This window comes from Brachyhypopomus gauderio, chromosome 5 (genome assembly GCF_052324685.1).
Source record: "Brachyhypopomus gauderio isolate BG-103 chromosome 5, BGAUD_0.2, whole genome shotgun sequence".
NCBI classification, from domain to species: domain Eukaryota; kingdom Metazoa; phylum Chordata; class Actinopteri; order Gymnotiformes; family Hypopomidae; genus Brachyhypopomus; species Brachyhypopomus gauderio.
The window spans coordinates 14,479,175-14,714,501 of NC_135215.1; the positions used below are offsets into that span (position 1 = coordinate 14,479,175).

A 235,327-nucleotide genomic window follows, 5' to 3' on the forward strand; every position below is an offset into this window, starting at 1 on the left:
CTCTCCCTCTCCTCTCTCCCTCTCTCTCTCCTCTCTCCCTCTCCTTTCTCCCTCTCTCTCCCTCTCCTTTCTCCCTCTCTCTCCCCTCTCCTCTCTCCCTCTCTCTCTCTCTCTCTCTCTCTCTCTCTCTCCTCTCTCCTCTCTCTCTCTCTCCCTCTCTCTCCCTCTTCTCCACCTCCTGTCTGGGTGTGATGGTCACCCTGCTTATCCCTGTAAAGCCCTCAGCGTGAGACCGGGTGTCATGTCACCGTTGCCCTTGGTAATGTGGCGGGCCTGGTTAGGGCTCCCTCCCCAGCCCACTGACCCGTCCCTCAGCCCCTCTCCCTCTCATAGCTGTGCATGTTCCCACACCCCCCCTCCTCACACACACACACACACACACACACACACACACTCCTCACACACTTGACCACGCATCTTTTTCAACCCTCGTGCTTGTTATCAGCAGCAGCCATGGGCCCCAGCCAAGTGCACTAATGACACCCCAGCAGTGGAGCGTTCACATCTCCTGTTAGGGCTTCACCCTGAGCCTGGGCCACAGCTCTGCTCCACTCATGTGATTACTGCTGTTGAACGAGAGCACAACTCTTATTAGCAGCCTGGAACAGCTTGGTGTTCCAAGAATGACTCAAGCCCTGGCGATGATCTCTGTAGACCACCTGAAGCCATGTGATTAGTACCTCAGGACAGCCTGGTTCAGGTTTTAGGCCACAACGCGCAACCATGCCAGAACACCAGATGTGAGAAGTTGTGCTTTGTTGTGTCGTCACTCTCCTCCACCCAGATCAGCACGACGGAGGTGGAGATGCTGCTGGCACGACTGCCCTGCACCTTCAGGCAGGAGCTGACGGGCGTGGGCGCCAGCCTGGAGAAGCGTTGGAAGTTCTGTGGCTTTGAGGGCATCAAGACGGCGTAGGGCCGTGGCGCACGGCTGGTCCCGCAGAGAGAACAGCGGACCGGGAGGAGGCGGGCCAGACCCCGGCCAAGCGCCTGCTCCCGCCTGCCAAGCGCCGAGACCAGGGCGCTGGACGGCTCCGAGAGGAACGTCAGTCCTCCGGGCAGTGGGGCACCGCCTCTGGTGTACCAACACTTTAAACTCTGTGAATGCACAGGCACGTGTTCCTGCGTGTGTGTGTGTGTGTGTGTGTGTGTGTGTGCGTGCGTGCGTGTGTGTGTGTCTGGAAGTGTGTATGTCGGTGTGTGTCTGTGTCTGTGCCATGTTGATAGACTGGCTCAAGTCTTCTCATTCACAACAGCTGTGAGCCTACCATGCCATTGGAATACACTCATCAGGACAGAACCAGGCTCAACTGGAGACGAACTGTCAACATTGTTCTATTTTTTCTCTCATTTTTTCCCTGATTTTTAAAGAAAAAGATGAACTAAATGAATATATTTCTTCTTTTCGTTCTGTATAGGTTGCTAACAGCTGCGTAGATTTATGTTTTTGTTCATATCAACTCTGTAAATGTTTGAATAACTTGCTATTTTTAAATAAAAAAGTGAGGAAACTCTACAATTCAAGGCGGTTTTGGTTGCTCATCTGCCTCATTGCTCATTGCTCACTGAGCGCTTAATGTAAATCAGTATGGCATTGCGGTGAATTTTTTTTCCATCTTTTTTCTTCTTTTTTGTATTCTTACTTTCTTCCTTTGATCTGTCTTTCCCTCTCATGTGTATAAAGTATTGTAAAAGCTTCACAACCTGCCTTGTTATCTCTGCTATAAGTCACTGACAGCCATGTTTGTGGCGTTGGTTGGTTGGATTTTTTGCCAACTATTGTCCTGCTTCTCTTTTGTGTGTTTAATTTTTATTTATGACCATGCTGAGTAGTTTGGAACCTGTAATACTGCCACTTCACCTCATCAGTAGTTTGGAACCTGTAATACTGCCACTTCACCTCATCAGTAGTTTGGAACCTGTAATACTGCCACTTCACCTCATCAGTAGTTTGGAACCTGTAGTACTGCCACTTCACCTCATCAGTAGTTTGGAACCTGTAATACTGCCACTTCACCTCATCAGTAGTTTGGAACCTGTAATACTGCCACTTCACCTCATCAGTAGTTTGGAACCTGTAATACTGCCACTTCACCTCATCAGTAGTTTGGAACCTGTAGTACTGCCACTTCACCTCATCAGTAGTTTGGAACCTGTAATACTGCCACTTCACCTCATCAGTAGTTTGGAACCTGTAATACTGCCACTTCACCTCATCAGTAGTTTGGAACCTGTAATACTGCCACTTCACCTCATCAGTAGTTTGGAACCTGTAATACTGCCACTTCACCTCATCAGTAGTTTGGAACCTGTAATACTGCCACTTCACCTCATCAGTAGTTTGGAACCTGTAATACTGCCACTTCACCTCATCAGTAGTTTGGAACCTGTAATACTGCCACTTCACCTCATCAGTAGTTTGGAACCTGTAATACTGCCACTTCACCTCATCAGCTGGCGGGGGAACAGAGGCCCCCGTAGGTCAGCGAAAGCTCCGCTAACAGCCTACGTTTATGTCCCTTGTCAGCACTCTAAGGACCTCAAGGTCCTATCCAGCGCACCTCACCTGGAGCCAGGACACGTGTGTTGCACTAGAGCCAGGACACGTGTGTTATGTTGGAGCCAGGACACGTGTGTTATGTTGGAACCAGGACACGTGTGTTGCACTAGAGCCAGGACACGTGTGTTATGTTGGAGCCAGGACACGTGTGTTATGTTGGAACCAGGACACGTGTGTTGCACTAGAGCCAGGACACGTGTGTTGCACTGGAGCCAGGACACGTGTGTTGCACTGGAGCCAGGACACGTGTGTTGCACTGGAGCCAGGACACGTGTGTTATGTTGGAACCAGGACACGTGTGTTGCACTGGAGCCAGGACACATGTGTTATGTTGGAGCGAGGACACGTGTGTTATGTTGGAGCGAGGACACGTGTGTTATGTTGGAACCAGGACACGCGTGTTGCACTAGAGCCAGGACACGCGTGTTGCACTGGAGCCAGGACACGTGTGTTGCACTAGAGCCAGGACACGTGTGTTGCACTGGAGCCAGGACACGTGTGTTGCACTGAAGCCAGGACACGTGTGTTGCACTGGAGCCAGGACACGTGTGTTGCACTGAAGCCAGGACACGTGTGTTGCACTGGAGCCAGGACACGTGTGTTGCACTGGAGCCAGGACACGTGTGTTGCACTGGAGCCAGGACACGTGTGTTATGTTGGAACCAGGACACGTGTGTTACACTGGAGCCAGGACACGTGTGTTATGTTGGAGCGAGGACACGTGTGTTATGTTGGAACCAGGACACGCGTGTTGCACTGGAGCCAGGACACGTGTGTTATGTTGGAACCAGGACACGTGTGTTGCACTAGAGCCAAGACACGTGTGTTGCACTGGAGCCAGGACACGTGTGTTGCACTGGAGCCAGGACACGTGTGTTGCACTGGAGCCAGGACACGTGTGTTGCACTGAAGCCAGGACACGTGTGTTGCACTGGAGCCAGGACACGTGTGTTGCACTGGAGCCAGGACACGTGTGTTGCGTTGCCCTTACGCATTTTTCCGTCACGGTGCTTTGACTAAAGAGGCACCACATGGCCCGACACCCTCACTGATTGGACGAGATCATGGACTCTGTCCCTTCTGTCTCGCTACATGTGACAGATGACAGTCCTGCTCTCACCGAGGGACACTGAGGCTGTGCAGAGCACCATTACTGAAGTCCAGCTGCAGCTGCCTTGTTTCAGCTGTCATCTCTCTCTCACTCTCTGTCTCTTGCTCTAATTATCTGCCTCTCCCTCTCTTCATCCCTGTCTTTCTCTCCCTCTCTCCCCATCTTCCCTGTGTCCCCGTGTGTGTTTGTAGGGATGCAGGAAACGGCCATAACTCCAAATGTTGTAATAGCCAGGTTTCTCTAAGAAGCCCTTTCTTTTCCTGAGCATCACACAGAGCTGTAAACATGGACTAATTAGATCTCACCGCGTTCCCCTTGAGATGTGTTTTCCATTTGGTGTTGTACACCCAGTTCAGCACCGCCAAGACTCCCTCATTAATTCTGCGCAGCGCAGACGCTGGCGAAAAAGAGGACGGGTACATCGGTTTCGCCTTGTACACGTGGGCTGTGGCTGCACCGGGTGAAGCTGCTCCCAGAATCGTCCGAGGACATCTTTGAGCCCGTGGCCTGCTTTTTGCCCGAGGTGACTTAAAGAGTTCCTCTCCTCAAGCGCTGCGAGGCACCAGGACCTCGTGGGTCGGGCCCCAATCCTCGTGCTTTCAGCTCAGCCTCCCCTGCATGCCAAGGCTTTCCTGTGCGCTGAGGTAACGGAGAGAGAGCGAACTAGATGCACCTCCACAGCAAACCTGATGTATCTTATCATCTTAAAGTCTGAGGCATTTCAGATTATCTGGTGTTTACCTGACTTTCTGAAGGCGGAGAAGCCCTGGACACTTGTGAAGAGCACCTCTCCTGGGTGATTGGAAGAGACAGCAGTGATTGGCTAATAGTTGTGTGTGTGTGTGTGCGTGTGTGTGTGTGTGTGTGTGTGTGTGTGTGTGTGTGTGTGTGTGTGTGTGTGTGTGTGTGTGTGTGTGTGTGTGTGCGTGTGCAAACATTGTATTCCTTTTGCCCCTCAGAGCTGAAATCTCCTCATTCCTCTTCACGGAGTCAGACCCTATGATGAAAAACGCCCGTCTGTTTAAGGCTGTACCCGGAGGGGTTGTGGACACTCGCCACTTCCATAGTAATGCATCACTGACAACAGATTGGTGCCAAAGCGTTTGAGAGCCATTGAGTCTGTGGCGTTTCAAGAGCTCCCCCTGTTGGCCGGAGAGAGCAGTGCAAAGACCAGCCATGCATGAATCGTCTTTCACGAGCACCAGCGGCAGTGATTCGTCCTGGCAGTTGTTCTCGGGCTCTGACATTAGGAGCTCCATTGCTCCATTTGCTGGGAGGTTTCACTCACCCTGTTCATTTATGCATGTGCAAAGATCTGTGAAATGCCGATTTACACTGGCACCTGTGCAACTCATGCTGGGCAGGATTCCTGAGAAGAAACCTGACCTGTGGAACCACCTGAGGCGAGGACTCTTACACTGGTCCGACACAGCCTGTCCCACCCTCCTTCCTCGGTTCAGTCGGACCTGGGCAAGCCTCTTGGACTGGCAGATAAACCCATGGCTTGCTTAGTTCTCTGGCTGAAATATCAGTCCAGTCCTCTCAAGGATGGCTTCTCCATAGGTTTATTTTTTTCTCGCCTATGCTAAGTCAGTGGTTGTTTGATTGTAATAGTGTGATTTCTTCCTGCCTACTGTGTAATCAAGGATCCTGTTACCCTCCCCCGGCGTGTTGGAGCCGAGTTGCCCAAGCCCCTGGCATCGGTAGCTGCACCTCGCGAGTGACGCTCCAGCCATAACACCACCTTCACCACCCCCACCTTTCCTATCAACATGAAGCACCACTCTGATTAGATGTGAATTGGCAAGAATGTTTTAGAAACAGCAGTCAGATTCTCGGAAGACGTGCACGGCCGTCATCTACCGTCCTCGTTGTGAAGTGTGTGCTCAAACGCCACCTGCTGGCTGCACTTAAAGGCCCCGTGTGGACAACTCTGCCTCACCATCAGTGTCTTATCACAACTCGCACTGGTATTTTAACAAAATATTTTGACCAAAGTGTTTGAATGTCAGAGACCAGATCTTATTTGCTGGCGCCCCCTGCAGGAACACTTTGAGCGCGGCTCCTGATTTCATCCTGACATCTCTGCAGAGTTTAGCATTAGATAGTGGATGGTGTTGGCAAACAAAATTTTGTTGATCACAGACACGTTCTCCCTGATTGCTCCTGCAGTGCTTTACAATCCTTCATATTTCAGCCTAAAAAGAAATCATGTGTTTGTGTTGCATTATTAAGAATGTGGGGAATATTTTCAAGCTCCCTAACATTAGTGGTAAGCTTTAATGTTTACGAGGAGGTGACTTTTCTTTTGCGTTCAGTTCACTGAACATGCACGCAGAATGACAGGCCCACACACTTTACATGCACACCTCCTGCATCACCTCCTACGCTCTTACTCTAGCTTTCATGTCTGTTAGCTCTGCACACGGAAGCTTTTGAAGAAAGCTGATTGTAGCAGCGTTGGGGGTGCCATTGTCACCTCCGCCACATGTCCTGAAGACACGTTCTTCATTACCACCATCTGTCTTTAATGAGTTTTGATCAGTGACTGTTTCCCAACAAACTATCTGGAGGGTACTGTATGTGGATACTAAATTGAGTGTGACACCACGCGGGCTGCCACAGAGCGCTCAGTTGGCCCCTCGTTAGGGCGAGACCTCGTCACACTGACCCCTCGTCAGGGTGACACCTCGTCAGGGTGACACCTCCCCGTCTTTTTTTCCAGCATGGAAAAACCTGTTGTTAAATGATAAACCTTATCTATATATGAAACGTAATTGCATTAACGCAATACGCTGAACTAACCCTTTATTCAAAATGTCTTGGTGTACTGTAGCCGCTTGGTGCCATCTGTACGTTTTGTGTTAACCCCCTCTATCTCCTTAATCAGGACCTGGCCACAGCATCACTGAGAAGTTCAAAGCAGGCATGTCTAATGAAGTGGCCGGGTGTACTGTGGGAGGGAATCTCCTGTGTTGTCTCCTGACTGACGTGACTGAATGAACGGAGCAGAAAGCAATTTGGTGGAAGAGAGATCCAGCCTGCAGCTGCCTGGGTGTGACTTCCTCCCAATATTGCCAATCTCTTCGGCTGCGTGGAGGCCGGCTGCGGGAGGAATCCGTTCGGGGCCTTGAGCCACGGCTCATGCCAGCTCCCCCCTCCCACGCCACCACCCTCGGCCTGCTGGCAAATGGCGGCTGAGACCCATAAGCCCCAGGCCGGCCCCCGGAGGGATGAAGAGATGAGCTGAGCTCATGGAGTGTCTCTGGAACCCCTGCACATCACCCCCCCACCCCCCCACCCCCCACAGGAGCCGTGGCTCCTGCTCTCAGAGCCCTCTCCTAACGACTGAGATCAGCAGCGTGACTCCTTCCTCTCCAACCTCCACTCCTCCATCACTCTTTTTACTTATTTCTTCACTCTCTCACTCTGGTCACTTCTCTTTCTCTCTGTCAGGGCCTCTCTCCTCTCATCTTCTCCTCTCCCCTTCTACCTACATCCTTCTCCCCTGTCTCTTCAGCTCACCATGGAAACCCAGCAGGATAGATGGGGTGTATGGTTACAGTCCAACCGCCAGTCATCGCACATCACATATCTGCCTGGAAATTGATAGGAAGGTTCGGATTCAGGTCATTGATCAACTGCATTCAGCAAATTTCCCAGCTCAGTAAAGTGAGACCACTTAAATGATTTTCCAGCCAGTGTATGTACAGCCCCTGGCGGGCACATGGGCGTGCCATCAAGGCAGAAGATAAACTCGCAGAGCTACAGCAGGATGGGGGCGGAGCCACAGCAAGATGGGGCGGAGCTCTCTTATCTCTCCCAGGTAAGAGAGCCTGTGGGTCCCACTTTCCCTACAAGGCAGGGTACACCAGCTGATCTGCAGTGGGTGGAGAAATGTAGACAACTGCAACACAATGTGCCATAACACAGTGTATTAGCATGTTAATACATATGTTAACTATATGTATATAACTTATACACTGAGTCTGCATGTGGCCACTTTAGAGCAGTCACCTGTCCGGTGTGCACAGGTGTGACACGCTTGTCTCCGTAAATCTCCATTATGTCCTTGACACACCAACATGAATGGGAATGTTTGGATGAAGGCAGGAGCTGTGGCCTCTCAACCTGGGCCCTTCACCACAGCTTCTCCATGTGGTTCTTCACTGGTCCACTCATGGTCTTCAGCATCAGGTCACACTACAGCATAGACTGTTTACTGTGTGCCAACAGAGGTCACTAAAGCCCAGTGTTGCAAAGAAATTATTAACATTAATAAATAATGTGCCTCATAACACACATGGCCAGCACCACTCCAAATCACAGTACAATGTGGGATTTAGATACACAAAGGCATGGATTATCTGTGCTGTGAGCCTGCCATGTCTTTGATCATTCTGTTATATTTTTGCACTATCAAGACATCAAGGCCAGATTTGCAGCTTTGCATTTCTTCGAGCACTGAAACTGAGGCCTTTTCAATTTTCAGTTGTTCTTTGGTGTCTGCTTCCAGATGGTTTGCTTCCAGATATATATATATATATATATATATATATATATATATATATATATATATATATATATATATATATATATATGTACACACACACACACACACACAAAGTCTCTACTTTGTGAATCTTATGTTCATTACTTGAAACTTGACACTGCCATTAAAGCCTCATGCGTTTGCACCCCAACATGACTCCATGTCTAATGATGTAATCTGAGCACTCAGTTTGCTGTGTAAATGTAAAGGGAGAGTTTATAGAAGAGTCACCGTGCAGTGGTGTAGGCAAACATCACAGTGAAGTGTTATTTCACAGATTTTCAGAACCTCGTGGGTGGTTGTAGACCTGAGTATTACATTCATTACCCACTTTATTATTAGCAGTTGGTCATTAGAAGCACCTTAAAGGTGTGCAGTTATGGCACCTGACGTTGGCTGCACTACACCAGAACTGCTGGCTGGATAGTTCTGGATGTGCACCCTTGTCTTTGGAGTAGATGTTTCTAGTATCATGTAACACAATTAAAAAATATATTTGAATAGATGTGTCAATACTGTGGTTACTTCTATCGTTTTTTTAGAATAATGCAATTTACATTTTGGGTGGATCAGTATTAAATTTTTTTTGTCATTCATTTTTTGTCAATTACTTAAACCATTCAAACACTGTGGCTCTTTCATGTTGTGTATTCAAACACTGCACCACCTCCTTCCAGTGGTGTGTTCAAACACTGTACCACCTCCTTCCAGTGGTGTGTTCAAACACTGTACCTTACTGTGGTGTGTTCAAACACTGTACCTTACTGTGGTGTGTTCAAACACTGTACCTTACTGTGGTGTGTTCAAACACTGTACCTTACTGTGGTGTTTGTTTTGTATATAAACTATATTCCCTGACTACTCTATTAGGTACAGCTGTCCAGTCACCCAATCATGTGGAATCAAAGAAAAGCATAAAATCATGCAGACATGGGTCAAGACCTTTAGCTAATGTTCACATCAAACTAGATTGCCAAAAATATATTTGATTAACACATCATGGTTGTTGGTGCCAGGTAGACTGGTTTGAGTATTTCAGAAACTACTGGTCTCCTGGCATTTTCACACACAAGAGTCTCCAAGTCTCTATATAGAATAATACAAAAATAAGCATCAATTATGGGGCAAATATGTGGGTGAAAATGTCATTACTGATGACGCAGGTCAGAGGAGAATGGCCGGACTGGTTGAGCTGACAGCATCTAAATCACCAATCAAAACTGGGGTGAATAGAAAAGTGTCAGAACATCACATCGACTGTTGAGACAGCTGGACCACAGCAGCTGAAGATCAAACTGGGTTCTGCCAACCAGTTGAAAACAGAGAAACCTGATAACTCAATTTCTGCTGTGACATGCAGACACTATGGTTAGAATTAGTGAAGTACACAAAGTTTCCAGAGAAACAGGATTTTCCTGTTTTGGGCAGGGTGTCTTTTGCAAGCAAAGAGTTTCTGAGTTAATATGAGGAGGAACCAGTTTGTATATGAAAAATATGTTTAAATCATAACATCAATTTCATGGTCTTCTGAAAGAAGATAGGTAAAATAGAAGATTAGTTATTTATCTTTGAATTTCCTAATTTCATTGCTGCCATAGCATTAAGCAAACAGATATGGTATTAATACAGTGCCCTTCATCAGCTGTGCATATGGATACTTCCAGCATGACAAAGTTTGATGTCACAGAACACAAGTAACAGTGGCCATGAGATCAAAAGTTCACAGAGTGAATGTTCATCTCACAGTTCTGTAAAAACTGATGCAACGTGCCTGTCAACACTGCCAGAAAATCTCCAAGGAATTGTTTATAAACCCTTATGCAATTCCTGGCACAACGATTTGAAGCTCTTCTGAGAATACATGTCAGCAATTGAAATCTTTTTCTTGTTCAAAATGAAATGTGACACGTAATTTGATCGTGGGATTTTGTCATTTTGACAGAAAGGATTTCAGTAGCTATTTCAGGTGTGAATAATCAAACCTACCAAATCCTTAATTCTTACGTTATCATTAAGCTACGTAGGCCTATTACACCAGTCGACACTGTGGTACTAGCTCCTTTTCTCTGAGCGATTTGTGTTTTACAACACGTCTGCATTTAGAAACAGAAAAATCGTGACTTTTTACACCTGACTATATGACGACTCGTCATTGATTTTCTATTATTTGGTCATAAGACCATGTGCTTTTCACCGTCACCTGTCTGGTTGCTTGGGCGACGCCAAATGCAAAGCTACAATTGGTCCTTGGTGAATGACATCACAGGGATATTTGGAATTCCGTCAGGAGTGGACAGGCAGGTTACGAAGTGCTGCCTCGAGCGCTGCACTGAAGTTGCTACGCCGCTGGGAACGCTAGGACGTTATTGTTGGCTATCGCAATATGGGCTTCATTTAAGTTACACTTTCGTAATGGAAGTGTTTACATGCTGTCTGTATTTATCCATAAAACTCTGGGCAGCGCACAAGGTGTGACATGTTCAGCAAAGGAGCTGAAAAGTATGCCATTTTAAATAATAAAGGTAACAGTGAGAAGATACCAAATACATGTATTTGAATTTGTAACTTTGAAAAGTCAAGAGGGTGAAAACCCCGACGTTGCAACACTTTGAAATGTAAGTTAACATTTTCAACAATTTTTAAGTTGTTTGTCAAGCGCTCTGTTGATTATTGTTTTGTTCATTATTAATGCACTATTATGAGACTACAATACATGCTTTAGGTCTGTTTACGTCATGAATGTACATTTTAGTTGGGTTTATTATTATTTATTATTATTTATATATTATATTATTAATATAAAAATAAAACATACAACATTACGACAACAAAAGGTAGAGTTTTCCATTATTTGTTTTACATCCATGTTTGAAACGTGAGAAAAGCCACAGCCACAACATATGGGGCGTTATTCCAGTGTGTTTCAGAGCTTTAATGTGTTCCGTGTAGCTACATTTGTACACGTCAGTTGACAGCTGTAGATAATATATTCACTAGCTAAACAGACTGTGGAAAATATCGGATTACCACAAAAATCGTTTGCAACCCTTTTGACTTTGCTGTTCAGAGGTGGTTCTCAATATCACTTTTACAGCAAATAGCGCGGTCACCCACCAACAAGTCAGATAGCCTACTTTTGCCACGTTGTGAATATCTGTCCCCTGACAACCCTTCCTTGGCGACAATCTGGTTGTGCTTAGACTGACCTCACTATTGTGTCTGTCCACCCTGCGCACTATCAATAATAAAACACTGTGCAGTGTGTTATCTGAATCGAACTTCTCATTACAGTCCTTGGCTACGTTTCCCAGGCAGGTCTGAGTGGCCACAAGCCCTCGGCTGCCTTGACCTTCTGGTCACTTACGCCATCGAGGGATCAGTGACAAACTAAGGGCAGGACAGCCTCGTGCGCTCCCGCCGTCCCCCGTAGCCCTCGAGGCTGCCAGCTGCGCTCTTAAAATAGATACTTGTCGTATTTATATGGGCAAGCATGCGCGATAGGTGCTCTCCCGTGCACGCCGGACGTAGGCTGCAGCTAGCGAATTCATAGGACACGTCTTTTCATTGACAGCATCGTTCTTTACAGGCCACAGTGCGCAGAAGCTATAGCGTATAGCTATAGTGTGTGTGTGTGTGTGTGTGTTACTAGAAAGCAGTCATGTACCCAGATGTCCTGGAGACAGCTGGAAGGGCAGAGGGCTTGTCTCTGTCCGGTCCCCAGACCCTGCCCGACCCAGAGGACGAGGCTGAGCTGGGCCATGAGTCTAAAAGGAAGAGTCGGTATCACCACAGCCTGCAGCTGCTTAAGCCCTTAAGGATCACACACAAGTAAGACCCCCACTGCTCAGTTATCAGAGCACCTCACACACATTAGGACATGCCAAGCACACATGGCCTTCTATGGCTAGATGACAGTGAGACTGCAGGGAGTTGACTGGAGGCCTTGATAAGGACCTCCTTATCCCCTCTCCCAGACCCCCACATGGGTGGGCACACTGACTGATAAACCACCTCTCTGAACTTTTTCACTGTGCCTCACCACTTCTGTGAGGAACGTGCAAACTGCAGTTCAAACACTGGCACCCGACTCGGGCCCTGGAGGAAGCCACGGCGTCTCCCACGGCTCTGTGTAGCGTCCGCTCCGCTCACACACCTGTCTCCTCCCCACAGGCACCGGCACCCGGTGGACAATGCCGGCCTGTTCTCCTTCATGACCCTGCACTGGCTGTCCCCTCTCGCCTGGAAGGCTCATAGGGCCTCGCGCCTCAACGTTGACGATGTGTGGGGCCTGTCAGCCCACGAAGCCTCCGACAGCAACTTCAGCAGGTGCGTGGCTATCTGCTCCGCCCCACGGGGGAAGTGGGAGGAGCTTAGCTGTGGTCCAGAGTTCAAGCGAGTGTGTGTGTGACGAGTGTGTGTGTGTGTGTGTGTGTGTGTGTGTGTGTGTGTGTGTGTGTGTGTGTGTGTGTGTGTGTGTGTGTGTGTGTGTGTGTGTGTGCAAAGCCGGAGTGGGCCACTTTTTCAGTCCAGGAGTTTCATGTCCAAATCCAGCCCAAAATTATTTTTCCCTCCCAATCGGCCAAAACTAGAGATTGACATGAGTCGGCCCATCGGGAATCCTGAATCTCCCGATTAGCCACTCTGGCTCTGTGTGTGTGTGTGTGTGTGTGTGTGTGTGTGTGTGTGTGTGAACACTGAAAGTGTGTGGAGGCATTGATGTGGGAATCCCTGGAGACAGAGCAGAATCACACAGCTTTGGCCTCCTCCACCTCCCTCTCAGAGTGTGCCAGTTTTGGCACATGGGTGTTATTAATAGCGAGGATTAGAGATTAGACAGAGACAGAGACACTGTTATCCTCTATGGCTTTAATGGGGCAGTTATGTCATTAGTGCCAGCACTGTCTCTTAACTGAGCTGCTCAGTTGAATCTGGCCTGACCAAGAATTTGTGTGTGTGTGTGTGTGTGTGTGTGGGGGGGGGGGGGGGGGGGGGGGGGGGGGGGGGCTACTGGAGTAGCTCACTGGTACTGACTGGCCCCTGATCACTGCTTGCTTGTCCATTTGAGCGCTGCTGAGCTTTTCTGAATGATGAAGACAAGACCCTGTCCTCACAGAACTGGACCTTCATGTCCCCAGTCCCACCCACGTTGTCTCCTGTCATGCGGCAGGTGCAGGTGTTGCATGGGCTCCTCAGGAGGGTGAAGGGTGTTATTTTACCCTGTGCCTGGCTTAGGGTCTCACTGTCTACTTACTGGCTCTGAACCAAACTTAGCTGGGGTATGTTTAAGGTGGAATGTGTGTGTGTGTGTGTGTGTGTGTGTGTGTGTGTGTGTGTGTGTGTGTGTGTGTGTGTGCTCACGCACGCACATGTATATATGTGAAGACATAAAAGACTCTCAGTATTACTAGAATTCCATAACTGTTAATTTAACTCAAAACAGAGGTGCTCAATGATATGAGAATAGCTAGTATCAATTCCAGGCTCCTTGTCAACGGGGAATCAAGGATTGTAATATCTGACACATGCTGATATAAAAAAAAATAACTTCTTTTTAAAGTTATCCATAGCTAGGAATCTGGCGCTGTTCTCTGTGTGAGAGGGGATGACCTTACATTGTCTCCTGCCAATCACAGCAGCATTATCCAATCATGGGTGTTTCTTTGTGCATATTGATGAGGGCAGCCATGTGTTACAGCATGGGTGGCAGCTCACATATTGGTGGTCTTTGGGCTTCACACGTTTCAGAGGACCCACATGCCTGGGTGACCCTTCCACAGCAGGTGGTCAATGGGTGGGAACTGGACTAACCACAGTGTAGAGAAAAATGAGTTGTAAAATGTTTTAAATGAGTGTAAAGAAATAATAATTGCAGGACTGGAATGTCTATGTGCCATCTTTGATCTGTCTGTATTAGATCTTTAGCTTGGTTGTCACTTGTCATATATATATATATATATATATATATATACACTGCTCAAAAAAAATAAAGGGAACACTCAAATAACACATCCTAGATCTGAATGAATGAAATATTCTCATTGAATACTTTGTTCTGTACAAAGTTGAAAAAATCATCAATGGAAATCAAATTTATTAACCAATGGAGGCCTGTATTTGGAGCCACACACGAAATTAAATTGTGTGTGGCCTCCACGTGCCTGTATGACCTCCCTACAACGCCTGGGCATGCTCCTGATGAGGTGGCGGATGGTCTCCTGAGGGATCTCCTCCCAGACCTGGACTAAAGCATCCGCCAACTCCTGGACAGTCTGTGGTGCAACGTGACGTTGGTGGATGGAGTGAGACCTGATGTCCCAGATGTGCTCAATCGGATTCAGGTCTGGGGAACGGGCGGGCCAGTCCATAGCTTCAATGCCTTCATCTTGAAGGAACTGCTGACACACTCCAGCCACATGAGGTCTAGCATTGTCCTGCATTAGGAGAAACCCAGGGCCAACTGCACCAGCATATGGTCTCACAAGGGGTCTGAGGATCTCATCTCGGTACCTAATGGCAGTCAGGCTACCTCTGGTGAGCACATAGAGGGCTGTGCAGCCCTCCAAAGAAATGCCACCCCACACCATTACTGACCCACTGCCAAACCGGTCATGCTGAAGGATGTTGCAGGCAGCAGATCACTCTCCACGACGTCTCCAGACTCTGTCACGTCTGTCACATGTGCTCAGTGTGAACCTGCGTGTGAACCTCAGTGTGAAAGAGCACAAGGCGCCAGTGGCGAATTCGCCAATCCTGGTGTTCTCTGGCAAATGCCAAGCGTCCTGCACGGTGTTGGGCTGTGAGCACAACCCCCATCAATGGACGTCGGGCCCTCATACTATCCTCATGGAGTCGGTTTCTAACCGTTTGTGCAAACACATGCACATTTGTGGCCTGCTGGAGGTCATTTTGCAGGGCTCTGGCAGTGCTCCTCCTGTTCCTTCTTGCACAAAGGTGGAGGTAGCGGTCCTGCTGCTGGGTTGTTGCCCTCCTACGGCCTCCTCCACGTCTCCTGGTGTACTGGCCTGTCTCCTGGTAGCACCTCCAGCCTCTGGACACTACGCTGACAGACACAGCAAACCTTCTTGCCACAGCTCGCATTGATGTGCCATCCTGGATGAGCTGCACTACCTGAGCCACTTGTGTGGGTTGTAGAGTCCGTCTCATGCTACCACGAGTGTGAAAGGACCACCAACATTCAAAAGTGACCAAAACATCAGCCAGAAAGCATAGGTACTGAGAAGTGGTCTGTGGTCCCCACCTGCAGAACCACTCCTTTATAGGGGGGTCTTGCTAATTGCCTCTCATTTCTACTTGTTGTCTGTTCCATTTGCACAACAGCAGGTGAAATTGATTCACAATCAGTGTTGCTTCCTAACTGAACAGGTTGGTTTCACAGAAGTGTGGTTGACTTGGAGTTCTATTGTGTTGTTTAAGTGTTCCCTTTATTTTTTGAGCAGTGTATATACACATTGCTCATGAAAATAACATGCTGGGCATAGGTTTCACTTGGACACTGTACAATGTAATATTTTGGGGTTATCACTGAGATTTGATATCAATTTCTGTCTTGATATCAATGTCTTTGTTTATTTTGAGATCAATTTCAGGTCACTAGACCTGCAGAATGAATAACGACTTCTTGAAACATTATCATGCTGTCCTTATTAATAATTTATATGAATAAATTTATGATAAAAAATAAGTGTATCATCACTTTTTTGTGTATGTGTATTCATACCCAATGTGTATTAATTCATATTGTGTGTATGAATTATGACACAATTGAATCATAGGATGATTTAATTGAATCATAAGGTGACATAATTCATAAGATGATGTAATTGCATGTCAAGATGTGTATGAATTGTGTGCATAAATTATGAATCATAATGTGTCTTGAGGTGTATGAATTATGTTGTGTGTGTGAATTATGAATCATAATGTCACAATGTGTATGAATCATGTTGCGTGTGTGAATTATGAATCCTAATGTGTCGTGATGTGTATGACGGCTCCTCAGGCTGGAGACTCTGTGGCACGAGGAGCTCAAGAGGAAGGGCAAAGATGGCGTATCTCTCTCCCGTGTCTTCTGGAGGTTCTGTCAGACCCGCGTAGTTGTGGCCATGCTTTGTCTGCTGCTCACGACGGCCACTGGCTTTGCTGGACCTGTGAGTGGTGGCCATTCTTATTTTAACAGCAGAGGGAAAACTCTCCATTCTTCTCATTCCACAAGCGCACCCAGACATACACTACTCACCAAAGTTAGGGATATTTGGCTTTTGGGTGGAATTTCAAGATGCATCTAAAATACACTCAAACTTTTACAGGTGAACTTAATGTGACCTTCTCTAAACTTTTGAATGCACAAGTCCAACTGTTCAAGTGCTTCAGTTCTTTTTATACAACTTGCTGTTCTCTAACAAGGAGCTTTAATTTAGCTTTACATTGGAGTTTACATTTTAACATCTTAACATTTTACATTGGAGTTTACAAAGTTTACATTGGAGACCGGCAGCTTTGCATACTTCCAGCTGTGGGCTGACTGCTTCCTACTCTGTTAACTCATCAGATCAGAGCTGCCTTTGACAAACAGTGAATCGCTTTATCATTTGCATAATGGAACCTTCATGTCTCTCTGTCACCTTCATCAAAACCAGTTCACCAAGGCCAGATTATGTTTAACCAGTCTTGAGTTCTATTACGGAATAGCAAATATATGTAATTAGGCTTTGCCAGTATGACAATGCATTATTGTTATCAGGATAAATTACAATGCATTGTGTGGTTTTGGGTTTTTAGGGGGTAAATCATGGGTGTTCATTATTTCGAAAGCTCTGTCTAACTGCATGTTTCGTAAAGAAATAGAGATTTAGACCAATTATCCAGAGTCTGTAAACAACACCCACCAGTGGCTTCAAATGAAAATTGTGTAAAATGAAAATAACAGGAGCTTTTTGGAAATTAGCCCATTATGCCAAAATCCAATTGTTTTTTCATCATATTCCTTTTTTCATTAGTTCAAAGCAAAATTCATTGTTTTGTGGTGCATATTGCATAGTTGTCTTCAAGAAATGTGATGCTACATTTCGCCTTACTGCTTATTTGTAATGGCCTCTTCTTGTTGTCTAAAACATTACAACGATAATCATCGGCTCCTCCAAACCACTGATCACTGAGCTGTGGCACTTCCTTTGAACTTCTAGTCCGTGCCCCTGAGATTCTTCTTGACCTATGTCTCGTAACAAAATGAGTTATCATGGGCCATCGTATCCAGACCAGTTCTAAACAGGAACTGTTCACCAGCAAATGCTTATGTGAGGACATTTGAATTCAAGAGCCCATTTAGATCAAAAGACATTTTATTGGGGAAAAGGCAGGACAATAAATGTGTAAAATAAGTGTTATATATCATTTGTACAATATTGTCTGATTTTGCCAGTGTCTGCAGCATACTGACAAGGCCTCTAATAAATCACTAGATGGTTTATTGTGTCAATAAATAATTTAGGTTAATCTATAACCAAGTCACATCAACGTTTTACCAAACAGGCTTTGAACAGATATAAATAAATAGACGAGACATATCACAATCTTAACATGAAGCAGTGTAATTGCAGTATAATACTTTTCCCCAGCCCTGGCCTTCCTAAAGCATTAAAGTGAAAGTGTGAAAACAATGAAGTCTGACATATGCGGTTCTACCTTTGACTCCCCCTCCGCGGTGTCTCGGCAGGCTGTTCTGATCCGGGCGCTGTTGGAGTACTGCCAGGGCTCAGAGCGGAGACTGCTCTACGGCCTGGGACTGGTGGGCGGCATTTTCCTCATGGAGCTGGCGCGCTCGTGGACCATGGCCCTCACGTGGGCCGTGAACTACCGCACTGCTGCCCGCCTGCGTGGGGCAGCACTCATGTTTGCCTTCCAGAAACTCTTACGCCTGCGCAGCACCAAAGACATGGGCGCGGGCGAGGTGAGGGACCCGCCGGGCCTCCGTCTGCACCCTGCGGCCCGTGTCAAACACTCACGCATAGTGTGCATGATCTTTCATACATTTGCCTGCAGTTTCTCTCCCCTACTGTGAACAGGGTGCTGAGCATGCATGTCTTTCTTAAATTGAAATTGCTTAAATGCGAATAAATGCTGGCATTTGTAATAATGAATGAAACCTGAAAGGAGACAGTTAGAATTACTTGAATCAGAAGCATGGCATGAAGGCATGGACTAGCTTTCATATACTGATAGCCATTTGGGCATGGCTGGGTTATTTCTGGATTAAGCATTCCTTTAAGAACAATGTGCAGAAGTTATTCAGCATGGTAGAAATGTAGGACAGGCCTTTTATCCAACAGGAGAGCTGCTTGTGTATATTGGAGGAGTGTTCATAACTTCAGCATATTATCAGCCGTGCCTGACACATTATCAGACCTCTTTATTTCCATGTACTACTGACCTCGGCTGGTTTTGTTCTGACCTTATTAGAGTCTGGCCGAGTGCCAGGTGCGTGTTGTTCTGCTCTGAGCACTCCATGTCCACTCAGTGTGTCACTTTAAAGTTTCCCTGCAGCTGACACCGACACTGCTGTGTTCTCAGCTGGTAAACATGTGCTCCAGTGACGGCCAGAGGCTCTTTGAGGCTGTGGTCACTGGTCCCCTGATGGCTGGTGGACCTTTGGTTGGTCTCCTCGGCCTCTCCTACACCACCTACTTCCTGGGACCAGCGGCGATTGTGGGCTCAGTCATATTTATCATCTTCTATCCCTCGATGGTATGTTCAAGCATGGCCTTCAACATGCCCCCCTCCAATATGCCCTCGTTCAGCCCTTCAACCTGCCTCTCTATATATCCCAGCCACCTTACCCTCCCCCCCTTCCACAATCCTTTCCTACATACCCCAGTCAATTTCCCCTTCCTCTTCAGTGTACTCTTCAATTTGACTGCTCCAACTTTGCCTACCTCATTCAAATTTCCCCCTTCAAATGATCCCTTCAAATGATCCCTTCAAATGATCCCTTCTGCTTACACATCTCAACTACACCCTCTCCATTTTCCTTTCTGTGCTCTCCTGCAGATGCTGGCGTCCCGTCTAACGGCCTACTTCCGCAGGAAGTGTGTGGCAGTCACAGACCGGCGTGTCCGACTGATGAATGAGATCCTCAGTTGTGTCAAGTTCATTAAGATGTACTGCTGGGAATCGGCCTTCACCAGCAGCATCAGTGGTAAGTCCTACCTCCACTCCAACGTAAGTAGGAGTACTGAGTCACACCTTCTCCAACTTTCTGCTCACTCTCGGAGAAATAGAAAGATGGTTCTCTCTCTATCTCTATCTTACTCACTCTCTCTCTCAATATTCCATCTTTCAGACTTGTGAGACTCCTTGAGCATTAAATCATAAAGTATTTAAAGCTATTTGATACCTAATGCTTCAAGAGGGATCCCATTTTGCTGAGTGTTTAGAAAAGAAAATGTTTGTAAATGTGTTTTTTTATGGTAGACTTGCATCATTCTGCTGTTTAATCTAAAATGTAATTAGCCTTTTCGGTAATACATTATCTCATCATCTGGTATTTCATGGATCACTCAAGCACCAATAACAAGGAATGGCATCGCCTGAAAATCTAATTAATTTTCCCCCTTGAATTGACTCTCGTTTTATAGGCGATTGACTAGAGTGTCATTCCAGGCACATACTTATTCCACACCAACTTGCATTTGAATTACAGAAACTCATCAGAAATGCACTGGGGGGCATTGTAGGCATTATGGCCGTGGTTCTGGGTTATTATTTGGAGGGCTGGCTAGCTGCTGGTCGGGATCCAGAGAGATGCTGAGTGACTCAGCTTGCTGGGAGCCAACGGGAAGGTAGTTGGACAGGCGGATGGCCGTGAGACATTTGGCTGTGGGAAGCGACTCTCGTCATGACCCTCATCCAGCACTCACCCTGCCTCACAGCCTGGGGCGAGGCGCTGTGAAGATCAGTCTTGCTGCTCTGGCTTTTCCCACTGTTGCTGACAGTGTTGCATTTAGAGGAAACAGACGAGCTGCATACATTCTGGGCGTTGAGCTGCACAGGATAAACAAACCCCCTGTCATTCCTCTCTCTATCCCTCTCTCTCCCTATCTCTCTCTATTCCTCTCCCTGTCTCCCTTTCTCTTTCTAACTCTCCCTCTCTCTCTCTCTCCCTGTCTCCACCCCCCTCCCCCTCATACTCTTCCACTATTGCCTCATGTATGTAGAGGTTCGAAAAGAAGAGAGAGGGATACTGGAGCAGGCTGGTTATGTTCAGAGTCTCACTACGGGCACAGCTCCAATCGTGGTGGTGATTGCCAGCGTGTGCACCTTCACTCTGCATATGGCCCTGGGCAACGATCTTACTGCAGCACAGGTACTCCCACTCTCTCTAGGTACTCCCACTCTCTCTAGGTACTCCCACTGTCTCCATGTACTCCCACTCTCTCAATGTACTCCCACTGTCTCCATGTACTCCCACTCTCTCAATGTACTCCCACTCTCTCTAGGTACTCCCACTCTCTCTAGGTACTCCCACTCTCTCAATGTACTCCCACTCTCTCTAGGTACTCCCACTCTCTCTAGGTACTCCCACTCTCTCTAGGTACTCCCACTGTCTCCATGTACTCCCACTCTCTCTAGGTACTCCCACTCTCTCAATGTACTCCCACTCTCTCTAGGTACTCCCACTCTCTCAATGTACTCCCACTCTCTCTAGGTACTCCCACTCTCTCTAGGTACTCCCACTGTCTCCATGTACAGTTGTGATCAAATTTATTCAACCCCCACTGAAATAAAGTGTTTTGGCCAGTTTGACATTGATTTTGATCATTTCAGTCATCTTATTTACAATTATATCAAAGAGGCACTTATAAATTAGACAAACATAACATAATATTTATGATGGAATAACCACAAATGTCTTTACTGTGCTCACATCATTATCAGTTTTATTCAACCCCCTAGTGACATTATTTTTTAGTACTTAGTACAACATCCTTTTCCAGTTATGACAGCTTTCAAGCGTGAAGCATAGCTTGACACAAGTGTCTTGCAGCGACCTATGGGTATCTTAGCCCATTCTTCATGGGCAAAAGCTTCCAGTTCAGTCACATTCTTAGGCTTGCGCACTGCAACTGCCTTCTTTAGGTCCCACCAGAGGTTCTCAATTGGATTTAAGTCTGGTGATTGCGATGGCCACTCTAGAATGTTCCAGCCTTTCATGTTCAACCATGCTCTAGTGGACTTGGATGTGTGCTTCGGATCATTGTCCTGTTGGAAGGTCCAACGTCTCCCAAGCCGCAGGTTTGTGACTGACTCCATCACATTTTCCTCCAAGATCTCCTGGTACTGAAGGGAATTCATGGTACCCTGCACACGTTGAAGCTTTCCTGTACCATTAGAAGCAAAACAGCCCCAAAGCATAATTGACCCCCCGCCATGCTTCACAGTAGGCAAGGTGTTCTTTTGTTCATAAGCCTGGTTCTTCCTTCTCCAAACATAGCGCTGGTCCATTGTGCCAAACAGTTCTAATTTAGTTTCATCTGACCACAGTACACTGTCCCAAAACCTTTGTGGCTTGTCCACATGACTTTTGGCATACTGCAGTCGACTTTTCTTGTTCTTTGGAGTCAGCAAGGGGGTGCGTCTGGGCGTTCTGGCATGGAGGTCTTCGTTATGCAGTGCGCGCCTTATTGTCGGAGCTGAAACTTCAGTGCCCACATCTGACAGGTCTTTTTTCAGTTCCTTAGCAGTCACGCGGGGATTTTTCTCCACATTACGCTTCAGGTAGCGCACAGCAGTCGCGGTCAGGATCTTCTTTCTGCCACGACCAGGTAACGTTTCCACTGTGCCCTTTAACTTGAACTTGCGAATGATACTTCCGATAGTGTCTCTTGGAATATTTAACAACTTCGCAATCTTTTTATATCCACTGCCATTCTTGTGAAGAGCAATAACCTCTTCTCTTGTCTTCTGGGACCATTCTCTTGCCTTCACCATGCTTGGAATCACACCAGTAGATGTCTAGAAGGAGCTGAGTATCACAGTCCTTTTAAATCTGCCTAATTGGTGCTTATCATGCTTGATTGCTGCTCGTTGACATCCACAGATGTTTTCAATACCTGATGGAAAACACTGGAATGAACCTCTGTTCTTAGGAGTGGTAGTCGTAAAGGGGTTGAATAATTGTGTCAATGAAGAAATCACAAAAAGGCCATTTAATACTTTATGACAAAAAAAAATGATGCTATCTTAGTTGCATTTAGTTCTTTAACAAGTCCTTGTAAGATTTCATTATGAACACAATTACAAATGTGCACTGAATTCCATAAAACCCTTCGCAGCATTGGGGGTTGAATAAATTTGATCACAACTGTACTCCCACTCTCTCTAGGTACTCCCACTCTCTCAATGTACTCCCACTCTCTCTAGGTACTCCCACTCTCTCCATGTACTCCCCCTCTCTCCAGGTACTCCCCCCCTCTCTAGGTACTCCCCCTCTCTCTAGGTACTCCCACTCTCTCCATGTACTCCCCCCTCTCTAGGTACTCCCCCTCTCTCTAGGTACTCCCACTCTCTCCATGTACTCCCACTCTCTCTAGGTACTCCACCTCTCTCCAGGTACTCCCCCCCTCTCTAGGTACTCCCCCTCTCTCTAGGTACTCCCATTCTCTCCAGGTTCTCCCATTCTCTCCAGGTTCTCCCATTCTCTCCAGGTACTCCCATTCTCTTCAGGTACTCCCATTCTCTTCAGGTACTCCCACTCTCTCCATGTATTCCCACTCTCTCTAGGTATTCCCACTCTCTCCATGTATTCCCACTCTCTCCATGTATTCCCACTCTCTATAGGTACTCCCATTCTCTCCAGGTTCTCCCACACTCTCCAGGTACTCCCACTCTCTCCAGGTACTCCCACTCTCTCCAGGTACTCCCACTCTCTCCATGTACTCCCCCTCTCTCCAGGTACTCCCCCCCTCTCTAGGTACTCCCCCTCTCTCTAGGTACTCCCCCTCTCTCTAGGTACTCCCACTCTCTCCATGTACTCCGCCCCTCTCTAGGTACTCCCACTCTCTCCATGTACTCCCCCCCTCTCTAGGTACTCCCACTCTCTCTAGGTACTCCCCCCCTCTCTAGGTACTCCCCCTCCAGGTACTCCCCCCCTCTCTAGGTACTCCCCCTCTCTCCAGGTACTCCCCCCCTCTCTAGGTACTCCCACTCTCTCCATGTACTCCCCCCTCTCTAGGTACTCCCCCTCTCTCCAGGTACTCCCCCCCTCTCTAGGTACTCCCACTCTCTCCAGGTACTCCCACTCTCTCTAGGTACTCCCACTCTCTCTAGGTACTCCCACTCAAGTTCAAGTTTTTTTCAAGTTCAAGTTGCTTTATTGACATGACAAATTCACATTTGTATTGTCAAAGCATTCATATATAAAAATGATAAATAAATAAGTAAATTAAAAAAAAAAATAAAATTAAAATTGTACATCAATGTAAACATAAAGTATCAATATGCATGTATATCCATAACATAGAACAATGAAAAGATACATACAGAACTGTTAATTAATAAATGTAATAATTGAACTGCTAATAAATAAATTTGATAATAATTAAAATACATATGCAGTATCATACAAAGGGGAACAACAACTATATATAACCTCTGGACAGACTACATATAGATAAACTCTTCTGGTGTTTCACTCACTGTCCCGGAGTTTGTTACATTCCTGTACGTATCTGGCTGCCGTGGAGGTTGATGGACCCTCTCCTAATATGATGGCCAGTTTCTCATAATCGGTCATCAGTCTGAAGCTGCTCACCTGATTTTCAAACTGACTGAAATATTTATGTCTGATTTCTTCATATTTGGGGCATTTTAGAAGGAAGTGCACCTCTGTCTCTAACTCACCTGTCCTGCAGTGACCACACACTCTTTGGTCTCTGGGGATCCAGGACTGTTTAAAGCGGCCGCTCTCGATGGCCAGGCTGTGGTCACTCAGTCTGTATCTGGTGAGGATCTGTCTCTGCTTCGTATCTCGGACAGTGAGGAGATATATGGCCAGGGTGTATTCACGTTTTAGGGTCAGAAAGCAGTTTAGTCTAGTTTGGGTTTGAGTTTGGGTTCTCCAATGTTCCAGATAAGTGTTTTTACGCTGTTTAATAATTTGGGAGACTCTGATTGGTGTTTGGGAAGCAGTGCTGGTCAGAGAGTTGGGGTTATTAGAGGTCAGTCTCTGGACCAGCTGACACATGGGACTCTTTTCAGGGTTCAGCTCTTGGGACTGGAGAGCCTGAAAGTGCAGGCTTGTTGTGTCACTTGATTTTAGGTGCATATAAAATTTAAGTACTCTTTTTTCAATATTAATGATTAAGGGAAATCTGCCTAATTCGGCCCTGCATGCATTAGTTGGGGTTTTTCTTTGGACGTGTAAGATCATTCTACAGAATTCTGCATGCAGGGTTTCAGTGGGATTCTTGTCCCATCTAGTGTAGTCATGATGACTGAGTGGACCCCATACTTCACTACCGTACAGCGCAATGGGCAGAATTATACTGTCAAAGATCTTTAGCCAGATTGGAATTGGGATGTGGATGTTGGCGAATTTGTTTTTAATGGAGTAGAGGGCTCTACAGGCCTTCTCTTTCAGTGCATCCACTGCCAGACCAAAGCCTCCTGAGGCGCTGATTCTGAGCCCCAGGTAATTATAGGAGAGGGTGTGATCTAGGGCGGTGTCTCCTAGATAGAAAATGTGTCTGCCTTCCTGAGATCTGGCTTTCTTTTGGAAGATCATGACTTTAGATTTATCAGGGTTGACTGTCAGGGCCCAGGTCTGACAGTACTCCTCCAGCAGGTCCAGGTGCCGCTGAAGCCCCTGTTCTGTAGGCGACAGCAGTAGCAGGTCATCTGCGTAGAGGAGGAATTTAACTTCCGCTCCGTTTAGTGTCAGGCCGGGGTTTGCAGATTGCTCCAGTAACACTGCTAGATCATTTATATAGATATTAAAGAGAGTTGGAGACAAGCTGCAACCCTGCCTGACACCACGCCCCTGAGTGAAGACCTCCGTCATTTTATTGCCAATTTTTACTCCACATTTATTACTGACATACATCGATTTAATGATGTCATAGACTTTACCCCCTACACCATTTTGTAGAACTTTATAGTATAGTCCTTCTTGCCAGATTGAATCAAATGCTTTTTTGAAATCTATAAAACATGCAAAAACTTTAGTGTGATCTTTTGTATGTAGATGTTGGTGGATTAGGGTGTGTAGGGTGTAAATGTGGTCAGTAGTGCGGTGATTTGGTAAAAAACCAATCTGTCCTTTACTCAAGACACTGTGTTCAGTAAGGAAGGCCTGTATCCGGGCGTTAATGATACAGCAGAACACCTTCCCCAGGTTACTGCTCACACAGACGCCTCGGTAGTTGTTGGGGTCAAATTTGTCTCCACTCTTGTAGATCGGGGAAATAAGCCCCCTGCTCCAGATCTCAGGAAAGATCCCACTCTCTCCATGTACTCCCCCTCTCTCCAGGTACTCCCCCCCCCTCTCTAGGTACTCCCCCCCTCTCTAGGTACTCCCCCTCTCTCCATGTACTCCCCCCCTCTCTAGGTACTCCCACTCTCTCTGGGTACTCCCCCCCTCTCTAGGTACTCCCCCTCTCTCCAGGTACTCCCCCCCTCTCTAGGTACTCCCACTCTCTCTATGTACTCCCCCCCCCCCTCTCTAAGTACTCCCCCTCTCTCCAGGTACTCCCCCTCTCTCTATGTACTCCCATTCTCTCCAGGTTCTCCCATTCTCTCCAGGTACTCCCATTCTCTTCAGGTACTCCCACTCTCTCTAGGTATTCCCACTCTCTATAGGTACTCCCATTCTCTCCAGGTTCTCCCACACTCTCCAGGTACTCCCCCTCTCTCCAGGTACTCCCACTCTCTCCATGTAATCCCACTCTCTCCATGTATTCCCACTCTCTCTATGTATTCCCACTCTCTCTAGGTACTCCCACTCTCTCTAGGTACTCCCCCTCTCTCTAGGTACTCCCATTCTCTCCAGGTACTCCCATTCTCTTCAGGTACTCCCACTCTCTCTAGGTATTCCCACTCTCTATAGGTACTCCCATTCTCTCCAGGTTCTCCCACACTCTCCAGGTACTCCCCCTCTCTCCAGGTACTCCCACTCTCTCCATGTATTCCCACTCTCTCTATGTATTCCCACTCTCTCTAGGTACTCCCACTCTCTCTAGGTACTCCACCTCTCTCTAGGTACTCCCATTCTCTCCAGGTTCTCCCATTCTCTCCAGGTTCTCCCATTCTCTCCAGGTACTCCCATTCTCTTCAGGTTCTCCCACACTCTCCAGGTACTCCCCCTCTCTCCAGGTACTCCCACTCTCTCCATGTATTCCCACTCTCTCCATGTATTCCCACTCTCTCTATGTATTCCCACTCTCTCCAGGTTCTCCCACTCTCTCTAGGTACTCCCACTCTCTCTAGGTACTCCCACTCTCTCCAGGTTCTCCCACTCTCTCCAGGTATTCCCACTGTCCCACAGCAGACACTGAGGGCCAGCAGTAGATATACAGTCACCAGCTAATCCTTCTCTTCTCTGTGGGATCTGCTTCCATCTCTTTTTCTTTTATTTTCCCTCTCCATTTCTGCTTCTCTCCATTTCAGCCTCTCTCTCTGCATATGTCCTTTCTTTATTCTTTATAGTTTTCTGTTTTTTTATTGTGCTGACTGCCTGTCTGTGGCACTATCCATGTCTGTGTCTGCAGGCCTTCACTGTTGTCGCTGTGTTCAACTCCATGACCTTCGCGCTAAAGGTCACGCCCTTGGCTGTGCGCTCTTTATCAGAGGGCGCTGTTGCTGTAAAAAGATTTCAGGTAGAAGACAAATATATTCCAACCCACATACATGTGCAAACACATGCAAATGCAATTTTCCTCCACTTACTTGTGGCAGTTGTTATTCCACCTGTCAGAACCATTGCCGTGATTGGTTGGGCTGTTAAACGTGAGCCTTTCAAACCCGCCCACAGCTGTGTGCATACTCAGTGCCCCTCCTTCCTGTTCATCCCGTAGAGACTTTTCTTAATGGAAGACCGAGAAATGATCCCAGCCAAGATGGAGGACCCCGAAAATGCTGTTGAGTTCCGGGACGCGACGCTAGCGTGGGACAGATATCGCCCCCCAAAGGTCAAAGCCAGCCGTGCACAGGAGGGGTGGAGAGGTAGAGGCATGCGTAGGGTGCTCCGCAGGGAGCAGCTGAGCCTCCACATCACCTCCTCGGAGGAGCAGAAGAACAAAGGCGAGTGCCCTAATGCCGAGAGTCTCCTCACACACATGGAGCAGGACAGCCCACAGAGCACAGTCTCCTCCACCCAGAGCATCCGCCCGCCATTCCACCAAACCCTGCACCACATCAGCCTGAACATCCGCAAGGTAGCGCCGCCACTCTCACACCAGCACCACCTGACGTGTTGTCATGGATACCCACCTGTGCAAGAGATTACAGCTACGGCACGGCCCATATTCCCACGGGGCCTCCTCAGACACCTGCTGTTGGTTTGTCAATGAGAGCTGTTTGAGGAACACTGCTAGAAGACCTGCTGCACTGGTGTTTTTGATTGGTTTGCATTAAACTCACCTTTAAATCTGTCAAAGTCAGGTGAAAATAGCCCCTTGCAAGAGTTGTGGCACACACCATTGGTCTGTTTGTTTTGATATGATGCATTAAAAAGGTCTTCATGAGCTTCATATGTTTTGATGAGATGCATCTTAACGAGCAGGCTGAGAATGAATGCAGTTTTAGAATGTTTACTAGACAGCTTACAGAGAATGGTCTCCACAGTCACATCACCTCACACTTGTAGAAGAAGCTACAGAAGAAATAATCAAATTTAACTCAAAATTAAGTATCAGTTAGTTGAAATTGTGTTCTATATAGACATTACTATACATCAATCTCTTGAAAAAAATAAATGTGTATTTTGTCAGTGTTAGTGTCATTTGTGGCATGTAGATTTCCTGTTCTTCTTGACCGCATGGCTGTCTGTGTCTTCCTGTGTGCACAGGGTGTTCTGGTGGGGGTGTGTGGTGGTGTGGGCAGCGGGAAGAGTTCCATGCTCTCTGCACTCCTGGGCCAGGTGAGAGATCACCCTTCACACCTGAACGCTGTGGGCCATGTGTGTGAACAGGCCCCTTATCTCGGGCGAGTTATGGTAAAACAGAGCCCCCCATTGATCTGCTGCAGTTCCCGACAGACGTGTGGACTCGAGTCACATGACTTGGACTCAAGTCCGACTCGAGTCACTAAACTGATGACTTGTGACTTGACTCGACAACATCACTGAAGACTTGCGACTTGACTTAGACTTTACCTTTACTGAATTGGACTTGGAATCGGACTTGAGCTTTAAGACTTGAAAAGACTTGAAATCCTTATTTTTACTAGGGTGACCAGATTTGGGTTTCTGAAAAGGAGGACACCTTTTACAAATTTATTTTTTAGCGGCGTGTGTGTCAAACCCTAGACGTCGAATTGGCTACCATGTATGTCAATCAATATACAACCGTCAGTGCAGATGGACGTCCATCATTCATCCACTACTTTTTAATGTCATGCGATCTACCCACACTTCCTTCGCAAAATACCGGACAATTTTGAAATTCCCCCCGGACATTTTTTTAGGTCTCAAAAGTAGGACATGTCCACGGACGGACGGACGAATGAACGAACGAAAGTCACTGAGGCGAGGGGGGGGGGTGCTGTAGGTGATGACAACAATTGCGACATCTCACTCAAGCGAACCGAAACACTCAAACGCCTAACGTTAGTTAGTCTGACTAACTTAATATACTACTAATCTACTGCATCAACTGTGTTAAATATTGAAATTACATCTGGTGACTTGACTAGGATTTGAAGTTTAAGACTTGGGACTTGACTCGAGACTTGATTGTATTGACTTGGGACTTGACTCGAGAATTGATTGTATTGACTTGCGACTTGACTCGAGACTTGATTGTATTTACTTGGGACTTGACTCGAGACTTGATTGTGAAGATTTGAGACTTACTTGTTACTTGCAACTTAGTGACTTGTTCACATGTCTGGTTCCCGATATGCACTTAAGGTAGAGGGGTCCCCGTACACTGCCTGAAACTTCAGCTAAATGCGTGTTGTCTGGTGGGAGCATGCGCTAGGAAACAGGCAGGGTGGGAAATATGAGACTGAGATCATCTGGAGCACCGTCTGCCTCCTCCACAGATGACCCTGCTGGGTGGGGCGGTGGCTGTGAACGGGAACTTGGCCTATGTGGCCCAGCAGGCCTGGATCCTCAACAGCTCCCTGAGGGAGAACATCCTGTTTGGGAGAGAGTACACTGAGGAAAAGTAAGACCTCTCTTCTGGACTTACCTAGGAAGTCAGTGTGTCAAAGCTTGTTTACAGAAGCCAGTTGGCTGTGGCTTAGATTTTCCTGCGTCCCTCCGGTCAGGTACAATGGCGTTCTGGAGGCCTGTTGTTTAATTCCTGATATTACAGAGCTGCCATACGGTGACATGACAGAGGTAATGACACACTGCGTAGCTCAGAGCTTGCTCCCTGGGCTTCTCCATAATTAGCGTAATTTTTAAAATGGTTTCTAATTCTCACGGGCTCCTGATCTCCTGTGAACTGCTGCAGATCGGGGAGAGGGGCGCCAACCTCAGCGGAGGCCAGAGGCAGCGTCTGAGCCTGGCACGGGCGCTCTACAGCGACAGGCCCGTCCTGCTGCTGGACGACCCGCTCAGCGCCGTGGACGCCCACGTGGCCGCACACCTCTTCTACAGCGCCATCTGCAGGGCGGCCGGGGAAAAGACAGTTATCTTCGTCACACATCAGCTACAGGTGAATCCGTATGGAGGGGGAGGAAGCGCATGTGTGTGGTGGTGTGTGTGTTTCTGCGTGCATGTTTTGTATGGAGGCAAAAATTCCAGATGTGCATATTCTGTCATGGGGAGGTTTTTTTGAGAAGTTTGTTTTTGCCTCTAGTCTTGGATGTACGTACTCTTATATGCTGTCCTGCACTGTTCCTCAAGGACTAGTGTCCCCCTTGGTGATGGTGAAATATTGTTCTTCTTTACATAAAGCAGGACCAGACAGTAAGTCATGAGAACATTGAATCTGTAACACTGTTTCAGAACATACCAGGAATAGATCTTTGGCATATAAAGTGTTTAGTGTATATAGTGTTTGGGAGGCTCACACGAAAATTTCTGACTCTGCATTACACTCTTCCTGCACTATGGCTTTATAATGGAATTTTATGAGTTACTTACTTAACTTGTTAAGTATAATATCTTAAATTACTTAAATTGGTGCCAGTATAACATAAGTCCTACTGCAAAAACACTTATGGCAATACGGCATATTGACACTTACATTCTGATTAAGGCTGCCAAGATCGGCCACTGAATGGCTCAACATACGGTCACACATACAGCTAAAAAACAATATGTCTGCATGTGATTTTGTTCTATGACTTCTCTCTCTCCCTCCCTCTCTCTTACACACATTACACCATCAGGTCAGATGTGTGAATCAGTATTTTGTGCCATAAAGTAACAATAACAGCAAGATTTACAAGAAACACATGCACAGACATGCCTACCTATATGATTAATAAAAACACTCCCCTAGCCACACCCTCACATTCCTCAGTTACTAATCATCTCTGTCTGTGTTGGGCAGCACGTGTGGCTTGGTGGTTAGCACGTTTGCCTCTCAGCACTGGGGTCTTGGGTTCAAGTCCCTATCTGAGTGGAGTTTCCATATTCTCCCTGTGTTTGCGTGGGTTTCCTCCTGGGTCTCCGGTTTCATCCCACAGTCCAAAAACATGGAAGTTAGGTAAATTGGCAGTCCCAGACAAATTCTCCCTGAGTGTGTGTCTGTGTCTCTCTCTGTTCAATAAAAACAAGTTGTTGTCTGAGTGTGTGTGCTTGTATGCCCAGTGGTGGATGGTGCTCTGCCACTAGGATCTGTCCTCTCTCTCCCCTTCCTGCACCCCATTCAGTCCCCCAGGGGGCTGTGGATCCCGGTAGCGAGTACGCTGTGCGCAGTTGGTTGCCACTTTTCGCTGGTGTGTGATTGGTTGTCTGAGACAATTGTAAAGCGCCTTGGGTATCCTGAAAAGGCGCTATATAAATTGAAACATTCATTCATTCATTCTGTCTACATACACTCACCGGCCACTCTATTAGGTATACCTGTCCAACTGCTCATTAACGCAAATGTTGAATCAGCCAATAACATGGCAGCAACTCAATGCATTTAGGCATGTACACATGGCCAAGAGGATCTGCTGCAGTTCACGCTGAGCATCAGAATGGAAAAGAAAGATGATTTAATAGACTTTGAACATGGCATGGTTGTTTGTGCCAGACAGGCTAGTCTGAGTATTTCAGAAACTGCTGATCTACTGGGATTTTCACGCACAATCATCTCAAGGGTTTACAGAGAATGGTCCGAAAAAGAGAAAATATCCAGGGAGCGGCAGTTCTGTGGGTGCAAATGCCTTGTTGATGCCAGAGGTCACAGGAGAATGGCCAGACTGATTCGAGCTGATAGAACGGCAACAGTAACTCAAATAACCGGTTGTAACTGTCGTTACAACTGAGGCATGCAGAAGAGCATCTCTGAACGCACAACACGTCGATCCTTGAGATGGATGGGCTATAGCAGCAGAAAACCACACCGGGTGCCACTCCTGTCAGCTAAGAACAGGGAACTGAGGCTACAATTTGCACAGGATCACCGAAATTGGACAATAGAAGATTGGAAAAAATGTTGCCTGATCTGATGTGTCTCGATTTCTTCTGTGACATTCAGATGGTAGGGTCAGAATTTGGCGTCAACAACACGAAAGCATGGATCCATCTTGCCTTGTATCAATGGTTCAGGCTGGTGGTGGTGCAATAGTGTGGGGGATATTTTCCTGGCACACTTTGGGTTCATTAGTACCAATTGAGCATCATGTCAATGCCACAGCCTACCTGAGTATTGTTGCTGACCATGTCCATCCCTTTATGACCACAGTGTACCCATCTTCTGATGGCCACTTCCAGCAGGATAAAGAGCCATGTCATAAAGCGCGAATCATCTCAGACTGGTTTCTTGAACATGACAATGAGGTCACTGCACTCAAATGGCCTCCACAGTCACCAGATCTAAATCCAATAGAGCACCTTTGGGATGTGGTGGAACGGGAGATTCACATCATGAATGTGCAGCTGACAAATCTGCAGCAACTGTGTGATACTGTCATGTCAATATGGACCAGACTCTCTGAGGAATGTGTCCTGTACCTTGTTAAGACAGTTCTGAAGGCAGAAGGGGGTCCAACCCGGTACTAACAAGGTGACCTAATAAAGTGGCTGGTGAGTGTACATAAACAAACCCACACACCTAACTATAAGATTCATTTAAACACTCCCCTAGCCATACCCTCACATGCCTCACTGGCTAACACACAGAGGCAGACGAAGTACTCAATTTCATTACTTGAGTCAAAGTACAGATACCACTGGTCAAATGCTACTCCGATACAAGTGAAAGTTGCATGTTCAAAATCTTACTTAAGTGAAAGTACTGAAGTACTTGCTTTTAAAAATACTTAAGTATTAAAGTACACCTTCCGTCACATTTGTAAAAAAGTTATAGTTTAAAAGTATTATACATCCTACCAAATCCTCTTTGGGCATAATATTCATACAGTCTTTGATAATAATCCATAAGGCATATTCCAATGATGTACATCATTCAGGTAGTGGTAGCAGAAAAGTTTAACCTACACTTTAGTTTAAGGAACAAAAACATTTTCTAAAACCACAATTCACTGATTAGCCTAGCCTAACCTGTTTAAGCAAATTATGTTACCATATTAAAAGTCAATAATAAAATGACGGTTTTCTCTCTTTGCTAGTTAGGTATTCAGTCATCCAATACAACATTATGCTACAGTCAATATAAACAAAGACAAAGTAAAATTAGCAGTGTGGCATCTTCTAACCTTGCTACAACCTTTTACAGTATGGCTAAAGCCCACCAACTCCATGCCACCCAACATGCTAACAAACTCTTTTCAAACTAGAAATCACAGCCACATTAGAATTATTGACATTAATTCTACACTGACATTAGAATGGAAACATTATTTGACAAGATTCGATTAACCCACACGGTTTCCCTTATTGATGTTTCCGTAGTTTGAATTACTTGCCAATATAATGTTAACATTATTTATAGTGATCCTAGCAGACCTAGCAGTGGAGTGAGCAGGCAAAGTCATTTCACTAGCCTTACTGCAAAGCTCCTCTGACTACATAGTCACTTAACAAAACATTTAGGCTGCATACCGTAATATACTTCCTCAGGTGGGACGGTGAATTTTGGTATGCAGTGATATAGTTTGTTTTTGGAAAACAAAGCATGGATTTAAAACGATAGGAATGATTCATCCGTTCAGAAAACTGGAACATTTTGTCGAGATACGGCCATGGGTGCAAAAGAGCATGCCAGGGTTGCCAGCTCACACGCATTTGACCGTTTTCACACGCTCTCACGCCACAGTTCCGATATCTCACGCCGAAAAAAAATCTAGTTTATTTACCTCTGATCTATATCTATCAACCACCGGCGATCGCGATATAATACTTAATTTGTGTCCATTTTTCACCGCCCCGGTAACGTTCGCCACCCCCCGATCAACAATTTACACTCGCCACCAAGTCCAGGTTCAAATCTCCCTCCAAGCGATCTTGAAAAGTTGGCAACCCTGGCATGCTCCATCACCGCCGTCTCCGCTCATGTTGCTGTTATTTAGGAAAAGAACGACTAGCGACACCGAACTTGATTTTACACCTCACAGACACATCATTGATTGCTGATAGGCTGTCACCTGTGAAAATACTATCGGGGGAGGGGAGGAGAGTTGTGTGTGGAAGTAACGAGTAACGAGAGCTGGACAGAAATGTAGTGGAGTGATAAGTACTGTATTTGTTATTCAACTGTAGTGAAGTGAAAGTCATAAGTATTTTTAAAAAATCAACTTAAGTAAAGTACAAATACTCAAGAACTGTACTTAAGTACAGTACTTAAGTAAATGTACTTCGTTACTGCCCACCTCTGCTAACACACACACGCGCGCGCACACACACACACACACACACACAAAGTAAAAAAAAAAAAACTATTACGGCATGTGACTTAGTTCTTTGATCTGAATAATTTTTCCATTACAATTTCTTTTGGACTTCCAGGCTTTTAGTGCTTCATAAGCCTGTTAACTGGACACTGACATTTAAGAGTACACTTCATGCATTCTAATCAAAGGTAAATCATTTTGCTCAAAACGCTGCTCACCTCCTATATGGCTCCTTGGGCCCATGATACAGTAACAATAACTGCAAGGTTTGCAAGAAACTCATCTCAGTGACTAATGATCATCTCTGTCTACATACACGTATACATAAACAAACACCCACACCTAACTATAGGATTCATTTAAATACTCCCATAGCCATAACCTCACATACCTCTGTGACTAACACACTAACACTAACTATATCACGGCATGCGACTTAGTTGTATGATCTGAATCATTTTGCCTTTACAATTTCTTTTGTACACTTTTCCTATAACGAGTTGCCAGTTTATTAAGTAGAAACCCCCTTCACACAAATTGTGTAGTGCCATATCCTGAGTTCTTCACACCTGTCATTTCATGGGTTTACAGTTAATGGGGAAACAAAGAAACAGTGACTGGCAACCATATGGGCAAATACAGCTTGTGAGTTCAAGAGGTCAAAGGAGAAAGGCACAAGTCACACAACCCATTCTGTGTAAGCCTTTTTGACCCAGAAGATATTCACCATAACAATGACAGATCACGTATGTTTGCAGCAAATCCATTATAAAACAACATCAGGAAAAATACCTCTCCAGTGGATACATGAGCTTTCAAACTGAACAGAGGTGGAATAAAATGTTGTTTGATTAGACATCTCCAAGTCCCTTTTAGATCATTTTGATTGCAGGACTAGAATACTGCATACACCCACAAAGTCGTCCTACTTGGTGACGTCTGTATGATGGTTTGAGGAGTGTTTTACAGGAACACAACAGGGCTGCCGTTCCCCGCTGAAGACGAACTGATTAGAGCAGCATGTCTCAACACGAGCTCTGACAAAGTTACTTCTCATAGCTGCACATTAGTAACACTCAGATGGACACGTTGTTTTATAAAGTGTGGCGTCATAAAACGTGTCGTTTCTCAGTGATGAGGAATTTTCATTATCTCAAGTCAAGTCAAATTTATTTATATATTTACAACAGCCATTGTTACAAAGCAGCGCCACAAGTCCAAGTTCCTAGTGAGTAAGCCAAAAGCAACAATGGCAAGGAAAAAATCTCTAGAGCATGAGGAGAAACCTTGAGAGGAACTCAAGACTCAAAGGGACTCATCCTCCTCTGGTTGGCAACATGAGTTCTTACAAAGTTACTTCTCATAGCTACATATGAATCCCTGAGAGGAACCAACACTCTTTCTCTGGTTGGCAATGGACAGCATAATAACAACAATGTAAACATTAAGTAGGAGCTGGAGTAAAGGGAGGTGGGGGGAGTGGAGCACAAGAGGGTGGGGAGGGGGGGGATTAGGGGTGGGTGGAAGGAGCCATATCAGAGATAGTTTGAGGCTTAGTAACAGCATGACATCAGGAGTAGGTGTTCCACAGCATAAAGAGAGAAAAGATTATTATATTAGACATGTCCAAGTTAAAAAAGAGAGAGTAAATTAATGTAAGTTAGTGGACTCTGGCAGATCTAGCTATGGCAACACAGTTAAAAGACATGAGCACCCCAACACTCTACACATTTAAGAAGTATTTAACACAATTCCTGACTATACAAATGGGTTTTCAGCCTAGGCTTAAATATTGAGACTGTGTCTGATTCTCAAATATTGACATGGAGGTCATTCCATAGCGTTGGAGCTTTATATGGCAAGGCTCGGTCCCTTCTAGTAGTTTTCCTTATTTGAGATACTAATAAAGAGCCTGCATCTTTAGACAAGGAGACGTGGCTGGTCATAATGCACTACGAGTTCACTAAGGTACTGTGGGGCAAGACCATTTAGTGCTTTGAAGGTCATTAGAAGTATTTTTAAATCAATATGAAATTTAACTGGGAGCCAATGCCATGTAGTAAAGATAGGAGTAGTGTGATCAAACCTTCTCGTACTAATAAGAGCACTAGTGTAACGCCATGAGTGTGGAGCAATAACAACGCAGACGCATGCGCTGAGTTGAGTGAGATTTATTAGGAGCAAAGACATCAACAAGTGACCAACATGAAGAGACATGATGAACTAAAGCAGAACACAAGACACACCAGGAACCAAACAGAACTAGAGTAAACAACATAGACAGGAATACAAACAAAATGATAGACTAACGATACAAACTGGGAATACAGAAGCACTGGAAACCAGGACCAAGCACTGGAAAAGCAAGACATTGCTCCATGCAATGACCAGCAAATAACAAGTGAAACGTACAGGGTTTAAATACAGAGATAATCAAGAAATTAAATTAGACACACATGAGACCAATGATGAGGGATGGAGTTACAAACAACAGAATGACAACTGAAATGACAACACAAGTACATGGAACACAAAAAAAATACATAACTGACATTAGGGGACAGAGCCAGACATGACATCTGGCTGATGCATTTTAACTAGTCGAAGCTTGTTTAAGCACTTAAGTATAACCATATAGTAAAGCATTACAGAAGTCCAGTGTGGAAGTGATAAATGCATAGAGTGGCTTTTCTGCATCCTGAGAAGACAGCATGTTCCTAATCTTTGCCGCATTCCTGAGGTGGATGAAGGATACCCTAGAAATAATATTTACATGAGATTGGGATCCATAATTTAGACCAAGATTTTTAATTGTTAAAGAAATGGTGATTGGGAGTCCATTAAGGTTTATTATATAGATGGAGCACATACCTCTGGCTGCCTGTGAACCTAATAGGAACCTATAACTCGGTATAATGAGTATGACAGTGAAAACTAGCACAGTATTTCCACAGTACCTAGAGGTAGCATATATAAAAAAAAGAGGGGCCCTAGAACAGAACCTTGTGGGACACCAAAAGGTGTACGCCGAAAAATGTCCATTTATTTTGACATATTGGTAACGATTGGCTATATAAGATTTAATGTAGGAGCGGGCTACACCCCTAATCCAAACAAAGTCCTATCTAGTAAAATGTTGTGGTCTGTGGTGTCAAATGCTGCACTGAGCTCAAGAAATATAAAGACACAGATCAGCAGCCAACAACAGGTCATTAAGGTCTTACTACTTAGATCAGTTCTGTCTCTGTATTATGATGAAGCCTAAACTCTGACTGAAATACTTCATGCATCTGGTTATGATTCAAGTATGAGCTTAGTTGCTGAGCTACAGCTTTGTCTAAGATCTTGGAAATAAAGCGAAGGTATGAGATCGGTCTGTAGTTTGACAACTGATATGGATCAAGGTTCTCTGATTTAGGTACATAGCCAATATTCACAGAGAAATTTATTAAATTTAGTAATGGATCAATTACTTCAAGGAGAACTTCTTTGAGAAAGTGTGAGCAGCGAATCTAGAAAGCAGAATGAAGATTTTGAGTGTGAGATCAGAGATTTTAGTTTAGATTCTTGCACAGGAGTGAATAATTCTAGTGCCTTTATTGGGATGGCTATTTTGTATTCAGTATAACTGCCCAATGCTGCAGAAATTCTCTGAATGTTATCTCTAATGTCCTTAATACTGTCTGTCACTGCAGTCAAACTAAATAAAGTTCTAGGATAATTTTTGTTATTAGGGTATTAGGGTAAAGAGATAAGCTGTGGTACTAGATGTCTTTATGTAGTTAAAAAGGCTCTTTTCCCATGCAAGTTGGAAGAATACAAGTTTCACAACCATCGGGTTCACAAGCATCAAGTCTGCTGCAACTGCATCACAGTAGAATTTCCACATGATAGATTGCAGCATGCAAATCCCAGTCCGGATGAACCCGCAATGTGCTGTAGGGCAGTGGATGCTCAACACCTTACAAGACTGGTCCACCTAATAACCTGGCATCTCAGTTTATGTTCCCTGAGCTGTCAGAACATACTCCCGTCATGTAATTCTAATAGTATGACGTGGTGCAGCCCACAGATAATTGGACAGAGACTCAGTTTCTGTAAATTTGACCTTGCACTTCAGCACATTGGAGTGAAGTCATGACTGTAATGTTAAGTGCAGTACATTCACTTTAATTTAAAGGTGAACCTTATAAGAGCTACAGTTAATTTCATGCATAGTTTCTTCCAGTTCACAGGAAAAACAGCATTTGGGCAAATGCAACATAATCATAAATAAAATGATCATCTTTGCTGTCTTCCATGAATTCTGAGTTTATAAGCAACACTGGCCTGTCTGCATCCTCCCCTCCCCCGACCGATGCGCGCACAATCTCTCTGACCTCTCCGACCTCTCCGCTTTGTCCTGCAGTACCTGGTGGAATGTGATGAGGTGGTGATGATGAAGGATGGCCAGGTTGTGGAGCACGGCACGCATGCCCAGCTGCTGAGCCGGGGCCGCGACTACGCCACGCTCTTCACCAGCACCCAGCAGGAGGTGTGGCTCTCCCCCAATTCCCCCACCGCAGTCACCCGCTCGCAAAACACTTGACATCGAAATCACCTTCTGCAAAATTCATGATCCACAGCAAGCAAAACAACTGGTTTTCAAAAAGTTTGTTCAAACCCTGCTTATATAATTTATGAGCACATCGATCTATTCACGTAGTGGAAAACCTTGTCAACAACTGTGTTTAATGACCTTCGGGCTGCCGCTATTCATGCCTTGGTGTTTAGCCATCTCTGTCCCTTCTAATCTCTCTCTGGCAGAATCTGGTGCGAAGAAGCTTGAGGAACCTGCAGGGGGGAGATGAAGAGAGGTCTCCACTCCGTGACCTGGACTCAGCACCACCAGGCAGGTGGCCAGCTCAGAACAGCAGGGGAGGTGAAGTCCGGGTCGTCTGAGGGTAGTGCATTCAGAAGAACTTCTATTAGGGCATGACTCACGTCTCTGGTTTGTTTGTTTGTTTTCCTCGTCTCCACAGCTCATGACCAGCTCATCCAGACTGAGGAGAAATGCTCGGGCGCCATTGCCTGGGATGTGTACAGCACCTACATCAAGGCGGCAGGGGGACCCCTGTCTTTGATCATCAACATCCTCCTCTTCCTCCTCACTACAGGCAGCATAGCATTCAACAACTGGTGGCTCAGTCACTGGATCAGGCAGGGCAGTGGGGTGAGTTTGGTGTGAGTGGACTGAGCACTCAAAAGGGGCTGATCCTGAGATCATCGGTTTCCTGCGTTAGTAGTGTTTTGGCATAGGGTGTCATATCAGTTCCTCTTTTGCTGACGAGGTGCTCACTTTCATCTGTGCTTTGCCACTGGGTGAGCAGAAGGCAGCGTGCTAATAGAAGTGTCACGGTGAGCACGATTTGCCCTGAGAGAGAATCGTGGTACCAGATGTCAGAACTGAGAGAGCCTTCTGTAAAACGGTCTCGAGGCTTGGATCTGACTGCAGCATCTGTGTTTGAGGGGAGGGGAACCTGTGCACAAGATCCTGGTTTCTGAAGTGATGTGTGTGTGTTTGTGTGTAGAATGGGACCGTACTCCAGGGCAACAGGAGTGTGGGGGTGGACAGCATGAGGCTGAATCCCCACGTTCACTACTACTGCAGGGTCTACGCTCTGTCCATGGTGGGGATGTTCCTCCTCAAGGCCGTGCGAAGTGTCGTGTTTGTTAAGGTGACTCTGTTTCCTCTGTTACCTTCATAAAGAGTTTTTATGTTTTTATGAATTAACTTGGGGTCAATTGTCAGTACGACTACACATAGAGGACTCTTGCACTTTAAAGAATTTTTAACATGCGTACTTCCAGTTGAACGTGATCTTCAGGTTCCACTGGAGCAAATGTAAAGCACTTTGGAATGTAGCTCTGAACTGGGGCTCGTTGTCCTTCATTTTCACTGGGTGCCAGACTGAGTGTCAGTCACTCTGTTAATCCTGGGATGATCCGTCAGTATCCGAGGTTCCGAGGTGTGTCAAATTTAATCCCTTTCTCCCATGAAATGCAGTATGGGACACCAATACAATATTTACTCTTCAGCTATGTCACAGCAGGGTCAATAGAGCTCTAAACCAAAGTTTAAATTCCCTAGTTTAGGAGAAATCCATCCTCAGAAGTCATGTGTCCTGACCTCCCCTGCTGTTTACTACAGCATCATCATGCACTGCCATCGCCTCTACTAATTGGCTAGCCTTCTCCCTTTCATCTGTCCTGTCTTTCCTAGTTTTTTTGCACTATAATTGATATTGCCTGCCGGCTAAATCCATTAATCTGTCCAGTGCCATGGCTCTCAGCTGGAGTGGGTTTGTTAATGTTGTGTACCTCTGGTTCCTGCAACCATCGTCCACATTAAACACACCTGACAGCACATTTGAAAAGTTCAGAACATGTAATGTTTGTACACCTGGCACTAGTATTTTTTCATTGATTTCATTTAATTGATTTTCATTGATTTTTTTTCCCATTTCATTTTTCATTGATGTTTATCATATTTATTTTTTTCCATCTCAAAAAATTGAGGTCTTTAAATATTCCATTAGTGTCAAGAATTTCTCTTCCTGTGACAAAAGCTTATCCAAATGGGAGCACCCAGATCTCCTCTCCTGTACCAGGAGCACCATGCCACCCAGATCTCCTCTCCTGTACCAAAAGCACCATGCCACCCAGATCTCCTCTCCTGTCCCAGGAGCACCATGCCACCCAGACCTCCTCTCCTGTACCAGGAGCACCATGCCACCCAGACCTCCTCTCCTGTTCCAGGAGCACTATGCCACCCAGACCTCCTCTCCTGTTCCAGGAGCACCATGCCACCCAGACCTCCTCTCCTGTTCCAGGAGCACTATGCCATCCAGATCTCCTCTCCTGTACCAGGAGCACTATGCCACCCAGACCTCCTCTCCTGTTCCAGGAGCACCATGCCACCCAGACCTCCTCTCCTGTTCCAGGAGCACTATGTCACCCAGACCTCCTCTCCTGTTCCAGGAGCACCATGCCACCCAGACCTCCTCTCCTGTTCCAGGAGCACTATGCCATCCAGATCTCCTCTCCTGTACCAGGAGCACTATGCCACCCAGACCTCCTCTCCTGTACCAGGAGCACCATGCCACCCAGACCTCCTCTCCTGTTCCAGGAGCACTATGCCACCCAGACCTCCTCTCCTGTACCAGGAGCACCATGCCACCCAGACCTCCTCTCCTGTTCCAGGAGCACTATGCCATCCAGATCTCCTCTCCTGTACCAGGAGCACCATGCCACCCAGATCTCCTCTCCTGTTCCAGGAGCTCCATGCCACCCAGATCTCCTCACCTGTACCAGGAGCACCGGGGCTGCTGAATTTTGGCAAAATGCTGAACAAGAGTTTATCCTGGAATATTAGCATATTTATGCTAGAATTTATAATATTGCACTTCTGGTATAAATGTTCCATCTGTTCTCTACACTGTGGGATCTACATGAGACACATGCATTTCTCAACCTTGGACAGTGGGTCATAGGTATAGATTGTGTATGTAGATGTATAGAGTTGGCAGGCTATGATCGTTGAGGCCTACACTGAGCCTTTCTGTTTACACTGGACCCAGTGCTCCAAGCCTGGGCTCCTTCCCCACTGTCTAACATCACTTTCTTGTCCTTCAGCAAATTCTTTATTATAGATGCTTTGGCTTTTTTGCACCAGTGACTTGTTTGTTTGCATTATGGATTTGTTCTAGTGATTTATGTTCGTATGAATGATGAACTCATTTATTAATTTATGATGTGAATGACTGCATGTATTATTAACATGTGCATTTGTATGTTTGTGTGCGTGCATATGGGGGTGTGGGTGTGCCCATGTATGTATGGATGTGTGTGCATGCATGTGTGTGTCTCTGCCTATGAATGTCTGCATGCGTATGTTTGGGTATATGTATGGGTGTGCATGTGTTTGGATGTGTGTGATCACATGTGTGGTTGTATTGTTGCAGTGCACCATGCGAGCAGCATCGATCCTGCACAACAAGCTGTTTAAGACTCTCCTCCTCTGCCCCATGCGTGTGTTTGACACCACGCCCCTGGGACGCATCCTCACCCGCTTCTCCAAAGACATGGATGAAGGTTAGGACTTGTCCCTGCTCCTCAGCACCTTGCTGCTGCTGGACCAGGATGTTTGAAGACCTTCTCCCTTCTCTGTCTCTCCCCCTCAACTTGGTCGTAGTGGACGTGCAGCTGGTCATGCAGGTGGAGATGCTGCTCCAGAACCTCACGTTGGTGCTCTTCTGTCTGGCCGTAGTGAGCGCCGTTTTCCCCTGGTTCCTGATTTCCGTCCTGCCGCTCGCCGCAGTTCTCTACGTTGTCAATCGCATCTCCAGGTCAGGCTTTTACCATGGGTCACTTACAACAGGCAGCTTAAACTGGTAGTCCTGCTAAAATCTGTTGTGGGTAAACTTTTAACTTTGTTAATTCCCATGATCAGATTTTGCTAAAACCACTTGCTTAAAAGAATGCTTAACCCAAGAATCTGCTCTAAAAATTCTGAAATAAAACTCTAATAAATGTGAAATGCAGTGTTACTGGCAGTAAGTTATGTAAATAAGACCACAAACATGAATAACTCCATTAACTGACTTTGATGTTTGTGTATATTTGGGTCTTATGAAAACTGCAAATCTTTTGAATGTTGGAGTCTATGTAGAAATTAGCAGATTTTTACTGTTCAACTGTACCTAAACTGGTTGTTTTCATTAATGGCTTTCTTAATTTTCCTGATCACCAGCCAAGTAAACTCAGAGAACATTCTCTTGCCTACTTTCTATATTTTCTTGAGCTCATCCCTTTAATAAGAAAATGGTGAGTCATAACTGCACTGTTAGTCATTAGTCATTAGTGTTTCTATTTGATTTCTGTGACTAATACTAAAAATCACTCCATAATTAGCCAGTGGAAGTCTGTCTGATGCTGGTGCAGGGCCAGACTGCCGGGGATTAGCAGTGGCGGCTGACGCTCCTTAGAAGAGGCCCTGTGGATCAGGGTGGAGGTGTCAGAATGACTTTGGCTCAATCCCCACTCTGCAGCGTGCTTCATGGAACCTGTGGACCTGGATCTGCTAAGCCACTCCTCTGTCACAGGGAGGGTGGTTTAGTAAGACCTAGAGGCAGAAGGCTTTGATCAGACTTCATGCACTGCTTAACCAGGAATATTGTGACTTCTTTGACTCTATGATGGTGAATTATTTTGTTGTGGCTTCATTTTCCTGAATCACTTCTGCGCCAACCAAGGGTTCTTATTCGTGAGCTGAAAAGGCAGGAGAACATCAGCCAATCTCCTTTCACCTCTCACCTCACAAGCAGCCTGCAAGGCCTGTCCACCATCCATGCTTACGGCAGGGGGGCGGACTTCCTTCAAAGGTGAGCCTGCACGACCTCTGACATCTAGGAGAAGGATTCTTGGAGTGCCCAATAACAGCTGTAATTCAGTTAAGCTGTGTTTAGACAACAAATCACATCTGTTTGTGTTTTTCCCTGAAAAATCTACAGATTAGATTTTTGTCTTGTCATAATGACATAATTGCACCTGGGTTCCTATTTTGACTATCATGTGACAGCAAATAGTGAAGTGCCAATAGTGAATACAGCTAAAGTATAGCACAAGTCCCCAATTCTTGTCCTTGCATAACCCTGCAATGCACATTTAAGCACATTCCCTGCTAAAACACCCACTTTAAACTCATGAAAGCCTTATTAAGGAGCTGATGAGTTGTGTCGGGTCTCTTGGGAGAAGGGAAAGCACTAAAATGTGAAATGCAATGTACTCTGCAGCAATCTCTTGGAAACATTAATGTTAAAAAGCAGTGTATATGAGAATGCAGTTGTGAGTGCATTGGCAATTAATAACGTTTCCTATCTACGTACTGGGTGTGTGTGTGTCTGTACATCCTCAGATATCAGGCCCTGCTGGACACTAACCAGGCATCACAGTACCTGTTCAGCTGTGCCATCCGCTGGTTGGCCGTTCGTTTAGACCTCATCAGCATCGCGCTCATCACCACAGTTGCACTGCTGATCATCTTCATGCATGGCCATATCCCTCCAGCCTATGCCGGCCTGGCCATCTCCTACGTCGTGCAGGTAGGCACGTCCTGCACCTACGCATACACGAAAACAATAAAAGCTTATTGTGCTGGATCATTGGGATTGGCTGTTTAGCTGATTGCTTGCCATTGTGTTTACTAATGCTTGTTGTTTACATGTTTGTTTGTTTTACATTTGAATTAGTGGGTTTAATTGCATACAACATTGCACTGGCCCACAACGCTTTTTTGATTAGTGTGGACATTTGAAGAACAATGTTAGGGTTTGTTAGTGATTACAGCCTGTCCTTTTGTCCAGCTCACCGGCCTCTTTCAGTTTACCGTGAGACTTCTGTCTGAAACAGAGGCCCGGTTCACATCAGTGGAGAGGATCAATCATTACATGAAGGTGCGTGTGTCTGTCTCGTTGCAGACCGCTGCTCACCCATTTTAAGTTTGAAATCTCCCCCATGTGCACTCTTCTGCCACCCCATGTGTGCCACGCCCGACCACGTCTGAGCAGAAGCACAATGTCCCAGCCTGTCTCCTCTCGAGTGCTCCAACACACCACATTCAGGAGTGCCAGCACTGATGAGAGCTTATCTCAGCTACTACTGAGGTGAAGAACAAGAGTTTCACAGCATGACTGTCACCTCCACTTGTGTAGAACCTGGAGACGGAGGCGGCTCGGCTGGTGAGCGGCACCCCTGCTCCTGCACCAGGATGGCCGCAGAAAGGCTGCATCACCTTCCAGAACGTGGAGATGCGTTATCGGGCCGAGCTCCCGTTGGTGCTGAAGAACCTCACTTTCAGCATCCTCCCAGAGGAGACGGTGGGCATCGTCGGCCGAACTGGCTCAGGTATCGCCCGTTACTTTCTTCTTGTTCTCCTGTTACTTACATCATTCTGTCACAGAAGCAGTGGCGTCTTTGGCACAGAAAGCCTGGTGAGGTACTATAAACTCTGGGCAGTATCCAGAGCCGGAGTGGCTAATCGGGAGATTCGGGAGGATTCCCGATGGGCCGGCTCATGTCAATCTCTAGTTTGGGCCGATTGGGAGGGAAAAATAATTTTGGGCCGGATTTGGGCATGAAACTCCCGGACTGAAAAAGTGGCCCACTCCGGCCCTGGCAGTATCTGACTCGTTTGTGAAACTACACACATTCCTGCTTGCTTAATGAATTCAAGCACAAATGCACCTTATTCTACCAAGAAAATTCCTCTTCCCCTCTGTTTGCTGATTGAGGAGCTCAATAGCACGTCTGTGAGCAGTATCAATTTGAGATGCGATGTTAGCCCTTCTGAGCAAACCTAGTCTAACAGCATTTTCAACACACGAACCACTGCTTTCGTGTTTGGCTAATCGTTCCAAAAGATGTTTCAAATCCTTGAATCATTTTGTAGTCCACATACTGTTCCAAACAAAAGAACAAGCAAGGAACACAGAAGATAAAGTAGACTTTGTAGCTACACTTGCAGTTAGGCATGTTGAATCACTCTGCACTGAAGAAGCATTTTTTGTCCTTTCCAGCTTGATGGAGAAATCCTCTGGCTCGTGTGGTCCCAAATGTTTAATCACCAATATTTGCTGTAATACTAAATTTAGCATTTATTAAATTGACGACTTGTTTCATAATATTTCCTTGAGAAAACTTGGGAATCCTTGCTAGTAGTGGCTAACAGGCTATGGTTAGCTGCTTAGCAATGCTGAAACCACAAACCATGGCTGTGTTCGAAATAGCCTACTACCTATTACTGGCGTACGGATCGAGCCCCAAATCAGTATGCCATATGCAGTATGTGACCAAAATGAAAATTTCCAGTACTCGAAACATACCCGGATGACCTACTACTTCCGCAAAATATTCCAGTAAGCAAACAGAGCTATCTTCGTGGTGTACTGCATCCCATCATGCAACGCTACGATCACGTGACCCCGTAGTATGCTTTGCTTTTGTCGCATACTGGAAACTGTACTGCATACTACTACGAGGACCAGTATGCAGTATCCAGTATATACTGAGTCCAGTATGCAGTATCCAGTATGTAGTAATCTATTTCGAACACAGCCCATGTTTATTAAATGTGTTGACATAGTATGTAAATCCATCATTCTTTAATAGATGTACAGAAGATGTTTGTAATGTATCAGTCAGCGATTCTATTGTTGCAATATATATGCAACAATATTATTTTTGAAGAAAATGAATGTATATTACTTGTTGAATTGGTGATTGCACACTGCTCCACAGCGACATCTGGTGGAGCCAGGCCCCACATGCCGCTGCTCATGAATGTGATGAGTGTGTGTTTAGCAGCAGTAAATAAGTACAGACTTTGCTGGCTGGTTTGTGCAGGAAAGTCTTCACTTGGTGTAGCACTGTTCAGGCTGGTGGAGCTCAGTGGGGGATCCATCATTATCGACGATGTCGATATCGCTCACATAGGCCTGGAAGAATTGAGAAGCAAGCTGTCAGTCATCCCCCAAGAGCCTGTCCTCTTCATTGGCACTGTCAGGTGCGGTCCACATCAGAGCCATGGCACCCATGAGCACATCATGCTGGAATTGGTCACTAGTGCAGAGCTCACAAAATGTTTCTCTCACAACCATCAGGTCAAACCTGGACCCCTGGGGACAGTACACAGATGCACAGGTCTGGGAGGCCCTTGAGAAAACACACATCAAAGACATGGTGAGTGAGGACAACACAGAACACAAGTTGCAAAAATTCAGTTCCATGAAATTTGCTAATGATCCTTATGGTATGTTCCTGTTGAACAATGCTAGTCACAGGAATTGGTTAAGTCTAGTATGCAGCACTGGTCAGTTAGCACTATATTGCAAACGTATTCTATTCAGATGTCCTGTGATATTGTGAGACAGTTTAAAAAGGTCTGTGATAAGGGAGGTACAGGTTGGGCCCTAGTGGACTGGAACTGGCAAAACTGACAATGAGAGAAAAATTAATTTCAGTACATATTTGAAGTTGAATTAAATGCTCCTAAAAACCACCCTCTCGTGAGTGGACCAATGAAAGCCAACCATTTGCCTGTGTTTCATGCGCTATGTTGATTTTGAGCCAGTCATGCCGTTTGTTTGAACCAGTCCTCCTTTGTTTGCAGGTAAGCCGGTTGCCTCACTCTCTGAACTCAGAGGTGCTGGAGAATGGTGAGAACTTCTCAGTGGGAGAAAGGCAGCTGTTGTGTGTGGCGAGAGCCCTGCTCAGACACAGCAAGGTACAGACTCCACCCCACCTGCTCGTGCATGCTCAAACTTGACCACCTGTGTGCTAATACTCACCCAACTCATATACTCTAAGGATCTGACCTAAAACCTAATGAGTGGTTTATATAGTCAATGTTTTTTGTCATAACATACGCACTTCCGTCACGTAGGGTAACCCAATCAATCAAATATCCTGCCAACTGAGATACTTTAAACTGGCAATGTTTAAAGTCACCATCAATTAGTTCCTCAGCCACTAAGATTTCCCATGATTCAACGCAAGCACAGCTTTTGTGTGTATATATAACATCTTAATTTTAAACCACACAGTTTTTTCCACAGTATTTTTTGTTACTATGTAATCCAAAGGTATTCAATTGTAATGTTTCCCCCCCAGAAGCCTATGCTATGTGGGTGACATTAGACACAGATTAATGTGCTATATGTACTTGCTGAGTTGTGAGCTGTACTCCTATACAACAGCCACACATAGTGAGTGTTGTTCTGCCACTGACTGCCTTCAGAGTGGTGAAACATTGCCACCACATGGCTGGAATCTGGCTGGAGGTCTGCAGGAACACACACACACAAAAATATAATCTATAACCTACAACCCTGTGATCACATGTAAACTTGATTGCAAAAGAAGCTGTCAAAATGTTGCTTGAATCTGTATTTAGCCCCCTTTCTTTGAAGAGTGTTATGTTTTGTAACTGAAGTGTGCACCTCTCAGATCTTATTACTGGATGAGGCAACCGCTGCCATTGATGCAGAGACCGACCAACTTCTGCAGGAGACCATCCGCTCTTCTTTCCAAGGCTGCACCACCCTAGTCATCGCCCATCGCCTCAATACTGTCCTCAGCTGCAACAGAGTCCTGGTTCTGGATCAGGGCCAGGTCTGTTGTCTCATGCGTGTTCTGTCCCATTGAATAATGATGACATGGACTCCTCTGTTTGGACAGAGTTTCACAGCTCATTACTTTTTATAAAGTCTCCATTAGTCTAATGAAAAGTCACCTAATGCCTATTTCACTTGCTATGAATCAATAGCATCTACACCCTAGAATTCATTTGACTAACTGAAGTTTTTGGGCTTTTCTTCCATTTGTGAGTCAGATCCTGGAGTTTGACAGCCCATCAAACCTGCTTGCAGATGAGCACTCGCATTTTCGCACCATGATGGAAACAGCAAACAGGACACTCGGGCCTTTCGAGCAGAAGTGAGAGTTGGGAGGCCTGTGCACTGCAGGCTGAGATGCACCAGCAGCTGAACGCTCTAAACCTGCTAAGACCACTCAGCCCAGACACACTATAAAAGCCCTTCAACAAGATGTGTGTTTTGTGCTCAGATCAATGACTGCGCTATTGTTCACTGTTGTCCAGTCCTGGTCCTAGTGAATCTGCACGGCACTGAAACTGCAGTTGAACATTTTCAAGTAAGCTCATGAACAGCTTAGTCATTACCTGATTAATTTAATCCGTCCTGTTCTAGCAGGGAAATTATTGGAAGTTATGAACGGTTGTCCATTAGACCATGACCAACTATTCCACAGGACCTGAACCATATCAAGTCATAAAAGTTTGGAGCTGTTTAGTAGTTGACCGGTATACTTTGCACACTAAAATTTTAAATACAGTAATCCATTTGTTTAATCTTAAATATTTATGAATAGTGGTTTTTGAAGGGTCTTACTATGAGAAATTATACAGTTTATGGGAGACTTGCAATTAAATACAAGGTACTTCACTTCACAAACAAGCCAAAGATAATAAGAAATGTACTTGACTTCACAAACAAGCCAAAGATTAAAAAAAAAAAAGGAACAGGTCAGCAACTCTGTTTAACAACAAAAGTGAATACGTTTTTGCGCGTTTTGCTCATAAGGTACATGTTCTTTTAAATATCATGTCTTTGTTGCCTGGCTCAAGGACTGTGCAATCAGAATCTATGGGTAGACGTGCTGCAGTTTTAGTTCTTTGACGTGTCTGTATCTAACTCCACAGTTTTTGGGAATGTATGGAGCTGTCCACTTTTGCTAAGCTTACAACTGCTACTGTCCTTATATGTGGCAGCTACGTACAGGAAGAGTAGAGTGTATAGGGGCTTTAGCAAGAATGCTAAATCCTGCTAATGAATCCTGCTAAATGTTTTCTAATGCCTGATTCAGTATTTACTGAGTCTTAATAAGCATTCAAATGTGGCATAATTGTATGAAAAAAAATTCTACTGAGATGTTATTATGCCAAATCTTGAAATTAAGTGCAAATATAAGGTTGGTTGCATACTGTAGGTGTAGGTGCTAGTCATAAAACAATTGGGAATTCTCTCAAAATAATTTGCCATATTCTCTTTAAAAATTGCACTGTGTAATGTGTTCATGGAAGCTCTGGATTTCTAATTATGCTGAAAAAAGAAGCTTTTATATGTATTTATTTAGATATATTTTTAGGTAAAATTGAAAATTGCCTTGTTAATGGCCTGAGATTGTATTATTTTCCTCTTGTATCAATTTTTTTTGTATGATTGTCATAAAATGCTTTTTATTAAATAATATTTTAAATATTAAATCATCTGATTTCATTATTGCTTCAAAAAGCCCTTGCTTGCAGTTATTGGCAAAAGTGTAAAACTGCATGTCAGCATGAATAGCTTACTTATTAAACTTTCCTGTGTCTAAATTGCATGTTTAATAAAGAAACCCTAATTTAAAATCAGTGGGTCCTGCACAATATCTTAGCTGCTCTCAGGACTGCACTCTTCTGGACAGAGATCTCAGATGTTGCTCCTGGGATCTACTGGAGCTGCTCCCCCAGTTTGGGGGTTATAGTCCCTAGTGCTCCTATAACCACGGTAACCACTGTTGCCTTCACTTTCCACATCGTTTCAAGCCCTTATTTCAGGACTTGATATTTTTTGAGTTTCTCATGTTCTTTGTGCTTGATATCACATGGAATTGCCACATCTATCACTAAAGCCCTTTTCTGCTGTTTGTCTATTAGCACCATGTCAGGTTTGTTATTCATTATCAATTTATCAGTTTGTATCTGGAAGTCCCACTGGATCTTAGCTTGGTTGTTCTTCACCACTTCAGGGAGTGTGTCCTACTTTGACCTTGGGTCTTCCAGCCCAAACCTGGCACAGATGTTTCTGTATATTATGCTAGCTACTTCCAATATCATTGCTTTATATCCTAGTGAAATAGATCAATGAATCGATGTCTCATTCACTTTTGGCATACAGCTTTATGTCATGCATGTAGAGGAGGTGGCTGATGGTTGCTCCCATTGATCTATAGCAGGGGTACTCAACTGGCGGACCGCGGTCCGGATCCGTACCCGAACGCAGTCCTGTCCGGAACCAATCTCATTCCTGATTAACTGGATACGGACCAAAAAAAAACCGGAGCATTTAGTTCAGGGCTATTGAAAAAACACTCCGTCACGAGTGTTACGTTCGACACCCCGCTAGTGTTGCCACCTGTCCCGGTTTTCCCGGGACTGTCACCCCCGTTCGCCCCCCCCCCCCCCCCCCCCCCCCCCGTCAACAGATTACACTCGCCGCCCTGTGTCAGTATGACAGTGTCCTTGTTTTTTGTCAGACCTAGGGGCCACCCCCCCACCCCGCTCAACAACTTACGTTCGCCACCCCCGCCGCACCGGACCTCAGGTCACAGGTATTTGACAAAATTGGACCGCGGACAAATTTAGTTGAGTACCCCTGATCTATAGTAATATAGATCAATGGTTGCCCCGTTCCATAGCTGGTATCCATCAAGGTTATAATCGTTAACGAAAACGAATGAAAAAACGAAAACTGATATTGAAAAAACATTTTCATTAACTGAAATAAATAATAACAGTAATAAAAAAAACGATAACTAACTATATTACATGTTTAGAAAACTAACTAAAACGTTCTGAAATTATAGATAGGATACCCTTCGTTTTTGTGTTTGTCAGTTTATTTAGTCTTGTGGACTGATGTAAATCGATTTTTTTCACTAGAAGTTTTATATTAGCTGACAGAAGCGTACGACACCTCATGGTCCGTCACGTCTCTTATTTAGAGCTGCTAGCCATGCTAGCTGCAAAATTACGACAAAAGTTGGGAGAAAACGGCGAGTCCTGTATGGGATTGTTTTAATATGACTACGAGAAAGACTACATGTCACTACATGTCTTGTAGTGGAAACAGGTGATAAAATATATGGAGTAGTTCTCAAGAGGAAAACACCCACGAATCTCAAAGCTCACACAATGGGGCTAGCTACCAGTACCTTGACAAGCTAGCCTCTGAGTAGCTTCGCCGAAAGAGAAGCACCATCCCGGCTAGGTAGCACCGGGAAGGAGACAACCATAATGGGCCATCTCTACCAGTGATCAAATAGCTGCTGGTTAGTTAATAATATGCAGAAAAACCGCAAGCGGAAGGATGCACTAGTTGATGTGTTGAGACTGGATCTCAACACAACTGTGTGACTCGATTGCCTTCAAAAAGTTTAGCTTTTCACACGAACCAAAATAGGGTTGAACATCTGCTAGGGTGATTGTTACTGCTAAGGAACCTGCTGTGGTCAGGTTCAGTAACCACTGGCCATTGGTGTTGTGTGATGTGATGTCTCCCTCTCCCGTATTCTTTTCCAGAATTGTTCAGTCTCCGGCTTTGGTGGGTCTGTTCCCATAATGTTCCCCAGCCACTGAAATCAATCTGGGAAAAATCAATCTGTTTATTCTTCTGGCTTCATGCAGGCAGCCAGAGCCATTAGGTTAGTATTTAGCGGCCTCCAAGGCTTCTGGAAAATTCAGCCAGTTGTACATCTTAGGTACCTTATGTGTCACACACACGCACACACACACACACACACACACCAGAATGTAGCATCAGAATATAGCATCAGAATGGAGAAGAACGGCGATTTAAGTGACTTTGTCTGGTTGTACCAGACAGGTTGGTTTCTGAGTATTTCAGAAACTGCTGATCTACTGGGATTTTCACACACAACCATCTCTAGGGTTTACAGAGAATGGTCCGAAAAAGAGAAAATATCCAGTCAGCGGCAGTTCTATTGGCGTAAAAGCCTTGTTGATGCCAGAGGTCACAGGAGAATGGCCAGACTGGTTCAAGCTAAAAGAACAGCAACAGTAACTCAAATAACCAGTTGTTACAACCGAGGCATGCAGAAGAGCATCTCTGAACGCACAACACGTCGAACCTTGAAGCAGATGGGGCACATTAGTACCACCTGAGCATCGTGTCAACGCCACAGCCTACCTGAGTATTGCTGCTGACAATGTCCATCCCTTTAAGAACACAGTGTACTCATCTTCTTATGGCTACTTCCACCAGGATAACCATGTCATAAAGCACGAATCATCTCAAACTGGTTTCTTGAATACGACAATGAGTTCACTGTGCTCGAATGGCCTCCACAGTCACCAGATCTCAATACAATAGCACATTTGGTGTGTGGTGGAATGGAAGATTTGCATTGTGGATGTGCAGTGTGTGAATATCTGGCGGAAGTAGTATGTCCTCTGTGTATTTTTCACTAGAAATTTTTATTTTGATTGCGTACAGCATCTGGAGCTGTACAGCTTTCATGGAAATATTAAGTTTTTTTCACTTTGTCCAATCTTGGTGACACTGTAGGAAAAAAGTCAGCAAATTTCATGTTGAAATAAGATCATTAAGGGGTTAAAGAATTGACAGAAATCACCTTCCCAAAACAATTGTTAGATATATAATTTTTAATGAAAATTTGACATCTGAGCCATTCAGTTAAATGGGAATGAGCGGAGTTAAATGTTGTACTGCAACCAGCCGCTAGAAGGTATCAGACAGAGGCTTTGTTTTTCACCCTCTGTTGTCCAGTCCACTTGTATAGTGACTACTTGAACATTTTAAGGTAGCTTATTAAATCATGAATAAGCCATCATGCGTCTGCTGACTATGCTCTCAATCTCTCTCTCCCTTTCCCTACCTATCTGTCTGCCTGTCTCTCTTTCTTGCTTGATCTCTTTTTCTGTTTGTCTCTAGCTGAGCCTGGCAATGAGAGTGAACGTGTAGAGTTCTCTAACCTGGTGCTGCTCTTCTGTGAACTCATCTGCTCATGAAAACTCATGTTCTCCCACAACATGTGCACACTCATCTCCCGCGGTGACTTGGCCTCTGACTCCCACTGACAAAGAGCAGGATGCAGGGAAACACTGTCAAAATGGAGGCATGTGGCACCTCTCTACCCTTTACTGGGAGTTTGCTCACTGCTTCTACATGTACTATTTGAATAAATCATTTAATTCTTCATACACTTTTCACCAGGATGCTGGTCTGTCTGAGCCTATGGAAGTTGATCATAACACCCGTACCAACGTGTGCAATAGTGTGCAATTGCATTACTAAAAATATAAAAAAGTTATTAAAAGTCTGTTGATTTGAAACTACATGTGACCAACAAGTTTTTATTGATATCATGATCATGATTAGAGTCAGTTTGCTGAATATGTGGCATGTTAACTTGTGTAAATGTCGTTGTGCTATATTGCTCTGGGCTCAGTGTCAGAATGCTGAATGGCCTTATTGTTTTCTGTATGGATTCTTTCTTTTCTCAGTTGCATGATATGGACAAAGTGTCACACTAGTTATTTTTCTACATTTTAGAAATGTATTGAAATATAATTTAAATCAATTGGTCATCAGTGAATGCATTATGATTAACATTCACCTCTGCTGTTTTGACCAAATCATTTATATTTGTTTGAGCATGTTCTGATTTGCTAAAGCACCTACTTGATTATGTATCCGAGCATCTGATCAGCGTTCTTCATCAGTCTCCTCTCCACCATCCTACTTTCCTCCTGTCTTTTTCAAACACCTTGAACACATTGATTTCATACAGGTAATGTGTATATTATACATAGAAATTGAGAAGCCATGGGTGAAATAATAAAAATGTATTAATTATGGATTTAATTTTTTGTACTTGTAGAGTCAGGTTTAGTAATCATAGCTGCAAGAACTTTTTTTCCTCATTCATTCTCTTTCTCTCCATTTCCCTCCTCTCTTCCTGTCTGCTGTTTTCTCTCTCTCTCATAAACAGTCATGCACAGTACTGACCCATGAATGTATATCAGTTCACATGCATACCTGTGGGCCTATTGCTATGCTAACAGCCATTATTTGCTCATTATCTCCCTGCTAAGTGCTTGACCCCTGCAGGGGAGGGCAACCCTGGGCTGGCTGTGTAAGTTTTAATGGCTGTGTAACTGAACAGCCTATTATTTTACTCATGCAGGATTTAGCTGCACTGCTGCCCCAGTGCTGTAACCAGCATGTCAGCATTACAGTTTTCAGTATGCTTGCTGTGCACTACACTCTGCTATATCTGCTGTTACGAACAGCACATGATCTCTCCTTTAGAAAGATTCATTTCACCTGCTGCTCATTACCCTACCATTTTCATGGCTACTTAAACATTTACTTCACACTTCTGGGTTGCGAAGTATTGTAGAATATGCCGCATACTGAGCGTTCTACCCTAGCGATTGCCTCTCTGTGTACTTACTGTAAAATGATGGACTTCAAAGAAGTCCTCCGCGGGTTTCGCGATGAACAAAAACCCAGGTGCCGATTCACGCAGGCAGATAAAACAAACTCGCCAACAAGCGAGAAAGGAGAAAGAAATGAACTCAACCGTGAAAACACATGGGAGACAAATTTGCAGAAGGCAAACAGAAAATAACACAGAAAACTCAACACGTAAAAAGAAAGGGAAAAATGCAAAACTAAACAAACCAACAAAGGATGCCAGGGGAAGTCACCGGCTACATGCCGCAAAACAACAAAAAACCCTTCCCAAAATAAAACCAGAAATGGATAGGGATAATAATAGTTGGAGGAAAACTTGAGATGGGCCAGGAAGTGGCACAGGAGGCAAGTACTCAAAAATCAAAGAGAAAATAAGCAGAGTGGTGGCGAAACTCCAAACACGACTGGAGACACAGAAGCCCTATCCGGACGGGATTAGTTTCTCAGGGGGTCCTGGGGTAATTTTCACTTTTACGGGGGGTCCTCTGTGATTTTAATCCCGTCCGGAACGAGCATGTCCGTGTTTTTCTCAGACGTCCTCAGAGAAAATTACAGGCGGAATTACCTACTGTTTTTCGCTGTACTCCGTGGTCGTCTGGTAATTTTAGTCCCGTCCGGATCCACATGTCTGAGTTTATACATGCAGACATCACCTCGCGTTTAATAAAACAGCTATATGTCCACTGCCACGCACCGTAGTTACACGTTGGGCGCGCGTTTTCACGGAGATCCACGTAAAGACAGCGGCGAGCGAAAATGGATTTACTGGATTTTTTAATGGATTTATTTTATTTTATTTAACGGATTTATTTAGCTATTTACATTCATTAGCGATTTTTTATAATGTGTTTTCTGTATTGGTTTAACAAAATAGCTTAACTTAAACGGAGATCTTAAATGCTGAACTGAACAGTAGTAAAGTTAAAAGTTAAAAAGGAATCATCAGAGTTGGCAGTGTGACATTATTAAACATGCTATCACGTGACAAGGCGATGTCATGTGACCGAGAAAGCCAAAAACTCACGGGTCCTCCTGTTTTTTCAATTGCTGTCCGGATGCAAGAGTTTTATCACTGAGTACAAGGGTGAAATATTTTTCACAGACGTCCCCCTGAAAAATGAATCCCGTCCGGATAGGGCTAGAGAAACTGACTGGCAACGAGCGGCATGGAAACAGGATTGACCTGCTACAACTCTCTCCCAAAGTAGGGAGGGAAACAGCTGTAGCAGATCACTGCTGATTGCGAGGACTCCTGGAACCGACCCGTGGGCTCCTCCTAGAAGTGACCGGAGGAACCGCACTGGAGTCAGCCCTAACTAAAACATGTATGCAAGTGCCCCCGCCTCATCATTTTTGCCTTGCCTCGCCATTACATGAAGACGAGCAATCAAGATGCCAAGATTCGGAGTGCTGGTGGTAAAAAAAAGGGGGAGCATTGAGGAAAAAAGAAGGATAAGCGCACTCGCTTCCTCTCCCCCGTGTCCCAATGCATTGCACTGGACAATGCCTCAGAGCATGAGAGAGACGTAATATGTGACTACCTCCAGAGGTGCGCTCACAAAGCCAAGGAGGAGGGACTAGTGGGGTTTTATAGGGAGCTCACAGATTGAGCCTGGGAAAATAGACCCCATCTCAGGTGGGCGGGACCCATTAGGGAACCTGACATCTGAGGGTCGTTTTGTTTGTCTATATATGTCTTGTCTTTGTACCAGTTGACTGTTGGTTGTATCCTTAATTTGGATTATGTCATGAATTTTACATTGGTGCACTTTGATCATTAAATCCTTCATTTCCCTGAGACTAGTATGATTGCTTCCTTTTTTTTGTACTCCTTCACCCTTCACAAAATCAATCCATTCATCCATTTTCATCCACTTATCCGGGCAGGGTCACAGGGGCAGTAGCCTAAGCAAAGAGGCCCAGGTTTTCCTCTCCCCAGCCACGTCTTCTAGCTCTTCTGGGGGAATACCGAGGCGTTCCCAGCCAAGATATAATCTCTCCAGCGTGTCCTAGGTCTTCCCCCAGTTGGTAATGCCTGGAGGTGGCATCTGGACCAGATGCCCAAATCACCTCAACTGGCTCAGCTCTACGTGGAGGAGCAGCAACTCTACTCCGAGCCTCTCCCGGATGACCATGCACTGCACCTTATCTCTAAGGAAGAACCCGGACACCCTGTGGAGAAAACTCATTTTAGCCACGCATATTCACGATCTCATTCTTTCGGTCACTACTCAGAGCTTGTGACCATAGGTAAGAGTCGGAACATAGAGTGACCAGTAAAAAGAGAGTAAAAAAAAAAAAACAATAAAATTGCCTTTTGGCTCAGCTCTCTCTTCACCACAATGGTTCAGTACAGCATCTGCAATATTGCAGCCACGGCACCAATCCGCCTGTCAATCACTCGTTCCATCCTTCCCTCACTCACGAACAAGAACTTGAGACACTTGAACTCCTCCACTTGAGGGAAGCACTCACTCCCGACCCAGAGAAGGCACCCCACCCTTGTCCGACTGAGTACCATGGTCTCAGTTTTAGAGGTGCTGATTCTTACCCCGGCCATCTCACACACACTTGCTAACTGATCCAGCAAGAGCTGTAGGTCTTGGCGTGATGATGCCAACAGGACCACATCAACTGAAAAAGGAGACGCGGAATCCTGAGGCCACCAAACCGAACCTCCTCCGCCTCAGAATCAGCCTTGGCGGAGACCAACTCCCACCGGGAACCAGTCTGACTTACTGCCGGCCATGCGAACCAAGCTCTTGCTCCATTTGTACAAGGACTGGATAGCCCGTAGCAGCGGGCTCCGTACCCTATACTCCTGGAGCGCCCCCCAGAGGAATCCCAGAGGGACACGGTCGAATGGCTTCTCCAAATCCACAAAGCATATGTAGACTGGTTGAGCGAACTCCCATGCACCCTCTAAGACCATCGCAAGGGTGAAAAGCTGGTCCAGTGTTGTTCTTCTTGTAACTGAGATTCAACTATCGACCGGACTCTCTTCTCCAGAACCCCTTCATAGACCTTACCAGGGAAGCTGAGAAGTGTGATCTCCCGATAGTTGGAGCACTTTCTTAAAAAGGGGAATCACCACACCGGTTTGCCAGTCCAGAGGAGTTTCACAACTACCCTGGTCATTTCAGCCCGAGTCGGAACCCCTGACGGAGTCCCCAAGCTCTGCTATCTGAATAGCTATGGTACGACAGCTTGGAGTCTTGAATTATCTATCCAAGAGGAAGTATGTATAAATTAAATAGGAGTGGCCTAAGAACAGCACAAGTCACTGGCACTCTTTCAGAAATCTTATTTTCCATTTCAAGTCAAGTCAAGTCAAGGTTTATTTGTCACATACATGGTCATACACAGTACAACAGGCAGTGAAATGCTTTGGTGACTACTCCCCCTTAAATTAAATTACAATAAATAAACAAAATATAGAATATAGAAATATTAAAAAAATAATAACAATACAGTTAAAAAGAGCCATTTAAGTGAAATGACAGATTTAAAGTGACGAGTTTAAGGTGACGAGTTTAAATTGAATGAGTGTGTAAAGCAGGGATGGGCAACTTCCATGATAAAGAGGGCCAACATTTTTTCACGCCCCCTCTCCTAGCTGTCACTTCGGGTTCCCTCATGCCTGTGTTTCTTGCCTGTTCATCCTGCCCTGCTCGTTTGTCTCTATGGTTTCCCATTGTATTCCACGCCCATGTCGTCATTGTTAGCACCTGGTCCTTGTCTAGTTCTGTGTATAATAGTCCCTGTGTCTCCCATGTCCGTATCGGTCTTTTTTGTTCATGCCTGTGATTTGTTCAAACCTGTGCCTTGTCATACCTGCTGTTCGTAAGTTTGCGCCTTTGTGTTATCCGTCTCCCGTGTGTTTTGCCTGTTCTCCCTTAGTTAGTCTGCCTTGTTGTTTTCCGTGCCCATTGTCATGCCTGTGTATTTCATGTATGGACTGCCCTCCCGATACGACCTGCGCCTGTTATTTCGACTCTGCCTTTGGAATTTCCTTGAATAAATCTCGCTCTCCTCAGCATTTATGTCCGCCTCCCTGCTCTGCCCCGTGCAGAACGTTACAAGCACTATTATTGGAGGGCCACATGACCATGCACTTCAAATAATTGGATATGAAAGACACTACAAATTATTCTCAATAAGAATACATAATTGCACATAATAAATGAATTCAGATCTGTATGTTTATTGCACCAACATACATCTATTTTCTGCATATAAATGCATTAACATGTCCTTAATAAGCAACAAAGACAAAACATTTGCCTAATTTAAAAAGTGCAAAAAGGAATTTTAACTCTTCATATCAAAGAACATTAATGCGTAGCGCGCTGCGGAGCGAGGAGGCGGACACAAACGCTGAGAAGAGCGAGATTTAATGAGGGGAATTCCATAGGCGAAGTCGTTTGTACAGGCAAGGGTCAAAACGGGAGAGCCGTCCAAGTGGTCAACAGGACAGGCAGGAGTCGTAACAGGAGAGCCATTCACAACGGAGAAACACAACGAAGACAGAAAATACCAGAACAGTGATGACAGATAATCCACAAAACCGAACAAACCACAAATAACCGACAATGGGCGAAACACAAGTACACAGGACTAAACTAGACACAACTGAACACAATGACGACACGGGCGTGGCAGACAGAGGGAAACCAGGGCAACAGACACGCAGGGCGGGATAACTGGGCAAGGAACAACACCGACACGGGAGAGGGGGGCGTAGCCCTACGTGACAAGAACAAAAAAGTCCTGCTCTATCGTTTTTTTTTCTTTTAATTATTACATTATTATTGATCTATTTGCGGGCCGTACTGAGTGAGGACACGGGCCGTGTGCGGCCCTTGGGCCGCCAGTTGCCCATCCCTGGTGTAAAGTGTCTGAAGGTGCAGAAGTTGTGCAGCATACTTATCAATGCTTTATAGATGTTGTACAGTTCTAATCTATACACATACATAAATATCTACATAAGGACAGTATACAAGCATATACCTCTATACACATACATATGCCTGCATATATACATCTACGTATATATATAAATAGACTGTGCATTTTATGCAATTGCATTAAAAACCATGCTCGTTGAAGATTCGAATAGCTTGTGGGAAAAAGCTTCTTCTCATCTTCTCTGTCCTGACTTTTAGGGCGCGATAGCGCTTCCCAGAATGTAACAAGGAAAACAGTCCGTTACTGGGGTGACTAGGGTCCTTTACTATCCTCCTGGCTCTTGTCCAGCACCGTTTCTTGTATATGGACTGCAGGTCAGAAAACTCAGTCCGGATTGTGCGCTCAGCTGAACGTACCACCCTCTGTAGAGCCTGCCTTTCCTGCAGTTTCCAAACCAGGTTGTGATGTTTCCTGTTATGATTGATTCAATGGTGCAGGTGTAAAAGTTTCAGAGCACCTTGGTTGGTCATTTGAAGTCCTATTATTGTCTGAGATGGTAGAGACGCTGACGGGCCTTCTTTACCAGCACATTGGTGTGACAAGACCATGACAGGTCCTCAGTGATATGAACTCCGAGGTACTTGAAATTGTCTACTCTTTCCACTGCGGTGCCTCAAAACGCGGTCATATGTTTTCGTTATACCTAAATGGCCAGACCACGGACTGTCATGTGCTAAACGCAGCACGTGTTGTCTATAAGAGACAGGCAGCACTATCTGATCCACACTACGCAAACCCGCATTCTTGATGTCACTCCAGCGACGCAATAATAATCCACGATCAAGGTGATAAGACACAGAACCACACCCATTATCACCAGCTACTGTTTTTCCTACTTTATCCAAGCACTGGGAAAGAGAAGGATCCGACTGTTGTTCGTTAACAAGTTGTTTTCTACCAGCACTACACTCTATCGTCGGCAATAGATCCTGCCCTTAAGTGTCGTGACTTGTACGGACACTAGGGTTGGAAAAGCAAGTCTCCACCTGATCATCAGCTAGAAAAGTATCTGACAAATCAATATCTGCGTTTTTACGTGCCTGAGCGCGAGTAACAGCACATGCAGGAAACACAACAGGATCTACAATACTACTCGGAACAGGTGCGTCCACGACTTCAAGGCTGGGAAACACCTGACCTCCTGCAAGGTCATTGCCTAAAATCAAGTCCACACCATCGATAGGCAGTGTGTCACATATCGCCAGCGTACACTCACCTACCACTAATTCCGAGCTCAAGTGTACAGTATGGAGGGGCACTTTAATGTAACGTGTCCCCAAACTTCTACACACAACATGTACACCACTAAAAGACTGCGCAGAAAAAGGTAAAACGCTAGCTAAAAGCAGTGATTGGGCCGCACCAGTATCCCTTAAAATTCGAACAGGAGTAGTCTTCTCATCTTTATGTAAACTCACGCCACCCTTAGACATAAAAGGTTGAAAGGGGGACTCCTTAACGGACATGTTACAAGGGGCCTTGTTCACAAACGCAACGCCAGTAGAGCCGCCACCCGGCGGTTTCCCTTGTCTCTCTAATTTTCGCTTCAAAATTAAACACTCTCGAGCGATATGACCAGTTTTGTGACAGTAATAACATTCGCGGGACGGAGACGAACGTACCGGCGAGCGACGCATATGTCCCGACGTAGGCAACGTATTCTCTTCCTTAGGGCAAGCACCAACAACTTTGGACACAGGTTTGTGCATGAGCACGAACTCATCAGCGAGCACGTCTGACTTGATAACGCAGATGCCCGTAACAATATCACACAAGCTACTGTTAACCATCATGCACACACCACCTCCTCTTGTTTTTCCCGACTCCATTGTTCTGTCCATGCAGTGTACTGAGAAGCACTTGGCCGGCTGGATGGCATGATCTGGTACCGCTGGGTTCAGCCATGTCTCGGTAAAGCAGAGAAGGTTGCAGTCCCGAATGTCTCTCTGGAATTTGATTCTGGCCCGGAGGTCGTCAAGTTATTGTCCAGAGACTGGATGTTGGCTAGCAGGATGCTAGGCAGGGGAGCTCGATGTGCCCACACCCTCAGCTTGTTCCTGACGCTGGCTCGTTTTCCTCTCGGCCACCGCTTTGGGTTCAGTCCTTTGTTGTCCTTCAGGATTTCCTTTGGCCACCAATGAGTACGGAGTTAAAACCGAAGAAAGGTGGGTAAATTGTAGACTAATAGAAATAAGAGTACTTCTATCATATCTGATACAAGCCATGGCGAGAAGAAGAAGAGATTAAAAACAATAAACAACTTGTAAATAAATAGAAATAAGTATAAAATTGGCGGAGCAGACGTGACGGCAGCTGACCTCACCGGTGTCATATTGCAGTCCCTCAACAAAATTGCTGTTTTGCAGATAGGAACTGAACTGTTCCAACCCACTTCGCTAGTCTATAAGAATGCTATGGTCTACAGTATCAAAGGCTGCACTAAGGTCAGGAAAGAGTAGAACAATCAATTTACCCGGAATCTATGTTCAAATGAATGTCATTAATTACTTTAATTAGAGCCATCTCAGTACTTTAATATTACCATTAAAATATTCTGGTAATCCTGAATATGGTAATATTAGCCTGGGGTCTGTGTGGCAGGCCTTGGATAGTGGAGAAGACATGAATGAAGCCTGCAGACTGCTCCTCAACTGAGCGCTGTATCCTGGCCTACCTGTACGACCTCTGTACCTCCTGCAGTCATCTGAAGAGTAAGTTTGGAGAGATCTTTAGGCGAGGCCTAAGGTAGTCGAGTCAGAATACTTACCTCAGTCAGTCTCCCTCTGCCAATGTCTGATGTTTGTTTATCGAGGGCATTTTTGCATCTGGCTTTATTATTTTTTGTTTTCTGCTCCAAGGTGAAGAACTCCATCTAGTGGAACATTGATCCATCTGACTCCAACATGTGCTGGGACCAGGTGTTCATTATTGATGCTATAGCCAACCCTTCAGCATACAACTTCAACCACTCCATGGCGGGCAAGATTCTCAACGATGGCCAACCACTACAGCTTTGTGTGCAAAGTCTTGCTGGACTTGTGCATGGACCACCGTGACCCGGAACGGTAGGCTGTAGAAAACCTTCTATCTGTGTGTTAGGAGCCAGAATAGAAGAAACGCAGCGACCAGCCGGAGGCCATGAGCCTTGTGTCTGTGACACCATCTGGATTTTAGCAGAGTGTGCATTATTCTGGTGTGCTGAGATTTAACTAACAAGGTTTCATGCCTTTCTCAAAGCAGTATGCAGCACTATCAGAATCTGTTAATGCCGATTTCTTTTTAAAGCCAGTGGCACTGATTTTGTATTCCTCCCTATTTGGGTGTGCTGTGGCAGGGTTAATGACATTGGGATCCTGTGTGCGGAGCTGACAGTGTACTACCGCTCCCTGAGTGCTGAGTGGCTGGGAGTGCTCAAGGCCATCTGCCGCTCCTCCAACAACGGCAACTGCAGCTTCAACGACCTTCTCTGCAACGTGGAAGTGAGTGACCTTCCGTGCATGCAGTGTGCCTCCAGGCCAAAGCTTGTGGACATGCTATGACATTTGCAGACCCATATTCACTGTATTCCTTTGCAGATTAACAGCCTGCTAGTCATACTGAATCTGAGAAAAGTAAACAAGTTCAAATAAATATATGAAAGTGAAAAATTCAGCTGGTCTCTAGGGCTTCAAACAGAGCTCTCACTGAGGGGATTTCCCTCCCTTTCTCTTCATTTAACACTTACTTGTTAATGTGTGTACATGCCTGCGTGAGAAATAAACATTATACAGAATAACTTGTGTGTTTATGTTGCAGCTGACATGTTCCTGCTTATTTAAAAGCCTTTGACATCTCTTGCTATGCTCTGAGTAGGTGTGTCTCTGCCAGAAAGGTTTAGAACAGTTTTAATAAATAGTGAATGTGTTGGTGGAACTTTCTGCTGGTGTGTGAAGCAGTAGGACATCTCACACCCTTCTTATGCTGCAGTAACGAGAGCTGATTACTAAAGGAGGGGAAGCTTCAAATCCCCTCCTAGTCCACTAATGTAGACTTGTATTCATTTGGAGTTCTGTCACACTGAAAAGCACAGACACCCTATTCTATTACATGTCACTCTAATTATAGGTTTTGCTTGTCCTGTCAGAGTAATTATGGGTGAGTTTTGATCACCCTGAGTCAGGCCTTAGGTAAAGTTGGTTCACATTGTCAATAAGATCATTCTCATTGTCTATAAGGTCATAAGGTCTTTCCCTCTCCTACAGGTGAGCAATCTATCATTCCACGACTCCTTGGCTATATTTGTTGCAATGCTCATAGCTCAGCAGTGTCTCCTGCTGGAGGATCTGCTACACTGCGTAGCAATCCCCTCCCTCCTCAATGCTGGTACAGTACTGACCCATGATGGCACTGAACATTGTTTGGTAGAGTGATTGTTGTTGTGATGATAATTTTTTGTGTGGTTTTACATTCTAGTAGTCTTGTTAGACATCACTAGGTCATAAGGTGTTGATTCCGCTTCCAAATACTGTGGATCTTCTAGGTAAGCTACCATCCTGGATTATAGTATTTACAGGAGGTGGCATACAAACTAAGCACACAATAATGGCGTAGGAAATAACAGCTGTGACACATGATAGCAACAGGTTAGAGGGCTTTTAGAGGGGCCATCACAGTTCTCACTCTCAGGCTTTTTGAAGTCACCACTAGCTGAGCTCCGCTGTATATTTCTGAGATCTCAAGAGTCACCATGAATTGCCCGTTTGATGTCTTTGCACACAACAACCTTTTGTGCAGCAGCCAGAGAACCAACACACTGTTTTTCTCTCAAGTAAATATCACTACAGAGTCTCAGGCAGCCCCATGAGTGTCAGCTGCATGTCACATTCTTTTTTGATAGCACCATCTCGCACGCCATCTATGAAAGTACCACATCATTGTGGTACACTTCAGAGAGACACTTGAAATACACACGACCTGTGCATCACTCTCTGTATCTGATTTACACTGCTTATGTGGGAGTGAGCATGTGCATTCTGGAGGAGACCCCCCACTACACACACAGCAGTGAGCAATGAAAAACATTAGACTACTGTATGTATATATTTACATGCTGTATAGACATGTAAACCATAACAGCACATGGTGAAGGTGTTATGGTGCTTTGTTAGATGTGTGTAACTATACTATAATTTTTTTCACACATAAGCACATTATCATGCAGTTTGTTTTGGGGTTTGATAATGTGTGTGTGTGTGTGTGTGTGTCTGCAGTGAGCAGGACTCTGAGCCTGGAGCCAGACTGACCTGTAGAATTCTACTTCATCTCTTCAGAACCCCTCAGAGAAACCCCTGTCCACAGGATGGCAAAGCAGGTAACAAACATGACTCAGCCTAGAGGAAGTGACTTTATCTTACTGTACCTGTAAATCTATGAACTGAGTTCTGGGTTCTGATGACTCCTTTAGATAAATCTACAGTGGGCATCAGGTCATCATGTGATCGGCATTTGCTTGCTGCGTCTCAGAACAGCATCGTAGGTGGTGCAGTTTCTGCTGTACTAAAGGCTGTTTTCATGCTGGGTGAGACATTTTAAAAGATTGCAACTGTAAAAGTGTAGAATTATCAAGCTACAGAATTGAGACATTGCTGTAGCGTTTTATAATAGGAGATATCTTTGTATAAGTAATTCAAAATAATATAACTAGTAATTGTGCAATTCTTTCTGATGTCATTATTGAGAATTGTAAGGTGTTATTGGAAAAGCTTGTCAAAAGCACAAATGTTCATTAAGTGAATATGTGTGTGTGCGACGGCTCAAGCTTCTCCCATCCTGCATGAAAATCCAGAGGGTGTAGCGTCTCCATAGAAACAGCCAGCCTAGATGTTTACGCCAAGTATGTGCTGAAAAGTATCTGCCAGCAGGTGAGGGCCTTCTGCAGGGATCTCCATCATCCTGTTTCAGTCTGGGGACGGTGATCTCCTGTGGTTTGTGCTCTGTGTGTAGAGGAGGGCTCTTTTATCATCATGGTTCACTTAATAAGGTTCGGTGAGTTTGTGTAAGTCTCTTGTGTAAGCCAAGTATAATGATTTCTTGGTGAGTAATAATGGTCTAAAGTGAAAAGCATGCTGTGTCAGTAATATGTAGTGTGGCCTGGCATTCAACCCTGACATTGCCTTCCTAGGTTAAAACAGAATGGCAAGACTGTGGGTAGGTTTTGGGTTTCTGTCGGAAAAACACAGACCTTGTGCTTAGAAGAAGGTCTTAAAATATATACGGTACAGGACTACAGGACTTGTCACCTCTGTCCAAACAAATCAGTTAGCGGCTGCCAAATGGAACAGAAAATCTTGCTTTTTCATTCCAGAACTATCACTCCTTCATTTTTGTTCTCCCAGTAGTGGGTTGGCGAGCACTGTCTGAAGTCTCTGTCTGAGGACAGCAGTGCCCTGCAGGACCCAGTGCTGGTGAACATCCAGGCCCAGAGGCTGCTGCAGCTAATCTGCTACCCACACAGACAGCTGGACAGTGAGGAGGGAGACAACCCTCAGAGGCAGCGCATCAAATGCATCCTCCAGGTTCCTATACACACACACACACACACACACACACACACACACACACACACACACACACACACACACACACACAAATACATACTTTACGTTAAAAGGTATAGTTCCTTGTGTGTACATGACTGTGCAAAAGCAGCACCCATGTGTGTTAGAAATGACAGAGCTGGACCAGATATATCCCCACAACCCCCTAAGGTGTGTGTAGCTGACACATGGACCAACCTACCACATTATGTCTGTCAGGGCAGTAATTGTGCAGTGAACCCCAGGCTGTCCGGACCGGCTCTTCCCCAAGAGTCCTGGAGGTCACTGCAGTCAGGCTGCTACCTGGGGTGGGGAGTAATGTTGCATCAAGGGGTCTCTTTCTTCTCTGACAAGGTTACTCCAGTGCTAGTCTTCTGGCACACGTACACTAGGGAGGAAACTATCAGCTGTCAAGGAGTTCAAAATCCAGTCTGTTTGTGTGGTTCAAATTTAATCTTCATTTTTGAGAATGAAGAAGGATCAGGACAAAATAAACATCCATCAGTACTTGATCACTCGTACACACGTGCAGGCATTTTATGCAGTGTGTGGTTTCTTTCATACAGAACATGGATCAGTGGACCATGAGGCAGTCTTCTCTTGAGCTTCAGCTTATGATCAAGCAAAGCTCAAATAATGTAAGTCACTTCTAATGTAAGTTCACACTTATTCAGTTCACTAGAAAGAAGTGCACACTCACTTTTCTGGCAGGACACTGTATGATTTTGGTCAATTGTTAATAGGTGAGATGTTGATTGCTGTACACTGATCTCTACAGGAGTTGTATTCCCTGCTGGAGAACATTGCCAAGGCAACCATCAAGGTTTTCCAGAAGTCTGCTGAGATGAACTCCAGTAACCCTTCTTGGAATGGAGCCACTGTCTCCGGCAGCTCCGTTTCCAATAGCAACAATGCCAGCAAGCTCAAACCAGTGCTCAGGTGAGTGACCCCAATCAGGACTTAGCAGAAACCCCAACCACCTCTGCCTCACTGAGTTTCCATTTGACAGTGTTGATGAATCTTTATCGGTGCTGCTGCGCCTTTCTGGTGACCTTTCTTTATATTAAGAGAGTACAGCGAACGCACCTCATCGCTCAGTGTCGTGGAGGTTCTAACATGAATCAGCTATTCCCTGCTGGTGTTGGGAGTGTTGTGTCCAGCTGGTGTGCAGTGTCATGTGCTTGCACGCAGCTCGTTGGAGCGCTCAGGCGTGTGACTTGTGGCCCCTCTGATCGCCAAGCTGCCCACCTCCGTGCAGGGGCACGTCCTGAAGGTTGGTTCCATCTTTGCTCTGTTGGGGTGTGTGCTGCAGTATGTCCCAGCAGCATTTGTGCCAGTCCCAGGCTGAGCCAGCAGGCGTTCCTGTCTGTGGTCCAGACGGGCCTAAAGAGTCATGATGAGCAGAGAGAGGGTCTCCTCACTTCCCTCTACAGCCAAAGCACAAAGGTACAGGAATCTTGCAAGATGGATAATTTCAGTCATTCCTCAAATACTGATTCTCCACCCATTCCCAGCACACATGCCCCATCTCAGTTTCTTGACCAGAAAGGGTTAGTCACAGACTGATGACTTATGTGGAAAATCTATTTATTCCTCAATATTTTCAATTGCTTTCCGACATCTGCCACACAAATCTGAACTTGTCCCCTCTCCGTTCTATTTAAAAACCGTGGGGGCTCATCACTTTCCAAGGCTTGCGGATCTTTGGTGCCATTTCTGATGAGTCTGCGTAACAGTGCCAGCAGATAGACATGTGGGAGTGGTGTGAGATGAGACATGTTGCATTTGATCATTGGGTGCAGATTGTCACTAACTGGCGTGAGGACCATGGACAACTGCAAGGCCAAGCAGATGATGTATGAGGCTCTGAAGCTTCAGCTCAATTTGGTATGGACCCTGACTAACCTTTCTCTTCATTCACATGGTTTGCTCTATTTTGGTCACTCACCTCCTGTCACATGATCTAGGTAGGTGGGATGTTTGACATGGTGCAGCGAAGCACACAGCAGACCACTGAGTGGGCTGTTCTTCTTCTTGAGATCATCAGCAGTGGTACCGTCAACATGCAGTCCATCAAGTGAGAACCCACTGTTTATGAAACACTAGGATGGTCCATAACCACCTCTACGGTCTCCAAATAGTTACAGTGGTAGAGAAAATATACAGTGCAGTATTCATATCAGAAGCGAACCATGACCATTAAACCTGGGCCCGCTCCCACCCCCCCCCCCCACCCCCTCCTAAATTGTTTCCTCTCCTAATTAACTGCAATAAAGAAAAATAAATCGAGACAACAGTACATCTTTAGAAACGCAATAAACAATAATATCTGTACTAGATAACTTCTTAAGCAAAATAAGGTTCCAACAAAATAAGGTTCACAGCTCCATGTTCCTCGGAAGTGGAATATGTAAACAACGTGCACGAGTGTATCAAAGGAATGAATTCGAAACTAGCTAGCGGTGGTACGCTAACAACAGCTAGCATCTCCACAGCGGGCGGGAATTATCATACAGTTAAGCCCGCCCGAAGGAAGATATGATTGGTCAATTTGGCTGTCATTTGAAACTGGTATTGCGCTGAATTACAACTGTCAGGCCCTCTGTAAACGAACAGCGAGCATCACAGTCCTGATAGGCCCTTTTCACACTTCCGCATTTTTTCTTCCTGAAGCTCTCGTCGCAGGGTAAAGTTACTTCCGTTACACATTAAACAATGGCAGAGTCCAATAACAAGAGCTTGCAGTGCACCAGGGTGCTCGATCTCGAAGTAAAAACAGCCGTATCTCAGTTTCCATGGTTTTCAGGCTGACGACGAGCAAAAAAAAAATGGATTTGTGCAATTAGGAGAGATGAAGGGGAAAACTTTGTGATACGGAGCATCTTTGTGTGTAGCCAGCATTTCACTGCTGCAGACTACATAGTAGGAAGCTCGCGACTAAAAGTTGGTGCTGTTCCCTGTTACTGTTCCCGGTACTGTTACTGTTCCCAGCCGGTTTCAGTGGAACAGTTGCTGTCCGCGTTCGAAACATCAAGCTCTCGGCTGGGAGTACACGTCCGTCCACCAGAGTCGGAGGTTGTGGAAGATTTGAGCATTTGCCCTAGCATCTAGCCCTGATCCGCTAGCATCTAGCCCTGATCCCTGATTCCCATGTAAGTGAACGGGCCGGACGAGAAACTTAGAATTTTTATTACACGTAAAATAAGTTTTTTGAGCAATTATATTTTGTCAATTCTATAACACCCCATTGTGTTAGTATCTCTCCCAGTGTTTTTCTCTACGATAAACAAATTTTATAGAAGTTATTAAGTGTTATTTAAAGGGATGTGGCGATAAGGTGATTGACAGTTAATAGCTGCGTTGGTTGACATCTAATACAAGACGCTCAAACGTGAACGCACTCAACAGCAAAACTCTCGACAGCAGTATTAAACCCTTTTACCTTTGTTTATTTTGTAAAACGTCAAAAGTGTCTATACTGGTGGGCGTATCCTAACGAATGTTGGGGCGGAGATACGGTCTCTGGCAGAGATACTGTCCTGCCTACCAGTTCTAATGCACATGCTCTGGCTCCAATTTTCATCTACTGCACAAGCGCATCCAAGATGGCAGTGTCCGTGCGGCCATCTTGGTGGCTTCAAAAGTTCACAATGGGAGTCAACGGTGATGTACCGTCCATTATATATACAGTCACTGGGGGAGACACAGACTCACAGGCTTCCACTTAACTTATTTTTGTAATTGTTTAGATGTTGATTGTCAAACTGTAAGTAGATAAAATAAAATTGTATAAATTATATTATAAATATTTATGTTTTAAGAATATTTAAGGCCCTCTGAGAGAGGCCCTGACGGTTCCCCACTGATTCATATACATTGGTGCATATTTCCCCCTAAAACATAAAATGGCTCTGTTATCATCTATCTGTTACTAATTTGAGTGGCTAACTGATGAATGTCAGTAACATGGTATAGGATCCTGTACTTTGGGTCTAGGCTAGTCTCCCACTCTCTTACTTGTGTCTATGTCTGATGTGGTCAGTGAGCTGTTCACCACCATACTGGACATGCTGAGCGTGCTAATTAATGGGACACTGGCTGCCGACATGTCCAGCATCTCTCAGGGCAGCATGGAGGAGAGGGGACTCTCTCTCTCTCTGTACTCTCTTAATATAAACCATGGAGGGCTTATATGAACCTGGTCAAGTAATTCAGGGTAGGATAGCACTGGCCTGCCCTCAGTAGGTTCATATGCACTAACATGCATGGCTCCTTCACAGAACCAAGATCTCCTTAACATGTGTGCTGTTACTGTGGCATGAGTTGATGAACAAAAATCCTCAGAGAGTCAGAGATTCCGGCAATTGCTGCCACTACCCACGTAGACCCGTGATGTCATTACCTGTGAACCACAGGGTTCACTCATAGACACTAAGGGCAACAAAATAGCTTAACTGGTGGGGCGTGAACACATTGGTTAGATACTGGTGTTTTTCAGAACCAGAGCACAACACGACAAATGAGGCATCATCAACAATATACATCAATGCAGCCAGCACAGGCAAGTGTTTCCTCATGTGTTTTCTTTCCCTTCAGCTCCCCTGATAAAGGTTCCACATGTACAGCAGTAACAGTGCCTTCATTTTGCTAAATTTAAATTCAAATGAACCGTTGAGTCACCATGATCATGCTTTCTTGCTTGATCAATAATTAAGGGCAGTTGAGTTTGCTCTCATAAAAATTTTTTGGAACCAATTGGAGATATTAAAACAGAATCACTCCCACTAAGTGCCACATACTCCAGGAAGTCATAATCTGTGTTTAAGGAAACATTTTGGTGCAGTTCTGCATACAGCGAAAACTGGAGAGTCAGATGATGTTACACAGGCACTCAAGATTTTTTCACTGCAAAGCCATTTTATTTCTAAATAGAGGAATGAGGTTTATACATCAGGTTCACCTACTGGCTGTTAACTCTTGAATAACAAGCAAACGAAACAAATGTTTTTCAAAAAGTTAATTCAAACCCTGCTTCTATAATTTACGAGTACATCGATCTACTTGCGTAGTGGAAAACCTTGTCAACAACTGTGTTTAATGACCTTCGGGCTGCGGCTATTCATGCCTTGGTGTTTAGCCATCTCTGTCCCTTCTCATCTCTCTCTGGCAGATTCTGGTGCGAAGAAGCTTGAGGAACCTGCAGGGGGGAGATGAAGAGAGGTCTCCACTCCGTGACCTGGACTCAGCACCACCAGGCAGGTGGCCAGCTCAGAACAGCAGAGGAGGTGAAGTCCGGGTCGTCTGAGGGTAGTGCATTCAGAAGAACTTCTATTAGGGCATGACTCACGTCTCTGGTTTGTTTGTTTTGTTTTCCTCGTCTCCACAGCTCATGACCAGCTCATGCAGACTGAGGAGAAGTGCTCGGGCACCATTGCCTGAAAATGTCTACAGCAGTTGCATCAAGGCGGCAGGAGGACCTGTGGCCTTGATCATCAAAATCCTCCTCTTCCTCCTCGCCACAGGCAGCATAGCATGTTCATTTTTAACATGTGTACTTCCAGTTGAATGGTGATTTTCACTGCGTGCCAGACTGAGTGTCAGTCAATCTGTAAATCCCGGGATGATCTGTCAGTATCTGCAGTTCCGAGGTGCGTCAAATTTAATCCCTTTCTCCCATGAAATGCAGTCTGGGACACCAATACAATATTTACTCTTCAGCTATGTCACAGTAGGGTCAATAGAGCTTTAAACCAAAGTTTATATTCCCTAGTTTAGGAGAAATCCATCCTCAGAAGTCATGTGTCCTGACCTCCCCTGCTGTTTACTACAGCATCATCATGCACTGCCATCGCCTCTACTAATTGGCTAGCCTTCTCCCTTTCATCTGTCCTGTCTTTCCTAGTTTTTTTGCACTATAATTGATATTGCCTGCCGGCTAAATCCATTAATCTGTCCAGTGCCATGGCTCTCAGCTAGAGTGGGTTTGTATGTATTGTGTACCTCTGGTTCCTCCATGATCTAGCCCAACGAGGGATTTCCCTTTTCATGTTACCAGCTGGTGTCAATAGAAACCCTGCTGTTTATACATTAAAATTAGATAATTTAACTCGTTACTTTCATATTCAACGTAGCATTCCAAAATGTGATAATTAGTTCTTCCTCTACTTCACAAAGGCCACTCTTCATCTCATGCCTTCATGTTATAGCCTACCTTTATTAATATTCCCTACCATGAATACATTTGGTTAATAAGTTTCCTTTGTTGATTGCAGTTTAGTTTGATAAATCAAAGCCTGATGAACCATCCTCACAGATAACTGAAACATTTTTTCTTTTTCTTTCAGTTTACTATTCTTGCTTTCATTTTATTTCTTTTTTTAATCTTTCTTGTTAGAAGTCACTTCGAAGCAATTACGAATATCTTAATATCTTATGTTAATTAGTATTAGTTGCTTTTACTGTGGGTATTTTAGAAAACCGAATACTTCTGGTCATGAGTAGAATCTTAGTCAATGATATTTAAGTTTTCTATCACTTTTTATTCCAATAAACATTTGGGTGTCAAGAGTAGGGTGACCATATTTTTGTTTGGGAAAACCAGGACACTGTGTGTAGGTTGTTGAGCGGGGGGTGGGGGGGGGGGGGGGGGGGGGGGGGATGGGCGACCGTAAGTAGTCGAGCGGACTTGTCCCGGGAAATACGGACGTTTGGTCACCCTAGTCAAGAGTGATATTCCAATATTTGCTATATGAGTAACTACATTATCAAACTGGTGACTTTCATGAGATCAGATTGAATTATTAATTACTAACAAATTAAAGTTAATCAATTCCCTGTTAATCAAGGTGGTGCCCCAATAAATCATATTGATCGTAATTGATCATTTATTCAAATGCTAAAAATTGCTACATTAATGTTTCCAAGAGATTGCTGCAGAGTACCTTGCATTTCACATTAGTGTTTTCCCTTCTCCCAAGAGACCTGACACAACTCATCAGCTCCTTAATAAGGCTTTCATGAGTTTAAAGTGGGTGTTTTAGCAGGGAATGTGCTTAAATGTGCATTGCAGGGTTATGCAAGGACAAGAATTGGGGACTTGTGCTATACTTTAGCTGTATTCACTATCAGCTTGTCACTATTTGCTAGTCACATGGTAGTCAAAATAGGTGCAATTATGTCATTATGACAAGAAAAAATCAGGGAAAAACACAAACAGATGTGATTTGTTGTCTAAATACAGCTTAACTGAATTACAGCTGTTATTGGGTGCTCCAAGAATCCTTCTAGATGTCAGAGGTTGTGCAGGCTCACCTTTGAAGGAAGTCTGCCCCCCTGCCGTAAGCATGGATGGTGGACAGGCCTTGCAGGCTGCTTGTGAGGTGAGAGGTGAAAGGAGATTGGCTGAAGTTCTCCTGCCTTTTCAGCTCACGAATAAGAACCCTTTGTTGGCACAGAAGTGTTTCATCAAGAAAATAAAGCAACGACAAAACAATACATCATCATAAAGTCAAAGAAGTCACAATATTCCTGGTTAAGCAATGCATGAAGTCTGATCAAAGCCTTCTGCCTCTAGGTCTTACTAAACCACCCTCCCTGTGACAGAGGAGTGGCTTAGCAGATCCAGGTCCACAGGGTCCATGAAGCACGCTGCAGAGTGGGGATTGAGCCAAAGTCATTCTGACACCTCCACCCTGATCCACAGGGCCTCTTCTAAGGAGCGTCAGCCGCCGCTGCTAATCCCCAGCAGTCTGGCCCTGCACCAGCATCAGACAGACTTCCACTGGCTAATTATGGAGTGAATTTTAGTATTAGTCACAGAAATCAAATAGAAACAGACTATGACTAACAGTGCAGTTATGAATCACCAGTTTCTTATTAAAAGAATGAGCTTAAGAAAAGATAGAAAATGAGAAAGAGATCCTGCAGGCAAGAGATCCTTCTAAAATACACTACCGTTCAAAAGTTTGAGGTCACTAAAGAAAGGCAGTTTTTTTTTCAATTTAGCTAACATTAAATGCATCAAAAATACACTCTATACATTATTAATGTGGTAAATGACTATTCTAGCTGTAAACATCTGGTTTTTAATGCAATATCTACATAGATGTATGGAGACCCATTTCCAACAACCATCACTCCAGTGTTCTAATGGTACATTGTGTTTGCTAACTGTGTAAGGAGGCTATTGGATATTTAGAAAACCCTTGTGCAAGTAGGTTAGCACAGCTGAAAACAGTTTTGCTGATTAGAGAAGCTATAAAACTGACCTTCCTTTAAGCTAGTTGAGAATCTGGAGCATTACAATTGTTGGTTTGATTAAACTCACAAAATGGCCAGAAAAAGACAACTTTCAATTGAAACTCGACAGTCTATTCTTGTTCTGAGAAATGAAGGCTATTCCATGCAAGACACTGCCAAGAAACTGAAGATTTCCTACAATGGTGTGTACTACTCCCTTCAGAGGAGAGCACAGACAGGCTCTAACCAGAGTAGAAGGAGAAGTGGAAGGCCCCGCTGCACAACTGAGCAAGAAGACAAGTACATTACAGTCTCAGGTTTGAGAAATCGACGCCTCACAGGTCCTCAACTGGCAGCTTCATTAAATAGTACCCGCAAAACGCCAGTGTCAACATCTACAGTGAAGAGGCGACTCCGGGATGCTGGCCTTCAGGGCAGAGTGGCAAAGAAAAAGCCATATCTGAGACTGGCTAATAAAAGAAAAAGATTAATATGGGCAAAAGAACACAGACATTGGACAGAGGAAGATTGGAAAAAAGTGTTATGGACAGACAAATCAAAGTTTGAGGTGTTTGGATCACACAGACAGACATTTGTGAGATGCAGAACAACTGAAAAGATGCTGGATGAGTGCCTGACACCATCTGTCAAACATGGTGGAGGTAATGTGATGGTCTGGGGTTGCTTTGGTGCTGGTAAAGTGGGAGATTTGTACAAGGTAAAAGGGATTTTGAATAAGGAAGGCTATCACTCCATTTTGCAACACCATGCCATACCCTGTGGACAGCGCTTGATTGGAACCAATTTCATCCTGCAACAGGACAATGACCCAAAGCACACCTCCAAATTATGCACAAACTATTTAGAGAAGAAGCAGGCAGCTGGTGTTTTATCGGTAATGGAGTGGCCAGCGCAGTCACCAGATCTCAACCCCATTGAGCTGTTGTGGGAGCATCTTGACGGTAGGGTACGAAAAAAGTGCCCATCAACCCAATCAAACTTGTGGGAGCGGCTTCTGGAAGCATGGGGTGAAATTTCTCCAGATTACCTCAGCAAATTAACAGCTAGAATGCCAAAGGTCTGCAATGCTGTAATTGCTGCTAAGGGAGCATTCTTTGACGAAAGCAAAGTTTAAAGTAGAAAATTATTTCAAATAAAAAAAGAAAAACATAATTTCTACCTTGTCAATGTCTGGACTATATTTCTATTCATTTTGCAACTCATTTAATAAATAAAAGTATGAGATTTCAGGGCAAAACACAAAATTGTCTAGGTGACCCCAAACTTTTGAACGGTAGTGTATATCTACAAAGAATGTTCTCTGAGTTTAGTACCACGTGGCTGGTGATCAGGAAAATTAGGAAAACCATCCCTTCTCTTCACTGCTTAATCCCGCCAGCCAGGGTCACGGGGTGCTGGAACCAATCCCAGCATCGTAGGGTGAAAACAGGGTACACCATGGGCAGGTCGCCAGTCCACCACATTGCCAGCATACACACACACACACATACACACACTCGTACGGGCAATTTAGACTGCACAATCAACCTAACACGCATGTCTTTGGACTGTGGGGGGAAACTGGAGTACCCAGAGAAAACCCACACAGTCACAGGGAGAACATGCAAACTCCAGAGTGGACCGGACTGAGAATCGAACCCAAACCACCTTGCTGTGAGACAACAGCGCTAAGCATCAATCAGGTTAATTAGGTGGTAGGTCAAATTGTAAAGAAAGTGCTCATGTTCATTTAGCACAGGTAAGCAGCAAGCACAACAGATACATTTTTTCAAACCAACATGTGTTCTGCCAGGTGACTCCCTGGCAGAATCCGACTCCCCTCATTTGCACACGCATAAAGACACTACAGAGGATATTCGAGAGTTGCAGTGATTATAACTTAGTTCATTGAGCACTCTAGTTTTGTCCTAACTAGATAGTTAGACATAATACTGCTGTAATACTGTGAAGTCATGTGGTCAGAGGTGAACTTCAGTATAGCCAGTGTGTATTTTATTTAAAATAATTAACACTCTTGAGCCAGTGTACAGTAGCTTTGGACATAGATAATGGCGTGCCGTTTGCTGTAATGGATAATTAAACTAAATGAAAGTCTAGCTCTTATTTATGCATAGAAACGTAAATCGACAATATAATCTGTAGCGTATTTATGCGCGGATCAACAAGGGGAGTTCTTATTTACTTAACGTATTGCATGTAACATTGCATTTCACAATTATTTGATTTTTATTCTGAAATTATTTTGAGTTATTTTTTGGTTTAAGTGTTCCTTAGGGCAAGTGGTTTTAGCTAAACCTGTTCTGATCAGGGGAAGTTTTTGCATTGTAGATGTATAGCAGGCAGTTTAAGCTGCCTGTTGTAAGTGTCCCATGGTAAAAGCCTGACCTGGAGATGCGATTGACAATGGAGAGAACTGCGGCGAGCAGCAGGATGGAAATCAGGAACCAGGGGAAAACGGCGCTCACTACGGCCAGACAGAAGAGCACCAACGTGAGGTTCTGGAGCAGCATCTCCACCTGTATGACCAGCTGCACGTCCACTACGACCAAGTTGAGGGGGAGAGACAGAGAAGTGAGGATGCGTCCCAGGGGCGTGGTGTCAAACACATGCATGAGGCAGAGGAGGAGAGTCTTAAAACAGCTTGTTGTGCAGGATCGATATTGCCTGTTCGTGACACCAAATTGTCGTGGAAATTTTCTGAAAATGGATGAGGACTCAGACGTGGTTAAATGATTAATTTATTACAAAATATAAATAGGACAGACAGACACAGACATGAGAGTCTCATTCAAGCATGACAACTATCATGTTTGTAACATGTCTCATGTCTGTGACATTTTAGAATTATGTTGATTATTGCTGATTTTATTCTGTGTATTCTTCCTGCTGTCTCTTCTAAGTTGTGTCTTGCAGGCTGCAGGCACTGCGCTTAAACCTAAGGACCTCACGATGATGACAGATGTCAAGGTTGCCAATCTGCCATCTGATGTTGATTAATTTAAATTCTCTGATGTTGATTCAGTTAACTAATCCTCCAAAACATTATGTGATGATGTGATTGACCATGCATAGACTTCCTGTAAGTGACGTTACAATTGAAAGCCCGAAAGGGAGTGATCGGTAGTTGATATAATTTGTCCATAAAGGACAAAAAGCAGGGAAATGTGGTGGAAATTTCAATATTTCCTTTCTTTCTATGCTGTATTGTATATGTTAATCATATTAGTCACGTGATAGATGTACAAGCTAGAGCTTTTTACCTATGTGTTAATCATGTAAGTAGGACACTGAAGCCATTCAGTGTCTGGTGTGGCTCAGTAGGCCTCAGAGGAATACTGTCTTTCCTCTGCCACGTCATCGGCCCACTCTGAGTGCCTAATGTTCCTAGGGTGACCTCACTCTTATCCATACTGGAAACACCAGCTGGTCTCCTAGTCTCAACATAGAAGTGGCCACGTCGGCTCTCAGACCATCACAAGACTGCCAAGCGTGGATGGGGCATGCGAGGGGAGAAGCCAATATACATTTGTCAAATCATGTGTGATTTATGTTATGTTCATCCAATCATATGCTTTAATCACCTCATGTTCACCTCGTGAACACCTTAGGTGCTTATGAACTAAAGTATAAAAGATGAGAATTCCCAGGGGGGAATTGGTTCTCTGTGGCAGATGCCTTGTGTGTTTGTAACAGGGGTCTCTGGAACTAATCCATACTTGCTTCATTAATCCATACTTGCTTAATACATTTATTTTACTCTATTATCTTACCCAACTGCTTCTGACTTTTATCGTGCTTACCATTTAAGGGTTACAGAATTTCAACCACAACACACACATCGAAACATGCAAAAACCCATATGCAGACATCCATATACATGCACACACACATACACCCATATGCATATGGAATATTAATACTAAGGTAATCTATTAAGGCATATTAATAAAGCTAGGCTACAACATGAAGGCTTATGAGATGAAGAGAAGCCAGAGGAAAAACTAATTATAGGATTGTGGAGGTTGCATCGCATATGAGAGCAAGGAGTTAACTCATCAAATTTTTATGTATAAACAGCAAAGTTCCTATACCAACCGATAATGTGAAAAAGGAAATACCTGTTCTTATTATTTCAGTGGGATAGACCAGGTCACCATTTGTATGGCATGGGAGCGTGTCTGTTCGTCAAACCATCTCAAGGGTAGGCAAGAGAACCATCTCCTTACTGAACCATCTGCAGGTCTCTGAGGGAGTATATTTCCTTTGCATTGCTTGAATAACAGTATGTGTGGGCCAGTGATGACAAATGGACCAAACTTCTTGGTCCATGGAGTTGTATTTTTTTAAGTTGGCTTCGTTAGAGTCTTAGACCTTCTAGGTCTTTCAGAGGCAGGACTCCATCCTGGATTTGGTGATACTTCAGAAAAAAATTCACCACTAGCTGCACAATGAAAATTCCGTCTCAACACAGCAAGACATTTTGTCCTGATTTCAGTTGTGATTAAAATTATTTCCAACGAACATGGACTAACAAGAAATTAAGCAGACTAACAAAAATTATTCCCATTTGTTTAACCACTTATTAAGAGGCTTTTGGATTAGTTCAAAGAAAAGTTCCAATTTTAATTCCTTTTTGCTGAAGTCACAGTATCAAAGTCAAGTATCAAACCATAACATGAAGCAATTGGATAATCAGTTTAATTGTTTTCTTATTTTCTTGACGTTACAACTACTTACCTTAATGTATTTTATATAGCTGATTTCTGCAAGATGCCTAGTAAACACAGTTAAAGGGGATTAACAATTTATTTAGCCTAAACATGGAATAATCTTTTTTTATACATATATATAAAGTTTGTCTGTATTTAGGGCATGGTTCTGTAAAGTATAACCAGGCTGGTTAAAGGTTCTTGCATTCCAACCTTTGGAATTTGTGACACCAAGAAGCCTTGCAAAAGAAGGGGGAAAGGGTCAGGGAGTCATGCTAGCCTGATGGCCATAAAATGGCCTGGCTGATGGCCCATGTTGCTAGACATTATAGAGTCAGATGGGTCTTGGTTCCTGCCTATGGGGGCAAGGGGTTAGACAAAGCCCACTCTGGCCAGGTACAAATTTCATCTGACAAATACTGTATATAGCAGTCTCGGTGCATCTTCACTACAGTTAAAAACAAACAAAAACAATAACCATATGTACTAGAGTGCAATAAAGATCCTACTACCTATGTGGAGTGTGTCTGTCTGACTCTCTGTCTGTCTGTCCATCCTCAGATATCAGACCTTGCTGGCATCCGCTGGTTGGCAGTTCATTTAAACCTCATGAGCATCGTGCAGGTAGGCACATCATGCACCTACGCATACACAATAAAAGCTTATTGTGCTGGCTCATTGGGATTGGCCGTTTAGCTGATTGCTTGCTATTGTGTTTACTAATGCTTGTTGTTTGTTTTACATATGAATGAGTGGGTTTAATTGCGTGCAAGCAACATTGCACTGGCCCACAACGCTTTTTTGATTAGTGTGGACATTTGAAGAACAATGTTAGGGTTTGTTAGTGATTACAGCCTGTCCTTTTGTCCAGCTCACAGGCCTCTTTCAGGATTTTTTTTTTTACTGTAAGGCTTCTGTCTGAAACAGAGGCCCGGTTCACATCAGTGGAGAGGATAAATCATTACATGAAGGTGAGTGTGTCTGTGTGGCAGTCACGTTGTGGACCGCTGCTCACCCATTTTAAGTTTGAAAGCTCCCCCATGTGTGTCATGTGGATGGCCAGGATGGCCAGAGAGGCAGCATCACCTTCCAAAACGTGGAGATGTGTTATTGGTCTGAACTCCCATTGGTGATGAAGAACCTCACATTCAGTATCCTCCCAGAGATGGTGGGCATTGTCAGCCAAACCAGCTCATGTAACGCCTGTTAATTTCTTCTTGTGCAACATCAGCTGTGATGAAAATAAGTACGAACTTTGCTGGCTGGTTTATGCAGAAAAGTCTTCACTTGGGGTAGCACTGTTCAGGCTGGTGGAGCTCAGTGGGCGATCCATCATTATCGACAATGTCGATATTGCTCACATAGGCCTGGAAGAATTGAGAAGCAAGCTGTCAGTCATCCCCCAAGAGCCTGTCCTCTTCATTAGCACTGTCAGGTGCGGTCCACATCAGAGCTATGGCACCCACACGCACATCATGCTGGAATAAGTCACTAGTGCACAGCTAAATGTTCACAGCTAAAATAGTGCACACAAAATGTTTCTCACAACCACCAACACAAAACCTGGACCCCTGGGGACAGTACACAGATGCACAGGTCTGGGAGGCCCTTGAGAAAACACACATCAAAGACATGGTGAGTGAGGACAGCACAGAAAGCAAATAAAATCAGTTGCACAAATTCAGTTCCATGAGATTTGCTAATGATCCTTGTTGGCTGAGAAGTATGGTATGTTCCTGTTGATTCAGAACAATGCTAGTCACAGGCATTGATTAAGTCTAGTATGCAGCACTGGTCAGTTAGTGCTATATTGCAAACATATTCAGATGTCCTATGATATTATGAGACAGTTTAAAAAGGGGGAGGTACAGGTTGGTCCATAGTGGGATGGAACTGGCAAAACTGACAGAAAAAGAAATGAATAAAATGTAATAAATGAGAAACCCATATATTAGTCATAAATTGTTTTTGTCTATGGAATGCTAAAGAACCCAGTTGTGTATATGAGGTGGACCTGCTCCTAAAACAACATGTGAATGGACCAATGAAAGCCAGCCATTAGCCTGTGTTTCATGTGCATTACCCTCAGATATGCTGGAGAATGGTGAGAACTTCTCAGTGGGAGGAAGGCTGTGTGTGTGTGTGTGATGTAAACCCTGCTCAGATACAGCAAAGTACAGACTCCAGCCCATCTGTTCTTGTGTACCAATATTCATCCACTGGTTTGTGCATACTCACCCTCCCAGAAAGAGTCTGAGCTATTCCGAACACCTGTAGTGGACTGTGAAAACTCATATACTCTACATAAACATAATTTTACATCATAGCATACACACGGAGATGCCTTAAACTGGCCGAATTTTAAGTCAGCATCGAATTGGTTCCTCAGGCACTAAGGGCGTACTCACACTAGGCTCTGCGATCCGGGCCCGGGCACGGTTGCCTGCCGAAGCACGGTTCGTTTGGCTAGTGTGAGCGCTCCAACCGTGCCCGGGCCCGGATCAGTTAACCGTGCTCGGGCCCGCTTTGAAGAGGTGGGCCAGGGCACGATTCATGTGGACTCGGGCACGGTTCGCTTCTAGTGTGAGCGCTATCCGTGCCCGGGCCCGCTTGGTGCCTCGTCTGATTGGTTCATTTCGCTGGAACTCAAACATGACATCAGTGATGCGACGCTCACGTTAAACAGTCATAGCGGCAAAGCGATTAGCAGACAATCGTTGTGTTAAATGATCGATAAATCTGTGCTTGCACCGTGTTTCTGCACTCCCAAAACGACTCCAAAAATACAATAAAAAGAGAATCATGAGCTCTATAGTGTTGTGCGAGCGCGCTTTTTTTTCCAAATAAAGCGGCGTTGTGATGACGTAAGCGTGCTCGGGCCGGGTTGCTGAAGCGAGTGTGAGTGCAGGCCAGAGGGGGAGTGGGGAGGGGGGATAACCGGGCCCCAGCACGGATCCAGCAAACCGTGCCTACAGAGTTGCCAGGTTCGCGGTTTTCACGCCAAATTGGGCTTGTTTGAAAATCCAGCCGCGGGTAAAATTCTGGGGTCGCGGGGTGCGGTTTTTTGGGCTACTTTTGAGTTGGGCCACCGCGGGAGTTACAAGTCAACACAAAGAATCGATCGCGATATAATACTTAATTTGTCTCCGTTTTACACACTCGCCACCCCCCCCCCGTCAACAACTTTGGGCTTTGGGCTGGTTTAGGCTGTTGAAGGGCGGGTTTTACACTGACTTTGTGCGGGATATTTTTGTAGGACCTGGCAACCCTGCGTGCCTAGTGTGAGTACGCCCTAAGGCAATTTCAGGAGTCAACGCAAGCACAAAACTTTTGCTCCTGGAGAAGTCATTTTCAAGTGTATATTATTCTAATTCAATATGCAAAATACATTATTAAAGAAACATTAAACATACATGTTTCTTAATATAAAATCGCATAGAATCTTTATGGCCTTAAATGTTAGTTTGTGACAAACAAAAAATTTTGTTCTATACACCGAGGTATTAGCCTTTATGCTAGCGGAGTTTAAAGCCTCAAACTACTGTTATGGATAGCCAGCTAGCTAACAGACTTCTTAGCATAAGCAGCTTATCTAAAGCGAGAATTAAAAAGGCGATAAAAACGGAAGAAATACTCCATCGTTCAGAAACGCCGAGGTAACGCTAGAAACTGGGGTAAATAAACACCGCTCGCATACACTGGGCGAGAATAAGATGTTTATGAAACTGCCCTCTGTGAGAAACTCTGGGGGAGAGAGAGGCGATTGCGCGCGCGCTGAGTAAATAGCGGAGATGTTGTTTTCAGTCGAGTGATCAATAAAAGTTTCCCTTCTCGGGATTTTCTAATACGCTTTCCGCCTCATTTCAAAATCCGCTTCAACCTGCCTTGTGAGGATAGGTGTCGGTTAGAAGGCTGCCTATTTAAACAGCATGATGAATTTTCTCAGTGCGCGAAGAAACATCCCCGGATGACGTACTACATCCGCAAAATATTCCAGTACGGGAGATGCACTGCACACCGCCAAGCAGCGCAATCACTTTCAATATCCAATCCATATCCAAAAAACATTGCAGACGCAAATGCAGAGAGATAGTGAGAATATATATATATTCAAAGTATATATATACTTTGATATAAATGCACTATATTGCCAAAAGCATTCGCTCACCCATCCAAATTATCGGAATCAGGTGTTCCAATCACTTCCATGGCCACAGGTGTAAAAATTAAGCACCTAGGCATGTTTTTACAAACATTTGTGAGAGAATGCATTGCTCTCAGGAGCACAGTGAATTCCAGCATGGTATTCTGTGATAGGATGCCACTTGTGCAACAAATCCAGTCGTGAAATTTCCTTGCTCCTAAATATTCCACAGTCAACTATCAGCTGTATTATAAGAAAATAGAAGTGTTTGGGAATGACAAAAACTCGGCCACAAGGTAGTAAGCCACATAAACTGACGGAGTAGGGTCAGTGGATGCTGAAGCATAGTGCGAAGAGGATGCCAACTTTCTGCAAAGTCAATCACTACAGACATCCAAACTTCATGTAGCCTTCAGATTAGCTCAAGAACAGTGAGCAGAGAGCTTCGTCGAATGGGTTTCCATAGTCGAGCAGCTGAATCCAACCCGTACATCACCAACTGCAATGCAAAGCATCTGATGCAGTGGTGAAAAGCATGGACTCTAGAGCAGTGGAGGCGCGTTCTGTGGAGTGATGAATCGCGCTTCTCCATCTGGCAATCTGCTGGACGAATCTGGGTTTGGTGGTTGCCAGGAGAACGGTACTTGGCTGACTGCATTGTGCCAAGTGTAAAGTTTGGTGGAGGGGGGATTATGGTGTGGGGTTGTTTTTCAGGAACTAGGCTTGGCCCCTTAGTTCCAGTGAAAGGAACTCTGAATGCTTAAGCATACCAAGACATTTTGGACAATTCCATGCTCCAAACGTTGTGGAAACAGGTTGGAGCTAGCCCCATCCTCTTCCAACATGACTGTGCACCAGTGCACCAAGCAAGGTCTATAAAAACATGGATGGCAGATTCTGGTGTGGATGAACTTGACTGGCCTGCACAGAGTTCTGACCTCAACACCTGTTGGATGAATTATAGAGAAGACTGAGAGCCAGACCAACATCTCATCCAACATCGATATGTGACCTCACAAATGCATGTCTGGAAGAATGGTAAAAAATCCCAAACACACTCCTAAACCTTGTGGACAACTTTCCCAGAAGAGTTGAAGCTGTTCTAGCTGCAAAGGGTGGACCAACGTCATACTGAACCCTATGGATTAGGAATGGGATGTTGCTTAAGCTCATATGTCAGTCAAGGAAATCAAAGCTTTCAGCATTTGTTTTCCACCTTTTCTCCTCGTTTCCAACATTTCAGGACTTCAAAAGAAGAGCTAATCTTTGGTGTAAGAAAATAAATAGGCAGAGCATTATACATTCACATAACCCCATAGTATGGTTTGCTTTTGTTATGTACAGTACAGCATACTACTATGAGGACCAGTATACAGTATTCAGTATAATGAGTACAGTACACAGTATGTAGTATACCATTTTGAATATAGCCCAAAGATATCCAATTGTAATGTTTTTTCACCAGAAGCCTTGTATTGAACATCTGAATCATGGATGTTGTGTGGGTGGGTGACATTAGGCATAGATTAATGTGCTGTGTGTACTTGCTGATCAAAGTTGCGAGCTGTACTCCTGTACAAAAGCCACACATGGTGAATGTTGTTTTGCCACTGACTGCCTTCAGAGTGGTGAACCTTTGCCACCACATAGCTGGAAGCTGGCTAGAGATCTGTGGGAACACCAAAAAAGTTTTTAAAATGATGGCAAAGCAAAAATGTAATCTGTAACCTACATCTCTTTGATCAGATATAAACTTGATTGCAAGAGAGGCAGAATGTAGCTGAAGTGTGCACTCGATGAGGCAAACGCTGCCATTGATGCAGAGACCGATTATCTTCTGCAGGAGACCATCCGCTCTTCTTTCCAAGCCTGCACCACCCTAGTCATCCTGTGCCAGTCACCCTGTGCCACCGCCTCAATACTGTCCTCAGCTGCAACAGAGTCCTGGTTCTGGATCAGGGCCAGGTAAGCCGTCTCATGGGTGTTCTCTCCCACTGAATAATGATGACATGGACTCCTCTTTTGGACAGAGTTTCACAGCTCATTACTTTTGATAAAGTCCCCATTAGTCTAATGAAAAGTCACCTAATGCCATGCATGCCTATTTCACTTGCTATAAATAAATAAAATCTACATCCTAAAATTAAATTGTCTTTGGGCTTTTCTTCCATTTGTGAGTTCCATTTGATAGCCCATCAAACCTGCTTGCAGATGAGCACTCACATTTCCGCACCATGATAGAAGCAGCAAACAGGACACACTTATATACAGTATAAATAAATACAGTATAAATAAATAAATAAATGTACCAGGCTGAATGTGTATGTGTGTGTTTGTGTGTGCGTATTATATATATATATATATATATATATATATATATATATATATATATATATATATATATATATATATATATACACATACAAAATATTAACAGATTTATGTTACATATATATATATAAAACATAAATCTGTTAATATTTTGATCAAAGTTGTCCCTGATAACTGTTCATTTTACCATTTTACCTTAAAGGGCAATAAACCTTAATTGTAGGCTGCAAGGGAATCATTTGGGGGTGTGGTGGGGGTGTGTGTAAAAAATGTCACAAGTTGGAGGGGGGTTGGAGGGAGTGTGAATATTGTGTGAATGTTGTATATTGCATTATTTAGTCGAGTAGTGCCCGTCTACAATTTCGATAAAATTGTCTACATTAGTGAAAAATAAATCCGGTTTCAGTAAAACGCTATTCCAATCGATAATTCTTATTCTGCACACAGTGCTGGGTCTTTTGACTTGGCGAGTGTCTTCCCACAATTCACCCACACCGGAAGCAGAATTGTATCTAGAGAAAGGCTGCTGGTTAGAAACTGCTGGCTCGATCAATCCGAAAGGGGACAAACTGGGCTGCTATGCCGCTGGGATGATGGCTGCGTTTGGGATGTTGAGTTACGAGCACCGGCCCCTCAAGCGGCCCAGACTCGGTCCTCCTGACGTTTATCCTCAAGACCCAAAGCAAAAGGAGGTTAGCGCTATTTTACATTTATTATTGAGCTACGAGTTAACTTAAACTCGAGTAATGAAACGAGCACAAAGAAATGTAACGTTAGCCAGCCAGAGCTAGCTAACACCATCAGTAGCTAGGTCGGTATAAAAGGGATTGGACCCTTAACCAAACCCCCAGGCCTAGGTGTTCGCTAACCACAAATAACAATGAACCACCAAACGGCTCGACATGCAGTCGGTGTGCTTGTCAAGACGTTGTGTGTTCACCGCTTCTTATGAAGCTAACGTTAGATAACGGCTGCACAAGTAAATAGCTAACGCCAACTGTGTGTGTTTAGTTGTTTCATTAGCTTTCTGAGTGTGTAGCTAGCTAAATAGCTAGCTAGTTGTCAATAGTAATTTCAGTGCAATTTAACTGTACCCTAACCCTTGCTAGCTGGCTAGTTTAAAATGATCAACAACGCATTCACATTTAAGCTTACCAACAGTTCGTGGAAGTCTGTGGGCTTTAAAATGAACAGCTAGCTAGTAATCAGTGTGAACTAGTAATGTTAGCTTGCTACAGTTTAGCTCAGATGTTTAAGCTGCTCAGTTCGTGAGAACGTGACGTGTGCAGTTGTGTTTGTTTACAGGGCAGTTAACCCAGCTAGGTCGCTAACATGTCTAGGTTTCTGACTAGTTGGCCTACTTGGCAAGCTATTTGACTTTCATTTTATTAGGCTCTAAAACAGCACTTTAATGTACCAGCTAATTAACAGTGTTAAACTCGGAGAACTGCTGTACTCTATAGTCTGGCAGGTGTTTGGCACTTATTTGTGTAACGCCTACCGCAGAGACCGTGTGTACTTCTGTTATGACAGGTTATGTAAATGTGTGCGGGGTAGTAAGACATCTGTACGAAATGAGCATTATTAAATGGCAGGATAACTGTTTAACCATTTGCATGATCGTGATTATCTTAAGTGTTTTTATAGGGAGATACATTGTAGACCTTATTTGCAGGTGTTTCATATGCCACGTTCATTTATATATGCAGTATTACAAATGTTTTGCTTATTGCACAGGATGAACTGACTGCTTTGAACGTCAAACAAGGATTCAATAACCAACCAGCTGTATCCGGGGATGAGCATGGTACTGCTAAAAATGTCAACTTTAACCCCTCCAAGGTAAACCTCTGAAAACTACCGCCACTGTGCATGCATGCCGCATCGTTCACCCAGAACTTTATTTCAGATTGAAGGCTCTTCATTTATTTATTTATTTATTCCTTTTTAGATCAGCTCAAACTTCAGCAGCATCATTGCAGAGAAGCTTCGGTGCAACACATTCCCAGACACGGGCAAGAGGAAACCACAGGTCAACCAGAAGGACAACTTCTGGCTGGTCACGGCACGATCGCAGAGCTCCATCAACAACTGGTTTACAGACCTGGCTGGGACCAAACCTCTCACTCAGCTGGCAAAAAAGGTTAGTCTTCATCTGACATGCAATCTCACAACAGACCTCAAAACTCACTGCCACTCATTCTGTAAATCTTGCAGACTTGCTTTCAGAACATAGCCCCAGTTAATGAACACATCTCTGCTTCACATGAGGTCTTTCAGTTTTAGGTGGCTTGTTCTTTGGTGAATGATGTGTGTCTATCTGAATATACCAGGTCCCCATCTTCAGTAAGAAAGAGGAGGTTTTTGGCTACCTGGCCAAGTACTCTGTCCCAGTGATGCGTTCTGCCTGGATGATCAAAATGACTTGTGCATATCACGCAGCCATCACTGAAACTAAAGTCAAGAAGAGGCATGTCATTGACCCCTGCATAGGCAAGTGCACTGTTAATACCTATTAACATTTAGACTAATGTTTAGTTGTTTAAATCCATGCAGAACTCCAGTTTGAGGGAAATTTATTATTTGTGGTTTGTTTTTTGTCATGTATTTTTATTTATTTATTTATTTATCTTCTCCACAGTAATTGGGCTCTGTCATTAAAATGTCTCTGTCTCTCTCTCAAACACAGAATGGACTCAGATAATTACGAAGTACCTCTGGGAGCAGCTGCAGAAAGTGGCTGAGTTTTACCGACAGTCTCCCAGCCAGGGCTGTGGCTCCCCTTTGCCTCCCCCCCCGGCCGAGGTGGACACTGCCATGAAGCAGTGGGAATACAACGAGAAACTGGCCATGTTCATGTTTCAGGTTGGTTCCTCTACTCTCATGGGGGGAGGAGTTTGACAACAAAGATCAACAAGCTTGTCTGTCCTGATGTAAAAGAGAGAGACCAGTTCAGTGAGAGCTTTAAGTTTTTAGGTGAATGCATTTTTCTGTCTTTCTCTGCTAGGACGGCATGCTGGACAGACATGAGTTCTTGACCTGGGTGCTGGAATGCTTTGAGAAGATTCGGCCTGGAGAGGATGAGCTTCTCAAGTTGCTGCTGCCACTCCTTTTACAGGTTGGGCAAAGCAATAACTTAAGGGTGTTCCACGTTTTACTTCCTAAAACATGTTCACATTTACATAAAAATGCCTTTTGTGTATTGTCTAGCTTTGCAAATATTCATTTTTTTACTTTCACATCTTGTATAATGTTATTATAGTCACAGTATTAGAAGTTCATTTATATTACCTTTTCTACCCCCTTCACTTTCTCTCTCTCTTTCTCTCTCTCTTTCTCTCTCTCTCTCATACTCTCAGTACTCGGGGGAGTTTGTGCAGTCAGCCTATTTATCAAGGAGACTGGCGTACTTTTGCACACGCCGCCTCACTATGCTGCTAAGTGAAGGGAGTCTGGGGCCCAGCGCAGGGGGACACCCTCCCCACGGTATTTCAGGCCAGCCAAGCAATGCCCTACCCCCCACCCCCACCTCCCAGCCCGCAGGGGGCGCCCAGCCCCAGACGCCCTTTACTGATTTCTACATCTGCCCCCAGCACCGGCCAGTGGTGTTCGGACTGAGCTGCATGCTCCAGGTAGAGACTAAATAACTACATTTCTAACTGAGCTGCAATAATGCTGCACATAGAGCAACTTCACTTATTTCTGAGGAAAAGTGTCCTATTATCTAATAATAATAATGATAGTAATAATACATATATAAATCAGTCATTTATATGGTTGTGGAAATGTAGAAAAAAGAGATTAGTCTTAAGTTCTGCTTTGAATGAGGAAAGTGAGGCATAGGCATGAAGTGATTGAGATAAATTATTCCAGAGTTTATGTTCCCTGACACTACACCCGAAGGATCTACGTCTGAATTTAGGAGTGTGAAGGGGATCAGCGTTGGACGCCCAGAGTGCACGAAGAGGAGAGTAGAGATGGAAAAGGTCATCAAGATAAGAGGGACTGAGACCATGAAGGGATCTATATGTTAACAGTAATGGCATAAATTAATGCACTGTGAGACCGGTCACCAGTGTAGCTGAATAGAATTGGAGAACATGGGCTGGTTTGTTGCCATGAGAAACGACCCCTAGCAGCTGAATTGTGAACATGTATCTTGGAGGATGGAGGGTTCTGTTTGGAATACATATGAGGAGGGAATTGCAACATTTCAAGAGGTGAAGAGACAAACACATGTAGCGTCTTTGTGTCTTGTTTGGCGAGAGCGGGACTGGAATTATGGGTGTTGTAGAGGTGAAAATAGCCTGTCTTGAACTAGTCGTACGGGACTCAAGGTTGCAGACTCTTACAAAGAAGATATAACAGTGGTGCAGTCTGGGTTGAGTTCAAAATCAGGGAGGTTAGAGATGATTGATTTAGGTCTAGCAAGTTGTGTTTTCCCTGGGTTTAATTTCAGAGGCTTTCTTGGATTTAGTGGGGGGTGTGGAGCAGGTAGATTAAGTTCTAATGTAGATCACCATAGTAACAGCAAGTAGTGAATTTATCATCCAGAAAGCCAACACCTAACGGTGTTCCAGACTGGTGTGTTTCCCCCTGAAGACCAGCGGGATTGTGGCGAAGTGTTGAATGTGTTGCTCCTCTCCCTGTGCTGTGCAGAGCATCGTCCTGTGTTGCCCCAGCGCTCTGGTGTGGCACTACTCGCTGACAGACAGCCGGAACAAGACCGGCTCCCCGCTGGACCTGCTGCCCATCGCACCTTCCAACCTGCCCATGCCAGGGGGCACCAGCACCTTCAACCAGCAGGTATGCCTTTCCCTTCACTCCACATCTCTAGCTTGGCAATCACCAAGCCTTAAATGACATGAGACAGGCATGATTATTTATTGCAAGGATGCAAACTTTACTGTTGAGCAGGCAGGTGTCTGGGTGTCAGTGTGTTTGAGCAGCTGGGTGTCCGTGTGTTGAGCAGGCAGGTGTCTGGGTGTCCGTGTGTTGAGCATGCAGGTGTCTGGGTGTCCGTGTGTTTGAGCAGCCGGGTGTCTGGGTGTCCGTGTGTTTGAGCAGCCGGGTGTCTGGGTGTCCGTGTGTTTGAGCAACCGGGTGTCTGGGTGTCCGTGTGTTTGAGCAACCGGGTGTCTGGGTGTCCGTGTGTTTGAGCAGCCGGGTGTCTGGGTGTCCGTGTGTTTGAGCAGCCGGGTGTCTGGGTGTCCGTGTGTTTGAGCAACCGGGTGTCTGGGTGTCCGTGTGTTTGAGCAGCCGGGTGTCTGGGTGTCCGTGTGTTGAGCAGGCGGGTGTCTGGGTGTCCGTGTGTTGAGCATGCAGGTGTCTGGGTGTCCGTGTGTTGAGCATGCAGGTGTCTGGGTGTCCGTGTGTTGAGCATGCAGGTGTCTGGGTGTCCGTGTGTTGAGCATGCAGGTGTCTGGGTGTCCGTGTGTTGAGCAGGCAGGTGTCTGGGTGTCCATGTGTTGAGCAGCTGGGTGTCTGAGTCTGGGAGTCCATGTGTTGTCGGTGAGTGTGCTGTGCTCCACTCCACCGCAGGTCCGTGCCAAGGTGAGGGAGATCGAGGAGCAGATCAAGGAGAGGGGCCAGGCTGTGGAGTTTCGCTGGTCATTTGACAAGTGTCAGGAAACCACAGCTGGTAGGTTCCCCAGGAGGACGAAGTGTTTCATGGCGCAGACGGTTTGGCAGCAGCGCGGAGTCAGAGTGCGGTGGCTTTGATTCTCTGCTCTTTTGAAACCTCTTTATTAATGTGCTTATTATTTATCTATGTATAGCTGTGTAAGTAATAAAATATTAATCAAACGTGTGAATGAATTGATCTTTTATCCTGTTTTAGCGGACGCCTTGTGGCTGTCTTGTGGAGTGTGATGGGGGAAAGTCGGCGTGTCTTTGTCTCTGTCTTGTGCAGGTTTCACCATCGGGCGAGTCCTGCACACGCTGGAGGTTCTGGACAACCACAGCTTTGAGAAGTCTGACTTCAGCAACTCGCTAGACTCATTGTACAACCGAATCTTTGGGTCGGGCCAGAGTAAAGATGGGCATGAGGTAACAAGACATCCCCTCTTTGGGAGAAAGGGGGTTAGTGATGGGGCAAAGATTGCTGCAGCAGAAGCCAGGAATCTTTGCAGTGATTAATGGGTGTGTTTACACATGTTAAAATTTGTGTGTGTGTGTGTGTGTGTGTGTGTGTGTGTGTGTGTGTGTGTGTGTGTGTGTGTGTGTGTGTGTGTGTGTGTGTGTGTGTGTGTGTGTGTGTGTGTGTGTGTGTGTGTGTGTGTGTGGCAGATGAGTCCGGACGACGACGCTGTGGTCACCTTGCTGTGTGAGTGGGCTGTGTGCTGTAAGCGCTCAGGCAGACACAGGGCCATGGTGGTGGCCAAACTGCTGGAGAAGAGACAGACGGAGATTGAGGCAGAGGTGGGTGAACACATAAAATGAATTTATTTCAGTAATTCAATACAAAAAGTGAAACATATTATATAGGTTCATGACAGAGTGATCAATTTTTCAAGTTTGTATTTCTGTTAATGTTAATGATTATGGCTTACAGCCAATGAAAAAGCCAATGAACAAAAACAGAACAACATAAAACATCTGTAAAGGTTTACTAATCATTTAAAATGGTCCCTTAGTCTGGTTCAGTAGGCTACACAATCATGGGGAAGACTGCTGACTGCTGTCATTGACACACTCCACAAGGAGGGTAAGCCACAAAAGGTCATTGCTAAACAAGCTGGCTGTTCACAGAGTGCTGTATCCAAGCATATTAATGGAAAGTTGAGTGGAAGGAAGAAGTGTGGTAGAAAAAGGACCACAAGCCACTGGGATAACCGCAGCCTTGAAAGGATTGTCAAGAAAAGGCCATTCAAAAAATTGGGGGAGATTCTCAAGGAGTGGACTGCTGCTGAAGACAGCACTTCAAGAGCCACCACACAGAGACGTATCCAGGACATGCGCTACAACTGTTGCGTTCCTTGTGTCAAGCCACTCATGACCAAGAGACAACACTAGAAGCGTCTTACCTGGACCAAGGGGAAAAAGAACTGGACTGTTATATTCCAAGGTGTTGTTTTCAGATTAAAGCAAAAAAAAAAAAATCAAGGTCCCAGAGTCTGGAGGAAGAGTGAAGAGTCACACAGTCCAAGCTGCTTGAGGTCTAGTGTGAAGTTTCCACAATCAGTGATTGTTTGAGGAGCCATGTCACCTGCTGGTGTAGATCCACCGTGTTAGATCAAGGCCAATGTCAGTGTAGCCTTCTGCCAGGAAATTTTAGAGCACTTCATGCTTCCTTCTGCCGACAAGCTTTTTGGAAATGGAAATTTCATTTTCCAGCAGGACTTGCCACGTGTCAGCACTGCCAAAAATACCAATACCTGGTTTAATAAGTATCATTGTGCTTGATTGGCCAGCAAACTCGCCTGACCTAAACCCCCATAGTGAATCTATGAGGTATTGTCAAGTGGAAGATGAGAGACACCAGATCCAACAATGCAGAAGAGCTGAAGGTTGCTATCAAAGCAACTTGGGCTTCCATAACACCTCAGCAGTGCCACAGGCTGATCGCCTCCATGTCACACCGCATTGATGCAGTAATTTTCAGTAGGCCGACATTTCTGAATTAATTATTTTCTCAAGAGGGTAATCCATAATATTCAAATTTTCTGAAATAATGACTTTTGGGTTTTCATTGGCTATAAGCCATAACCATCAGCATTAACAGAAATAAACACTTGAAATAGATTATTCTATTTGTCATGAATCTGTATAATACATGCATTTCACTTTTTGTATTGAATTACTGAAATAAATGAACTTTTTGATGATATTCTAATTTATTGAGCTGCACCTGTATATGTAAACTGTTTGCAATAAACATCATTCTTGTGAAATAAACATCATTCTCATCTGCCTGTCCCCACATAGCGGTGCGGGGAGTCGGAGGTGGTGGATGAGAAAGGCTCCGTGTCCTCCGGCTCTCTCTCGGCTGCCACGCTGCCCGTCTTCCAAGACGTCCTGCTGCAGTTCCTGGACACGCAGGCCCCTGTGCTCAGTAAGTTCCTGGCCACCTGCCTGTCAAAGTGTGCTTGATGATGAGCTCACTTTACTAAATGTGGTAAAGGCTGCTTGAATGTTTTCATGCCGCTTATTACAGTCATGAATAAACTATCACGTGTTTGCTGACTGTATTGACATTCATTTTCTTCCTGTCTTTCTCTCCCTCCCTATCTGTCTATCTCTAGCTGAGCCTGGTAATGAGAGTGAACGTGTAGAGTTCTCTAACCTGGTGCTGCTCTTCTGTGAACTCATCCGCCATGATGTGTTCTCCCACAACATCTACATGTGCACACTCATCTCCCGCGGTGACTTGGCCTCTGACTCCCACTTGCCTCGCCCCCGGTCTCCAAGCGACGAGCCCTCCGACGAATCAGAGCGCAAAGAGCAGGATGCGGGAAACAGCGTCAAAATGGAGGCATGTGACCCCTCCCCACCCTTTACTGGGAATTTGCTCACTGCTTCTACATGCACTATTTGGATAAATTGTTTCATCTTCACAAACTTTTCTCCAGGACGCTGGTCTATCTGAACCCATGGAAATAGATCACAACTCCAGCGCAAATTTTGATGAGGTAGGAACAGACATGGTGTGATCAGTATCAAGTATGCTGTATACATACATAAAGTATATCCTTTATGAATCATTCCTCGACAATGCGCAATCCAGACGGTCATTACTCTGTGCATGCGTCCCTGTGTCCTGGCTGCATGGCGTCGCGGTCACTCCTCTGAGCGTGCGTCCCTGTGTCCTGGCTGCATGGCGTCGCAGTCACTCCTCTGAGCGTGCGTCCCTGTGTCCTGGCTGCATGGCGTCGCGGTCACTCCTCTGAGCGTGCGTCCCTGTGTCCTGGCTGCATGGCGTCGCGGTCACTCCTCTGAGCGTGCGTCCCTGTGTCCTGGCTGCATGGCGTCGCGGTCACTCCTCTGAGCGTGCGTCCCTGTGTCCTGGCTGCATGGCGTCGCGGTCACTCCTCTGAGCGTGCGTCCCTGTGTCCCTCCCCAGCAGATGTTCTCCCCTCCGATGCACTGTGAAGCCAAGGGAAGCCCCTCGCCGGAGAAGGCCGTCCCAGAGCAGGACGGAAAGAGTGGCGTTAAAGAGAAGGGCATGGACCCGGCCTTCCCGCAGGTGTACGAGCAGCCGAGACACATCCAGTACGCCACGCACTTCCCCATCCCACAGGTGAGCAGCTCCTCCCTCTCCAACCCCACCCTTTCCACATACATGGCCTGCTGTGGGATTAACATGGCGGTTGTGGTTCAGGCCTTGCTAGGGGAGGACCGGAGGGTGCAGGGTGGGGTTTAGGTCCTCCTCATAGAGGGCAGCGGGGTGGCTGTGTTCTCTGAGCTCCCGTGTGCTCTGCTGATGAGCTGGTGTGGCTTTCAGGAGGAAAGTGCCAGTCATGAGTGTAACCAGCGCCTGGTGGTCCTCTATGGAGTGGGCAAGCAACGGGACGAGGCTCGGCATGCCATCAAGAAGATCACCAAAGACATCCTGAAAGTGCTGAACCGCAAGAGCACAGCCGAGACCGGTAAGGATCCCTCCAACACACACAGGAACACGCACCCTTTCTTCTAACGATTAGATGAGGATAGTACGTTATCATGCAATTGTATTACTAGAAATAAACATGTACTAAACAGTAATTAGAAGTTTATTGATGTGACATTACATGTGACATGTGATGGTATATATCCAGTAATTAATTAACAAAACTGATTTATTAATTGCCAACAGCTGCATGATATGGACAAAATTTCATACTAGATATGCATTCTACATTTTACAACTTTGTTGAAATACAATTTAAACACATTGGTCTTCGGTGAATGTATTATGATTAACTATCACCTCTGCTGTTTTCACCAAATCGTTTATATTTGTTTGAACATGTTCTGATTTGCTAAAACACCTACTTGATTATGTATCCGAACATCTGAGCTTGCTCAGGAAGCTTTCCGTGCTCGTTAGAATGCTCATTTGCATATTGTGGCCTCCCGCAGTTTCAGTTTTGAGGTGCGTTCCTGTCTGCCACTAATGAGGGCTGCTCACTGTTTTGTTCATCACATTTATTTTTGCACTTAGTCTCATCATTCACTCTTCAAGTTTTGAAACACCTTGAACACATTGACCTTTGTGAATTTTGAGTTTTCATATAAGTAATGTGTATATTATACATATATATTGAGAAGGCATGGGTGGAAATAATAAATGTATTAATTATGGAGTACTTTTTTTGTAGTCAGGTTTAGTAATTTTATTTTTTGTTCAATAGAAGCTGCAAGATCCTTTTCTCTCATTCATTCTCTATTTCACTTCTCACTCTCACCTTCCCCTCTCTCTCTCTCTCTCTCTCTCTCTCTCTCTCTCTCTCTCTCATTTATTATATATTTTATATAATTTTCCTTTCACATATATATACATACATACCTATGTATGTATATCAGTTTAGATGCATACCTTTGGGCCTATTGCTATGCTAACCATGCCATTATTAGCTATGCCATTATTTGCTCATTATCTCCCTGCTAAGTGCTTGACCCCTGCAGGGGAGAGCAACCCTGGGCTGGCTGTGTAAGTTTTAATGGCTGTGTAACTGAACAGCCTATTATTTTACTCAGGCAGGATTTAGCTGCACTGCTGCCCCAGTGCTGTAACCAGCATGTCAGCATTACAGTTTTCAGTATGCTTGCTGTGCACTACACTCTGCCATGTCTGCGTTCTTTAAAAATTCACCAGGCATTTTTAGTGCTGGTAAAGACTACTAAGAAACCTATGTCCCTGAGAGACTAGGAGTCTAATGGCCAGACAGTTCAACCGGTGTTTTCTGTGTACCACCAGGAGGTGAAGAAGGCCAGAAGAGGAAGAGGAGTAAGCCAGAGGCCTTCCCCACTGCTGAGGACATTTTCTCAAAATTTCAGCATCTCTCCCACTTTGACCAGCACCAGGTCACCTCTCAGGTGAGACGCAAACACGGTACACCTTGATTCCTCTTATTAAGCTTGAGAGACTGGACAGTGATGGCACAATCCAGAGGAGGAATGACAAATAGCTTTAAACACATCCATAAAACCTTTCAAAACACTGGGATTGTTTTGTTTATTTTTACCTCATTGTCAATTTAACAGGTGTCCAGGAATGTTCTGGAACAGATCACCAGCTTTGCCTTAGGGATGTCCTATCACCTGCCCTTAGTCCAGCACATACAGCTCATCTTCGACCTCATGGAATACTCACTCAATATAAGTGGCCTCATTGACTTCGCCATTCAGGTACCAGGCAGCAAGCAGGATTATTAAACCTTATGATTATTTCATTACTAAATTTCTAAAGCGGTTTTCAGTCCATTTGTTTCATAATACACATGTTGTGCATGTCTATGATGTTTTTGGTGCATTATATGGTGCTTTAATATCAGGCCTTTCTGATGTGATTCATTGATCAACCATAGCATGTAATGTGTGTGTGTGTGTGTGTGTGTGTGTGTGTGTGTGTGTGTGTGTGTGTGTGTGTGTGTGTGTGTGTGTGTGTGTGTGTGTGTGTGTGTGTGTGTGTGGTAGCTCCTGAATGAGCTGAGTCTGGTGGAGGCCGAGCTCCTGCTGAAGTCGTCCAGTCTGGCGGGCAGCTACACCACCAGTCTGTGCCTGTGCATCGTAGCTGTGCTGCGGCGCTACCACTCCTGCCTCATCCTCAACCCTGACCAAACTGCGCAGGTCTTCGACGGGTATGAGCTCTGCACTGACTCCTGCAGGCAGATTCCTTAGAAAAATAGACAGGTCTAACCCAGAGATGTTAACATGGAGTGAATTTAAGTTAATTTTCTAGGGATGCACTGGATTTGATTCTTTTGAATTTGGATGGAGTTTGATTTGACCAAATTTGTTAGGTTTAAATCCATCTGGAGCTGAATTTGGAGCCGGATTTGAACATGCACATGCACTAGAAGACCATGTTCTGAATTGCATGCACAATATGAACTCTGAATGGTAGCAAATGAGATTTAAAAAGAAGTCAAATGGTTTTAATTCTCGACAAAATGTCTCGACAAAACTTCAAACCACTAAAACGAATTACTGGAAAAAGAAGAAAATAGTCAGTGGATACCATGGCAATGGTAAGCTGCACATAGCAGTAGTGGTGGTGTACAAAAATAATAATTTAGAGGCCCATAGTCCCATTGGTCTTAGTAAAAATGTATTCCCTTATTGGAGATGACAGTCCGTTAGTATTTCTGTCCTCATTTTCATTTTATATATAAACACCTTCCTGTTATGGGGAGAGATGGCTAGTTAACGTACGGTTAGTTTCCCCTCCTCCTCATAGCAAACATTCCAAAGCGAATGCTATTTCACCGGCAGTGACATTTTCTTTTTGTTTTATCAGATTGACACTCATAATGAACTGTGAATGGTGGAAAACCATTCACAAAAATGCTCTGTCCTATTTGGTGGTCACTACCGTTTATACATGTTCGCTGCATTTAAAATATTGGGTGTATAATGTTAGTCTGGGGTCTGTGTGGCAGGCTTCGGATTGTGGTGAAGTCAGGAGTGAACCCTGCAGACTGCTCCTCAGCTGAGCGCTGTATCCTGGCCTACCTGTATGACCTCTATACCTCCTGCAGTCACCTGAAGAGCAAGTTTGGAGAGATCTTTAGGTGAGGCCTAAGACAGTCGAGTCAGAATACGTACTTCATTGTCTTCCTCTGCAAATTTCTGATGTTTGTTTATCGAGGGCATTTCTGCATCTGGCTTTATAATTTTTTGTTTTAGCGAGTTCTGCTCCAAGGTGAAGAACTCCATTTACTGGAACATTGATCCATCTGACTCCAACATGCTGTGGGACCAGGTGTTCATGATTGATGCTATAGCTAACCCTTCAGCACACAACCTCAACCACTCAATGGTGGGCAAGATTCTCAATGACAGCTCGGCCAACCGCTACAGCTTTGTGTGCAACGTACTGATGGACGTGTGTGTGGACCACCGTGACCCTGAGAGGTAGGCAGTAGAAAACTCTCTATCTGTGTGTTAGAAGCTAGAATAGAAGAAAAGTAGCAACCAGCCAGAGGCCACGAGCCTTGTGTCTGTGACACCATCTGGATTTTACCAGAGTGTGCAGTATTCTGGTGTGCTGAGATATAACTAACAGGGTTTCATGTCTTTCTCATAGCATTATGCAGCACTATCAGAATCTGTTAATGCCTATTTCCTTTTGAAGCCAGTGGCACTGATTTTGTATTTCTCCCTGTTTGGGTGTGCTGTGGCAGGGTTAATGACATTGGGATCCTGTGTGCGGAGCTGACGGCGTACTGCCGCTCCCTGAGTGCTGAGTGGCTGGGAGTGCTCAAGGCCCTCTGCTGCTCCTCTAACAACGGCAACTGTGGCTTCAACGACCTTCTCTGCAACGTGGACGTGAGTGACCTCCCGTGCATGTGGTGTTCCTCCAGGCCAAAGCTCGTGGACATGCTAAGACATTTGCAGACCCATTTTCACTGTATTCCTTTGCAGATTAAGAGACTGCCAGTCGGTCTGAATCTGAGAAAAGCAAACAAGATCAGACAAATATGTGAAAGTGAAAAATGCAGCTGGTCTCTAGGGCTTCAAACAGAGCTCTTACTGAGGGGATTTCCCTCCTTTTCTTTTCATTTAACACGTACTTGTTAATGTGTGTACATGCCTGCGTGAGAAATAAACATTATACAGAACACCTTGTGTGTTTACCTTGCGGCTGTCATGTTGCTGCAAATTTAAAAGCCTCTGACATCTCCTGCTATGCTCTGAGCAGGTGTGTCTCTGCCAGAAAGTTTTAGAACAGTTTTAATAAATAGTGAATGTGTTGGTGGAACCTTCTGCTGGTGTGTGAAGCAGTAGGACATCTCACACCCTTCTTATGCTGCAGTAACGAGAGCTGATTACTAAAGGAGGGGAAGCTTCAAATCCCCTCCTATTCCACTAATGTAGACTTGTATTCATTTGGAGTTCTGTCACACTGAAAAGCACAGACACCCTATTCTATTACATGTCACTCTAATTATAGGTTTGGCTTGTCCTGTCAGAGTTATTATTGGTGTCGAGCCTCGAGCTGAGTCAGGCCTTAGTTAAAGTTGGTTCACATTGTCCATAAGGTCATTCACATTGTCCATAAGGTCATAAGGTCTTTCCCTGTCCTACAGGTGAGCGATCTATCATTCCACGACTCCTTGGCTACATTTGTGGCAATCCTCATAGCTCGGCAGTGCCTCCTGCTGGAGGATCTGGTGCGCTGCGTGGCAATCCCCTCCCTCCTCAATGCTGGTACAGTACTGACCCATCATGGCACACTGAACATTGTTTGGTAGAGTGATTGTTGTTGTGATGATGATTTTTTGTGTGGTTTTACATTCTAGTAGTCTTGTTAGACATCACTAGGTCATAAGGTATTGATTCCGCTTCCAAATACTGTGGATCTTCTAGGTAAGCTACCATCCTGGATTATAGTATTTACAGGAGGTGGCATACAAACTAAGCACACAATAATGGCGTAGGAAATAACAGCTGTGACACATGATAGCAACAGGTTAGAGGGCTTTTAGAGGGGCCATCACAGTTCTCACTCTCAGGCTTTTTGAAGTCACCACTAGCTGAGCTCCGCTGTATATTTCTGAGATCTCAAGAGTCACCATGAATTGCCCGTTTGATGTCTTTGCACACAACAACCTTTTGTGCAGCAGCCAGAGAACCAACACACAGTTTTTCTCTCAAGTAAATATCACTACAGAGTCTCAGGCAGCCCCATGAGTGTCAGCTGCATGTCACATTCTTTTTTGATAGCACCATCTCGCACGCCATCTATGAAAGTACCACATCATTGTGGTACATTTCAGAGAGACACTCAGAAACACACAAAACCTGTGCATTGTCTGATTGTCTCTCTGTCTGATTTACACTACTTATGTGGGAGTGAGCATGAGCATGCTGGAGCAGATCCCCCCCATTACATACACAACAGTGAGCTATGATGGACATTAGATTAGATTCAACATGTAGAGGTACAAGACAACGTAATGCAGTTTAGCATCTAACCAGGAGTGCAATAAGCAGCAAGTGCATAATGTGCAGAATCGACGTTATGAAGTATGTGCAGAAAACAGGAAGATATGTACATAATGTACAGCAGATATATTATTGAATGTACTATAAACATAATATACAGAAATTAATTAATATACGGGTCATGGGGGCAGTAGCCTAAGCAAAGAGGCCCAGCTCTTCTTCTTCTAGCTCTTCTGGTGGGATACCGAGGTGTTCCCAAGTCAGCCGAGAGATATAATCTCTCCAGCATTTCCTGAGTTTTCCCCGGGGTCTCATCCCAGTTGGACATGCCCGGAGCATCGGTGGCATCCGGACCAGATACCCAAACCACCTCAACTGGCTCCTCTCTACATGGAGGAGCAGCGACTCTACTCCGAGCCTCTACTGGATGACCGTGCTCCGTAACTTATCTCTAAGGCAGAGCCCAGACACCCTGCGGAGAAAACTAATTTCAGCCGCTTGTATTTGCGATCTTATTCTTTCTGTGTCTACCCAGAGCTCGTAAGAGTCGGAATGTAGATTGATCAGTAAATCGAGAGCTTTGCCTTTTGGCTCATCTCCCTCTTCACCACAACAGTCCAGTACAGAGTCCGCAATACTGCAGCCGCAGCACCGATCCACCTGTCAATCACTCGTTCTGTCCTTCCCTCACTCGTGAACAAGAACTCGAGATACTTAAACTCCTCCATTTGAGGCAAGGACTCACTCCAGACCCAGAGAGGGCACTCCACCTTTGTCTGACTGAGTACCATGGTCTCAGTTTTAGAGGTGTTGATTCTCATCCCGGCTGTCTCGCACTCGGCTGCAAACTGATCCAGTGAGAGTTGCAGGTCTCGGCCCGATGATGTCAACAGGACCTCATCATCCGAAAAAGGAGAAGCAGAATCCTGAGGCCACCAAACCGAACCCCTTCCTCCACTTGGCTACGCCGAGAAATCCTGTCCATAAAAGAATCGGTGACAAAGGGCAGCCCTGGCAGAGTCCAACTTTCACCGGGAACCAGTCTCACTTATTGCCGGCCATGCGAACCAAGCTCCTGCTCCGTTCATACAGGGACTGGATAGCCCGTAGCAGCAGGCTCCGTACCCTATACTCCCAGAGCACCCCAAGAGGAATCCCCGAGGAACATGGTCGAATGCCTTCTCCAAAGTTGAGCGAACTCCCATGCACCCTCGAATACCCTCGCAAGGGTAAAAAGCTGGTCCAGGGTTCCACAACCAGGACGGAACCTACATTGTCCCACTTGTAACTGAGACTCAACTATGGACCGGACTCTCTTCGTCAGAACCCCTGCATAGACCTTATCAGGGAGGCTGAGTAATGTGTTCCCCCAGTAGTTGGAGCACACACTCCTGTCCCCTTTCTTAAAAAGGGGAACCACCACCCTGGTTTGTAAGTCCAGAAACACTGCCCCCGATCTACACGCGATGTTGCAAAGACGTGTCGGACCGGACAGTCCCACAACATCCAGAGCCTTAGGGAACTCAGGGCGGATCTCGTTCACACCCGGAGCCTTGCCGCCAAGGACTTTCACAACTACCCTGTTCATCTCAGCCCGAGTGATGGGCAAACGCCCATCCGAGTCCTCCAGCTCTGCTTCCTCTGTGGAAGGCGTGATGATGAGATTGAGAAGATCCTTGAAGTATTCTTTCCACCACCTAATGACATCCCCAGTCGAGGTCAGCAGATCCCCAGCCCCATTGTATACCCCAAAAATACCCAAGTTTTTACCTCTGACAGCCAAAGCCGCAATCCACTTGGCCCTCCTGTACCCGTCTGCTGCCTCCGGAGTCCCACAAGCCAACCAGGCCCTACAGGACTCTTTCAGTATGACGGCCTCCCTTACCCGAGGTGTCCATCACCAGGTTCGGGGGTTGCTGCCACGACAGGCACCGGCAACTTTGTGGCTCCGGTCTGCCGCATTGACAATGGAGGCACGGAACAAAGTCCACTTGAACTCAATGTCACCGGCCTCTCTCGGGATGCGGTCAAAGCTCTGCCGGATGTGGGAGTTAAAGACCTTTCTTACAGGTTCCTCTGCCAGACTTTCCCAGCAAACCCTCACGATACGTTTGGGTCTGCCAGGTCTGTCCGGCTTTCACGCCCGCCATCTGATTCATTTCCAACGACACGCAAGTCGGATGCAAGTCTGACGACACGTTTACAAAATCAATCATCGAACTGCGACCTAAGGTGTCCTGGTGCCATGTGCACTTATGGACACCAATGTGCTCGAATATGGTGTTCGTTATGGACAGACTGTGATGAACACTGAAGTCCAATAACGGAACACCACTCGGGTTCAGATTGGAGAAGCCATTCCTCCCAATCACGCTCTTCCAGGTCCAGGCATTTCATCCCTGCACACCTTCAAGAAGAGTCTAAAAACCTTCATGTTTAGATCTGCTTTTAGTTAAGAAACTCTAACTCTGTTCCATCTTATTTACTTTATTACATTATGTTGTCTGTCATTTTATAATTTGTCACTTTATTACATTATTTTATTTTGTTTGTTTCCTTTTTATCTTTAATTTATTTTAATATATTCTTTCTTATCTTTGCTTCCTTTTAATGTTTCTTTTTAAATTTATTCTATAAAGCATTTTGAGTTGCATGTATGTATGAAAGGTCCTATACAAATAAAGATTTATTATTATTATTATTATTATTATTATTATTATTATTACAGTAATTGCCCACATGTGCATTGAAGGCCCCCAGCAGAACAATGGTATCCCCAGAAGGGACACCTTCCAGTATCATCTCCAAGGACTCCAAGAAGGCCGGATACTCTGAACTGCCATTTGGTGCATAAGCACAAACAACAGTCAAAGCCTGTTACCCAACCCGAAGGCACAGGGAAGCAACCTTCTAAACGTGTGCATCTAAAACGCATAAGGATTACTGGGGGACGGATTTAGTAAAGACGCAGCTTGGAGGAAGTCGCAGTTCCACAATCTGCTTTTCTTGGTTCTGAGGCTCCTGAATCGCCTGTCTGAGAGCAAGAAGACAAACGGTCTATGAGCAGGGTGGGAGTCTTTTATGGGGGGAGGATTCCTTCAGGGTGAGAGGAGTCCTTCAGAATGCTGAGTTCTTCGCGTACAGCGTTTCCTCTGAACATCCTCAGTGGGCTGTTTTCACCACTCACTGCATTGCCTTTCTATCTGCAGCAGTGCAGTTTCCATACTAGCGTGTGATACAGCTGGCTAGGAATTTTCAGATGTTGCATCAATAAAAGTTCACTAGGATGGCTGAAGATGGGTGGTGTTTCTTTAAGTGTCCTCAGGAAAAAGAGGTGTTGGTGGGCATGCAAGACATGTTAGACATGTAACACAAACATAGATATATGTTCATATTTTATGATGGAATTCTCTTGCCCATACCTGATTCCTCATGTGTGTAACTAAAATAATAATGGTACAAAAATAATGGTTTAACTTGTGTGTGTCACTCAGCTTGCAGTGAGCAGGACTCTGAGCCTGGAGCCAGACTGACCTGTAGAATTCTACTTCATCTCTTCAGAACCCCTCAGAGAAACCCCTGTCCACAGGATGGCAAAGCAGGTAACAAACATGACTCAGCCTAGAGGAAGTGACTTTATCTTATTGTACCTGTAAATCTATGAACTGAGTTCTGGGTTCTGATGACTCCTTTAGATAAATCTACAGTGGGCATCAGGTCATCATGTGATCGCCATCTGCTTGCTGCGTCTCAGAACAGCATCGTAGTGGGTGCAGTCTTTGCGGTACTAAAGGCTGTTTTCATGCTGGGTGAGACATTTTAAAAGATTGTGACCTTATAATTTTTGTAGTATATAGTCTGGTGGTAAATAGAAAATTGCTGTAATCATGCATATACCCTACTGAACTACTATGCCTATGGACCAAATTATTTTGGTCTTTGACGGTGTTGAATTTTCAAGCTACAGAATAAGTTAGTTATTATTTTGAACTAATACAAGTACATTGAATAATGATTGAAATGATAACTGAGCTATTCTTTTTGCTGATGTCATTTTTGATCATTGTAAGGAAAAGATGATGGTCAAGCTTATAAGCACTTTGTTAGAGTTAAGGTCTCAGAAAAGCACAAATGTTCATTAACTGTGTGCGTGTTTTAGGAGATGCTGAGCTGAAAGGCTCAGGTTTCTCCCATCCTGCTGGGCTGGACGATATCGGAGAAGATGACATGGGGTCCAAGAAATCTGGAGGGTGTAGCGTCTCCATAGAAACAGCCAGCCTAGATGTTTACGCCAAGTATGTGCTGAAAAGTATCTGCCAGCAGGTGAGGGCCTTCTGCAGGGATCTCCATCATCCTGTTTCAGTCTGGGGACGGTGATCTCCTGTGGTTAAAACAGAATGGCAAGACTGTGGGTAGGTTTTGGGTTACTGTCGGAAAAACACAGACCTTGTGCTTAGAAGAAGGTCTTAAAATATATACGGTACAGGACTACAGGACTTGTCACCTCTGTCCAAACAAATCAGTTAGCGGCTGCCAAATAGAACAGAAACTCTTGCTTTTTCATTCCAGAACTATCACTCCTTCATTTTTGTTCTCCCAGGAGTGGGTTGGCGAGCGCTGTCTGAAGTCTCTGTCTGAGGACAGCAGTGCCCTGCAGGACCCAGTGCTGGTGAACATCCAGGCCCAGAGGCTGCTGCAGCTAATCTGCTACCCACACAGACAGCTGGACAGTGAGGAGGGAGACAACCCTCAGAGGCAGCGCATCAAACGCATCCTCCAGGTTCCCACACACACACACACACACACACACACACTGTACGTTAAAAGGTATAGTTCCTTGTGTGTGCATGACTGTGCACAAACTGAGCACCCGTGTGTGATAGAAATGGCAGAGTTGGAGGAGATATGTCCCCACAACAAAGGTGTGTGTAGCTGACATGTGGACTGACCTACCACACTATGTCTGTCAGGGCAGTAATTGTGCAGTGAACCCCAGGCTGTCCGGACCGGCTCTTCCCCAAGAGTCCTGAAGGTCACTGCAGTCAGGCTGCTACCTGGGGTGGGGAGTAATGTGGCATCAAGGGGTCTGTTTCTTCTCTGACAAGGTTACTCCAGTGCTAGTCTTCTGGCACACGTACACTAGGGAGGAGACTGTGAGCTGTCAATCAAACTGAATCTGTCATTTTTAGAAAGAGATTGAGGAAGATCACGTCACAATAAACATCCATCAGTACTTGGCTCACTTGTACACACACATGCACACACAAACAGGCATTTCATGCAGTGTGTGGTTTCTTTCATACAGAACATGGATCAGTGGACCATGAGGCAGTCTTCTCTTGAGCTTCAGCTTATGATCAAGCAAAGCTCAAATAATGTAAGTCACTTCTAATGTAAGTTCACACTTATTCAGTTCACTAGAAAGAAGTGCACACTCACTTTTCTGGCAGGACACTGTATGATATTGGTCAATTGTTAATAGGTGAGATGTTGATTGCTGTACACTGATCTCTACAGGAGTTGTATTCCCTGCTGGAGAACATTGCCAAGGCAACCATCGAGGTTTTCCAGAAGTCTGCTGAGATGAACTCCAGTAACCCTTCTTGGAATGGAGCCACTGTCTCAGGCAGCTCCGTTTCCAATAGCAACAATGCCAGCAAGCTCAAACCAGTGCTCAGGTGAGTGACCCCAATCAGGACTTAGCAGAAACCCCAACCACCTCTGCCTCACTGAGTTTCCATTTGACAGTGTTGATGAATCTTTATCGGTGCTGCTGCGCCCTTCTGGTGACCTTTCTTTATATTAAGAGAGTACAGCGAACGCACCTCATCGCTCAGTGTCGTGGAGGTTCTAACATGAATCAGCTATTCCCTGCTGGTGTTGGGAGTGTTGTGTCCAGCTGGTGTTCAGTGTCATGTGCTTGCACGCAGTTCGTCGGAGCGCTCAGGCGTGTGGCTCGTGGCCCCTCTGATCGCCAAGCTGCCCACCTCCGTGCAGGGGCACGTCCTGAAGGCAGCGGGTGAGGAACTGGAGAAGGGCCAGCACCTGGGCTCGTCGTCCCGCAAGGAGAGGGACCGTCAGAAACAGAAGAGGTATACAAGATGCCACAAATGAAAACATCATCATACAGTCATCTCCATTTGTTACGAACCACCTAATAACTGTTCATTTGTGCTCAAGGTCACTACTGTATTGTGTTCCATCTGTACTTTATCCACATTCTCACTGTTTGTAATCTGCACTGCTGGTCCAGGCTGATTGGTTCTATCTCTGCTCTGTTGGGGTGTGTGTTGCAGTATGTCCCTGTTGAGCCAGCAGCCCTTCCTGTCTCTGGTGCTGACGTGCCTCAAGGGCCAGGATGAGCAGAGAGAGGGTCTCCTCACCTCTCTCTACAGCCAAGTCCAGCAGGTACTACTGCAGTGTTATAGACAGGATGTCATTCATGTGCTGTTGTTTTTTTCTTTTCTTTTCTAATGCAAAGGTATAGAAATCTTGCAAGATGAATAGATAGTTTCAGTCATTCCTCAAATACTGATGCTACACCCACTGCCAGCACACACACACACACACCCCATCTCAGTTTCCTGACCAGAAAGGGTTAGTCACAGACTGATGACATAATTCGTGTGGAAAATCTATTTATTCCTCAGTATTTTCCATTGCTGTCTGACATTTGCCACACAAATCTGAACTTGTCCCCTCTCCGTTCTATTTAAAAACCGTGGGGGCTCATCACTTTCCAAGGCTTGCGGATCTTTGGTGCCGTTTTTGAAGAGTTTGCCCAACAGTGCCAGCAGATAGACATGTGGGAGTGGTGTGTGATGAGACTGACGTGTTGCATTTGATTGTTGGGTGCAGATTGTCACTAACTGGCGTGAGGACCAGTACCAGGACGACTGCAAGGCCAAGCAGATGATGCACGAGGCTCTGAAGCTGCGGCTCAATTTGGTATGGACCCTGACTAATCTTTCTCTTCATTCACATGGTTTGCTCTATTCTGGTCACTCACCTCCTGTCACATGATCTAGGTGGGTGGGATGTTTGACACGGTGCAGCGAAGCACACAGCAGACCACTGAGTGGGCTGTTCTTCTTCTTGAGATCATCAGCAGTGGTACCGTCGACATGCAGTCCAACAAGTGAGAACCCACTGTTTATGAAACACTAGGATGGTCCATAACCTCCTCTACGGTCTCCAAATAGTTACAGTGGTGATATTCAGTACACATTGGTGTATCTTTCCCCCTAAAATCTGCAATGGCTCTATCATCTATCCGTTACTAATTTGTGCATTGTGCATATTGAGTGGCTAACTGATGAATGTCAGTAACATGGTATAGGATCCTGTATTTTGGGTCTAGGCTAGTCTCCCACTCTCTTACTTGTGTCTATGTCTGTTGTGGTCAGTGAGCTGTTCACCACCGTACTGGACATGCTGAGCGTGCTAATTAATGGCACACTGGCTGCCGACATGTCCAGCATCTCTCAAGGCAGCATGGAGGAGAACAAGAGGGCTTATATGAACCTGGTCAAGAAACTCAGGGTAAGATAGCACTGGCCTGCCCTCAGTACGCTGATATGCACTAACACGCATGGCTCCTTCACAGAACCAAGATCTGAATCTCCTTAACAGGAGTGCTTTTACTGTGGCATGAGCTGATTGACAAAATCCTGTCTAATGTTTATTTTTATCATCAGTAATGGCAATGAATAATCATTGGTCTTCAAATACTATGACCCCATATCCTAGCTCTAAAAGGTGCTTCAAGAAGCTGTGATGACTGTCCTATTGTGCTTAACAGAAAGAGCTGGGCGATCGTCAGTCAGAGAGTCTGGAGAAGGTCCGGCAGTTGCTGCCACTACCCAAGCAGACCCGTGATGTCATTACCTGTGAACCCCAGGGTTCACTCATAGACACTAAGGGCAACAAAATAGCTGGTTTTGAGAAAGAGGTGCGCACTACTCTATTGTCCTAATATGTAGTACTTATTTTAATATAAACTTACATTGTTATATTTTGCTTATTATTTTATTATACTTATTTACTTTTACTTAATTATTCCATAGTTGTGTAAAAATTGTGATTTTGTTAAGTGACTTATATACAGCAAATCCAACAAATTATTACCTCATTGTCAATAATTTGCATGGTCCATAATGTACACATGATTCAGGAGAGGTTGAACTTCATCTCTGTGAGTTTCTTGTTGCAGGGTCTGCAGGTGTCCACGAAGCAGAAGATATCTCCATGGGATGTGTTTGAGGGCCTGAAGCACTCTGCTCCGCTCTCCTGGGGCTGGTTCGGCACGGTGCGGGTCGACCGCAAGGTCACTCGCTTCGAGGAGCAGCAGAGGCTCCTCCTCTACCACACCCACCTGAAGCCCAAGCCACGCAGTTATTACCTGGAGCCCCTCCCCCTGCCCCCGGAGGAGGAGGAGCCACCCACCCCTGTGCCACAAGAACCGGAGAAGAAGATGGTGGAGATGGTGAAAAATGAAAAAACCGTGCCCAGCGTGACCACTGAGAAGAAGAAGTCCAAGAAGAAGAAGACTCCATCCACGAGTAAACCAGAGGTGGGTTAATATGCTAATGGACAGCTGCCCATTGACTTTTAAATTGAGTTTTGGTTGTGGTCTACAAGCTCAGTAATAATGTGAAACCTCTCAACGTACTTGCCTGTCTTGTCCAGGACTACACGGCTCGTAGCTCAAGTGTGCTGTCCTACGGATCAAGCATGAACCCTGACATCATGAACATAGGCCAGCCCAACCATTACAGGGCAATGAACTACAATCAGCCACCTATGCTTTATACCCAGAATCAGCCTCTTCCTCCAGGTCAGGATGGCCAGAGATCCCCACCTCCACAATCTCCAGCTTCACTGTGAACTAGTGACTCCAAACACACTGTTTGCTGTTTCATGGGTTTTTTTTTTCCCCCCATGCACAGGTGGGCCAGGTCTGGAGCCACCATACAGACCGCGGACCATGCCCATTAATAAGATCATGCCCACACGGCCCACCTACTCGAGCATGATGCCCAACATGCAGGGTGGCATAAACATGATGCCCATTGACAACAAGCAGTACCAAATAGGATTCAAACCACAGCCCGCCATGCCCCAGAGCCAGAACCTCCGCCAGCAGCTCCAGGTCAGACTGGTGAGTGTAAGTACAACTGTCCAGAATCCACTCCATAGAAACACCAGCCAAGCACTGGAGACGTTCACGTCACTTGCTTGAACCTTTTCAAGTCTCACTTCATGCTGAGCATGTTGTCCATACAAGTGCATGTGAACCAAAATGTCCCTGGTTTCAATTTGGATAAGAGTTGTTGTCTTTAAGACTTTTGAATGTTGCGGCGGTTGTTGGGGCGGGAACATGTCTGCTCATTACTGGTGTTTTTCAGAACCAGAGCTTAATGGGACAAATGAGGCAGATGGCGCCCAGTCAACCGTACACATCAATGCAGCCAGCCCAGGCGAGTGCTTCCTCATACATTTTCTTTCCCTTCAGCTCCCCTGATAAAGGTTCCACATGTACAGCAGTAACAGTGCCTTCATTCTGCTAAATTTAAATGAACTGTTGAGTCACCATGATCATGCTTTCTTGCTTGATCAATAATTAAGGGCAGCTGTGTGTTCTGATGTTTCAGGAGTTTGCTCTCATTTAATTTTTTTGGTATCAATTAAAGATATTAAAACAGAATCACTCCCACTAAGTGCCACATGCTCCAGGAAGTCATAATCTGTGTTTAAGGAAACATTTGGTGCAGTTCTGCATACAGTGACAACTGGAGAGTCAGATTATATTACACAGGCACTCTAAGATTTTCCTCTGCAAAGCATTTTTAATGGTGGAATTAGGTTCATATGTCAGGAAAGTGGGTCACCTACTGGCCGTTAATACTCTTGAATAACATCAACAATGTTGTTGTGAAGAAATGGAACATTCTGTAAAGCAGTCTTTGAAGAAACTCACCTTTGCTTTCCTCTCTGCAGAACATAGGCTATACCACCTATGGCTCTCACATGGGGATGCAGCCGCACCCCTCTCAAACTGGTGCAATAGTTCCTTCCTCATACGCTAATCAAGGCTTCCAGGGAGCCCATCCTGGTACAAACCCTGCGGTGGTAGACCCTCTAAGGCAGATTCAGCAGAGGCCCAGTGGATATGTCCACCAGCAAGCTCCTGCTGCCTATGCACACAACATGCAAAACACACAGAGGTTGGTGAACCCACACACTGTGCCATGAACTCATGCTCTCACAGTCTGCAGAATCATTTCAATCCCAAGTATATTCTGCTGCAAAAACCACACATACATACACACACACGGTTGTAGTAAGTAATATGCTTGCACAACAGTTAATTCACTCAGCCGTAGGGTTGCAACGGTATGAGATTTTCACGGTATGATAACCGTCTCAGAAAATACCGCGGTATCACGGTTATCACAGTTAGTTTGTATATTATTAAAAGATACACTGACCCTTAAAGAAATTACACGTTTTTTTTTGTTCAATTAACTATTTATTGTAGAAACCTGGAACTATTGTATACAAAATGCCTCCTTTAAAAAAAATAAGCTGTAAACACGTTTATATAAATACTGCAAAATTAGAGAAACCTAAATCAGGGATTTCAGTACAATTATTTAAGTTTAAATTATTTAATATCTGATAAACTCAGCCTGGGTCAGTGTCTGATCAACAACTGTTGTAAACGTCCGTTGTACTGCCAAGTTAGAATATAACCAGATACTGCAGAAAGAGATGATTTATTTCTGACATGATCCTTACAATAGAGATTTCTATTTTAAGGCTTTCACACCAAGTCTGGTTTTAACATATGAAAAACAGGCACGTTAGAATTTGAAAATGAACGCATGTAAATTAATGGCGTCTTTCACATCCAGTGAAAGCAAGGACCATAAAAAGCTAGGTTTATTCTTTTCACTAGTGACCGTAGCGCGCGACTCCGCACAGTTATCTCGTATCTCGTTAACAAATACGAGCCTCTTGTAATTCCAGGATGAAACATGAGAAAACGTGAAGACGTTAAGATTGGGCGTTTTGAAAATAAACAACCATTAAATAATGTGATGAAAAAGCGAATTATTTCGAGTATATGTATAAATATTTAACTTTATTAAGTTTAAGGTGCTGGGAAATATTGAAACGGACCTTTAAAGTTACGTACAAGTACTTTAATTCCACCTTGTAAAGGTGTATGAATCCTGCAAACATGACTTTGTTCATTGCGCTGAGTCGCGGCGCGCGCAAAGTTACAAAATTCGAGAGGTGCACGACCTCGCGAATCGACAGCGCGTGAGACCCTCGCGCACGGGCGGAGTCACCGCGATTACGTCATTTTCGCCGCCGACTTTAGATTAGCTTTTTTTTGTTAAAAAAATGGTTAAGTCTGATACACTTTCTGCCATTCTCACCGCTGTGCTGAGTAGCTGAACCAGAGCGGAGTTGCGCATGCGCGGGTCAGTTTCTCCGCTGGCTTGCTTTTTACCGGTAATAAGCAAACGCACACGGTATGATAACCGTGTATTTTAATACCGTGGTATACCGTGAAACCGGTTACCGCTGCAACCCTACTCAGCCGTTACCCATCTCGACTGCACAATCTGAAACGACTGGACGCCAGTCATAATCCGAACTGCTTCCCAATGTCGGCCATAGGTTTTCCCATCAGACCATGCAGCAGGTTCCCATGATGCACAGCCTGGGGCAGGGTCACATGGGGGCACAGGGTGTACACCCCAGCATGAGGACCAACCAGCAGATGCTGGACCAGCAGCAGCCCCAGCAGGCACAACAGCAGTTCCTGAGGCAGCAGACCCTCCGGGTACGACCACTCTTCCCTGTAAAAACCAATCTGCATTGACCAGTCACACTCTCTCTCTCTCTCACACACACACACACACACACACACAGTGCCCACTTGTGTTTTCACACACGTGTGGTGTTCACTCCTCCAGCAACAGCAGGTTCCACAGCAACAGGTCTCCCAGCAGCAGGTCCAGCAGCAGGTCCAGCAGCAGGTCCAGCAACAACAGGTCCAGCAACAACAGGTGGCACCTCAGCAGGTCCAGCAACAGCAGGTGGGGGCGGCACAGCCCCCAGCTCAGGCCCAGAGCCAAGCCCTTGGCATGCAGCCACTGCCTCCACAGCAGCCCATGGTAAGCACTCTGGTGGAGCGGGTGGGGGGGGGGGGGGATGTAGGGACCAGAGAAAGGATTTACCCACCACGTTTATTAAGGTCTAACAAATATTTAATGCATGAGGTGGCACTTTGCAAATCAGAGAAGCTCTGTTTTTGGCCAGTTTGGTTCCTGATGGCAGCGATGCACGACTGTGTTTTCAGTTCCCTCGACAGGGGCAGGGCATGCAACAGACACAACAGCAGCAGCAGACCGCAGCGCTGGTCCGACAGCTCCAACAGCAGCTATCGAGTAAGCGTGCAGCTCTACACCCTCTGTTTAGTCAATAGCGGTCATTCTGTCGTTTTTATTATTTGTTGCAAACACCTTTTGATTGGCATGTATTTTTTTACCCCCTACTCCAGACACGCAACCTGGACAGAACACCAACTCGTATTACTAAGAGTGTGACAGGATGCTTTGTGGAGGAGTGTGTCTATCCTTTCCAAAATGGACTAGTGAATTCCTGAGTCTTCATGCTGTATGGATGTATGAGCTGAGCACTTGGGTGGGTGGAATGGGGAGGGGGGAGAGAGAGAGAGAGAGAGAAGGGGAGAGATTCTCGATTCAAAAGATTCCCAGACGATCAGTCATCTGACCACAGTGCTGTATCTTGTCCCAGAACTAAACCCCACACTTTCCGATGTGTAACTCCAGAATCCTGACGGATTGTGCTGTTAACTAGTGATCATGGAGAGCAAATGAAGACTATGTAAAGTTAAAAAAAAAGTACAGGAAATTAAGAATGCAATGTTTTTTTTCCCACTTTGTACAATTTTTCAGTTTCATGTATTCTCATTAAAAAAAATCATGTGTTTTTACATGTTGTCCCCGACTGTGAAGTTGCACCCAGTAATAAAGTAGAAACACTATATAATCCAGTACCTAAGAGGAAGGGGGAAAATATTTACTGGTTGTTTCTTGGTGATGTACATGATTTTTATTCATATTACTTTCTTTTCATAGGTTATATTACTTGTATTCAAAAAACTTGAACATAATCCTAAATTTAATGTCTCTGTTCTCAACTCATTGCTGCTTCTGTTAAATATGTGCAACAGAAACATCAATGATGTCCCCAGACTTTATTACAGTATTGAAAACCTTAAAGATTTAAGCCATCAGTTGTAGTAATCCGCCACATCTGAATAAGGATAATTTGTCTTGGTTTATAAGAGGTGATTGTTTCAAAGCATACACTTTTTACTTGCCACTTGTTTATAACTATTTCCATCTAGTGGTCAATGCCCTTATTGCAATTTTCTCAGTCTTTTACCTAAATAGTCAATACATAATAGTTAATGTCCGTAATTAAGAAAGTTTACTGTCTTGCATTTTGATGTCTTATTTTCCTGGTTTCTGGGTAATTCCTTGTACTTTCTTCCTCTCCAGACGATTGAAAAGCACCCCAGTGTTTGGACCTAGTGCTCTTCTTTCATAAGGGCAGCCCCTGCCTTCATATCTTGACAGGAAGTCAAGTGCATGATCCCAACTCCTTTCTCCTGGCCCCACCCCTAGCCTGGACAGGATCTTGTCTGCAAGCCCTGGTACAGCAGGCTGCAAGAGAATTCCAAAGATCCTAAGGCACTCCATGGACACATGAAGTATGGTGTCATGCCAGAGTTTGTCCTCTATGTTCCTACAGTTAAGCTTCCATGGAGCATGTCTTTGGATGAAACCATTGGTCATTCGCACACACCCACTGATTGCTTCCAGGGCCTTGTATACATGTAGGTTCTCAAAGTTCTCCTTCACCAAAGTAGGGAGCCTCGAAACTGCCTTCACCATTTTGTAATCTTCCAACATGGCTCTTCCAGTAAGTTCTTCTGATCCTTTTGGAAAGGATGTGTTGCAGAACGGAGGGTATATTTGCTCTGGATTAAGAGATGGTGCTGTGCAGCGATTGAGGAGGCCCCCAAGAACATCAGCCAGCTCACTATTGCACAACTTCACCACCTTGTCATCGTCATAGTCGCAATCTGTGTCTGGAACCCCTTGTCTCAGAAGAAAGTACCTCAGGCCGTCCACTGTGAACTTTAGCGACGTCTCCAGCGGATCTACCACATTGCCGAGACTCTTAGACATTTTTTTCCCTTGCACTGTCCAGTGAGAATGAACGTGTATTGCCTGAGGGAGGGGTAGCTGGGCAGCTAACAGAAATGCTGGCCAATATATAGCATGGAATTTTAAAATGTCTTTACCTACAACATGATGGACGACACTCCACCAGTGAGAGTACTGCTCTGGATAACCCACAACTGTCAGATAGTTCACCAAAGCGTCCAACCACACGTACACCGTTTGCTCACAATCGCCAGGAACCGGAATACCCCACTGTAGACGGCTCTTCTGTCGGGATACTGACAAATCTGGCAGATCACTCTCGAGCCACTGAAGTACAATGTGGTAGAACTTTTCTGGTTGAATGACTTGCGGGTTTGACTTCAGCCAGTGCTGCAGCTTGGTTCGAAAATCACTGAGTCGGAACAAGTAGTTCTCCTCCTTCATCCACTCCACCTGTTAAGATTACACAACACATTAAATGTGTTCACAGTAAATTCGAATGCAAACTAATCACCCATACATAATCCAGAAGATGAGTTTAGTCAGTCAAGAAGTGTTTGACTTGTTTTTTTTTTTTGGTTTTATCCAGCAGCATTAATGGTGCGTTCAAAGCAGCATATACAAAACACAAAGCAAAGAGACGAAAGAGAAAGAAAATGTTTTTTTTAATACCTTATGACCGCTCTCTGTGGAAATTTTGATCGGTCTTCCCAAAGGGTCAGTACTGTCCACAACTTGGGTTTCAGTAAGAAAGCTCTCGTCTGGCATGGAGTACCAGCCTTCATAACTTCCTCTGTAGATGAAACCATTGTCGACGAGAACAGTCCAGAACTTTTCAACAGCTTGGCGATGTCTATCCTCTGTTGTCCGCACGAAGTCAGTGTATGAAATATCACATCTTCTAAAAACATGACTAAATCTATTCGACACCTCAGTGCAAAAAGTCAGGGGGTCTTTGACAGCAACGGCAGCCGCTTGCTGGATTTTAAGCCCGTGCTCGTCCGTACCTACGGAATAATAATAAAAATTAGTATAAAATATGACAATCCGTTGTTTACGACTTATTGGCAGTTACTTTTAAGACACACCTGTAGCAAACTTGGAGTTAAACCCCTGCAATATCTTGTATCTGTGTAAGCAATCGGCGATGACAGCGGAATACACGTGTCCGATATGAGGGGACGCGTTAACATAGAATATGGGCGTCGTGATGTAATGTGCAGGCGATGACGTGCGACACCGCTCCGTGCACGTGCGTCGAAAAATGAGGCTCGCGCAAAGTCTCCTCGCAGGCGACGACGGAAAGGCTCCTTCCTCTTCGCGCAACGCATGGTTTAATACCTCCCGTAGTACACTCCTGCTACTTTTGATGAGCAGATTCTGAGAGCTCAGGGTGAGCATGTTAAACGCGCTAGACGTACTTTACTTCCGGGTCACATGTATTGACCTTGAAAATACAACAGTGACGACAATGAGTTATGATCCTGTTATGAGCCATATAGAACCAGCCATAATGACTAATAAATAAGATTTACCGAATGTGAAAATTATTCAGTCAGTACAGATAGATAGTGTAACTAACCCCAGACGTTTTCATAGATACATAATGATCAGTGGATTTAGAACCCTGCATATCTGGGTGAACATCTACAAGTTGCCCCGTACCGATACCCCCTCAATAATAATATCTGTCGGAATTTCATTCCATGCGCCGTGGTGTTTCACCCGGTAAACTTGGCACCATTATTTCATGGAAGTTCAGAAATTATTTTTCTGTTCATAAAAAAAAACTTAATGTTTCACGTTGGACCTTTTTTGTCATTGGACACTGAACCGGAAACGATGTCCAACAGTCAGAGAGCGACCGGCGCCGCAGTGTTGAGCATCCTGGCACGGCGTGTGGGACGATGAATTAACACCGTATTTCACACTTCACATCCGCGACTCCTCCGTTTAGTGTACCGGACAGCCTTAAACCTCAACATTTGTGCTACTCGCCATTTTCGAGATGTCGGTGGTCGGATTCGATGTGGGTTTTATGAACTGCTACATCGCAGTAGCCCGAGCTGGAGGGATCGAGACTATAGCGAATGAATACAGCGACCGCTGCACGCCGTAAGTCCGCGGCCGCTCGCCCGCTGCCCGGTCCCGTCCACACACCCGGAGCCGCCGTCCCGCTCGTTTGTGTTTCGTGTTTCTTTCCCGCCTCGTTTATAGAGGCTGTTGTCCTGTCGTTTGTGGTGTAGGAGAAACGTAAAGAGTACAAACTAACCATGGTAACGTGGCTAGCCTGTTAGCAGCTAGCTAGCTAAGCTAGGCGTCGTGGCTGTAGTCGGTGAGTCTTTATGTCTTTAGCGGCGCCGCGCGGCTCTAACTCGCTGGATGAAAGTGTCACCATCGACCATTTTAACGTTCAGTTTATCAGTTGACGTTTTTAGTTGAAATATATATGCATGTTTGTGAAAACCGTAGCTGGTTAGCGAGCTGTGGGTTTTGTCTGCAGGACATCTTCCAGAAGGTTCCAGCTGCTCCCTGTGAGCTCGCAGGTTGAGTGAGCGGCTGTTACCTGCCAAACGTGCTGCTCCGTGAAAACAAACGTGCTGTGTCCACTACTATACCATGTGCTTGCTGGTTAGGTCAGCTCACCTTCCCCCTAGATTTACACGGACATTTTACATTCCATGTTTTGACAGGTTACAAAAAGCACCAGGCTTACAACCTATGAAGGGTGTTAATGAACGCAAAGGACGCCTGTGATTTTCACATCTTTAGCTCTTAGCTCCGTTCTGGTTTAGGCACTGGATTCCTCCATCCTCTCATTGATGCACGGATATTGATATACCTTTATGCTAAGAACAAAGATTCATATAATGTGACTAAAAGTTTGACTACATGTAACTTCTAAGACTGCTGTTTTTTTTTATCCCAGTCATTGCACCTTGAATTTTCAAACGACACCTAACAAATCTTATAAATGCAGAATTGTAGAGCTGAAGCAAATTACTGTTTTAATGATGCTCTCATGTCTAAACCAATTATTTCATTTTACAGTCATCCTTTTGATTTATACTCTTATGGTTACCAAATCTTGAAAAAAAAATTCTAGTTCATTTTCCTTTTTTCTGGCCAAACACATTTTGTGATACAATAACATTGTCATGCTGACCAAATGGTAAAATATTAGCAAAGATTAATGATTGCGCCATGCAGTCGTCGTCATCTGCTGCTAAGATTGCAACACACGACCAACACCAGACTGTCGCGTCGTATTGAGAAAGACGTACTTGTATTCAGACTTTTGATTGGACAAACAGTTTCTGCGTTGCAACAATTTTCCTTCTATTTTTCCCATAGGAAATGAAAGGCAGAATGTTGGAAACCATTATATATACACACACACACACTGAGTAGTTACACATTACTGGTTATCAGTCAGTTGGGCCTTAATTGCAACCCCTCATTCACCTAGCAACAACATTGCAACCATATAACAATTGCATAGCAGTAACCAGGGATACCAAATCAACCACCTACCAATATCACAGTGACACCCTAGGAACCACATGGCACTCCATAGCAACCGCTTGGTAACACTTTAGCAACCAGCTAGGGCTTCATAGCAAGTACCCCCCCCACCCCACCCCCAATAACCATTTGATAACACCCTAGCAACCACTTGGGATTCCATAATAATCACCTGGGAATCACTTGACCTGTGTAATCAATCTACATTCTCTTCTTTGTTAGTGGTGGTAACTGACACTACTTAATCCATCAACTGTTTTTGTAGGGTATATGAATTATTATGGGTGTGAATGTATCAAAAGTCTTGATTGTCTGTCTTAATTTCAGAGCATGTGTGTCTTTTGGGCCTCGAAATCGATCAATTGGTGCTGCTGCAAAAAGTCAGGTATGAGATAAATGTTTATAAAAGTCAATGCTTTTCAGTTCTTATTTGTCTTAATTTGCTACTTGTTCTTTTTTCTCAGATTTCATTTTGTCTAAGAGTACAAATTGTTGCTGAGCCATTTTGAAAACCCTCTTCTGTATTGTAAAAATGCCAAATTTCTCCTCTTCTCATTGGAAAAACAGGTGGTGACTAACTGCAAGAACACTGTCCAGGGATTCAAGCGTTTCCATGGACGGTCCTACTCAGACCCGTTTGTTCAGAGTGCGAAGTCTAAGATTGTTTATGAGCTCTCACAGATGCCTACTGGAACAGCAGGGATTAAGGTAAGTGACCCAAAAAAAAGTTTAAGTGCTCAATAAGGGCCTGTCAGCAACATACGATGCTGAACTATGGAGTGTTTACAGGGATTTGCTGAGACACACATCATTTAATTACACCCTCCCCAAAGTTGTCTAGGTTTATCTAACAGGATCTGTTCGTTTTCTGTTCCAGAGGACTGCAACCCTATATAGTTAGTATGAAAATGTGTGCAGTGCTCTGGTCTTCAGAACTGTGAAGGGAACTATTATTATTTAACACCAGGCCAAAGGGTTCCACACTTATACACACTGCAGGTCATCCTGCAGTCTGTGCTTTGCAGACAAGAGATGGAAGATGGAAGCCTATGGAAAATCGGGCTGCGGCTCACCTGAGTCTCAACTTGATACCTTTTTCTCTCTATGCATACTGTGCATTCTGAAATCTTGTGTTCAGCATCGTTTGTGGTCATTGTGGTGGTAGTTGTGTGGAGAGTCTATCTAGTAATGAGAAGATATTTGTAAGATATAGTGCATAAGAGAGGTGGATTGGGTGAATTTTTTTTCATCCAAACATAAGCATTTACAAATCATTAGCCTTATTTTATGTATTCCAGGCACCACAAATTAAGGAGTCACTCCCGTGGAATTGTAGTGGTCAGTTCACAAATGCTTGTGCATGAAAGACTGTAGAGTCCTTGCATGGGCGAGTCAGCCTGGCTCAGCTCACACTGCCCCTGGAAATGGAGCAGAATCTCTAGGCTGCAACTAATCAAGTCTTAAAGTCTTAGGCACCCCAAGAATATGTTTACAGCTATTTATCCAGGTAGTAAGTGGTCATTTGCTCTAAATGAAAGCGACTCTGTGGTAAATTTCTACACTGCTTCTTCCTTGGACTTTGCTTTTTTGTTCTCTCTGTCCACGTGGTCCCACAGAGCTTCCGATATGTTTAGATGTTTTCGGTTGTGTGTTTTGTCTGTTTATTTTGTAAGTCAAACTCTGAGGGAAGCCAAACGTTTGTGGTGCAGTTTTCTTTCTCTACAATTTTAATGTCTGTCTGTATAGTGCTGTATCATATTAATGTGTGTTTATATGTTGTGCTCTGTTCCTCAAGCAAATGAAGTCTATGTTTGAGATAAATAGTTTGTAAAGTCTTGGGGCTGCCTAGAACTTGGGTGTTGTGCTGTATTTGTGTGTAAACATGGCGACGTACTCTGCATGCGTGTCACGGGGCTCTTGCAGCATCCAGATGGCCCTTTATAGACTGATCACTCTCTGGTTTCACGGCAGTCTATAGGAGGATACCACTGCAGTTTGCAGTGTTGACTTTTCACATATCTGTCTACTCCTCCTTGAGCAGTCTCCCATTTCCTGCTCCTTCCCATGGTATTCACTGCTGTTTCCCCAGGTCACATACATGGGCGAGGAGAAGGTGTTCAGCATTGAACAAGTCACTGCCATGCTTCTTACCAAACTGAAGGAGACTGCCGAAGGTGCTTTGAAGAAGCCTGTGGCAGACTGTGTTATTTCAGTGAGTTCTGGTTTTCCCACGTTCGTTTTGTCTATATTAAGATTGGAAGGATTGCTTCACCTGAAATGATCTATGCTTGTGATCAATAACACGTCACTAGCCTTGTTTCGTTGGCTTCCCTTGTTGTCTTGGTATCTTTGGGTGAAGTATTTATAAGAAAAGTCGCCAGCATGCATTTTGCTCCATAGGAGGGTAAGGTGTTCTACAAGGTTTGTCTTGGTTGTCAGGTTCCTTGCTACTACACGGATGCGGAGAGGAGATCGGTGGTGGACGCAGCTCAGATCGCAGGACTCAACTGCTTGCGGCTGATAAACGAAACTACTGCAGGTGAACCATGGCCCGTAGTTGAACACAGGAACCTGAATCCGTGCATGCTCATGTTCGTAGCCCTTCGTGGCTCGTCTTCGGTGAATGAGGTGAGCGTTTGTTCCCACAGTGGCCCTGGCATACGGCATCTACAAACAGGACCTACCAGCCCCTGAGGAGAGCCCCCGCAACGTGGTGTTTGTGGATCTTGGCCACTCGGGTTACCAGGTGTCTGTCTGTGCTTTCAACAAAGGCAAGCTCAAGGTATGTATTAAAAAAGCATTTTCACTTTCATTTTCAACTTTATGTAAGTGATGTTTGCTTGGATTTTTTAATCTCTTTTTTCAGGAGGATAAACTGACACATTTTGTTTATTCTTAAAGATTCTTGCTACAGCTTTTGACCAACACTTGGGAGGGATAGACTTTGATGAGGTCCTCGTAAACCACTTCTGTGAGGAATTTGGGAAGAAGTATAAACTGGAGGTGAAGTCCAAGCCCAGGGCTTTGGTTCGCCTCTACCAGGAGTGCGAGAAGCTCAAAAAGCTCATGAGTGCAAACTCTTCTGATCTGCCCCTCAACATCGAGTGCTTCATGGATGACATTGATGTGTCTGGACGCCTCAATAGGTGAAGTTTATGTGTGCACATGTATGCTATCATCGATTTCCATGAAAATTGAGTGGAAGAATTTAATTCACACTTTTGACTATTTTCAAAAAGCATATTTCATGTATATTATCTGGGAAATCTCTATACATCAGCATATTTCATATATATTATATGGGAAATCTTTATATATCAGCCTGTCCTTCATTATGGTTTTACAGAGGTCAGTTTGAAGAGATGTGTGCTGACATTCTGGCAAGAGTAGAGGCCCCCCTGCACAGCATATTGGAACAAGCCAGTGAGTGATATGACATGCTCAGCAGTGTGGGTAATTAGTCAGGTTCTGCTCTCCAACACTGCACTCTGTCCATCCCACTACAGACCTGAAAGGCGAAGACATTTACGCTGTGGAAATTGTGGGCGGTGCTTCCAGGATACCGGCAGTTAAAGAGCGAATCAGCAAATTCTTTGGGAAGGAGTTGAGCACGACCCTGAATGCAGATGAGGCCGTGGCCCGGGGATGTGCCCTACAGGTCTGCTTATGTGACGTTTCCTCACAGGCACTCTTCCAGTGCCTATACGCTTTATCCAAAATCTATTGCATGAGGAAATAATTGCAGAGTGCCATTGTGAGAAGCAACAAGGAGAATTAAATAATAGTGGTGGGTAAAGTCATAGCCAAATATTGCATTGCCTCTTGTAAAGAAAAGTTTTGCTGTGTTTTCATGCTTCCCCAGTGTGCCATCCTGTCTCCTGCCTTCAAAGTCAGAGAGTTTTCCATAACGGATGTAGTGCCCTACCCAATCTCTCTAAAATGGAACTCTGCAGCAGAGGATGGTGTAAGGTACAACTTGCATGTGCCATTTTCACACTTTCTTGGATTGGATTTCACTTTAAATGGCATCTATCACTTTTTTTTATGAAGTGTCCAGTATTGTTTGGGGTTTTTTTATCTCTTTTTTTTTGTTTCTTTCAAGTGAATGTGAAGTGTTCCCAAAGAACCATGCAGCTCCTTTTTCCAAAGTGTTAACCTTCTATCGAAAAGAACCTTTCTCCCTGGAGGCCTACTACAACAGCCCTAAAGATCTGCCTTACCCAGACCCCACAATAGGTAAGTATTATTCACACCTCCCAACCTTGCTTACTGTAATGATTAGTTGCACAATTGTCATTTAACATGGTGTACTTTACATGCGTTTCCAGGACGGTACATGATCCAGAAAGTCATCCCCCAGGCCACAGGTGAGAGTTCAAAGGTCAAGGTCAAAGTGCGGATTAACATCCACGGGATCTTCAGTGTGTCCAGTGCATCATTGGTAGAGGTGCAGAAGTGTGAGGAAGGAGAGGAGCCCATGGACACAGAGCAGAACCCCACACAGACTCCAGAGAAGGAGGAAGAGGTACTCCATGTGCCGTGGTAGAGTTGTACTCTTGCCCTGAGCAGAACGTGGAGGGTTTCTGTTCACTTTTTTCTTTAAATATTACTGCACTCCATAATGATTACATGAATGCAAGCGGTTTTAAATGAAAGGTAGTATTAGAAGCAACATTTCAAGGTTGGTGTTGCTTTGCAAAGGTTTCTTTGGGGTTTCATGCTCTCTTCTGTACATGAAGCCATCTTGCTTCCTTGCAGAACAAAATGCAGGTGGATGAAGAGCAACTGAAGAGTCAGGGTGAAGAGGAGAAAGAGAACGGAGAGAAAAAGGCAGAGGAAATGGAGGTAATACGACACCGGGTGATGTCCATGTTCCCACCGCATACGATCAGGAGCCGCTGGTCTCGCCACCAGTCTCTGCCCTTTTATGCTGCTCTCATGTCCTGACTCTGTGATTTGCTCTTTAAGATGTCAGCCGAAGAAGGCAAGCAAGAGAAAAAGTCTGATCAGCCTCCACAAGCCAAAAAGCCCAAAGTGAAGACAAAGGTCCTGGATCTGCCCATCGAAAACAATCCGCAGTGGCAGCTGGCCATTGAAATGCTCAATCTCTTTGTGGAGAACGAGGTATGGCTTCTGCCTCGTATAAAATTGCCCCACCAGAACTAACGTGGCGTGTTTGATCTCTTTTGAGAATGGATCTCTACATGGTGCTTCATGTTCCTCTGCAGGGCAAGATGATCATGCAAGACAAGCTTGAAAAAGAAAGAAATGATGCCAAGAACAACCTTGAAGAGTACGTGTATGACATGAGGGACAAACTGTATGGGATGTATGAGAAGTTCATCAGTGAAAGTGTGAGTACAGTACCATGGTTGACTGCCTCACTCACACTTCTTTTGACACACTCAACAAGACCTCAATCAGCAGCCAGTCCAGACCTCACGAGACAGAAGATCCAAGATCAGATTATCAGGGCTGTCTCAGGATTTATGGTGTGAATACTTGGGAGTCGTTCATATAACAGTTCATTATCCCTAAAGCAGGGGTCGGCAACCTATGGCACGCGTGCCACCGTTAGCACGCCGAGGCATAATCACTGGCATGTGGCACTCTGGACCAGCATCAGCAAAAAAATTAATAGACATGTCTCCCCGCCCCCCCACCCCACTTTTTCAAAAGCCGGTTTTGGTCCCCTGCAGTTTTTACGGTTAAAAACAAATATTTAAATAACGACGAATCAAGCGCTAGGACCACGCAGAAAACGACCGCTCCGAGTTCGCTGAAATAAATCAGGTCTATTCGCTCTGCCCCCCTTCCCACCCCCCGCTCCAATTTTATTTGTTGATAGTGGCACACTCATTGACTAGAAATGTTAAAGTTGGCACTCCATGTCTCAAAGGTTGCCGACCCCTGCACTGAAGCTTACCTTAAAAATTGCAGGATAAAATTTTCATATTAGATGCCTGATGTTGATTCAAGCTTTGACATTAATGGCCTCAGATCAGTTGTGGTATCAACAGATATGGTTTTGGTGTGGGGTATTTTACTATAACTATGAAACTACCTCAGAGAAAAAAACTCAAAAGAAATACATAAAGGAAGTGAGTTCTTCCTAAGAACCTACATGCAAATCTCAAATCTGTTGCACACCTGCTTGAGTACATCACTTTCTTCTTCTTTGGTACAGGACAGAGACACACTTTCATTAAAACTGGAGGACACAGAAAATTGGCTGTATGAAGATGGAGAGGACCAACCTAAACAAGTGTACATTGACAGGCTTGCTGAGTTAAAGGTAATGTGCTTGCTTGTTAAAGTTAATGATGAACGTACAAGTCAGTGCACTGTAGTTTTAGAGCATTGTTGCTTTACTGTATAAGTTTTTAAGATTAAGATATGTAATTTATACATGTCATGCAATTATTTGCAACAATTTTCACAAACTGATAATTTCACTTATAATTCGCCATATCAGAATTCTAGTGGCTCAGAAGAAATGCCTTCTGGCAGCTTATTTAAAGTGCTTTTAAATAACTTGGAAAGTTCCACAATGACAGGCTGTTAGAAGTTTTGATTTTGCATCATTTGCATCATTTACCTATGGCAGTATTTTAGGCCTACCTTCAAGCCTCAAGGTTGTGACAAAATGTTGTTGCCTCAAGGATTACAAAGGTGTGGTAATGGAGTGGCCATTACAAAGCCCTGACCTCAATCTGATAGAAAATTTAAGCCTAAAATAAACCAGTCACTACGGTTATTCTGACATTTCTCATTCTTAATGTGATCGTGATCTCAGAGAGGGAATGTATTGGAATGAAATGTCAAGATCTGTGAGTTTTAAGGAATGTGGCTAAAGTGCATGTTAACTTATGACATCAACTGTACATTGTTTAGAAATTGGGTCAGCCCATTCAAGACAGATTCACAGAGTCTGAGGAGCGGCCAAAAGCGTTTGACGAGTTGGGAAAGCAGCTTCAGCAGTACATGAAGATTGTGGAGGCGTTCAAAATGAAGGTAGGATGAGTTGATGACACAGGATTTGTGTTAATGTCTGTATCTGGTCGCCAATCGTGTTGCCCTTGTCCACCCACTGAATCAAAGGAGGAGCAGTATGAGCACTTGGATGAAATGGAGATTGAGAAAGTGGACAAGATGGTGGGTGACGTCATGATATGGATGAACAGCAAAATGAACCAGCAGAGCAAACAGGCTCTCAATCTGGACCCAGTGGTGAAGGCAGCAGATGTTACTGCAAAAGCACAGGTGAGCTATTGCCTCATAGGCTAATTCCTAACACCAAATCAGTGGCATCCCCACATCCCCCGTCTAGTAGTGGATGTTTTTATCCAAAGAAAGTTGCCATGGTTAACAATGAATGAACGGTATTGTCATGCCAGCCAACATTATCTTCATCTATTGTTATTTCATTGTATTCATTCATTAATCTGTTCGGCAGAATGTTCAGTTAACCTTTTCCCTTTCACCCACGAACTTGGGTGATTCAAGAATCATGAATCGTGTTTGGCTCGATTCGGATATGTAAATGCGAGAAGTCTAAGCTCTTGTTCTCTCTCAGGAGCTGTTCTCCGCCTGCAATCCCATTGTGACCAAACCCAAACCCAAGCCTAAAGTAGATCTGCCAAAAGACGACGCACCAGCAGAACAGAACGGACCGGTCAACGGGCAGGAGAGCGCAGAGGCCGAGACCGGCGCCACGGAGGCCCCCGAACCCAAGCCCGATATGGAACTGGACTGAGTGGGGTGTGTTCACCCTGTCAATGATCCAGCGCTGCTTGAGTCATTCCACCTTCTCTGCCTCTGGGGTTGTTTTGGCAGGCAGAATGATTAGTGACTTCATTGTGCATGTTCTTTCTTTTTGTTAAAAAAAATAATAATAAACTGAAAATACAATGCAATAAGCCTGCTCATTGACATCAATGGTGTGTGTGAACGTGATTGAGTATCTGTGGTGTAGTCAAATATTTGGGTCTGTGCAACTATTGGGTTTTAATAAATATAACCTTTAAAGAATGACTTGACTATTTTTCTACCCTAGATTGTAATGTGTTTTGAATATCTGCTTATAGCATCTGACCATTAATTTGAAATTTTTATCTTCCCCTTATGTTATCACGTGCCTGTGCCTTGAAAGTCCTTCCTCTTAACCAAATACGCTAACTATACAGTTTTCACTAGGAATCACATGACACACCGTCCCTGTAGCCTCCAGCTGGAAGCGGCAACAACAGGCTCAGATGATTGAGGTTTTCATTCAGTTGCTTGTAATCACATGATTAGACCTCGCGAGTCACCATTACGCCTTCCAGAGTGCAAGCGTTAGACGTTATTACAAAATCTGGTAATGTCGAATATTCCCACGATACTTTTTGGCTTGTGATTTTTTTAGACTGTTAACACAATGTTGTTCTCAGGAATTGTCATTTTCTTCTAAGAGCTTTCCTCCTTCTATCGCTGATAAACTGATAAGACCTCTTCCGCCTGCCGAAGGCGGCTTTATGAGGTTAAAGTCTGGAGACGGCAGCGCTATATTTCATGCTGTTTACTGATATTTTTCTGTAGTGTTCGTCTCGTTATATACTGAAAACACTTAAGGAGTGAAAACAATGAAACTGATCATACTCAGCGAATACGACGAAGCCAGCGAGTGGGCAGCAAAGTACATCAGAAACAAGATCATTCGTTTCAATCCCAGTCCGGGCAAGTTCTTCACTTTGGGCCTTCCAACAGGTAGTTTCACTGCAACTCGTTTCTTAAATACTATGTGTCCGCCTTTGCGGTAAAGGGCATCACTGCAAGGTCTGGTTTTCTGCTTGTTCATATTTTTTTTAGGGAGTACTCCCCTTGGATGCTATAAAAAACTGATTGAGTATTACAAGAAGGGAAAAATCTCATTTCAGTATGTAAAGACTTTCAATATGGATGAATATGTAGGTATGTATTTAATTTTTTTAAGTTTTGATTTATAAAACCGTAGAATTTTCTTAAATTCTAGATTTCAGAGAGCATTGTCTCCGTTCAGGTATCCCAAGAGATCATCCGGAAAGTTATCACTCTTTCATGTGGAATAACTTTTTCAAGCACATTGACATCCGGGCAGAGAATGCACACATACTGGATGGAAATGCCCCAGACCTGCAGAAAGAATGTCAAGACTTTGAAGACAAGATTAAAGCTGCGGGGGGAATTGATCTTTTCGTTGGCGGTAAGAGTTCAGCTTGACCTCTGACCTTGGTGTTTAGCCAGAGGTGACACATTAAGGAGATTAGCTCCTGTTGTTCCGCATAACATGGAATCAGTTGCTCTACTTTTGCTGCAGGTATTGGACCTGATGGTCACATTGCTTTCAATGAGCCTGGCTCCAGTCTTGTGTCCCGCACCCGGGTGAAAACACTGGCTATGGACACCATCCTGGCCAACGCGCGCTTCTTTGATGGAGATCTATCCAAAGTTCCTACCATGGCTCTCACCGTAGGTGTTGGTACAGTGATGGATGCACGGGAGGTATGAAGACATGAGATTTTTCAAATGCATGTTTAAAAATGTAAAGAAAACAAGAAGCCACTATCTCAGTGACCACAAGGTCAGTGACCTTTCCTATTGAATGTATTTTGGTTCTAATCCAAGTCACAACCACATTTTCTATTGTTATTTTCCATTGTTCTTTATTTTGTTCAATTCTGTATTTATTCTGGCTTTGTCTTTTTGTATTTAGTAGAACTGTTGACTTATTTCTCACATTAAATTACTTTTCTCTGTTTCCATCTGTGCTAGGTGATGATTCTCATCACTGGTGCACACAAAGCATTTGCCCTGTATAAAGCCATTGAGGAGGGTGTGAACCACATGTGGACTGTCTCAGCATTTCAGCAGCACCCTCAGACTATCTTTGTGTGTGATGAGGATGCCACCCAAGAGTTGCGGGTGAAGACGGTGAAATACTTCAAAGGTAATTATGGGCCTCATGGATTCAATGCTTTTGGCTGAAGCTCTGTGTTTATAAAGAGTTCAAGTCAAGTTATTCGGGGTAACGTTAACTCCTGAACACCTTCAATAAAGAAGACTCTGTGAGGTAGATTTCCATGAAGTGTGTTAGACGCCTTGGCCTGCACCTTCAATTGTTGAATAATTTTTACACTTTTTTGTGAGTTTATGATGAAAAGAGACTCGAGAGAAGGTACAGAGTAAAGCTGTTGTTTCCCACTGTGCTTTATTTTGTAGGTATGATGCATGTTCACAATAAACTGGTGGAGGAACCATAGTTTGCCGCAATCGGAAGAAGAAAGGACATTTTTGAAGTCTTGAAGACATATCCATACAATCTAATTGATATATGGTGTGCTTTTATTTAGTTTATTACATTTTAAAGTCCTATTTTGTATTTGCAAAATTACATTTCAACAGAATGTTATATATAAGAATATGTAACTACAATCTTGGTTTCAAATGCTAGAAGTAGATTAATTGAGGGGAAAAATCTAATAATTGATGGAGTACTATGAATTTATAAGCTTGTTTTAAGAGTATTTTGGTCAGAGAACAAATGTTTGATGGCCTTTCCTTAGTTGTGTGTTTGTTTTTGAATGCACAGAATTTCCAACAGAACGGGACTGTTTGTGAGATGTTAATGTGGTTACTAAAACTAATACTTTCAGCTGATGAAGTGGCAATGTTTTTTTCTGAGCATTTCTCAAATTTATTAATTTCCAACTCACAAATACATGATGACCCATATTTTACTGGTTTGGGGGAGGGGGATCAAATTATTCCACTTTATGCACTCTAGAGGAACAGTTTATGCATACATAACTGCTGTGTTTGACAATTACACTTATTTATGATACATCTATAAAAATAACTACAAACTACAATGAACAAATAATGGGAAATTAATTTTAAACACAAATAATTCTAGTTCATTTATTGTAATATGTTATATATGGAATTAAAATTTGCCGTAGCCTAGTATTAAAAAGAGAGCCGTCAAAAGTACAATAACACCCTAAATGTCCATACTGCTTCTGGTGACAGCGGCAAACGACAGCGCCTTTTAGCTGCTTGACAAATGGCGATACAACGAATATGTCGTTTTAAACGACCAAATCCGTTTTATTCGTTAGATAACAACACTCGACTTTAGTCTCTGTACCGAGTTGTAGACGGCGCTCCTGGAGAATAACTGAACAGAGCATGCGCAGTGGCCATGTTCGCTGTGGTTGCGCTTAACCAGAGCACTGACTTCATCTCCGTGTAAAATAAACAAGGAGGACGTTAACACAACACGAAATCGCCTCGTTATTTGTCTGGCTACGCGACTGATCGTAGGTAGCTGGATTCTCATGTGAATTAGCGACCCGTCAAATCAAACCTACCGAAGAATGGCTGAGCAAAGAAACGGATATCGGCAGGTAGGGATCTTCTAGTTAGCACGTCGGTCGTGTTGTATTTGTGTGATTACTGCTGACCATAACTGGGTCACTGTGAACGTATTTAGGAAACCACGACGGTATTATTAACGCCAAATGACATCGAGGGCAGTGGTCGGTCAGTCGGCTATTGACCCGAAGACTATATTAGCTAGCTGTAAATAACGTCTGACGTTAACGTAGCAGCGAACTAGGTGGCGTTAGCTAGCCGACTGGCTACATGTCTGATTGGCACCATTTTATACTTTCACTTTCCCTCATGTTACCTGGCGGAGTTATAATAGTGAGTTATCTACATTATAGATCATGTAGCCACGCCAGTCGCTCACGTTAAGGGCCCATGTGATCGGGTCCGTTTCCTAATCTTGCTGTCCGGCCCAGTTTTCCGGTTACGTTGCGGTACCAGTTGACTGCTGGTTTAGCAAGCTAGCTGGAGCTACAACTGTCAGCCATGCAAAGCCAGTAACAAGATAAACTAAAGTATGGGACATTTTTGATGCATTGTCATGATAATATGACTATTGTTGTATTGTGAGCTACTGCGACATTCATATATTAGCTGACCCTAACGAGCAGCCTTACAGTATGAGGATATATGGTGATGTTGTCTCATCCACAGTTAACTAATGAAGAGACCCCTGAGGTTCCCCCGGTCACGGCTGATGCACCACCTGATGCACCACCTTCATACAACAGCATAGCGGCTGCTACAGGTAAAGTCATCTTGACACAACGGTACCAATCCATAAAAATGTTCAGTACCACCCTTATGTGTATTTATGGTGGTATGGTATAATGCAGTAGCAATTTATTGCTTATTTCATTTATCTCAGGAATAGTGTCTTGTACATACAGCAGGAGCAACATATTTACTGGGATTTGAAAGGCCTAACTGATAATTTTTCAGTATTTGCACACAGAGTAGTTAAATACATTTTTAGAAAAGGCCAGTTTCTATCAGTTTTTAGACTGTAACCGTTACCAACAATGATGAGTCTGATCAGTTTGAGGGTTGCTTGCTCCAGGTTTCTTTGAGTACAAAGAAGACGGGAATTACCCCAACCCGCCCTCGTACAACGTTGCTACGTCTTTGCCGTCATATGACGAAGCTGAGAGGACCAAGGCCGAGTCTACCGTTCCTCTCGTCACAGCCAGGGTGAGGGTGTGTCGGCCTGGGGGTGGGGAAGTGGGTCACAGCCAGGGTGAGGGTGTGTCGGCCTGGGGGTGGGGAAGTGGGTTGTCTCTGCTCTTACAACCGACGCCCCTTTTTTTGTGCACATGTGTGATCCTTTCGAACCTCAATCTGTGACAGGAAGAGGACTTCATTTCCAGAGACGACTTTGATGACGTAGATCAGCTGCGAGTTGGAAACGATGGCATATTCATGCTGACCTTTTTCAGTGAGTTCCTGAAGAACGTATATACACATCCTTAATCAGTGATCACTAGAAGGTTGTCTGTGATAGAATCAGGGACTGCTGAAAATGAATACATTAGGCTTGTAATCTTGTGATCTCTCATTTCTAGTGGCTTTCCTTTTCAACTGGATCGGGTTCTTCCTGTCCTTCTGCCTCACCACGTCAGCAGCAGGCCGCTATGGAGCTGTGTCTGGGTTCGGCCTCTCCCTGGTCAAGTGGGTGCTGATTGTCAGGGTAAGACACAGAAAACGGGTTGTTCTTGAGTTGATTTTTTCCCACAGATCACAGTTGTTTAACATATAAACGCCTCAGTTCATGAACAAGGACACATTGGCAATGACGGTAACAGTAGCATTTCCCTTCCTGTTACCGTTACATACAAAGATACTTGAAGGTAATAGCGCCCTCTTGTGGAGTCATTTTATTCCGATAAACACAAGTGAGTATGAAGGTTACAATGCAAGTCCATGATGTGCTTAGCTTCTAAAATTTCACAAATGTAGCAGTTATTGCTCTGTGGCAGAGGGACTATAATTTTTTGGATGTTTAATTTACTACCATGTAGCAAAACATGTCCATACCTTTTAAGCAGTTCAGTTCAGAAATTTTGGGGCAGTTAACAACATGACATTTTTTTTGTGATACTTCTTATAACAGTTCTCCACATACTTTCCTGGATACTTTGATGGGCAGTATTGGCTGTGGTGGGTTTTTCTGGTTGTGGGTAAGTGTGTTTGAGTGCAGATTGAATTTCTACTGAAGGAATATTTTCTTAAAAATGTATATTAATGGATAAGAAATATTTATCCATTGTCTTAAGTGATGCTACATTAGGTATTGATCTTTCTCAACAGGGTTCCTGCTGTTCTTCAGAGGGTTTGTTAATTATTCAAGAGTCCGCAATATGGCTGACCATTCCTTCTCAACTCTTCCTCGAACCAGAGTCCTTTTTATCTATTAAACGTAAGTTTATCTTCTTTGTATTTACACGTGTGTGTGTGTGTGTGTGTGTGTGTGTGCGTAAAAGAACATTTCTGTTGATGAACAGTTTCACGTTCCTAATTCTCTTCTTATATTTGGCTTACATACATTAAACTTGCGCTCTATATCTGTATAGATTGTTCATCTCAGGACTTCTACAAAATCAAAATGTCAAGCTCAGCTTCAAATCTGCAGGAAATAGAAAGCAGTGAAGAGAAGAATATGATCGCTTTAAACATCAGTGTACTGCTATTAAACAACCGAATGTTTAGGTACTTTTATGTACATGTTAAAGGGTGTTAATAGTCCTCCAATCTTGTGTTTATAATCAGTAACTAATATCCAGTGCAATTTATTATGGCAACATTGGTGCATTGTCTGTTGCTGATGTTTGTAATTAGCATGCACTGAAGGTTATGCTAAGCAGCCATAGCTTCAGACACATACATCCTTGTAAAAATCACACTGTACTCAGAGAATATCTTGGGTAATGCAATGGCCTGTTAGTTTTCTCATAAATAGTGCTGGGGAAATTTTAGTTTTACTTTGTGAGTAAGTATTGTAACCAAACCTTTTTGTGTGTCAAATTTGAAGAATAGATGTATTAAGAATAGTGTAATATCGATTGTTACTTACACATGCACTTTGAAGAAACACTGAAGCAAGAGCAACAACCAGTTTTAAAGTCAGGAACATACTAGGCCTTATGCCAAAATTATGATTGATTAGTGTTTTACTTATGGGTTTGATTATATATAAAATGTTATTTCATAGGTAGGACCAAAATGTACAAGAAGATGCAATGCTTTACAATTTGATGTTTGATTTAACAATGAATAGACACACCTGAAAAGTTTATTACTTCAGTGATCTGTGTTGAGCAACTGTAATTTATGATAAAGTAGCGGTAGGTAAACCACTGACTTGTTGAGTTTCATATTAAAGATTGTAGTGAAAGGCATGTTCATGAAATACTTCTGCACAAAGTCGTATATTGTGATCTGTTTAAACTTGTGCAAGTAACTTTTAATAAACATTGCTACCTTAGCAAGAGTATGTATCTGATGCATCTCTGGATAGTAACACAATTATGTTTTGATATACATGTTCATTCTTAAATTTCTTGTTAAAGTTTGCCAAATACATTAAAACAAGCTATTGCTTAATAAGTCTTTTTCATTATAATTTTGCAGCTGTTCTAACTTTAGCACTTCCTGACCTTACCACGTTTTCATGTGCTGCTCCTAAATATTCACTCATCATTAAACTATTAATTCCAGGTTGGATAGAAGATGTGAGGTTAAATGTTAATAAGCTTGGATAAGTGGTAGACTGTACAAATTATTCATAGTAGTTATTAAAACATCAAACATATTCCATTATTTAAAAATTGGCTTTAAATAGCAGTTCATGTTTAAGCATTAAACAGCACAGTGAAACTGAGTGACGTTAGCTCTGTTTACATTCAAGATCTCTAAGCATACCACAATTCCCTCTTACCATTCAGTTTGAGGTTTGATAAATATATTTCATAATTTCATTGTTAGAACAAAGTAAAATGGTTTCTACTTTGAAGTCATTGTTTATGCATGCCTTTTATGCTTGGTGTAAATGAACCAGCGATGTCACATTTAGTAAGTGAAGTAGTGTGAATGAAGGTAGGGATGATTCTGCAGGAAACTCGTGGAACATGTTGCTACATCCATTAGCCTGGACTCTAGTCTTTTGCTTGGTCCAGCTGCCGAGGAAGGAAAAAAACAGCCTTCTGTCCAGCATGGGTCCTTGAGCCATTTTTTTGTTTCCCATTCTTCTTTATTCCAACATACCAGTTTGGGCCATTTCTCTGGGACTGGTACGTGTTGTAGTGGTTTTCTGCCATGCTCTCTATGAAGTAACTTTCATCTGTAACTGCCATCTGGAAATGCAAATGCACACAAATGACACGTACAATGGAAGTGGTAAAGTACAATACAGTGGTAAAATACTTATTAAACATACTACACTCACCGACCCGTAGAGTGTGCCATCCTTACTCATAGAGAGATAACGTCCTGTTTCTGTTCCCTCTATGACCACCACTCCAGGGCTCACAGCTTTTATTCGAAATACACCTTTAAACACACACACACACACACACACACACACACACACACACACACACACACACACACACACACACACACACACACACACACACACAGTTATCTTCACAACAGAAGCCTCACAAATAGGCTGTTTTGTAACATTAGTTGAACACAAATGTACATATCAACATAACATGCAATTATAGAATTACATATAGCCAATATATATTTTTGCTGTGTTAGCAAACAAAATAATTGGTTATCTGACATCCAGCCATACTATCTAATCTTCACACAGTAGGTCTCACCCAGGACACCAGTCACCTACAGTATCAACAACGTCATTCATTAACCGAGCTGGCTATAAAGAAAGGTGTAATCTTACTGTAGCGGTCATATTCCTTTCTTGTTCCACCCACTGTCCCATCTGGGAGGATTTGGAGATGATATCCGCCGTTCATGCAGTATAAACGGGTAAGCTTTTGGTAATCTGGCGAGTTGAATCCGAATTTCCCAGATCCTTGCGAAAACACTGTTATATCTCCCTCCGTCATTTCTGCGAGGTGATTCCCTCAAAGTCAAAGCACCGCGCTAATCTATTCCTGTTGTGTTGTAGTTTATTCAAAAACTACACGCTCTGCGATAGAAGCGGCAGCAGGTAGGTCGGATGTTGTTGAGGTCAAACGGAAATGTTCAGTGTTTGTATTAAACCCCTTAAACCCCACGCACGGAACTCTGGTCGAGTTCACTGTGATCTGTGCTTGCATACATCAAATTGTAGCGTTAATCTTAAACAAAGGCATGTGGTTTCATTTTTGTTCAGATTTTTGGTGGTGGACAATTCAAGGATTTTGTTAAAAAATGACAGAGACTTCAAACATTTGTAAGGGAAAAATGCTTTTGATCCGCATGTGATAAAAATTTTAACGAAATTCATACTTTAATAAGTATGCGGCAAAGATGAAACCATTTAATATTTTAGTTACATTTCACAGGAGGTAATTACAAAAGAAGTTTTTACTTTTTCCCCAGTTAAGCTTATTTAAAGAAGCAACACAGAACAGCTTGGATGTTGACCCATAGCACATCCACTCCGGTGCTCTTATAGGGTCAGAGTTCCCCCTGCTCTGAGGTACTCTTAGGATCAGAGATCTTCCAGCTCTGAGTTAATCTTAGGATCAGTTCTCCCAGCTCTGAGGTACTTTAATGGTATTTTTACTTTTCTCTTGCACCCAGGACCGATTATGGGTTCACACACGGTGCGTAGCTTTCAAAAAACTCGAAAGTCATTAGAATCAAACCCCAGATTTCATAAGCACCTTATTACGGAATCATCAGCATTTAAGATGTTAGCAGAGATTCATTGCTATAATAATGACCTGATGATTTTCACTCCTAATCTCTAATTTGTTCTTGACCACACCTGTTTCAATTAAGTTATTTGTCTACTAATCCAGGTGTGGTATACTAAATCCAGGTGTGGTAACAGTACAAGATCCTAAAATTGAAGCTTTCACATTAAATTATAATCATTGCTTCGAGTACAAAAACTTTGGCAAACTATGTGGTTAAGATATAACATCTTTATAACAGAAGAAAATGCAAATTAAATTCGCATTTCCATCCACTGTGATTATGCAAAGAACCTGGATGACGTAGCTGTGATTAGGAAACAAAGAAATGGAAAGATTTAGTTCGGACTGATGTCATTGTTTATTCAAAACCCCCACATTTTCCGCACAAAATGTAGAATTAATGAGCAAGTGTATGTGTTATTTCAGACTGGAGGTACCTGGTCCTGATGAATTAATCCATAATTTGTGGGTTTTCTGTGTATGATGTAAAATGGGAATGCCACGAGTATACTTGTGTAAAGTTGCCATGAAAAATAAGTTAATATTTGGTTAGTCAATACCAAAATGAGAGAGACTAGATATAATCTGCTCTTTTTATTCATGTATTAAACATGTAATAAGCTTGTACAGTGGGAAATGAAAATATTTCATATCTTTTTCTCCATTACCTGTTCATCATAACCTCGGACAGCTTGTTAAGACAAACACAGTTTTGAGATTCTAATAATGAATACACATTTGGCACAGAAAGAATAGGTTACAACAATACAGGCTTGTAGAAATTCCCCGAGAAGTGAGTAGTGAGGCTAGCATGATGCTTTCACTGCTGCAGTTTATTTGAGAAGTGAACAAGAAGATTATTAGCACTTGGAAAACCAAAAGGGTTAGTTGTACTGGTTAAACAGAAAAGCATCAGCTAAAATAGACATGTATGCATACTCTACTGCATAAGGAGCAACCACCTTCAGCTAAAAGAGTTACTGCCAATATATCTAGGCTGTGGGCCTGAGTTGTCATGGCAAATTTTAAATAATTAATTTATTTATTCATGTACGTAGATCTATGATTGTACTTTATTCAGTTCTTTCCATTCAAAGACAAATTATGATTCTATGGAATCTAGACGACTGGCATTGACATTCTAGAACTAGCCTGGTAATGGTGGTAAAATCCATCCACATTTTTGGTTGTAAACCAGTATTTCCCAGTGTTGGTCCTTGAGCATGCCTGCACTGTACATTTTAGTGGTTCCCTGCTCTAACACACTCGTTTTTTACTCTTTAAGAGCTGCAGCAATAGCTGTGATTTACCATGCAGATGCACTGCAAGCAGGCAAAACACCAAGACGTGCACTGCAGAGGCACACTGGGATCAAAACTGGGGATTGCTGGTACTGGTGACGAGGTTTCAGTAAACCAGCGTCACCAAAAGGAAACACAAAGACAAAAGATCAAATTGATCTTAGATCAGAACTATGACTCACATTGCATAATTCAGATTAACATGGTTAATCTGAACTTTATACATTTTGTTAAAACTTTTCTTTAAACATTAAATAGGAGTGCAAGTGCTCAAATTGCATTTTAATCAAAAGTCCAATATATCATTGAGGTTTGCAGATGATAGATCACTCCTGCTTTCGTTACCATGGCAACAAGGAACACTTTAGTTCCCATAATATAATCATGGAGCTGCCAAAAAAAAAAAAGAGAAAACAAAAACATGGCCATGTTATAATAGAAGAAAAACCTGCCAGTGCAAGTGTGTATAAAAATACAGTCAAACACAACATCTAACAGAATGGATGCAAAACCCTCAGCACTGATACAGAGATCTGCTAACATGGGCCAGACTAAAAAAGGCACAGGTTTTCCCTTTTGCTATAATTGTGTAATTCTTTTAGCAGTTAGCAAAAAATATGTGAGCTTTAAAATAGTAAGGATATGTTATGTGTAAGTATTCAATTTTCCAGCCAACTTCAAACAATGCTAAAGCCATTTCACTGTACATATTATTGAAATTAGCATTTCAAACAAGATGTGCATTGGATATCAGAAGACAAACTCTTTGTTTAGGACTGCCGAAAATTAAAGTTCTGAAAATCTAAAATGTTCAAATGTTCTCTACATTGAGCATAGCTGACAGTAAGTGCTGTGTTGTGTTATCTTTCTTTAAAAAACAAAACCAAACTATGGAAACTATACAAACGACGATCTCAGAGAAATAGCTTTATTTATCTTCCTTATTGTATTTTTGAAAATCAAACACCTGAGACAACATTTATAGTCTTTTTTTTTTTTTTTAACCACGATAGTATTATAGTTATATCATTACAACTGTGTAGCTATTTATCATATAACTGTGTAGCTGTTTATCATCAGGCTCTCGTTTTTTGCACACTTTTACCCGTCTCTAAACTCACCAGTTGCCCACCGTGGTTTTATACTGGGTTGGTTGCATACTGTCCTCCATCCACTGCCCCCTCCCTCCTCCTCCTCAATCTCCTGCTTTCACATTCTCCTGCTGTACTTCACACTCACTCACTCTTTCTCTCTCTCTCTCGTTCTCCCCCTCCCTCCCCTGTGTCTCACCGGCCCTCTGTGTGGTTGGCGAGGGATTCTGGGTGACGTTTTAAGGCATGGTGTCCCGCTGCCAGCCCCCGTGGGGTGCTGCTTCCTCCTCCTCTTCCTCTTCATTTCTGGTGAAACAGCAGCGGTTTGACACTCCCGGCTTTAATTTTTGGTAATTGGTTGCTGATGATCTCGGCGAGCATCTCGGGGAACTCCACACTCAGGGACTTGTTCACAAACGTGTAGAAGCAGAAGTTCAACAGTCCACCCACCATCTGCAGAGGGCCAAGGAGGGATGAGGAATCAGAGAGATGCCAAGAGGCAGACGTGCCCGTGCTAGACAAGCACCTCGCCATTGAACGTTTGAGGCACTATAACACTACATGTATAACGCTACATCTTATTGGTGTTTCAAGATCCCGACAAGGAACAGTTTACCATACATGGAGCAAGAGACTGATAACTGAAATATGTGTGTGTTGAGAACAATAAGTGTGTTTGGCATTTTCAGGAGTGGAAAATTCTCTGATAACTCATTTATTTCTCAGTTCACTGCTAAAGTGATTAATCTGTATGCTGAGCAGCGAACAGGCTGCTGACTCCACTAAGCACAGGGGATCAGTCCATGCTCGAAGGTTTGCCATACTAAATAATTCTCCAACAATGAAGTCCCATCATGTACTTAAATAGAAATGCAAACTACATTCTTTATCTTTAAAAAGATCCAACATCATCACTTTAGATTTGTAACTTTGATTTGTCCAATCAGAGCTTCAATATATAACATAATCTCACATCATGCATGGAGTCCAATAGCTTAGTGAGCTGGTAGAATCTTTGCCAGTTCTGGCTGGAGTTCTCCTCTCTCCGGACAATGGCTTTTCCCAGTTCTTTGATGTAGGACATCCTGATTTCATCGAACACAGCCTGGCTCTTCAAACCGTCCTTTGGCACTGAGGAAGAAGAGTAGGAAAAAAAAACAACACACAGTAAATTAGGAATGCACACCAAGGACAAAATACTATATTCAAATACTACAGCTATATAGTCCAATTGTTATATGCGCTGGTGTTAAAACATACTGGTGCAACATCGATAAAGGATGGGCCGCATTGTTATGACCAAAATTATTTACATTTATTTGGTCATATAAATGTTATGATTTGTCAAAACACCAGGAATACTCATGTGGGTCTGCTCACAGCACAAAAAAGTATGATAAAAAAAAAGGAAGTTAATTTGCATATCATATCCTTCATTAATATATAAACAGCGGTAGGCAATACTGCCATAATGATGAACAAACAATATATCATGTTGCCTTATACTCCATCTTTTATATATAATTTTATATACAAGATATAAAAAACTAAATCGTACCAACATGCACATCTGCGATCCTGTGTGATGTATGCAACGGACAGCAGGGGGCGCATGTGACCTCTCACCTGTGCTGAGCAGTAGGAGCACCTTCATGCACAAGTACTCCTCGTTGGACACCTGCAGCCTGACAAACTCATTGGAGATCTTGAGCATCTGTGCACACTGGTCGCCCATGTATGGAAGTTTCATTCTCTCCCTGCACACACATGGCCAGACGTTAAGTCAGCAGTGGCGGACCCAGAGCACCGTCACTTCATGTCTCCAGATGCTTCACCACAACAACACACCACTGCAACGTACTAACGTGATTAACAGTAGTATAACTCTAGGCTTTTCTTGATAGAAAATTACACATGCACACACATGACATTAATAATTAAATACTTTAATGATCTACATTTAGGTCCTCATAGGCACGTACTCATTGATCACCAGGTCTGGGGCGAAACACAGCATGTTTCCGTTGCACTGCTGGTAGGACCTCCAGCCCAGGCCAAAAGACATGAGGAAGAGCCAGGAACACTGCAGCAAGGTCATCTGATCATCCAGGTGAAGGTTCCGGAAACCTGGACGTGAGGCCAGGGGTAGATTAGCTTCCAGGCCAATGCTGGGTATTAATGATTATCACTAATAATAACGTATATAACACATATATATAGTCACATATATAGTTGGGGCAGTCATGGTCTGGTGGTAAGGAACTGGTCTTGTGACCGGAGGGTCGTGGGTTCGATTCCCAGACCTAAGGACGTGACTGAGGTGCCCTTGAGCAAGGCACCTAACCCCAACTGCTCCCCGGGCGCCGGGCTAGGGCTGCCCACCGCTCTGGGCACGTGTGATCCACAGCCCCCTAGTAATCACTAGTGTGTACGTGTGTGTTCTAACTGCACAGATGGGTTAAAAGCGAAAGACAAATTTCGATTGCAGTGTAAAAATCACAATTGACAAAATATGGCACATTTACATTTTACACATATATAAGGACTATCACAAAATCACCAAAAAAAATGAGTCTGCAAAAAAAGACTAATTCAATGATTCAATGACCAGTTAATAAAGAATTGTTGAATTGGTGTAAAGTTTTACTTGAGCGTGTGCTCTGCTAAGGACTAGCCAGCCAGTTCTCATCTTCAGAAACAATTATTTTATCAATAATAAAGCCATATAATAAAAAGCCATTTAGTACATTTAACCTGAAAAGTGATATTCCATACATCATGATTTGTTCTCAAAGGACCTTCAAGAGTAAAGGTCATCCCAGGTCATGTTACATTATACAAGCTGTTCGGCCTACGTCCAAAACCTGCTACGGTTTCTCAAAACATTATAATATATAAAGGAATGCATGTATAGAACACTTTGTCTGCTTTGCTGATATTTGTGTCTGCCAGTCACTTATGTAAGGCAAACATCTCTTCATGACAACACTGTTAAAGGGAACAACTCAAGGGAATTACATTGTTGTGACACTTACAAATAGAGAAAATGAGGGTAGACTACTGTTTGTGAGAATAACATTATAGGTATTTTAGCCAACACGGACCTCTCACCCCCCAGACCCCTAACATCTCCCTCCTGTCTTATCAAACTGCCTCACTCACATGCACACACTTACATGCAAATTGACTTTTCTATGCCATGGTTCAGAAATGTGCTTAAAAGAGTCACTCAGGTTATCTTTTCCTAGATCCATTTCTGATATATTTTCAACTGATCCGAGGCATACCGAGTGATAGTGAAAGATCAAATCCAACATACTTTCATCAACTCCTTATCTCCGGCATCTTAATACCTCTTTGCCTCCGGTTCAGTAACCCCCCCCCCCAAACCAGTACCAGTACTGTCGTTTAAGGCATCAGCAGTGTGAGCAAAGTAAGGTGTTCAGTACCTGGCAAAGCTTTGGCCCACTTCACGGCGGAGATGAACTGGCGGCCGCCTAGCCTGTTCAGGGTGGTCATGAGGCGGGTCGAGGTGTCAGTCAGCGTGCTGTCGTAGCCGGCGTAGATGGTCTCGGGTTCTATGGCTTTGAGGAGGGACAGCATAGTGGGCACGAGCTGTGGCATGGCCTTGGGCACCAGTGCCCGTGTCTCTGGTATGGGGGGCGGGCCCAGGTCAGGCGTGCTCGGCTGCTGCACGCCCTTTAAGCGGTTCAGCTTCTTGGCTTTGCGTGCTGGGTCAGACAAACACATAAATAATGAGCTTTTGTTTTCATTTAATTAAAACAGGCTAGTCATGTCGGACATTAAATTCAGCGGTGACATCTTTCTGAATTATGACGGCTTGCTGCTTGCTCGTTAAAAGCTTTTCATGAGAGAGAAGTTGTGGCTATTCCAGTTTCTCTTCTTTTTGAATGAACGTTTTTGTGATAGCTTGATGATGTCTTTTATTTTCACTTGTACCTTCCAAGTTCATGCCCGCCATGAGGCACTTGCGGAAGCGGCATGCGGGGCAGTTCTTCCTGCGAATTTTATCGATGATGCAGTCGTTACGGCCTGCGCACAGGTAATTGTGCTGCCCTGTGAGGATTCAAGGCAAAGAAAATTATGTGACAATTAAACAACAAACCTGGACTCTTATTCAGAAAGCACAGCTTTGCTGGATGTATAAAGACACCCCCCAAACACACACAAAAGATACAAAGCAAAACAGAACAGCACCTTCTCCGATTATAGTAATGGAAGCCAAACAGAAACAACATGGTTAATTTTTCAGTGAACAAACTTGTGTGGCCAGCTACTGACTCTAGCGTGACTCTCAGTTCTTGTCCTGGGGGACTACTGAGCAACATGGTGTTGTTTTCCTTCTTCTAACATAGTGGGCTGAACTCCAGTTATTGGTGATAATTTACTGATTTACTGATGAATAAATCAAAAGAACAAGTCAAGAGAGTGAAAGCTGCCAGCTGTTTAGGGAACTCATACACTCTCCTGTTTCACCTTATGAAAACCTGATATTTAAAGCTTTTTGTAAATACATAAAATTCATGACTATAATTGTATAACTGCTTACAATTTGATTGTGTAAACAGATTACTGATACTATAGTTGCTGATGTTGGTAGCCTGTAGTGAAAGACGTGCCACAACGAAGTTTCATTCTTTTTGCAACATTTTTTTTCATTTGGACGCAACATAGACACAACACCTCCAGCACAGGGAACTCACCACTCTATGAAATGGACTTTATCATTTAAATGCACACTTTACATTTGTACTTTCCACTTCTGTTTGTGCTAGACTGCCACGTATCACTGCTTGTGCGCACTAAGTTTCCTAAGTCTGGGATCCTTCAGGAAGAAGCAACCCGCATAGCTTTGACTTAAAAAAGTGTGCTGCTTCTGGCTGTTCAGGCAGCCAGTCACGCTGAGACACTGGCAGCTCTCGCTTCAGTCAGGAGTGGAAAAGTACTGATGGAAAGCAGAAAGGAAGATGGCCTTCTACACTTCCTTCTCAGCTCTTTTCTGTCTGACTGAAACAAAGGCAAAGGCATTTAGGACACTGGAGATCAAGTCATTGACAGAAATATCTCGGAAAATGATCTCTCAGTATCAAACCAGATGGGTCAGGTGGCCATAACTACGCCGGAAAAGTACCTATTTGTCATGGTCTCCTCCTTTGGGCGGCACAATTCCAACGGCGATATACGCCATGAGACTTTGTTTTCAGTTTTGTGCCTTTTGTGATTTGCGTATCTCTGCCCTTCCTTGCGTTTCCCTTTCCTCCCTAATTGCTCTATGGATTTATACACTGTGCCTTTCTGTTCAGATTATCAGTCATTGCTTGTAAATTGTCAGATTTTGTGACATGTTGGCCTCTCAGCACTAGGGTCTTGGCTTCCTATCTGGCTGGAGCTGTGTCTGTTTGGGTTCCTCTGGGGTATTTGATTTCAGTCCAAAAACCTAATGGATGAATCTAGAAATGTTATGAATTACATATGCAGATGTATCTTTTCATGCATGCATGCCCAGTGGTGGGTACTGCTCTGTCCTGCTCTTAAATTGTTGTTGGGTTTGAGAAAGGTGCTACATAAATGTGACTAATAATGTATTTGGCGTTTGTCTCTCAACCTTTAGATAATGAGTATTGAATTCACATTAATAAACTTTTGACTCAGCACTTGCATCCTGTCTCATCTTTCTCCACAAAAGGACAGAGCAAGCGATCAATGCTCTGGTGTATAGATCTACTGTTCTCTGTGAAACTCTGGCTGAAATTCTGGCTGTCGCAGCAACACAAGTCTAGCCAGCCCCAATGTTGCCTTGACGGGACAAAGAATTCCCTTCTCTGTGCTCCTCTGGGTTTGGCTGTCCTGTGGCCAGCCAGGCGTTGCCTGTCCCCTGCTTAGGAGAGACTCACAGGCACACAGAGGTCTCTCTTCATGCTTCTGATCATGTGTCTCCAGTCTCCAGCATCTTTGAGGGCCCTATCACCATGTCTCCTGTTTCCAGCATTGAAGACACCACCTCGCACTTTGTCTCCATCATGGAAGACATTAGCGTGGAAGATGTCCCTCCGTCTCTCATCTCTGGTGTGGAAGACGTCACAGTACTTCCTCTCTCCATCACCACTGTTACTGCAGCTCTGGTGTTCTCCGTGGACGTGGTCTAGACGCCTGAAGCTGGAGTGAACGTGGCCACCCTAGACCATCCATTGCTAAGTGAGTTTTCTGGACCTGCCAGCACCCTTCACACATTCCCTGGCACCCTTGCAATGATACGCTGTGTTGTGGTGGAAAAGCTGGAGTATCAAAATCTCAAGCACTTCTGCAGGTGGAGCTGGCGGGTCCATCCGGCAAGAAGGATGTGATTTCACTGTCCAGTAGAGGGGCTGGTAAATGCAATGTCATGCCTACTGAGCTCTCCCATATCATTTAAAAGCAGTGGCAGGCACACAACATGCTTACCACTGACTGACATTGCCCATGCAAAAGGGGATGAAATGTCTTTCCACTCCATCAAAGAGAAAGAAAACAAAATTCAGAAGACCATCTTGTTTCTGCTGGCTTTTTAAAGGGGTTTGAAATTCTTCCTCTTAGAACTACTGGGAAAAATTACAAAAAAGTAGCCCAAAAACCATCCATCACCAGTAAACCAAACTCTCAGAACACACATCAGAACAAGCACTGCCTATGTTACCAGACCATTCCAACGTTCAACGTTTTCCGTCTCAGGAAAAGCCTTTTAATCTTGCCCAGAAAACGTAATGGTCCTCTGAGGAGAACTCTGAGTCATCCTCCAAACCCAGATCACATGGCTGGGGTTCAGACTGGACCATTCAGAGGCAACTGGATCTGTAAGCCCAGGCCAAACAGGCCAAGCCCGTCTGGGTGAGGTCACACACACGGGCTCGGACTGTCATTGGCTTTGTTGCACAATTATGGAACCAAATTCAACCAAAACTGGTTACAAGTCCTTATTTAAATAAACAAATATTTATTCATTAATTTGCTTGTGTTTGGTGGAGCAGCTCTGCAAACATCCCATCATGTCTTATTTTGTGAGAAATTCAGATTTGTGTGTTGAGAACACCTGCTCTGTTTTTAGTACTTTGGCTCAGTGATTGTGATATGACTTTGTTATGCGCTTATGTGTTGAATTTGTCTGTTTTATATGAACAGGATGCCACTATTGGTGCTTTTCTTTCAGTGACATGTCGGAGCATGGCTCCACACAGATCTTATATTCCATTCAATTTCAGGTTTGTTTGTCTGGTTTCCACACTGGAAATTGCACACTCCCAGTCTAGGAAATGCACCACCCTGCAGTTGACTTCATACACTGCACTACATCTTATGTCTTAGCCATTAATAATGCTGGGTGTGGTATAATTCCTCTTTTGCTTGGCCATGTTTCCTGCTGCCTATGGTAAACGACACTAGCCAATATGTTGGTGCTGGAAATGAAACACAGCTAGTGCAGAACCTCGATCACGGACACAGGACCAGCCGTGCTACTGGTGTGAACACAACACCTGCGCTCACAACTTCCAGGTGAAACACAAGACATCTTGTGTATATTTTCCTTGTATACATGTGTAAGGATAGTGCTGAGGGGTTGGTGTCAAAACCCTTTGATGTATATCAGCCTACTTCACTGCACACGTTCATGGTTGTTCTCCTGCTGGTGCAGTTATTACCTCCATCAATTTTCTGCACCTCTTCTCTAGTGTCCCCAGGACACAGTCTGAGAAGCTCTCCCAAGGGAGCTTTCCATGCACTGAATGGAGGACTTTCTCTACGCCAGCGTGTGCTTGGATTCAGCGTGTTGCTGGGATATTAGACCACAGTGAAGCTGGTACGTGTCACTCAAAGCAGCACAGCTGGCCAGAAGCAGCAGCCCGCGGTTCTGAGCCGCTCCACGGTCCAAGAACTTCCTCCGAACGGGGCACTCGTTTGTGCAACAGGCTGCTTTCTCAAGCACAGATTTCACTGCTCAGTCAATAGTGGGTCATCCATTTTCAGTCCAGAACTCTAATCTGTGTTTGGAAAAGCACCAAGGAAAACTGATCCTAATGTTTTGATGTTTTTTCTTCAACCAATAAATCAAAGTAGGTCAATATAATTAAAATCAAATTAAGTGCTACAGATAAAATTGTAAAGTCTAAGCATTATTTCAAATCCGTTTTAATTTTTAAGCAGAATTAGTAATAAAGTCTACAGCGAAGTACTCAAAACAATTCCTAACAAGTACTGCAAGTAATGTAGTTCAGAGGTACATTTTGCACCTTGGAGAAAAGACCAGAACCCTGTTGTTTAAAGGCTTGAATCAGCAGCCACACACACATGCACTAGGCTGTCACACCATGCTCATAATCGGGGAGGGGGAGCAGGGCGGAGCAGCAGGAAGTGAGGAGAGGCCGCCTGTGTGGAGTTTAGTTACCATCTGTGTTCTGTCTCGATCTCCATCCTTCACCAGTGCAAGGAAAACGAAGGGAAAGTAACAATAACAGGAAACAAGGTCTTACTGTACTCAGACTGTGCACCAACGCAAACATACACTCACTGACATTTTTGCAAACATTAAGGTGAACCTCCGAAGGGCAGCTAAAGCTGCAGAATCAGAACGTAAAGAAAGGCCATTGAGCCAAAAGTTGGAGGTGTAGTGTGGTCAGAGAGGTGTAGTGTGGTCAGAGAGGTGTAGTGTGGTCAGAGAGGTGTAGTGTAGTGTGGTCAGAGAGGTGTAGTGTGGTCAGAGAGTTGTAGTGTGGTGAGAGGTGTAGTGTGGTCAGAGAGGTGTAGTGTGGTCAGAGAGGTGTAGTGTAGTGTGGTCAGAGAGGTGTAGTGTGGTCAGAGAGTTGTAGTGTGGTGAGAGGTGTAGTGTGGTCAGAGAGGTGTAGTGTGATGAGAGGTGTAGTGTGGTGAGAGGTGTAGTGTGGTCAGAGAGGTGTAGTGTGGTGAGAGGTGTAGTGTAGTCAGAGAGGTGTAGTGTGGTCAGAGAGGTGTAGTGTGGTCAGAGAGGTGTAGTGTGGTGAGAGGTGTAGTGTGGTCAGAGAGGTGTAGTGTGGTCAGAGAGGTGTAGTGTGGTCAGAGAGGTGTAGTGTGGTCAGAGAGGTGTAGTGTGGTGAGAGGTGTAGTGTGGACAGAGAGGTGCGGGGCAGACGTGTTCGTTGGACGGCTCTTTACCTTCCACCGCCCTTTTGAAGAAGACCTTGCAGCTGCCGCAGGTGAGCACGCCGTAGTGGCAGCCGGACGCCTCGTCTGAACACACCAGGCAGATCTTGTGTGTGCCACCGCCGGACTTCCCTGTCCCTGAGGACGAGGCAGTGGTGTCCTCAGACCTGCCAGTGGAGGTAAACAGGACACGCACAATCACGCACTAATCAATACAGTTCCCAGGAACTACCATCTGCCTGCAAGTGTTCATACTGATTTATATAAATGGAGCAGTTTAGGTTTTTTTCCTTTTGTGCCATTAGAGCATTCCATTTGTGAAATAAATTATTCAGTAACAACTGGGAGGTAAATACAGCTTCATCAGATTTCTCATTTGTTATTCTTACATTATTTCAGCTTAGATGTCTTGTACAGCAAATGCTACAGTGATAGATATTACACCAGTAAGCTGTATGCTGGTTTTCCTGCAGGGAATCTCATTAGATCTGACTGCAACAGAAATGTCACCCCTAAAGTCTGTTTAATCAAGAACCCTGGGAATTTTGGACTGACATCTGGATGAGCAGGGATGTCAGTTTAGAGAAAACCAGAAACGTGGAGATTAGTCTGGCCACCAGGGGGCAGCTACCAACTGCAGCATTAGTGTTGTGCCCTGCCCCAAATCCACAGTAGCAGCATTCTGACAGTATACAGTGATATCAGCAACGCCCCCACAGACAGAGAGAAAGAGAGAGGGGAGACAGACAGAGAGAGAAAGAGAGAGAGGAAAAACAGAGAGAGAAAGAGAGACAGAGAGGGGAGACAGATTGAGAGAGTGAGAGAGGTGGGGGGGGAGACAGAGAGAGATTCAAATTATTAACCTGTCACAATGTTACAATTTTACAGAGAGAGAGAGAGACAGAGAGAGAGGGAGAGGGGAGAGTCAGAGAGAGAGAGCGAGAGAGACAGAGAGAGATGGAGAGAGAGTGAGAGAGAGAGAGACAGACAGACAGAGAGGGGAGACAGATAGAGTGAGAGAGAGAGAGAGGGGAGACAGAGTGGCAAATCAGCTAAATGCATCAGAACAAATAGTGAAAAGTGAAAACAAAAACCCAAATGAAGAAGCGTGTGCTATTGTCCAACTCTCACCCACTGTCCAGCATGAGAAACCCTCCCCTTGGCCTTAGAATATGCTTCTATTCTCAAGTCTGTTTATGTGGAGTTACATAACTACAGGTTCATCTTCTTTCACCACTGATCCAGACATGAGCCAAGCAGGCCACTAGTTGGCGCTGTTGAAGTGCGAGTTCAAAGAGGAGCCCAGCAGGACAATGCCAGACAAGACGAAACTAAACCTACACTCAAACCTCCCAAGTTTGACAGCCCACTTCTGAGGAAGACAAATGAGAAGTCCCGCATCAGCCTGTCCTATTGTCTAAATATGTTAGAAGCTTCTCTTCCTGATGTCAAACTCATTATGTCCTTTTTGCACCTGTGTTAATAACTCAGGTCTAAGCAAAATGTGTGAACCTCGAAAGGTCACAACAGGACTTGTAGAGGTCCTTATGTCCTCTCTCTCCACACAACTAATCCACATAATCAGGAACTACTGACTAGGTGGGAGTCATATTTCCACAGCAATGAAGACATTTTGATATATGCACTCTCAGCTTATTTGTGTTAACTATATTCTATTAAATGATGTGTATGGGGTCTGTGTATATTTTAGACAGGTTATATTAAGATAGGTTAAAGTAAAATCATCAGTAGCCATGTAAGAAATTGAGCTTGGTATTATTCAGGACTGGAAAAACTGGTTCCTTGAATTTACAACCAGAGTTCAAAAATCTTTTTTTGCATGGGAACTATTTTTTAATTGCTTAGTATTGAATACTATCTGCCTCTCACACTTTGTTTAGATTGCCTCTGGACTTCAAGTCTGGTGCCAATGCTACACACAGTTCAGCAGAAAAGGATATTTCATTTCTTCATCATTTTAAAGGAGCTCGAAACATTTGATGCATGCACAGCTGTTCCAAGAACGAAACATGCGTGCGGTTTGGTTGGCCGTAGCAACACGGTGGGTGGGATTCCTTTTGGGACAAAACTTTGATGCCTAGTTTTACGAAGAACACCACTACTCAAAAAGAGGAAGATTAGAGGTGTTTGGAGAGCAGAGAGATGCTGATGGCAGTCTGTGAATAACGCAACATCTTCCATCATGCAGTGCCAGTACTCTGCAGCGTATTCCAGGGCAGGAGATTATGTTACCAAAGCTGGTGTTTATAAATAGGACTGCAACAATTATCTGAGCTGGCTGTGTAATAATACTCAAGTTATAAATGCTGGATCCAGAATTAATGTTATGATCCATTTTTACCAATGACAGTTTAACTTAAAGAAAAAATATTTGAGCAAGCCATGAAACAGCATCATGTATTGTTTCATTAGAAGTGAAAGCTTTTATGTAGTTTTACTTTCACCTTTTAGCGAGGGCCATATTATCCCTCACATATACTGACTTAGGGCTGCCCATGGGATACAACACAATCCCAAAAGAGATTTCTGGACAGCTGCTTTGTGGAAACATCTGTTGTAAAAAATGCTGTACGAAGCAGCTTGCTAGCCACTGACAGGTTAATTTTCCTTCAAATGAAGTTTAGTGCGTTTGGTGATTGTCTAGTGTTAACGAATCCAGCAACACTTGTGGTTGGAGTTAATTCTCTAACACTAAGTCTGTAAATGCATGGCCAAACTGTGCTGTTATAGGTAACAAGTTTACAGACCACGTGTAGGACTTTTGGCCGTTTTAAAAATAACATTTTAAAATAAGTTAATTTCTTCTATCACAGCCAATCCGGTACTGTAAACTTGCTCCTCTGTTTTGGACGACTGTTATGTTTCATGATCCAACTCGCTTTGAGGTTTATATCGTAGACAGAAGCTACGTGATCCTCCCACACCGTTTCCTAATACAACTTGCGATTCTTTGGTGTGACGGAGACTTTCAGGCCCTGAGGCAGTGAAACACTCCCGTGCTAATATCCTCCCTGCACCACTCCTGGAGACCCACCTCTTTAGGAATCTGTGGATATCTGTTCTGATCTGGTCATATGGTTGTCATAAGACACGCCAGGCCTAACCCAGATCTGAATCAACCAGAACACCTCACTCTAATTAGCCTCACATTTTTTCCCCAGCGGTCATACTCTTAGAGCTTCACATACCTCTTCCATTAATGACTGACCTTGCCTGTTTGAATAAAAATGCACCCGTATAAATGTGTGCATCTGGTTCACTAATTAACACTTTGTTTATCATTATGCAGACATCCCAAGGCACCCCCGGACCCGGATCCGAACCCCAGGGAACCCCCACCCGAACCCCAGGGAACCCCCACCCCCACCCCCAAAAAGCTTAAAAACCCCTAGCACACACAATAGGATATGGATGATAACAGAACTTTCTTGCTGCAGGACTGTGCATAACAATTTTTCCAGCTTGGGCTACAACTTTGGCTAAATTGGTCTATTCTGGGGTCTTGTGCAAGCATTGTACTTCGTTGATACTTGCTTTGTTGATTTGATCACTTTGCTTTGAAATTTGAAATCTCAATGTCATGACACACGTGTCAATGAATTTGTTTGTCTTGACATCAGATTGACGAGTGTCTGGTGTGACATCTGACTCCTGAACTCAGTCCTGATATGCCTCACCATGCTGAAGACTCTTTCCACATCACAACTGGAGTTTGGCAGCACCAGTAGCAGTTTCATCAGCTTGCACAGACCTTTGCCCCAGAACTCAATTGGTACATTTCTGTAATTTGGACCAGTGCTTCCAGGTTAGTTGAGACATAATCTAGGACTTCCAAGTGGAATTTTACTCTGGCATCTGCCTTAATCCCACTGGGGAATCTCTCAGCCAAAGCCATAATCTTCTGTGGTTCCACAACATCTTGGTTCTCTGTACTGACAACTGACAAATTAGACAAGATTTGGTCTCTCAATGGGAACTTTTTTGGAAATTACTTTCAATTTGTCAAAGCATTGACACTGTGAAGGAAACAAGCATACAGCTTCATTGTGGGGTCTCCCAGCCTCTTATCAATATCCTTAGACCTCTGAGTTTCACTGTGTGACTCAAAATAAAACTAAAGGCTGGCCATTGTTTCAGGAGATGGTTCAAACCTTGTGGTAGTGTTTTTGTACTTTCTGCTGAGCTATGTTACGGCCAACGACCAATAGGGCTGCCACAAACAATTATTTTTTATAGTCGACTAATCACCGATTAATTTTTATGATTAGTCGACTAATCGGACCGTACGTTAAAACTAAGGAATTATTCACAAAAATTAAGTTTTGGTCTCACTGATGTTACAGAAAACACACGAATGCATGCTAAGGCTAATGAAACAAATCGCCATCACTAATGTTAACTTTTACAGCTACCACGATAAGTAAGTACTAAGTTAACGCTCTGTTTATGGTAACTTTAGCAGCTAACTAGCAATTTAGATTACAGAGATGACGGTCCCTCTTCATCATTGTCACAATCAGCCACAATGTACTTCAGGTGTTCGTACATCGCGGTTGTGCTGCCGTGGAAGGAAACTTCTGCCTTGTAGATATTGCATGCGGGTTTTGGAACCCAGCTACGGAAAATGATCCCACACCTTTGAGTTCCGTAGCAGGGTAGTCATTATACCAGTCTGTATAACGTCCTGGGATGTCGTCCACTGTATACCCCGGTTTCCACTACTGTGCATGTGCGTCAAGGACAGAAAGGCAGACGCAGCAGTGGAAACTGTCACAGCAGTTTGGAGAGAAAAAAAAAACGACGCATTGACTATTAAATTAGTCGTCGACTATTTTAATAGTCGACATAATCGTGACTAGTTGACTAATCATGGCAGCCCTAACGACCAATACAACCAATTTCCTGTTTCAATTAGAATTGCTTTTTAAATAGTTCTCCACATCATGGTGTTCACATTTTGACATCATGAGACCAAGATGACACCTAACAATTGATCAAGAGTACCTCACCATTGCGAGGCTTCAAACAGGATGTTCTAAGATGGAAGTGGCCACTGAGCTTAGAGTGTCACTGAGTGTCATCAACAGGTTGCAACAGAGACTGGAAGAGTCACAGAAAGACAAAGAAGTGCACGTCCTTTGGCCACATCCCACAATGATGACCGCTGCATTGTGAACAGTGCCCTGCGGAACCAGGTGATGAATGCCACACAACTCCAGGCATTTAAGGGAAGTGAGATGCACCCAAGTGTCCTGTCAGACCATTCGAAACCGTTTACATCAGAGTGGTCTGTGTGCTAGATCACTTGCATGGGCCAGGGAACTTTTACACTGGATGAGAGACCAGTGGGCCTCAGTGCTGTTCACTGATGAAAGTCAATTCACGCTGACCAGAAATTATGGTCGCCAGTGATGTTGCAGACATCAAGGAGAGTGTTATGCATCAGCCACTGTTGTCACCAGACAGGTATTTGGTGGTGCTGCTACAGTGTGGGCAGGTGTGTCTAGTCAATACAGAACTGCTCTAGACTTTGTCAGTGGTACAGTGACAATATCATACTACTTGAATAGCATAATTAATCTAATCATTGTGCCTCTGCATGAACAACACAGGCCTAATTTCATCTTCATGAATGACAATACTCCAATTCATAGGGGTCGCATCATTAGGGAATGGCTCAAGGGCACATGATAAGTTATCGAGACATTGCCATTTTTTGTATGGGTAAACATTTGAGTAGTCGGAGGTGAGTTTTGTGTTTTCTCTATTTGGAAGGTCCTGTGTCTGCTTTCCCTGCCTGTGCAATGACGACGCTTCTCTCTGAATGCATGCCGTCCAGGAGAGAAAAAAACACGCCCACCCACACTGATTGGCTGACTGATAGACTCTTTGCGGAAAACAGGCCAACCAGAACCCTCCCAGTTTTGCATGTGCTTCATGAATATGCATACGAGGGGAACATATTACCACAAGGTATGATATCACAGCAAATACGGACTTTCTCTCCCCCTCTCCCTCCCTTTCCCACACGTGATCTGGGAAAAAAAGGTTTGTGTCACCTGCATGTGCATTTATGTGCACTCTTGACCGCTCATTTTAGATTCTGGGAGATTTTATCTGACTTGCAGGCATCAGGGAGCTGCTATGTATATCATATGATATGCGGGAGACTCCTGGAACCAATTGAGATATCTGTACTATGACTTTAAGGTCCCAGTTTAGAAGCTATTCATTGCTTTGTGTAGTATACAATGAGGTTAGGAATATATATATATATATATATATATATATATATGTGTGTGTGTGTGTGTGTGTGTGTGTGTGTGTGTGTATATATATACATACACACACACACACACACACACACACACACACACACACACACACACACACACAATACTGTGTATATATTACCATTACATTTCATTTGTATTATGGCTTATATTTATTTCTTGAAATCATTTAATCAGGTTTTCTATTTATTCAGCTCTGCTTTGTTTTGTTTACAGGTAATAATTCTTAATAAGGCCTTACCTACTGAGCAGCACTGGAGATGTAAATTAAAAGATTTATATGCAATCGTCACCATGTATGAAGCAGAAATACAATTACTCGATGCACATTCGCTCAATTTTGAACTCATTGGACCATCAGTGTGATTTAATATGTAGCTTAGGAGCTGCATATAGCACCATCTGTTTGATCACATGACTCAGCAGCAGATGCCGTGGTCTTAACACGTCTGTGTGCAACCAGGCACACACCTTCATCGGATTTAGAGCAATTATCAAATTCACAGATGAACTGAATCAGGCTAGTTCAATGGATTTGCAAGCACCATGTTGGATATAAGGAGGCAGGAATCACGGCAGTGTGAACCTTGCCATCTCTGTTTGTTTCAGTACAATCACAGAACTGGAACTCTTCTTCACCCAAAATGGAAGGACAACTTATGGTGAGGGTCTCACTTTATGGATTTAGGGCTTAAACTCATGCACACGTTCGTGAGCGTGCGCGCGCGCGCACACACACACACACACACACACACACACACACACACACACACACACACACACACACACACACACAGATTCTCCCCAACACCTGCTGCTATTTCCCACCCAACTGCCAAGCGTTTGGTGGTTGACATCATTGAGGGGGTCGTCCCCAAGAGCACGCAAACTGAAAAAAGAAGCCACGAAGAGCCATACTGGTTTTCAGACAGGTTTTGAGCAACCTACCACAGCACGTGACACCGAAGAGAAACACACAGATGAAAGGCCACAGAGCAGTTCGGGTTCCAGTGAAAGAGCAATGTGGACTACTTTAGTGAACCTATTTCTTACCATTGCTTCAAGTTTGTGGTCTTATGAGGATGTATGTGTCTACATATTAGACGCCCCTTGTCCTGAAGCCAGCAGAGCAGAGGAAATTCACCTTTTTCACATTTTATCACAATTTGTATAGTATAACGTATAATGTAAACTACTGAATTAGCATCTAGTCATAAATTTAAATGATTACACTTTGATTTTACATAACAAGCATGTGTTGAGAAAAACAAATATTACCACTGTAAATAGTGACACAGAAACACAGCAACAATAAATCATCCTATTTGTGTTTAGAAAAAAGAGCACTTCTCCTTTAACACAGCAGCGTCTGTCTGAGCCCTGCTACAGAAAACCCAAACTTCCACATTGATTTGGTTTGTTTCGAAAATACCAGTTTCAGCTGCAGCATAACACGAGAGGGTAACGGCTTTGAGAACTCATCTTAACATTCTGAAGCTGAACCCCCCCAAAGGTGTAATATTTGTGGTCACTTTCTGCTCTAATATATCTCAGCAAGATCAGCACTGCAGAAAGAAGGAAATGGCTGTTCCCTGAGGTAAAAGTCTTGAAAATAGACCACGGAAACCAATCGTGCCATTTTTACTGCATTCTTTGCAAACTCCAGACAAGTCACGACAGCGGGACCTCATGATGGTGATGATAATTAGCCTGATGTCTGTGTCAAGATTTGCATTTGTTAAAAGATACACAAAGATACTTCACTGCACCACATAACAGAAGCAGAGTCCAGACTTCTTTGCATCTGTCATATCACTGATTTAAAGACCTATTCCACTGTCCTTTAAATTACACAACCACATTTTGTAAGCTGTATTCGTATACAGTGTATACTGAGAAGTGAATATTTTGAAACAGATGAGTCATCTCTTTTAAAACATAGGCAGAAATGTAGGTCAGCCTCACACAGCAACCAGGCCATTCAAACAACTCCGCTCTATACTGAATAAACACGACGTTCCACTGCCCCCTCATTTATGAATAGTGTAAAACCTTGAGCTGGCAGGAGCAGCGGTTTCACATTCTGCCAAAATGATGTTTTGGCCAAGCCAACACAGCAAGTACACACACGAATGCGCATCCAAAAAAACAAGCAAACACACACGCACAGACACACACACACACACCCACACACTCACACAGAGGGAGTGGGTGGAACGGGGGAGTGAGAAAGAGGGAGAGAGCCGAGGCGCATTCGTAACGATAAGACAATTCCAGCGGGGCTGTTCTCCCACCGTGTTGGCCACTACCGCCCAGCTGTGCAGCAGAAGGGAAAGTAGGTCAAGCCCGAGAGAGCAGAACTGGGGGCCTCCCACTGAAGGACTTACAGCGCTGAGCTGATCTACATCCATTATCCACTTCTGCTGACGGCTAAGATTCCTACACAAGCCAAGTGCAGCGCAGAGACTGCGAGAGAGGAAGAGGGCGCGAGAGAGGAAGAGAGGATCAAGGGGCATAGTCCCTGTTAATAGGTCGGGTGGCCGCTGGGTCGTCGTCCCTGACAACCCTGGGCCAACGCATTGCTAAAGGGAAGCACTAAAGAAAATGTTCCAAATTAATGTTGACACCAACTGCAAGAAGCAGAAAAAGGGGAAAGTGAAGTCTGGAATGTGAGGGTGGTGACCTGTGATTTATGTTTAGATGGCTAAGTCTGGGAGTCAGTTAGGCTACTGGCTGATAAAAGGAGAATACACACCTCCAATTCACATTTTAATTCATGCTGCAGAAACTTCAAATGAGGCAGTTTTTTCCAGTCCTAGCTGAAACAGTGATTACAAGTATAAAACTGTATTGCAAATATTCCACTCATTTTATTCTGCTGTATATGACTTAATATTATATAGTTCAGGTTTCTGTATTGGTTATAGCTCAGTTGCACCATTTCTTAATTAATTTATTTTTTCAAATATTTTTTTCAAATATTTTCAAAACAAATATGTGCAGTATATAATTGGACACTACTGAATCTGCAGAGATAAGCACTGACACCCATGCACTGAAGATTGCATTCTATTCTATTTTAGTTTGACATGAAAGCCATACACAGGGACAAAGGCTGAAGTTATGTTCGCATTTTTTAAAATATATATTTAATATTCTTTAATTAGCAATAACAAAACCTAGCTTTCATTACATGCAAATAAATAAAAATGATTTTTAAAAAGTCTTCGTGCACAAGCCTTCTCACAAGCCTACTTGCAGCACTCCCCCCCGCAGCAGAAACAACTGTGCCTCAGTTACTACTGCGCCATGCCAAGATATGACTTCCATTAGACTTCCCTGAAGAACAGACTTTTTCATTATGCCCAATCCATGTTACATACCACACTATGAACCATTCTAAATGTAATATTTTAACTACAGGCTGTATAATTCAGATTACAGTTATTTTAGGATAAGGCCGAGACATTTGCAAGCTATGCCAATCACTGCAATATCAGATTGTATGTAATAGAATACAAAATTTGCTTAATGTACAGAGCTCTATAGCTTTAGAATGAATGGATGAATGGATGAATGAATGAATGAATGAATGAATGAATGGAAAAAAGATCCTTAATCATCACTCATACATGCAGTGTGTGCACTGTATCAGTGAGACAGACCACCTTAGCTAAAAAGTTATTTTCCCCATCAGACAACCTATATTTTAACTAGTCCAACGTTCTTCAGCCAGGAACTTGTGAGACAGTGTTAAAAATACCTCCGTGGGTGTGTTCTCGACAGAGGAAAGGAAGAGAAGGAGAGCGTGAGAGAAGGAAAATTTGACAGAGAGAGCAGGAAGAAAAAAAAAAATAAATGAAGTTATTCACATTTGTGAGAGGCAGTGCAGGCTGTGGCCATCCCGGGTCACATGACTCTAAGAAGAAACGCAGCGGAGTAGCCAAGATGTGCAGTCCGACGAGGGCCGACGTCCAGCTGAGAAACGGCATGTGTGACGCCAGTCGGCGCATTTGCGTGACAAGCCATAACCTAATGCCAACCACATTGCCCGCGTGAGCCAACAACGTGTGCCCACGTGAGACGGGAGTACACTCTAGCTGCAGACTGCCGTGCTAGTAAATGTCACGCCGGTGTGAGACGTACCAGCAGAAAAACAAACCTGACTCCCACACAAAGCCTGTACACCACAAAGACCAGATAATCAGGGCCATGTGAAAACCTCCAGATGAGACCCCACTTCAGTCTCGCCATCTGTTGCTGGTTGTGACCTCTGCTCCTGATCTTCTGGCGGCTGATCTGACCCTGAAATGCACTTTTAAAGGCAACTGTGACATAACCTGCACTAGACCCGATTGAAACTGCAAAATATATTTGTTTAAAATTATCACAATATCACCTTTTAGCAATTCAGCATCCCCAATATAAACAGGCCCTCTAACAAAACATCATTCTGTGTGCTCTATGAATCCTGTCCCTCCACAAATTTCCCTGATGAGTAGTCTGTGGGTACACAGCCATACCCACCAGTTCCCAGTAACACACCATTTCCTGTCCTTTCCAAAGCCCTCATTTCACATTCTAACCAAACCAGCCCAGAGCGTCCAACTCCAGGAGTCGTGCGCCAGAGTTTTCACTACTTTCATCGGGTGTCTAAAGTAAGTCTGCAATGCAGTGTCCTGCAGCACAGGGGAACGGGACGTACACATATTACGGGGTAGATTACAGGGCAGTGTGTGTCAGTGCCCCACCGTCAGATTTACAGACTGCCTTAAGATGGTAGGGCGCAGAGAAGGACCCGACCCATACTAACTCCTGTGGCGTTGCTGACAGAACAGTCTGTGTTTTTGTTCCTAATCAATTCCACAGTGGCAGAGTTACAAACGTCCTGGTCTCCTTCCTGGCCTGTGGCCTCAGTGGCTTTTCATGTTTATTTTCAGCATAAAGCTGCTTCATGACTTGGAGGGTGTGTCACAAATGGCCTGTTCACACACAGGAATACAAACACTTCCTTGTTCCTCTTTCATTGTTGTTACTATTTCATTGGTATACAGGGTAAACAATGAATTTAATGTTCTGAGATATATTCTCCTATATATTTCTTATATTTTCTTTTTAGAAGCATTACACATAGAGGTTTTGGAACAAAAACATTTGGGTGAGAAACTGAGTTTTCATGAAGCTAAATCATATATCTGGGCAGCAGTTTCATAATCAGTACATACATTTCAGCAGTTACATAAGCCTTAATCACCCGACACAGCTGCCGTCATTTGGATCTTAACTCTGTGCCAGGGGGTTGCTGCTACCTGAAATATTTGGTAATGTAAAAGCAACACAATATTTAAACAACACAAATAATATGGGTAAATATTAGTTAGTGGTCAGGTCACAATAACTAGCTCATACCTAAGATCGTAAAGAAAGATAGGTGTTAGGCTAATGCTTGCTTACCTATACGTTTGCATTCATTACACTAATCCTAGCTCAGAACCTGAGAAGATTCATTAGCATGAACGTTTCATAACATTGGCTAAAATTAAGTCCTATACAATTTCATTTTCACTTGTCAGTATTTCTTCTAATAGCTGTCAAATTACTTGTCACAAAAATATAAAAGTAACCTAAATTTTTAAACAATACAAAGAAGAGGAACCTGTTTGTCTAGTACCAACAGACACTACAGTCGTGCCTTTGCTTGGCTTTTCAGATCTGATAAATACCCCTGTTTTCATGTAACACACTCTTACAGTACTGGACTACGATGAGCAATGCTTCTGTAAAAACCAGACACAGAGTTCGGTCCCATTGGTGGGGGCAAAATCTAGCCCTCCGCTTGGCCGAGAGGCCTCAACCAGGCACCCCGGTCCTCTGCGCTGACTTCCAACAAGACCTCTTGGGTCAGGGCAAAGGAGCAGAGTTGTGAAAGTGGAGGATTAAAAGGCTGATACAGGGACCATATCTGGCAGCTGTTGCACCAGGGCCTGCTTCGTCTGACGCCTCACCTCTTATTTCCTGCCTGTGTATGTAGAGGAAATGCACTGCGTTTTTTTCCCCCTCTCTCGCTCTCTTTTACCACAGATGCCATCATACTTGACTGGTTTGGACCAGTTTTGTCTATAAATTCTTGAGTGGGCAAGAACCGAGCTTTTAAATACCACTACAGTAACATTAAAGACAACTGGCTTTGTTTTTCTTATATAAAAACCACCCGTTGTAACACATCTTGAACATTATTACATTATAATGCCATTGTAACACATATTCAATGTAATATAGCAGAGCCATGTTAGTGCAGGTAATTTTATCCTTTTCTTACCTGGCATAGCTAGCTGTGAAGGTATGGGCTCCGCTAAAACTGTCAGAGGGCCCCTGCTGTATCCTGGTGATGTTTCCAAATCCCCGCCCCCAGCCATCCCCCGTGACAGCCTGTGGTGTATATACATTAAATATTGGCTTCTGATCTTTCTGTTGACCATTGGTGGTCGCTGTGGAGGTGGAGCCTCCGAAGTGATAAGTCTGTCCACTCGAGGTGCTGACACCACAGATTGAGATGGGTGTTGCACTGAGTGGGCTGGACAGGTCAGAGCCAGAGATCTGACAAAAGCTCCCAGTGGAGTTCTCCTGCTTGATTATCCCGGGAGTGCATAGCTGGATCAAGGGTTCTTTCTCCAACTTCACCACAGGGGCAGGGCTGGTCGTAGTGAGGCCAGAAGGACTGGAGCTGGTGGCACCGTTCATGCCGGTGGAGCCACTGTTGGCACTGGTGCTGTTGGTGTTGCTTGCTGAGACTGCTGGCTTTGAATCCCTTTCTGAAGTGATGACTCCCAACAGAGATTCCTCAGACAAGGTGGCAAAGTCATCTCCCACATAGAAATCCGATGGCGATGCAGCCAACTCAAACTCCTGCAGGAGGTCCATGGTGTTGTCACCAAAGAGCTTCGGGTTGCTACCATCCACATCTTTCCCAATAGACCCAAATGGATCCTGCTCCAGATCAATGTCCCCTTTATCCATAGGTGAGAAGTCCTCGTTTTTCAGAGGGAAGAGACTTGGATCCACACCCCCAATAAGGGAGTCCACTGATGGGGAGGAGCTGTTGAGATCTGCAATGCTGGCCTCCAGTCTTGAGAAGCTGTCCCCGATACTGTAGAGGCCCACCACCGACTGCTGCTGGAAGGCCGGTAGACCCCTCTGGTCTTTCCCTACCATTTTCAGGTCCTGATCCTCCACATAGAGGTCCAGGGAGGTCGGTAAAGTTATGGTGAACTCCTCCGAAGAGGGTGAATTGCTGACTCCATTGGGAAGGTCTCCCGACACAGGCTGCATTAAGGGGCTGGGTGGAGGAAGCAGAGACGTAGGGGCAATAGACATAATGCTACGTGTTCCGCTGCGTAGAACTCCCTCAACTGGGCTGTCACTGTAATCCAGGGGAATCAAACACTCATCTCTCTTTGTGCCATTCCTCATACCTCCTTGATCCATCTTTTGATTCTATAGTGGAACACAAAGAAATAAACATTACATATATAAAATATATAAACATATATATATATATATATATATATAAACACCTGTTAGTAGCTTTTGCGAATTTACTGCTGGCTTTTTATTTTCATCCTCACAAAAAAGTTTAAAAAAAACATTCTTCAGAAGATTAAAAAATGACAACGAATAGGTTCATGAATAAAACAATTAAAAGGTAGAAAACAACATTAATGTAATTTTACAAAAAAAATACAGTCACAAATATCAATATATACAACATTCAACAACTTTTTGTGGTTTTAAAATCTTGTACATATTAATTATACCACATAAAAGCTGGCAAGAAATTTAATATATATGTTACAACTGGGAGGAGCGTAACAAAATACATCGCTACTCATACTTATATTCTTAAAGGCATAAAGATTTTATAGGATAAAGCTTGTTTACCTACACACCTGTAATAATGACACTGAACCTAGCTCAGAATCGCTACTTTTAAAATCTCACTCCATTTACTAAAACAGAAGCTACTGCTGAGCTTTATTGAAGCATTCTAAAGAACTACCGAAGTAGTTTGTCAGTAAAATAAATTCATGTATGTCATTTTGTTGCTAAAGTAAACCAGCTGTCAATAGATTTAAAATTCACGAACTCAAAGACGGACTCCTCTTATCCTGCGTTTCATTTCGTGGTAAATTATGCTACTCCTCTCTAGGGTTACATTACCTAAACTAACTAGCTAGCTACCGTAGTAGGCTGTGTAAACTGAATAATCAGACAAAGGCCTGTGTTTGGAGCCGTGGCCACTGTACATGTAGACGTGTATAAATATTTAAGCAAAAACGGTAATCCCATATAGGCCGTACATCGATATAAAACGATTAAAAACGAAAGGTCGCACTAACAGCACACCAGTAATGTCCCAACGTCATCGTGTCATTACCAACGCAATGCAGGTTTACTGCTAGCTAGCTTAGCGACCTTAACTAGCTCCCTTGCTAACCTAGCGACCTTAACTAGCTCCCTCGCTCGCTTAGCGACCTTAACTAGCTCCCTTCGCTAACCTAGCGACCTTAACCAGCTCCCTCTCTAACCTAGCGACCTTAATGCGCTCCCTCTCTAACCTAGCGACCTTAACTAGCTCCCTCGCTAACCTAGCGACCTTAACTAGCTCCCTCGCTAACTTAGCGATCCTAACTAGCTCCCTCGTTAGCTTAACACGCTCCCTCGCTATCTTAGTTAACTTAACTAGCTCCCTCGCTAGCTTAACTAGCTCGTCTGCTAGTTTAGCTAGCTCCCTCTCGCTATTTTAGTTAGCTTAACTAGCTCCCTCGCTAGCTTAGCTAGCTCTTATGCTAATTTAGCTAGCTTAGTTAGCTTAACTAGCTCCGTCGCTAGCTGCCTATTTAGCCTGCAAACCAGCCGTAAGACAGCCAGCAATTTAAGTCGTGTTAACAAAATAACGCGCTCCGCTATTCGTCGTGGTGTAATATAATGTAAACATGAAATCAGAAGTTGTAAATAAAAATACATACCATTCAAACCTCAAGTGTCTGTTTTGATTTGATGCATCGTCTCACATTGTTTTGTTTAGAGGTTTCTGCTGCTATTAGCTAGCAAAGCGAAACACTTCAGTGAGTGTCAACTCGAGGTCGTTGAAGAATCTCCAAGTTGAAGCCGCGCTAAAATATCTCATTACAATTTGAGCAGATTGGTCGATTTTCGTCCAAAAACACACACCAATTTAATTCGATAAAACTATTCGATTCCTCCAGTGACTGCCACCACTGCCAAATAGGCGCTAACTTGGCATAAAAACATTCAAAATGGAGATTACAGTAGAGATCCGTGGCGACGCTGTTTACATCAAGCAGTGCGACCTATTGGAAGTGCAGCGCCATAACAACAGCTACATTTCATAACAACTGCACACACTGCTTTAGCAATTTCGCGCCACTAATGTTTACTGAAGACCCTGGAGTGGTCGCGTTGGTAAAATAGATCGTATTTTCGCAGGAAATGTGTTTTTGTGAATAGACGGATAACCTACAATGGATTAGTATTTTGTTGGAAATATGGAAATTAATCAAGCGATCACTAACTAAACCATTATTTACAGTAGGCTACAATGTAATAAATAATGTGTAACAATTAATTCATACACTTTGCATTGGTTGTTATTGTCAATAGGTCTGTAAGTACAAAGTGTCAGTGCTTTACGACACATTTTGACTCAGTATATTACAGTGGTGTTGAAATGTAATAAACAATAACAAAAAACAGTAATTCTGTATTATCTGCTTACCTCTCTCTCTCTCTATCTCTCTCTCTCTCTCTCTCTCTCTCTCTCTCTCTCTCTCTGGTGCCTGTCTCTATAATGACTGAACAATTTTAGCGGTGCGCAAATGAAAGAATAACGCTTACATGTCTGTCTTACATTTCAAACGTGTAGAAGCATGTACTAACAGCCCATTTAAAAAAAGATAACTAATGTCAGCAGAACAGAGAAGAATTTTAAAGCCCAAGGATTAAAGCTGGAAACACCATAGCGGTCAAGTGAGTTTGCCATGTCTGGTAAATGCTGTATTATTAGATATCATGTATTGTTTTATTCAAAGGCCTTTGACTGTAAACTGACCTGTCAGTTTTGTGACACGTTATTGTTACTTCCTTTATCACTGACCTAGAAATCAAATGTGCACTTTTGCCCTGTCTATATGCGTCACTCATACTAACAATGGCTGTGCTTTGAATTATCAGCAAATGATATGGCTAGGCTGCCTGCTCATAACCTATTCCTCAATACCAAGGGAAGACTAGCTATGTTTTTACAAACAGCTCAAATATTAGCCAGATAGTTGCTGTTAATAAGTAGCAGGGAAATAACAATGATGATGTTTAGGATGAGATAAAAAAAACATAAGGGTACTACATGAATTCTTTTTGGAACATCCTTTACCTCATTTGTACAGAACCATCAAAATCACAAACTTATGTTGTTTACGGGAAACAACAGTGTTTGTAAGTCAGTTCAGCACATGAATTCATACTGACACTAAAAACAAAGATCCCCAAAACATAACCTGTGCCATCTGCATTAGGAGAACTATTAAAATCCAAGGTGAAAGTTCGAAACTCACATTTCCTTGACATCTACCTTCCCAGATGTCATTGTTGTCACTGCAAGATATGTAATCTAATGAGCAAAACAAAAGCTCTTCATTAGGTAGATCTAATAAACAATTAATTTATCCATTCACTTCACTGACAGATTGTAAAAATTAAGTTTTTCACAGGTTGTCACAGGTTTTTGAAGGTCACGTTTCTGTTCCATGCACATTTAAAATTACTTACTCATGGGATTGTTTGCAACAGAGATGACCCACCTTACAGATTTATAGTCACTCATGTTCCAGCTGAATATTCCTCTTAGGCCAAGAAAAGGACCATGATGCAACTAGACTAGAACAGGATATGAATGCGTTTTTTTTTTTGTTTATCAAGTCACTGTCTTTACTTTCTCTCTTAAAAACAAACAAACAACCTCACGTAAAACTAACCTTTTGAAACAAGTGATGTAATTAGCTGCAAGAATGACACACATTTAACCACAACCAGATGTGGTTGCTATAATGCTGGATAACAGTTTTTCAAATGTGAGCATTGAAAAAACAACAGAACATTTACAATAGAATTAAAATAAAAAATTACATCTCTCCATACTTATGAATGCAAAAATTATAACACTTATTATATCAGTGAATGTTATTTTTTAAAGCCTTTATTATTAATGCATTTACATGTGAGGTAAAATATATAATTATTAATACAATATTAAAAATATACATATATAAGTATACAATACAATTTTTGTTTTAATATATAAGCTGAACACGTCACCTATTTCGGCACACGCAGGTCAGTTGAGGTGGATTGGAATTGTTTTCTACGGACTACTTATGCTAATGTCGAATTAAAGTGTTGTACTGAATACTGCCATCTTGTGGATTTTTTTGTCAACGACAGAAGAAACAGTGTAAGGAAATCAATTTGGATAATTCTGGGAATTTATTTGATGTTTTATCTAAAACAGATTTAGGCCACTAGTGACCAGTGACGTCAGATGAATGAGAGTGGCCGTAATCAACTCTTAAGCTGCATATCAGTAGGTAAAGATTTATGACATAGTAGGGCATTACACAAATATATATTTAAGACGAGTATTCCTGGAGTAATGCTTCAGTAATTAGCCTCGTTATGTTTGTTACTCATGTTGTTTCTTTCCTATTTACTTGCCCGGTGCCGCTACTGGGGCTGAGTAAGACCCTCCAGTGGAGGTTAGAAAACGAGATAGTATATGAACGGAAATATATGGCCTCATTCAGAGAGGCTGTAAGATATTGACTTCGAATTACGAAAGCTATGGTTCTTTTACTGTGTTATGAGTAGATGTAAGCAACGGTGCAATTTAACGAGGCACACAAACGTCGTGAATTGAGCACTAATCATAAATGATCAAAATGATTTCCCCCGCTGACACATGCTTGCCGCAGGGAGCCAGGAATGTTTCCCTTCTAAAAGCCACATCATATTTTCGGTTTACACCAGTGTAAATGCTAACAAAATTGTGATAATGGCTGTTATTTGGCACGATCAACACAGTGCAGCCCCAAAGGATCATCATATCCAAGACCTTCCAAATCCATAAAAGCGGAACCTGCGGTGTCTGTGTGACAAGAGTGGCTGAAATCCACAGAACAAAAAATCTAGGTCAAAGGAGTGCTGCACGGCGACGATCGCTCCCTCCCCTGAAGTGTCTGTTCTACCGCTTTATCTGCTTGGCTGAATATACACAAGAAAATTCTGGATCCGTTGTCTCCTATTTAAGATGGACACGCAATTACTTGTCTAAGCAACATGCAAGACTTTCACCAGTAGACCAGGGATAAGCAGACCCGTCCGGTTCAGTGTGATCTGAATCACACCGATTGCAAATACGCCTCCACATATGAACGTTATTTGACTTTTCCCTTTGCATAACACCAGTGCTTTCATTGCAGTAGTCACAGGCTGTCTTCAATAATTCATGGCCAACCTACACAGTACCCTTTACAAAAACTCTATTATATACTGCGAGAAATGAAATTCAAGTGAAATTACATGTAGTAACGTGAAGCAAGTGCAGTATACACAAAATGATTGATGTCGCTTGGGATTATATTTTGAGCAGTGCCTAACTGTACAGAGATGTTACTTCAAATTTGGAAGACAGCAGACTATTATTCCAAGATAAGTAAAACGTTGTTCTCATGACGAGACTTTACAATGAGACCATAAAACAGCAATGAATTTACTCAACTACCTAAATACCACTCGCTGTATCTCAGCTGGTGCTTAGCAACGCTCTTCAACGCAATACAAATAATGACCAAAGTAACCTCAAAGCCAACGCTCACGAGGGCCAAGGTTCACAAATTCCGCACGAGATCTGCGCCAAAACACAACAGAGCGATCTTCGCGGGCCAAAATAAATAGGCCTATTTATGCATTACCTCATTCCACTCCTTACGGCCTGTAGGTGGAGCGCATGTTGTTACATCTAGCTTACACTGAAAATGCAGTATAATATTTAAAGTTCTGTATGTGTAAAGCTGTCATTTTTCAGCTAGACGTAGGAAGCGGAAACATACAGAGCGCATGGAAAAAATATATACATCTACACATATAGGTAGCCTAATACTATATATTGAACATACAGAAGATGCAGTTTGAATTTCTGCTGAACCTTGGTCAAGGCACAAACGTTTAAAAATAAATGATAGCAGTCAGCGTGCGTGAGCCGAGACCAAATTTGTGAGGATCTATCCATGGTGCTAGATTGGAGCGCGCGAACATAAGCAGCAAATCTCGCCAACAGCTCAGCTTGAACACAGCTCTATGCAACACTCATGTTATTTAACACATCATCAATAGAAGTGAAGCAAATATGATAATCAGAGGTACCTATTGAAAACAGACATTGACTACATTACTGAGTAGCATTAGCCTTTAATAATCAAATGAACAAAGACTTTAAATTAAATTAAAATAGCTAACATGGTCAACATGTATAAGAAAACTGAAAATAACCTCAAAGTGTAATTACATTAAGCGGTTTAAATCTTGGGCACGCATGCATATTTTCAGCGCTGTCATTTTCCTTTAAGATGATGTAAGGTTTAACTCCTTAAGATTGGTCTCCCTCCCTGCACTGCTGTGGCAACGTCGTTTCGCCCCTCTCGGCGCGCGCTGCACTCGGACCATGTTGACAATGATTAGCGGACCGACAACTCCCACCTATACCCTGATTTAAAACCAGAGAACGACTTGCACGGATGTCCTAGATAGATGCTGGCTAGACGTATTGCAGATGTGATCTAAAATACTGTGACACTACTAGATAACCTAGATAATCTTTTAAGTTTACACGGAATAAAAGACACTTTGGAAAGAAGTTGAAATGTGTACCATCAGTGGGAATAATTATTTTTAGGTTTTTTATCAGTCATATTTGAAGAGTTAATATACACCATTCACATGGCTTCTGGGGTGAGCGCTCTATTATATATTTTTTTATATTTTTAGAATACAGCATTAGGATGTTCTTAGAAGAGTTATGCTGAAAGTTATCGATTCAACGACATAACCGGCGTTCGAAGGACTTTGGGACTTCGGAAACGATACGCATTGCAACTAATATTGGGTCATACTTGCCATGCGACAGTGAAGCACGGCGGCAAAGGTTATGTATCGTTCCAACCGCGCGATTTTGTGCTCCATATTTACTAAATACAGATTAATAAAAACTTTGTGACTTGTCCTTGGGCCAGAATCAAAATGGCACTGACTGAAAATTGTAGCATTTATCAGTCCCCAAAGGACACAGGCTCGTCTCAAACTTCTTCGGATGTAATTGAACTAAATGTAGGAGGTCAGGTCTATTACACTCGCCATGCCACACTTACAAGTATTCCAAACTCATTGCTCGGAAAAATATTTTCTTCTAAGAAGGAATCCACCAACGACTTGGCAAGAGACATGAGAGGACGCTATTTCATTGACAGGGATGGATTTTTATTTCGATACGTGTTGGACTATCTCAGAGATAAGCACGTCGTGCTGCCTGATAATTTTCCGGAGAAAGGGAGGCTGAAACGAGAGGCGGAATATTTCCAGTTGCCGGAGCTCGTGAAAATTCTGACACCCGACGAATTGAAGCAGCGCCCAGATGAATGCGTCCACAGCGACGATGCGTCTCAGGGAAGTGATCAGAGATCGTACCCCTCCGCTTACCTGGATCCGCGCGACAGGAGGTATGGTTTCATTACAGTGGGGTACAGAGGCTGTAGTCCATCTGGAAAGGACGCTCTGATAGACTTTAAAGGCAGAGGACTACCCAGACTTTTCATTTGCGGAAGGATCGGTCTGACCAAAGAAGTCTTTGGAGATGCTTTAAATGAAAGCCGGGATCCGGACAGACCACCCGAGCGTTACACCTCTCGATTCTACCTCAAGTTTCGACACTTGGAGAGAGCTTTTGATATGCTCGCGGAGAGCGGATTCCATATCGTTGCATGCAATTCGTCCCTGACATCTCCTCTCACTCAACCAACAGACGATAAATTCTGGTGCAGTAACACAGAGTACGTCTTCTACCGTAAGTCTATAGGCCAGCATGTTTTTGTATCATCACTGCCCAAGCACACTTGACTAGAGAGACACAAATCAAAGATAGGGACACCTCTGACTAGTACCTTAAGTTTTTTTTAAGTGCTACCACCGAAGACCACTAGGAGGCCCACATTCATCAGCATGGGGTTTGAAGTTTGCCCTATGCTTTATATATTTTGCAACAACAAAAAAAAGTCCCCAGTGCCACAGTTCACATAGAGGATGTTCTTATTGCCTTTGGTGAACTTCATAAGGTTAAGTTACCTGGCAGGCTCCAATCTTCAGTAAGCTTTTTTGGTAATACAGTATGTAGAAATTCTGGATATTACAGAAACCAGTCATGCTATAGAACATATTTGTAGGATTAAAGAGAAACCAGCACATATTGAAATGAATATTACTAGCATTCAAGTTGCTGGCTATGTCACATGTCACTTCTTTGTTCTTGTTTGTTTACTTTGTTGTTTTTTTATTCATCTCCAGACAGTTGCCATTAGTGGCATCCCTCAACTTCATGGACACGCACGGTTTGCCCATCATCACCTGCGTTCATTAGTAACTAATCTGGCTTGTCACTGTTTCAGTTGAGAGACATTGCAGCATATGGCCAATTAAAAAGCACTTTGCTGGTAATTCCGAATGAGCCCCCTCGGTAATCTGAAAGAAATGGAGGATGACAGGGGTGAGTATTCGTAAAGAACAGGCAGGGCATTTTGGGGCAAAAGGACATATGGTTGCTTAATGGTTTCCACTCTGCCATCAGTGTAATTACTGCAGTAAAAGCGGGTTTGGAACCTTTAAAACCCAATTCAGAGAAGTTATGACAGTGTAGGACTGTCAGACTGCCTCTCATTAGGACCACATATGGCCACACTGCTTCCTGCTGATGTGCCTGCTCACCATCAAGAGGAACCAGGTCAGACAGAACGCATGCTTTCACAATTAACTGCGTGCACCAGCGGGTTCTGTTGCCACCCAAAGATGAAATGCAGCTTCTGAGGGATCTGCAGCTAAAGCAGCCAGTTCCACATCAAAGTTTAACTCAGATCTGGTGGCAAAACAACAGACCTGTAGTACCTCATGTCATATTTTAGGTCCTTTCATCAGACATGGCCTCTTAGCAGGCCAATTGTAAAATACACACTTGAGAGGGGTTCCAGCCGAGTGCTGACATAAGACCCGCCTTCCCCTGTCCAAGTGGGTAAACCAGTTGCTTTCATCCCTAGGCAGTTTATTACTGGATGGTTTTACTATGCATCATTTGTAGTGACATAAGGACTCATATGGGTGCATGTTTCACAAAAAAAACTGCTTGGCCAGCCCTCACTCTCTCACTCCCTCTCAGCAGAGAATTTTGCTGCAGGATGTGCTTGACATTTTGTCTTTTATTTATTTGCTTTTGACCAACCACTGAGTTGAGGTTCTGTTGCACAATTAATTAACAGGATGATTTGCTCTTGAAGATTTAATTACAGACTGTTATTTTTGATGAGGGCTGGAATACATTGCATAAGAGTAACAGGGTTCATAAATACGTCTCTCACCCACTCCCACGCATGATACGAACGAATAAACAAAATCAGATATGCTTTCTTATTTAATGAAAGTGGCTGTTTGGAATATGGACTCTGTAGAAGTCAGAGGAAAAGTGTTTGGTGTGTGTCAGACAGAACTGCTGGACGGGTTTGAAATCCTGAGCTGGAGCTTCTTGGCTTTCTGGACCAAACGCCTGTCAGGACGAGCAGGAAAGACTGAACAGATTTGGCAGGTTTTACATTCTGAGTACATTCTTCTGAGCTCAGTTAAATTAATATGTGCAGACCTTGGTTTATTTCCATCTCTTTTAAGAGCAAAAGTAAATTTAGGTCAGAAATGACTTTTTGGTTAAAGACAGTTATACCTAGGAGGCATTTTTTTCTATCCAGATTTATATCATTTGCCGTCACTCCTCATGCTGATAAATGAGCTTAACCTGATTTCTTTACTCATTAAGGACTGAAGGCCTGTAGCTAATTACCTTGCGGGCTGCTTGAATGCTCTCTAATTAAAATGCTATCAGATGGTTCCGAATATTACCTTCGCTTTAATGCACAAGAGGGTTTCAAATGATAATCAATGGCACATTTTGGGTCATAAAGCAGGACCATGGATTAAATATTATGTTGAACTAAGCTAACCGTTGAATTAGCAAGACCATTAAGGGTTTTTAAAAGCATTTTATTTACATTAAATTTAATAATGTATTTTGACTTCATTTCTTAAAGACTCCATCTTTCAAATGGATTTTTTCAGCACAAGGATTTTATCCCACTGCAGTTTAAAAAAGGAGTGGGCCTGATTTCCCCCTTTACAAACCTGTACATTACGTACGTTACCTGTACATTACATATTTTACCTGCACATAACGTACATTACCTGTACATTATGTACGTTATTTGTACATTATGTACGTTACCTGTACATTACATACATTATCTGTACATTACTTACGTTACCTGTACGTTACTTACGTTACCTGTACATTACGTACATTACCTGCACATTATGTACATTACCTGTACATTATGTACATTACCTGTACATTACATATATTATCTGTACATTACGTACGTTACCTGCACATTATGTACATTACCTGCACATTACGTACATTATTTCTACATGACATACATTACCTGTACGTAAGGCAGTGCCTGCTAGCATTTACATTCAAAGTTGCGTATATGTTCAAATGGGGCATCGTTCCTCTGATCCCCTTCTACAGTGTTTTGGTAAAACCCACTGCAGTGCCTTCAGGAAGGGAAACAGGTTGTGCAACACACCCAATAATGTTTTTTTGCAAAATATACAAGGACACAACTAGAAAGTCTGAAAAGATGATAGGATATGTGCCCAGATCGATCTGCTTTGTTCTGTGTTCCTCTGAGGGGTGCAGATGCCACCAGGTGCTGTTGCTTTACCCTCTGCAGCACAGCAAGGGCAGTTTGTTTGGGAGGAGTATGTTAGGATCCCAGCTCTCACTCCGGACCTGCTTTTAGCTAAACACGCAATAAAGCACATGCCAAGACTGACAGAGAGAAAGATGGAGCCATTGGAGGGAAGGGAGAGAGACCGTCTATTTTTCATTCCTCTATTTGGAACATCGTACTTGCAGTTTTTATTAATGCCCCTGAATACAATGCATTTGGAGACATAATGGAGCCTGAGCACAAGCAAACTAGAAGGAAATCAATCGTGTTGCCGTTGAGCCTCTCTGGCAGAGGCCATGCAGTTGGAGTTGTCCAGAGACAGAAGGAATCATCTGGAGATGGGTGCAGCTGTCTGGAGACCAGCGGCATTTTGCATATGGCATGAGCCGATGCAGGATCGCTGGGCTCATGTCATAGTAGAGGGCCCGCTGAAAGCCACAGCGCTCTCTCTTGGTCTGGTGATGGTATCCGCTCTTCAGAAACGTGGGCTTGCCGGCCGTCAGATGAATGGCGCGTGTGTGCCTAAGCTTGCCGTGCTAACACTTTGCTTTCACTGAAAGCTTTGCAAGCAGGTTTGGAAGTGCAGTGAGGAGATGCTGACAGTGGCTTATGGGGGTTCAGGGAATCCCCTGTTTCTCTGTGCACTATGGGGGGGGGGGAGGGGGGATCACAGCTGCAGACGTCTCTGAAAGCTCACAGGCGAAACATGCTGAGTAGAGCTGTTGAGCTGCCAGCTTGGCAAAGGTCAGACTTTGGGCCTGGGTCTTCTTTCTCCGTGTGACCTCCAAACCAGCCTGTATCCTTCGTGCAGGTATTGCTTATTTTCTGTTTGTTTGTGTTACCTACTGTCCCTGAAGTCCAATTAATGCATTTTATTTGCAAGCAAGCAAACTCACATCCTAACATACAATTATTTGGTACAGATTGAGTTCATTGGAAGCTCCAGCATGGGAAATGTTTTAATGAATAACTTAAATGCTGATGTGACACAGTTCTAGGAGTATAGAGTATAGATATAGAGTATAGGAGAGTATAGATATCTTGTCCTATAGAGTTTAGATGCCTGTGCACAGAATGTAAATAGCAATAGGAGGGTAGGAGGGTAGAACTGAGCAGTGGCGTTTCAGCAGGGCTATGCACTTCTTTAAAGGTCTGACATAACGTTTGGTCACTCCCTCAACACATTTCCCTGTCTTTACCTCAGCAGTCAGAAGCGGGATTCTAATCCTCCCTGGTCTTCTGCGGGACTTTCGTTCCGGCGTTGACAGGCTCTCTGCAGGCCTCTCCCCTCTCAGCCTGGCTGTCCTATTACACCCCATCAGCGTTTTGTGAGGGGTCGCCACTGCTGGGAGTCGGTCTGGACGTGGCAGCCTGTTTGCCTGCTGGCCCACTCCCCATGCCACGCTCAGGGGCCTTTCGCATCATTCAGAGGACGATTCTGGCACGCCGCCCCCATGGCAGTGGTGCAGAGTGTCTGGCAACAGGGAGGAGGGATGGGGGGGGTTCTTATGAGGCTCAACCCCAGCCTGAGACCTCAGTCACCCCACCTCAAATGAAATCAGCACGTTTTGCCTGCCAGCACATTTCTTTATACTGCGATGGCTGATTAGAATTGTGATTGACAGGAGAGAGAGTATAATCTGAGTCCTCATCTCCTAAATACATACGCATTATGCGTGGAGAGGGTAGGCCGGCAGATGATGACGGGGTTGTGTGGATCAGGGCAGGTCGTAGTCCTCTCCGCGCCCACTCTCACCACACATAGCTGCAGGCTTGGGCCGGGATATTGGGTTTCTGTGTCGGTCAGAGCGAGCTATCGGTGACGTGATCCCTCTCTCTCCAAGGACAGACTGGCCTGATTTGCACATTAACCAAGAGATAAAAAGCATCAAACGTGGGGACAGGAGTGGTGATAAAGGTACGGGGTGTGCACTGATCCGTGCAGGGGTGCAGAACCTGTAGGCACAGCAGTTCAGTATGTGCTCATCAGCAGCTCTCCTAAACAGCACACTGCACAACATCTGAGATATTTTAATAATGAATTTACATTTGGGGTTATATGCATTAGACGGGTGTGTGTGTGTGTGTGTGTGTGTGTGTGTGTGTGTGTGTGTGTGCGTGTGTGTGTGTGTGTGTGTGTGTGTGTGTGTGTGTGTGCCTGCATAGACATGATCTGGTGCTCTGCAGCATATTGGCAGGATAAAGCACAGCATGCAGTGGCCACATTCGCTGGTGTTTCGGCAGCCAGCCCTTCCAGAGTGGGGAACATTCTCCTGACTACACCGTACACACCCGCCTGCTTCCACGTTCCCCAGGAACTGCGTGCAATCCACCACAGTGGAGTGTTCAGACCTTTCTGGGTATGGTTTCCTAAAGCCATCAAAGCTCAAATCATCAACAAGTAACCGAGCAAGAAACATCAACAGTCTCTCTATTACATCACAATGGTTCTAATCACAGTTTTATTATTGTTGTTTTGGTTTGGAGAAACTAGGTCCTGATTGGTTCAGGAAATCTGTTGGGTTGGGTTTCAGAAGGCATTTAAGATTTGGATTATGTTTGGACATAATCAGATTCTCTCATTCTTCTTAATTAGAACAAAAAAATTTATTTTGTAAATATAAAATAAATGTAATATTTTGTAAAATCCCTCATTTTAAAAGTCAGTGCAGTTCTCTTCTAATCAAGCCCATTTGAATACGTGTAGCATAGATTCAAACTGAATGTATCATTTCTTGATGTGTTCATCAACATGCACTTCACAGCTGATGATTTCGGAGACCTGTTCTCGGGTCTTTTGGAGAGCGCTCCCCTGCCTGGAGGTGCTGGCAGCCACAGAGCAGCTTAGAAGGAGGAGCTCTATTTATGTCAGTGCAAAATTGATGGCTGGTTCTGTCAGGGTGTTACTGCAGCAGAGAGACAGAGGCAGAAACCCAAAAGGAAGGCTGTGCAGGCCAGACCAGAGGACCTCACCATGCCCCAGAAATGCCTGCAGGGTTCCGGTGGCCGTAATTGGTGGGCTTGTCAGAATCGCAAGCCTAGATCCAGTCATCTAGCAAGACCAGTGGATATTTGATAATTTCCAAAGTTGTTGTTTTTTAGGCTGTGGTAGTCTGAGCTTGGTGCTTTTGCACTCCTGGTAGAGGAATAACAGAATCCCTGTAAAAGGATTAAGTAGCTTTAGTCTCAACAAAAACACATTTACCTGTGCACATTGAAAAATATGTTGTCTGTTGATAATTGTGGGATTACACTTAAAGGAAAAATAGCACCAATAAGCAAGCCAAGGTACCACCAAAAGTAATAATCCTCACTGACCATATAGAGTATGGGGAACACTGTTTTAGGATAGTTTTGAGATATAGGATATAAACATTCACATACCCAGCTGTATCTGTACTTTTTTGTAAGACCCAACAATTTTTTTCAGTGATTTTCAATTTGTCGCAATGAGAGAGTTAGGGCTCAAAGAGAGGGGCGTGGCTCAAAGAGAGGGGCGGGGCTCAAAGAGAGAGGCATGGTTCAAAGAGAGGGGTGGGGCTCAAAGAGAGAGGTAGGGCTCAAAGAGAGGGGTGTGGCTCAAAGAGATGGATGGGGCTCAAATAAAGGGGCGTGGCTATTTAGCCATGGCACTCAAAGTACAGAACTCGGATTTATATCAGCCTGAAGCATTCAGGGGCATGCTATATCACAGGGAGTTGCAAAGAGAAAAAGAGGGAGACGGAGAGAAAGAGACAGACAGAGAGACAGTAGATGTAGATGAGAACAAATGTCTCTTGCAACATGAGGGTCTGCCCCTAAGCTTGGTGCCAAATGCATCTTGCCATACGTTTGAGTAGTTTTCCTGAATGCCTGTATGGTAACTGAGTTACTCCCGAGAGCAACCCTTGCCTTAATGGATGTGCAATTTAATCTCTATGGCTGTATGTTACAGAGTCAGAGAGAGACAGAGTACACATAGTGAACTTAGTGCAATGCAATCAATGTGCGGTCTGAACCTGCAGCAACACTAGTGCCTTTATGCATGCACTCCCACAGCACACGTCCTCTTTGCTAAAGAGTAAATTATGCTGTGCATCCTATTTGCTGAATAAAGCCATTGTAGGTAATGCATATATTTGTTGACAGGCTCAGAGTCAGATTACCTATGTATTTGCTAAACAAAGCCATTTGATAACTTGCTGTAACACTGAGGACATTATAAATTGGGTATGTAATATTGCTATAAATTTAAATAATATAAAAAAATACCTTAGAATATTACACAGTACGTATAATAAACGAAACAATGAGGCGAAATGCACAGCAGGTCAGCTAATGGCTTTCCAAGCATCCTAGCAAAAAGGGTTATATACTCTAGCTGGATGAAGAGTCTGAGGAAACACTGACCAGCTCTGCTCCCTGGGTGAGAAGGGTGAGGTCTGAGAGAGGATGAGGTTTAAGAGAGGATGAGGCTGGAGAGAGGATGAGGTTTGTGAGAGGATGAGGTTGGACAGAGGATGATGTTCGTGAGAGGATGATGTTCGTGAGAGGATGAGGTTAGTGAGAGGATGAGGTTGGAGAGAGTTCCTCTCTGTCTGCCTGTCAAAACAATGCTAGATGTTTGTTAGTTGGTATTTGCAGAACTGGACAGCTAGAGCTCTTTTCCCTGAATAACAGTTGGCTGACTTGTGTTCTGGCTTGGCAATGGCTAACAATGGGGAAAAACAAAAAAAAGCACAAACTGTCTTTATTAAGCAGGTGGGAGGTATGTGGATGTTTCTGAACAACTATACTTGCTCCACTTGAAACAGATGTCCACTTATCCACAGTTGAAAAGCTCCTGAGTGCTGGGCCTTATTCTCCACTGCAGTCTGAATGTTTTATGATCCTGTGGCTGGGGATGAGGGGTGGGGGGTGGGGGGTTGGGACAGGGCTTGGGCTTAGAGCATCTCTTCTTCTGGGCCACATTAGCCTCATGGTAACAATATACTCATCCTCAGCCCTGCCCTGCATTCAGAGACACACGCTCATCTGCTCATCCGCTCATCCGGATGCTCGGATGCTGGGAGAGATGCTGCCTCAACACACATCCACACATGCAGACGGGGGATGGGGGGATGGTGGGGGGGGGGGGTGTCGTTGAGATGGAGTAAACGGAGAGTGATCTAATTTCTGGGGAGGGAAATAGCTCCGTAGGTTTCTCTGCACTCATAGATTAGCCATTAGAAAGCTGGTGTGGTTCTCTTGGCTTGCCAAGGGCTATCGCTCAGCCAGCCTTCATCTCATTACTGCATTCAACACCAAAAGGCTATGCTCCCAGGAAGTACTCTTCATTAGTAAGTGGTGCAGGCAGACCTCTTCCGGGTAGTACTGTCAAATCATTGCTTTATGAATGACATTCCAGTAACGTTCCTGTAAGAGGCTGTTAAATGGGATTACTGGTAATGGTTGTTGTCAGTACGAAGGAAGCCAAGTTTGCTTGAACTTGATTTATTTTAAAAGTTTAGGCAGGATGGGTGAAAGATTGTCATCTAAATCAGCAACAAGAAGTATAGGAAGCAGTAGTGTGTAACAGTACACAAAATCGAGGGAGAGAGAAAAGGAAGAGAGAGATATGATGACCCCTGAGGAGACCATATCTGATTCATTTTATTGAGCTTCTAGCCAGTAGATAAGGCCGTGGTGTTTTTTTTTAAACACAGTGGGAAGTCATGGTGGTTGGATTAAGGAAGGGCAGAGTATGCACACACACACACACACACACACACACACACACACACACACACACACACACACACACACACACACACACACACACACACACACACACACACACACACATACAGACACATGCACACACACACACATGCATGCAGACACATGCACACACATGCATACACATGCACACACACAAAGGATGCTGACATATGGTCTTCACTGGGCTCTTATTATGCTATTATGTAAGGATGCCTCTATTTTTAGTAGACCAATTAATTCAATTATTTCTGACTCTTAGAAGTTCTGGGCTTGTAGTGTTTGATAGTGGTTGGATTGTGTTAGCTTGTATAGAGCCATAAGTCTGATGAGAGGTTCTGAGGTCAGTTCACTCTTCCAAAGTGAACTGAATGTCATTTGAAATTGACATGTCCGGTTGGACTAATATGAGGATGGTAGAAAAAAACCCACAGTCAAACCAAGAGCCAAGACGGAAGACTGATGTTTTGATGGTAGTGAGCATATCTCATATCTTCGTTCATTCCAGACTGCCTGCATCAGTGCTCACACATATCTGTTAGAGAACTAAAGGGCTTCTCCTTCCAGGTTCCGGTCCTGATGCTTTCTTCTGGCAGTGTCTCGGTTAAGGGTATTTTTGGACTCTAACCTATTTGTGCTAGCTAAGGATACTTTGAGCAGACAACTAAGGTACTTTTGGAAGCTGCACTGGATAAGAGTGTCTGCAAATATGCCATAAATGTAAATGCAAATGTAGAAGTTCTTCACACCCACGGTTCTCTGATTGGAACAAGAGCTAAGCTCATTCTTACTGAAGTTAAACACAAATGAGTCCTATTAAAGTTCAGGCTGCAGTTAGCATAGTAAAGGTCAAATGGGCAGTGAAACCTTTCAGGCCTTTCCAATGATCAGCATTGTCATATAGGGTTTCTTGAAAGGTGCTATATATATTTATTTATTTATTCATTCATTCATTCATTCATTCATTCATTGATCTCCCATGATATCTGTAGCCACCTCTCGAATGTCTTTTGTTGTGTTTATGAGGTTTCTTTCCTACATTGTTCATACATTTTGAATGGGTGAATATGAATATGAATCCGAACATTGATAACCTGATAGATTAGAAAGATTAGAAATACATTTGTAAACACTTCATAATGGCCAGTCATTTGTTGTCTGTATTAATTTATATGCAGTGGTTCAGGTGGAGGAGAGATCTGGTAGAAGTGCTTCTTAATTCTTATGAGCTTTCATGGGTGTGCGGGTGTGTGTGTGTGCACACGCATGTTTGTGTGTGTACGTGTGGGTGTGTGCACACGCATGTTTGTGTGTGTACGTGTGGGTGTGTGCACATGCATGTTTGTGTGTGTATGTGAGTGCTTGTATGTGTGTGTCCGTGTGTATGTGTGTGTACATGTGCATGTGTGTGTCCGTGTGCATGTGTGTGTACGTGTGCGTGTGTGTGTACGTGTGTATGTGTGTGTACGTGTGCATGTGTGTGTCCGTGTGCATGTGTGTGTACGTGTGCGTGTGTGTGTACGTGTGTATGTGTGTGTCCGTGTGTATGTGTGTCTCCGTGTGCATGTGTGTGTACGTGTGCATGTGTGTGTCCGTGTGCATGTGTGTGTACGTGTGCATGTGTGTGTCCGTGTGCATGTGTGTGTACGTGTGCATGTGTGTGTCCGTGTGCATGTGTGTGTACGTGTGCATGTGTGTGTCCGTGTGCATGTGTGTGTACGTGTGCATGTGTGTGTACGTGTGTATGTGTGTGTCCGTGTGCATGTGTGTACGTGTGGGTGTTTTGCAGGTGGTCCGTCCTCCTGGTCGTCCTCCCACTGCGAATGCTGCTGTAAGAGTCAGAAGAGCGAGCGGGAGGGTGAGAGTGGCACCTCCTTCAACGAGCTCTCCACCTCCTGCTCCGAGACCCAGTCGGAGGCCAGCTCGCCCCAGGAGACGGTCATCGTCCGGCCCGCCTCCCAGCAGCCACGGGTCCAGACCCTGGACCGGCAGGCGAAGAAGGTCCCCCGGCAGCCGCTGCAGCAGACGGAGGTGCCGCGGCGGAGGACGGCGCTGCTTCGCACCCGCACGTCGGGCCCCAGAGACGGAAAGAGGAAACCGCCCAAGGAGAAGCTGACCGCTGAGCAGGAGCTGCAGAAATGCATCCAGGACTTCCGACGGATTAAGATTCCTGAGCGCTTCCCAGACAGGAAGAACACATGGCAGTCCGAACTCCTGAGGAAGTATCGTCTCTGAAAGCAAGAGGCATTAAAGTGGCTCCAGGAATGAAAGCCGCTTAGCAACACTTTGGTTCTCACTTCGCCCGGGTGCAACCTGCTGGTCTAATCTTCCAACCAGATGCTTAACATGCAGTAAACAATGTGGTTAACCTTGACTTGACTCCAACAACACGCTGTTTGGTTGTGTTACGAAGCACAATTACTCTAACGTGGACGTTCAGCTGCGAATCAATTTCACAGTGTCTAAGCAAACTAGTCCTTTTAGGAATATCTTAGAACGGTTTGGACGGAAGTGAAACAAGCAGCCTTCATCAGAACACTGCATGAGCCCCCCGCACACGGCTAGAGTCCCAAACAGGGGATTTTTTGCATGAGTGTGGGCAAACAAAACGATCTGGTGTTGTGTTCAGTTGTGTGAATGCAAAATCTCCCCTTTTCAGTGATTTTGCTAAGGACAAACTTACGCAGGCATTTAATTCAGTGTGAATGTGTTCCCTGTTTTAGCAAAGCAACAATGCATGTTGTTTCACCACTGCAGTACAATGCAATATAGAAAAATGCCTCATATCGATTAGACGCTGTTAATTTATGGTACACACCCTGCATAATCCAGCCACATTTACACATCCTGCATAATCCAGTCACATTTACACACCCTGCATAATCCAGCCACATTTAGCTGAATGCATCAAACCCGGCTGATATACATCTGAAAGGATAGAACAGTGCTGTTTATCATTGTTAGACTCTTTCTGTTTGTTGTCGTGCGCCTCTTTGTCTGGAGTGTTATTTGTAGTGCATATTTAAATTGGTTTTACCTCTGGGCATATGAAGAATCCCTTTATTGTGAATGTGCAATGATTCATTAAATGAACCGAGTTTAAAATGTAATTCACCCATTTGGCTCCCTATATTGCCATAATTTTGCACGCTGCAGTGGAGGATTCTTCCACAGTGTAAGTGGGCCTAGAATTGGGGAATACAGCTGCCACATGTAAGCTTGGCTAGTGTCACTTGTTTGTGTCAAATGAACGAACACAGCCTCAGCAGACTGGGCTGGAGGTGAGAGACGCTGCACTCTCACTGTTCCACACAATACCAGATTCTAATATCCTCCAGATTTTTTTTCTTTATAGATTGTGAGCTGTGCTGGATCCGGTATGACACAGCGGGACCAAGCGACACTCTCCCTGCACGCCACGACTGTTCTCCTGATTGCAGAGGTACCACTGTCATGCAGCTTTTTAAAGCCTTCCAGTGACTTTTTTTTCTTTTTTCGATTTTTTTTCTCCCACAGAAAACATGGTGAGCAATAGACATTCGCGAGCACCATTTTTAGACATGACTATTTTTAGTCAGAGATTCTGCAGTGTCGCCATATCTTATCGGCGACTGAGAGTCTTTGGGCCAGCAGGTCTCTAAGAGACCTAAACGCACGAAGAATGATGGAATAACAAGTAAGTTTAAAAAAAAGTCCTGAATGTATGTCTGTAGGAAGGATGTAGGTGTCAGCTCTATGACTTTGCTAATGACATAATGTCTTCTTGATAACCTAAAAGGTTTGATATGGTGAGAGATATAACACTGAGTGGTAGCAGCTCAGTCTGATAATGGTGACCTTCAAGCTCAGCAGACCTGGATCTGTAATATTCCTTAACAGCTGACATTTGCTACTTTATCCACACAGCCTAATTTTTTTGTTTGACTGACCTTTTACATTAGTGTTGTTATTAAAACTTAAAGTGTTATATATGAAATAAGAATATGATTCTCCAAATAGCTGTGCTACCACCATAACTCTGATCCTGCCTGGAATACTAACATTGCACCTGCAAAATAAATAACATCAATTTTGTATATGGAATATGTCAGACAGCATCAAAGGAATTCCCTCTGTCTGACTCTCTGCTTGAGATGTCACATGTCCCCGCATCATGTGTTCTAAACTTAATCGACCCATGCGGATAAATATTCTGTACGTCTGTAACATACTCCCTTGTGGATCAATGATAAGGGTATGAGAAGGCTGTGGAATTTGACTTCATGAACTGCCTGTCGGTCTGCATGAAGAATCAATACCACACATCCTCTTCAAGAGGCACAGTGCTAGATATCCATGAGGAAGAGGTTTCTGTTCCATACCTGCTGTCAGTATGGCTTCTCGCTTGGACAAAAATGAAAAAAAAAGAAACTGTGAGAGAGGACGGTGATGAATGACAGAATGTTGAATTACCCTTAACCCAGAATGAAAACTGAATATATTGCAGTAAACTGAACTGAAATAGAACCAGAATAGAACATGCTATAATACATATTCAATATATTATATTTTTGTGTGGTGTGCATACATTAATCTACACACAGATTACCCCTGATTTTTGAGTCACATTACACAATTCAGTGGGAATTGTAGATGGATATTAAGCCTGGAACAAAGTCTAATTACATCTCTGTTTCATTCTGCAATACAACAATACAATACAATACATGCTGCAATTAGATGTAGCATGTAAATGAAAGAACATTGTTTGTGCTGGACTTTAGCTTGAGTGAGTTCATGTCAAAGTCTTGTCTTGCTGCCATAATGACATGGCTGTCAAAAACTATATATCACAAGGACGACAACTTCTACACCGGTTCGGACAAAAAAGAGATATGCACGTTATGTAAGATATTTATTTTAGCAGCAGCCCTGGCTGTGGGTTGGAGATGATCCTTGCCCATGGCATCTTCTTTCCTTGCAATAAAACATCAACAACAGCATAAATAAATAAATAAAGGGGGAGGGGGGGAGTCCAGAAAGAAATCATTATTAGGGCTGGGACGAGATGACTTGAGAGTGAAAGGAATGAAGCCTGGTGATGGTGCAGGTCAGAACGTTTGTCTGTTTGGGTCATTTTGAAACATCTGCATGTGTCTTTGCTGAAGAGTACTTGAGGCTCCCTTTCTGTGTCTGCAGTGCCTTTACAGAGTTGAACTCCTGGTCATGGATTAGCTGTTTTTTGAGGAGTGTTTAGGGAAAGACCCATTAAGGTCACAGAGCCTCTGTGCTCTCTGTCCACTTACATTTTCTCTGGATGGCCCTGAAATGTCTCCATGTCTTTACCTCTGTTTTATTCTTTGTCCTAATTTCTTTGGCACAGAGACAGCGAGAGTTAGCCAGATTAAGTATCAAAAAGTGTGCACGTGAGAGTGACAGAGTGAGAGTGACAGAGTGCACATATCAGGGAGAGACAGCGTGTGTGAGTAGGGAGAGGGGAACCTGCAAGCAGGTGGGCCATAAGTGCAGGTTGTTCCGGCGCTGTCCATGGTCCTGAAAGGAGCTGGTCAGTAGCCAAGCCACACTGGGGACTTGCTTGTTCTGTAGAGAGAGACCAGTAACCGCACCCCTTCAAACCACACACCTCAGGAGGCAGTAAGAAAGAACACAATAAACACAAACCCCTCTCCCTCAGCGAGCTCTAACACCACCTCCTATGTGGTGTGTCTTTTCTGTGAACTCAGCAGTGCCACACCTTGCCTCCCGGTCCTCTCCCGAGAGGGACCCTGTGCTGCATGTCTGTGTCTGCCCTGCAGGTGAGCACTCTTTAATGAGAGAGGCACCTTTGCAAAAGCAGAAGGAAAAAAAATCCAGCCAGCTCTTTCATCCTCCCCCACCTCGAGAGTGTGGGCAGGACAGACAGCAGGACGGGGACCAGGCACAGGCAACCCAGTCCTCACGCCTTCCCCAGCCTGCTCTGCGCCTGGCCAGCTACCTCCTTGCCTCTCCTCGCTGGTCCATGCACCAGTTCTGCGTCTCACTATGAGACATTTACAGCCCATGCTGCTATGGCTAGTCATTTTCCCCCTCATTACCTGGCCCTCTGCCTCGGAATTTACAGAAAGTCAATTAAGCCATTCTGACTGGAGTTCGGAATGGCCATAAATCATCCCCGTGTTACTGATCAGCCCTGCCATGCTGTAGAGGACTGCGAGACCCCAGTGAAGTCAAAGATGTAAACGCTGCTATAATTGATGGAGCTCCCATAACGAGCAGCATGAAAGTAAAATGAAATATCTTGATGCATCGGACCTGCACAGCATCTGTCTGTAATCGCTATTCCCTCTGGCCCGGGAGCCTTGTAATGTGTACGTGCCCACACCGACGAATTGAAGATCCCCGTCACTCAATTAAATGTGCTTTGCTACTCGATGTGTCACAAAACTGCCATCTTTGCGATTCAGGAATAGATCTCTGATCAGGGCCAAGGTTTCTTCGCCAAGTGGGTTAGAAAAACACGAGGGCTGTTCCTTCCCCCTGGTCAGCCCAGGGCACGGGCTTCTCCTCCGCTTCAGCCAAGTGCTGTTTAAAATTGCATGAAACGTACAAGCCCTACCCTGCATAGTGGAGCAAGAACAGCAGGCATAATGGAAACGACGCAAGAGAGCGGAGGGACGGCGGGCTCCTCGTAACCGGCTGCTCCTCACTCATTTTCCGTCTGACTGGGGCTTAATGTGCGCCGTGTTGCCCGCGCAGGGCTGCTCGGAATCAGCCCGTGTGTGACACATCCATCAGCTCAGATTGCAGCGAAGGACTGATCTCTTCCCTTCTCTCTTTCTTTTAGATATATCAGCACTTTCTCGTCTTTGCCTGTATCCGTAGCCGGGAGTTTGGAACGGCAGCTTTAATCTCTGCAGATCTTTCTGTGTGAGGGCGTGGGCGTGTGTGTGAGGGCATGCGTGTGTGTGAGGGCGTGGGTGTGTGTGAGGGCATGCCTGTGTGAGGGTGTGGGTGTGTGTGAGAGCATGGGCGTGTGAGTGTGTTCATGTGTGAGGGCGTGGGTTTGTGTGTGAGTGCGTTGGTGTGTGAGTGCATGGGTGTGTGTGTGAGTGAAGGAATGTGTGCGTGCACCTGCTTTAAGTAGCGCTGTCTCAGTGCATTACTTAATTCCTACATGCTTCTCGCCATCAATTAGTGTGACCTATTTATACACCATTGGAGACTTTTATGCTGCTCAGTGAACAGGGGAATATGACATCAACCTGTCCTTTGCAGAGACAGGCAAGGCCTTGCTAACACACTGGAGCAATGGTGGAAAATCAGGGAACAGATATAGTGTCAGATGTTTGGCTTGAGAACCATCTTTAACACCTCTCTGACCTGGCCTGTGCTTTAGGGGTGTTTTTTTAAGTGCAGAGTTTTTTTTAAGTGCACTAACATAGTGCACCTCTTGGCATGAACGATTCCTCCGCCACACCCCATTCATCACTGGACAGTTTCTGAGCACAGGGCCAATGTTGACTGGATATAATTTTGGTGGTGAACACAAAATTAACACATAGTACTGTAGAGAAATGGTAAGAACTTACAGCACTAAGGTATGAGACACAGGAGAGGTGCATTTGTAATGTCACTGCTAGGCTGAGACAGGTGGACGGTTAGACAATAGTTAGACTGAGTAAAGTAATGTTTCTAATAAAGCAAAGAAAACATGCAGGGTCACCTGTATGACGTTATTAACTATAAGTATTGAAGAGATTTAGTTATTGACACCTGAGGCTTTTTGGCTTTGGACTGGCTTTAATCTATTTTATTGCCTGTTTTGGGGACTAAATCTAGTCCAGAAACCAGAATCCTATCTAGTGGAGAACAACAGAAAAACCCCTCCCTAGATGTTTTTCATTTTGGCTGTTAATGTGCATGCGTTTCCAAAATGGCTGCAGACTCCTTCTATTGTGGTTACCCCACCGAAGTGAACGGAGCATGCTGGAATTAACCCTCCAGGTGCAATTGTTTTTACAAATCTCCCATAATTAGTTCCACAGAGCATTCTACATGCTGCCCTTTTCATCAGGTCTGGAGATAAGGCCCGTGCTTGGTCTCCTGTGCTTCTTACGAGGAGTCTTGTGGAGGGCCAGGGTGCTGCACAGAGGCTTGGGGAATCATGAGCAACCGAGCCATTTCTGCCAGGAGATAGATGGCTTCATTTGACTCTGAGCCAAATTTACCATTCAGGTTTAATGAATTAAATGCCTTCCGAAGGGCTACGTGACATCAGCACTGTAGCACTCAGTTTGTAAACATTCACAGACAGATGAAGTGAAGCAAATTTAATGGAAGCTTTTTCTCAACCTTGGACAGCACATTTTTTTAGGAGAATATTAAGAATATTAATGGTGTGTTTGTGTTTCTCATTTTGAACGGGAATGAGATGGCTATATTGCTCTGTAGCATCCCCTGATGCTTGTGGCTTCAGGCTTTGTTTTAAAGCAGGCAGCATATGGCTTCATTACTGCACTTCAATTCAGCAGTACAATGCACAGTAAGCAAGTCGGCTATTCTTGGAACACACACTCCATCACCATGGCAAAAACAATGCTAATGACGTCGTTTTCTGTATCATAATGCTAGACTTTATTTTCGTGTTTTTCCCGGAAAGACAGCCCTCATCATTTAAGTAATACATTAACCATTTACAATTTATTTGGGTTTAATATAAATATTATTATCAAATATTATTAATTGTTTATTCATTTAGTATAAATATTCAACTCCCTTAAGTCATTAGATTCATTTGGATTGCAAATGACAAAATTACATTTTATGCTATGTCATATTTGATAAAAAAAGATATTGCATCTATGTGAGAAAATATTGCAAGACCAGAATTGCTAAGTGTTGCTAAGAATTGCAAATAGCATTTTTTAACACTGAATCCCTGTGTTATTTGCATAAACACTGAATACCTTTGATATTTGCATTAACACAGAATCCTTGGGTTATTTTTATATACACTGAATTCCTGTGTTGTTGAAGCTTCAGGATTACACAGATGAAAGACTAACAAACACCTGCAGTTGGCCTCTATACTTGATTAATTAAAACAGTGACATTTTCTGCATATAGTCTCTCTTATTCAAATACAATTTGACTGTTAATCTGAAGGAAGTATTTGAAAATGAGCAAAAATGAGCATAATTTTCTAAGGAACTTTGAGGTTCATGTATTGACATGCGATAAGTGTAGGAAAAAGTCACATGAAATGAGATGATCTCAGTGAACACAGCTGGATCAACAGAAGATCCCAGTTGCTCCATGATACTGTACATTTGCTCCATGATACTGTACATTTTACACCATTTGACACCAAATCTACCACAAAAGCTGTTACTGCAGCAAAATGTGTATATACCAGATACAGGTACTATTCTGAAGGGCTTGAATATTTATGCAAGTAGCATTTTCAGTTATTGTAAGTTTATTTTTTTTAAGATCTGATAATCCTTAAATGTAAGCTTTAAAAATACCCTCTAAAAGCACTGTGCTTTTCAATCAAATAATGGCTGGATAATGGGTAGAGAAACTTGATCACTTCTAAGATGGCTGAATGCTAATGCCAGCCATTGAGAAACATATAGAAGTATGACACTTTTAAATAGTCATCTTAGATTTACCAGCCCCAACCTAGAGTAGTTTATTGTCAAGACGGAGATGTTAGCGGCAGTGAACAGATGAAATGGTGCATTTCTGACCCGTTGGAGTCCCAGTAAGCTCTCATTAATCTCTATTGGTGTGGGTGTCAGGGGATGAGCAGGAGAGTAAATTGCTCCTCCTTCTTGTTGGCGAGTTTCATTTAGCCCCCTGATATAAGTTATTATCTACTCATCAAGGGGAAGTGGGGGGGCTGAATCATAAGACCTCTGGGATGGCACAGCAGGACCCAGGGAGGAGTCATTTATCATGGGTGTGCTGTGTTCTTCAGATGCATTACAGCTGGGTCGGTCTTTCAGCAGCAAGAGTCCTGAACAAGGGTCTCGGCTGCTGGCTGTCAGCATTTGGGACAAAGCGGGACAAGCCTGTCCTTTAGGGAGTCTGCTTTTCTCCTGGATGTGATGTAAACGAGCTACAATAGTACTACCATAGAGAATAAAATAGATCTTCTACAAACACTGATCTACAACGAGATCCTTCAGGAGAAACATTCATTCAAATCACATTGGATTTACTGATAATGACAGTAGCAAGTAAAGCAATAGCACATGTGTAATAGGTGCTGCTAGCCTAATGATGTTATTAGTGATAATGCTGTCATACCGCATCATTTATGGAAATGAGGTATAGGAAATAAGAATATGAAACAATATAAACAATGAAGTTTTATCAATCAACTTTGTTACTTTATAGCACAAGTAGTCTCATTAAATTGGTTTAAGAAGTAAAACAGTGCCAGAGCCGGAGTGGCTAATTGAGGAGATTCATGGCTGATTCCGAAGCTCATGTCAATCTCGAGTTTGGGCTGATTGGATGGGAAAAATAATTTTTTGGGCTGGGTTTGGGCATGAAACTCCCAGACTACAAAAGGGGCCCGCTGTGGCCCTGGACACTGCAGTCTAGTGGGAAGTGGTATGAACTTTGAGCTGTGTCCGGACTGTCCCCACTGTGATGAGAAAGCTGACACACCGTAGCATGATAGCTACTCTCTGCCTGTATCAATGCCGTAGACTTATCACTTTCAGCCATTGCAGTCATTATTCCACACTAAGGGCCTTGAGATTAGACTTTAAGTCCTGCTCTACTTAACAAGCACAGGTTTAATCCATACAGTCACCCCCAGAGGGCATTACGGCTCAGAGGACTGCTTGACATGCTTTAACTTGGATCTTTGAAGTGGTGGGAATTGGCGATTCAGCCAGGCATTGACCACAAAGGACAATAAAGAGTGGGAATCAGTTAGAAGAAGAAAGAAAACAGTGTTAAAAAAGTAGTTGATTCTAAATGGTGCTGTACCAGGCCAGAGATCTAATGCATTCTAAAGAGGTCTTGAGAGGACTGTGGTTTTGCAATTTGACAGATGCAATATCTTCATGTCAGGTAAGGAGTCAGTCCATGTCACAAACTCTCACACTCAAATCCTGTCCACACAATGTAAAAAAACCCAAAACACACAGACATACAAAAACATGCTGTTAAGCACCGTCGAGAGTGTATGAGCGAAACCGAACATTTAAAACTATGCCTTTAAAACTATGCCTAGCCACAAGGCTAACAGCAATGATGAACTGGTGGACTGATAACAGAGTGGAGTTCCTCAGTGTCACGCTAGAATAACTACATTTATGTGCAAACATGTAACAAGTAGTTACATAGCAATAGTGAAATCAGTACTATTTCTTAACTGTCATACAGTCACACCAACAAAGGAGACAATGGCTCACACTTTGATGTCAAAGTTAATAATAGTGCACATTGTACACATGACAACACTGTTACTGAATCTCTGAAACATATTTTGCAGAATGTCAGGAGAACCTAAAATGTATGTGGGTTGGTTAGAGTCGAGGTTAGAGGAGGGTAGGAGGCGGGGTTAGAGGTGGGTTAGAGGGGGGTAGGAGGCGGGTTAGAGGTGGGTTGGGAGGTGGGGTTAGAGGTGGGTTAGAGGGGGGTAGGAGGCGGGGTTAGAGGTGGGTTAGGAGGTGGGGTTAGAGGTGGGTTAGAGGGGGGTAGGAGGCGGGGTTAGAGGTGGGTTGGGAGGTGGGGTTAGAGGTGGGTTAGAGGGGGGTTAGAGGTGGGTTAGGAGGTGGGGTTAGAGGTGGGTTAGAGGGGGGTAGGAGGCGGGGTTAGAGGTGGGTTGGGAGGTGGGGTTAGAGGGGGGTAGGAGGCGGGGTTAGAGGTGGGTTAGGAGGTGGGGTTAGGAGGTGGGGTTAGAGGTGGGTTAGAGGTGGGTTGGGAGGTGGGGTTAGAGGTGTGTTAGGAGGTGGGGTTAGAGGTGTGTTAGGAGGCGGGGTTAGAGGTGTGTTAGGAGGCGTGGTTAGAAGCCTTGCTCTTGGCCTTCACCTTCATACACTTGCATGGTGAACCAGTGACCTCCGTCCTGGACAGACCCCGCGCTGAAGCTCAAATTCCATTACTGATGCATGTGAGGCATCACTGTAACATTCCTATGAGACTGCTGTTCTATTTGTGATACAAACAGCAGGGCACGATGTCAGGAGTCAGTAACTTTTAATGAAAACAAAAGTATGCAGCGTCTCTACAAAGCAAAGCGACTCCTCAGTGAAGCCAAACAGCTTCTCAGCAAAGCGAAGGCATTCTCCAGGGGGATGTGACGGCAGCCATGCATTGGTCTAGGTGCTGGCTATGCGTCAGAGAGGGATCCTGTGGGAATAAACAGTTGGGAGTGAAATGGGGTACAGGCGAGTGTATTCATAAGTACTGTGTGACTGGGACCAGGGAAGTGATTAGGAGCTGTGATTGGTGGAGATGTTAGTGGGGATGACTGGAGATGACCCGGGCTGTGATTGGTGGAGAAGTTTGTGGGTGCATGGTCTGGGGATGAACTGGGATGTGATTGGTGGAGAAGTTTGTGGGTGCATGGTATGGGGATGACCCAGGCATGACACTAGTTCTACACCAAATGTTGTTTGCATGTATTATATATAGCATATATGATTCTTATATGGGGAGCTCTTCACAGACAACAGGCATCTTTCCAATTTTCTCTCAGTGTGAGAGAGTGGGAGAGAAAGACGGAGATAAAAGAATGAAAATTAGCTCAAGCCTGGAGACACAATCAAGAAGAAGAACATTTCTCTTAGTCAGGATCACTGTGCACACTTGTTTATTCATCAGTTTCTCTCTGAGACTATTGTGAGGCACCTTGGATCAACTTGGAGAAAATTATACCTTGTTCTACAGACTATGCAGACTATCTTTAGCTAATTTTACTTCGTTAAAAACAGTTATGATACATTTTTTTACTTTACCAAGGTAGCAGAAACATTTTTCTGCCTCTTTGTGAGTTGATTGACAGCTGCACGAGAGGGCTGTTCGAGTCCTGCGATCCTGCACTCACTTCATCCATCTCACTCTCATCCTTTTCTCCTTATGTTTAAAGGCAATGTTTGAAACAGCTCTTATCTAGCTAAAAATGTACTTTTTTTTGCTTCTGTTCAATTTGTAGCCTTGTTGGCTGCAGCTATGTGAGAGGCAGTACAGATTCCTTGAATGCACAGTGATGGCTTTGCTCATTTTCCTTTCCACCCATGCAGCCAGCATGCACTGCAGCAGGTACTGTGTTCCCACACGCTGCCCATTTATGAAAACAGGTAAAGAAAAGCAGTGTAAACTCCCAGGGGAAAAAAACACCCCGCACATCCCACATCCCTCTCTGAGACAGTGGTGAGTAGGGGGACAGAAATAGAGACAGCAAGACATCTTTGTATGGAATTACAATTAGATGCACACAAACACATCAAAGCTGCGGAGGAACTGGCTTGGTCCACGGGAGATAAGTGCAGAAGAAACGGAGCCCGTGCAATTTCAAACGTGAATTACTTTCATCACTCACAAACAGGCAGGGAGCTATGTAATCATGTTAGTGGTTTTTACTTTGAAACTGAACAGTCTACTGCACGCTATGTGAGGAAATAATGAACAGGGGGCTATTTCCTCATTCTGCACAAACCATATAGCCAAGATATGTACATGTTCTTCCAGATATTTCACATCTCTGCACCGAACCAACATTTTGATGCAGCATTCGGTGTGTTTAGAATTAAAAAATGCATCTTGTTCTCTTATAGAAGCCAGGAAATTACAGACAGATCCAGTCTTTGCTGTATGTAATAAACAGGCTAATTTAGTATATAGCCTGTTTTATGTCAGTGGACATTAAGTATAGCCTTATTTTCTGCCGAGCATTCTTATCCACCAGTGAAGCAATTTCCCTCAGGTGGGGCCCAGGACTCATTGGAAATCAATGGAAAGAAGGCAGAGAGGAATCAGGGCAGATTAATCTTTTCAGAATAAAGGAAGGAGAGTTCTGCCTTACTAAGGGCCCAGATTAGAGGAAGATTTCTCTCTAACTAAGGGCCCAGATTAGAGGAAGGAGCATTCTGCCTTACTAAGTGCTCATATTAGAGAAAGGAGAGTTCTGCATTACTAAGGACCCAGATTGGAGGAAGGAGATTTCTCTCTAACTAAGGGCCCAGATTAGAGGAAGGGGAGTTCTGCATTACTAAGGACCCAGATTAGAGGAAGGAGAGTTCTGTCTTACTAAGGGCCCAGATTAGAGGAGGGAGAGTTCTGTCTTACTAAGGGCCCAGATTAGAGGAAGGGTAGTTCTGCATTACTAAGGACCCAGATTAGAGGAAGGAGAGTTCTGTCTTACTAAGGACCCAGATCAGAGGAGGGAGAGTTCTGTCTTACTAAGGACCCAGATTAGAGGAAGGAGAGTTCTGTCTTACTAAGGGCCCAGATTAGAGGAGGGAGAGTTCTGTCTTACTAAGGGCCCAGATTAGAGGAAGGGTAGTTCTGCATTACTAAGGACCCAGATTAGAGGAAGGAGAGTTCTGTCTTACTAAGGACCCAGATTAGAGGAGGGAGAGTTCTGTCTTACTAAGGACCCAGATTAGAGGTAGGAGAGTTCTGTCTTACTAAGGACCCAGATTAGAGGAGGGAGAGTTCTGCATTACTAAGGACCCAGATTAGAGGAAGGAGAGTTCTGTCTTACTAAGAACCCAGATTAGAGGAGGGAGAGTTCTGTCTTACTAAGGACCCAGATTAGAGGAGGGAGAGTTCTGTCTTACTAAGGACCCAGATTAGAGGAAGGAGAGTTCTGCTTTGGTTCTGTCTCTTTCCTGAACTGCATCCCTTGTGTCCTCTGCTTTCTTTTTTTCTTCAGAAGCTGCGAAAATAGAGTGAAGCCAGGGAGCTCCTGGGGGTGGGAGAGGCAGCTGGCTTGAAGGTGTGTGTGTGTTTGTGTGTGTATCCTATATTTAGGCTCCAGCATACATGTTCTCTGATCAGATAACTGTTTGTGTATTCGATGTTTCAAAGGAAGCACAGGAGAATTAAAATTGAATTAAAAGTCCAAATAAGAGATAAATCTATTGAACTCCCTCTTTATTTCCTGTACCTTAAGATTGGGTTTGTAGGCACAAATTAAATCTTGATTTTGGTCTAAAGGTAACGTTGGGTTAAACTATGGTTTCATTGGAAACTAAAAATCCATTTTGCTTCCATTTTGGTGTGTGTGTATAGAGAGAGCTAAATCTTCAGCGAGGCGGTCTTCTCACACTTATCCAGGACACATCCGATCACGTTTGTGTAAATGAATAAAATTGTATCTCCAAAGGAGGCAGTTGAAGGCTGAAGGTTATTCATGATGATGGCCTACAAGGAAGGAAACTCTCAGCACAGGCAAACCTGCCCGGAGGTAAAGAGTGTTGGGGGATGTCATCACAATCCCATTACCAAGATGATGACAGTGACTTCTAGTTAGAGATATACAGTAACGTGCCTGAATAAAATAAACCACCATGTAAAATTTCCTTCAAGCTGAACTTCACAAGCTCCCATCTGCACCTAGAGCACCAGACATCTATGTACAACTAAAGTCTCTCTATGCTGCTAACACTTGTGTTACTACTATCACTACTACCACTACACACACTGATTTACCAAAACACTTAACAGTGGACAAACTGTTTTGTGGCTGAGTTGTGTGTCCTTCCCTGCTGAAACCACAAAAACAAACCAACGTTTGTAAACGCTGTGTCTGAAACAGGCCCGCAGCACGTGACCTGCCGCGCTGACGCTGATCAGAAAACAGGCACGCTGCACATAGACGTCACAGACGTCCGGCGGGAGACCACCCTACACAGCTAACTTAGATTAAAGCTTTCAGACAAAGATAACTGGGTTGAGGCATTATGACATTTTCTCTAGCCACAGTAGTATTTTTCCATTTCAAGTTAGACTGTATTGCGGGTCAGGGTATTTTAAAACCCCATATTCAAATAAATAAATAAACAAATAAAGGTATGAAGATCACTAGTATGCACTGCATCCTGTAAACATCAGCTTGGAGGGTCTCTCCAGAAATGATTAAGTCCTCAAGATAATTACACTGCTTTGGTACCCAAGATGCATTTCGAGATCCTGTTCATCCTTTTACACGCCGGACAACAATCATAAAGCTTGTAGTGACATGTTTAATCATTATTGGATCTAGACACAGTAATAACAAGATTCAGCATGTCCCCTCGCAGACTGAAGCTTCAGGGAATACAGGCACTGATGATAAACTAAAGGATAACTCCAAAGGATAATGACAGGATACAATAATCAGCTCGCAAGTAAGTGATTGATAATAAAAAAATATATAAACGTTTTACAACGTGGTTATTTAGAGACATTATTAAAACAGAGATACGGCAGTTAGATAACGGAATGAATCTTACATAAAATATGAATACCAACAGAGGCTCTTTATGGTAAATTTTATGAAAGAATGCGAACTACTCCCCCTGCTGGACAGTTTTTTTTTCTCTCAGTCTGGGCTAAACAGCCATAAAAGTGGGATTACGTCCTGATCCGACGAAGCCCCCGCTAGTTCCCAAGCGTACGCCCATCCGGCCTGGCTGTCACAGAATTGTTTTGTCTAAACTAGGCTATACCCCATTATCCCCACAGATTAGCAGACTAGGGGAGGTAGCATTACAGCTTCCAGTAATCAAATGCTCAGCTTTGAGTTTAGAGGCTCCATTAACCTCCACCGATTTTAAGACTCATACTCGACGCTTCTTGGAATGCAACCACGTGGTCTCCTGTCAAATATCAATTGATCGTGAATGTCCACAGCAGTTTCTAAAAGGAAGATAAAGCAACTGGAACTGCCTCGTGCGTGCAATGGCCCTGGTTGGCGCACACAGAAATCAACAGCCGTAAAATAAGGAAAATCACTTTTTATTTATTTGATTAAAAAAAAAATTTTTTTTTAGAAAGAAACGTCTTTATAAAAGGTCTCCTAAATCGGATAATAGATTAATGTGGGGTTAAAAATATTATGTGGACGTCTGGAACATGTAGATACAAAACTGGATAATTATAAACAAAATACCGAATAATTATTTATTCGAGCATCAGAACGTTTTAGCAGCAGAATTTTTAAAGTATGCGTTTAAGGATGCGTAGCTGGTTCTCAGTAAATTTGTCATACATCATCATTATCAATCCGACAACATCACATTAACAACTCATTATAATGTCTTAACGAAGATAAAGTAAATATAAAAAAATGCTGCAGTGTATAAGGTCATGACAACGGTAAGCTACACTGAATGTTTACTATTGTTGAAAGTCTAATGTACTCACTAGCGATTGCAAGACGTAAACACATTCTTTAAATGTACCACTAGAGGGAGACAACGTCAACAGTATCAGCGGATGCCTTGTTCTGCACCTGACCACAAAAAACATACAAACACAAAAAACGGTAACCGTCTATATATGTGGTGTTTGTCAAAGCTATGTGCTTTTACTCACGTCCTAAATACATAAATAAATTAAGACCTTGGAGTAAATTTAGAACACGTGTGTCTATTCTATAGGTTAAAATGGGTGTTCTATTTATTTAAGTATTTATTACTCAATAATCTTCCCAGTTAAATAAAAAAACGTCACCGCAAGTATAGGGTTCGTGGAGGCCATTATAATGCAAGTTCATTACTGGGATTTTTCTCTTTTGTTCCGCTCTATTCACGTTGTTAAGTGAATCTCAGGAAGAGTGAAAGATGATACGTGTGCAAATCGTGAGTTGACTGGAACTAGTTGGGTCTGTTCAGTACTTATACTTTTTGGTTATATTATCTGTAGTTATACGCTATGTGGAAATTAAGGTACGTGTTAAAACCGAGTTTGATTTTACTTTTATAAAATCGTCCCCATTTTCATAACTACATAACATACAAAAGTTAGTTTAACTATAGTTTACTGAGGGACTGCGCATCTGCGCATTGGCGACTTCCTCTTTTGTTAGCTAGGTGCTCAGCCAGGACTTGTGTTTAAAATGTAGCCTTTAGCCAAAGTTAGTCCAGTGGAGATTAAAATTCACAGCACTGATTTTATTAAATGGTGATGTTTTGGGGTTTTTGTCACGTCTGTTATACGCGAAACACGTTAAATCATAGTGACATTGCGTTACCTGTTCAGGTGACGAGGAGCAACCTGTCAGAAATGGGAGAGGATATGATGATTTTGCTGGCGCTGAATGAGTGTTTACGGAAGTAATACGCATTATTATTACGTGTTATTGTTGGTTTTTACTACAATTAGCAGTTAGTAGTAGTAAATAGATTATTATTCGTCTAGTAGCAAGTTTGTTTTGTGTTATCTTTTAAAGATCCTGAACGTCGTGGTATTATAATATTGACTATAATGTAAAAATTGGTTTGTTGTGTATAACCCGTTCGTAATGGTATGAAGGGACAGATCTTTCTAACCTACTGAGTCGTACGAAAATCGCTGCGCTCTATATTGTGTTTCATAATTGCAGCATGAAGACTGTGACCTTATGAATCATTTTGTATCGTCATCCAACGATAAAAAAATGGCAGATGTGGCTTTGTTAGATTTGCTGGAATGTCCACTGTGCATGGATCCTCTGGACACGTCGGCCAAGGTCTTGCCATGCCAGCACACGTTCTGCAAGCCTTGTCTTCTGGGACAGGAAGCATCACTCCCTCAGATGTGCTGTCCGGAGTGTCGTGCCCCACTTTTGGGAACAGTGGAGGACCTGCCCACTAACCTGCTACTGGCCCGACTTCTCGAGGGCCTCGGTAGGGATCACCTGGGCAAACCGAAGTATAGATCATCTGTCTACGGCAGTAACAGAGCTCAGAGTCTGGACAGTGTTCTGACAAGGCTGAGCGAAGACGTGCTACCTCCGCTACATGAGCAGAGTCCGGGGCCCCCAGGGGTGAGTACGTCCTACCTATCTATGTTTAAAACTAGGAACTAAATGACTTCTCCAGCTGGTTGGAACTGTTCTTCTTCTTCCCTGGATCATCAGATGAACAGGTTTGAGGGCGGCCTTTGCAAATTACTTTACCTTGTAGCTGTCAGAGAAACAGCTGAGCTCTAAACATGGCAAAAACCAAACAGTGATCTACATCATTTGTTCTTCCTCCGAAGCATAAGCTGATGGATAACCGTCAAAGTCTCTCCAACGTTTACTGTCAGGCTAACTGGGCTTCTTTGATACTGCTATTATTTCAGTTGTGTTTAGTCAAAGGGATGTCGTTTCCTTGCAAATGTTCACCTTATAGCAGCTGCCGGTATGGGTATGCTGTCTCTCGGGAAGTTTTTGTTCACAAAGCCCAACACAGCACACTCGGCCGTAGTTCGGCTTAAGTAGGTCAGACGTTTTGGATTTCACTGGATGCAAAGGCCCTTTGCAGTGATTCAAGCTCCTGCCCAGTAATGCTTAACAGAATTCTCACTACACGTGTAAATGACATTTATTGTCACCAACATGTTTAAATGGTTATTTTATGCATTATAATAATACACGTATGCTGGGTGTGTTGCTGACTTTACGCAATAATTCTCCTTTTTTTTTCCTTGCCTTTCACTTCTCTTATCTGTGTTTGCTTTTCCAGGTGCTGGCTAAAGCCCTCGTCAACTACCAGGGTAATGGCCCCGGGGAGCTCACCATGAACTCTGGCGACATAGTCAGTCTCCAGTATCGAGTGGACGAGAACTGGTATTATGGCGACACCAAGGGGAACAACGGGCTGGTTCCTGCCAAGATGGTGCAGACGTTGAGTGAGCAGACACAGCCCGTGGCTCTCTGTCGGGCTCTCTACGACTTTGACTTGAACAGGCTGGACCCTGCGGACAGGAGGGAATGCCTGGGCTTTTTGAAGGTCAGTGTTTGGTACTTGCAGTAATCAGCAAGGGCTGTGTGTTATGCATTTATTAATGCTTGCTATGGGTTCGGAGGCCTCCTTGTTCTGCGTATGAGCTCATTTTGTAAGGTAGATTTTGATGCATGTGGTTGAATGTAATGAGGTGTGTAAAGGAGCTGGTGAAACTGACCATTACGTGCAGACATATGAAAGTATATTGCATGAGGTCTGAAAGAATAGATTATTTTTTTATAAACCACTGACTAATATCTTATAAGTGATTATGGTTTGGAAAGTAATGGGATTTAGCTTCATACCATGTTCTTCTGTTATCAGTCACATACACAATGCAAGACATTATGGGCAAAGCTTTCATAAAGGACTGTTTTAGAGAAGTGCTTTTTTGAGAGTTGGCAGTTTAATTGGGTTTAGATCAGAGTTCAGGAAAAAGAGTTTCGGGCTTGTGGACAAAAAAGGGGACACAGTGTCTCCATTTCAAAGTGATTCTAGCCAAGTAAACCATTTCAGGAACACTATGCATCTGGAGAAGTGTGATACATGGATTGCTTTTGTGACGCACAGGCAGACAGCCACATCTCATAAAACACATCTCACACTATCCCTGACTTCCTGTCTTGTGTTTTTTATGTTTTTTTTGTTTTGCTACATCCAGGGAGAGATCGTGACTGTCATTAGGCGAGTGGATGAGAACTGGGTTGAAGGAAAGTTACGAGACAAGGTTGGAATCTTTCCTCTGCTTTTCACAGAGGTGAGACAATATGTGTTTATACACAGTATGTCTGATCTTGAGTGGAAGAAAACCTAGCTACCAATCCTTCTTCAAGTTTTATGGGTTCTCTGGGGGTTCTAAAATCATATTTTGAAAATATTTTTATGGAATTAGATTTTCTGTTTTAAGATTTTACGGTCATGAATAATAATGAATCCATGTCTCTTCCATGGATAAGATAATTATGTACAGGAGGGGCACAGATGAATGTAATGGTGTGGAAAGATGTGTGTGTGTGTGTGTGTGTGTGTGTGTGTGTGTGTGTGTGTGTGTGTGTGTGTGTGTGTGTGTGTGTGTGTGTGTGTGTGTACGTACGCTGGCTGATGAGGGCTATTATTAAGTTAAAAGATCTGTTCATGAATTATAGACATGTAGTGTAAGCCCAGGTAGAAGGGACCCAGCTTGAGTCGTAGGGGACCCAGTTGCTGCAGGCCCCACGAACCACAGGCCCCAGAATTGCTGGAGAGTATGTGGTGGATGGCATGCTCTAATCTCAAGGGCTCCATCACCAACAGCTCTTTTCACACACATATATATGCTGGGGCCCGGGACAAGAAAGTTTCATGTGCCCCCCCCTTACGTCATTTGAATTTCCTCTGTAGCAGACAATCCTTGTGTTAGGTCATATAGTATATAATATAGAGACACATCAAAGCTGTTTCTGACAGCTGACTGGTTTATATTTGACGCGTCGAAAATGATGTAATCGCAGTGGCACCACCCGTGCGCGAGGGCCTCACGCGCTGTCGATTCGCGAGGTCGCGCACCTCTCAAATTTTTTTACTTCGCGCGCGCCGCGCTTCAGTGCAATGAACAAAGTCATGTTTGCAGGGACCATACACCTTTATAAGGTGGAATTAAAGCACTTGTACGTCACTTTCAAGGTCCATTTCAATATTTACCAGCACGTTAAACTTAATTAAGTTAAATATTTATACATATAATTCGCTTTTAATCTAGTGGTGGGACTTTAACGCGTTAATTTCGATTAATTACAGGAAAATTAACGCACTAAAAAAATTAACGCATTTTAACGCATTTAACGCACGAGACACTTTTGCCCCGTGGAATGTTTCTCAGTGCACCAGACACACAGATTATATTGACGTACAATAAGATCATGATGGAAATGACTGGAGGCGCTACGCTGGTGAATGGGAAATTTAAATATAAGAAACTTCCAGATGAAAGTACAAACACAAATAGTGTTATTTGCACTTTATGCAGGAAGGAGTTCGCTTATCAAAGGAGCACTTCCACCCTTCGTTACCACCTCAACGCAAAACATGTTGGGGCTAACGCGCAGGTCAGTAATGATATCTTAAGCTGCTAAATGTATTCCTAGTACGATAGGGTGACCAAACGTCCGTATTTCCCGGGACATGTCCGTATTTCACATCCTGTCCAGGGCGTCCCTGGTTTTTTTTAAAGTGAGGAAATGTCCTGGTTTTTAAATTACCTTCTTTGGACCATTAAGACTGGATTAATCGCGAGTGACCGTAGTGCGCGACTCCGCACGCGTTTATACATGACACGTCACATTATTTGCAGTGTTGTTCGCTCTCTGTGGTCGAAGATAAAGGCTTACAAGAAGCGCTGCACATTGCGTCAACTGATGCAAGTTACGAACTACTGTCCAGAAAGACAATGTTGAAGAAAATCCAGCAGCTGTATGAAGAGGAAAAGGAAGTAAAACAGGTTATTGTGAAGAGCGCCACAAATGTGGCTCTGACTGGGGATAACTGGACCTCTATTAGCAACAAGAATTATCTTGGTGTGACAGCTCATATTATAGATGATGAATCTATAGATGATGAAGATCCAGTCATTTGCTTTGATCATGCAGAAGACCACTTCTAGGCACTATGGAGATGCCTGTGGCAGAGGCCTGGGAAATTAAAGAAAAATATACCATCTAAAATGGTATTAAAAAACATCTTCTGATTTACTTCAGTTCTTCCAATATCCTGAGCAAAACTCCCAAAATTAAACAACATTTTTGGTCAGAATTTCCAGTGTTCTGAACTGTTTTCTGCACTCATCTATTGGTCTGTGTAGAAGACTGGTGGAAAAATAAACAAGATGTTGAAGTTTATGAATATGTTAATTGATTCATTCATCATTCAAACTTAAATTAATATTTCTCATGTTAAATACTGAAATGCGATTAAAATGCGATTAATTTCGATTAATTAATTACAAAGCTTCCAATTAATTCGATTAATTTTTATAATCGCGTCCCACCCCTATTTTAATCACATTATTTAATGGAATTACAAGAGGCTCGTGTTTGTTAACGTAATACAAGAGAACTGTTCAGTCAGACAGCTATTTGTTGTGAAACGAAGTAGTTACAATTTCAAGCATTTTCAAGTACTTTAGCCTAAATTCTTTCAAACCTGGAACACAATGCAAAATTAAAATTGGTCAGGTAAATGTTTTTTTCTGCGCTCCAGATTTCTACTTTAAGTTTCCACCACTGTATTTCCGGCTGTTGGGCGGGTACCAACCGGCTACAGTCGGTGCTGGATCAAACAATTTTTCAGTGGGAGGCGGGGGTGTATGCACTTAATGGAAAATATGCAGATAGGTAAAAAACATATATATTTTAGCCATTGAGCTTATTTTGAATACAGAATTTTATATTAATTAAAGATTTCAAGATTATATTTAAAATTATATACTTTAAATAAATAATAAATTGCTGGGCTTTTTGATGGGCCCCCCTGGCCCTGGGGCCCGGGACAACAGACCCGGTTGTCCCCCCCTGTCGACGGGGCTGTGTGTGTGTGTGTGTGTGTGTGTGTGTGTGTGTGTGTGTGTGTGTGTGTGTGTGTGTGTGTGTGTGTTTAGCTCATTTTGAAATAATGAGTTCCAGTCATTGTTTATGAACACGCTGTCAGTCCTCAATGGACTGGGACTGAATTACTCTATATAGTCTAAGGTGTATCAAATGTAATGGGTATTTATAGTGGGTAAACTACATAGGAATCACAGCTTTTACAGTCTCCTTTTCATTTAACTATTGTATTTATTCAGTTGGATGCTGAGTGCGGTCTTTTTTTGGCCAGCTATGTTGTTGCATCATTATTTTGTGAACAGGAGAGTAACAAAATCTAGAATTGATTCTATGTACGTATCTATTAGGTAGTCTGACACTGTCTCCTTTCTCCACAAGATGGTCTATAAATCTGACAACAATCAGAGTGGATCTACGAGTGACATAGTCAAAGTATTAAAAATGTCAAGTCCAACTATCTGGCACATTTTTAAAACAAAAAATACACTGGTGCACAGTAAAGACTGATGGATAACCAAATAACACACTTAAAGCAGTAAATAGTAAGGAATAGCAAAAAAACACACTTCACTACAAGTTTACTATCCATCAGGTAGAAATGGATTTGTGAATGACTACCGAAAAGAGAAGAGTACACCACCATGACCTTTGAGGGTTTACCACGAGATATAAATCACTCAGAAGTGTAAATAACACCTAGGTCAGGCAACAGTTTGCTAAAAGCACATTAGAACTATGAGCAAAGACTAATGTGATCTGAAAGCAGACTGATGGGATCTGAGCCATAGTGTATTTTTACCTGTGAAACATGGTGCCTTAAGCTTGTGTGGAAGATATCATATAATTGGTTCACCTGTCTTTTCTGCTGATGTAGCTGTGACTGGAAACATGAATTCTGAAAATGAGTAATCCTGAATTCTGAATAAAAACACAGTTGAAGTCAAAACTACTGATGTCTCAGGTTAGCAGAGCTAAGTGCTAAACAAAATGCTAAAAACAGTCTCAGTTTAATAGCCAAGTATAACTTGCAAATAGAAATTCGTCTGGGTCTGTGAGCATGTGAAGATGCATGACAGTGTAGGCTAATATAAGATTAAGATTATTTACCAACTTAGTTATGGTTCCTAGAGAAGGGGATTAAAATTGCTGTCCAGGTGGGCTGTGTGAGCTACATGGCTCACCGATACTGGAATAAATAAAGTTGCCATTGTATGCCTTACACTCAATGCTTCTTTTCAAATCCACTGAGCTTTAGTATAAACCAAAACACAATAACTGTGTCACTATCCAGTTACTCACAGACTGTTCTGAATCTGCTGTATGACAGATTTAAGAGGCTGCCTTTCTCACCCCCCCACACACACCCCCTGGGTGAGCTCCACTCAGTATCTCACTGTTGGCCAGCCAGCCGTGAAGACACAGGAATGCTCTCTCTGCTTTGGTGGCATAAGAGCACATCAGAGGGGGTGTGCGGGAGGGGGTGTGCGTGGAGGGGGGGGGCAGCAATCGCGGCTTCCTGCTGCTGCATCAGTCCCTCTCTCTCCTCAAGCTCCAAGCAGCCGTGGCTACAGTGGCTAGAGCCTTGTGTGTCGCCGTATGGGCAGAGATAGCCGGGTGTTCGCCCAGCTGTGACTGATGGCTTTGAGCTGCCACCTTACTTACTGAAAGAATAAAGGATCCCCATGCTGGACTCCTGGACGGAGAGGTAGCAGCTGACGAGACCAGGGCTGCCCCACTCAGAGACGCCGCCTCTCTTCCGTTGGCTGCTTCTAACCTCCTTCCCTTCTCTTCCTCGCCACCCGCTCCAGCCAAACCCGGCTGCCCGCAGACTCCTGGCGAGAGGCAAGGTGAGCGAGTGTGCGGAACCTCGCCCGCGGGACCCGAGGAACTCGCGGGACACCGCAGGGAGGATCGTTGTGGATGCAGGTGGCCGCAGGCGGTACTCTGGGACGCGGCTGGGCACGGCCAGGCCTCCTGACGTCAGCCTCTTAAACAGCCTGAACCGGGCCTCCCTCAGGCACATCCAGAGCCCCCCGCCCCTGCATGCTGGCCCTGTGGCGCCCCCCGCACCAGGCAAAGCAGTCAGACTCGCCACAACCTCCAGACAGCGTTCTAGCAGCACTGGCAGGAGCGTTTCAAAGGTGAGGGGTGAGAGTGAGTGAGGGGTGAGAGTGAGTGAGGGGTGAGAGTGAGGGGTGTGGCTGGGTACTTGCACTAGAAGGAATGTGTGTGTGTGCCATCTGTTAATTTCTTTAAGGGGTATTTCAAATGGGCAGGGACTCTGGAATAGTGTTTTGGTTTATCCTTTCATATTCCTGTTTAACTCTTACTGTAGATTTGACCAAACGTCTTGATTTGTAGAAGTTGTCAAAAATGACAACGATGCAAAGATATTTCTCTGTAATACCATGTAAGTAATGCATGAATACTGGTGTATTTGTTTTATCTGCAATAGAAAAATACTCACATGTAGAAAAAGTGATGATCAAATGTCTTTTATGTACGATCAACTGTAAAATACAGCAGACCTGGATGTTGAAAGTGTATTGGAGGTCCAGTGATTTAGAGAGTGACTCTCAGGTACAGTGTGACGGGCTCATTCTCCTCTGCAGTGATGGGTGTTAAGTTACCAACACTTGTTAACAGAACCTGGGAGGCCAGTCTTCACACTTTCAGTATTTGTTTTCAACCTGTTCTGCTGCTATTTGTTCGGCTTTGTTTTCAGAGAGGCACAAAGACAAAAAAGAAGAAATTTCATTATGCCTTATGACATTTTATGTTGCCAGGCTATGATATTTTTTCATCCAATTTTGAGAGCAAAAAATTCCCACTCCTTTGTTGCCGTCAGCCCATGACTCATGGCGTGGTTATGTAACACCCCGCCTCTTATCTGCTTGAAAGCCGAAGCTTATTCCTCTTGGCTGAGTGGTGACTCCCTCACTCCATCCCCTCCGCCCTCATGGACTGCACCATTAATAGACAAGGAAGTGATCACAGAGCACATCATTACACCAAGAGGACTCACTCCGTCTTGGACTCTGACCTGCCCACAGGCCAGTTAGTGCAGGCTTTTCTCACCCGCTTGTGTAGCATTTCTTAAAAGAGGATTCAGCCTGTCCTATCTCTCGTCTTTATGCTGCTGTGCCGCCAGATCTTTGTGCTAGCAAGCCCTGTCACGTGTGGGCATAAGAAGAACACATCTTGGAAAATGGGAGACGGTTTTCTTTTATGCTTTGTTTTGTATGTTCATTTGTTTGTTTATTTGTACTTGTGGTTTTTCCACTTCTCTCAGTTTGGTTATGTTCTCGCCTCCCTCTGAGTGTGGATGGACTCTCGCATGCTGCATGTCATCACAGCCAGTGTAGGAGGCTGAAGCAGCACAAACATCCTTCAGCGCCAATTCTAATTCCACCCTCGCAAAGAAAACGCAGCCAACCGCAATCAGTGACCCCTGGACCTCATTGGTCGCGATTCCGACCCGAATCCCTGTGGCGCTGACCTGTTCTGCATTGCTAGGCTGAAATATTACGTGAGCCACTGTGAGATATTTCTTAGCCACCCTCTCTCATGTCAAGTATTATGTGTAGCTTTTCCGCAATGGTCCTCACCGTTCTTAAAAAGTCTGTGTGCTCGAGACACTTCAGTCTAATCTCATACATTCCTTGGTCTTGACAACAACCGAGAAACGGCGCCACCTCTGGCTTCTTCAGAAGGCACTTTCACACATACAGTCATGTACTGGATCATTTTGCCTTAAAAAGGTAATGCTCAGTCACACTGGATGGACTGTTTAACATACCACAGTTCTGTTGTTTTTTTTTTATTTTGTAGAAGAACTCCATTCCTGGATTGTGTTTTTCTAGGCAGTAATAGAAACAAATTCCAATCCATCCACCCTTTAGAATGACTCTCGTCTCAGACATGGGAAGTGTTTCCTACTCTGATTAGATCTGCTCCGCAATGTGACCCCACAATGCACTGAGAGGCTGAGGCAGGAGCATCGGGGGCTCAGTTTTCTGCTTAACTAAGGCATCCTTTGCTGCATAGTGTTACGGATCTTAATTTGCATGTGCAGGGAGAGGTAACGCTGAGATGAAAATGTTACACAAGATTTTGTGAGATGCCTGAGAATTGCGAAGCTTACATTAAGGCTATCAGATGGTATGGTGGTTGCATCATTAGGCAACTTAACAGTAACACAGCAGTGATAGTACTAGCACTCTGGTGTGTGGAAACATGAAGACTAGATCTGAGTCACTGAAAAATACCCATGACTCAGATTATATTCCCAGCTCTCAACACTGGGCCTCCTGTTGGTAACCACACTTTGGCACAAACTGCAGTTTGGGCCTGTTTCCTGGTTGAGTCAGTTTCTCAGGGCTGTGGAAGCTTGTGAGAGATTAACTGTTTTCATGTATTGCCAAACTGACAAAAGAGAATTCACTTGAATGATTAGCAGACATTATTGAAATTTGTGCCATACATTTTCGGTAGAACACATGTGACTAGGAAATGTACCTCGTAGCCTGTAGTGTGTTTTATATTAATGAGTACTGATCGCTTTGACCTTATATACTTTTAATTGATAAATGTCTGTGCTGACACCTCATACCTGGAGCAGTGGGACCATTGCACTGTAACTGGTATTGACAAGTTGGAGCAGCACTGCATGGCTCAGAAATGTTTTCCAAGATCTAGAAGCAACATGATTAATCAAAAGACTTAAATGTGATACAGAAACAGAGGACTGCCACGTGTGTACTTAATGTTCTTAAGAATGGTGTGACAGCTCATGTGGCATTCCTAAGCTATTTTTAAAAATACAACATACTCTGTATTATCAGCACCAACTGTCACTAAACTTCTTTGAATGGTATTTATTTGTTTCCCAGGTTGAAAGGAGCATGAACAGTGAATTTAGTCCATCCATCACTATGGCTTTGATCAGTCCTCCGGCCCTGCCACCACCCACAGAGAGCAAACAGTTCCCCACCCAGCAACTCTCTGTTAATGTGTAAGTGCCTCTGAGTCTCCATCTCCTCCGTACTGTCCTTCCTTCTGGATAGAGCTTCTTGTTCCAGATTAATATCTTAATCTCCAGAACACGGGTGGCAAACGTTGCATCTGAAGAGCTTCAGGAGAGTGATGTTCACACTTAATCTAACATGCATACAATGTGTTTAGTATTAATGGCCACCATTGTGTTATTCAAGATGCGTTGCAGACTCTTTTTTTTTTTTTTTGCATTGATACTCTTTTTTTTCTGATTGGGTATTTAAAAACCGTGGTTCTCAGTGGATCAGGGGCATAGTGTCTCATCGGAAATTCGTTATCTCTAAATCTGCACTGAAAGTGTTTGTCAGTGTGGCTTTTGTTGTGGGAGAGAACATGGGTGTCGTGACGCAGATATTTCCCTTTCTAGGTGCGCTGTGCTCTATTCGTACATCCCCCATCGCCCCGAAGAGCTGGAACTGAGGAAGGGGGAGATGGTGGGGGTTTATGGGAAGTTTAAGGAGGGTTGGTTACGTGGCCTCTCACTTAGAAATGGCAAAGTTGGCATCTTGCCTGCCAACTACGTCATGCCTGTGCTCAGGTAGGATAGTATTTCCTCTTGAATGTGTGCATGTGGTGTGGACACAGTTGGATTTACATCACATCACAAACATCATGCCTCTGTTTAAACAAAGCCCAGCGCTAACTAAAATGCCGATCAGATGCAGTGTTCTCATTTTGAAATTGCATTGTAAGCCTTTTGTAATTTCTTGTTTAAGCGACTTTAATATCCACAGTCGTGTTCTGAAATGTATGCCTCTGGTGCTATGCTGACCTTTTCCTCTCAGAACGTCCGCAAGGTTTCTCGAGCAGCCAAAGCCCATAGTTCCCATTGCAAGCACTCTGTCAACAAAGAGATACGCACCCCAGAAGCCCCAGGCCGGGGTATTGGCCCTGGATAAAGTAAGGACTGATGGAACTCCTGCTGCCCCACTGCCGTCTCAGCCAGTGGTGTCCAGTGGCGGTTCACTGAGGATCCTTGCTCCAGGCAGCAGGCAGGGCTGGGACACTGTCCGACATACGGTGCTGCCCGCACGGAGAGGTGAGAGCTGGCTAGCGGCCTATGTGCCAACTTAAACTCTACAAATGACCCCACAAATGCAGTACTGATCAATGTCTATAGAAAGATGTGGACAATGTTTTTTACAGATATACAAAGCTTTTCTGTTTTCAACCTTAGTGTCATTGCGGTGTTCTGCAACCTTTAGCGATTAAAGCAGAAAATAACCATAGTGTATCCTGGTGTTGACGACTATTTCTTGGGTAAATGTTTTAGTGTCACCCCAGCGCAGCAGCTACCACACACAGAATCCAGCCCCAAGCCTTCAGTCCCCAGCTCAAGATTTGGGACAGATGTGTGGGACTGGCCACTCCCCTGTTCTCCCCAGGAAGAGAAACGGTTTGTTCTCAAACCCCATCAGGCCACAGCATTGGACTTATGAAGGAACGACTCCCTCTGGTGGCAGCTACCAGGCAATGGATGCCAAATATTCTGTTCCAAAAGAAACTTCCACAGCTCCTCATTCCATTCTAGTAAAACCAGATTCTTATAAGCACAATCCAGAAAAGGTAATCTATTATTTTTGGAATATTTATTTGACAATATTTATATCAAATTATGAGGCACTTAACCTTTTTGCACTGTTGAGTGGTTCAGTCAGTCAATTAATTCAAAAAGAAATACTTTCACATGATTTCCAGGTCACTCTAATGTGATTCATACGATCTGATTATGGCCATTTTGTTATTTTTAGCCTGCAAAGTCAGTGCGGTTCTCGACTGAAGAACTACCCCAAACCACTGCGAGGGTGAGCTCATCTACTGGCATACAAATCAAGGGCAATTCTCAGAGTAGTCCCACAGCTCTAGAGTACTGGAACCCATCAGCCATTTTGGGTCGGGATGGAAGCACCTCGGTCCTTAAAGACACAAAGGCGCTTCTGCAGAGGAAAGGCCAGAACCAAGCTGCCATAGAAAGTCCCCCTTTGAACATAAAAACATCAACTGTTAGCAGTCTTCCCAGTCCCAGCAGGTAAGAGTGTTCATCTCACTTCATCCTAAGTTTTTTAACTTTGCTGTTCTTATTGCTTGCTTTACAAGTATGCAAAAATTAAATTCTAACAGTAAGTGACATTCAAATGCATTCAGATGCAGTAAAATGCATGAAGGGTGATGCAAACCTTTTTTTCATTAAAATAAAATTAAATGGTTATCTCATCTACAACTTTTAAAATCGTGTCCAGGCTTGCGTTTTGCAGGTGCGATGTAATGATGATGTGCATTCACATCTGCTCTTTCAGATACAGGGTGGGGATGGGATACAAAGCCCAAAATGATTCAGAACTGAACCTTCTGGAGGGAGAGATGGTCCTGATTCAAAAGCCTCGAGCAGATGGGAGGATTCTCCTTACCCGGGAGATCACTGGCAAAACGGGCCTTTTCCATAGCAGTATTCTGGAAGTACTGGACAAAGGTGTCTGAGTGGCACTGTTATTGTATTTGTGTGTATGTTTCATGTTCCACTACTGAGCACAATGTTTTCAGTGTTGCTGATGGAATTATGTGGAGTGAGTCTGTTGCCTACGGAGCTAATTAAAGAAAGCAATATATATATTTCAGTGCACAGCATGCCTCATTGTACTCAACAGACACAACTCCCCTGTGTTATCAATCTGACAGTGCCTTTTCTTTGGGTTCTGATATGCACTTTGGTGAAAAGATTATCAAGACAAAATCTACTTGTACTTCTGACACTTGAAAATACCTGTGAATATGAACTATGGGTTGTCTCTGAGAATGCATGAATGTATTGTTTGAGTGGAGAAACTGCGTTGGGTATTTTTGTCATTAGTCCACATTACAGGCCTCCTGTAAAATACATTTGAAGTTCACGTCAATCAAAGCTAATCCTTGGTATTTTGTGACTTTATTTTTTAAATTATAAAATAATCTAAAATAAATTAACTACAAACCTTGCTGTGTTTGTCTTTATTCCATCTCAGTTATCCAAGATTTGAACAAATATAATGTATACAGCTAGTAACCGCAATATATATCATGCTCCAGTGAGTACAGGGTCGCTTCAACACACACCTAAACAACTTATTCCCTCGGTGCCCCGTACTGCGCAGGCGCAGTTTATCCCGATGAGAAAACACAACGGGACAGGTTTGGGATGGGCATCGGAGCATGGAGAAATAACTATTATAACGGATGATTCCACACGTATTGTTTTCTCACCAGGAAGCAAATTAATTTCCGTTGTTCATTAAGGGCAAAATACTCAAGATTGAAATATGCCGGTAAGAGATAAAGCGACTCTTGGGCAACGTTGTGTTTCTCTTTTCGTCCTCAGCAGCATTCGCCAGATATCTAGCCCCTATGCTAGCTAGCAAGCATGCTAACACCCAACCAGTGCAGAATCGGTAAATTGCAACAACGTTTAGAATGACTACAGGATGTTCAGGGACGTTTTCTACACATTTGCCGGTTGTGTGTTACGAAGTTGACACTTCGGATAAGGCAGGGGCAGGATACATTTGCATTTAGCCATATGGCTAGCAGGGTAAGCTACATGGCTAAATGCAAATGTTTCCAGGAATGTTCGCAAATATATCAGTATTTGTCTAGACATCTAACCAGAGGTGACTAACTGTAGCTGGCTAGCTGTTGCTCTAACCTAACCTGAAATAGCTAACTGAAGATCGCCGTCCTAGCTAGTTAGCTAATTAGCCGTCAAACATTGTAAAGCAGTAACAGCTGCAAATATATAGCTGGCTCGTTCAAATCTCTCAAGTTAATACGAAAGCGGACACTTACTACCATATAATATTAACAATACCCAACGATAGTTGAATTGTGGTCTTTATATTCACAATTTACAGACCACCCACATAATTTATCGAGATAATTGCCAGCTAGCTAGCTAACTGTAGTTAGATTGCTTGGCAACCGTGTTGACGCTTGCATGTCCGTGGGCCGCGAGCGCAACTAGCGAACCTGGTTATTACCCCCTGGTTATTGGCCCCTAGTTATTACCCCTGGTTATTTCCTGCTTATTAGTCTTATGGTCAATATTATCGCCAAGTAAGCCGTCATGCATTCATTTCATGTACTTCAAAAAACAAGTTTAGCGTCCGTCACTGGATTTCTTTAGCTCGTACAGTTCCATGCATTTGGTAGGACGCAGTTTGCTGCATTCTTATAATATAATAATGTATTTATAAATGCTAAAAATACTTCATTAGAAATATATCATTAATTATTACGCTATGTATAAAAACCGGCCCTTTGACCAGTTCTTTTGTGCTTGTAGAGCAACAAGCTTGACAAACCGGAAAAGGCAGAGGTCAGTGATAATGTCAAGGTGGTGGTGCGATGTCGACCTCTCAACCAAAAAGAAAAGGCGATGGGATACAAATTGTCTGTCTCTGTGGATGAAATACGAGGAACCATCACTGTGAACAAACTTGAGACACCTCACGAGCCACCAAAGACATTCACTTTTGACACAGTGTTTGGTCCTGACAGCAAACAGCTGGATGTCTATAATTTAACAGCCCGGCCTATTATTGACTCAGTGTTGGAGGGCTACAATGGTAAGTAATATTATAGGACACTTGTTCACACTTGGTGGCAGTCTTTCACCGATTTAACCCATCACATGATCACCAAGCTTGATGTATGAACCAAATAAGGTGTGTTGGAAGAGAAAGTACACACCCACATACACACTCTACAGTGCAGGGCAGCCCGTGAACCTGAGTAGTTGAGCTTGATATCATAAAATGTCGCTTATGTTGTCCAGAACATGTTTTATTTAATATATACCATTTGATATGAGAGATCGCCAATGTGTGTATGTAAAGTAACACCTGAAATTCTACACGTTGTATTGATTTTCCTTCCAGGGACCATTTTCGCCTATGGTCAGACAGGCACTGGGAAGACCTTCACCATGGAGGGTGTTAGGGCCGTGCCAGAGCTTAGAGGGATCATTCCAAATTCATTTGCTCACATCTTTGGTCATATTGCTAAAGCTGAGGGTGACACCAGGTAATCACAGGAATATCACCTCACTTTTAAGCCTCCCCTGATCTGCTGCCAAAATCCACTCTTCACCTTTTGTTAGAACAGCCAGTTTGTGTGTGATGCTGTACTGCAAAACGTTACACATCGGCATGACTCACAGCGTCTTGCAATACTGATCAAAGATTCTCCTCCTTACAGGTTCTTAGTTAGAGTTTCGTACTTGGAGATCTACAACGAGGAAGTGAGGGACTTGTTAGGGAAAGACCAGATGCAGAGACTGGAGGTGAGAAACGGACAAATGTCACCATGTTCTTGCCGTTCAAATCTTTGAGAGCATGTTGGTCACATAAGTGATCCTTGTCTGAGAGGAGGCATTAACAGATATGCAGCAACACTGTTGTTAATCAGATTTACGTTATATTTAACTTGTCATCAGATTAAAAAAACTGCTAACAGGAAATGGTTCAATGATTATCAGCTCAGAGCTCTGGTAGTCGTTTGCAAAAATTCTTTGATGATATATCGATAGGCAGAACATTCTTTGTGCTTTGATGACTCACTTTGCTCTAATTTCCTCCTTTTTTGCTTACTCTATGCCTTCTATTAATCTAATGGCTGCCTATGGTTTCAAACACAGGTGAAAGAGAGGCCTGATGTAGGAGTGTACATCAAAGATCTTTCTGGTTATGTTGTGAACAATGCAGATGACATGGATAGAATTATGACTCTTGGACACAAAAACCGTAAGCTTGTATTAATGCTGTATGACCTGAAAAGTATATATTTCTCTTTGTGTTGGAGCTGTCTTATTGTTTGTTGTATGGATGTCTTTTTATTTGGAGATATCGCAAAAGAAATGACAATGTTCAGTTCGATGTGCATGTGAGAATGACGTTCTGTGTATTCTACTTAACAGTTGAATGTGTCCAAACAGACTTGGTTTGTGGGTTCACAGGTTCTGTGGGTGCCACCAACATGAATGAACACAGCTCCCGCTCACACGCCATCTTCACCATCACCATCGAGTGCAGTGAAAAGGGCGTAGATGGTAACCAGCATGTGAGAATGGGCAAACTGCACCTGGTGGACCTTGCAGTAAGGATGCCGTGCATCAGAGCACATGACGCTGGTGGTGGTTTTCTCTGCTTCTCATAGGTGAACTGTCAAACTGTAACGTGCTGTGTGTGTCTGTTTTTTTCTGCTGCTCAGGGGTCGGAGAGGCAGGGGAAGACAGGAGCAACTGGACAGCGTCTTAAAGAGGCTACTAAGATCAACCTGTCCCTGTCCACTCTGGGGAATGTCATCTCAGCTTTGGTAGATGGGAAGAGCACCCACGTACCCTACCGGAACTCTAAACTCACCCGCCTTCTGCAGGACTCATTAGGAGGAAATTCCAAAACCATGATGGTACAGACATACAGGAAATCAAGTTTTTATTAGTCTGGCTTGTCGAAATTTTCACAATGGAAAAAAAGTTACAGGCCCTGACCTTTTTTTCATTTCCATTTTGTAAGCATGGTTAGTGGGTTTTGTTTTGATCAGTTGTTGGGCTGTTACACTCCTCAAGGCTGCATGGTCTAGAAATTTGCCATTCCACTCACATCACAGTTGAGATTCAATTGATTCTTCTTTTTCAGTGTGCAAACATTGGACCAGCAGACTACAACTATGATGAGACCATTAGCACCTTGCGCTATGCTAACAGGGCAAAAAACATCAAGAATAAGGCCAGAATTAACGAGGACCCCAAAGATGCACTATTGCGCCAATTTCAGAAGGAGATTGAGGAGCTCAAGAAGAAGCTGGAAGAAGGTACTTTAGAACTCGCAGCAGAATTGGGCCATCTCAGTAGAAACACAAATGTCCGGTGTTCACCTCATCAGTACTTTTTGTCTGAAATCTAAAATTATCTGGAATATCCACATGTGCATGTGCACACATACACAGTTGAAACTGTGCAGATTTCTTGATGAGAATGAGGTTCATTAATACCAACTAGAAAATAGGAATGACATCAAAAACAAGCATAATTTATGCTAAATACTTGCAATGTGTTTGTAACACAATATCACACCTATAGCGACCTATGACCAATTGGAAGTACCAAGCTCATTGGTTGCATAACAGCAAAATCCAAAGCACAGTGAAAGCCCAGTTACCTGTGTCAAATGATCATTTGGATCAGTTCCGATTGATTGGACCAGTTCAAATTTAATGTGTGAGGCAAGGTGAAGCTGCACCCCACACTTCCTCCCTGCCCATGCTTTGGTGTTTGGCTGTCTTCAGGGGAAGAGATCTCGGGGTCAGAGGGCAGTGGGTCTGAAGACATGGACGAAGGGGAGGACGAGGCCGGTGACGGTGGAGAGAGACGCAGGAAGCGACGAGGTCAGAGTTCCCTGTGGTCATTTTCTCATTAAAGGCGTGCACACTATGAGCTAGCATCAGCAAGACTGAGCTACACCAGACAGTAGAGGATGTTGGTGGTGAAGTCTCCACATGTGAGGTTTTCTGCCTAGACTCTGACGTAAAACTGAAACTGATGTATTAGTACTACAGATGAATGACTCAATGTAATTTACTGACACTAACCTAATGCAGTTAATATCCCATGAATGATGTAATTACACATTTAATTACTGTTCCAGTGCAATGCCTAGCTTTAATTCCACTATTGCGTTTAGAATCCTTTTATGCCAAGCAATACGTACAGACATTTTGCTGAATTAGATTTTTCTTATAATACCATGGTACATTTTACAAGATACAAGTTTGAGCTGAGTATATTGTCTTTCAAACAATAAGATAATATTTTTAGTAGTTTGTAGTAGACCATAAGTGCGAAATTACCTTTTTTAATGTAATTTATATCAAATAAACTACAAGGCTTCTAGTCAGAGATCAGTTGATAATGGTCAGAGACCAGTTGATAATGGTCAGAGACCAGTTGATAATGGTAGTATTTTTGTTGGTTACACTAATAAAGTTAGTAGCGCACTCTATACGTCCTGTGACTGTTATTTGCATCAGTGTACATAACTGACTACGATTGAGCAATGATAGTGTCTCTGCATCGAGCTACGAGGAATTTATGCCTTTGCTGTGTGTGATGGTCTACCACAGAAACTGCTGATCTTCTGACGTGTGCTGTCTCTCTCTCTGTTTTAGCCATTAATGTACATTCTTAGGTTCTGTCTCAGACATGTGCTATCTCTCTCTTTCTCTCTCTTTATTCCGTGTACCTTTGCCAGTGTTGCTGTAGCCTCTTTTTCTCTCTGTGTTGCAGACAGTAGCAGCAGTGCTAGTTCAGGGTCTGCCTGCTCTGTAGCACAGCAGTCAGAGGGGAAAACTCCTACTAGTGAGTGGGATCAGTGCTCCGAGACCCAATAGCCTTTCGCTCGCTCCTGATCTTAAAGCCCCGGCCTCATGCTTACCTGCCCCTTGTCACCTGTTTTCCATGCCCCCAAACAGACACCCCCTTCCACTCCCGCTGAAGAACAGCTGTTGCAGTGCATGTACCTGAGTGAAACTCTGACTGCAACGGTGACATGCTTTCAAAATCTGGGAATGTGTGTTCTCAGAAAGCGCTGAACCCAGGAGGTTTCCCTAACCCTAAGTTTTTTAACTTATGGAAAACTTTAAATGCTTGGCCTTTTCATACACAAGGCAAGTAAAATGAAATATTGCTACTAAATGATAATGCTACTCCTACACTGCAAGTAATCTTTATAAGGCAAAAAAAATCCATCAGGTAATGATCATATTTGGACTTTACCAACAAAGACAAGTTACTGACAAATAACATTTTTAGATACAAGTGAAAAGGCAAAATCTGTTTAAACAGATTTAGGCCATTCGCAGGCAGGATGTCCAAATATGGTTTAGATGTAATAACATCCATCTGATTAGGCTGTGCTAATCACATTTTCCATGCTGCATCTCATGCACACTCTTTTACTTGTTCTTTCTGCCTGCTTTTGCCTTCCCTGCTAAGCCAGTTGAACTGTATATTTTGTGGGGGTCAGATTTCTGTGCTTTGTTCACCACTTTCCCCATCACTGACCTTTTTGTAATGATATCATGTCTTCCTCTGTTTCTTTCCTCTGATGCAATGTGATGGCGATCTGAATCGCTTTTCTCTTCTAAATTCAAGATCAACGAGGTTGGTGTCAGGGAATCTCCAGCAGCCCAGCCTCTATTATTTTCTCTTGAACTCCCGTCAGCGTGACAGGAGAGGTTGCAGAGTGCCGTGAAGCACTACTACATCCTGGTTTTCTGTTTAGTTGCGGTCCATTCTTAGAATTACAAATTACATCTATAGGCTTATTGCGGAAACGTGACCGTTGCCGATATATTACACACATTTAATGGATTTGCATGCTGATAAGAATAAAAGTCAATATTCTTAAGGTTACAAAGAGTTCAAGTTCCATGTCAGTTGTATGCAAGTTAGGTCTTTAGATAAAGGAAGACTTTCACAGCCACATAAGGGTATAACATCCCATTCTAATACGATTGTGCTCCACTTGCGACAGGAAGGAAGAAGGTGTCGCCTGACAAGATGGTGGAGATGCAAGCAAAGATTGAGGAGGAGCGCAAAGCCCTGGAGGCCAAGCTGGACATGGAAGAGGAGGAGCGGAATAAAGCTCGTGCAGAGCTGGAGAAGAGGGAGAAGGACCTGCTCAAAGCCCAGTGAGTCAACATCACAAACTTGACACACCTGCACACAGACATAACCAGCCTTCCATTAGAGCTGGGCAATGTGACCAAAGATTTTATCACGATACATTTTCCTTTATTAATTGATATCAGTAAAACTCACAGCTTTTAAAGAATATCCCAAAAAACAAAGTCAAATTTCTCGACTCCATAATTAAATTTACATTTTACATTTTGATTACCATTCCCAAATAATATAAATTACATAAAAATGATCTGTGTCCTGGGTCTTGAAAACAGTATTAAGACAATTTTTTTGTATGGGGTAAAAGTCACCACTGTTGACTGGCTGGCTAGTGCCACTGCTTAGTGGCAGGCTAAAAACACCTGAATGTACCTTTACACTTTCTGTGTACCATTTAGATGGGAAATACAAACCAAAGTTTTTTTTATTTTATTGCCCAAAGCTCATCATTGGTAGCGAAGAACGATTTATCGAAATTGTTTCTATTGTTTTCTATCATCCAGCACTACTTTTCAAATAGGTGGAGCCATGCATCTTACACTTTAAACAACTCCTTTCATCGTGATGTTGGTTTATTTGCACTTTAACACTAAGAGATAATAGTTTTTGCTCAAGTCTGGATTTGAGACGTTTTATCTTTAGGTGAATGTGTCTTATTTGTGGTTCGTGAATCTATTATTGATGTCCAACAAGTTGGGATGCCTGAAAAACTATTTTATAAACTATAACTGTGGTAGATTTTTGCCACCAAAATTTCTAGATATTCTATTTGAAATAACTGGCATCCAGAAAACATCTTTATTAATTTTGCTCTTTATTGCCTTCTACTTTGACTTCCAGGCAGGAGCACCACTTATTGCTTGAAAAGCTGTCTGCTCTGGAGAAGAAGGTTATTGTTGGTGGTGTTGACTTGCTGGCCAAGGCAGAAGAGCAGGAGAAGCTTCTGGAAGAATCCAACAACGAACTGGAGGAGCGGCGGAAGAGAGCAGAGCAGCTCCGCAAAGAACTGGAGGAGAAGGAGGTAGATGTTAACGATCATCTCCATTTTAGCACCAACCGTTATAGACAACTTGTGTAGTGAAATGAGGGCAGGTAGGTGTAGGTTTACATCAGGTATAGGTTAGCACTGTTCTGCAGTTTCCCAGCCTGCTCAGGTGCATTTCCACTATGCCTCCAACAGCAAGAACGCTTGGACATTGAGGAGAAGTACACCAGCTTGCAGGAGGAAGCCCAAGGAAAGACCAAAAAATTGAAGAAAGTTTGGACCATGTTGATGGCTGCAAAATCAGAGGTATGTTGACATGGTTTGAAACATGCGCCAGACTTTTTGGTCTTGCATAAACTGCAGTATAGACATGCAGCACGGCATTGAGTATTTTACATCTTAATACTGTTTATGACTTGCCCTGATTGTTAAATATTTTATCATAGAAAAGAACATGTTTTATCATAGAAAAGATCATGTTCAAAGAGTCAGCCAAGGGACCAGGTACCGACTTGAAGTGGCACAAATTATATTTTTTTCAGGGCTGTGCGGACACACAAATCATATATTTTCATATCAGATTTGAGTCAGAATATCTTTTGTGGTCCAAGACTGTATTCATGGTTGTGTGACTTGAATGAGAACAGGCAGATGAGATTTCATGTAATTTTTTTGCCCATGAGCTTAGTGCTGTTGTCATCAAAACAACAAGAATAGAGGAAAGCAACTGCTGCCATGGCAACAGTGGCTACAAAAATGTAAAGCTTTTTTTCCCTCACATTCTTGACTTAATCATGTGCTGACAAACTCCCTTTTGGCAGAGCAAAATGCAATGCATACATAATCTACCACTGTGTCCATGTTGCCTGATTTAATACCAGGACACGACACTTCTTGGTGTTGGTGACTTGTGCAAAAAATGTATTGGTGTGAGCACTTGTGCTGTTTTGAAAGACATCTTATTACTTAAATCATGCCAAGTTACACTCTACCAAGAACTTAAAACTTTTTCTTTGAATTCTGTCCAGTGCATCACATCTGCTGTTTACCATGTTATACTGTACGGTATTTGATACCCAAAACAAATCAGACAAACAAGTTGAACAGAGCTGATTTCTGCGTAATCATCTTGGAGCTGTGGCACCTGCAGGAGGAGAGGTGCAGACGGGACTCCAAGAGCATCATGAGACTCGTGTGTTTCAGATGGCAGACCTGCAACAGGAACATCACAGGGAGATCGAGGGCCTGCTTGAGAACATACGCCAGCTCAGCAGAGAACTGCGCCTGCAAATGCTCATCATCGACAACTTCATCCCTCAGGAATACCAGGTGTGCGTGTGCGTGTGCGTGTGTGTGTGTGTGTGTGTGGTAATATAGATAAGGGTTTTACGGATTGTTGGACTGGAAAAGACAACTAGTACGACTAGAAAAGTAATGTTCACTAACAGTTCTTATATGCAGTGTGTATATCTGGGTAAATTGCTGGTATTTGTATCCTTAAGTGATTTAGTGTGTGCAGACGTTTGAGTTGCATAACTAAACCATTATTTGGATTTGGGAGCTTTTTCTTTTTGCATGTTAATCCATTATTATTATAAGTATTTAAGTGTTTAAGTATCTAAGAGAGTAAGACTGAGAGTAACAAGATAGTAAGACTGAGAAAGAGATTGTGATATAACAAGACCCTTCGTACCTAAAATGAATGATTTTTTAAATGTATAAGCACATTATGCTAATTACCAAGTCAGCTTAATACTGATTTAAACGTCAATGACATTTCTAGAGAATGTAGTCCATTCTATGTGTTCAGTGCCATCTAAAATGATTTTTCATGCATATGCATGAATGCCTAATCAATCTAACCTTTGTCCTCTAGGAAATGATCGAGAATTATGTTCACTGGAATGAAGACATTGGGGAATGGCAGCTGGTGAGTGATGTGCAGTGTATAATGTCATACAACATCTGGCTTAGGCCAGAACTGGTCACATAGTCATATTGGATTAAATCCTCATTTTTAGAAAGATTTGATTTCTTTTCTTAGAAATGTGTTGCCTATACTGGCAACAACATGAGAAAACAGACCCCAGTTCCAGACAAGAAGGAAAAAGATGTAAGTGTCAGTTGTGTTAATGTTCTTATTCTTTAACGTGCATCATATCAGCATGGTTTAACTGTGAGCTGTGTGCATGCCGTGATTGGTCCAGCCGTTTGAGGTGGACCTGTCCCACGTCTACCTGGCCTACACTGAGGAGAGCATGCGCCAGTCCCTGATGAAGTTGGAGAGGCCCAGGACCTCCAAGAGTGGCAAGTCCAGGCCCAAGACTGGCCGCAGGTCAGATCATCCTTGTTACCTTCTGCGTTGACCTCATAAGGAAAGGGTAATTGGAAACCAGGACTAAGGGCGTACTAACACTAGGGTCTGTAATCCGGGCACGGTTCCCTGCCGAAGCACGGTTCGTTTGACTAGTGTGATCGCTCCGAACCGTGCCCGGGCCCGCTTGAAGAGGTCGGCCAGGGCACGATTCGCTTGGACTCGGGCACGGTTCGCTTCTAGTGTGAGCGCTATCTGTGCCCGGGCCTGCTTGGTGCCTCGTGTGATTGGTTCATTTTGCCGGAACTCAAACATTACGTCAGTGATGCGACACTCACGTTAAACAGTGATCGATAAATCTGTGCTTGCTCGATAAATGATCGATAAATCTGTGCTTGCACTGTGTTTCTGCACTCCCAAAACGACTAAAAAAATACGATAAAAAGAGAATTGGGAACTCCATAGTGTTGTGCGAGTGCGCTTTTTTCCAAATAAAGTGGGGTTGTGATGACGTAAGCGTGCTCGGGCGCAGTTTGATGAAGGCAGTGTGAGTGCAGGCCAGAGGGGGAGTGGGGAGGGGGGATAACCGGGCCCCAGCACGGAACCAGCAAACCGTGCCTAGTGTGAGTACGCCCTTAATGTTATTTCCACTGTAGTTCTCTGGTGGACAGTTTACAGTTTGATTTGGCAGGTATTTGTGTGAAATGTCCTTTTGTGTGTGCTCATATACTGTATATAAACTTTGATTTGACTAGATGAGTGAATACATCTTATTGTAATGATTTGTCCTTTAACTCCAGCCCAGTAACAAACAGCAGCTCTGTTTTCAAAATGTTTACATCACAGTCACATCACTTGTGTCCTAAAACTGCTGGTGACCAGTGTTCGCTTGATTTTTGTAGGAAGCGTTCGTCCCGGCCGGAAACAGCGATCGAATCCCTACTGCAGTGATGTGCTGCTTCAGACATTTGCCACAGAAGTATGTGACTAGGCTTTGTGAGTTTGAGGGATGAATTGATATTAGCTGTATAAAAATGGAAGAATGTCGACTAAACATACTGCAGTTTTGGTGAAGAAGAAAAAAAAATCCCATGTACATAGGCAGAAATAATACAACAGTCATATTGTTCTTGTAATTAATTTCAAGAATATGAATTTAGCAAACAACCAACATCATCTTTAACCATAGAGCAAACTAAACACAGTAGAAACTGTTACTTGAGCTTCTGTTTTTATATAGATGTCATTGCAGGGTAGGAAATCTGAAAGCTTTAGGAACAGGATATTACTAATATGATGCCCCGACTGATTATCTTACCAAGACGAGCAAGCTACTTTACACATATGAATCACATGCTTGATACCAGCACCACTGTTAGCTCATCACTTATTTATTGTTTTTCTGTAATTGTGCTACTAACCTGGTTTCGTGAGGGTTGAACCTGCATGCTGTTCTACCCATGATCAGTGCCATTTTACACTGCATGTTAACATGTGTACTGTAGCTTAAAGTGACCTTTACATGAAAGTGTTTATACCTATTGTGATGTGCTGTATACACATTAATTTATTAAATTATTTGTTCTCATGTTCACAAGTAGTGATTTATGTGAATGTGTTAACATCATTATTACGAGTTACGACAATCCAGTATATATGCTGACTTCAAAAATACTTTAATGATAAATAAATTTTTTTTTTATCCATTAATGTACACAATAATTTATAGGCACAATTTAAATAAATAAATAGTTATAGAAGGAATTAATATAAAATAATGAATCCTATACAGAAGTCTTTAACACTAGCGTGATCTTCAGGATAACACCCTCCTCCTCCTTCTTGCCATCACCCATCTATGTTGAAATTATATTGGAGAATTCAATCTTCACACATCTGTGTATGCGATTCAGAAGCAGATGAAGTGCAATTTTTCCATGTGCTCTTGTGTTACTACATCGTATATTCTGCAACTGAAGAACACAGCAGTTTAAGTCAATTAAGCGCCTTCTCTTCTAAATATGGTTTAGATCTTGGGATTTTGTGCGTTTTCACAGCTACACAATAGTAATTGGCTGACTCAGATTTGAACTATGTGGTACATGTCACTTGCCCAGTCGTCTGTACAAACTACAAGGGTTTAGGTCTGTATTGTGGATAACAGATGTATAATCAACAAAATAACAGCTTCAGATTTTCACAGTAGCATAGTCACTCACCCGGATGTAGGATTTGAGCAGCCTAGGCAGATTCCACTCCAGATCTTTTAGTCTGAAGTCACTGGCATTAAATGCTGAAAGAATTTTCTCTGCTTTGCAGATCTTTTCAGGCTAGAATTGTCAGATAAAGTGGAAATGGGGCATGGGCACATTTAATAATGCTTAATGCTTCTTAATGCTAGCATGTTTTTTATTTATAAAAATCTGGTTAAATGCATTCTATTTATATCTTAATGAGACTTACAGTACAGAAAAAATCCAGATCATTTACTTTGGCATTAATCTGAGGAAATAAATGTTGAAATGTTGCAAGTTTAGTGTTTTGTCTTGTATTTCTGAATCAGCACATTAGTATAAACAAGCAAAAACAAAAAAAATCTGTCTAGTCTTTACCATTTTGTAAGAGTATTCCCTCACAATTAACTGGCATCTTACCTTCTTAGCATTTAAGGATTGCAGACTTTGATGGATTTCTTGTAGTAGTTTTTTAAGAGGTATTTTCTGATTTGAAAGTACTGCAGTATACGTGATGATGCTCAGAAGGAAAAAGATTAAGCTCTTCATGGTTTAGACAGTACCATTCAGTTATCAGGTCCTAAAGTCTACAGTACTTCACTACCTTAGCAAATGTGCTTAACTTATATGTTTTTCTTTCCCGGAAGTATCGAAGACATCATGATAATGTCATCTGAGGAAACTTATATCACACTTTTGATCTTTTGGTGCAAGTGTAGTCATTAAAAAACTAACAAATCTTTTTTTTTCGGAGGGGGTGGCAGAGTGCAGCTGTTAAGCTTTTAAACTTTGATCATTAACACCCTCTGAGTTCTACTGTTTTGTTTTATGAATAACTACATAAACAATCATTTGATTCTTAGCAGGTCTTAACATAATGTAGAAATTATGTAAAATACTTGAGATGAACAATAAAATGTGACAAATAACATACGTTTGTTTAACAAAATCAAGGCCAAAATGCAGAAGCAGAATGTGAAAATTTCTCCCTTCCTGCTTCATAAGTAGCAGCCTGATGCTGCTATTCAAATGTCCATGATTAACTGAGCATCAGCAAATGTGACCACCTCTATTAAAGCAGAACGTTTGGTGGTTTGCTGCTCTGGAGCTTTCAGGTGTGTTGGCACAATGCTGAGAACATCAGCAGTAATCTTAGAGATGCAATTGTTGCAGTCCCTTCAACCTAGGAAGGGTCAGATTGTTTCCAAACAATCTGAAATCCATAATTTTTCCATTGAGAGATTATTCACAAGTGGAAAAAGTTCAAGACGATTGCCAATTTTAGATTGGATGCAAATTCACCCAAGATCAGACTGTGCAAGGCTTAAAGAGCTGCATCTCTGACTCTAGGCTTTCTTTAGCATATTAATATCTAATGACAGTGCAATTAAGAAAAGACTGATCAAGTATGGCTTGTTTAGAAGGATTGCCAAGAGAAAGCCTTTTCTTTCTGAAATCAACATACTGGCACATCTTATAGTTCACAGTTTGCATCTTGTTAAGTGTCGAAATGAGGACAGATGAGACTAAAGTGGAGACTTGGCCATAATTCACAACAGCACGTTTGCCAAAAATAGTTGTACAGAAAATGTTTTCAAGTTACTGCTGCTAAATGTACAAGCTACTGATTCATGGGTTGCTCTTAGATTTTAGTAAATGACATCCATTTTGGATTCATTTTTGTTATATAAACAATAAAATGACACTGGAATCTGTTGTGTTGCTGTTTATCTGAGTTTGTATTTACCTAATTTTAAGATCCGCTATATTCCAAATGATCTTTTATTGGCCTGATACCACAGAATTCAAAGAGGGTGAACTTTATTCTTCACATGGCTGTAAATCCTGCTTTATGGGTCATGATAACTGTATTGCACTCAGTACCCCAAAATTGGCTATTCAGTAACTTGGTGTCTATTCTAGACCTGTAAATTGGAGAGAACGAAGGCAGGATGCATTTATTGTGGCATTTAGAGGCAATTCCAAAATCTCTGTCCTTATTGCAGTCTATGGTTGTGTGACTGGGAATAAGGGGAAACTGACAGGACCCTTCATAATAATAATAAATAATAATAATAATAATAAAAGTATATATAAGTTGCATGTGTATAGAGCCTTTCACAAAACCCAAGGTCACTTTACAAAGGCACCAAGGTATTAACAGATATATTAACACTTAATATTGCACTTAACTAGGACTTTAATATTTAAAAGCTACTTAAATGTGAAGTCATAATAGTAACCAAAACCTGCATATCGAACCCTTATATTTAGTAAGTAGTGTTACCATAATAATGTGTAACAAGACAGAGCAGAATGCCAGTAATAACTTATTTGTAGTACTCCATAAAACATCATAACATGCTGCACTCAGCAACTTGTAAAGGTGGAAAATGACCATATCACCAGTTGTTTGTGTTTAGCTGATTATAGACAGCTGATTTATTTCAAGGATTCAAGGAGTTTTTATTGTCATTCGCATCACATTTGCATGGGGTGGAACGAAATTTTTTACTCAAGGTCCCGGTAATACAAATATACATTAATTATCTAAAAACAATTTAAGTAAAACAATTTAAAGTAATTTAAAGTGAAGAGCAGTAATGGAAGCGACAATATATATATATATATATATATATATATATATATATATATATATATATATATATATACACACACAGGGCATAATTTAAGCGCAAAACAGTAAGTCCACAATAGCAGCAACATGTTGTAAAGTGACCAGAGTTCAATAAAGTGACCACAGTGAGTAAAGTGACGAACAGTAAAGTGATTTGAACAGTGTCAGAGCAGTGAGTTTGTTAGGTGGAGTTAATGAGTCTCACAGCTTCCGGAATGAAACTGTTCCTCATTCTGGTTGTCCTACACTTTATGCTCCTCAGCCTTCTGCCTGAAGGGAGCGGGACAAAAAGTGAGTGAGCTGGGTGTATGGGGTCCCTCATGTTGCAGGTGGCCCTCTTCCTGCATCTGGAGATATAAATGTCCATGGTGGTGGGGAGGCTGACTCTAACAGTCCAATGCATATTTGTTGCATGAACAATGTATGCCTAATGAAATCATTTACATCGCACAGATTATAATGCTAATATTCAAGTGCTTACAATACATAAAACTGTTAATCACTTCACATTACCACATTATCACTGTTGTCTGCATCATATTGACGTCTGATTGATGTCTGATTGTTTTGTTGTTGATTGCTGTTCAATGCTCAAGTCTACACAGGGGACACAGCTTTGTTGCCTTTGTGTTCATCTGTTTGGACTTGAGAGTATCTTGCTCATATTCCTCACATGTCTTTGTGTATATGAGAACACCCTGCTAACACCATAAGAAACTACTCAAAGCCTGGGTGTAACTTGGACAACCAGCTGTCTTTCTCAACACGTTTCAAAACTGACCAGATCCTGCAGATTTCTTCTCTGCAACATATGGAGAATACAACCCTTTCTTTCTTAGGAAGTCACCCAGGTGCTTTTGCAGTCTCTTGTGATGCCAATGCTGGACTACTGCAACTCCCGACTTGTGGGTCTTTCACTACGGGTCATCAGACCTCTACAACTGATCCAAAATGCTGCAGCACGACTGGTCTTCAATCTCTCCAAGTTCTCACATGTGACTCCTCTGCTGTACTCTCTTCACTGGCTTCCAGTCGCAGCACACATCAGATATAAAACCTTGATACTTGCCCACAAAACACCAAGTTAAAGTCTTACAGAAGACAAAACGCAAGACTATTCTTTGTCCTGGCTCCGAGATGGTGGAACGATCTTCCACTTACTGCACTGAGAGTGCAGAGTCTTGCCGTCTTCAAATAAAGACTATAGACTCACCTGTTTGTTGAGTACTTAAATTGCCACTAATTCAGCAGATAGCACTTGTCCTCGTTCTTAAATTGTTTGTTTATCTTTCTATGGTTATTTGTGCTTCTTGGTATATGTTTTAATTCCTGTTTAAGTGAGCCTGTTGAATTTAAATACCAGGTAATGACTAACTCCTGTAGTTTAGTAGTACTCTGGTTCAAGGGGATCTTGAATTCTGACCTATCCACAGTACAATCTTGGATGTATTCTGTGAACAGTTCAAAGCACTTTGTAAGTCACTCTGGACAAGAGCGTCTGCTAAATGCCCTAAATGTAAATGTATTTGATCTTTGCTATTTGGTTGTGTTTCTCAATGTATGTCATCCCTGCGTGCATCTGACACCCTCCTGCTGAGGAATGTGTGGTATCAGGTCCTACTTTGTACTGTTTGCACCGTGAGTGTTGTAGGAGATTATACACCCCTGAGTTCATAGTGTTGAATGCTTGTTCTTGTATTGCTATGATGTGCCTGCCTGTTTCAGCGATGGGTAGATTTTCTGATGCCAGCCAACTTTTGCTATCTATATATCTAAACTCTATAAAGGGGCTTATCCTGCCATTGCATCTTCTTTGATTCTTTGGTATCTGTGACCCTGATCTATTTGAGAAACACTCTCAGAAGCTCATACTTGGAGGCCATTGCTTGGATCATGAATCATTTGCATTTTTATTCCAAACAGTGTAAATGAGTTGAATCTTCCCCAACGTCTGGCTGGTGAACCTTTGTTGGATGTTGGACTTGTAGGGGAATGCCTTATGTATGTTGAGGATTGTTCTGGTTGTGATACTGACACGTTCTCTTGATTAGTTGATTATGTCTACACATGGTGATGAGTAGGACATTCTGTACCTCAAATGCTGATTCACCGAACCCTTAATATTGTGAAGGCCATTCAATTTTTTTCCATTTCCGTTTATATCTCGGGTGACTAGCAGTATGCAAAAGATAATACCACAGTAAGACAGTTATACTAACATCATGTCTTGCTGACTACTGTGATGGTGCAGATGTTCACTAGTGATCTAGGGTTAGTGTGGGAGTGCAGGAGCATGGATGTCATTAATTACAGAGTCTGGTTAGCAGTTTCATGAATTTACCAAGAATTTTGAAAAGTGTGTGTGTGTGTGTGTGTGTGTGTCTTCTCAAATCTATATCATATCAGTTTGAGTGGTTTAGGAAGGAACGGGGTAGAGGGTGTCAAGATTACAGCCTTCTGAGAAGAAATATTATTAGCAAAGGGAATTATACAGTTACTGAGGTATAATGTATGGTGAGTCATCAACCTTGGAATCTCTCGTAGATCTCTCCATGTGTTTGCACAACGTACTACTCACAAGCAGACCCTGTGGGCTACCTAAGAAGTCTATTGGAATTTCCCTCATTAACCACATCACCCATGACTCCTTATCAAGTGCCACTCATACAGAGGAACTATCTCTGCTTTAGGTTTACTCCTTACACCGTCCTTTAGGCTTTAACTGGATATGCAAGCATAACTCACATGTCAGATATCTAATATTTTGTATGGTCTAATCATTGTTTGAATCACTTTCATTAAATCACATGTTGCCCTAGTGTCCATGAGGGCCCATTCATTCTGACACCACCCCCCTTTAGATATCCCTATTTAATAAGGCTTTCTATATACAAAGTGTTTTAATATTAAGAACATTAAGACTAATAATAAATAATCACTGAGCCACCATGCTTCTATCTCATTGGCTGTGTTCAAAATAGCCTACTACATACAACTGGCGTATTGCTTGGGCCCCAAATCAGTATGCAGTATGCGAATAAAACAAATTTTTCCAGTATGCGAAACATCCCCGGATGACATACTACTTCCGCAAAATATTCCAGTATGCGATCAGAGCTTTCTTCGTGGTGTACTGCATCCCATCATGCAACGCTACGTTCACATGACCTCGTAGTATGCTTTGCTTTTGTTGTATACTGGAAACTGTACTGCATACTAATATGAAGACCAGTATGCAGTATCCAGTATATATTGAGTGCAGTATGCAGTATGTAGTAGGCTATTTTGAACACAGCCATTGTCCATGTTGGTGTCCTTGGGCACAATGTTTTGGTTTTCTGTGCTTTATCATTGACCTTGGTCAGTGCTGTGGCAACCTATGGCAATTGCTTGAATGGGAGGAACTAAAGTAAAAAAAGGGGGTCTCCTGGTTGAGTGGCTGCTTGAAATGCTTGATTTTAGCAAATATCCTCTAGCTTCTTCTGAAAAGAGATCTGCCATGGTTTCAAAATCAGCATCAACAAAGGAAATTTTCTAGATTTATTCTTCTGGATTATTAGTGACCACTGCGCAGTCTCTATATGACATGGAGCAGACTGACCATTGCCATCAAAGAATCTGTGCAGGACATCATGACTCAGACATTTGCAATGATACGACATGATATTAACTTTATGAAAACACCGCTACACCAACTCAATGAGAAGTCCAAACGGACAATTATCATGCAGTGTACCTGTGTGGTGGACATTCAGAAGGCCCATCTAGAAGATGATGGTTTACAGGCAAATTGTTCATAACTGCTATCAGTGCCAGATTGGCAAAATCACATAATTACTTTGAAAGACCATTTCCAGGTAACTTTGAAGGTTAAAATTAAGCAAAGTTAACAGCAATAAAAATATTTCATTAACTTAGTGTTACTCTGTTTAAACATCAAACCTCAGTCTTTTGCTTCATTCGCTGTGACTAAGCCTCCCTTGAACCAGTTTCAGACATATATAAAGTATTAAAGACATACTTGAGTAAAAGTACAAGTACTCTATCAAAAAAGTGACTTGAGTAGAAGTTCAAGTGTTCTTTAAAAACTTTACTTAAGTGGAAGTACAGAAGTATTCAGCATGTTTTGTACTTAAGTATTACAAGTAGTTTATTTTAAAATGTATTACTCAAGTACTGAAAGTAAAAAGTAAAAAGTATTGTGTTTTGTATTAATTACATAGTCTTTATGATTGCCAGCTAATGTTAAATGAATACTGCAGCACGTCATGAACATAATTTAGTTAGTTAGCTAAGACGGCTAACCCAACTAACGCTTACTGATAGCTCAAGCTGGTGTATCTTCCGTGCGTTATATTTGTAACTTACATTGATGTGTTTCTTCAAGATCGAAGGTGAATTTTTGATGGCCGATATTTCACACTCTTTAGGGAGGCAGAGATGGCACTTCATCCTATAGGAATTTACTTTCACTCCAGCAAATGCAAACATTGTCTCTAGGTAGGGCCAGGGGTGGTCTCCTTCCTCACCCTCACCGCCACGATCACTCGTGGGTGTGAAAGGTGGTGGAAGTGGTGAAGGAGGTGTTGCTGGGTTATACTTGACATGTGATTCGAGGCTAACGAAACTCAAGTGTTCAGTGAAGAGTAGGCCGGACGCGACCGGAGAATGCACTCTCATGAGACAGCCTGCTCGCTTGACCCGATGACAGCACCATCCACCGCTCTGGCTCTGGAATATGTGGGTTTGACTCCTAACCAACATGTTTATAATTGCAAACATTTAAACATTGTATTAACTGTAAACATTTTATGTGTACAGCACATAAAAATGTATCGGAGTAAAAGTATTAAACTAGTGGAAAATATGTAGTGAAATAAAAGTAGGAGAAAAAAATAATACTCCAGTACATATATAGCATTTTAATAATAATAATAATAATAATCTTTATTTGTATAGCACCTTTCATACATACATGTAACTCAAAGTGCTTTACAGTATAAATAAAAGAAACATTAAAAGGAGATAAGACAAAGACAAAAAGAAAATGTTAAAAGAAATTAAAGATAAAAATATTAAAATAACATAAAAAGTAAAAAGTGAAGTAAGTAAGATAATAAAAATTAAAGTAAATAAGATAAAACTATTAAGATAGAGTTTCTTAACTAAAAGCGGATCTAAACAGGAATGTTTTGAGACTGCTCTTAAAACTATGCAAGGATGAAATGCCTCTGAGCTCTTCAGGAAGAGAATTCCAGAGCTTTGGGCCATAGTGGCTAAAAGCACCCTCGCCAATCTTTAATTGGCTTTTAGGAATCACCAGTAGATTACTGTTTGAAGACCTGAGAGACCTGACTGGAACATATCTAACCATCATTTCACTTAGGTAAAGAGGGGCAAGACCATGAAGACATTTAAAAACCATGACTAGAACCTTAAAATCTATTCTAAAGCTGACAGGTAACCAGTGCAGTGAGTGGAGTGCGGGTGTAATATGATCTCTCTTTCTCCTGCGGGTCAGAACCCTTGCAGCCGCGTTCTGAACTCGCTGTAGGTGCGAAATAGAGCTCTTTGGAAGAGCAGATAGAACAGCGTTACAATAATCTAACCTTGATGTGATAAATGCATGGACAAGTTTTTCACTGTCAGCAGGAGAGAGCATATCTCGGACCTTAGCGATGTTCCGAAGATGAAAGTAAGCTGTCTTGCATGTAGTCATGGGTGACGCCCAGGTTCTTAACACATTGTCTGGCTTTCAGATTCATTTGATTTAAATAAGTCTGGACATCATTCCTTTGTGAATCACTGCCAAGAACAAGAACCTCTGTCTTCTGTTTATTTAACTGCAGAAAATTGTCAGACATCCATGTCTGTATATCATCTATGCAGTCAAACAGTGAGCAAATTGATTTTAGGGCTTTAGGTTCTAGCGAAATATAAAGTTGAGTGTCATCTGCATATTGATGATAACTAATACCATGTTTATTAATGATGTGTGGTAACGGAAGCATATATAGGTTGAATAGTAACGGCCCAAGAATTGATCCTTGGGGGACGCCACAAGTTATTTTTTGATGTGTGGAGGAAGAGGTACCTAATTGCTACATAGTAATCACGCCCAGTTAGGTACGATCTAAACCAGTCTAAGACTAAGCCACTAAGGCCTACCCAGCTCTGTAGTCGATCAAGAAGTATTTCATGATCAACGGTGTCAAAAGCGGCGCTTAAATCTAGCAGAAAAAGGACTGAGAGTTTGCCTGCATCCTTATTCAATCTCAAGTCATTTACTACCTTAACTAGGGCTGTTTCAGTGCTGTGGAGAGCTCTGAAACCAGATTGAAAAGTGTCATTTATTTGATTTACTTTGACATAGTCATTCAACTGGATTGACACTACTTTTTCAATGATTTTGCTAAGAAAGGAAAGGTTAGATATAGGTCGATAATTATTAAGAATTGTGGGATCAAGATTTCTGTTCTTTAATAGTGGTTTAACCATTGCAGTTTTAAAAATTTTAGGGAATTCTCCCAATTGCAGAGACTGATTAACAATCGTTAGAACTTCATTTGCTAATGCGCTCAGAACCTGCTTGAAAAAGCTTGTTGGTAAAGGGTCCAGTTCACAAGTAGAGGATTTTAGTGATGAAATCACATCAAGTAGTGTTACCATGTCAACTTCTTGGAAATAAGACATATTAAAGTTAGGCTGAGTAACTGATATAAGGGTGGATGGTCTATTAGTGCTTGTTGCTATGTTCTGCCTTATACTAGTAATCTTGTCCCTAAAAAATATAGCAAACTCCTCACATTTTTCAACTGAAACAGTCTCAGGGAAGCCACAGGAGGTGGGGTTTACTAGCTGATCTATGCTTCTGAACAAGACAGCTGAGTTATTATTGGATGAATTGATTAAGGTAGAGAAATAGTTTTTCCTTGCTGATTTCACTTCACTGTTGTAATTCTGCAATGTTGTTTTATAAATATCAAAATGTACTTGCAATTTTGACTTTCGCCAACGTCTCTCAGCCTGCCTACAATCTTGCCTAAATTTTACAATAGATGGAGTGTTTCTCCAGGGCATCTTAATTTTACCAGAGAGTATTTTAGTTACCTTTGGTGCCACAGCATCAATACAGTTCCTAACTCTGTGTGTGAATGTTTCAACTAGCTCATTCCCATTTTCTGAGAGGGGAGGGAGGGACTGTATCATGTCTGTGAAGGCCACGGCACTGCCATCACTGAGATAACGCTTGGTTATTGTGCGCTTTTCACTGAGTGTTCTAGTAGATAATGACATGTTGAAAAATACACCAAAATGGTCAGAGATTGCAACATCAGTAATTTCAGTATTATTAACCTCTATACGTTTAGAAATGACCAAATCTAAGATGTGGCCATGCTTATGAGTTGGGCCTGATACATGCTGTATGAGATCAAAAGAGTTAAGCATCCTCATGAATTCTGAAGTGATTGGATTTGTGGATATATCCATGTGAATATTAAAATCCCCAGCAATTAAAACATAATCAAAATCAATTAAAATCCTTGAAAGCATTTCTTCAAAATCTTCAAGAAAATCTGCATGTAGTCTGGGAGGATGATAGATAACAATCAAAAGAACTGAATAAGTACTGTTGAGTTGTACTGCCAGATATTCAAACGTAGGATGTTCCCCTAATGAGATCTGCTTACAGCGGAATGCTTTATGGTAAAAACATGCAACACCACCACCTCTCTTATTTACCCTGGAGACATTAAAATAGTTAAAGTCGGGAGGTGAAGCTTCATTTAGCACTATTGCTCCATTGCTATCAAGCCAAGTCTCTGTTAGAAAAAGAAAGTCCAGACAGTAATCTTCAATTAATTTAGCTATTACAAAAGACTTGTTTGTGAGTGAGCGGACGTTTAGTAAGGAGACTTTGAAGACTTGATGTGTTTGATCAGCATCGCTTACATCACTTGTGCATTTCACTGGGATCAAATTTTGTTTGTTACAATGTTTTGTACCCTTATGTTTTCTTCTGATTACATTTTTATTTCGATTCTGAGAGCCATGCCACCGGCTATTTAAAATAACTGGAATGTAGCACTGACTAGGAGCATGGGTTCCAGTGTGTCAGACCTGAGAAATCACTGAGTGTGCAGGAGAAGTAGGTGAGTTCCTACAAGACTGCAGACTGTAGTGTTGTGGAACCTCTTCAATCTCCTGGAGTTTACCTCTGAGACTGTGGACAGATTCTCTGACAGGAGATGGGCTCCTTTGACTGACATTACTGACGTTACTGCTGGCGGTTGGGTGCAGATTCCGCAGGTGAGTGATTCCATACATTAGATTATCCACAAGCATTTGAGTCCCAGCCCTGTTAGGGTGAAGCTGATCAGGTTTAAAAAGCTCAGGACGCCTCCAAAAGATGTTGAAATTGTCAATGAAGTTTACCTTCCGATGTGCACAGGCTGTAGTGAGCCAGCTGTTTAGAGCCAGCAGTCTGGTAAAGTGACCACTGCCTCGACGTGCAGTTGGTATTGGTCCAGAAATGAACACTTCACACCGGGAAAACTCCAGAATGTCGAGCAGATGGTTAAAATCCTGTTTCAGTATCTCAGACTGTTGTTTGTAAACATCGCTAGAGCCGACATGTACAATCAGTCTTTCCGTAGCTGGATGGTCTTGCAATATGTGTGGAATCATGGGTATCACTTCACAGACAGTAACACGAGGAAAGCAAAAGGCCTTAATACTGTTGCTCCATACATCTCTGATGACTGAGTCCCCAATTAGCAGCGTTTTGGGCTGTGGCGGTGTTCCTCGTCTCCTTTCACCGTTAATGCCTCGGCGGCTAACATGGTTAGCATCCCGATGGCCAACATGGTTACCACCCCGATGGCCAACATGGTTAGCATCCTGATGGCTAACCCTCTTAGCATGCTTGTTAGCCTCCTGAAGAGCTGGAAGAGGTGGCCGGAGAGAGGGGAGAGGGCCTCTTTGCTTAGGCTACTGCCCCCGTGACATGGACCCAGATAAATGGACTGGGATGCAGAATTGTGAGGTGGTGGTATTTTCTGAACCAGGTCTCAGTCAGGTCCAGTCTGAAAATCTGCTGCAGTGCCATGCAACATCAAAATACTGACAAAATAAATTACATTTACTGTTACATGTTACATTTACTGTGCTGTAAACTGTATTGTAAACTGCAATGTTCTTATAATGAAGAAGATAAAATATTAACAATAAAATTGCAGGGTACTTAACATATGTGATTCTTAATGGAAATAAATCATGCTGAGAGTTTAGATTGAAGCATCTTAGATGATTCTTTATCTCTCCATGCAGTATGATCCCTTTCAGTATGTGCTGGGTTTGCTTTAGGAAGCTGTGGACTGTTGGAGATTATAGGGTTTTGATATAATCCCTCATCGTCACACCTCCAGACAGCCAGTGAACAACATTTCCAAGAATCCTCCTGTCAATCCTCATTCTATCCAGCAATTGACTCTTGGATGAAGATCAGAGAGCATGTGTGGGCTTACTCACCAACAGCAAGAGCAGATTATGGTATGGTAGCTTTATTGTCATTACACATTGCACAAGTACAAGGTAACGAAATTACGTTCCTCCGGGCCCTGGTGTAAAGCTCAGCGAACCCAGAGCGTCCCCACAGCGTCAGAAACGCGCCGCCGCTCACAGATTGGGGGGAGAAACATAGAGAGATAAACATTAGGAGAAGACAAAAAAATATGATCACAGATTATTCTCGCCACAGGACAACAGTCTGTGAGCATGCAAAAAATCCCCATAGCACATATAAGCATTGATAACACAGACAGTCAAGCAGTGAGAGGCTAGATGGGGAGGGGGGTGCCACAAGCCTAGCGCACACTTTTTGTGTCAAAGGTCGCAGTGGAGAGCGAGGGCCATACTCTGACAGTCTCTGTGTGTGGGAAGGAGCAGGTAACCAAGGCAATGACCTTCTAGACTATTAGATGTTTCCAGCATCATGTGGATCACAGACATGTCCTGGCTACAACATATATTGCTGGGAATCAGGTGTGGCTATCGACTCGTGACCTGTGTCTTAAGTTTAAGCCGCGTTACGTGGGTCCATTCCTGAGAGCAACACAAATCACTGAAGTCACTGGCTAAAGTGTCCCTGGACCAGTTGTATTTCCCCTTCTTTCCATGTCTCTCTCCTGAATCCATTATGTTGTGAGGACTTTGTGGAGTCAGGGTGCTGAGGAAGCTACCCCTCCCTCTGGACATTGATGGCACTCAAGCCTATATGATATAACTGATTCAGTATTCCAGACACAGAGGCAATTGGCGCCAGTACCTTGTTGATATGGTCCGGAGGAGCAATGCTGGATTCTGGGGAAAAATGTTCTAGATCCCGCTCTCTTCTCGGAATTTCACAAGGCTCATCCAGATAAACCTGCTTCTCATCTCAAGGGCTGAAGCTATTCAGATTCCTCAGCCATCTTAGAACTTTGACCTTTGTCACACCTTCAGCCTCCAACCAGCCTTCAGCAAAACATATTCCCCAGAATCCACTTGTCCATTCTCCTGATTATTCTGTCTAGTTCAGCATATCTCTGTCTATACATGCCTTCCTGATCCTGTTAGTCTTTGCGATGTCTTTGCTTTAAGCTCTGCCTTACATTTCTAATTTCGTT

General features: G+C 43.5%; 13 protein-coding genes, 4 long non-coding RNA genes and 1 pseudogene across 33 annotated transcripts; 12 read left to right on the top strand and 6 right to left on the bottom strand.

The window, feature by feature from the left end:
* The first annotated feature begins 10,503 nt into the window (after positions 1 to 10,503).
* On the top strand, positions 10,504 to 49,580 carry LOC143514564 (ATP-binding cassette sub-family C member 5). 4 transcript variants are annotated; one of them, XM_077005894.1, is made up of 29 exons: positions 10,505 to 10,838; positions 11,873 to 12,051; positions 12,394 to 12,549; positions 16,244 to 16,391; positions 17,957 to 18,190; positions 18,811 to 18,984; positions 19,288 to 19,435; positions 20,454 to 20,602; positions 27,003 to 27,110; positions 27,309 to 27,668; positions 28,301 to 28,372; positions 29,497 to 29,621; positions 29,725 to 29,797; positions 29,913 to 30,116; positions 38,819 to 38,944; positions 39,217 to 39,331; positions 39,432 to 39,622; positions 39,981 to 40,127; positions 42,414 to 42,543; positions 42,719 to 42,797; positions 43,704 to 43,832; positions 44,366 to 44,552; positions 44,814 to 44,903; positions 45,162 to 45,354; positions 46,852 to 47,011; positions 47,109 to 47,187; positions 47,618 to 47,731; positions 48,454 to 48,618; positions 48,839 to 49,580. In XM_077005894.1, exons 2-29 carry the CDS (start codon positions 11,882 to 11,884, stop codon positions 48,944 to 48,946), a joined length of 4,134 nt encoding a protein of 1,377 aa, XP_076862009.1. In that variant the 5' UTR covers positions 10,505 to 10,838; positions 11,873 to 11,881; the 3' UTR covers positions 48,947 to 49,580. The 4 variants fall into 4 exon arrangements, with proteins under 4 accessions (XP_076862010.1, XP_076862009.1, XP_076862008.1 ...); XM_077005893.1 differs by having other exon boundaries at positions 39,217 to 39,301; positions 42,644 to 42,797; XM_077005892.1 differs by having other exon boundaries at positions 10,506 to 10,838; positions 42,644 to 42,797.
* Positions 49,581 to 50,593: 1,013 nt separating this feature from the next.
* LOC143514565 (uncharacterized) lies at positions 50,594 to 54,063 on the top strand. The gene is made up of 3 exons (XR_013130902.1): positions 50,594 to 50,733; positions 52,367 to 52,488; positions 53,760 to 54,063. It is a non-coding gene; the product is annotated as an uncharacterized LOC143514565 (long non-coding RNA).
* A 13,348-nt stretch (positions 54,064 to 67,411) lies between these two features.
* On the top strand, positions 67,412 to 72,135 carry LOC143514567 (mediator of RNA polymerase II transcription subunit 12-like). The gene is made up of 3 exons (XM_077005902.1): positions 67,412 to 67,488; positions 67,629 to 67,789; positions 72,021 to 72,135. Exons 1-3 carry the CDS (start codon positions 67,420 to 67,422, stop codon positions 72,040 to 72,042), a joined length of 252 nt encoding a protein of 83 aa, XP_076862017.1. The 5' UTR covers positions 67,412 to 67,419; the 3' UTR covers positions 72,043 to 72,135.
* On the bottom strand, positions 71,815 to 82,212 carry LOC143514566 (ATP-binding cassette sub-family C member 5-like). Of its 5 annotated transcripts, none has more exons than XM_077005899.1 (4): positions 80,905 to 82,212; positions 77,495 to 79,883; positions 74,162 to 74,290; positions 71,815 to 72,151 (listed from the first exon to the last, which is right to left on the bottom strand). In XM_077005899.1, exons 2-4 carry the CDS (start codon positions 77,719 to 77,721, stop codon positions 72,004 to 72,006), a joined length of 504 nt encoding a protein of 167 aa, XP_076862014.1. In that variant the 5' UTR covers positions 77,722 to 79,883; positions 80,905 to 82,212; the 3' UTR covers positions 71,815 to 72,003. The 5 variants fall into 5 exon arrangements, with proteins under 5 accessions (XP_076862014.1, XP_076862013.1, XP_076862012.1 ...); XM_077005898.1 differs by having other exon boundaries at positions 77,495 to 80,459; XM_077005897.1 differs by having other exon boundaries at positions 77,495 to 82,212.
* LOC143513857 (ATP-binding cassette sub-family C member 5-like) lies at positions 80,113 to 86,238 on the top strand (annotated as a pseudogene).
* A 499-nt stretch (positions 86,239 to 86,737) lies between these two features.
* Positions 86,738 to 114,416, top strand: LOC143514568 (mediator of RNA polymerase II transcription subunit 12). 4 transcript variants are annotated; one of them, XM_077005903.1, is made up of 44 exons: positions 86,738 to 86,985; positions 88,031 to 88,135; positions 88,245 to 88,436; positions 88,627 to 88,786; positions 88,983 to 89,158; positions 89,301 to 89,411; positions 89,653 to 89,925; positions 90,953 to 91,099; positions 91,835 to 91,934; positions 92,205 to 92,341; positions 92,582 to 92,713; positions 94,220 to 94,346; positions 94,537 to 94,766; positions 94,864 to 94,923; positions 95,355 to 95,531; positions 95,736 to 95,880; positions 97,191 to 97,309; positions 97,478 to 97,621; positions 97,910 to 98,073; positions 98,875 to 99,006; positions 99,122 to 99,349; positions 99,619 to 99,763; positions 100,525 to 100,645; positions 104,878 to 104,985; positions 105,079 to 105,192; positions 105,543 to 105,706; positions 105,984 to 106,163; positions 106,689 to 106,760; positions 106,901 to 107,061; positions 107,314 to 107,475; positions 107,680 to 107,791; positions 108,242 to 108,331; positions 108,412 to 108,521; positions 108,790 to 108,925; positions 109,185 to 109,334; positions 109,596 to 109,955; positions 110,072 to 110,219; positions 110,332 to 110,549; positions 110,791 to 110,862; positions 111,383 to 111,609; positions 113,075 to 113,240; positions 113,374 to 113,574; positions 113,760 to 113,847; positions 113,961 to 114,416. In XM_077005903.1, exons 1-44 carry the CDS (start codon positions 86,884 to 86,886, stop codon positions 113,996 to 113,998), a joined length of 6,504 nt encoding a protein of 2,167 aa, XP_076862018.1. In that variant the 5' UTR covers positions 86,738 to 86,883; the 3' UTR covers positions 113,999 to 114,416. The 4 variants fall into 4 exon arrangements, with proteins under 4 accessions (XP_076862018.1, XP_076862020.1, XP_076862021.1 ...); XM_077005905.1 differs by having other exon boundaries at positions 95,358 to 95,531; XM_077005906.1 differs by having other exon boundaries at positions 86,739 to 86,985; positions 110,332 to 110,543.
* Positions 114,417 to 114,465: 49 nt separating this feature from the next.
* mars2 (methionyl-tRNA synthetase 2, mitochondrial) lies at positions 114,466 to 117,104 on the bottom strand. The gene is made up of 3 exons (XM_077005910.1): positions 116,748 to 117,104; positions 116,332 to 116,666; positions 114,466 to 116,112 (listed from the first exon to the last, which is right to left on the bottom strand). Exons 1-3 carry the CDS (start codon positions 117,058 to 117,060, stop codon positions 114,940 to 114,942), a joined length of 1,821 nt encoding a protein of 606 aa, XP_076862025.1. The 5' UTR covers positions 117,061 to 117,104; the 3' UTR covers positions 114,466 to 114,939.
* hspa4b (heat shock protein 4b) lies at positions 117,034 to 127,202 on the top strand. 2 transcript variants are annotated; one of them, XM_077005909.1, is made up of 19 exons: positions 117,034 to 117,052; positions 119,512 to 119,569; positions 119,752 to 119,892; positions 121,274 to 121,396; positions 121,624 to 121,723; positions 121,833 to 121,966; positions 122,086 to 122,330; positions 122,531 to 122,607; positions 122,691 to 122,842; positions 123,047 to 123,153; positions 123,287 to 123,420; positions 123,513 to 123,709; positions 123,943 to 124,029; positions 124,153 to 124,308; positions 124,413 to 124,538; positions 125,372 to 125,479; positions 126,079 to 126,198; positions 126,286 to 126,447; positions 126,761 to 127,201. In XM_077005909.1, exons 3-19 carry the CDS (start codon positions 119,866 to 119,868, stop codon positions 126,938 to 126,940), a joined length of 2,235 nt encoding a protein of 744 aa, XP_076862024.1. In that variant the 5' UTR covers positions 117,034 to 117,052; positions 119,512 to 119,569; positions 119,752 to 119,865; the 3' UTR covers positions 126,941 to 127,201. The 2 variants fall into 2 exon arrangements, with proteins under 2 accessions (XP_076862024.1, XP_076862023.1); XM_077005908.1 differs by lacking the exon at positions 117,034 to 117,052 and adding an exon at positions 117,497 to 117,774 and having other exon boundaries at positions 126,761 to 127,202.
* Positions 127,203 to 127,402: 200 nt separating this feature from the next.
* gnpda1 (glucosamine-6-phosphate deaminase 1) lies at positions 127,403 to 129,861 on the top strand. The gene is made up of 7 exons (XM_077005915.1): positions 127,403 to 127,543; positions 127,765 to 127,932; positions 128,035 to 128,136; positions 128,225 to 128,407; positions 128,522 to 128,706; positions 128,977 to 129,151; positions 129,424 to 129,861. The coding sequence occupies exons 2-7, from the start codon at positions 127,809 to 127,811 to the stop codon at positions 129,462 to 129,464; spliced, it is 810 nt and encodes a 269-aa protein (XP_076862030.1). The 5' UTR covers positions 127,403 to 127,543; positions 127,765 to 127,808; the 3' UTR covers positions 129,465 to 129,861.
* Positions 129,862 to 130,386: 525 nt separating this feature from the next.
* Positions 130,387 to 134,080, top strand: ndfip1 (Nedd4 family interacting protein 1). Its single transcript, XM_077005916.1, has 8 exons — positions 130,387 to 130,610; positions 131,248 to 131,341; positions 131,654 to 131,784; positions 131,941 to 132,028; positions 132,156 to 132,280; positions 132,704 to 132,770; positions 132,901 to 133,009; positions 133,164 to 134,080. Exons 1-7 carry the CDS (start codon positions 130,581 to 130,583, stop codon positions 133,005 to 133,007), a joined length of 642 nt encoding a protein of 213 aa, XP_076862031.1. The 5' UTR covers positions 130,387 to 130,580; the 3' UTR covers positions 133,008 to 133,009; positions 133,164 to 134,080.
* On the bottom strand, positions 133,159 to 135,900 carry fgf1a (fibroblast growth factor 1a). The gene is made up of 3 exons (XM_077005917.1): positions 135,497 to 135,900; positions 135,035 to 135,138; positions 133,159 to 134,942 (listed from the first exon to the last, which is right to left on the bottom strand). The coding sequence occupies exons 1-3, from the start codon at positions 135,663 to 135,665 to the stop codon at positions 134,745 to 134,747; spliced, it is 471 nt and encodes a 156-aa protein (XP_076862032.1). The 5' UTR covers positions 135,666 to 135,900; the 3' UTR covers positions 133,159 to 134,744.
* Positions 135,901 to 137,045: 1,145 nt separating this feature from the next.
* nr3c1 (nuclear receptor subfamily 3, group C, member 1 (glucocorticoid receptor)) lies at positions 137,046 to 163,720 on the bottom strand. 2 transcript variants are annotated; one of them, XM_077005911.1, is made up of 10 exons: positions 163,367 to 163,720; positions 160,660 to 161,834; positions 148,039 to 148,193; positions 147,296 to 147,322; positions 142,819 to 142,935; positions 142,308 to 142,589; positions 140,841 to 140,985; positions 140,485 to 140,615; positions 139,832 to 139,989; positions 137,046 to 139,311 (listed from the first exon to the last, which is right to left on the bottom strand). In XM_077005911.1, the coding sequence occupies exons 1-10, from the start codon at positions 163,367 to 163,369 to the stop codon at positions 139,159 to 139,161; spliced, it is 2,346 nt and encodes a 781-aa protein (XP_076862026.1). In that variant the 5' UTR covers positions 163,370 to 163,720; the 3' UTR covers positions 137,046 to 139,158. The 2 variants fall into 2 exon arrangements, with proteins under 2 accessions (XP_076862026.1, XP_076862027.1); XM_077005912.1 differs by lacking the exon at positions 147,296 to 147,322 and having other exon boundaries at positions 163,367 to 163,719.
* A 4,190-nt stretch (positions 163,721 to 167,910) lies between these two features.
* kctd16a (potassium channel tetramerization domain containing 16a) lies at positions 167,911 to 181,349 on the top strand. Its single transcript, XM_077005918.1, has 2 exons — positions 167,911 to 169,527; positions 180,036 to 181,349. The coding sequence occupies exons 1-2, from the start codon at positions 168,708 to 168,710 to the stop codon at positions 180,479 to 180,481; spliced, it is 1,266 nt and encodes a 421-aa protein (XP_076862033.1). The 5' UTR covers positions 167,911 to 168,707; the 3' UTR covers positions 180,482 to 181,349.
* Positions 181,350 to 181,865: 516 nt separating this feature from the next.
* LOC143513836 (uncharacterized) lies at positions 181,866 to 195,161 on the top strand. The gene is made up of 3 exons (XR_013130682.1): positions 181,866 to 181,922; positions 193,128 to 193,190; positions 193,581 to 195,161. It is a non-coding gene; the product is annotated as an uncharacterized LOC143513836 (long non-coding RNA).
* Positions 195,162 to 196,005: 844 nt separating this feature from the next.
* sh3rf2 (SH3 domain containing ring finger 2) lies at positions 196,006 to 209,751 on the top strand. Of its 4 annotated transcripts, none has more exons than XM_077005919.1 (11): positions 196,006 to 196,038; positions 196,782 to 197,204; positions 197,887 to 198,153; positions 198,809 to 198,904; positions 203,534 to 203,866; positions 206,618 to 206,739; positions 207,148 to 207,318; positions 207,566 to 207,819; positions 208,054 to 208,346; positions 208,532 to 208,809; positions 209,078 to 209,751. In XM_077005919.1, exons 1-11 carry the CDS (start codon positions 196,021 to 196,023, stop codon positions 209,256 to 209,258), a joined length of 2,436 nt encoding a protein of 811 aa, XP_076862034.1. In that variant the 5' UTR covers positions 196,006 to 196,020; the 3' UTR covers positions 209,259 to 209,751. The 4 variants fall into 4 exon arrangements, with proteins under 4 accessions (XP_076862034.1, XP_076862037.1, XP_076862035.1 ...); XM_077005922.1 differs by having other exon boundaries at positions 196,030 to 196,125; positions 196,858 to 197,204; XM_077005920.1 differs by having other exon boundaries at positions 196,032 to 196,125.
* On the bottom strand, positions 209,011 to 209,933 carry LOC143514579 (uncharacterized). Its single transcript, XR_013130904.1, has 2 exons — positions 209,750 to 209,933; positions 209,011 to 209,645 (listed from the first exon to the last, which is right to left on the bottom strand). It is a non-coding gene; the product is annotated as an uncharacterized LOC143514579 (long non-coding RNA).
* Positions 209,909 to 221,385, top strand: kif3a (kinesin family member 3A). 2 transcript variants are annotated; one of them, XM_077005924.1, is made up of 18 exons: positions 209,909 to 210,079; positions 211,093 to 211,375; positions 211,688 to 211,832; positions 212,007 to 212,091; positions 212,446 to 212,551; positions 212,764 to 212,903; positions 213,018 to 213,215; positions 213,446 to 213,620; positions 214,095 to 214,193; positions 215,092 to 215,163; positions 216,341 to 216,497; positions 217,330 to 217,510; positions 217,670 to 217,780; positions 218,678 to 218,803; positions 219,351 to 219,404; positions 219,519 to 219,587; positions 219,682 to 219,809; positions 220,691 to 221,385. In XM_077005924.1, the coding sequence occupies exons 1-18, from the start codon at positions 210,074 to 210,076 to the stop codon at positions 220,737 to 220,739; spliced, it is 2,184 nt and encodes a 727-aa protein (XP_076862039.1). In that variant the 5' UTR covers positions 209,909 to 210,073; the 3' UTR covers positions 220,740 to 221,385. The 2 variants fall into 2 exon arrangements, with proteins under 2 accessions (XP_076862039.1, XP_076862040.1); XM_077005925.1 differs by lacking the exon at positions 215,092 to 215,163 and having other exon boundaries at positions 209,910 to 210,079.
* A 60-nt stretch (positions 221,386 to 221,445) lies between these two features.
* Positions 221,446 to 222,590, bottom strand: LOC143514578 (uncharacterized). Its single transcript, XR_013130903.1, has 4 exons — positions 222,443 to 222,590; positions 222,252 to 222,290; positions 222,008 to 222,118; positions 221,446 to 221,761 (listed from the first exon to the last, which is right to left on the bottom strand). It is a non-coding gene; the product is annotated as an uncharacterized LOC143514578 (long non-coding RNA).
* Positions 222,591 to 235,327: the final 12,737 nt, after the last annotated feature.

Excerpts from the sequence above, each read along its gene's own strand:
- LOC143514564 (XM_077005892.1), top strand. The coding sequence starts at position 11,882 with ATGTACCCAGATGTCCTGGAGACAGCTGGAAGGGCAGAGGGCTTGTCT. Across the intron at positions 18,985-19,287 it reads TCATCTTCTATCCCTCGATG|ATGCTGGCGTCCCGTCTAAC; the intron begins GTATGTTCAAGC and ends GCTCTCCTGCAG. Across the intron at positions 47,188-47,617 it reads AAACACACATCAAAGACATG|GTAAGCCGGTTGCCTCACTC; the intron begins GTGAGTGAGGAC and ends CTTTGTTTGCAG.
- LOC143514567 (XM_077005902.1), top strand. The coding sequence starts at position 67,420 with ATGGATCAGTGGACCATGAGGCAGTCTTCTCTTGAGCTTCAGCTTATG. Across the intron at positions 67,489-67,628 it reads TCAAGCAAAGCTCAAATAAT|GAGTTGTATTCCCTGCTGGA; the intron begins GTAAGTCACTTC and ends TGATCTCTACAG. Across the intron at positions 67,790-72,020 it reads AAGCTCAAACCAGTGCTCAG|ATTCTGGTGCGAAGAAGCTT; the intron begins GTGAGTGACCCC and ends TCTCTCTGGCAG.
- LOC143514566 (XM_077005899.1), bottom strand. The coding sequence starts at position 77,721 with ATGCATGTGTTTGACACCACGCCCCTGGGACGCATCCTCACTTCTCTG. Across the intron at positions 74,291-77,494 it reads ATTGTCAATCGCATCTCCAG|GGTTCTTATTCGTGAGCTGA; the intron begins GTCAGGCTTTTA and ends GTGCCAACAAAG. Across the intron at positions 72,152-74,161 it reads GGGGCAGACTTCCTTCAAAG|ACGACCCGGACTTCACCTCC; the intron begins GTGAGCCTGCAC and ends CACTACCCTCAG.
- LOC143514568 (XM_077005903.1), top strand. The coding sequence starts at position 86,884 with ATGATGGCTGCGTTTGGGATGTTGAGTTACGAGCACCGGCCCCTCAAG. Across the intron at positions 89,926-90,952 it reads GACTGAGCTGCATGCTCCAG|AGCATCGTCCTGTGTTGCCC; the intron begins GTAGAGACTAAA and ends TGTGCTGTGCAG. Across the intron at positions 105,193-105,542 it reads AAAGGCTGTTTTCATGCTGG|GAGATGCTGAGCTGAAAGGC; the intron begins GTGAGACATTTT and ends TGCGTGTTTTAG.
- mars2 (XM_077005910.1), bottom strand. The coding sequence starts at position 117,060 with ATGCTCACCCTGAGCTCTCAGAATCTGCTCATCAAAAGTAGCAGGAGT. Across the intron at positions 116,667-116,747 it reads TAACTCCAAGTTTGCTACAG|GTACGGACGAGCACGGGCTT; the intron begins GTGTGTCTTAAA and ends ATTATTCCGTAG. Across the intron at positions 116,113-116,331 it reads CCACAGAGAGCGGTCATAAG|GTGGAGTGGATGAAGGAGGA; the intron begins GTATTAAAAAAA and ends TAATCTTAACAG.
- hspa4b (XM_077005908.1), top strand. The coding sequence starts at position 117,668 with ATGTCGGTGGTCGGATTCGATGTGGGTTTTATGAACTGCTACATCGCA. Across the intron at positions 119,570-119,751 it reads GTGCTGCTGCAAAAAGTCAG|GTGGTGACTAACTGCAAGAA; the intron begins GTATGAGATAAA and ends TTGGAAAAACAG. Across the intron at positions 124,030-124,152 it reads AAAAGGCAGAGGAAATGGAG|ATGTCAGCCGAAGAAGGCAA; the intron begins GTAATACGACAC and ends TTGCTCTTTAAG.
- gnpda1 (XM_077005915.1), top strand. The coding sequence starts at position 127,809 with ATGAAACTGATCATACTCAGCGAATACGACGAAGCCAGCGAGTGGGCA. Across the intron at positions 128,707-128,976 it reads CAGTGATGGATGCACGGGAG|GTGATGATTCTCATCACTGG; the intron begins GTATGAAGACAT and ends CATCTGTGCTAG. Across the intron at positions 129,152-129,423 it reads GACGGTGAAATACTTCAAAG|GTATGATGCATGTTCACAAT; the intron begins GTAATTATGGGC and ends TTTATTTTGTAG.
- ndfip1 (XM_077005916.1), top strand. The coding sequence starts at position 130,581 with ATGGCTGAGCAAAGAAACGGATATCGGCAG. Across the intron at positions 131,342-131,653 it reads CAGCATAGCGGCTGCTACAG|GTTTCTTTGAGTACAAAGAA; the intron begins GTAAAGTCATCT and ends TGCTTGCTCCAG. Across the intron at positions 131,785-131,940 it reads TTCCTCTCGTCACAGCCAGG|GAAGAGGACTTCATTTCCAG; the intron begins GTGAGGGTGTGT and ends AATCTGTGACAG.
- fgf1a (XM_077005917.1), bottom strand. The coding sequence starts at position 135,665 with ATGACGGAGGGAGATATAACAGTGTTTTCGCAAGGATCTGGGAAATTC. Across the intron at positions 135,139-135,496 it reads AAAGGAATATGACCGCTACA|GTGTATTTCGAATAAAAGCT; the intron begins GTAAGATTACAC and ends GTGTGTTTAAAG. Across the intron at positions 134,943-135,034 it reads ATGGCACACTCTACGGGTCG|ATGGCAGTTACAGATGAAAG; the intron begins GTGAGTGTAGTA and ends TTGCATTTCCAG.
- nr3c1 (XM_077005911.1), bottom strand. Across the intron at positions 148,194-160,659 it reads TTCACAGCTAGCTATGCCAG|GTCTGAGGACACCACTGCCT; the intron begins GTAAGAAAAGGA and ends CTCCACTGGCAG. Across the intron at positions 147,323-148,038 it reads CTTCAAAAGGGCGGTGGAAG|GATGGAGATCGAGACAGAAC; the intron begins GTAAAGAGCCGT and ends GCACTGGTGAAG.
- kctd16a (XM_077005918.1), top strand. The coding sequence starts at position 168,708 with ATGGCACTGACTGAAAATTGTAGCATTTATCAGTCCCCAAAGGACACA. Across the intron at positions 169,528-180,035 it reads CACAGAGTACGTCTTCTACC|GTGGTCCGTCCTCCTGGTCG; the intron begins GTAAGTCTATAG and ends GGTGTTTTGCAG.
- sh3rf2 (XM_077005919.1), top strand. Across the intron at positions 207,319-207,565 it reads TACGTCATGCCTGTGCTCAG|AACGTCCGCAAGGTTTCTCG; the intron begins GTAGGATAGTAT and ends TTTTCCTCTCAG. Across the intron at positions 208,347-208,531 it reads ATAAGCACAATCCAGAAAAG|CCTGCAAAGTCAGTGCGGTT; the intron begins GTAATCTATTAT and ends TGTTATTTTTAG.
- kif3a (XM_077005924.1), top strand. Across the intron at positions 211,376-211,687 it reads AGTGTTGGAGGGCTACAATG|GGACCATTTTCGCCTATGGT; the intron begins GTAAGTAATATT and ends TTTTCCTTCCAG. Across the intron at positions 217,511-217,669 it reads AAGAACTGGAGGAGAAGGAG|CAAGAACGCTTGGACATTGA; the intron begins GTAGATGTTAAC and ends TGCCTCCAACAG.